The sequence below is a fragment of the Schistocerca nitens genome, chromosome 6 (assembly GCF_023898315.1).
Source record: "Schistocerca nitens isolate TAMUIC-IGC-003100 chromosome 6, iqSchNite1.1, whole genome shotgun sequence".
Lineage (NCBI taxonomy): Eukaryota > Metazoa > Arthropoda > Insecta > Orthoptera > Acrididae > Schistocerca > Schistocerca nitens.
In genome coordinates this window covers 1968578-2256935 of record NC_064619.1, presented here as the reverse complement: position 1 = coordinate 2256935, position 288358 = coordinate 1968578, and positions in this window count along the sequence as shown.

Genomic DNA, 288358 nt, shown 5'->3' with positions numbered 1-288358 from the left:
CTATACCTCGTTCGTTTGTACATTGCTTAACAGGTCAATAGAACTCTCACTAACTATCACTATTAGATCAGGTGCAGCACCTGTCGCACTACTAGTATGGTTGTTAGAAAACTACGCTCGTTAGCCTTGTCTGTGGCGAAGAGCACTACTTAAATTGCTGAATTCTTTGTACACTCGGTTTTCATTTACAGGCCAATTCTCTTTTAAACCTCTGCATGTCTTCCTTCATTGTGGACTGATACAGATGTCGGTTATACGAACCCAGTTTCAGAGCCATAAGCCTGAGGGCTTTTTAGAACTGAACATACACAAACTACATCCTCCCTATCAGAACTGTCGGGCGATTCAAGTGAAGAATACATTACCTACCAGGAAGCTTTCGTCAAGCGAAAGTCCTGTGCCGTAATATTTTTTTTCTGGGTCACTCCAAAGGGGATCTTTGAAAAACCTATTACTATGTTTACCTGCCTTAGAAAAACAGACGCTGCTGTCAGTTACGGGATTACTAAGGTATTGATAATAACATCAAATTACTCGCGCTACACCATAAAATTGGGTCGATAATCAAATATAAGTGTCAACTCAGCAGCGATTGTGTGCATAAACAGTTAACTTAGATACATGTGTTTAGAAATGGACACGGGGCATACAAGCGAGCAGTAATTTTAAACAATTAAACCTGTGATTGAACATTTTTAAAGAGGAAGTGCTTCGCGTACGAATTATAGGGAGCCTATCTTTATAAATTCATATACACGTTATCAGGAGAAACAAAACTGGCGTTCTACGGATCGGATAGTGGAATGTGAGATCCCTTAATCGTGCAGGTAGTTTGCAAAACTTAAAAAGGGAAATGGATAGGTTAAAGTTAGATACAATGGAAATGCGTAAAGTTCGGTGGCAGGAGAAACACGACTTCTGCTATGGTGAATATAGGGTTACAAATACAAAATCAAATAGGGGTAATGCAGGAGTACGTTTAATAGTGAATAAAAAGTAGAAAGGCGGATAAGCTGCTACGAACAGCATAGTGAAGGCATTATTGTAGCCAAGATAGACACGAAGCCCACGCCTACCACAGCAGTACGAGCTTATACGCCAACTAGCTCCTCAGGTGATGAAGAGACTGAATAAATGTATGATGAGGTAAAAGAAACTATTCAGGTAGTTAAAGGAGATGAAAATTTAATAGTCATGGTGGAATAGAATTCGATAGTAGGAAAAGGAAGAGAAGGAAAAATAGTAGGTGAATATGCACTGGGGATAATGAATAAAACAAGAAGCCGCCTGGTAGAATTTAGCAGAGAGTTTAACTTACTTACAGTTAACATTTGGTTTAAGAATAATGAAAGAAGACTGTACACGCAGAACAGGCGTGGAGAAACCGGATGATTTCGGATTGTGTGTATAATGGTAAGACCGAATTTTAGGAATCAGGTTTTAAATTGTAAGGCATTTACAGCGGCAGATACGGACTCTGACCACAATTTATTCGTTATGAACCGTAGATTAAAATTGAAGAAACTGCAAAAAGTTAGAAATTTAAGGAGATGGGACCTGGATAAACTGGAAGAACCAGAGGTTGTAGAAAGTTTCATAGGGCGTATCAGATAACGATTACCAAGAACTGGGTAAAGAAATACAGTAGAAGAAGAACGGGTAGCTCTGAGAGACGAAATAGTGAAGGCAGCAGAGGATCAAGCAGGTAAAAAGACGAGGGCTAGTAGAAATATTTGTGTAACACAAGAGATATTGAAATTAAGTGATGAAAGGAGAAAATATAAAAATGCAGCAAATGAAGAAGGTGAAAAGGAATACACACATCTCAAAAATGAGATCACAGGAAGTGCAAAATAGCTAAGCAGGTGCAGCTAGAGGACAAATGTAAGAATGTAGAAGCATAGATCACTAGCGATAATATTTATGCAGCCTACAGGAATATTAAAGAGATCTTTGGACAAAAGGGAACCACCTGTATGAATATCAAGAGCTCAAAGTGACAACCAGTCCTAAGCAAAGAAGGGAAAGCAGAAAGGTGGAAGGAGTGTATAGAGGGTCTATACAAGGGCAATGTAGTTGAGAGCAATGTTATGGAAATGGAAGAGGTCGTAGATGAAGATGAGATGGAGATATGATACTGCATGAAGAATCTGACAGAGCACTGAAAGGCCTAAGTAGAAAAAGGCCCCGGGAGTGGTTGAAATGGCTCTAAGCACTATGGGACCTGAAATCTGAAGTAATGAGTCCCCTAGAATTAGAACTACTTTAACCTAGCTAAACTAAGGACCACACACACATTTAAGCCCGAGGCAGGATTCGAACCTGCGACCGCATCAGCAGCGCGGTTCCAGACTGAAGCGCCTAGAGCCGCTCGGCCACAGCGGCCGGCCCCGTGAGTGGACAACACTCCGTTAGAACTGCTGATAGCCCTGGGAGGGCTAGAAATGACAAACTTACCCTGCGACGTATCTTACAAGAGAGGTTAAGGAAAGATAAATCTACGCTTATAGCATTTGTAGATTTAGAGAAAGCATTTGACAGTGATGACTGGAATACTCTTTTTCAAATTCTGAAGGTGACAAGGGTAAAATATAGGGAGCGAAAGGCTATTTACAATTTGGACAGAAATCAGATGGCAGTTATAAGAGCCTAATGACACGAAAAGGAAGCTTGGTTGGGAAGGGAGTGAGACAGAGTTGTAGCATATCCTCGATGTTATTTAATCTGTATATTGAGAAAGCAGTGAAGCAAAGAAAAGAAAAATTTGGAGAGGAATTAAAAGCAGGGAGGTGAAATAAAAACCTTGAGCTTTGCGGATGACGTAATTCAGAGAGGGACAGCAAAGGGCTTGGAAGAGTAGCTGAACGGAATGGACAGTGTCTTGAAAGGACGTTATAAGATGAACATCAACAAAAGAAAGCAACCGTAATGGAATGTAGTCTAATTAAATCAAGTGATGCTGAGGGTATTCGATTAGGAAATGAGACACTTAAAGTAAAAGAGTACTTTTGATATTTGGAGAGAAAAATAACTGATTATGGTCGAAGTAGAGATGACATAAAATGTAGACCGTCGATGGTAAGGGAAGCATTTCTGAAGCAATTTGTTAACATCTAGTATAGGTCTAAGGATCAGGAAGTCTTTTCTGAAAGTATTTGTATGGAGTGTAGCCATGTATGGTAGTGAAACATGAACGATAAACAGTTCGGACAAGAAGAGAATGGAAGCTTTTGAAATGTGGTGCTACAGAAGAATGCCGATGATTAAATGGGTAGATAACATAACTAAGGTACTGAACAGATCTGGGGAGAAGTGGAATTTGTGGCACAACTCGACTAGAAGAAGGGATCGATTGATAGAATATATTCTGAGGCATCAAGGGATCCCCAATTTAGTATTGGAGGGAAGCGTGGAGAATAAAATTCGTACAGGGAGACCAAGAGATGAATACACTAAGCAGATTCAGAAAGATGTAGGATGCAGTAGTTACTCGGAGATGAAGAGGCTTGCACAGGATAGAGTAGAATGGAGAGCTGCATCAAACCAGTCTCTGGACTGAAGATCGCAACAACAACATACACAAAACTAGATCTTACACTGTGGGCAGTTAATGATAGCAGAATGTACTAAATAGTAAACGACAATATATCGAGTGATTAGAAAAAAAATCAGTTGTTTATGACAGACATACTACAGAAGACAGAAGCACATTGCGGAAGTGACTAGATAGAGGCAGGTTTAAAATTTGTTCGTTCGTAGCAATATGGCGGTTGTACCACTAGAGGATCGTTTTGTGTGTTGGAGTTCGCGTCATGTCAATCCATTGTTGAATTCCAAGTGTATTCTACGTCGATTCAGCTAGAAGCGTATCCGACATGCGTTCACACGGAGCACTCAGAGATGCGCAAGACATGCAGGCCAGGAAATTCAGCTCGCTCAAACAGCGGTATGGCGTGTTCTGAAACGACCGGTGCATATCAAGCCTTACAAATTGCAGTTACTGTAGCAGTTGAGTCCCGGCTACAATAAGAGAAGGAAAATATTTTGCATTAAAGTTCCCCATTTCTTCGGAATGACTCATCTTTCCAGACAAATCGACGTTTCATCGGACAAACTAAGCCACCATAATGTAAGAATTTGGGTGTCACAAAATCCTGTCGTCGTCGTCGAATATGAATGAGACTCACCAAAACTGGAAGTGTTTTGTGCCATTTCTGTTGGCAAAGTTTACGAATCTTTCTTGTTTACAGAGGAACATTGATAGGAATGTCATACCTGGACGCGCTGCAAAATTGGTTCTTTCCTCAACTTCAAACAGATTCCAATGATTTTCTTTTTCTACACGACACCGACCTGCCTCCAACTTTCACCTTGAAGTGAGGCGTTATCTTATTGGAAAAGGCGGACAAGTAGATCTGGTTCATTGTTTTTGTACTCTCAGTACCCCACAGAACCCGGGAAATCGAATTTTTGAAGCTGTCGGTTCAATAAAAAGGGAACTGTTGACTGGCTTGTGTAATGAAATTGACTACCGTTTAGATGTTTGTAGAGCAACACATGGTGCTCATATTGAGTGTATATACAGTGTCTATGAAAACATAAACTTTGAACCTCAATCCAGTGACATGGGTAATGTGTTTCTAGCTTTCGTAATGTGTCCGTAATAAAGAAACTTAAATCTATTCTTCCTTCACTCTGTGTTACCGATGCTTCTCCCTAAGTAAGAAAAGGTAATACGTGCCAATCATGGTGCAATTCGTCATACAAAAACTTTGAATAATACGTCCAAAATAGTTAAAACATTTTTGCCGACATTACGCTAAGATGTACTTAATGCCTTAGACGCTTACGTTGCAAGTTATCGCGAAGGGATGTGCACATAATGCAGAAAAATGTGAAAGAGATGGTGGCCCTGTTGATGCACCACAATCGGCGTGCATAACACAGAAGCATTGAAATAATAACATATTCATTTTGGGAAATAATAACTTGCCTCGCAACGTGACTTTTGTTAGAAAATTGATGTTACAGTAAGGTCTGCATTTTATGCAAAAATTTACACGCTTATGCGTAAAAGCTCAACGGTTTCAAAAGGCATCTGCGTGAAAACTACAAGAAATACAGAAAATAGACACTGAGGTACCGAACGTCTTGGGACAGCGATATGCACATACAGAAGCCGCTAATGTCGAGTACACAGGGTATTAAAGGGCAATGCACTGGCGGAGCTGCCATTTGCACGCAGGTGATTCGCGTGAAAAGATTTCCGACATGTTTATGGCAGCACGACGTAAATTAACAGAGTTTCAACGCAGAATGGTAGTTGCAGTGAGACGCATTCGGAAATCGTTGGCGAATTCAATATTCCGTTCAAATGGTTCAAATGGCTCTGAGCACGATGGGACTTAACATCTGTGGTCATCAGTCCCCTAGAACTTAGAACTACTTAAACCTAACTAACCTTAGGACATCACACACATCCGTGCCCGAGGCAGGATTCGAACCTGCGACCGTAGCGGTCACGCGGTTCCAAACTGAAGCGCCTAGAACCGCACGGCCACACCGGCCGGCAATATTCCGTGATCCACAGTGCCAAGAATATGTCGAGAATTCCAAATTTCATGTACTGCCTCTCACCGACGGCCTTCACTTAACGATCGAGAGCAGTTGCGTTTGCTATCAGTTGTAAGTGCTAACAGACAATCTACACTGCGTGAAATAGCAGCAGAAATTAACGCGGAACTTACGACGAAGGTATTGGTAAGGACAGTGCGGTGAAATTTGGCGTTAATAGACGACCGACGCGTGCGCTCTTGCTAGTAGCACTACATCGCACGCAGCGCGTGTCCTCGGTTCGTGACCATAACGTTTGGACCATAACAACTGTAAAACCGTGGACTGGTCAGATGAGCCCCGATTTAAGTTGGTAAGAGCTAATGGTAGGTTTCGATTATGGCACAGACCCCACAAAGCCATGCATCCAAGTTGCCAACAGGATATTGTAGAAGCTGACGGTGGCTCCATAGTGGTGTGGGCCGTGTTTGCGTGGAATGGACTGGATCCTCTTGTAACTGAATCGACTGGAAATGGTTATTTTCCACTACTTGGAGATATTTTCAGGCATCCAAGAACTTTGTCCCAAAGCATGATGGAATTTTTATTGATGACAATGCGCCACGTCATAGGGCCGCAGTTGTTCGCGATTGGTTTGGAGAACATTCTGGAAGTTCGAGCGTGTATTTGCTCACCCAGATCGCTCGTCACGAATTCCATCGAACATTTGTGGGACATAATCGAGATATTTTTTCCTGCACAAAATCCTGCACCGGCAGCATTTTCGCAGTTACTGTCGACTATAGAGACGGCATGGCTAAATATATCTGCAGGGGCTTCCAACGACTTCCTGGGTCCACGCCTTGTGGGCTTGCTGCTCCACGCTGGGCAAAAGGAGATCCGACGTGATATTAGGGTTTCAAATGGTTCAAATGGCTCTGAGCACTATGGGACTCAACTGCTTAGGTCATCAGTCCCCTAGAACTTAGAACTACTTAAACCTAACTAACCTAAGGACGACACACACATCCCTGCCCGAGGCCGGATTCGAACCTGCGACCGTAGCGGTCGCGCGGTTCCGGACTGTAGCACCTAGAACCGCTCGGCCACTCCGGCCGGCGATATTAGGGGGTATCCCATGACTTATGTCACCTCAGTGCATAGCACTGGACAGAGCAACTCTCCAGGTTGTTAGTTCACGTTGTAGATGCTCAATATAGCCACCATTAGGTGTGGCCAGCGTCAACACGTACGTTAAATTCATTGCAGTAGTTGGTGCTTTCTTCCCGGGAAGGTGCGACAGCAACCGTCTTTAGAAATTTGTTCATTGAATTCCGTTTCTGTAGGCTCCAACTAATGTGATGTGACAATACAGAATGGATCTATTTGATCCGATGCGTCTCCCGTCTGGTGGCGCATTCTGCAAATGCGTCGCGGCGTGTATCAGGGATCGAAACCTGAAGAATTCATCTATCCATTGACATGCGTCGTTTTGCTCTATATATTGCAGTTTTCTCACATTCATCTTCTGAAACGAGTTACATACGAGTAACACTGTGTAAATGAGAATTTCATTTGTCGTTAAGTGGTGAATCCATACACATTAACTGAAATGATGGAGAAACATAACTGATATGTAGTGAAGAAAAATATTGTAGTTTGTGTTTGGCTGAAAATGCTATTATTCTTGGAATCTCTGAAAGGAAATTCTGACATATCAAAGACGCAGTGACATACAGAGACTATTGAGTTTTCAGGGGACAAACTACAGAGTGTCTTACATTGCAAAATGTGCATGTCTTCGTTCTGAATACTTGACGCTGTTTTCTCTCGATTACACTTCTCCACAATTATTTTGCATCTGGGGTATAGAATCCTAATCATCTTTCAGTTCAGTTCACTTTCCTTACTTCACTGTTTACTTGTTTTCCAGAGGTGGTAGAAGGTTTACAAATCAGCATTAGATGGCAGGTGCGTTAAACATGCTAAACTTCACTCACCTGATGGGAATACGACCCATAGTGCGAAAGAGACTTCACAATCTAGTGGATGTTGAGACACGCATGACCAATTCTGACCATACTTGCCTCAGCCGAACACTGTTGTGAGAATTTTCGTTACCTCAGTGAGCGCTTCTTGCGAGCGGTAGTGGAACGTTGTCGTGCTTAAAACTTGTAGTTAGTAAAAATGACAACCGGAAAAAATTGTTGTTGTCCGAACCACAACGACAACTTTTGCTACGTATGTGAGAAATTCATCGCAATTTTTGAAAGGAAACCAATCACAGGTTTGGCACAGAAAATCTATTTTGATTTTTGGTGATAAAAATAAGAATTTTGCATGTCGTGTTGTCTGCATAACCTGTATTATCAATTTAATCGAATGGTTGAAAGATAAATGTGGAACCAATAGATTCGCAGTTCGAGTGGTGTGGTATGACACTACTTAATCCATCTTTAACTTACGCTAAGGAGAACACACACCCCCTTGCCCGAGGGAGGACTCGAAACTCCGACGGGGGGAGCCGGCCGAACCGTGGAAAGGCACCTAAGACCGCGCGGCTACCCCTTGTGGCCTAAAGACCATATTTGAGATTGTTGGCGTTTGCCTCATAAATACTCCAAGGCATACAAGCAAAACCAGGTGTACGAAGAGGAACATCTGTGGCTTTTCTTCCTTATGCTGGAGGGTTATCGTTTAAGATTGGACGAATTTTAAGGAATTTTAACATTAAGAGTGTGTTCCGTCCACCTTCTAAGATTAGGGCTCTGCTTGGCTCTGTGAAAGATGATTTGGGACTTAGGAAACCCGGGGTGTACGAAATTCCGTGTTAATGTGGGAAAGCTTACGTTGGCCGTTCTATTCGCACAGTGAATGACAGGTGTGTGGAACATCGCCGTCATACGAGGCTACAACAGCCGGAAAAATCGGCGGTAGCAGAACACTGCCTAAATGAGGGACACAATATGAAATTTGAGGTAACTGTTGTGGTTGCCAACATTTCCGGTTTTTGAACAGTGTCTATAAAGAGGCGATTGAAATTAGGTTGGCTGATAATTTAATCAACAGGCACAACGGGTTTCCTCTTAGCAAAACGGGGAATCCTGTATTATCTCGCATCAAAACTGAACGTTCTTCGGTGCGGCCCTGATTGCGATATATCGTTGCCAGCAGTGCTTCACTAAGGGCGGCGCCACCTCCCTGTTCTGGAAGGCAGAAACCGTGATGGGCGGCGCATGCGCCGTGTACCGAACGGTGGCCCATATAGGACGCCGATTTGCAACCTGGCGTCAGTTCTCAGCGGGACTCAGCAGCAGAAGCAGCATTTCCTGACGATGGCGAATAGTTGGATCGCCGAAATATCGAGTCAAGTTGATTTTAGGATCCGGAAGCAAACCCGAAGAGACTGTCAAGTCAAAAAATATCCAAATGTGTTCAAAGAAATCTGGATTTGCATAATAAAATCTAAAAGAGGACGACTGATTGCTGCACTCTATAATTTATAAGTGATAGAACGTTACTTAATGTAAATAGCTTTGTCATGTTATATTAATGATCAACTTCTCTGTAAGAGTACTGGTGACCGAAAAACGGATGAAAAGCTTCTAACTTGTTGTTGTAATATAAATTATGATGAGAGTTTATACTCAAAAAATTTAAGATTCTGCCCCAGTTACGTACTCTCGTCCGTGCTTCACCATGCTGACGGATGGCTGGCCCTCGGCTGCGAGTAGCCTAGCCTCACGCCTATCGCCGTGTGTCTGGCCTGGTTTGGCCGTGGAACAGCCCTCAGTAACAGCGTGCAGCAGTCAACGTGTTAAATGTGTTACTGGAGTGAATCCTCCCGGTGTCAGAAAAATGGTACCGAATCCTCCCAAGCCAGCAAGGCTCTGAAAAACGATGGGACAGAACCCTCCCGTCTGAAGCAGGTAGCAGTTCTAAACGTTATGAATTCTCCGAGCCGGCAAAGGAAAGCATATGAAGTTACAGTAGTAAAAGTTTTTCGCGTGTGTTGTATGTTTAGAAGTTTAGTCTTTTATCTTATTGAGATAAAGTCCAGTCAGCACAGCGCCAGCGACTAAGTCCCGCTCGAGGTCACGAGCAAAGCGTGCATAAGTGAATCAAAATTTTTTGTTTAAAACATGGGAGGGGTAAGGGAAGGAGGTAAGGAACATGGCAGAGATAATTATATTACTGTCTGTAATACAGCATACAATGTGTCAGTTTGGGAGGATTCGGTCCTGTTACCTGATTACCCACCTGGTTTCTGGAGGATTCGGGACTGCGCCCATGTCTTCGGTCCTGCGTTACCTCACCCCAGAGAACATGTCAAATTGGCGGGGGTCGAATCAAGCCAGGCGCAGCTGATAACCCAGTAAAGATACTTCAAATAGGATTCTAGCTTTTGTTTACAAAGGATTTTCTGTGGGTATTGTGTAAATATGGTAGACGTAATATGATTCTACCTTTTGATACTTATAATTGAAAGAGATTTTCTTTGATGGATGTAATGTACAATTTACATAAGGTGTTTATTCCTCTTTTTAACATATTATGAAGTCCACTTCTTTTTCTCTTGTTCTTAGCGAAGGTTGAAATCAAAAAGTATTGCTTCCTCATTCACCGTTCCCGATTTTTCTGCTTTTACGCATCCGCTTATTATTTTGATGCATTTATCTTTTGAACTTCACACTTTAAAAATCTTTAAAAATTTTATTCACTGATATTAACTGTAGTTTTCCTTATTCTGACTGAGCTCAGTGTGTTTTGAGTTCATTGATATTCCTGTAGATGACGAGTACTGCCAAACTTGTAAACGATTTGCTCCCTACACTTTTGTGTTCATGAGCACATTTTGTCTCTCTCTCTTTCTCTCCAACCTTGTTGTCTGTAAATTATGCTGTCGTTTTCAGTGTACTCGTAAATTGTCTGTGTGCGTAAGTGTGAATGAAAGATCTGGTCGTAGCGTATTTGTAACGTGTTGTATGAAATTGTCTCTAAAATAGATAATGGTTAATTATTTTTACCACGGATCTTCTTACAGTCTCTTAAACTGTAAAAATGTTAACACTTCGGCGTGCTAAATAATTGATTGTAATTACTTCCTTTTATTGAAGTTACGTTAACAAACAGATGCACACCAAAGCAACAACAACAAATAAAAATGTTCTCTGTTAGCCTCAGGGTTTGAAACTATAAGGTTCTATACGTATATTTATTTGTAACACATTGGTTTGTTAATTTCAACTGCATAAAGCGTATTTAATTATAGCTCTCTCAGTAATAGTGCCTACGTGAACAATAACGTACCTGACATTAGTAGCCCGGTACGCCAAAATTTGCATCAGAAAATGAAAATAATGACGGAGATACTTTACTACTTGCATAAATGCGAAATGAATAAGTATTCTAAATAATATCTGTGCTACAAGAGCCGTAATTAGCAAAAATAGTCATACCGACCGTCGTGGCGAACAACAACAGGGTAAGATCGTAATTAGTAAAACTTTCAATGACTGTAGGAAAGGAGATAGTTCTCCTATAAATAAAAGATTGTTTCAACGAAAAGGTACAATGTCTTCTTTTTTATCAGACAAATGAAAGATAACAGAGTATATATTTTTTCTTTCATCATTATCTACACAGATAATGAATCGTTGTTGTTGTCTTTGTCCTTTTCACTCGATGCTTTTCGCATGAAAAGATGTCACTGTTTCTGAAATACTACAGAAAAATAGTAAGTCCTTTTCTTAAATATATTCACATGGAAAAATACACCAGGACATGGTAGAGTTTGCAGCCATCATACGATCGAAGCGAATCGCAAACTGATGGAGACAGCATATCCGTATGGATAGAAAATTGTCAGTTGCTCCTAGTCAATAAAAAAGTGTGAGGTCCTTCACATGAGTTGTCAGCAAATTTGTTACATTTCGGGAAGACGATAGATCACATAAATTTAAAGGTTATCGATTTAACCAAATACATAGGGATTACAAATACGTATAACTTAAACCGGAACCATGACATGAAAAACGTAGTGAAGAAGCCGAACCGAAGACTCCATTTTATGGGCAGAGTACTTAGAAAGGAAACTCATCATCGCAGCGCCCTGAGATTTAGTGCTAAGAGTGCCCAGTGGACAGCCCGTCAAAAACTGAACACAGATGAAGCATGAAAACAAGAAGTAAGTGTACTGAAGCGTGAAAACTAACTATAATAGAAACAGTGAACGGTCCCAGAACAGGAACTGCAAACAGAGCAGCCTGCCAGAGCAATTCCAAAACGGGGCGCAATTTCAAAAACGGTAAAGACATTTGTTCTGACAGAGCACAGAGAAGCTGTGTGATTGTGAAACTTTTGCGTTTATTTGTTGCAGCTTATGTGACAAACTATTACGTTTTCATCATTTCCTTCGGAATGATCACATTCACATTCATGCGAACACCTAAATCGGGCAAGGAGGCATGTTTCAATCACTTACCAGGCATATAAATAGATGCCCTGGTAAGAGATTCCTATCGTAGGACACACGTACTGTCACTATTGCCGTGTATGACACACCAGGCGTATTTTTTGGTGGAGCATTCGGTTGGCTTTTCGTCTTGTCGTCAAAAGTTTGCGGTGCCCATTCGAAAGCCACTTCCTTTCGGCTGCTAACAGACCAGTTGTGCAGAATCAACTTTCATCATAGGTCCCTTTCTTATACCTCGCTGTTGCAAGCGGAGGTTACACCACAAGGCAGACACAAATTTGAATACACTGAACACGGTTCGCCTTCTTTATTGTCCAACATCGTGACCACTTACCCACGACGCCGCTGCTGCTTCGCGCTGCTCTATATTGCAGTTCTTGTTGTCGGCCGAACACTGTTTCTACTTTGCTCTTTTTTTCACACTTCAGTACGCTTTCTTCTTGTTTTCATGTTTCATCTGTGTTCAGTTCCTGACGTGCTCACCACTGGGCCGTCTTACCACTAAATCTGAGGGAGATGCGATGAGGACTTTCCCTTGATAGAAGATACAACAATTCGACTAAAGAGAGTGCCTAAACTACCATTGTCTCACTTCTTGTGAAGTACTGCAGCGCGGTATGTAGTCCTTGTCAGACAGGACAGACGCCAGTCACCAAAGAAGTTCAGAGAGGACCAACTCGTTTGGTATTATCGTGAAATAGGAGAGAAAGAATCACGTATACGACACGCGAATTAGGTTGGCAATCGTTGAAACAAAGGTATTTTCATTGTGGGCAAAGCTTTTCACTGAATATCAGTAATCAACTTTCTCCTCTGAATGTGAAAGTTGACTCCCACTGACATCGTCTACTCCTTCTACCATTAGAACTTGCACGGAAAGATTTAGTTATTCATTTTACCCACAGGCGGTTCGAGAATGGAAAGATAGGAAACAGCCCGAAAGATTGTTCTCTGGCAAGGACTGATTTGCAGAGTTGTTATACAGATGTAAATACACATAAAATGGTGCAGTTGTATCCTGAACACAGGTCGATCTCAATTTAGTACGTTCTCTCTAACTGTGCCTCCGTTAGCCGCATGATGAAACGGCAGTGAGCTCTCATCTAGCCTGCGTCCTACTCGGGACGACACACAATTTTTTGCCGCCCCTAATAACTGCCTCGGCTGGTCAGCAGCGCGCTCGGCGCCGTCCGCTGCTCTTCGCGGCGCAGTTAATTTCCGCGGAGTCCGCCAGCGGCGCCACTTGCGGTCACCTGCAGGCCTCTGGCGGAAGTAAGTTATAATTGGTACTGAATATTGCAGCGCTCCCGTGAAGAACTCTGTGATGAATAGCACCTCGCGAATAAAGCGGCGACTTGTCTTTGCTAGGAATCTGCATAACTTGTCAGTAAAAATTACGTTCCCAGACATAACTCTGCATCAGTTGCCGCATCAAAGCAATGTAAACTACAGTGAATTACGAACCGCTGGAGCCCCTAGACTAACAATACCTACACTTTCGTATGAGAGCACTTTATACGTCACTAATGTCGTCATTATTCTCTAATTATACCACTGTCATTAGCAATTTTTTTTACCGAGAATCCAGCGCATCTGCGTGTTACCATCTTTATGTAATGTCATCCTCACTGATTTTTACCGCCGCCACCACTTTCTCAACCCACACGTTTGTCATCACCTTGCTGCCTACCTGTTTACCTGCCGCCTTCTACAGTTGTCTCTCCCTAAAGACTAACTGATGCGTTTAAGGGGCTCCGGAACGCCCTATACTTGCAATGTTAAAATAACGCTTATAAATTACATCTTTCCTCACAAAGTATTTGAGGTAAGAAGTTGAACTTTTTACAGATTATTTATTGGAATATGGGCTACAACTTAACACAGGGATTTTACAAAATTTTAGTTCAGTTATTAAAGATGATTTTTTTTCAATTGTAATGAAAATTCACAACATTTTTTTGCAATTTTTTATTTATATATTCAAAAATATACAGTTTTTTTGAAAAAAGGCTGTGTTAAATTATGCAGAAGGTACTGTGTAACATTTACTGAAAGTTAGAAACAAATATGTTTGGAAGATCCTTAGAAAACATGTAATTAGTATGAGAAAATAAAAGTTTTGGGAATCGAGCGACAAAGATTGGATTAACTTTTTAGTGCATTCCAGGTCCATAGGATGGATTATCTTCATCCTCTGCAAACTCCTCCTCCAGCTTCCTCTTGTTCCTCCTCCTATTTACTCTTGCTTGTATTTCTAGACTCTTTACAGCTCTGTCTGCAGCCCTAAGGCGTTCCTTGTCTAAAGCAAGCATCGCTCGTACCATGTTACAACCTATCTTCATTCCCATATTTCTAAATACCTTTGGCTTTCCAACATTTCTCCTTTTCTTAAAAGCCTTCAGAGGATTTCTAATAACTTATTATTATACTTCAACAAAACAGAGACTCAAGAAACAGAATTAATTACGAATATTTTCGAGATAACGACAGAGTAAATAAACATGAAACAATCGACAATCACACCAGCGATATATATTGAACCATCACAGGTTAGCCACAACACATACTTTATCTCACATCACTAAAATGTACCTGATGAACACGGACGTTAATAATAACACCATTTGACAGCAGTTTAACAGCGCCACAGTGGGTCACGCCCATGTAGAACACATTTCAAAAAAAATTTTAAAATAGTTGTAGTCTTCGGAATTGAATAAATTATATATCTATTAAAAGGTAATAGTCTGCAGATTCAGAAAACGCAAAAAAGTAAAAATTGAACTTTTCATGATTTTGAGCCTTTCCGGAGCCCCGTAAGTCTCAGCTGTATCAACCACAATCCCCAACAAGGTATCATATCAACAACATAGCCTTCCCAGTCAACTCTGTCGCATACATCTCTTCGTCTCTGGATCCTACAATGACAACCTGGATTACTTCAAATATCACGAAGAATACTGTTCTCTCCCACCTTTCTTGATTGTGGATAGGCTACTGTGGTCACACGGAACACCCATCTGCGCCAGAGAGAGCAACAGCATGACCATCACTTGTTAAGCAGCAGCCTTTATCGAAGGCGTCTTTTAGCAGCGGCAATAGTATCAAGACAGGTATAAACTGACGCATCTGTATCAGCATCCACAAAAGTATTGCGAAACCTTTTCGTTCGCCACAGAATGGGTCACTGGCAACTTTCATTTCAACTCGTAACAGCTGAAGGCACTCACAAACACGATACTAGCTGCTTTTCGCAATTTTCTGAACATATTTCTTTAGATCAAAATTCAAGAAAGGGGATCCATATTTAGACAGCTCACGCAACATAAACAGACTACACTGAAAGGTACCAAACACCAAGCCGATAAAATGTGATTGCAGGCCGCCTACGCACACTATACTCAGCAACACCATCATAAATTCGAACGCTACTCCTAACCTGGAGGTCTCTACAATCAAACTCTGTATGTGCAAACGAAAATAGCTTCCCATTGAGGTCCTGTTATTCAGAATATTGCATATTATCCTCACAAACGTTCAGCCTTTATCAAAATTTACATCTCTTGTTTCTATTACCACGCCCTTCTGCATAAGTAACCTAGATCAATTTCGATCCTCGTGTTTCCTTGACGCTACCGGAAAGCCTCTTCCTAGGCAACTCAACAAGACATTACGTTACAAACACAAGGAAGCCAAAGTGGAAGGGCTACATGGAGGCAATAACATGGTACAATGCAGTATATTAAACACTCACTTTCGCATCGTTACCCAAAAGATTAAGGTTTGCTCACAGGCTGAAATGATTAAAACACCCACCCATCTGCAGCAACTCAGACCTTCCTCTCTTACGCAGTTAATTTAAAGAGTTATCTATTACTGGCCACCCTTTCAAAAACGGTGCCTCCAGTCAGGCATCGAAAGCATTTCAACAAACATTGTTATTACTATGATACTTGATCTATAACGACTACCTCTGAGAATTTCAAACATGCGGTTCATCTCCACACAGCAAAGAACCTCACCTCTGAAAGCAATGCCTGAACCTTTACTGACATGCATGTTGTATCTTATCTTTTCACTTATATTGAAACCATAATTCAGCAAATATACTTTAACTCAGAATACGCATACCCTGTTAAATAAAAACTTCGACTCAAATAACGCCATCCAACAGCCAGCCACGGATGAACACATTATTAAAGGCAAGTGATTAGGGTAATATGAAGAGCAACTGGAAATGGTGTAACGAGAGCAAGATTAGTTATGAATAAGATGGCAGGGTAGATAGTAAGCTGCTGTGGACAGTTTAGGGAAAGGGTTGTTCTCGTCAGATACGAAAGAAAAAAAAGTCACATCAACAATAGTTCAGGTAGACATACCGACTTCACAAGCAGAAACCGAAAACATGAAGAAAATGTACTAGGATACTGGATGGGTAATTCAGTACATAAAAAGAAATGAATATGCATTGGTCAAGGGGATCTGGAACACAGTAGTAGAGTAAGGGACAGCAAAAAAAGAGTTACGGGACGAAATGAGTTTGGCAGTAGGAATGAGAGAGAGGGAAGACTAATTGAGTTCTGCAATAAATTTCAACTCATAGTAGCGAACACACTGTTCAAAAATCACAATAAGAGGAGGTATACTTGGAAAACGTCTATAAACACAGGAAGATTACAGGTTCATTACATTATGGTTTGGGATTACGAAAGCAGATATTGTATTTTAAGGAGCCCTCATGATCTGATACAGAATCGCATCACAATTCAGTAATGATGAAGAATAGACTGAAGTTTAAGTGAATCGTCCCCAAGAATCAATATGGAAAGAAGTGGGGTGCGGAACCAAGATATTTAAATTTATTTACTCGATCTATTTTGCCTATTTGTGTTTCTATGTATTTTGGTGGATTTTTTGTATTTGTCATGAATTTTGTTATTTTAGCTGAAATTTTAAGACCAGTTCTGTTTGCTAATTTTTCCAGAATGTTTATTTGAGTAACTGCTTTTGTCAGGTTTTCTGATTCTTCTTCTTCTTATTATTATTATGTCTATTATTACTAACACTGCTATCTGAGAAACCAGGCATTGCCCAGGTATTTATTTATAACTGTGCCTGCATGGAATTTATTATTTACTTAAAAAGCTTCTTGTATGCAATGTTTGAAGTCAATCAATGGGCAGCGGTATGAAGACACCCGAAGAAACTGCAGTTCGCCGTGAAGTCAAAATGGCCTGGAAATCGGTCCGATGGAATTACTGCCAATTGGACGAAAGCGTGGTCGGGAAACGCTGGAACATGCTCTGTACAACCCGGATTTTTCAAGGTGTGACTTTCACATCTTTGGCAACATGAAGAAAGACCTGCGCGGACGTCGGTTTCAGTCGACAATAAAATGCAAGAATGGCTGCGTTTGTGGATTCGTCAGTGTCACACCGCGTTCGGCGAAACAGGAACTGATCGTCTCGCCTCCCTGTGGGATATATGTGTTAACGTGTGTCGTGATTACATTCGAAGGAACCATTGCACGGTCCGGTTGTTGCAGGTCTTCAGTTTTCATCTGATTGCCGTTTATAACTTATAGCAGCAGGATGTTAGCGTTACGTTACCTTAGTCAGCAAGGGCGGGCAAACGTTGCACGCGGCTCATGAGCGCACAGCGCTGCACGTGTGCTGATCGCGTGCAACCGTCGACTGGGGCAGTTGGCGACAGCCGACAGGTTGCTGCTGTGTAGTGCCAGGCTAAGCTGCGGACGTTGATGCGAAGCGACCACTACGTAGTGAACGTTGTATTTGAAGTACCGGAAAACGCAGAGTGAATCAAGGAAACGGAGAAGTGGAGATTTGCTATCTTTTAAAAAGCAATGGGAGAGTGAATTTTTCTTTGTACAAAAACGTGAAAATGCGAAATGTTTAATACGTGGCAGTATTCTCGCTGGTCAGCGGAAGTTTCGTATTGAAAGCCATTATAATAAATTTCACAAGGACAAGTACAATTTACTGTCGGATTCTGAGCGGATGGGTAAATTGACTCAACTTACGAAGAGCGATCTGACGATACTAGATGAATCTGACGTAAGTTGCTGTTGTCACGAGAGATCTGCGACTTTCTTTCGTCATGTCTCTCATCTAACTGATTTAACATTTTATGGAGCACGACAACAATGATAGCCCATCGGTACGTGCAAGCTATAAGATTGCGCTTAATATAGCGAGAGCTGGAAAACCATTTGTTTGAAGGTGAGTTTATAAAGGAGTGCATCAGTGACGCTGATGATTTACTTTGCCCACTGAATGCAAATCAGTTTCGAGCTATCACTCTTTCTCGGCGGACTAAAAGTTGTCGTATAAGTGCCATGGCAGGTGACGCATACCGTCAGTTAAGGAGTGCAGTGCAGGAGTTTATTGCGTTTTCCATCGCACTTGATGAGTCCACAGATATTTCAGACACCACGCAATTAGTGATTTATGTCCGCGGCCTGGACACTGTTCAGCACATAACAGAGGATTTTTTGGATATGATATCTTTAAAAAGCACGACCACCGGCGCGGACATCCTAAAAGCCGTTGAAGAAGCTGTCGATTCAGCTGGATTAAACTGGGAACGTTTGGTGTCAGTGACAACAGACGGAGCACCTGCAATGAAAGGGGAGCAAATGGGATTTGTTGGATTACTAAGAAAAAAGCTACAGCGTAAAGAAGAATCACTGTACAGCAACCACTGCATTTTGCACCAAGAAGTACTGTGTGCAAAAGCAGCAAAACTGGGGGACGTCATGCAAGTGGTTATTCGGGCAGTTAACTATTTGAGATCCCACGGGATTACACACAGACAGTTTCACACATACTTAGCTGAAACTGGGGAAGAGTACGGTGACACACCTTACCACAGTAAAGTCCGCTGGCTTAGCCGCGGTAATGTACTCAAAAGATTTATTGAGCTGAGAATATCAATAAATCAGTTTTTAAAAGACAAAGGAAGGGACGACCCCAAGTTAGAAGATCCAGAGTGGGTTGCCAACCTTGCATTTTTAGTAAACAATACTGAGCACATGAACGTATTGAACACAATTTTGCAAGGATAAAATCAGCTGACTTGTGAAATGGCTGAAAAGGTGCCAGCTTTCACTAGCAAGCTTGAGCTGTGGGAACGACAGCTCTCGTCAGGAAACGCAGTGCATTTCCCTACTCTATCTACTGTGAGAAAACAGAATTGCAAAGAATATGTTTCCGTACTTAGTGCGATAAAAGAGGAATTTCTCAAGGGATTTGGGGTTATATTATATTTATCCCAAGCATTTGAATGGTTCTCGAGACCATTTGCTGCTTCTGTAGATGATATACATCCCAATTTGCAAAGGGAATTAATATATCTACAGTGTAATTCTCCTCTGAGAGACAAGTTCCTTTTGGCAAGACGTGTAATAGACTTTCAATTACGACATCCCACAGAAGGAGTTACCTCGACTCCATCGTGAAGCCTCGAAGATAATGTCAATGTTTGGATCGACATACGTTTGTGAGAGATTTATTTCTGTTATGAAAATTAATAAGTCTCGGTTAAGAGCAAAAATCAGTGATGAAAATTTACCTAACTGTTTGCGTTTGTCTGTATGTAGAAATTTTGTTCCAGACATTAAAAGTATTGTAAACTCCACCTGTGATAATTAAATAAAACGTATCGTAGGTAAAAGGCTCTCTTTCAAACCATGATTTCTGTCAAGCACTCCTACTAACCTTATCCCTTCATTCAATAAAGCAAGCTAGGAAACAAAACTCATTACACAGGAAGGAGCGGAGAGACGGTATGGTCGGGAGGGGAGAGAAGCGGGTGGCTAGCTTGCCCCTGTGTGCACGCAGAACACCTGTTAACTGCATGCTCGCAAGTGCACCGCACACGAGCAGGATTCGTTCCCGCCTCTGCCTGAGTGCATAGGTGACACGCTATTAAGGCAGACTACATGCCAACTACAATCTTATTGGTCGTAGGATGCCACAAATAACAAGTATGAAATTATAAAGAACCATCAATTGGACTGAGATGTGCACTGTCTTCTGTGAAACTGCATGTAACATTATCAATGGACTGATATTTACAGTCTTGTTTGTCACTTATTGTTTGTGGAGAGAGCACCCACTGCTGTGTCAGCAGTGATGGGAGTGTTCCATCGACCGGTCTGAGGGCTAAAGACACAGCAAACTTGCCAAAGTGCGACACATGACATCATTATGCGGCAAGGTTCTCGTAATGACTGATGCGGCAGCAGGGCTGCATTCCTTCACTGCCAAGCGTCTGTGTAATGAGTTTTACGCATGGTCTGAGACTCAAGGGAGAGATTCGGGCTGGCGGCTGTGCTTCTGGACAGCTTCAGCGTCTGCTGGACAGCCACGGTTGTCATCAGCCGGGAACCTGCACTCTGGGGTTTGGGGTGCCACATGGCACTGCATCTATGCTGCTCCCCAGCACCACGGACTTTTTCGGCCATCAACATCTGGGCCTGAAGGCCTTGGCCGCCAGCCAGAAACTGAACTGCTGAAGCACCAATGAGACATCAAGCTGCCGCCGAGACAACACAACGCGGATTAGCACTGGTTTGCCATGGGCTGTGTGATCGATTCCTGACCTCACTCTTGGAACACAGATGTCTTCGTTCGATGACGGCTAATGCCGGTGGGTGAGCGTGTGCACCTGCAACTGCTGTAGCTTGTTCGAGCAATAAACGGTTTACATGCGTTCTGCCTATCTTGCTGCAGTGTACTCCTGTAGCTTTAGCTAATCCATCGACCCCATAATGCCCAGGTGGGTGTTGAGCACCCCAGCTTTTAACACTTCTACAGAGTGGTTCATTGATAGTCACCGGGCCAATATCTTACGAAATAAGCGTCAAACGAGAAAACTACAAAGAACGAAACTTGTCTAGCTTGAAGGGGGAAACAAGATGGCGCTATGGTTGGCCCGCTAGATGGCGCTGCCATAGGTCAAACGGATATCAGCTGCGTTTTTTTAAATAGGAACCCCCATTTTTATTACATATTCGTGTAGTTCGTAAAGAAATGTGAATGTTTTAGTTGGACCACTCTTTTCGCTTTGTGATAGATGGCGCTGTAATAGTCACAAACATATGGCTCACAATTTTAGACGAACAGTTGGGACACGTAGGTTTTTTAAGTTAAAATACAGAACGTAGCTGCCTTTGAACATTTTATTTCGATTGTTCCAATGTGATACATGTACCTTTGTGAACTTATCATTTCTGAGAACGCATGCTGTTACAGCGTGATTACCTGTAAATACCACATTAATGCAATAAATGCTCAAAATGATGACCGTCAACCTCAATGCATTTGGCAATACGTGTAACGACATTCCTCTCAACAGCAAGTAGTTCGCCTTCCGTAATGTTCGCACATGCATAGATAATGCGCTGACGCATGTTGTCAGGCGTTGTCGGTGGATCACGATAGAAGATATCCTTGAACTTTCCCCACAGAAAGAAATTCGGGGACGTCAGATCTGGTGAACGTGCGGGCCATGGTATGGTGCTCCGGCAACCAATCCACCTGTCATGAAATATGCTGTTCAATACCGCTTCAACCGCACGCGAGCTATGTGCCGGACATCCATCATGTTGGAAGTACATCGCCATTCTGTCATGCAGTGAAACATCTTGTAGTAACATCGGTAGAACATTACGTAGGAAATCAGCATAAATTGCACCATTTAGATTACCATCGATAAAATGGGGGCCAATTATCCTTCCTCCCATAATGCCGCACTATCCATTAACCCGCCAAGGTCGCTAATGTTGCACTTGTCGCAACCATAGTGGATTTTCCGTTTCCCAATAGTGCATATTATGCCGGTTTGCGTTACCGCTGTCGGTGAATGACACTTCGTCGCTAAATAGAACGCGTGCAAAAAATGTGTCATTGTACCGTACTTTTTATTGTGCCCAGTGGCTGAACTGTACACGACGTTCAAAGTCGTCGCCATGCAATTCCTGGCGCATAAAAATATGGTGCAAGTGCAACCGATGCATTCTCAACACCGACGTTCTTTAGATCCCGGATCTAGCGCAATTTGTCTGCTATTGATGTCTGGATTATCCGCGACAGCAGCTAGAACACCTACTTGGGCATCATCATTTGTTGCAGGTCGTGGTTGACGTTTCACATGTGGCTGAACACTTCCTGTTTCCTTAAATTACGCAGCTATCCGGTGAACCTTCCGTACACTTGGATGATGACGTCCTGGATAACGAGCAGCATACATAACACACGCCCGTTGGGCATTTCGATGACAATAGTCATACATCTACACGATATCGACCTTTTCCGCAATTGGTCCATTTTAACACGGGTAATGTATCACGAAGCAAATACCGTCCGCACTGGCGGAATGTTACGTGATACCACGTACTTATACGTTTGTGACTATTACAGCGCCATCTATCACAAAGCGAAAAAAGTAGTCCCACTAAAACATTCATATTTATTTACGTACTACACGAATGTGTAATAAAACATGGTGGTTCATATTTACAAAAAAACTCAGTTGATATCCGTTTGACCTATGGCAGCGCCATCTAGCGGGCCAACCATAGCGCCATCTGGTTTCCCACTTCAAGCTAGACAAGTTTCGTACTTTGTAGTTTCTTCGTTTGAAGCTTATTTCATGAGATATTTGGCCCGGTCACTATCAATGGACCACCCTGTATAAGAAACTCACGAGCATGTGGTGCATCTTCTATATTTATTCAGTCCGTCGAACCCATAATTCCCAGGTGTGTGTAGAGTATCCCAGGTTTTAACACTTTTACACGTGGTGCATCCTATATATTTAAGAACCCGATGAGTTTAACGCAAATAGTCTTCATTGACTGTCAAAAGAAAATTGTAACCGATTTTGTAACTCTGTCCCAACAGGGAAATAAGTTCGCAACTATATGCAAGTACTTGGAACAACGAAAGGAAGGTTTTCACAGTCAGAGTTCGTTCTCTACTGATTGACTATCAAATGTTCAAGTCCTCGTTCTCCTTGAGCTGAGCACATTGGAACAGATGAATACTTAAGTCACTGTTATGATTGGGTAGAGAGGCTGCAGCGCTCAGTATTTCTGCAGGTTACTTCCGACGACGTGTCGAGTGCTTTCCTAGTCTACTGCACTTTGCCGAGCGGTATTACGTCCGACACAGTGTTAGGAGGTATCGCACGACATTTGTCAGCTCACTGTTCTTTGCACCTATTAGTATCCAGACACCATCACTGTTTACAAAGTGATACAGTTTACAAGTGATGTATTACGATAGAGAAAGGAGCCTGACAACGGTGTAAGTATTCTGTTGTTGTTGTTTTATTTTCATATTTACATTTAAGTTTAGTTTTTGGCTAAAGACCTTCACAGAGCCATGTTCTGAGGTAGTGTTTCTGTTTCTTCACTAGATAGTGCCACAGTTTACCCCAAAGTCGTAAAACAGTACACATTCGTCGTGTTAACACATACAAATCCACCCCATGAGGTGGGACGTTTGACAAGCGTTGTGAATACGTATAAATAAACAGTGACTGGTAAGCGTCTGGCTGTTTATTAGTCCTACTTATGGAATTAAAGAACAGTTTCGTTAAATAGTATTATTTCAGTACTCAGCGTAAAACCAAATTGGGATTTCATTCGAACCCGGTGACTTATTAGTTTTCAACCCTTTCAGTTGCTTCTAAGCGTCAGGAATGGCTGTTCCTATATACTACATGCAAGAGACAGTGCGATGGGAAGACATTTGTTCGTTCTTCCTGTGTGAATTTTCTTTGAAATACAGAAATTAAAACATAGGTTAAATGAAACCTATGTTTCTATTCTGTATTCTATTGGCACACCAGGTAGGTCGATGACTGAATAGAAGTTTTCGAACTGCATACGGATTTTGTATTAGCCCATAATTTTGTCATGTTCTCGGAAGGTTTTCTGCAAATGTATGACAGTGGAAATCGTTGTTATCTTCGCCAATCAATCTTTTATACACATACGAATTTATAGTAAATGTTACTACCGACATTTCTACGTTCTTTTCGGAACCGTTTCCTCTGCATGTTCTGATTTTTGTTAATAAACCACGGTTGGTTTACGCTGTCCTTAAACCGTTTATTCGGTACACACTTCTCCAGAGCGCGATTTACAATCAGTTCAAACATTGCCCGTAATTCCACTAAATCCATCATATTTGAACTAAATGATATTTGTTCAATGTCTGAGTTGTATCAGCTGTTTCTTGTATAAGAGCTCCTCTAGCCCTTTTGATGGATGTATTAACTTGAATAACCACTGTCACTATGAAGGCATCATGATTACTAATCGCTTTGTCTACACTGATTGTGTTGTATTATATTGAACCGGGGACCTAGAAACGACGGAGAGGCTTCATCCCCCCCGTAGCCCTCAGTGGTTCACAACCCCACAACATGCTACAGCAGTCCACCCACCCCTCCGCCGCTCTACGCCGAACCCAGGGTTATTGTGTGGCTCGGCCCCCTACTGGACCCCCCGGGAACGTCTCACACCAGATAAGTGGAACCCCAAATGTTTGTGTGGTAGAGTAATTATGGTGTGGTTCGGTGTGGGGCGGCGGTGGGATGAGTGGACTGCTGTAGCCTGTTGTGGGGCTGTGAACCACTGAGGCAGAGACGAAGCCTCTCCGTCGTTTCTAGGTCCCCAGTTCAATACAATACAATACAATTATGGTGTACGCGTATGTGGAGACAATGTTTGCGCAGCAATCACCGACATAGTGTAACTGAGGCGGAATAAGGGGAACCAGCCCGCATTCGCCGACGCAGATGGAAAACCACTTTGAACACCATCCACAGACTGGCCGGTGCACCAGACCTCGACACCAATCCGCCGGGCGGATTCGTGACAGAAACCGGCGTGCTTTCCCGCCCGGAAAGCAGTCCGTTAGACTGCACAGCTAACCGGGCGGGCTTGTCTATACTGATACTGTCGGTAAGATCAGGTCAGAACTTTTAGAAGAATGTGTGCATAACTACTGCGCAAGACTGTCTGTCCGTACCACTTACAATGAACCCAGCGACTGTCGGCCTATATTCTTGTTGGTTTTCATAACGTCTTCTGCGGTGTTCTTCACGTACGTTTAAAGGGTATTTTAGGCATATTAACGAATGATTTTTAGCAGTAATTACGAAATATTTTATACATGCTTTGCTACACTTTACGTCTCATATAATTACGGTTTTGGTTTTCACTTTTGAGTATAGTATATTATGTCCAGTTTTCATCGTAGTTCTGTATAATCTGATGGTGTCCTACCTGGGTTGAACTCGTCGTTTTTGAACCAATAAAGAGAATTTTGCAACCTAGGGCTGTCTACAAACTGCCTATTGGCTTCTGTCTCGGGTTCTTCGGCCGACGTTCATCTAATGATTTTTCTGACGTTTCGCCAGCACGAGTGGCTGGCATTGTCAAAGCTTCACCCTCCATTGCCGGTGGTGAACTGGAGCCGAGCTCGCGGGCGCAGACTATATGTACCTGGCGCGCCAACGTCCGAGGGCTTCTCCGCGGTCATTTCCGGTGCGGTTCTCCTCTTGCTACCTGCGACGGTCGTTCGCTGCAGTACGGGAAGCCAGGATCCGTTGACCTTAAGGCTTTCCTCTTTCTTGTTCAAACTGTTCGCGTGTTTTTGTATTTCTACAGCTTCTCTGAACAAGCGCGTGTGATAGTGGTTCTCTACAGCCAGAACTTCCGTGTCGGCGAATTTTATTACGTGGTCGGTCTCATTCAGTGCGTGTTCTGCCACGGTCGATTTCTCAACCTGCCCCAACCTGCAATGTCGCTTATGCTCCGCGACTTCTACGAACAGCTGGAAGGCGTCGCCATGGGTAGTCCTCTCAGTCCAGTGGTGGCCAACTTCTTCATGGAACAATTCGAAGCACAGGCACTGGACTCGGCCACTTGCAAACCTAAGGTGTGGTACAGGTACGTCGATGATACTTTCGTGGTGTGGAGCCATGGTGAAGAACAGCTCGGTGACTTCCTAAGACACTTGAACAGCCTCCATGCCAACATAACATTTACCATGGAAGTAGAAAAGGACAAGAAACTACCATTTCTAGATGTGCTGGTCACAAGGGACGGCGAAAACCTGGGACACAGCGTGTATCGAAAACCGACTCACACGGACCGATACCTGCACAAACTGTCAAACCACCACCCGAGCCAGAAAAGGGGCATGATTAGTACGCTCGTAACGAGAGCAGGACGAATATGTGAGCCGCAACACCTCAAACGAGAAATGCAACACCTGGAAACAGTCCTGAGGAGCAATGGGTACTCCACAAATTATATTAGAAGTGTAACTGAGCCAAACACTCGGCGAAGTAAGGAACCAGAAAAAGAAATGTCGGGTACGGCCTTTCTGCCATACATTCCCAGAGTGACGGATAGAATCGGCCGTATATTGCGCAAACATGGCGTAAAGACGATCTTCAAACCGACAAGGAAGATCAAAGAGTGTCTTAGATCGGCGAAGGAGAAAAGAGACCCACTTTCAATGTCGGGAATATACCGCATACCATGCACATGCGGAAAAGTTTACGTCGGGATGACTGGACGGTCCATTAACACCAGGATCAAGGAGCATAAGCGACATTGCAGGTTGGGGCAGGTTGAGAAATCGGCCGTGGCAGAACACGCACTGAATGAGACCGACCACGTAATAAAATTCGCCGACACGGAAGTTCTGGCTGTAGAGAACCACTATCACACGCGCTTGTTCAGAGAAGCTGTAGAAATACAAAAACACGCGAACAGTTTGAACAAGAAAGAGGAAAGCCTTAAGGTCAACAGATCCTGGCTTCCCGTACTGCAGCGAACGACCGTCGCAGGTAGCAAGAGGAGAACCGCACCGGAAATGACCGCGGAGAAGCCCTCGGACGTTGGCGCGCCAGGTACATATAGTCTGCGCCCGCGAGCTCGGCTCCAGTTCACCACCGGCAATGGAGGGTGAAGCTTTGACAATGCCAGCCACTCGTGCTGGCGAAACGTCAGAAAAATCATTAGATGAACGTCGGCCGAAGAACCCGAGACAGAAGCCAATAGGCAGTTTGTCAACAAGTGGCCACGAAAGCCTCTACAATTTTGTCTAGGGCTGTCTCTTAATATTGATTACAATACTAGGTCGCTGTAGTATTGCGCCACAATGGACTGGAATAAATTTTAGCAGTCAGGCTCAACAGACATGATATTTTTATCGATTTCAATGAACACTCCCCATCTTATGAGGTCTAAACTGTCTGTTGTACATATATTACATGCCTAGTTAGATATATCAGGGCTTTTTATTCATATTTCATCCAGTTCTCGATTCCAAGTATAATTAAGCGCTGGAAGGCGGTAAATTCACAGACTCTGTTACAAATTCTTTGGCTGTTTACCGCTAAAGTCTTGGAATTCGGTCTGTGCATTGTACGCAATTTAATTTTACTCGCTACGTATGGAGAAGCAAGCATTCATTAGAAGACATACTTTGGTGCTCGCGCAGCTGCTTGCTCTATGTAGTAGGAGAATTGAAGCTGTGAGGTGGGAGGGAACTGAGAGAGGTGCTTACATAGCTTAGTCGATGAGGCCATTGCTTTCCAAAACTAAGGCTCAGGATTTGAAGCCCGGTTCGACACAGATTTAGTCAGTCAGAAAACTGAAACAAAGTCCTTCATAATAAACAGAGTAACATAAATAACAACTTAAATAAGTTTTCGACTTAGGTTACTCTGTCTGTCTTATAACACTTAAGTTTCTCTGCCTGTCGCTAAATACTGTTGACCAAAACTCATATTTGGTCGAAAGAGAAAGAACGACACATGCTGTGTGAAAGGGGCGTGGTATAAGAGATTTCTGTACCACGCTTTGAAAGTACGAGTAGATAATTTTCTAGAGCTGCTTAAATTCTTACTTTAATCATGAGAATGACGTAATGTGTTATCCATAAATATCTAAATAACGGAGAAAATTAACTGAGTGACTAGCAATAATTATAATTTGGTTCGAATCAGACACTACTGTGCATTAATCTGACAACTGCAGTAATTGAAAATAGCGACGAGAGGGAATTCAAATCAGTTCAGAAGGCAAGGGAGAAGTAAGAAGAATGACATGAATGAGATGTAGGGGAGAGGATATTTGGGATGTTGACATCATTCAGGAGGTCTGTCCCGACTGGAGTTGCGTATTTAGGAGCAGGAAAGTTCAGAAATGCGATTCTGGGAGCAAACAGGGGAGCTCTGTGAGGAAGACAATCAAGAACGTTGGAACTGTGTTCACCCTGGTCTTGAATTGAAAAGTTAGCAAGGCAGTATAATGCCACAGGAAATAACAGAGCCGCCAGTAGTTTGTGAATAGACCAGTAAAAGATTAATGTTAATAATTGATGTAAGAGGGCATGCTGAGAAGTAACGCCTCCGAATTTTTTATCTGAAAACTCTTAAAGCTTTCTAAATAAAAAGAGTTATTAACATTCCACGTATTTATTGTTCGTGTCTGCATATTTGTAGCCCTCTGCCGTTAGAGTAGTGTTCAGCATGGCGGTGCCTAACGTAACTACGTCGGAAAGCGAAAAACAGCGACCTGCAATCGAGTTTAGAATTCGAAAAGCTCGTCCACACATGGAGAACCATCTCCTTCAACATGACAATGACATATCGCTGCGACACGGGTAGCAGTTCGACGCTCTGGTTTCACTGTAATCCACACAGTGCCGAGTTAGCCACGTACGATTTTCGTCTGTTTCCAAAACTTAAAAAACTCCTTCGAGGACTTCACTTTGATGACGATGAAGCAGTGCAAGCAGAAGCGAGGTTTGTGTCTCCATCAACAAAGTCAAATGTTATACAGTGACGGTATCAACAAATTGCACTCTCGTTTGGAGAAATATTGTCGTCGATAAGATGCCCATTTTGAGAAACAATTGTGTAGAGATGAACAATGAAGATGTAGAATGTTAATGACGTACGTTTTATAAAAAAAAAAAACTTTAAGAGTTTTCACATAAAAATGCAGAGATATTACTTTCCGGCATAACATTGTAGAAGCTAATTTCCAAGAAAGGGAACTAAGTACCATTCACTCTTTTTGTACCGTGAAAAATGTACTCAACATTAGAAAATACCTTAATCCTTTTTGCCTTTATCTGCGCACATGGTATGTCAGCCAGATGGTCATGACTCTGATGCTAGCTGTTTCAACTTCTGTTAAATTGTGATACGTCTTAGCGTCGAATTCTTATGCTGTAGAAAACGACTGCCGTGATAAATTAGCTATATGATAATTAATGTGAAAACAATCTACTCCAGTCAGATAATAAGACATGAATCTACATTCCCAACTAAAGTAACATACATAAAAGTGAACTATTCCCAGGGGAACGCTTTGAAACGTCCACGTTTGGAAATCTTGAAGTATATTTCAGCGTTCCGATAACACTTTAGCACGAACATCATTTCTCGCAGGGCTGACGTCTAGTACTTTGGTTCCATCTTTATCGAAGTCACAGCAGAGCACAGACGTAATGAGCTACGTAATGGTTTCCTCCATGACAACCAGCGAGGATTACGAAAACATCGGTCGTGCGTAGCCAAAGTCGCAGTTTTTCCACATGATGTCGTGAGAGGCAGTCAGGTACATGCAATATTTCTTTCTTTCCGAAAGGCATTTGACTCTCTACTAAACCAATGCTTACTAACGAAATTACGGTCTTGTGCGTATCAATAGATGTGTGTGACAGGACGGGGAATTTCTTCGTTTAGAAGGTGCCGCTTCTTACCTTGGGTTGAAAGTCATCGAAATAGGTAAAATTAACCTCTGGCATGCAATAGGGATGGGTGTGGGGACTCTTCGTGTTCATGTTATATGTTGTCGTTGTTGTTGGTACTGCAGTCTTCAGCCCAAAGACTGGCTTAATGCAGCTCTCCATGCTCCTCTATCCTGCGCCAGCCTTTTCATCTCCGGGTAACTGGAGTCCCTCTCAGTCTGCTTACTGTATTCATCTCTTGCTCTCCCTCTACGATTTTTACCCCACATCCTTCCCTCCAATACTAAATTGGTGATCGCTTGATGCCACAGGATGTGTTCTATCAACTGATTCCTTCTTTCGGTCTGGTTGTACCACAAATTTCTCTTCTTCCCAATTCTATCCAGTACCTCCTCATTAGTTACAAGATCTGCCCATCTAAAATTCAGCATTATTCTGTAGCACCACATTTCAAAAGCTTCTATTCTTTATCGTCCATGTTTCACTGCCATAAATGGCTACACTTCATACTAATACTTTCAGAAAGACCTTAGACACTGGACTCGCATTCGGGAGGACGACGGTTCAATCCCGCGTCCGGCCATCCTGATTTAGGTTTTCCGTGATTTCCCTAAATCGCTCCAGGCAAATGCCGGGATGGTTCCTTTCAAAGGGCACGGCCGACTTCCTTCCCTAATCCGATGAGACCGATGACCACGCTGTCTGGTCTCCTTCCCCAAACCAACCAACCAATCAGAAAGACTTCCTGGCACTTTAATCTATACTCGATGTTAACAAATGTCTCTTCTTCAGAAACGCTTTCCTTGACATTGCCAGTCTTCATTTTATATCCTCCCTACGTAGACCATTATCAGTTATTTTGCTTCCCAAATAACAAAACTCATTTGATACTTTAATTCTCTCATTTCCTAATCTACTTCACTCAGCATCACCTGATTTAATTCAACTTCATTCCATTATCCTCGTTGTGCTTTTCTTAATGTTCACCTTATATCCTCCTTTCAAGACACTGTCCATTCCGTTCAACTGCTCTTCCAAGTCCTTTGCTGTCTCTGACAAAACTGCAGTCTCATCGGCAGACCTCAAAGTTTTTATTTCTTCTTCCTGGACTATAATACCCAATCCAAATTTTTGTTTTGTTTCTTTTATTACTTGTATACTTATTGAATAACATCAGTGATAGGCTACAACCATGTCACACTCCCTTGTCAACCACTGTTTTCCTATCATGCCCTCGACTCTTACAACTGACATCTGGCTCTGTACAAACTTTAAATAGCCTTTCGCTCCCTGTATTTTACTCCTGACACATTTAGAATTTGAAAGAGAGTATTCCGGTCAACACTGTCAAAAGCTTTCTGTAAGTTTACAAATGCTATAAATGCAGGTTTACCTTTCCTTAGCCTATGTTCTATGAGAAGCTGTGGGGTCAGTACTGCCTCGCTTGCTCCTTCTTTTCTCCGGGATCCAAACTGATCTTCCCCGAGGTCGGATTCTACGAGTTTTTCCATACTTCTGTAAAAGATTCGTGTTAGTATTTTGCAACGGTGACTTATTAAACACGTAGTTCGGTAATTTTCACACTTGTCAGCACCTGCTTTCTTTGGAATTGGATTGTTATATTCTTCTTGAAGTCTGAGGTATTTCGCCTGCCTCACACTTCTTCCTCATCGGATGGAAGAGTTTTGTCATAGGTGGCTTTCCCAAGGCTATCAGTAGCTCTAATGGAATGTTGTCCACTCATGTTATGCGCAGCGCATGCAGTATCTGCCCCTGAAACTGCTCCCAAACTAAAAGTGATAGGAATGTAATTTAAATTGATGCTGGTGTTAGTGATTCCAGTGCATGACAGAAACAACTATTGTTCCATTTAAAAAATTGTATCTTTTTGTTGTAACTCTTTGGACAATAACACAATAAACTATGTTCATAGCTGCGCAGACAGTGTAACGTTTCTTATGGTGACCTATCGCAATAAATATTTCCGTCGCCTATTACTTCGTAAGTTACAGAGGCAAACACATTTAGTGAAACACCCTATATATTAAGAAAATAGTGTAGCATAGGATTTTGGTAGAGTGGGGCTAGCGATGAGATAGTGCAGACGTGGGAAAAAAAATAACAATTAAAGAGAACTCAACATGAAGTCTGTTATAATTCTTGAAACCAAGGCTCCAACAAGAGAATAACAACTGTCTTCAACAAAATGAAACAGAATTCAATGAATCGGAGTTAAAATCAGCTTTGACCCAAGACACAAACTTTGAGGACAACAACAAAATTACATTATGTGGTCCATAGGCTCAGACAGGAAAATATTATAAATATAGCTTCTGCAATCAACCACAGGACACTACGATAATTCTCTGAGTTGATTAAGATCACCCACATAGCAAGCGACTGAACATTGGCCTATGACTACCCCCATCACCATCTGGTCACTAGGACGAGCTATTGTAGTCTACAGGATTATCTACTCACACAAGTCAGTACTATCCTTTATTCAATAAAATAAGTAAATGAATCACTCTCATAGAGTAAAATAACGAGGTAACTTTCTTTGTACGTGATGACTGGGTGTTGTGTGATGTCCATAGGTTAGTTAGGTTTAAGTAGTTCTAAGTTCTAGGGGACTGATCACCATAGATGTTAAGTCCCATAGTGCTCAGAGCCATTTGAACCATTTTTTATTTTGTACGAAGGGCGTAAGAAAAATCAGCTAGCTTCACAGTGCAATAAATACAGATCTCGTTCTTTACAATAAAATATAGAAATCAGTCCAGGTCGAGAGGTGAAATTAACAAACTCAAGATGACTCTCACATTATAGAACATATTCCCACGCCCAGTGTGCCAGCACACAACAACCGTAAGCATCGTATTGGGCTTCCTGTGCATAATATTCCTAATTAATCAATGCACTCAATTCATTGTTTGTAGTCTGCACTGTACATTATAATGGATAACTTAACAATGATGCAGCTGTCGCCTATTAAAGCACGCAGATGCTGTAATTCTTGAAATGCAGAAGCCCCTTTCTCCTCTTTCACTGGCATTGCCATCCTCTGGGTCAAGGAAAGACACCATTCACTCTACTGCATTATCTGCATCCACATAATGGCCACACCGTCAGCTGACCATAGAGATGTTCCAGCTTCTTGGTGTTCCAGCTTGGAGAGCAACAACTGACTTCCACTCATCTGTCACCACTCCACCTCGGCCCCAGCGACGCTCGTAACACTTAGAGGCACGTTTGTCCCATCCTGTCATGGCACCAATACGAAATGCCACCAAGCATGACTCTCTGGGGAAGATACGTGTGCTGTTCAACACGGCACAATCCAACCCCTTTGAAACTTCTGCCTCGTCCGCTGGCAGTAAACACAAGGCAGCACCACGACTGTAATATAATAAATCCAATAAATAACCTGTGGTAACATCCAAAACCATTCATATAAAAAAAAGATAAGTAGGTAACCTGAATTAAGCAGAGAGTTATGTGCCGTGCACCTCTTGGGTTTAGAAACAACCTTCGATTTTGCAACAATTATGTCGCCTCAAAGTAGAGTTCTCCACGAGTGGACCTCTCCCTTCGGCTTAGCCCCACTTACCTTGCCGAAATTCCCAGTGTATACCAAATCTCCCACTCTGAACGGAATTAGGTGTCTTTCCCTGTTGTAAGACTGGATGCCTTGCTCACGAGTCACAAATATATTTTTCAGGACACAACGCTGTCTTCTATTATTTCTTTATTGGATAACTTGATGGCTAACAAATTATTGATCGACCACGACTTAGTGAATAGAGAATGAGTTTTACTTGCTACCATTAATGTGGTAATGGTGTTATTATGGATCTCGTGCCTAGCTGTATTAATAACATACTTTAGTCATTCCAGAGTTTCGTCCCACTTACAGTGCTCGGAGTGATGATAACCAGGAATCCTGCCTTTAAGTTATGGTTCAGTCTCTCCTCGAACTGCGGATAATGCAATGTAGTAACATAATACCTAATTACGATCCCAAAATCGAACTTCCTGAAGAATTTGCAGGCAAATGCAGCGGCATTAGCAGAAACTAACGCTGGGCAAGGACGAAAATTGCCGAAATTTTTTTTCAGCAAGTGTATCACAAATTGTGTTGTTGCTGATCTAGTGGGAAACAATCGAGACAACGTCAAGAAGGTGATCACGCATACCAGAGCCTACTTATTTCCTTCTAATTATATGGAAAATGGACCTGAAAATTCGAGAAATATCTTCTCCATCGGACGTTCTACACATTTAGAAGCCAGCGTACCATGCTTAGTATTCTGTGGAGGTTTGTTATAGAACAGGTCTTGCGTACTTGGACCGTAGTCCTAGCACTTCCACCCACACCCTCCCATGCGAACGCTTAGCAGATCTTGGGACGTAGTTTGAGAAGACTGGTGGTTACAGGCGAATGACATAGGTACAGCTTTAGTACATAACACTGTCCTGGGCCGACGACTACCTCAAGTATCACAGCTGAAAATACGATTCTTTACAGAATACAGACACTTCCCCTTTTCATATTTCATTTTTAATTGCCCTCAAGGACTTTCCCCTTCCTTATACTGGAAATGTCCTAAAGAAAGGGCAGGAAAATACCCCAAAAATGAATAACTCCCTGTATATAGCTGTCCTCATCTGGGTCACTAATCTCAGAATTACCTTGAAACATTTGCTGAACCAGTACCCACTGACGTTGTTCGTCCCCTCTACAGGCCCTACTTCAAACTGAAGAGTCGGAATTCGCGTAGCCCACCTGACGATGCAGCACGTGCACTCAACTCAGAGCCTCATTCTCAGTATAGTCACAGGAAGGGCCTGTGCTCTAAACAGAACCTGAATTTTTTGATCTCTGTTGGTCCATCATGGATAGGGGACATGGGCTGGTTGAGTAACTGACAATGCCAATGAAATTCAAGTCTCGAATGAAGCACTAGAGCAACGACTGAATTCACGACAGCAAGAGATTTATGGCTCTATATGACATTGTCGTTTATTTGGAGAGATCCATATGGGGCCTGAAGTGAAATAAAATAAAATAACATCTTAAGTTCAAACATAACTGCTAATGCCTGAAGTTCATAAATGGAGTACTTTCTCTCCAATGGCGTTAGTCCTGCGTTAGCATACACCGATCCGCCAGAACACTATTACCACCGACCTACTACGAATATTAGTCAGCCCAGGCCATAGCAACGTCATCTGGCGAAGAATGACTGTTAGTGAGACACTTGCACGGTGCATGTAATATCAGTGCTGTCTGTGTTTAGAATGTGGAAGGTGGGAGATATACCTGAGTCTGACAGAGTGCAGGCAGATTACGAATGCCCGGAAGCTCGGGTCGAGCATTTCGAAAACTGCACGACTTTTCAGATATTCGAGGAGTGCTGTGGTGATTGTCTTCAACACGTGGCGTGGCGAAACCAAGATGCAATCATGTCCAGATGTCGTGGGGCTGTACGACCACTCTTCGTTACGGATGCCGGATGGGCGGACTGGTGAAACAGGACAGGTGGAGAACTGTGACGGAACTAAGATCAGAATTTAGTGCTGGGCAGAGTACAAATGTGTCTGAACACACAGTGCAACGAACACTCTTAACGAAGACTCAACGCAGCCGACGACCTACACATGTAGCAATGATAACACCACATCGGCAGTTACGGGTGAAATGGGCACTTGACCATCGGCACCGCACGTTGGCGCAATGGCAGAGCATTGCATGGTGTGATAAATCCCGACACCTTCTCCATCGTGCCGATGGGAGAGCGCGAAACCGTCGTCTTCCCGGGAAACAGCTCCTTACTACTTCTACTGCAGGACGGAGACAAGCTAGCGGCAGCTCCATTATGCCGTGGGGAACATTCACGTTGGCATCCATGGGTCCAGTGGGCCTCTTACAAGCCACCATGACGGCCAAGTAGCATCGTACATTGCTTGCAGACTACGTACACCTCTTCGTGAAGATCATGTTTTCCGACGGCAGAAGCATTTTTTCAGGAAGGTAACGCACCATGAAACAAGGCCAGGGGTGTGATGGAGTGGGTCGAGGAGCACAGTGGCGAGTTACAATTAATGTTCTGGCTCCCAAACTCGCCAGGTCTGAACCCAATTGAACACATCTGGGATGTGATTGAATGTGGCGTCAAAGCTCATCGCCTCGTTATGCGGAATTTGCGGGAATTAAGTGACTAGTGTTTGCAGATGTGGTGCCGACCCTCTCCAACGATCTACCAGGGCGCCATTACTTCCATCCCATGACGCGTCGTCGCCGTTACCCGGGCCAAAGGTGGACGTACCGGCTATTAGGTAGGTGGTCGTAATGTTTTGGCTAATTAGTGTATTATGGAGATTCTACTAATTATTACGAGAGATCATTTTTTTTGTTTTTCTTTTATTCTTCTGCTTCATTTATTCTGTACAAATACTTCTGATGGTTTAGATCACTTGTTGTTTTGTTCTGCGGTACGAAATGCAATTTTTTTGCTTTATTAGATCGCTGCATGAATCTCTTTTAATAGAGCGTGCAAAAGTGTCAATGAAGGCTTAATGTTCTTTACAATGCTTTTGTGAAATGCAGCGCCGTTGTATGAACTGTGATGCGGGAACGATATCGTGGCTGGCAGTCAGTCGAACAGTGACATCGTGTGGGTGTGCACAGTCATGGCGTACGCTGCACGTGTGTGGGGTAATCTCGCTAGGCATAAGCACACGAAAATTTTATGCCACTTTCTTATTTTTCGGTCTCGGAGTAAACGAAATTTTGACTTGGACATTAGGGAATATAATGTCAGATTGTGAATACTGTAGAAGTTTCATTGAGTCCTATAAGCGACAGTGATGATGTTCACGCTAATGGACTGTGATCGTCATGGCTAGTAATGTACTGTTTTGATTGTAATTGAGTTGTATAAATCAATGTAGTTGCAACTTATTATCTTGAGTGTAACTTAATGAGCTGCCGCGCGCGTTAAGACATTGACTCTCGTCGTGCGGTACTGGTGAATTCGCGATCGTGGCACTTATGCAAAAAGTGGTCAAAATTACGCAGATCTCTCAGACGTTTTCTTCACGTATGGCTCAGGACTAGGTAACACAGTATTTTATGAGTTCATTTCGTTAAACTGCTGAGTCATTTCTTCACAATATGATACTGGTCTCCTCTCTTCCACGCGCTCTTGAAGTAATACAGGCATCATGATAGACAACGAGGCACTGGTTTGCAAGATAAATTCTGTACGAAATTCTGATCTTGTGAGTACAGGGGGAGTCCTATAAGCCTTCTAAGGCTGGTTGTTGAGGTTCACCCCACTCGAATTTGCAACATTGTTTCTGGAACTGATTCAATGTGCTGTTCAGTAGCATGAAATTGGGTACAAATTTCTAAAAATTTAACCTCTCGCACATAATTGCTATTTACGTAGCATTTCTGTGCAGACGGCATTCTCTAAGGGCCTTGGTGTGTTCAGGATAAATTTTGATTTCCCTGGCGACACTATATGGCCCAAGAACGACAAGTCAAGGAACCCAATCCTCAGCTCTTCCCGTGTGAACTTAAGTCCCGCCTTCCTAAGGTGAGTGAACACATCGCTCCAGTCTTTCTTATGCTCCTGTCAATTTATGCTAAAAACCACCACAACCTCCAGATATCAGAAAATAACGTATCTGTGATAAGACCGCTGCACCAGTGGCGAGCCCAGGTTCATCCATTAAACTCAAAAAAATTCCACTCGGTGGAAAATACCGTGATGCGTTTCGATTCCTCGTTCATCGGAATTTGACAGCATGCCACGTTAAAATCGAAGGTGATAAAAGCACAGGTGCCTCCGAACAACCACGTATGGGAGTTTAAGGATGGAGTGGCGAAGAAGACCGATTTCTTATTAAGTTATCTGTAATCAACTACAGGTCTCGATTTACCAGACAGTTTGGGCACAGAAACATGGGAGCTGAACAAGGTCATTTGGAAGGCTAAACAACTTCTTGCTGCAACATCTCTCCCTCTGGACCTTTGATTTCATTCATGCGTGGAGCCGACAGATGTTTGGCGGCCTCCTCAGCGGCACGTTATTAGTTAAATCGATATGGCACTAAATAATTGAGTCAATTCTAACCTATACATTAGCATATCAATAATTCTCTTTACAGTTGCTCTTTCGGACTCAGTAGGCGGTGATGAAATTGTACCTTATCACCTCTAACTTTACTTTGTTGTACCACCACTACCGGTGCAGCAACAAGAAGGAGAAGCGAAAATGTCCTGTTTTTGCAAAACTAGAAGATAAAATATCTTGAACCAAATTCAGGATCAGTACACTTCTCTTAATGACATCCTGCCCCGAATCAGCTCAGTAGACAGGCTCTCTGACACCATGAACACTATTTTCCACCTAAACTGGGGGAATCTCAACTTAACAATAACCCATCATAACATCTGGAAAGCGCTAGAATCGTCCGTCACATTTGGGGTGTCATGCAAAGTCAAATCAGACCACTCAGCCAACGCCTTCTGTGGACAAAACCACAGATCAGTGACTACAGCCACTGAGCTACTGGTGTCCATTAGTCCACATACTGATTCATTATTAATTTCACACCATAAAAACGATGCATTGTGCCGCAGATGCGCAAAACCTAGCCTTAATCCCTATAGGGACAGTGGCAGAATTGGAATGCTTTACTGTTCCCGTAGGGCAGCGTCAATTGCTGCTACGCAACTCCTCCTGTGATGTGAGCAATCTCTCCGAAAATGTCCCACTGTCTCATACAGGAAACAACCGTTACGTTTATGCTACCCTCTCGCAACACTCTTTCCTCTTTCATACTTGCTTAGGTTTCACACTCAAGAATTTAAGCCTTCGATTTGATATGCTTGTTCTTCTAAATGCTTGAATGTACAAGAGGGCTGGGCAAACATCACCTGCGAACGATCAACTTGTTTAATGCCTTCAGTGATATTAATGACTGTCTCAACTTCAATTACCGGAATATAAAATGTGCGCACGGATATGCAAACGGCTTGTTTATAAACCTATCAATTTCCAACTTGCCTACGCAGGAACTATTCTCTTACATAACCATAGGTGAAAATATGCCCCTCAGTCACGGCCCTTGCTGTCCTGCCTACCAGTCTACCTCTGTCTTGAGGATACGTCACCCGCAAAAGATCCAGAACGCAAACACTTCTTCGGTTCGGCCAGTAATACCATATTGTACAAACATTTCGCAGTTTGTGATACTGAATCCATCAAGAACTCTTGTTACTGAACATTGCGGCTGATGTGTGGATAATTCTAGAAAATTGCGTTTTTCACGATTTACCCTTCCTATCTGGCAGTTCAATCTTACCATTTTGCATCCCCTCGCCTTTCAATACTAAAAAGAGGAGGCCACGACTTTGGGTTCACGGATTTACTTCAAACTTTGTACACCGTTAATAGGTCACTGAAACAACATACTCTGCAAGTGGTAAGGTGTGCTACTCTGGCAATTCAGAAAAAATCACGAGAGAAGTTTTACGAGTCTATTACGTAACTGATATAACCGTGCGAAGGGGCTGGTAGTAAAAAGTCATAGTTGTCTTTAGGGCTCGCGCTTTGCAAGAGAGACATAGCCAAAGCGACGGTTTGAATACTGCTAGCGTTAATTATTTAATGTATATCTTTTCATCACTGGTGACATTATTTAATTTATATGACATTTGAGAGGTGATATACTGAAAAAACCCACGAGCAATTTCATGAAGTTATAGTAAATTTCATGTTATTTGACTATTTACTATTTTTAATTAAATTTTCAAGGACGACGGACAGGCTTGGAAAGCCCAAGTCAAACCTCGATAAATAATCATACTAACAACGTTATTCAGTAATATAGTAAGTCACAATCTGCCAGACCACATGAGTAATGTACAATTACTCTTCGGTTGTGCGCTCCACACCACACGTTACAGGGCGGTATTTGTCATACAGACAAGGAAACCATAAATTAAAACGGGATCTACTGCATCGAATGAATGCCGTTTTCTAGCATTTATAGGGAATGTTTAGAGCTTCCAGGATAAGTACAAATAAAAAATTAAGTTTAAGCAGTAGACGAACCGTGGGCACATATACGTTCTTCTCACAAAGTGCAAACGCTACAAACTTGATTGCCATGATCTCTAATGTCCATCACCTACTCACACATAGGTATGCCACATAATAGACGCTTGCACGTTATGTATTTTTAATGGCCTACTAGAGGTGTACAGAGTTTGGAGTAAATCTCTGATCTCAAAGTCATGGCCTCCACTTGAAAGCTTGAATCCACCTGGCTACCTTGCTTGGAAACTGCTGTTAACAAAACATCAATTATTACTTCTAGTCTGGCCATCCTCTGATGTAACTATGCCTGGTCTCTCCAACTACTTCCAACAAATCATTAATTCTATTCCTATAATCCATAGCCCTTGCTAGTAACACAGCTGGTCCCATGAAGGCGACTCACATTTCTAGAAGTGCGCTGCTGATTCAGAGTCTGTCCTTGTGGTGCCCTCCAGCCACTTCACTGGTTCACCCACGGCCTGCAAGAGCTGCTAGGGTAGCTGTGTCAATGTGCTCTGGGTGCGTACCACCAGCTCATAAGGCAGCTTCTCCTTGCGGAGCCACGCTGTACTCGCTACGTCGCTAGCACCTATGACTGCAAAAGTACACTTACAAGCAAGACAAATCTTTTATCTACTTTCAGATTATTTGTAATGCACTCCTGATCTATGATGGAAGTTCTACGTTTCTCTACTCCATAACGCAGGTACAGAAATCTGCAGCCTATACCATCACACAATCAACGCAGCCTTTGGATGGGATCCACCACTCGGCTCCAGTCCAAAGAATCTGATGGATTCTGGGAACGATGCTGCAAATTTGAGTTCTACTTATGCGTACAAGTGAGGCTATCAGTCTTCAGCACCTATGCACCACGTCGTTCGCCTTCGCTAGAATCCCAAACAACACCCGGAAGACAGTTGATACTGGCCAAAGGCGTCTTCAGCTATTCGTGAACTGCAGACAGCTCCCCCTACCTCTGTACACAGCATACACAGATCCTACTGACTTGAGAATTAAATACAAAGTGGCACACAGAGAGATTAATACGTAACTAGCTACCGTCCTGATGTGTGACCAACGGAGGCTGACGCCTTACTTAGCAGTGCAGCTGGCCTTTCGAAAGAAATGGCAGCTTTGCTACAGACTGCGCGAATCTACGCTTTACAGTTAATGAAACGCGAGATTACACCTCTTAAATACAAAAACACTTAAGAAATACAAGAATTAAACCAATTAAACGAAGCAATTAAGTAAACCAAGTAACCAAGGAAAAGCTAAATATGTAACGGGTTGTTCTGATGGTGTCACAGGCGGCAACTGTAATCCCAGTATGCTGAGACAGCCGATCACTGATCGCTCAGATTATTATTTTGTTCGATCACAATTATCGCAATTGTGGCTTATACTATTGCAAAGGCATATTTTGTTCAATTCACATCACCCGTTGATCGTCTGTCAGTAAATACGAAACCACCACATATTCGCAATTATAGCTCAATATGAACACAAAACTCTTGGCTTGTTAATAACTGAAGCCTGAAGCTATGCGTTGTTACTCTCAAATAGTTACATTCAGATGCTCAATATAGATGCGAACCGGTAACTAGTAGAGCGAGGGTAATACACTATTATGCAGTGAAATGCACAGATATCAGTTTTTAAATATATGGGTACTCTTCCGAACTTTGAAGCACACTGAAGTAAGGATTACATGTGGGAAATTTGCATGCTAGTTAATTTGCAGGCTGTAGAGCTACTGTCCTGAAATCACTTTTAGGAAAAGCAATAGTCATGGACAATTATTTGAATACAACTACTCTCTTTTCCTTACTTCGTGCTGTACATGCCAGTCAGATTCTACTCTTACTCTTACATCTTTGCATCTTGCTTACGAGAGACATCAACTTGTTGCTCTCCACTTTCCACTGTGGGTGCTTCGTCCTTAAAGTTGTATTGACTCCAGTATTTGTCTCCACAACCACTTTCCATAACTATCAATTATTTTTCTCGTTTTGTTGTCTACTCTTCGTTTCCATACAATTTTACGCTCCAGATGAAACACTTCTCGAATCTCTTAATTCTATCTAAATTCTTTTAGCTGTCACCAAGGCATTCACCTTCTCAGAAGCTAACTCACTTCTTACTTTCTTCTCACATCTTCAGCTTTATATCACTGCACTTGCTGTGTACCTAAAAGACTTTGTGTGTTCCAAAGCCTTTCCTTCCAATAGCTTGCTGATAAAAAGTTGTGATAAAAAGCTCATCATGTGGCTGTGAGTTGAAACGAACACGTTACAGCTAACTACGCACGAAGAGACGTTGAAAATTCAACTATTTTTCTCTAGTAGTTCGGAGTGCAAATGAAATAACGTATATTTTGTGCTGATCAGAATTAGAATCCAGATAGGTGCCTTTCGAGGAGGCCTAGAAGAGTTTGCAATCTTGGGGAGCACAGTGAAATCGAATTCGAATCGCAGTCCAGCACCACAATTTTCAGCATCTCAGTTTCAAATAAAGTAAGACCCTTGTAAACGTACATGGTCATTGGTTCATTAAATGAAATACGTATTCTAGTTTACGACGGCTTGCTGGTGACCGAGTCTCTGCCTTCCGGGGTTTCTCTATCAGTCGCAGCTCAAACGAATGCCGCTCTGCTCCAGTCGGCAGCGAAGGCATGTTATCTTTACTGCGGATATTGAACTACGGAGCTTACTAGCGTTCTGCTCTTGGCGTTAATAGGGGTGAAGGAGACTCACTTGTGTGTGTTAGAAATCTACGCCTGACGTGAGATGTGAATCCACACGTTTTACACATCAATACAAGATTAATCCACCAGACCTCAGAACCCCTGCCAAGCACATAATTGTGAATTGCAGAGTATTCGTTTAGATGTAGATGCAGATGTCAAGGGACGCGTAACAGGTAGGAGGGCGGGATCTGGGAAAGGATAGAAGTGCAGAAGTGCAAAATAAAAGCGTGAAATGCTTGCAAAGTGTTGCTTACTTAGACGTGTGCCACAGTTCGTTTTATCTTAGGACCGAGAGATAAGGAAAGACTGTTTTCAGAACGAATAATGGGTTATAGGGAAGGGGAGATCAAAGAATACGGTTTCATGGGTGTTGAGAGGAATGATAGAGAGTAAAGATGGCAGCTATTAAAAGAGAAAATGTAGCGTCAATGGATGAAATCGTTTGCGTATTGTGTGGAGGACGGAGGGTGTATTCATGGATAGAGGGGAAGAGAGACATGTATTTGAAATAACAAAAACTACTGTGACAGAATCCATCTACGACGATTAGTTTGGTTTGTAAGTATCTAGACAGGGTATAAATGAAATCAAAATAGAATATTTAACAAACTGCCTATTCAAAAGAAACCCACTTGAATCAAAAAGGCAACTCAAAGGAAAACTAACCCATATTGTATCTTTTCTGTTGCCACGCGATCTTCCACTAGCTCCCAATGAGGAGAAATGACGAAAAAGAAGACATAACAAAACATTTTAAGGACTGTAATATTTTATCCAGAATCCTTTATTATTTTGTACTTCCATCATGCGCCTTGACACAGAATGTATAAGCCGTCGGACGAAACAGCCTGAAGAAGCAACTTCCTCCCAGGCTCCCAGGACGCAGTCCCAAAGAGCGTCCGCAGTAGTTGGTTGGTTTCGTGGCCAGTTCTCTGTTAATGTTCTGGCGACCTCAGCCCACATGTTTTCCATGGGGTTCATATCAGCCCCCCCCCCCCCCCCCCCCCATTGGCGGCCAGTCCATGACATTGACGAGAATCGTGGAGAGCCGCTGCTGAACAAATGCAGACTTGTGAATGGGAGAATGGTCCTCTTGCAATGTGACGTCCCCTTCTGCGTACAGCATTCGCACTGACTGAAGCATCACATTCTCCAATATGTGGGCATACTGCACGCTGTTCCTTCTATCCTGTGAAGAATTCCCGCCCCTCTCGCAGAAATCCAACCCCTGCAGGTAACAGATAGCCGGCCACTTCTTCTCGTCGTGGTTGCATATTCGCGTCGATGACGAGTCCCTTGCGGCCTGTAAACGATTCGTGGACCGTCGTTATTGGTGGAAAACACCTTCTCATCAGTGAAAATGACGTTGTCCCACGACGCTCTCAGATGGAACTCCGCAAATGCTAGCCGGTATAAAACGTTGCCTTCGCTGAGCTCTTGTTTTACGGTGGATCGTCGTGCATGCAGTCCAGCGTCCCTCAGCCTTCGGCGAATCGTGTCACTGGAGCCGGGGAAGTTGGTCTTCCGCCGCAACTGCTTTGCTTTCAGAAAGGGATTTTCTCTGCTCCTGGACACTAGGTCCCTGTTTCCTGCTGTGTGCTCACTCGCTTCCTGTCTGAGCCAGGAGCCCAGTTGGTGGTGCCTCTTTCAAGGCAGATCTTCCACCATCTCGTTGCAGTGGTATGTGGTACGCCATACCGTCTGCCAGCTTCTCTGATGGAACATCCTCCTTCTTCAATGAGAGCGTCGACTCTATCTCGAATAGACCTCTCCCATTACGGCAGACAGCCTGCCGCTCTTATACTGATGCCAGGAGAGGAGGTAAACATATTTACGTCAAACGGAGCGCAGAGGCAAGGCATGCGGCGCAGCCGTGCTGGCTCGTCCCGGGCTGTTGGCCCACCAACGCCACCGCCAGCTCGCTCACTTGCGTCTCGCCTCGGCCAGCCTGGCTGGCCCGTAGCTCGCAAGCCGCGGCTATTGCAGACCCGGGCCGCAATTCCACGATCACCCCTTGAAGGATCAAAAGTTACACCTAACCTACCCGAGTCTGTAGTACAAACTAACGCACTTACAGCTATTATGCTACAACATGTGCAGGCACACCTTCAGTTGACGATTCATTCAAATATTTGACGAACAAAAATATTTCACCTAGCTAGCAATAGCATGCTGCAGGAAACTACTCTTTCTTGTAAGCGCTCTGTATTAGACGTAGCCTTAAGAAAACGTGTATTCAACCACAACTAAGCGCAATGTAAAAGTAAACAGGTTTGGCGGCGGCTTCTCCAAATAATAGTATATACGTAGTATATAATACACGTTTTGTGCACTTATAACATGTACTCAGTGTCTCTGAAACAATATGTGCTGCACGACGGAAATTACTTTCTGCTGAGCCATATCATTTACATCTCAATGATACACAACTACTGGAGAACATTGCTCTTTAAGACAGTCAATCCACTTGTAAATTAACACTATGATATCGCACATATTAGGCAACACGTTACCAGGGATGAGAAAGGCCTTAAGGTTTGCAACTAAACACGCTACTCCTAGCTACTACTGAAGAAGAATTTGATTATTAACGTGTCTTCATGACCATATGTGCGGCGTTCGATTCTGTCAGCATAGACGTTTTCGTCACCTTATTTCTAGTTATACGTGCAAACATCTTGCTAATGGTGGACCAACATTGGACAATTCTCGTCTGTTCCTGGTTAGACAACGACGGCGGTAGACGCCGGGTTCGAATCCCGGTCAGGCAATACAACTTCAGTCGTCGTTTAGGGTTCCAACATCACTACTGGTGACAAACTGTGATATCTACATTCTGATTTTACGTACTTATTCACCAATCCGATTAGGTGCTGGGTTCGCATTCTTGTCGCTAGCATTACATGGTGGCATTTCAATTTTAAACATGTGCATCCTTTGTTCCTCGACAATGCAACAATATACAACGTCTTTCGAGGTTAATTACCACGAAGGTAATTGTCATGTTAGGGTTGCTGGTTTCGTGCAAACATTATCGTCATTTACGTTCAAGTTGAGAATTGATAACTGATACTGGTGCAAACGTCAATATTTGACGTCTCTTTCTGCATAGTGATCGAGTCTCGATAAGGCACAAAGCTTTGCTTGGTTAACAATGGCCTAACGTTCTGGGTTTACATCCAGATCCAGAAGGAAGACGTTGGTCATGTCATTTAAAGTACAACTTTGTGTACAAGTAACTGTTGATGACAAACTGCCTATTGGCTTCTGTCTCGGGTTCTTCGGCCGACGTTCATCTAATGATTTTTCTGACGTTTCGCCAGCACGAGTGGCTGGCATTGTCAAAGCTTCACCCTCCATTGCCGGTGGTGAACTGGAGGCGAGCTCGCGGCCGCAGACTATATGTACCTGGCGCGCCAACGTCCGAGGGCTTCTCCGCGGTCATTTCCGGTGCGGTTCTCCTCTTGCTACCTGCGACGGTCGTTCGCTGCAGTACGGGAAGCCAGGATCCGTTTACCTTAAGGCTTTCCTCTTTCTTATTGAAACTGTTCGCGTGTTTTTGGATTTCTACAGCTTCTCTGAACAAGTGCGTGCGATAGTGCTTCTCTACAGCCAGAACTTCCGTGTCGGCGAATTTTATTACGTGGTCGGTCTCATTCAGTGCGTGTTCTGCCACGGCCGATTTCTCCACCTGCCCCAACCTGCAATGTCGCTTATGCTCTTTGATCCTGGTGTTAATGGATCGTCCAGTCATTCCGACATAAACTTTTCCGCATGTGCAAGGTATACGGTATATTCCCGACATTGCAAGTGGGTCTCTTTTCTCCTTCGCCGATCTAAGACACTCTTTGATCTTCCTTGTCGGATGAGTAATGTGAACAATGATATTACTTGTGATTCGCTGGTAATGTTGGGATTTCCGTAGAGTGCTTGCTGCCGTTACGTTTTCTTTTAACTGCTTAGTATTACATAAAGTTGATGCGAAACCACTCCCCGTTGAACGTTGAACGACGTTCAGCATGTGTTGGGTAAACCTTTTAGACAGCAAAGAACTTTATAAATCCGTATACTGTCTCAAATATTTAATTGTGCCTAAGGATTACTGAACGATTTATGTAACAAAATTGGTTGTCCCATAACGTTTGAAATGTCACTTATTGTAATTAAGTTTAGTTTACAAAGGTTAAGGACTGTCTGATCTCTTCTGTACTATCGTGGTGTTACTTCACATGTGGACGGACTGTGATAAAGACCGGTGTTCTCTAGTAGTCTCTAGCAGTACTCATTGTGTATCTTACAATGACTGTACTGTGGAGGGTTGCTACGATGTGGAACACAGATATGCTATGTTGGCTGCATACATTCAGGTGCAGCCTACACGTTGGTATTCAGGTGTGACCCACTTTTTTGCTGTCGAGTGTGCATCCACATTCGGTATTCTTTTCCCCATTTCGACGGCATTTGCTGCTCTCACTCAGCTAAAAGTTTTTGGTACTCTACAAATTTAAATGTGTTTGTCATTACTCATCCTATTATTATGTCTCTTGCTTTTATTAATACTTTGTCAGTTAGTTCCTCAGCATAGATATTGAGAAGCGTTGATGACAAACAAGAATCCTTTCTATCACATCCTCAAACACCAGTCTCATATATTTCATCATCGCCAATCTACATTACCCCTTTCTATGCATAGAGTTTCCTCTTATACCTTCAGTTTATACCAACATGTTTAAAGGTCTCCGTAGGGTACTCCAGTCCATTCTGTCAAACACATTTTACGGATCAACATAACATATGCACATAATCTTATTAACTATTAACTCTCTTTGTTCTGTTATTCCCATACAGTAGTGCTAAAAAGTATTTTGTAGTTTCGGTGTAATATTGTTAGTACTGTTTGCATGCAGTCACGATAGAGCAATAGACATAACTTTCACTCCATCAAGCGCTTCACCCCGCTGTGGTTAATATCTATTAGCCAAAGAAGCTCATGCCATCTAGGTATATATTCCTTTAGCTAAAAAATATTTTGCAATTTGCTTTGGTGGTTCGGCTGTCATTAACTGTCGCTAATTAGGCATTCAGATAATGTTTGTCTAGTTTTAGAGCAACCAGAAGCACGTCAAAACACAAGGAATACTCTGTTGATGTGAGAAAAGCTGCTTTTCATGCTTTGAAAAAGAGGAAGTCGCAGTCTAGAGTTGCTAGAGATTATGGCGTATCACAACACTTACTAAGTATGTGGAGTCGACAGCAAACACAGGAAGGATTAGTAGCCAACCCCCAAGATCAGATCGTCTTCGAAAAACAAGAAATTTGGAGGATAGAACAACTTGTAAGTAGTCGGCTGGATGAAAGAAAATCAGCTCGACAAATTAGGGATGATGTGGACAGCATCGTGGACTGAACCTATGTAAGACATTTAAATGACAGACGACCATCACGTAAACCACTCATAAACTCAAGAAATAGGCAGGCCAGGACAGAGTTTGCAGTGAAACATCAAACATGAAATGCTACAGATTCGTCAAAGATATTATGGAGTTATGAGAGCAAATTTAACGTACTTTCTTCTGATGGTGTACGGTATATACATTGACCAAAAAACCAAAGGGGTAACAAAATGTGCTAGGTACCGACCAGTAAGCAAAATGGTGGCAGCGTCTTGGTGTGGGGATTATTTTCTATACGGGGGTTGGTGCTCTAGTCCAAACGGAAGGCAAAATGGGTCGTTTTCTGTACACTGACGTCTTAGAAAGGAATATGGTTTGACATGAGAGAAAGAAAATGCCCCGTAACTGGATATTTCAGCAGGACAATGATTCCAGCCCTTTAAAAAAAATCATTTTCAGATAAAGAATCAGAATTTTACAGCCGCCAAGCCAGACGCCGGACCTAAATCCAATGGAACACCTCCAAGATGCGTAGGGTCAACGTGTTCATTGCAGAAGCTACTCAAACAACGATCCATCTCCTACTACCTTGTAAGCGAAGGCTTCCGCGGCCGTTGTCATCTTCAATAAAATTCTTCAGGGTATCAGACCGCATCGTCATAATTTAAAATGCGCCAACGTTTCGGCCAGCGTTGCAGCTAGCCTTCATCAGGGCCTAACGTTAAACTGCTAAATGAATCACACTTGGTTCCTTAAATAGCTGCACGAGAAAACCGTGTCGTTACGTGATTGGCTGTAGAAAGATGAGGAGGAGGGGTGGAAGGTATGCTTTATTGGTATTTCCTTTATTATCTGTCATTGGTTGAAATAGCTGTTTTCTATTGGTCTTTACATTAATCCACCCCATTGGAGGAGACGGACGAATAGCGAACAGGTGATGGCTGTGACGTCACACTGTTTACATGCTGTCCAGGAGCCGGCTGCGGCGTGCCATTGCTCTGTGTGCTCGCGACCACTACTGCGGCTCTCCCCGTGTCTGCATGGGCCGCCGCGGCTCTGCCGCCGCTCCGTAGCCCTGCTATTGCAGGCAGCCAAGACCTCGGAAGCTTGTATCCGTCCTCTCTATTCATGTTGGCGGGTCTTTTGGCTATTTCTATCGCCTCTCTAATCTTTCTTTTGAAAGTGAGAGGCTGTTTTGCCAGGACGCGGGCTTCTTGAAAAAATATTGGTTTCCCGCACTCGTCTCGGTGTTCCGCCACTGCTGACTTAGTATGTTGTTTCAGGCGGATATATCTTTCATGTTCCGAGAGCCTTGTGCTGATCGGACGTCCCGTCTCACCTATGTAGACTAATCCACACGCACAACCAATTTCATACACGCCAGCTGTGTGTAGTTTGTCAACTGCATCCTTGGTAGAACCGAGCATGTCTGATATTTTGTTTCTGCTTCGGAAAATTGGTTTGATGTCGGCTTTTCGTAGAATTTTGCCAATACGTTCGGTGACCCCTTGTACATATGGTAACACAGCAATGCTCTGCGCCTCCTTCTCCTCTTCCCTATTATTCTTCTCCCTTGTCGACATGGTGCTGTCTATCATCTGCTTCCCATAGCCATTAGTTCCGAAGATGGACCTGAGGCGTTCAAGTTCTGTCTTCAGATGTTCTTCGTCGCTTATCCTGTACGCTCTCTTCGTTAGCGTGTGCAGGGCGGACTTCTTCTGCGTGGGGTGATGGTGGGAGGAGGCGTGAAGGTACCTGTCCGTACTGGTAGGTTTCCTATACACTTTGTGGCCAAGTTTACCATCAGGTTTCCGATAAACTTCCACGTCGAGAAAAGGTAGCACCCCATTCTTCTCTGTTTCCATTGTAAACTGAATTTTCCTATGCTGCTGGTTAAGGTGCTTGTGGAAGTTCTGTAACTCCTCTTCTCCGTGGGGCCAGATGACGAAAGTATCATCGACATAGCGAAGCCAACAATTTGGACGTAATGGTGCGGACTGGAGGGCTGTTTCCTCAAATGCCTCCATGAAGATTTCTGCTGCGATAGGCGATAGGGGTGAGCCCATAGCTACACCGTCAGTTTGTTCATAAAATTGACCTCTCCACTTGAAATAGGTGGTCGTCAGACAGTGGCGCACAAGCTCACATATATCAGGTGCCACGCGTTCTTCTAGGATGTTCACAGTATCTGACACTGGGACATTCGTGAATAGGGATTTGACGTCGAAACTAACCATCAGATCTTGGTCCGTAACACGCATTTCCTTTAGTAGAGACACGAAGTGAGTGGAATCCTTAACGTAGGACTCCGTTTGGTGTACTAGGTGTCGGAGCCTAGGTGCCAGTTCTTTCGCTAGGTAGTAGGTCGGCGAATTTATACTGTTTACTATGGGCCTTAAGGGAAAGTCGGTTTTGTGTACCTTTGGTACACCATATATCCTTGGTGCCTGTGTCACTTGCGGGATGAATCTTCTGGCCTTGTCGAAGTTGATTCTGGAGTGCTTGAGCAGTGCCTGCGTCGTTTGGATTACCTTGGCCGTCGGATCTCCCTGAAGTTTCTTGTAGATAGGTTCTGCGAGAATATCTTCCATTCGTTTGTTGTAATCAGTTGTGTCCAAGACTACAGTGGCGTTGCCCTTATCTGCCTGTACCACTACTAAGTGGGGGTTCTCCCTGAGTTCCTTGATGGCATGGTATTCCTCAGCGTTGATGTTTTGCTTCGGTGGCTTTGCTTTATTCAGAACTCTGACCGTTTCCTGCCGGATCTTCTCCGCCTCGGCCTGTGGCAGATGACGTACCGAAGCCTCTACGGATTCTATGATATCTTCTTTTGGAACTCGCTTAGGTGCGACTGCGAAATTCATTCCCTTGGCCAGAATTGCTGTGGTTGTTTCGCTCAAGGTGTGGCTGGAGAGGTTGACCACTGTCCGTCGCCTGTCCAGCGTCAATGTTTCGTCCGTGGCTTTCTGTTGTAGTTTGTCGTACTTTCTCATCTGGCGGTTAGTAGTACTATTACTGGTCCTTGATGCTTGCTGAAAGGTTAACCTGTCGACTTTATCCCAGTCTTCCATCTGAAGTTTTCCGGCCAAAAATAGGTGCAGATCACACAAATTCCTGTTGTGAGCATCGAGACTTATGCGGATGTGGCGGATCCTTTCCCGTAGCAATGCTTTACTGGCTTTAGCACAGATATTCCTCGCCTTGTTCGTTTTTATGTGAGACGTCAACCGCAAAGAATACGGCACAACACTCGTGTCTCTGCATCTCTTCAAAAAAGCAAGGTCATTCAACAGTTTACCTCTTTTTAGACGCAGTGCTTCTAACTTCTTGATGTTTCCGTGGATTTCCTGCCCATACAGGTTGGTTAAATGTAAGCGAAGGCTTCCGCGGCCGTTGTCATCTTCAATAAAATTCTTCAGGGTATCAGACCGCATCGTCATAATTTAAAATGCGCCTACTACCTTGTTGGATGAACAATCAAAACGCCCACCTGACCTAATACAAAGGCTTGTTGATTCAATGCCAAATAGATGTGCAGCTGTGATCAAAGCCCATGGATATGCCACGAAATGCTGATTCGTTCATCAGAGGCCAAAATAGTTTTGTTTTATTGTTTCGTACTAATACCTATAAATTACTTTCGAGACAGAAGAATTGTTATTTCCGTTTTGATGTAAGATATCTTTGTTTAAACTAAACGTAGTTTTGAACTACATCGATTACAATTAAATATTTTTAAACTTACCACTGGTAGTTTTTTTATACTACCTGCTTTTCAATGTTTTTTTTTTCTTTTTTTAGTTACAGGCTTCCTAGAAAATAGCTTTGAGCGCGGCTGTACATGGCGTAGCATCTGGTGTTCCAGTCCCTTACCTTAATCCACTTACCTCTCCCCCTCCAAGATTCCTTCTATTTTTTTAACCTTCTGAGCAAAGAACTGAACTACACACGAGATCTGTAATGTGGCATTTGAAATTATTTTTCTTGTAATTCTTGGATTCTTTGAGAAAAGGATTAAAATAAGTTTAAGTAAATCTTAAGGCCAAATGCCCTCGTCATTATCCTATTGATAAAACTGGTTAGTGTTGGTAATGTTGTATTTCTAAAGGCCTTCAGAGTTTCAGCAGATCTTTTACCACAGTCCGTTGCTACCACTGATTTAATTTTTTCAAATGCATCCTTAAAATAACTATCTTCTTGTGGAATTCTTAAACGAAAATACAATTTCTCAAATGTTCCCCCCTCAGCAGCAAAATTATTTGCATCCATTAGTGCAAAGCACGCCGAACAAAATATTTGTGGCCCCCTCAAAAGAAAATACTTGTTGCTTAGCAGCGTTGCAAACGGTGCAGAAATGCTGCCAGTTGCTCCATTCTGACGTAAGTCGCAGCAGTGGAGTGGTGTGTGTGTGTAAAAGTTTGTTTCATGTAGTCAGTGACGTAGAAACTTGACAGGAAGACAGAAAGGAGCTATCATTGACCTGAAGATCTTGGTTTGTTGGTGCACCAATGTGGACAATCAGACGTGTTTACAAGCAGAGCATGTTACTCGCAGCCACGTGAGACGGCGTGGAAAAAGAGATAACAAAAAACAATTGAGATCGGAGAAGATTATCATTCCTTGTCAGTGAGAATTGGTTTAAAATCCAACGAGAAATCATGCTGTCAATAAATGCATGTCTATCTCATCCTGTATCCGCCCGAACTTTGCGAAGAGGGACAGCATGCAATGGACATTTGAAGTCAGGTACTTCACAAGAACCCATTGTCCACAAAAACACAAAAATCTGCTCACCATCAATGGAACAAACAACACAGAACTACGTAGGAGCCGAATGGGGCGTATAATGTGGTTCCACCGTCCCTATTTTGTGTATTTTCAAATGCTATAAGGCTTCGAGTGCACCGTCGACCCATTGGGGCTTTCAACATAAGATGTGTGAAAAGTTTAGTTCAGGTCGGATGTGATTCTGTGATGTTTTGTGAGTGGTTTTTATACAACTAATTCAACTCACTTGTGATGGTTACCATGAACATGAATCAGGACGTTTACTCTATTGGCCATTAAAATTGCTACACCACGAAGATGATGTACAACAGATGCGAAATTTATTCGACAGGAAGACGCTGCTGTGATATGCAAATGATTAGCTTTTCAGAGCCTTTACACAGGGTTGGCGCTGGTGTTGACACCTACAACGTGCTGACATGAGGAAAGATTCCAACCGATTTCTCATACACAAACAGCAGTTGACCGGCGTTGCCTGGTGAAACGTTGTGCTGCCTCGTGTGGAGGAGAAATGCGTACCATCACGTTTCCGACTTTGATAAAGGTCGGATTGTTGCCTATCGCGATTGCGGTTTATCGTATAGCGACATTGCTGCTCGCGTTGGTCGAGATCCAATGACTGTTAGCAGAATATGGAATCGGTGGGTTCAGGAGGGCAATACGGAACTCTGTGCTGGATCCCAACGGCCTCGTATCACCAGCAGTCGAGATGACGGGAATCTTGTCCGCATGGCTGTAACGGATCGTGCAGCCACGTCTCGATTCCTGAGTCAACAGATGGGGACGTTTGCAAGACAACAAGCATCTGCACGAACAGTTCGACGACGTTTGCAGCAGCATGGACTATCAGCTCGGAGACCATCACTACGGTTACCCTTGACGCTGCATCACAGACAGGAGCGCCTGCGATGGTGTACTCAACGACGAACCTGGGTGCACGAATGGCAAAACGTCATTTTTTCGGGTGAATAGAGGTTCTGTTTACAGCATCATGATGGTCGCATCCGTGTCTGGCGACATCGCGGTGAACGCACATTGGAAGCGTGTATTCGTCATCGCCATACTGGCGTATCACCCGGCGTGATGGTATGGGGTGCCAATGGTTACACGTCTCGGTCACCTCTTGTTCCCATTGACGGCACTTTGAACAGTGGACATTACATTTCAGGTGTGTTACGACCCGTGGCTCTACCCTTCATTCGATCCCTGCGAAACCCTTCATTTCAGCAGGATAATGCACGACCGCATGTTGCAGGTCCTGTCCGGGCCTTTCTGGATACACAAAAAGTTCGCCTGCTGCCCTGGCCAGCACATTCGCCAGATCTCTCACCAATGAAAACGTCTGGTTAATGGTGGCCGAGCAACTGGCTCGTCACAATACGCCAGTCACTGCTCTTGATGAACTCTGGTATCGTGTTGAAGCTCCATGGGTAGCTGTACCCGTACGCGCCATCCAAGCTCTGACTCATTGCCCAGGCGTATCAAGGCCGTTATTACGGTCAGAGGTGGTTGTTTTGGGCACTGATTTCTCAGGCTCTATGCACTCAAATTGCGTGAAAATGTAATCACATGTCAGTTATAGTATAATATATTTGTCCAATGAATACCCGTTTATCATCTGCATTTCTTCTTGGTGTAGCAATTTTAATGGCCAGTAGTGTATTTCAACGTTCTCTGTGACGAGATTGCTCTTTTCGTCCAGCATTGCATGATGAATATGCTGTTCCAAGATGGCAGAAGTTCTTTTACAGAGCTACCCACATAGGTCACTAGCTTGACGAATACTTGAGTACCCTTTCGCACCTCGAATGGCTCGCTAAATCAGCGATTGTAATCGCATAGATAATATTTCCTGATACTTGTGTTCCGTAGCTTTGATACGTTGTAGAAATAACATTATGTAGCCCACTAAGCTGTGCGTATGTCAAAATAAACACCAAGGTGATGGATAACTGTATTTCACCGAAACAGGTCGCACATTAAAGAATAAATTAAACGGCAGTTTGTGGTGTTACTTGATGTCATTTCTGCAACCCATAGAAAATCTCTGGAACTATTTAGAACAGCAGGTGGAATCTACCATAAACACCCTCGTAATTTTGTAGCTACAAGGGATCACGTCATTGATGAGTGGATTGAGCAGAATGTGACATTCGTTATGAAACTTACAGACATTTGCCTCGGCGAACTGACGACATTACCAGTGCGGTATTCGGTGCTACACGCTGTTAGCGTGACGTACAAGTCTTCTAATTTTCAACATGTTTTCGTTACTCAGTGTTTTTCTGTTTCCTGTTCTGCGCTTTTTTTCTGCTTTTCAAGGAACCAGAATAACTACTGTTGAGGGTTAAATAAAGTCTCCGTTGTGTATTAATCTTTCCGTTATATATCTCTGACTAGTGAAGTAAATAAAGCTGTAAGAACGGTATATGTTTTCCTATCAGTTATTTATACGAGACGTAGAATGGTCTGGAAACCCAGGATGCTGTGACTGGTCGTGAAGAACCCGACTGCTAGACGGTAAAGAAAAGCAGGAAACGACATAAACTTGTTGATATCCTCGAAACAAAGTAAGAGAAAAAAAATGATTCAAATGGCTCTAAGCACTATGGGATCTAACATTTGAGGTCATCAGTCCCCTAGACTTAGAACTACTTAAACCTAACTAACCTAAGCACATCGCACACATCCTTGTCCGAAGCAGGATTCGAACCTGCGACCGTAGCAGCAGCCCGGTTCCGGACTCAATCGCCTAGAACCGCTCGGGCACAGCGGCCGGCAGACGATGTAAGAGCCCAAAGAACATATAGCAGGGCAGCCTGTAATCACGTTATTTCATCACCCTGAGTTGACTAATGCGTTCTTCCTGGTAGGCTCATATTAATGGACGCACATATTAATTCGTATTGATTAAGAAAGGCTGAATGTTACGCCCAGGGACAATAAGTAGAGGCAGATTTAACGTTATATACTGCAGCACTCACAACGACGTCTCTTGTTTGTTGCACTACAATCCTTAACTGCCACTCAGTAACGGTAATCTGAGGCAGCGCAATATTTACAGTTCCTTGTAAACATTCTTTGGTTGTTTGTATATTTTACGCGCAAACAAAGTTGACACTCGGCGCGGTGGCTGATGGGAGCGACTGCAATGGCATTTCCCTTCTACAGACACTCCCGTCAGCCAGCGCGCCGAGTGTCAACTTTGTTTGGTGAGTTTAATATGACATCAGTTCAAAGTACGATGACGAAGACAGATAGAAATACCTTTACGCAATTTGAAAAGGAAACGAACGACTGACAGGACGCTAGTAACACGGCTCAGTACGGCAGTTGATGATGGAGATGCACGAAAAGACACAGATTTTGAGTACTTTCGGACGAGACTGCAAGAGACGTTAGATCGTTAGAGAGTGCTTGACGATGCAATTCAGCATCTGCTTTCCAACACACACTGTGATTCCGATGTCAGTGGATGGGAGGAGTATGTAGACGTCACTAGGAAGGCCGTCTTGGTGGCATCTAGAGGGCTATGGTTAGTTTGTCGTCGTCAATTACAAATCTGACATCAACTTCAGCCGCGACAACGTCTCTGACACCTGTAACACATACTGTCAAATTTATCATCACAAAATTGTAGTTATTTTGAGGCGAAATGGAGAAGTGGTCTCAATTTAGGGAACAGTATCAGTCATCCATCGACAGCAATCCTTCGATTTCTGCTAGAGATAATCGTGTTTCCTTCGGAGATATTTAGAAGATAAGCCAAAGAACTTGGTCGAAGGCACTCACATCAGTGCGGATTCGTGTGAGGAAATGAAAGGTATATTAGTATCTCGCTATCGAGACAAAAACCGTACTATTCAGGCTCATCTCGATTACCTTGAATCTATGAAACCGGTTCCATGCGTCAATAGAAACACTGAACGCGCTACATACAGGGTGAGTCACTAACTATTGCCACCTAGAATAACTCCGAAAGTTCCATAGTAGCTGAAACGTTTGTGGAACAAATGTTGCATAGGACGAAGGGGGCCAGAACATGACGTTGGTTTTTTGCTGCTAGGTGGGGTCACGTCGGTGATATGAAGGTTAACTTTTTTTAATGAGATGCTATAGTTTGGTACTTATTTTCTGATAGCTGCTATCGAGACGAACCCAATGATGTGTAACAGTAAGGTCTTTGAAGATCTGGGAAGGTCAAAAAGATGGCATGAACGTCCATTTACAGAAGGTGTGCGAAGTGATGACTATTTGTATCAATGCAGTGCTGCAATCTTCTTAATATGGATTGACTGGTATTCCTTATCACTTCGGCACTTGTCGAAACACACACTCTGACAATTCTCTCTCGTATATCGTGTAAATAGTAAATATTTGCCGAATATGGTGTATCCATCTAACGTGCCATTGATATGTAAACACCATTCTACGGTTTCGCAATACAACACTGATAGGAACAATAAGAGTAGTATCGTCGAATTGAGCGAATGTTAATAATCTATTACTTCAAAGAACAAGTCGATAAGCTTCTCATTTACGGAGAATGCTAACGAAATTCAGAGAGAGCTAGAGACTTGTACGATGAAAGATAGCCTCAACGTACCCACCCTACACGTCGTACATTTAAATATGTGTATGATAAATTGAGAACAACTGGAGCTTCAACACATCGGAAACAAATCCGGCAAAGGAAAGTTACTATCGAGGAAACGGAAATTGACAGTCTTACCACTGTGGTTCGAGGTCCTTGTGTTCGTGCCAAATCGCAAGGGAATCTGGAATGAGCCAGAGTAGTGTCGTTCGTGTTCTGCATCGCCAAATATATCATCCTTACCATATCAGTACGTGTTGCATTGAATTCTGCCGATGGGCTCAAAAAAACTTGAAAATTTTTAGTAAGATCATATGGGACCAAACTGCTGAGGTCATCGGTCCCTAAGCTTACACACTACTTAATCTAACTTACACTAAGGACAACACACAAACCTATGCCCGAGGGAGGACTCGAATCTCCAACGGGGGGAGCCGCGCGAACCGTGAAGGACGTCCCAGACCGCACGGCTACTCCGCGCAGGATGGACTCAACATCAGATTCAGAGGGATGACACATTTATTAATTTAATTTCATCTACTGACGAGGCTACACTCACGATCCATAGAAATGTAAATTTGCATAACACGCATTATTGGGCAACTGAAAATCCATCTTGGCTGTGGCAGGTTGCACACCAAAAATCGTGGTCGATGAATGTATGGTGTGCGATTCTGGCGGACAGAATTATAGGCCCCTATTTCATCGAAGGAAACCTTAGTGGTAGGAAGTACACAATATTCCTGCAAGAAACATTATTTTTGTTATTGAAGAAATACCTGTAGGAACAAGGAACAGAATGTGATATCAACACGATGGGTGTCCGACACATTTTTCGTTGATGGTTAGAAATGAGTTGCAGAGACAATTCCCAAATCGTTGGATTGGACGCGGAGGAGCTGTGTCGTTGACGGCTCATTCGCCAGACTTGACGACTCTGGAATTTTTTTTGTGGAATTCGTAAAAGACATTGTTTATAAAGACGTTCCAACTACACCTGAAGATATGCGAGAGAGAATTGTCAGAGCATGTGCTTCGATAAGTGCAGATGTGATAAGAAATACCACTCAATCCATGGTAAGAAGATTGCAGCGCTGGTTTGATACCAATGGACATCACTTCGAACACCTTCTGTAAATGGACGTTCATACCACCTTTTTGACCTTCGTTGACCTTCAAAGACCTTACTGTCACTGTTACTTCATATCTCTGACGCGACCCCTACCTTTTTGTCTCATAAACTTTTCAGCTCCTATTATACTTTCGGAGTCATTCTTGGTGGCAATAGTTAGTGACTCACCCTGTCTATTGAATGTAACAAATGTATACAATCCTTACAAGCCTTAGGGGTAAATGTAGACAGTTCTAGCCTCATGTTAGCACCCACAATTCTGCGTGTTTTATCGGAAGATATAGTCAGACGCTGGGTTATTCACGCTAGAAGAGAGAGGATTGCTGAAAGCCACATCAGGAAGCTTATGGAATTTTTGAACGATGAAGTACAAGGATCGATCATTAGCCACAAAATTAGAGGCTGTAGCCTTTTAGATGCATTCACATCCACAGCTGCGACTTTACAGGTGAATACAAAAGGCGAGAAACCTGGCAGAAATACGAAAAGAGAACGGTCGAAATACTGTGCGTCTTGTGACTCACATCTTCATCTGGCACAAGAGTGTACAAAGATATCGAACATCAGGGATAGGATCGACAAAATGAAATCCTCCAGTCGATGTTTCTTGTGCATCAAATAAAGCAGCAAGAAAAACAAAGTAGCTTGTTCTTGGTGCAAAGAGTCCCTCATGTATCTATCTGCAATGAAGAAAGAAGAGTCTTAGTAGGAAAGATTGATGTTCAACAACTTCTCTACGCCTGTCTTCAAACTGGCTCTGATTGGATCGCAGGTCCGACTGGGAAAAACGCACTCGCTGTTTAGTCGACGCTGGGAGCCAATGTAGCTTCATGAGCCCGAATTTAGTCAACAGCTGCAACTGCAAGTCATGACCCATTACTCATAGCTGTTGAAGGATACGAGTCACCACATTTCACGTCAACAAATCGCAGGCTTCTTCACTTCAAACTGACAGGAGTTACTACAAAAAATACCATGACATTCTCCACTTTTGAAAGTAGGAACACGTATCCATCACTTCTAGGTGTTCCTCAAGATATTGACATCCATAAGCTGCAAATTTGGTGACCCTAAGAACGACGAGCACCGGTACCCTACTGCAGTTCTTAAAGGTGCAGACCAATGTCGGAAAATAATAAAGGATGGTTCACCAATATACCTTACTTGTTTGGCAGTTTTCCTTCCTTCTAGGTTTGCATGGATTATCAGTGGCCACGGATCGAGTATTATTGTTAGCAGTGTTACTGTTAGCCATCTGCGCGTCATCAAAGATTCTGCGTCCTTACACAAGGACATGAGTCGCTTCTGGGACCTGGAATTGATGGAGATAACAGAACTACAAGGACGATCACTCGCACTGAAACATGCCGTTTTGCGGAACTTTCATGATATGTTCCATATGGTGCAAGGCAGAAAGGCAGTTTCACAGCTAAGAAAGAAAGATATGGTCCTTTTTTTCAAATCGTTGCAACGCAGAAATACGTTTTACGTCGTTACAAACAAAATTTTTAATAACGTTCAGTTTCGTAAGGTGCATTACTCACAGGTGATGTTTTATATTCAGAGTGAGCACGCTGAAAGCATCATTATGCAGGGTACTTCGAATGATGTAGCCCACCTTCCTCATTAGGCATGAAAAGGGAAAGACTGGTAATTACAAAGTGGAGAATCGATCTGATGCTTCATTACGGGAAAATGATTCAGCGTCACTTAATGACACACTAGATACAGGACCGATTTTGTCACCTAAAATACTATCAACTTCAATTCGTTTCAGGATGTATCAAAAGTCCATTGTTGAAGACGGCACTCAAGCATTCTTAGATTGAATGAAAAGGATAGAGATTTAACGCGATTTTTCCAGCTTCGTGTCTAGAAGAGAGAAAATGCAATTTGGCAAACTACAAATGACGTCGTAATTCACCATTTGGCCTCACATGCAGCCTATTTCTCCTATCTGTAAGATTGCGTGAATTGGCTACAAAGTTTAAAGACACAAACTGTTGCAACAGGGCAGATAAAATCACTTCCATGGACGACTTTGCCACCAGCTGCGAGGACGACAGTACGGTCACATCTGTATAGAATCAGGTGACAGGTCTGTTACAAACAAATATAACTTCCATTTCTAATACATTAAAGGGCATATGGAAAATGGAAGGGCTATCAGTTAAATAGCATACCACAGTCTTAGGCATCGACTGGGCTGCGAAATCAGATTAAATCCTCTTCGATGAGCGTCTCATTACCAATAAATTACAAAATGGACCTGCAATTAAACATCATTTACTGCGCACGACAGAGAAGGGTTTCGGTCCTCTTGGCATCTTTTCACCGATATCCATAACAGAAAAGTCCTCTTTCAGGAAACGTGGTGTGAAGCCATGCATTGGGACAAAATGTTTCCCGCAGACGTAGCCCCGCGGTGAAAGTTTAGGACATCACAGCTCACTCATCTACCATCATTCAGAATTCCTAGATGGACAGGCTTGCACAGTCAAAAACTGTAAATTTCACAAATTCACGTTTTCTTGTGATGATGCCTCAGAAAGGGCATATACAGCAGTGCTGTACATTCTATCATCCAACACCAATAATACATTTGTCCGTTTGGTTGTGAGTAAAAACAGAGTTTCTCCTATCAAAGGGATAACACTTCCGCGGCTTGAATTGCTAGCTGCCCTACTGAGTTCACGACTTCTGAGATACTTCTGTCAGGCTTCGGGATGTGACATCGCAAACGCAATAATGTGGAGCGATTCCGTGGTGGCACTTGGCTGGATACGAAGCGATCCATGTCGCTGGAATTCGTTTGTTGGTAATAGAGTGCCTAAAATCCACGAACTTTTAACGCCATCGCAGTGGAGACACTGCCTGACCACTGACAATCCTGCTGATTTGGTGGAATTTCGATCGAGAGATTACAATGTTCCATGACATGGTGGCATGAGCCTTCATGGGTAACTCAGAAACCTGAAAATTGGCCTCCACAACAAACTTCTTGTGACCAATTACCAGAGACACCAAAGATATAGAAACAAGTCTTAGCTATCAATGCATGGGTGTGTCGCATTAAAGCATTAAAATACAATACTTACTGGAAACTGTTGCACATAATGGCATGGATTCTCCGTTTCATCCCTAATGTTAAACGTCCAGAAAATGTAACGGGTAAATTCACTGCAAAACGGAGTTGAATGCGGATGACCCAGCAGTAAAGCTATCCAGTGGACCATCGTGCGCTTAAAAACAAAGCCCCATTTTCTAGCAAAATTAAAGCCTGAACGTTCAGGATGGACTTGTACAACTTGGATGACGTGTTCACTTTGCGGACTTGAGAATCTTGAAAAAGCATCAGCTACTCTTCAAGGTTCTCATCCATTTACAATTTATTTAACACCCGCACATGAGCTCACATCACCTAGGAACTGCTATAGTATTCACTCAATTAAGGAATGAACATTCGATTTTAAGAGGAAAAAACACTAAAAGTAGTGATACACACGTGTCTCCCTCGTAAGACGCTCAGACGAAAACCGGTCCTGCGAAATCCTCTGACATGCGAGTGACAACCTGCTGTACCAACAGACCGCATTAAATTCACTAAGCCATTTACAGTTTGCAGTAATAGGCTTCGATTTCATTCACACATCAAAAAAAGTTTTGTATTACCTCGGTTCTGAGAGTTCCTGAACCTGTACAGAAAATTGGAACAGAGATCAACATTATCATTTCCGCCCTTTTTATTGCTCATGAAAGCCACACATTGCACGTTGTACCACCATACAGCGAGACCTTCAGAGGTGGTGGCCCAGAGTGCTGTACACACCGGTACCTCTAATATCCAGTAGCATGTGCTCACGCATTTTTGCATGCCTGTATTCGCCGTGGCATACTGTCCACAAGTTCATCGAGGCACTGTTGGTCCAGATTGGCGTAGATCCCTCAGAGTGATTGGTGGGTCACTTCGTCCATAAACAGCCCTTTTCAATCTATCCCAGGCATGTTCGATATGTTTCATGTTTGGAGAACATGCTGGCCATTCTAGTCGAGCGATGTCGTTATCCTGAAGGAAGTCATTCACAAGCTGTGCACGATGGGGACGCGAATTGTCGTCCATGAAGAAGAATGCCTCACCAATATGCTGCCGATATGGTAGTACTATCGGTTGGAGGATGGGATTCACTTATCGTACAGCCGTTACGGCGCCTTCCACGACCACCAGCGGCGTACGTTGACCCCACATAATGCCACCCCAATACAGCAGGGAACATCCACCTTGCTGCACTCGCTGGACAGTGTGTCTAAGGCGTTCAGCTCGACCGGGTTGCCTCCAAACACGTCTCCCACGACTGCATCGTTGAAGGCATATGCGACACTCATCTGTGAAGAGAACGTGATGCCAGTCCTGAGCGGTCCATTCGTCATGTTGTTAGGCCCATCTCTACCGCGCTGCATGGTGTCGAGGTTGCAACGATGGACCTCGCCATGGGTGTCGGGACCGAATTTGCTCATCATGCAGCCTATTGCGCACAGTTTGAGTTGTAGCACAACGTCCGGTGGCTGCAGGAAAAGCATTATTCAACATGGTGGCGTTGCTGTCAGGGTTCCTCCGAGCCATAATCCGTAGGTACCGGTCATCCATTGCAGTAGTATCCCTTGGGCGGCCTCAGAGAGGCATTTCATCGACAGTTCCTGTCTCTCTGTATCTCCTGCACGTTCGAACAACATCGCTTTAGCTCATTCCGAGACGCCTGGACACTTCCCTTGTTGAAAGCCCTTCCTGGAACAAAGTAACAATGCGGACTTGATCTAACCGCGGCATTGACCGTTTAGGCAAGATTGAACTACAGACAACACGAGCCGTGTACCTCCTTACTGGTGGAATGACTGGAAATGATCGGCTGTCGGACCCCCTCCGTCTAATAGGCGCTGCTCATGCACGGCTGTTTACATCTTTGGGCGGGTTTAGTGACTTCTCTGAACAGTCAAAGGGACTGAGTCTGTGGAATTTTGTCATATGATGACATGTTGGAGACCGTGGCTGTTTTTGAAGACAAATGTTGATGGTGTTAGGACAGCAACCAGCCACAAATTTACTTTGAGTTCCTTTATTCAAAGGAAACCGTTACCGGTTTCGAATCGTTGCGATTCATCATCAGACGGTTTACACGCTTTCTTTCTACATTTGGTGTGTTTTTATAGATTAATTGTCCTAAAATATAAATAAAACATAATTACAAACACGCCACACACAGATGGTTGCGTTGCAGATTTTCGTTGCATGTGACTTACGTGAAACGTCGGTTTCGAGTGTTTGTTTCCATAACGTTCATCCAATCGATGTAAATGCATTCACACTGCATCCTCGTTGTTGCACACGTAATAGTTCTCACTGTACACTTTAGATTTGTCGCTGAGATCATTCCAACCACGCACCACATGTTTTGGTACATACAAAGAGCTTACAAACATATGGGTGTCACAGATGCTATGATATATCGTAACATTTGACGATGATGTCCTATGTTTGGAAAGAATCATATATTCTTTTACAAAACTGTAATGTCTTTTACATTAGTACAGAGCTTTTTTTCCGTTTTTAAAAATCTGTTATTGCTAATTTAATTATAAAGTTTTTTATATATATTTAGAACTGTATAGGTAAAATAGTACATTATTTTATTACATTTGGCAGCATGAGGATTATAGTAACATATAAATTTTCCACTTGATCTGCAGATAGGTGTATTGATATTATTTGCTATGGAGGCTGGAAAGTAATTTTTTGAAATTTTTCAGGAAAGGGGTGTTAGCCAACTCTGTTTGTTCGTTAAGGATATAGTCTGGGGTGCTGTTTTTGTGTGTGTGTATTTCTAATTCTTCTAATATATTCATAGTGGCCCCTTTTTCTGTTAGATGTAAAATCTTTAAGTTGTCCTCAATATTTCCCACTGAATGGTTTTCTTCAGCAATATGGGCTGCAAATGCTGATTTGTTCAAGTTACCAAGTCTTAGAGCGTCAATATGTTCTTTATATCTAATTTCAAAACTTCTGCCTGTCTGTCCAATGTAGAATTTTGGGCATGTATCACATTTGAGTTTGTATATTCCTGATTTACGGTAGGGACTCTTGGAGGTGTTTACATCATGGATCACTTTTTGTTGTAATTTATTATTTGTGGAAAAGCTGATTCTGATATTTTTCTTCTTTTTAAATAAGTTTGCTATTTGGTATGAAAGTGGGCCTATGTATGGGAGAGTAGCATATTTATGTTTGGCTTCAGTGGCACACTGATTTGGCTTGAAGTGACTGCTGTGAGGTGGATCTGTGGGTTTTGTCTGCATTTTCTTGTGGAGTTTTTCTATTATTGTGGGTTTATATTCATTATTATGAGCAACTGTTTTAATTATCTTGATTTCATTTTGTTGGTCTGTGTCACTCATTGGTACTTTTTTAATTCGGTGTAGCATCGTTCTGAAATATGCCATTTTTTGTTGGCGGGGGTGGCAAGATGAGTTGCTAATACTGACATCTATGGTGGTAGGTTTTCTGTAAATACTGAATTGATGTTTATTGTTACTATTGCAAATTTTCAGGTCAAGAAAGTTAATGCTTTTATTAGTTTCATGTTCAACTGTGAATTTAATATTTTTGTGCATTTTGCTAAGATCTGCTGCTAATGTATCTATTTCATTGCTTGTACCATCAAAAAGCAGTATTGTATCATCAACATATCTTTTGTAGTATATTATTTTGTTTGAGATGTGCTGGTTGGCAGAAAAGAATTTTTGTTCTATATGGTTGATGTAAATGTCAGCCAATATCCCAGCTAAGCTACTTCCCATTGCCAAACCATTATGTTGTTGGTACAGTTTGTTGTTGAAGTTAAAGTAATTATGCTCTAGAATAAGTGAAAGTATTTCTATGAGTTCACAGATCTCTGCAACACTAATTTTCTTATATTTAAGCAGATTGTTTCTTATAATGTTAATAGTCTCTTTTACAGGGATGTTCGTGTATAGGTTGACTATGTCTAGTGATGCTAATTTAGCTGTTGGTGGGATGTGGATGTCTTTAATTAAGCTTATGAGTTCATGTGTGTTATGTATGGTGTAGTTATTTTCAAATGTATAGTATTTGGTAATGAGGTCGTTTAATTTACGGCTTATGAAGTATGCAGGGCTGTTGCTGGAGTTAACAATCGGGCGAATGGGACAATTTTCTTTATGAACCTTTGGCTGTGCACGCAGTTTTGGTGCCGAGGGATTCATTGTTATGCAGTTACGTATTTCATATTTGTTCAGTAAAAAGTTACAGTTTTGTAATAGCTTTCGGAGTTAAGTTTGGAATTTCACTGTAGGATCTGTCTTTATTTCAGTAATATTGTTGCTATGGAAAAATTGCAAGGTTTTCTCTACATATTCTCTTTCATGCATTATGATTAAAGAATTTCCTTTGTCAGCTTTTACTATGAGTGCTTTACATTCAGACAGCTTGCTGTTAATATTTTTCAAATCTTTAAGTTCAGTGTTTTTGCGGGTATTATTTGTTTGAAGTTGTTTCATTATCAGTTTATTTGTTTGTCTTGTATGCAACTGCATTTTTCTCATATGTGTCTAGTTTTGCTGTGTGTCATCATATGACAAAATTGCATTAAGCTTACCTCGCCAGGTAATGAGAAATATACATGCTATCAAGAAACATAAAATTAACTTAATGAAAACGTCTCTTAACATTAAATTCAACAAAGAGTGTATGTCACTTAAAATAGTCCCAAAATATGTCAAAGTCAAAATTAACTGCAAAACTAAAGCTGCCAGATTTGCTAAGCAAAAATGTGAAAATATATGGCTAAAAACAGAGATTAAAATGCAATACAAGAAAAAAGAACACTTAAACAATGTCATGTACAACTTGCATCTGCAGCTAGGACACAGCCTCTCACCTTTACAATTCTCGCACATCCTACAGCACATAGACGATAAAGTAGACAAAGAACAAAAGATTATCCTATCCAAACACAAAAAGAAAATTGAAGCCTTAAAATCTATGAACAATCCAGAATTTGATAATAACAAACAGCTAAGCCAACAAAAATTTTTTGATAGAGTCATTAATACAACTGACATCCAATTTAGCAGCAGTGAACTCACTTTGTTAAATAAAGGTCTGAAACATAATATTGGAACAAATCTCAATAATCACAGTGTTAAAAACCTCATAGCCTGCACAAAACTTGCTTGTGACCCACCAAAACTAGACACATGTGAGAAAAATGCAGTTGCATACAAGACAAACAAATAAACTGATAATGAAACAACTTCAAACAAATAATACCCGCAAAAACACTGAACTTAAAGATTTGAAAAATATTAACAGCAAGCTGTCTGAAAGTAAAGCACTCATAGTAAAAGCTGACAAAGGAAATTCTTTAATCATAATGCATGAAAGAGAATATGTAGAGAAAACCTTGCAATTTTTCCATAGCAACAATATTACTGAAATAAAGACAGATCCTACAGTGAAATTCCAAACTTAACTCCGAAAGCTATTACAAAACTGTAACTTTTTGCTGAACAAATATGAAATACGTAACTGCATAACAATGAATCCCTCGGCACCAAAACTGCGTGCACAGCCAAAGGTTCATAAAGAAAATTGTCCCATTCACCCGATTGTTAACTCCAGAAACAGCCCTGCATACTTCATAAGCCGTAAATTAAAAGACCTCATTACCAAATACTATACTTTTGAAAATAACTACACCATACATAACATACATGAACTCATAAGCTTAATTAAAGACATCCACATCCCACCAACAGCTAAATTAGCATCACTAGACATAGTCAACCTATACACGAACATCCCTGTAAAAGAGACTATTAACATTATAAGAAACAATCTGCTTAAATATAAGAAAATTAGTGTTGCAGAGATCTGTGAACTCATAGAAATACTTTCACTTATTCTAGAACATAATTACTTTAACTTCAACAACAAACTGTACCAACAACATGATGGTTTGGCAATGGGAAGTAGCTTAGCTGGGATATTGGCTGACATTTACATCAACCATATAGAAAAAATGGTTCAAATGGTTCTGAGCACTATGGGACTCAACTGCTGAGGTTATTAGTCCCCTAGAACTTAGAACTAGTTAAACCTAACTAACCTAAGAACATCACAAACATCCATGCCCGAGGCAGGATTCGAACCTGCGACCGTAGCGGTCTTGCGGTTCCAGACTGCAGCGCCTTTAACCGCACGGCCACTTCGGCCGGCTCAACCATATAGAACAAAAATTCTTTTCTGCCAACCAGCACATCTCACACAAAATAATATACTACAGAAGATATGTTGATGATACAATACTGCTTTTTGATGGTACAAGCAATGAAATAGATACATTAGCAGCAGATCTTAGCAAAATGCACAAAAATATTAAATTCACAGTTGAACATGAAACTAATAAATGCATTAACTTTCTTGACCTGAAAATTTGCAATAGTAACAATAAACATCAATTCAGTATTTACAGAAAACCTACCACCATAGATGTCAGTATTAGCAACTCATCTTGCCACCCCCGCCAACAAAAAATGGCATATTTCAGAACGATGCTACACCGAATTAAAAAAGTACCAATGAGTGACACAGACCAACAAAATGAAATCAAGATAATTAAAACAGTTGCTCATAATAATGAATATAAACCCACAATAATAGAAAAACTCCACAAGAAAATGCAGACAAAACCCACAGATCCACCTCACAGCAGTCACTTCAAGCCAAATCAGTGTGCCACTGAAGCCAAACATAAATATGCTACTCTCCCATACATAGGCCCACTTTCATACCAAATAGCAAACTTATTTAAAAAGAAGAAAAATATCAGAATCAGCTTTTCCACAAATAATAAATTACAACAAAAAGTGATCCATGATGTAAACACCTCCAAGAGTCCCTACCGTAAATCAGGAATATACAAACTCAAATGTGATACATGCCCAAAATTCTACATTGGACAGACAGGCAGAAGTTTTGAAATTAGATATAAAGAACATATTGACGCTCTAAGACTTGGTAACTTGAACAAATCAGCATTTGCAGCCCATATTGCTGAAGAAAACCATTCAGTGGGAAATATTGAGGACAACTTAAAGATTTTACATCTAACAGAAAAAGGGGCCACTATGAATATATTAGAAGAATTAGAAATACACACACACAAAAACAGCACCCCAGACTATATCCTTAACGAACAAACAGAGTTGGCTAACACCCCTTTCCTGAAAAATTTCAAAAAATTACTTTCCAGCCTCCATAGCAAATAATATCAATACACCTATCTGCAGATCAAGTGGAAAATTTATATGTTACTATAATCCTCATGCTGCCAAATGTAATAAAATAATGTACTATTTTACCTATACAGTTCTAAATATATATAAAAAACTTTATAATTAAATTAGCAATAACAGATTTTTAAAAACGGAAAAAAAGCTCTGTACTAATGTAAAAGACATTACAGTTTTGTAAAAGAATATATGATTCTTTCCAAACATAGGACATCATCGTCAAATGTTACGATATATCATAGCATCTGTGACACCCATATGTTTGTAAGCTCTTTGTATGTACCAAAACATGTGGTGCGTGGTTGGAATGATCTCAGCGACAAATCTAAAGTGTACAGTGAGAACTATTACGTGTGCAACAACGAGGATGCAGTGTGAATGCATTTACATCGATTGGATGAACGTTATGGAAACAAACACTCGAAACCGACGTTTCACGTAAGTCACATGCAACGAAAATCTGCAACGCAACCATCTGTGTGTGGCGTGTTTGTAATTATGTTTTATTTATATGTTAGGACAATTAATCTATAAAAACACACCAAATGTAGAAAGAAAGCGTGTAAACCGTCTGATGATGAATCGCAACGATTCGAAACCGGTAACGGTTTCCTTTGAATAAAGGAACTCAAAGTAAATTTGTGGCTGGTTGCTGTCCTAACACCATCATCATTTGACTGAGTCTGTGATGCAATAACCACAATTAACGTCTATCTTCAGGAGTTCTGGGAACTGGGGTGATGCAGAACTTTTTTTGATGAGTGTAGTATTTCACAGACCACTTTTCGTCTAACTCGACAACTTATTACGAAAATGTTACTTGTTAGTATTTACATGTGCTACTACAAGTGCTCTCCACCTCGAACTCGAATCAAATATGTGCACAGATAAATTTTTGAATACTTTCAGAAGTTATACTGCAAGAAGAGGACTACTAATTACTACTTGTTCTGATAAGGCAAAAATGTATCATGCAGCAAACGCAGAACTGAAAGACATCGCTCATTTCTTCGAAGACACAATGATCAGTCAGCATTTCACTCACAAAGGTGTCTCTTGGAAGCTCATTGTGCTTGGTGGGGAGGCTGGTGTCAACGCTTGGTGGGAACTACGAAATGTTTCTTCCGGAAGATTCTGGGAAAATCATTAGGAGACGAAGAATCACTAAGGACTTTATTAGTAGAATTAGAATCCGCCATCAACTTACGACCAGTCACACGTGGGGAATCAGATGCGCTGATACCAAGCCATTTCTTAACGAGAGAACGGTTAACTGCAATATCCACAGGTCCTGCACCGAGTATACAGACGACCCTGCGAAGAGAAGCAAAGCTGCGAGGCAAATTGAAAAATGAAAAGACGAAATAAAGAATATTTGCTAGAATTGAGAAACTTTCATGAAGTATAGCGTCCTGACAAGAAACCGGTTAAATATAGGGTGGGAGACAGGGTGCTCTTACAACAGGATAAGCAGCCAAGGCGTATGTGGAAAGCTCTCATTATGGAAACAAGAGCAAGGAGACATGGAATGGCGCGGACCTTAATTCTATGATCCTGGGTGGAAGAAATATTACTCGGCCGGTGCGACTGGTTGTCCCACTGGAGATCGACCAGGGTGGGGAGGATGCCGTAGGTTAAATAAGAACTCTGATTATTTATTTATTTCTTTTGAGTGCATTAATATTTGTATTATATATCTATGACTAGTAGCGTAAATAAGGCTGTGGTAGTGGTAAGTTTGGTAAGTTTGTACAGGGCCAAACTGCTAACGTCATCATTCCCTATGCTTACAAACTACTTAACTTAACTTAAACTAAATTACACTAAGGACAACACACACACCCACGCCAGAAGGAAAACTCGAACCTCCGACGGGGTAAGTAAGGCAGTAAAATCTATGTATGATGTCCTATCAGTTATACGATACGTAAAGAGTGCGTAACTTGTACTACTGTTATAAAGTCCAGGCCTCCCGGACCAAAGGCAGAGGGCGTCATCCGAGCGGTCTGGGAGCAGGTGGCGACAGCCACAAGCTGCGGCCTGCAGCGGAAGGCACAAGTTGGCGGCTGGCGACCCGCAACACGGCGAGCGCCGGCCTTCATTTCGCGCCTCAGCGGCCGACACACGCCGCCAACACACGCCCCGCGCCGCCATCGCACAACTTGGCCGCTATCTCTTCGCCCGGCCTCCTCGAACCCGGCGGCCGCGGGGAGGCAGCGTCGGCGCTCAACTCTCTTGCGCAGACGCGTTCGAAGAATGTACCTGACAAAACAGCCGCAAATAAAAACTTTTAGGACTGGAGAACATAGGGAGCCATCAGTGTATTCTTTCATGTGTGAAGTCGTACACTGCAGCAGCAAAGAAACTGGTATAGGCATGAGTATTCAAATACAGAGATATGTAAACAGGCAGAATACGGCGCTGCGGTTGGCAACGCCTGTATAAGCAAGTGTTTGGCGCAGTTGTTAGGTCGGTTACTGCTGCTACAATGGCAGGTTATCAAGATTTAAGCGCGTTTGAACGTGGTGCTATAGTCGGTGCACGAGCGATGGGACACAGCATCTCTGAGGTAGCGACGAAGTGGGCATTTTCCCCTACGACCATTTCACGAGTGTACAGTCAATATCAGGTATCCGGGAAAACATAAAATCTCCGACATAGTTGCGGCCGGAAAAAGATCCTGCAAGAACGGGGCAGAAGTGCAACCCTTCCGCAAATTGCTGCAAATTTCAATCCTGGGCCAACAACTGGTGTCAGCGTGCGAACCATTCAACGAAACATCATCGATATGGGCTTTCAGAGCCGAAGGCCCACTCGTGTACCCTTGATGACTGCACGGAACAAAGCTTTACGCCTCCCCTTGGCCTCTCAACACCGACATTGGACTGTTGATGACTGCAAACATGTTGTCTGGTCGGACGAGACTCGTTTGAAATTGTATCGAGCGGATGGACGTATACAGGTATGGAGACAACCTCAATAACCCATGGCCCCTTTATGTCAGCAGGGGACTGTTCAAGCTGGTGGAGGCTCTGTAAGGGTGTGGGGAGAGTGCAGTTGGAGTGCTATGGGACCCCTCATATGTCTACCTACGACTCTGACAGGTGACACGTAACGTAAGCATCCTGTCTGACCACCTGCATCCATTCATGTCCACTGTGCAATTCGACGGACTTGGGCAATTCCAGCAGGACAATGCGACACTCCACATTTCCAAAATTGCTACAGAGTGGCCCCAGGAACACTCTTCTGAGATTAACACTTCCGGTGGCTTCCAAATTCCCGAGACAGGGCCAATATTCAGCACGAGTTGGATGCCTTGCATCGTGCTGTTCAGAAGAGATCTCCATCCCCTCGTACTCTTTCGGATTTATGGACAGCTCTGCAGGATTCATGATGTCAGTTCCCTCCAGCACTACTTCAGACGTTAGTCGAATCGATGGCACGTTGCGTTGTGGCACTTCTGCATCCCCGTGAGAGCCCTACACGAAATTAAGCAGGTGTACCAGTTTCTTTCGCTCTTCAGTGTATTTCATGAAATGCGCGTCTACGATGACGTTCACCCTAGGTTCATCGAGTAAAACAGAAATGATTTCTGGCGTTCCCAAAGGTAGTGTTATACGCCTCATGCTGCTCCTTATCTACATAAACGGTTTAGCAGACAATCTGAGCAACCGTCTTAGCCGGCCGGTGTCGCCGAGCGGCTCTAGGCGCTACAGTCTGGAACCGCGCGACCGCTACGGCCGCAGGTTCGAATCGTGCCTCGGTCATGGATGTGTGTGATGTCATTAGGTTAGTTAGGTTTAAGTAGTTCTAAGTTCTAGGGAACTGATGACCTTAGATTTTAAGTCCCATAGTGCTCAGAGCCATTTGAACCATTTGAACCAACCATCTTACATTGTTTACAGATGATGTTGTCGTGTATCGGTTAGTAAAGGTATCAGGTGTTCAAAACCAACTGCAAAACGATATGGATAAGATACCTGTATGGTTTGAAAATTGACCCAAAATAACGAAAAGTATGAATTTATCCGAATGAATGCTAAAAGGAATCCGTTAAATGTCGTTTACACGATAAATCAATCAAATATAAAGGCCGTAAATGCAATTAAATACCTAGGAATTTTTATCACGAACAACTTAAGTTGGAATGAACACATAGAAAAAGTCGTGCGAAAGGCGAACTAAACACTGCGTTTTATTGGCAGAACACTCACACACTGGCTACACTACGCTTGTCCGGCCTGTACTGCTGCGCGGTCCTTATCAGATATGATTAACGGAGTACATCGACAAAGTTCAAATAAGGGTAGCACATTTTGTATTATCGAGAAATAGGGGAGAGGGTGTCGCTAACATGATACAGGATTTGAGGGTGGACATTACTGAAACAAAGACTTTTTCGCTGTCGCGGAATCTTCTCACGAAATTTTAATCACCAACTCTCTCCTCCGAATTCTAAGATATGTTGTCGACGCCGATCTACATAGAAAGAAACGATCATCATAATAAAATAAGGGATCACATTGCTCGCAAGGAAATACACAGGCGTTATTTCTTTGCTTACGCTGTTTGAGAGTGGAGTATGAGAGAATTAGTCTGAAGGTGGTTCGATGAACCCTCTGCCAGGCTCTTAAGTGTGATTTGGGAGTATCCAAGTAGATGTACATGTAGATGAAGATTACTAAACCGTCGAAAAATCTACGACTGCAATGGAATGTAAAAGAGTAATTTTGTACTTAATTTTTGTGTGTAACATACCTTTGGAGATCTAATAATTGCAATAACTAATGCGTAATCAATAAATTATGACCCCTTTTGAATAAATTTGAAGTATCACAATTTTCCAGGGTTTAGTAGCAATGTAACAGTTTCATCCTTTCAACGTTCTAAGGTTAATGTGGTATGAACAATTTTCATTGAGTTAAAAGCGGTTCATGTTCTCCAACAAAATACTGTAGTTATTGTGGGTGGTAGCACAGATCGTGTTACATGCTTGATATATTAGTGCAGCGGAGATGGCAAGTGTATTGATCACGATACTTCTGTTTCGCAATGTTTTTTTAAAATGACTGCTGATCTTGCAAACTGATGTGCAGAGTAGCCTGAAGACTGGGTTAGGTTGGAAGGCGACAGCTTACTTGTGAGTTGGAAAAAGCCAACGATTGTCTCATTACAAAAGTCAATTTCTTTTTTAATGATGATAGTAGCGACACAATGATCTGTTACTTGACCCAAGCCTTTGTGATAGCTCGGCCAACGGATATGCCATGACAATAGGAAAAACATTCTCCATAGACGAGTAGCATTTCTACCTTGTCTTCGTTGGTGTACATTACAATCAAACAAACCTTCAGTTGAGGCCGTTGACTGAATGTCCAATTTCGAACTTTTCTTTTGTTTTGATTTCTTTTTCATCAACGTCAGGATGTTGACGATTTACGTTACCCCCGTATACATGAACTGCATGCGACTACAGGAGAGACAAAGTCATTTTTGTGTTACGTTTTCTGTAACATCCTGTTTACGCGAATGGTATACTGTGATACGATTTTCAACAGGTCTTGTAAAAAGAAGACTTACTACTGTTCATATGTCCTTAGCGAACAGTTAGAAGAAAGTCAGTCACGTTAAGTAATATCCACTTGCTTGCTAAACAACATTAGTTTGACAATTTTTTTATTTCATGTTCCTTGAGAAAATTTTTTTATTAGAGTTGGTCAAGATAAATTTGACATCCCATGTGCAGGGAGAAGTCCAGTGTGAGAGTGGCAGTGAGTTCGGACTCACCCAGGAAAAGTATATAAAATTTGGATGATTGGTCAGTTTCAAACTAAGCGACTGAGACTGGATCTTTTAACTTGCTTTAAACAGACACATATAATAATATGGTTTTAACTGTTTGTTTAAGGGTATTAAAGTTATCAAGAGTGAAATATTCCACCAAAATGATGTAACGTGATTTATTAATCTTTGCACATTATGTCTCATTTCACGGTTCAAAAGCTTGTACCAGAAAATAACACATAACGCTAATGCAGCAGAACTTTAAATAGGTAAGCAGATTGCTCCAGTCACAACAGAATATTAACATACTCTCATCCATAATAAATTGTATGAGAAGTTGTCAAATAATGTATACTGTAATGGTCAAATTCATTATTGTGGAAAAGTAAGGTGGCATCAAGGAAAGCCGTGAAAAAGCTGGGTTATTTAATCGTCATTTGGCCTTGAACCTCTACCTTCAGCCATGTTTACTTACTATATTATGGGACTTCAAGTCCACCTATCACGCAACCCTCTATTCTTTTTAAATGACGAAAATATGTTTTAGCATCTTTGTGATATCATCAGCGAGTACTTTTATTCAGTTCAGAAAAATACAAATATGTTTTAAGTAACTGCATTAACAAAATTGTGTCCAAAAGGCGCAAAGGCGCTGAAACATTTTTTAGCATAAAAACAGTTTTTGGCATTATAGGCGGACCTAAGTTCTTATAATTTAGATAACATTAATCGTACAATAGGTGGGGAAAATTTTATATCGTTTAAGAAAAGTTAAAATGCTTTCTCGTTAGATTATGTAAGTCAGGAACATAGGAAGAAGTATTGTTAGGTTTGATGTTTTATATCAACCAAGTTTTCGGTAAAATTTGCGACATTTACCCTTAAATTTTGATATTTCGACGAATTTAAGTGAAAATTTGCATTATTTTTAGAGGTTAATCCTACATGTTGGACAATATATAAAAACAAATTTGTGGACTCTAAAGCGAAGGTCTAACCTGTAGTTTATTAGAAATCATTCGTTATCACTTCAAAGTGACAGTATGTACTTTTTTTTAAATAATAGTAATAATCAGTAAATAGATGAGTTGGAACAGACGTGCCATAAAAGTTTAGCAATCAGTTCCTCCTAGACGCATAGTAAGAAGCAATATGTGAGAGTATGAGTAAGTATTTAGAATGAGAGATTAGTAAGTTGCAGTATGTTTAGACGCAGCCATCACTTTTATTCATTTGAAGAGGTAAGGAAGGTTGTTCTTTTTCTTATTTCTTTACACGTAATGCAACGCAGTCGACTGTAAATGCTGGCTACACAGTGGAAGAAGACAGTATAGTATGAGCGTCAATAATGGACCATTACTTACAGCATACTAAAAATAAAAGCTAATTTATACTTCTTACTCTCACGTATATTCGTTTTGAACGTGTGAAATTCCTTTTTATTGTAAAACACCGCACTCATGTAACTTACGTTTTTGAACACAAAGTTTAATTGGAAATTATAAGTTACAAACTGACTCGTTTAACTTGAAAATGACAATTCATTCAAATTTTAATCGTTTCAAACGTGTGAACTCGAATAATAATGATAAAAGTTTGGAGATAAATGGTAAAATATGACTCCTTATGCCGCGTCACATTTCCCTTCAAACGTCTTCACCGCTCGACGTTTCGATCCCTCTCCTGGAATAATCTTCAGGATTCTATTTGCGTCTCTGGATGGCAGAACATTGGAGTGGACTCACAAGAGCCATCGGTGGCAACGACCATGAAATCCTTTAGCCTTATCTAAAATTTCGGTTGTTATGGAATACGTTCTGAGTATTACTGGCCTGTATAGAGCCACCGGATTTCACAGTCCCTATAGGTAAATGCTCAGGAAAAGTATCTGAGGAATCTCGGAATTTTGTCGACGAATTGTATCAGATTACATGAACGTTTTCCCTCATAGATCCATGGTGTGTGGATCCTCAGGGATGTTAGAAATCTTTACCAAACAATAGCACATAATGAATATTTAAAGAAAAGACAGATGCTAATATCCGTTACACACATAGTAATTGGATTGATCCTCTTTGTTGTAGAATAAGTGGCAACTGGAACAAATTTTCATCTAGGAGATAACAAGCTTATTATCAATGAAGATGAACTTGAACGCAGTATTACAGAGGTGCAAAGGACGTAGATGAAAATGATATGGGAGAGATGATACTGGGAGAGGAATTTGACAGATCATTAAAAGACGTAAGTTGGAACAAGGCCCTGGGAGAAGACGACACTCCGTCACAACTACTGATAGCCTTGCGAGAGCCAGTCAAAACAGTCTTCCATCTGGTATCGAAGGATGTCTGAGTGAGGCGAAATATCTTAAGAGTTCAAGGAGAATGTTGTAATTTAAATTTCAAAGGAAGCAGGTGCTGACAGATGTGAATATTACCGAATTTTCAGATTAATAAGCCATGATTGCAAAATACTAATATCACTTCTTTAAAGGAGAATGGAAAAATTGGTAGAAGCCAAGATTGGAGAAGAACAATTAGGCTTCTGGAGAAATGTAGGAATACGCGAGGCAGTAATGACCTCACAAATTATCTTAGAAGATTGGTTAAGGAAAGACAAACATACGTTTATAGCATTTGTAGACTTAGAGAAAGATTTTGACAATGTGAACTGGAATACACTCTTTGAAATTCTGAAGGTAGCAGGGGTAAAATACAGGGAGCGAAAGGCTGTTTACAGCTTGTACAGAAACCAGACGGCAGTTATGAGAGTCGAGGGGCATGAAAGGAAAGCAGTGATTGAGAAGGGAGTGAGTTAGGGTGGTAGCCTGTCACCCATGTTATTCAATCCATGCACAGAGAAAACAGTGAAGGAAACCAAAGAAAAGTTTGGAATGGATATTACAGTTCAGGAGAATAAATAAAAACTTTGAGGTCTGTCGATGACATTTTAATTGTGTCAGAGACAGCAAATGACTTACAGGAGTTGAGCAGAATGAACAGAATCTTGAAAGGAGGATAAAATATGAACATCACAAAAAAAACAAGGATAATGGAATATGATGCTGAGGGAATTGGAATAGGAATCGAGACACTTAAAGTAGTTGATCAGTTTTATTATTTGGGCAGCAAAATAACTGACGATGGTCGAAGTAGAGATGATATAAAATCCAGGAAGGCAGTGACAAGAAAAACGTTTGTCAAGAAGAGAAATTTGTTAAAATGTGTTAGGAAGTCTTCTCTTAAAGCATCTGCATAGATGGTGCCATGTATGAAAGTGGGTCATGGATGATAAACAGTTTAGACCAGAAGAGAATAGAAGCTTTTGGAACGTGGTGCTACAGGAAAATGCTGAAGATTATATGGGTGGATAACGTAAATAATGAGGTCGTATTGAAAAGAATTAGGGAGGAAAGGAATTTGCGACCCAAACTGAGAAGTAGAAGGGATCGGTTGATAAGACACATTCTGAGACATCAAGGGATCGACAATTTACTATTGGAGGGAAGGATTCGGGGTAAAGATTGTAGGAGGAGCCCAAGAGATAAATACAGTAAGCAGATTCCGAATAATGTAAGTTGCATGGGTTATTCGGAGATGAAGAGGCCCGGAAGCAAGGCACTCCTATTCCTGTAAACTTGTACGGATCATTTCAAACTTTGCACAGAGCTACATAAATGGATGAAGTCGATACGATTTGATTTATCCAGTAATCTTTATCCGTTGTCGAAATACGTTGGCTTAAAGTCGAGTTAAATGTAGCATAGATTTTTCTGTAAAGTTTGTGAAGCGCGCCATTTATATACTTTAACCTTCTACAATTCGGTTCGAATTTTGCTCGAAGGTGGATAGGTGAAGAAAGTCAAAACAAATTTTTTTCCGTGTAATTTTCATCCGTCGTCGAGATACGGTGGTTTAATTCCTAGAAAACAGTAACTAGTAAAATTCTTTCTTGCGTGAAATGAATTAGTAGAAACGATTTAACGTGAATCATATCAATGAAAATGCTTTCTTATAATAAAACTGAAAACCCGCTCTCAAAAATCTAGCTTAAAACGTTTTCCAACTTACAGAAAAACTTTTTGTGAGTTTTGTTACGCATGCTTGATTTTACGTGCAAAAAACACGTTTTTTTGGAGGGTTTCGAAGTGCTCCATCTCTATACTTCAGACGTATACCAATGGGTTCAAACTCTGCATGAAAGTAGGTAAAACAAAGTCAAAATGAAATTTTTGCAACCAGTAATCTTTATCTGTTGCTGAGATACGATGATTTCAATTCGAGCTAAAACTAGCACGTAAGATTTGTTCTCACGTCAAATGAATCTGTGGAAACGATTAAGAGTGAATCCAACAAATAAAGAAAATTAAAAACTTAATTTCCAAAATCTGGCTTCATTCGAATTTTACGTGCAAAAAGCAAGTTTCTTGGGTTTTATTTACGCGCACCGAATTTTTCTTGCAAGAAACATGTTTCTGCAGGATGCTTTTGAAGCGCGCCTCTTCTATAAGTTAACCTTGTGCGAATCGGCCCTAACGCTGTACGAAATTAGATAAATGGATAAAATCAAAACAATTTTTTTTCATCAGATTATCTTTCTCAGAAGTCGAGATACGATAGATTGAATTCGAGCAAAATGTAGCATGTAAAACTCGTTCTTACACGAATTGAATGCCCGGAAATGGTTTAAAGTGTATTAAATAAATGAAAAATGTTTTCCCAAAATGGAATTGAAAACTCTCTTTCAAAAATCTAGCTATTTTCGGATTTAAGCACAAAAAACACTTTTTTGTGAGTTTTTTACTCCCCAGATTATTTTCTTTACAAACTTGTGCGAATCGGTTCGTACTAAAGAGGTGGACAAATATATGCAAGTAACGGTCGTTTTGTTGTTTTGTGATAGCTTTATCCACTCCCACAATGTAAGCAACATGGTTTGAAGGAGGAAAAAAAACCGTAAAATATTTCTTTGATTTCTATGTGAGTGTGTGTGTGTGTGTGTGTGTGTGTGTGTGTGTGTGTGTGTGAGGGCGGTGTCGGTTTTGATATTTTTCTCCGAGGGTGTTATTTCTCCTTCTACAACCAGAGTTTTTAGAGGCATTGAAATTCATCACTCTAGAACATCACTTACGTCTCAAATACTCAATTTAAAATATATGATCTAGTAAAATATAATGTACGTCAGCTGAGAGACATTAATACTTCCAGGCATACAAACAGATTCAAGTAAACAGCCAAAAGGACAGACACAACACGGCTGTGTTCACTTAGCACAAAAGGCAATGTTAAGTTTGTTCATTTTACCGGAAATGCATCAGAATTAATCCACGAAAACATATCCGAAATAAAATGTAGAAATAATTCAATGATTGCATAGCCAGTATAACTGGTAAGTCCGACTGGCTCAAAAGTAATCATACCAAGGCATGTTCAGGAGAAAAGGGCATATTTATAGCATGGTGAACACGAAGTGAGTGGGATGGCTAGTAGCAAGGAGATAAGGCTGAAGTTTGCTAGATTAATCCGGAAGAATCAATACCCAAAGAAGTGGGATATGGAAATACTAAGGAATCACGAGATACCATTTTAGTTCTCTTCGGTGATAGATACAGCAATAAGGAATAGCTTAGTGGGCAGTACAGTTGAAGAGTAATGGATATCTCTAAAAAGCGCAATCACAGAGGCTGGAAATAGAAACGTTGGTACAAAAAAGGTAACTGCGAAGTAATACTTCAGTTGATCGATGAAAGACGGAAGTGCAAAAATGTTCAGGGAAATTCAGGAATACAGAAATACAAGTAGCTGAAAAATGAAATAAAGAGGAATTTCAGGGAAGCTGAGATGAAATGGCTGCAGGAAAAGTGTAAAGAAATAGAAAAACAAATGGTTGTCGGAAGGACTGACTCAGCATATAGGAAAGTCAAAACAACATTCGGTGAATTTAAACGCATAGGTTGTAACATTAAGAGCGCAACAGGAACTCGACTGTTAAATGAATGAAGTTGTTGGTTTTCTTACGTATAAACGCGGACTGACGAACTTGTCTACAAGGAATGTCGTAACAGTAGCAGCCGTCTGACAACGCGTAAGAACAGAACTTGAATAATGATAGCAAAGCTAGCGCCTGTATTTGAGTCCAACGTCGTTTATACTCTTTAAAACGTGCTACCAGTTTCGGCACCACGTGGTGTCACCTTCAGGCCCCGAACGTAACCTTGCCGTCAACAACTGTTGTCACGTGTAATGGACAGAATCGTACAAAGCGGGCCAAAATGAATTTGATTCCGTACATTCCGTTGCAAAATCATGCCTAGCATGGTCGTCTGCATACGATTCTATTCTGTAATGAACAGAATCGTATGCAGAGGGCCAAAATTAACTTCATTCCGTACTTTCCGTGGAAACAAGCCCAGCATGGTCGTCTGCGACGGTTCTGTTCATCGTACATGAAAAGCATTGTGGATGACAGGTTAGGTTCGAGGCCTGGAGATGACACCACGTTGTGTCGAAACTGGTAGCATGTTTTAAATAGAATAAACGACGTTACATTCGAATACAGCCGCTAGTTTTGTCGTCATTATTCAAGTATCACGTGTCCGGCTGCAGTCCCACTTAATGGATAACCAGAGACCTAAGAACAGTGGTCGGAAAAAGAAAATAACTATCAGGGATCAGACAACAGTGTCTCCTTTCTTAACAGGGAGCGACTGCACACCAAAATGGAATTGCTGCTTCCAGTGAATCTAGCTCCATCTTAACCAGCTTCCGAGTAAACACTGCTAAGGCTACTGCATCTAAAAGCCATTAGGATCGGATACCTCGGAGAAGGTAATTCTTCACACCGGCACATAAAGCTGGACGTCTTAAATGGACCAAACAACGCAGAAACACGACAGCAGCTGGCTGGAAGCCTGTTCAGTCAGACGAGTCGCGGCGCTGCCTCTGTGTCCAACGGCGTTTAACCTGCAGTGTGTGGAGGGGCAGTGTTCAGGCCGGAGGTGGTTCTGTGATGTTTTAGGGTATTTTCTGCATCATATTTGGATCCACTCATTCAGGTAACCCTGAACGTGAAGCGGAATATCTGTTGCAACGTGCTCGGTGTCTTTTCTTCATGATGAGTATGTTGCGAGCGTTCTGTTCTGGCAACAGTCGTGTTCGAAGGGCTGCATGCATACGATCCGTATTTCACGAACTGTCAGGCACCCGTCACACTCCGGCTAGCCGGCCAAATCAGATTTTGTTAATCCCACAGAAAATATCTGTGACTGTTTAGAGGAGCGGGTGAGATGTAGCAACCATCATCCCCAGAATCTGGTAGCTCCACACGATCTAATCGTCAATCAGTGGCTTCAACTGAATATATATTTGAAGAAATTTCTGGACACTCTTCCTCTTCGAAATGAGAACATTATCAAGACTGGAGTCGATGTTACAATACTCTCAAGCTGGGCTGGAGTCGATGTTGCACGGTCTCATGACACCTGGAAGTGACTGATTATAAGTGTGGTTAGCTGATTTCTATCACTGGAACCAGTGCGGTACCAGGTCATATATAATGGTTACCACCGATTTTCGGGACTCTTATTACTAATTTATAGTTTCTAATGTCCCATTTTAATTTTCTAATAATTTTATGTTTCCAATTCCTCGTTCTTCCACTCATTTTTCGACAACTGTAGAAGGGACCCTCCTACAGCAGTAAATGCAAACTCCGTTGATCTTTACTGGATCATTGATGCATGAACTCGGCAAATGGGTCAGTTATTAAAGCGGGAGCCACTTTTAAGAGTATTAGGTTGATGTAACCTGCGAATACTCAAAACTTTTTCGTCCTATGCTCATTATGCTAGTATTGCGACGAATACATAGGTTTAGGGTGCTGCAAATTTCCTTTGCGCCAAGTTTCGCCAGTGTGACCCAGTTCTTCCCTCTGAGCTTTCTAGCTGCTGGCAGTTTCTGTTCCTCACCTCGTATGACGTGCTGCGCTTTTTAGTTGAGAAGCAGAGCAGCGCGAGACTGCAAAGCCGGCGGCCGCCGGCCTGCGCGCGCGGCTTACGCTCCTCCGGGCTGCGCCGCGGCTGGCGGCTGACGGCCGGCAGGTAATCCTCCACGGGAAGGGACCAGACAGCCGGCGGCGCAGCGCGGCGGCGGCGACGGCGGCGGCGCAGAGGCTGCTGCTGCGGTCTCTGCACCGTCTGGCCGCGGCTGGGCTCCCACTCCTCACTCGCGGCGCAAACGTTTCCGTTTTACATTTACGGCTGATTGTCGTTTAACCGTAAAGCTGATTTACTTCCAGCTAAAATAAAGATCAAAGTTGAAACTTGTGGTGTGTAAAAAGCCTATGCAGCGTGAACTCAAACCTGTAACGATTTAGTTACATACGTTTCTCTAATCCATCACAAAATAACGCGCATTCTTTACAGACGAATGGAAAAACTGATAGAAGCCGATCTCGGGGAAGATCAGTATGGATTCCGTAGAAATGTTGGAACACGTGAGGCAATACTGACCCTACGACTTATCTTAGAAGAAAGGCAGCACACTTAGAAGATGCAACAAGTGCACTAAAGAGACAGCTTACACTACACTCGTTCGTCCTCTGTTAGAATGTTGCTGCGCGGTGTGGGATCCTTACCAGGTGGGATTGACCGAGGACATCGAAAGGGTGCAAAAAAGGGCAGCTCGTTTTGTATTATCACGTAATAGGGGAGAGAGTGTGGCAGATATGATAAGCGAGTTGGGAAGGAAGTCATTAAAGCAAAGACGTTTTTCGTCGAGTCGAGATCTATTTACGAAATTTCAGTCACCAACTTTCTCTTCCGAATGCGAAATATTTTGTTGAGCCCAACCTACATAGGTAGGAATGATCATCATAATAAAATAAGAGAAATGAGAGCTCGAACAGAAAGGTTTAGGTGTTCGTTTTTCCCGCGCGCTGTTCGGGAGTGGAATGGTAGAGAGATAGTATGATTGTGGTTCGATGAACCCTCTGCCAAGCACTTAAATGTGAATCGTAGAGTAATCATGTAGATGTAGATGTAGATTAAGGAAAGGCAAACCTACGTTTCTAGCATTTGAAGACTTAGAGAAAGCTTTTGACAATGTTGATTGGAATACTCTCTTTCAAATTCTAAAGGTCGCAGGGGTAAAATACAGGGAGCGAAAGGCTATTTACAAATTGTACAGAAACCAGATGGCAGTTATTAGATCTGTATATTGAGCAAGCATTAAAGGAAACAAAAGAAAAATGTGGAGTAGGAATTTAAAAGCCATGGAGAAGAAATAAAACTTTGAGGTTCGCTGATGACATTGTTATTCTGTCAGACACAGCAAAGGACCTGGTAGAGTAGTTGAACGGAATGGACAGTGTCTTGAAAGGAGGGTAAAGATGAACATCAACAAAAGCAAAACGAGGATAATGGAATGTAGTCGAATTAAGTCGGGTGATGCTGAGGGTATTAGGAAATGAGATACTTAAGTAGTAAAGGAGTTTTGCTATTTGGGGAGCAAAATAACTGATGATGGTCGAAGTAGCGAGGATATAAAATGTAGACTGGCAATGGCAAGGAAAGCGTTTCTGAAGAAGAAAAATTTGTTAACATCGAGTATAGATTTAAATGTCAGGAAGTCGTTTCTGAAAGTATTTGTATGGAGTATAGCCATGTATGGAAGTGAAACGTGGACGACAAATAGTTTAGACAAGCAGAGAACAGAAGCTGAATGTGGTGGTACAGAAGAATGCTGAAGATTAGATGGGTAGATCACATAACTAATGAGGAGGTATTGAATAGAATTGGGGAGAAGAGGAGCTTGTGGCACAACTTGACGAGAAGAAGGGATCGGTTGGTAGGACACGTTCTGATACATCGAGGGATCACCAATTTAGTACTGGAGGGCAGCGTGGAGGACAAAAATCGTAGAGGGAGACCAAGAGATCAATACACTAAGCAGATTCAGAAGGATGTAGGCTGCAGAAGTTGCTGGGAGATGAAGAAGCTTGCACAGGATAGAGTAGCATGGATAGCTGCATCAAACCAGTCTCTGGACTGAAGACCACAACAACAGTAACATTCGTAAAGATAGATCGTGGATATTAAATCGTTGCAATAAATGAGTTTTAGGTGGTAAATAAAAAAGATTTATTGAAAAAATGTACAGACATCGAGGTCGTTTCATTCGATCCCACATATATTCATGTCTGGGGAACAAGCACGGTACTCCACTAGCGTGCTAAAGGAGCTTTTTCACGAGAACAACACGATGAGAGAGCGAGTTATCATCCATGAAGATGAAATTGTCACCAAAATCTTGGCGATACGGTCCCACTGTGTGTTGCAGAATCTCGACTCTGAATCACAGAGCAGTCAGACCGCCCTCACAAAAGACTAGAAGTGTAAGGTGGCCCCACGTAGTGCTACCCCAGGACGTCACTCCATCACCTCTTTGTTGTACATATGGGACACAGTATTGCAGGGGTTCGGGATTACCGGATTGCCTACAAACAAATTGTCTGCTGTCATCAGCGTACAAAGAGATCCAAGTTTCGTAGATAAACACCCAGCGCCAATCTGTGGCATCCATTAGGGATGGGCTCTGGTCCATGTGTAACACAGTCCACTGGGTTGCGGTGTACGAGGTAGTGCTTGCTATGATCGTGAGGGAAGGAAGGATGGAAAGGAGACTGGGTTTAACGTCCCGTTGACATCGCGGTCGTTAGAGACCGAGCGCGAGCACGAATTGTGTGAAGGAAGAGGAAGGAAATAGGCAGTGCCCTTTCAAATGTACTGTCCCGGCATTTGCCTAGAGCAATGTAGAGAAATAAGGGAAACCTCAATTTGGATGGCTAGACGCCGGTTTGAACCGTTGTCCTCCTTAATGGTCATAAGGAGGGAGATCCGCATCACAAAAATCGTTTCAGGCAAATGTCGGTGTGGTTCCTTTGAAAGGGCACAGCCGGTTTCCTTCCCCATCCTTGTGCTCTAACGACCTCGTTGTCGACGGGACATTAACCAACAATCTCCTCCTACTCCTTCGCATCACCAAATCGTCACCTAAGAGCTGGATCCTATATGCGACCTCCTGCAGTCTTTTCGACCGCTGTATTCGGTTCTGAAGCACTCAAGCCATCCTTTTGTAGTAATTTTCGGGTGTGTAGCCGGATACCGTCCACTTTTGGGAACGGTATTTTGCCCCAAAGGCATCCGGCCATCTTCAAGTGTGTAGACAACTAGCCCACTGCAGAGCCCACGTGCTTTCACAGTACTTGTGCAGAGCCTCGCACGGGCAGAACGTGCTGCCTTCTTTCGGCGCAGGCTTCAGGTGATGGCAGCCAAGCTGGGTTTACTGCCCTCGTTGGCAGAAATGAGGGATGATCTCATCATAGAGTATCGAATGACCCCGTCGATGCTGCTGTGACCTTATTTTTTAGTCATAGGATTCCAATTTTTATTCAGTCGAAAGCCGTTGTCAGGATTGATAAGACTGTCCGCAAGACGTATTTCCATCGATCTTTAGTTACTGAATCCCAAAAGCTAGAAACTGGAGCTAAAATTTTTGTTCTGTTGTATTCCACTGAGTGTCCGATAGAAACTTAGTGTTCTGCTATTGCTGAGACGTGTGTATCATTCATGTTCTGCCATGTTCTGTACAACGTTCGTGTCGTTTGGCCTGCATATGCAGACCCACACTCACAGGGAATTCTATAAAAGCCCGCCGAATGTCTCTGGGCCGAAAGATAGTGGCATAATGTCAAGGAGATCTGACTGCACTCGAAAATTATCCGAAGAAGAAATACGCAGGGAAAATTTCAGAAGTTACACTCAACCCGTCGTTTGTTTGACACGAAAGTCGTACATATCGATTATCCTGGCCACCTGTCGAACCTAGAAGACATGAGCATTTTAAGCCCTCCACAATACCTGTCCATACATCACTTTTTCGTCAGTGAATACGTCGAGCAGCTTTCCTCGTGGACAGGTCTTCTGCGCGTAACAAGATGACGCGGACCAGGTCACTGGTCGCTAATGTTCGCTCTACTGTTCCACAGACGTCTCTACCCTACTGGTGCTTTACTTTCAAATGGAATGCAGGAATCCATCAGAGAATGCAGTAAGCCGTCAGAAAGTGATGTTCCACGCGTAGGTAGCGCTCATGGTAACTGTGCGTACGTTTACAATATCAGGGATGACCCACCAATCGATACAGGAACAACCACAATAGCACACCTGCTCAATGGTACTGCAACACTTTTGATCTGTGCATTTCAGCTACAGTTCTTAACTGATAGCTTACGGAGCGGAGGGTGTTTATTCTGGCTGTCGGCGTTTATCGTTAACGTATAAAGCAGTATTTTTAAGCAGTAAGCCGGCCTGGAACTGGTCCCTGCTGATACTGAAGTGTAAGCAGTCTTACAGGAGCACCTCAAATTTTTGTAAAGAGAGCAGAATACACTTAACCCAAAGAAAGATGTGTACCTGCCTAATATCGTGTAGAGCCCCCGCGAACACGACGTTGCATGGACTCGACTGATGATGTCTGAAGTAGTGCTGGAGGGAATTGACGCCATGAATCCTGCAGGGCTGTCCATAAATCCATGAGAGTACGAGGGGTGGAAATCTCTTCTGAACAGCACGTTGCAAGGCATCCCAGATATGCTGAACAACATCTCTGGGGAGTTTTGTGCCCATCTGGAGTGTTTAAACTCAGAAGTGTGTTTCTGGAGCCACTCTGTAGCAATTCTGGACTTCTGGGATGTCGCATTACCCTACTGGAATTGCCCAAGTACGTCGAATTGCATAATGGACATAAATGGATGCAGGTGATCAGACAGGATTCTTACGTACGTGTTACCTGTCAGAGTCGTATCCAGACGTATCAATGGTCCCATCTCACTCCAACTGCACTCGCCCCACATCACTCCAGAGCCTCCACCAGCTTCAACAGTGCCCTGCTGTCACGAGGTTGTCTCCCTACCCGTCCATGTCCATCCGCTCGATACAATTTGAAACGAGACTCGTCCGACCAGACAATGTGTTTTCAGTCATCAACAGGCCAATGTCGGTGTTGACGGACCCAGGAAAGGCATAAACCTTTGTGTCGTGCAGTCATCAGGGGTACATGAGTGGGCCTTCAGTTCCGAAAGCCCATATCGATGATGTTTCACTGAATGATTCACGCGCTGACACTTGTTGATGGCCTGCAGCAATTTGCGGAAGGGTTGCACTTCTGTTACGAATGAACGATTCTATTTAGTCGTTGTTGGTTCCGTTTCCGCAGGATCTTTCTCCGGCCGCGTCTACGTCGGGGACTTGACGTTATCCCGAATACCAGATATTCACGGTACGCTCGTGAAATCGCTACCTCGGAGATGCTCGTGCAGCGACTACAACACCACGTTCAAACTCAGCTGAATCTTCATAACCTGCTATTGTAGCAGCAGTACCCGATCTAACACTTGTTGTTTCATATACACGTTTCCGACCTCAGCACCGTATTCTGCCTATTTACATATCTCTGTATTTGCATACGCTTGCCTATACCAGCTTCTTTGGAGCTTAAGTATATTTACCGAGTGTCTCTCCTAAATACCATTATCCGTATTTTATTCGATAATTCGGCAAATTTTTGTATTTCCGTTTTTACAATGAGTAGCTGGAATCATACCAAACAAAAACTGTTGATCACGTCTTTCACGTCCATTGGTTTCTCATCACCAAGAAGGTGGTTTTTAAAGCTGAACTTTACATGCCCATTCGACAGAGCGGTCCTCGATTATTCTCGTAGGATATTTGTTTTATCGACATCCACTGACGCGAACAGGGGAAACAGGTACAATAAGCAGTAGTCCAGCAGTGACTCACGTGCCTCCAAAAATGTTCAAACGTTTGTGAATTCCTAAGGTACCAAACTGCTTAGGTCATCGGTCCCTAGACTTACGCACTACTTAAACGAACTTATGCTAAGAACAACACACACACCGATACCCGCGGGAGGTCTCGAACCTCCGGCGGAAGGGTGCCTCATTAAAACGTTCGTGAAAATAGTCATTGTGTGCAGCAGAGCTATGATGATATGCGGTGAATGAGGTGACGAGGAGCGGAAGAGTATTTATTGAGAGTGCTTCACCAGAATGAAAAATGCTCCAATCATATCACAGGAAAATGGGGCAAAGTCAGGGATGTAAAACAAGGAAATTAGTTTTTCGACTTATCTGTCGGCTCTAAAAAACATTCAGTAGAAACATCTTGACATATTCACGCTTTTTATTCCTTGGTATTAGTACCCTCGTCATGCAGTACAATGCGTCATTTCAAGTAAACTAACATGTTACATGATATCATGTATAAAATGACACATGCCATCATGTTATCAAACATGGCATTTGTAACTTCCCTTTTTTGAAAAGAGATAACAAATATTCAGTTATTTTGGAATGAAAGTGTTTGATTAAAGAAAATCTCTTTTACGTTCATTAAAACCCACGGCTAAATTTTCTCAGGACGCTATGGCAAGAAATATCATGCGTATTCCAACAGGAAGACATCCGTCTTAATCACGATGGATAAAAAATTATCTTTTTTAATGTTATGCGATAAGCAAATTTAATATAATACTCAAACAATTATTTTTCTCTGTGAGGCTTGATGCTCCAGTATAGCAATGGCAGTGTACACAGTTATAATAATTCCTTTCAATAAAACTGTACCTCTGGCCTAGAATGAAATGGAAATTATTATGGGACGCCGTTTCAAATTTACTGAGATTAAATCCTTCCCATATTTTCAGAATTAAATGGCTATGAAGAAATTTTTAACAATTTTAACATTTTGGCGTCGCTTCAACAATGCAGTTGCAAATAGCCTGGGCGACATTTAATTATTACGTAATTAATTAAATACAGGGGACAGGGAGGGTACTTTCTTGCTACAAACAAAAACCCATACTGCATTAAATACTGACACATATATTTAACACAATTCTAAATACATTACATATAGTAGAAATAATTCTTTACAGAGCGTAATCGAAATGCGACATCAGAACCAACCAGGCACGGAAGACAAAGAAGAAGAGGACAGAGAAGACAATGAAATCTTTTCTTATATATTACGATACAGAGATAATAGTAATTACAATTCTCTGAGCACGTATAGTGGCTCCATTGTAGTCACCTATTGATAAAGTAATTTAAATTACTTTTTACAAGAAGCGATGCTATACATGTCGTATAACATGACTCATGCTGTCATGTCATCCATCATGGCATTTGTCATGTGGTGCAATATGACACAGCACTTCATTATAGTTTAGAATGCATGCATCGCCAGACTGGGATAATTTCTATTGCCGATTCACACCCACTCTCGCATGCTAACTATTGTAGATGCATCCCACTCTCTAGAACCCCATAAATTTGTGTGCGTTTGTTCTTACGCGCATCCCTCTCCCCACATAAATGTATAGCGGGGTTGCGGGGGTGGTTCAGAGAGAGCGTTAGCGAACGATTGACAAGAACAGAGGAAAGAAATACAGTAGAAGGAGAATGGGTAGCTTTGAGAGATGAAATAGTGAAGGCACCAGGAGATCAAGTATGTAAAAAGGAGGGCTAGTAGAAATCCTTGGCTAACAGAAGAGACATTGAATTTAATTAACGAAAGGAGAAAATATAAAAATGCAGAAAATGAAGTAGGCCAAAAGGCATACAAACGTATCAAAAATGAGATCAACACGAAGTGCAACATGATGAAGCAGAGATGGCTAGAGGACAAACGTAAGCATGTAGAGCCATATATCACTAAGGGTGAGATAGATAACGCGTAGAGGAAAATTAAAGAGACCTTTGGAGAAAAGAGAACCACTTGTTTGAATATCAAGAGCTCAGACGACAAACCAGTTATAAGCAAAGAAGGGAAAGCAGAAAGGTGGAAGGAACATATAGAGGGTCTATACAAGGCTGATGTACTCGAGGGCAATATTATGGAAATGGAAGAGGATGTAGATGAAGATGAAATGGGAGATATGTTACTGCGTGAAGAGTTTGACAGAGCATTGAAAGACCTGAGTCGAAACAAGTCTCTGGGAGTAGACAAAATTCCATTAGAACTACTGATGGTCTTGGGTGAGCCAGCCCTGACAAAACTCTACCATCTGGTGAGCAAGATGTATTATACAGTGATACTTCAAGAAGAATATAATAATTCGAATCCCAAAAGCAGGTGTCGACAGGCGTGAAAATTGCCGAGCTATCAGTCTAACAAGTCACAGCTGCAAAACACTACACGAATGCTTCACAGACGAATGGAAAAACCAGCAGAAGGTGACCTTCGGGAAGATCAGTTTAGATTTTGTAGAAATGTTGGAACACGTGAGGCAATACTGACCACATAAGTTATCTTACAAGACAGATTAAGAAGAGGCAAGCCTATATTTCTAGCATTTGCAGACTTAGAGAAAGCGTTTGACAATGTTGAATGGAATGCTCTCTTTCAAACTCTGAAGCTGGCAGGGGTCAAACACAGGAACGAAAGGCTTTTTACAATTTGTACAGAAACAGGATGGCCGTTGTAAGAGTCGAGGGGCATGAAAGGGAAGCAATGGTTAGCAAGCGAGTGAGACAGGGGTTGTAGCCTATCTCCGATGTTATTCAGTGTGTATATTGAGCAAGCTGCAATGGAAACAAAAGAAAAATTCGGTGTAGGAATTAAAATGCTTGGAGAAGAAACAAAAACATTGAGGTTTGCCGATGACACTGTAAGTCTGTGAGAGACAGAAAAGTACCTGGAAGAGCAGTTGAATGGAATGGACAGTGTCTTGAACGGAGGATATAAGATGAATATCAACAAAAGCAAAACGAGGATAATGGAATGTAGTCGCATTAAATCGGGCGATGCTGAGGGAATTAGATTAGGAAATGAGACACTTAAAGTAGTAAAGGAGTTTTGCTATTTGGGGAGCAAAATAACTGACGATGGTCGAAGTAGAGAGGATATAAAATGTAGACTGGGAATGGCAAGGATAGCGCTACTGAAAAAGAGAAATTTATTGGCATCGAGTATAGATTTAAGTGTCAGGAAGTCGTTTCTAAACGTATTTGTATGGAGTGTAGCCATGTATGGATGTGAAACATGGACTATAAATAGTTTAGACGAGAAGAGAATAGAAGCATTCGAAATGTAGTGCTACAGAAGAATGCTGAGGGTTAGATGAATAGAACACGTCACTAATAAGGAGGTTCTGAATAAAATTTGGGGGAAGAGGAATTTGTGGCACAACGTGACTAGAAGAAGGGATCGGTTGGTAGGATATGTTCTGAGGCATCAAGGGATCACTAAGTTACTATTGTAGGGTGGTGTGGATGGTAAAAGTCGTAGAGGGAGACCAAGAGATAAATACACTAAGCAGATTCAGAAGGATGTAGGTTACAGTAGTTACTTAAAGAAAAAGGAGCTAGCACAGGGAGAGTAGTATGGAAAGGTGCATCAAACAAATCTCTGTACTGAGACCACAACAACAAAAACCCATATTGTGCAAAATCTGTAACTGGTTAGATAGATAATTACCTGCTGAGATCTAACCATGGACCTCATGTGTGTGTCCATAAATTTTATTGTGGACTTTGTAAGTCTCCCAGCCGTTGGCGCATAAAGCTCTGTGTCGCATGATCACCTCTGGAATGAAAGTATTTATTTCGTGGCCATAGACAGCAACAGTGAACAGGTCAAAATATTCTATGGCAAAATGAATCCCTATTTCTTTGGGAACCCGTGTTAAATGAAGTTACTCAGTTTACTAAATTCTGTGGGAAAGCTGTGATGTCGAATTCTATCCCCATTTCCTTAGTCTGTATGATTACATTGTACTGGGTGTAGAAAGTGGAGATTATAAACTCTTTTACTCAGGGGAAATCAAGAGTGGTGAAAACGGAGTAGGAATATTGATAGGGCAAAATTTGAAAAATAAGGTAATGACGGTACAATATATTGGTGGAAGACTGATGATGATACGACTGAAGGGTAGTTCAAAAGATTTGGTATTAATACAGGTATATATGCCAACCAGCCAGCACAGAGATGAGGAAGTGGAAGAATATTGTGAGAAAATACAAGAACTCATCGAGAAAGAAAATAGTAATGCCTGCATTATCATCATGGGGGACTGGAATGCAGTGGTGGGTGAAGGAAGAGATGAAGATACAGAAGGAAAATTTGGATTAGGAAGAAGAAATGAGAGAGGTGAACGACTAATTAGTTTTTGTAAAGAAAAATCATTATCAGTCGGTAACACATTATTTGAACACCACAAAATGAGACGTTACACATGGATATCAAATTTGAAAAGGGAAGGTGTCAGCTGCACTACATCCTGATACAAAAAAGCTTATCCAGGAGCGGATATAAATTCAGACCACTACCTAGTGATGGGAGTAATGCAAGTGAAGTTGAAAAAAGTCTGGAGAGGTAAAGCAAAGGAAAAACTAAACATAGAAAGACTCAGAGAGGTAGGAAAGGCATCAGATTTGGAGCACAGATTTATAGAAAAATGGCAAAGAGGTAGTGTTGATGAAAGTGTTAATGGCAAGTGGATAAAAATGAGGAAAGGACTCATGGACTCTGCCAAAGAAGTACTAGGAATCAGAGTATCCCAAAGCACCAGGAAAGAATGGATAACAGAAAACATGTTGAAAAAGGTGGAAGAGCGCAGAAAGTGGAAAAGTGTAGAAACTGAAGAAGGCAAAAAGAGGTACAGGAAACTGAATTAAGAAGAGAAACTGATGAAGCAAGAGAAAAATGGATGAAACAGAAATGCGACGAAATACAGAAAATGGAGAGAGAGGGAAAGTATGAAATGATGTATAGACTGGCTAGTGAAATAGTTTTTGAACGTAAAAGAAAGAGGAATAACATGGAAATAGAAAGAGCGGATGGTACTCTAGCAGAAGAACCACAAGAGGTTTTGAACAGATGGTAAGAATATATTGAATGTCTGTATAAGGGGGATGAAGTGCGAAGCGAAATTATGGTTGATTATGGTTGAAGAGGAGCAATGTGTGCCAGAAGATGGAATTGGATTTACCATCTTGGAAGCAGAAGTAGAAAAGGTGCGGAAGGAGATGAAGAATAGGAAGGCATGTGGAATAGATGATTTGTCAGCAGAACTGTTGAAGAGTCTAGGAAACAAGGCAAGAAAATAAATAGTCTACCTTTGTAACGAGATATATGACAAAGGGGTATGGCCTGAGGACTTCACTGCAACAGTTATGATACCAATAGAGATAAAGAGAAACACTAAAAAATGTGAAGAGCACTGGACCATCAGTCTAATTTCTCATGCAGCTGAAGTCTTGCTGAGAGTGTTGAACAGAAGGTAATATGGCAAGCTGGATAGATGGATTGCAGAGGAGCAGTTGGGATTTAGAAGAGGAAAAGGAACATGAGATGCTATTGGTCTGCTAAGAACTATAGGGGAAAGATATATGGAAAAGGGTAGAGAAATCTTTGCTGTTTTTATAGATTTAGAAAAGGCTTTTGACAGAGTTCAGTGGAACAAGCTGATGGATATCTTGAAGAGAAAGGAGTAGATTGGAAAGAGAGACGACTGATACAGAATCTATATTTACACCAAAGAGTAAGGATAAGGATTGGAAATGAAATGTCAGAAGGGAGCAGCATTGGACGAGGTGTTAGACAAGGTTGTGGCCTTTCCCCACTGTTGTTTAACTTATACATTGAACAGATTATTGCGAAAAGCTTAGATGGGAAAAGAGGAATATGTATTGGTGGAAAGAGAATAGAATCTATAAGATTTGCTGACGGCATGGTATTAGTGGCAGAAAGTGATCGAACAGTGAATACACTCCTGGAAATGGAAAAAAGAACACATTGACACCGGTGTGTCAGACCCACCATACTTGCTCCGGACACTGCGAGAGGGCTGTACAAGCAATGATCACACGCACGGCACAGCGGACACACCAGGAACCGCGGTGTTTGCCGTCGAATGGCGCTAGCTGCGCAGCATTTGTGCACCGCCGCCGTTAGTGTCAGCCAGTTTGCCGTGGCATACGGAGCTCCATCGCAGTCTTTAACACTGGTAGCATGCCGCGACAGCGTGGACGTGAACCGTATGTGCAGTTGACGGACTTTGAGCGAGGGCGTATAGTGGGCATGCGGGAGGCCGGGTGGACGTACCGCCGAATTGCTCAACACGTGGGGCGTGAGGTCTCCACAGTACATCGATGTTGTCGCCAGTGGTCGGCGGAAGGTGCACGTGCCCGTCGACCTGGGACCGGACCGCAGCGACGCACGGATGCACGCCAAGACCGTAGGATCCTACGCGGTGCCGTAGGGGACCGCACCGCCACTTCCCAGCAAATTAGGGACACTGTTGCTCCTGGGGTATCGGCGAGGACCATTCGCAACCGTCTCCATGAAGCTGGGCTACGGTCCCGCACACCGTTAGGCCGTCTTCCGCTCACGCCCCAACATCGTGCAGCCCGCCTCCAGTGGTGTCGCGACAGGCGTGAATGGAGGGACGAATGGAGACGTGTCGTCTTCAGCGATGAGAGTCGCTTCTGCCTTGGTGCCAATGATGGTCGTATGCGTGTTTGGCGCCGTGCAGGTGAGCGCCACAATCAGGACTGCATAAGACCGAGGCACACAGGGCCAACACCCGGCATCATGGTGTGGGGAGCGATCTCCTACACTGGCCGTACACCACTGGTGATCGTCGAGGGGACACTGAATAGTGCACGGTACATCCAAACCGTCATCGAACCCATCGTTCTACCATTCCTAGACCGGCAAGGGAACTTGCTGTTCCAACAGGACAATGCACGTCCGCATGTATCCCGTGCCACCCAACGTGCTCTAGAAGGTGTAAGTCAACTACCCTGGCCAGCAAGATCTCCGGATCTGTCCCCCATTGAGCATGTTTGGGACTGGATGAAGCGTCGTCTCACGCGGTCTGCACGTCCAGCACGAACGCTGGTCCAACTGAGGCGCCAGGTGGAAATGGCATGGCAAGCCGTTCCACAGGACTACATCCAGCATCTCTACGATCGTCTCCATGGGAGAATAGCAGCCTGCATTGCTGCGAAAGGTGGATATACACTGTACTAGTGCCGACATTGTGCATGCTCTGTTGCCTGTGTCTATGTGCCTGTAGTTCTGTCAGTGTGATCATGTGATGTATCTGACCCCAGGAATGTGTCAATAAAGTTTCCCCTTCCTGGGACAATGAATTCACGGTGTTCTTATTTCAATTTCCAGGAGTGTAACATGCTCAAAGATCTGAATGAAGCTTGTTTGGAATATGGGATGCAAATACAGCAAAAACAAAGAGTATGGTCATCAGTACAAGACGCAGACTGTCCAATATTAAAATAGGACAATCTACCATTAGTCAAGTAAGTGAATTTAAATATCTCTGAAGCACAATAACTAAACACTTGAGATGTCACCAGGAGGTGAAAACTCGAATTGCCATAGCGAAGGAGGCATTCAACAGAAAGAGGAGACTCTTATGTGGCAAATTAGATAAAGGACTAAGGAAAAGGCTTGGCAAATGTTTTGTCTGGAGTGTGGCACTATATGGGGCAGAAACATGGACACTGAGACGAGAGGATGAAAAAAGGTTAGAAGCATTTGAGATGTGGATGTGGAGGAGAATGGAGAGAATAAGCTGGATGGAAAGAGTGAGGAATGAAAGAGTATTGGAAAGGGTTGGTGAGAGAAGATGTCTGCTGAAGCTTGTAAGAGAAAGGAAAAAGAACTGGTTGGGACATTCATTGAGAAGGGAGTGCTTGCTAGTAGATGCTATTGAAGGATTGGTTTGTGGGAGAAGACTGAGAGGAAGAAGGAGATACAAGATGATAGATGACATAAAGGTAAGCGGAAATTATGCAGACCTGAAGAGGATGGCAGAAGACCGGACAGCCTGGAGAACTACCATGTGGAAATCTGCTGTCAGGCAGAACACTGATGGTGATGGGTGTGGTCCTGAAACCTTAGAACCTCTATGGGTTGTTACATTGTGTTTATGAAAAGCTTGTTTCTTCTTCCTTTGTCCAAATCCACACCCTTTCCAGTCGCATATCCCATTAGTTCTACTGAGTCTTGGCAGAGTGCAATCATAAAAAAATGTTAATGGACCATTTTTCTTGTAATAATTGTTTCGTTAAGTTTGATTTGCTTTTAGTGTGGCTGTTCAGATTGTTGTAAAACATATTTTCGTAGAAAGTCACCTGCAAATGTTCATACCCATTACTCACATTTAGGTGTCATACCAGATCCTATGAATAGTCAATAATTCAGGCTTTTGAAGAGGCAATATGAAGGATTGTCAGAATTTCCTCACTTTAAATAAAACCTTGATGCATTTCCTATCTCTGGAAGAGGCAATATGAAGGATTGTCAGAATTTCCTCACTTTAAATAAAACCTTGATGCATTTCCTTTCTCTGTGTGTTCATACCAAGTCTGTATCAGCCCTCCCTTATACTAGTTAAATTCAGAGTTTAGTGAAGAATGTATAATACTAGGAATTATTGACACAGCATATGCGGCAGATGTGTGTACTAGGTAAGAAATCTGTAAACTTGGAACTGCCCCCCCCCCCCCCCCCCAAGCTTTCGAATGCAGCGTGAATAAAAATTCCACGGTTGAAAGGCAGAATGTTGCTTCTGTTAAGGAAATAGAAAATTAGGCAATTAAGACTGATAGAGGATATCCTTGTAGAAAGGAAAAGAGGGCTTATACTTGGTGGTAGCTCTCCACAGTAACAGAAATTAAGAACAAGCAGACTGTTTTGACACCGCGCTTCATATCCAGTGCGAGAATGCACTACCCCCCTGTCTGTGATGTCTGTGGCTTGCGAATCACTACACGCCACATTTTAACTGAGTGTACTTTTTATTGTGGTGCAATGGCAGAAAAAAATTTGGCTGAAGACTTTCCTCTGTTTTAGGTAGTGACGAGGCGAGTGTGGTAAAACTTCTAAAATATTGTGGTATGCCTGGGATCCAACCTAAGTTTTAGGCTGGTGGTTTTTGCAGAGTGGCTGGCTCATCCTTTTTAGTCTAGCAAGCAATCAGCCAGTCATCTGCTACACTATTTCAGTTCTTTCCAATGCTTTTTCCTTTTTTATTGCAAGTTTTAAATCTGACGAAATACATGAATTTCTTCTCTCTGTCTCTCTCTCTCTCTCTCTCTCTCTCTCTCTCTCTCTCTCTGTGTGTGTGTGTGTGTGTGTGTGTGTGTGTATGCCTTTTCGTATGGTGTTTCTATATTTCGTGCACTGTAGTCACAATTTTATTATTCTGTGACTTTTATTCACACTCATGTCATAAAATTTTAGTATAGGAGCTTGGGTACACTGAAGGTGGCTTCCCACAGACACTTGTAAATTAATCAGCAGCAGGGTATACCCTGGGCAACACGGGCATCACAATGGCAAATCCTGGAGCCATCACGCTGTCATGGTTAGCAACAACTTGAAACCAACACTGAAGGATTATCCAATATAAAGAAGTTTGTTTCAGCTGACACATGTGGGAAGTTTGAAGCTGACTTTCCTGCTGTGCAAAAAACGCGTCGTGGAGGAAAAAAATAGCAAATTAAAAATTGACGGAATGAGACTCGTCCTAGAGAGCCCTCATAATTAACATAGAGGTGCACTGTTTGTCTGACCAGGGAACAATATTAAGTCTGTAAGTCTGGCATGCAGAAAGTACATCGAATTATCATCAGTAAAATTAGTGACCTGCACAGCAACATTAGCCTACAAACCACGAAATTCCGAATTCAGTTTCGCTAAAACCCAGGAATTTCTGTTCTAAGTGTATAAAGATTGTATTGGGACATTACTGTTCCAGAAGTATGAGCTGCGACTATGAACCAACAGACAAAAATGGAGATGAACTGGAAACTGGATGGAAGCTCATCACGACCTTATGCTGTGACAACATTCTGAAAGTGGAAAATGGTGTGAGGGCTACAGTATAGACGATGTTTTCATCGTTTCACAAGTAGTTCGACATGTTGTGAAAAACAGTTGAGAACCGATAGCAAAAAAACAGCATAATCGCACAACTTAACCAGGAGTTGGAATTATCAACCCAGGGAAAGGTCCCTTTACACGAAGACTCAACTTCAATAAGGCGCTCTGGGAAGTTTCTGAAAGTAATTGCGCAGCGCGGGATACCCGCTAGGTCTGAGGCGGCTTGCACGGTTCGCGTGGCTCCCCCCGTCGGATGTTCGAGTCCTCCCTCCGGCATGGGTGTGTGTGTTGTCCTTAGAGTAAGTTACTTTAAGTTAGATTATGTAGTGTATAAGCTTAGGGACTGATGATCTCAGCAGTTTGGTCCCATAAGACTTTATCACAAATTTCCATTTTCAAAGTAACTGAACCATGAAGTTGCAAAACTTAAAATGACTCCAAAACCGTATCACAGTTTCGCAACCCTGGTAAAAAGGCTTTCTCGAAATGTGTCTCGTGTACGCAAGCCATAGTACACATCTGGCCTCAACTGAGACTCAGTTACCTTACTTAAGTCGATCAAAATGAATACGAGATGAAGACACCATTCAAACAGGAGTTGATAACACGTATCGTAGAAGGTAGAAATCGTCAAACCTTATAGGTGATCTAGATAAGACCAGAACAGTAGAAGGGCACAGAAACTAATTAAAAATCTCAGAAACGATCCTAAAAAGACAGCAGAGAATTTCACCTTAGTAACACGAAACGAAATGGCTCACCAACTACTTAAGAACGGCAAGACAGATAAGTTATCACAAACTAAGAAATTACCAAAATATACTCGAGAAAACAACATCCTAAGCTTGCCTTTTACAACAACAGTGTTGGTAAGTGCCATAAACCAAATGAATAGTAGCAGATCTGCTTTCCATGACGATATAGGAACAGAGCTTCTCAAGAATTTGTGACCAGAGGCTATAAAGAGGTTAGTTAAATTACGTAATGGACGTGTCGAATCTACCCTTGTACTTAAGATGGGGAGAAAAGCACATGTCGTAACTATTTATTCCTAAGACGGAGAAAGAACCTAAGGATCAAAGAATTTTCGGCCGATCTCGCTTTTGTGTCATCTGCATAAAAGATTTGAGAGAATGATAATAGGATTTTTGCAAATGTGGACGAATAGATTATTTCAGGCCATGCTGAATTTAGACCAGGGAAGTCGTGCTCTAGCCATGTTCTTAAACTTAATAAATCGGAGATGGGTAGAAGATAAGAAGTCACTGTTGCATGTCCTATAAACCTCAATACTGCTTATTACAGGATGTACAACAAAAAACTTATCCAAAACCTCTACGAGATAACAATAGAGCACAAGCTAGTAAACGTAATCTGAGACGTACTCTAAAGCAGAAGATTCTGTGTAACGTTGCAAGGCAAGAGGTGCCCCTGCAGAAACCAGAGTAACTGTTTAAGTCAAGACATTGTGTTGCCACCGATTCTCTGCAGCACCTATACCAATAATCAGTCCGATCTTACAGCTGTGACGGCCCAAGGGAGGACTTTCGAGGGCTATGAAGCCAAAATAATCAACTGACTTGAAAGATTTGGAGAGTATTCTGATGTTAAATATCTCACACCACTCCAAGTACGTGATTTCCACTTACAAAATAGAGACAGAATGAATATTAAGTGGAGAGCATCGGGCACTGAGCACTGTGAACCCCAAATTATCTGGAAATCACTCTGGATCGCACTCTGTGGTTTAGAACAAACTGTATGGGTTTGGAAGGGAAAATCTTCAGGAGAATCAAAATCTCGAGAAACCGTACGTGGGGAGAAAATCCCCAGCTTCTCCGGCCAACTGCGTTGGGACTCCGTTTCGTTGAGGGAGAGTATGGATCACTAGTTCGGTGAGCGTCGGTCCACACCCGACCTTTGGATGGGACCTTAAACGAGCGGTCCGCTTAGCTACGCTGCGCCTTACACCAACCAACCCAAATCATTTATCCCTCAGCCAGCATAGCATCCTCACCCTTTAGAAGCAGAGAAGCCAGAAAAATAGAAAGAAAGATACAGATCGACAACATAAAATCTTGATGTGTAATTATACACCTGCAGCACATTGCCTTATGTACGGGAAGAGATTTTTACAGCGAATGTTACCATTAGACTCAAGCTAGATGATTTTTTTCCTATGAGAAGAAAGTGATCTTAGCAAGAGGGTTTCTAGAAGGGAAGAAATTAACTGCGATTACTACCTTCCCCACACTACTTGGAAAACCCTCAACAGGTTAATAATAGGAGTATCAAGTCGCAAAAAAAGTTTAGTCTGTTGGGGGTACGGAGCTATGGAGCAGTTCAGACATGTTCTCACCTATTAGTATCGAAAACATAAATTTGTACTTTGGAAATTTCTTTAAATCACTCCGTAAAAAAACTGTGAAACTCTGGAGAGGAAAAGGGTGATATCTTTCTCCAGAAAGTACGTAAAGTATGTAAGCACACCGTGAAAGACATCCTGTCGTACGCGCAAAAGCACATCGTTATCTGATGAGTTTAACCAGCATACAGTGTCTGTTGATACTCCTTATAAAGGATTTAGATTGAGCGGGACGGGGCAGTGTTAAGGCCGCTCTTCTACTCTTTGCAAGTGGTGGAGTTCAGACTCCTGAGTGGATATACAGATTCTGGTTTCCCCAGTTCCCGAGTGCGTTAGATGAAAGCTCTGATGGTTTCCCGAGGTAATGCCTAAGTCGTCTTCTGCGCCTAACCTGTCTCAGTCGAGTTAATGATAACGATCTAGCTCAATGAGACATTAGACTTTCTATTTTCCCTTCTAACTGCAGAACAGCGCCTGCATGCACACTAATCACAGAGGGCACAGTGAGAGATACGTTCACCGGCATCTGTTGTGAGATAAACGTGCTGCGTTAACAACAAACACTACGACTTAACTGTTAAATACACACATGAAATAAAGTTTTGCATCACCCGGTTCCCAGAACTCCTGAAAACAGACATTGTCTGTGGATATTGTATCACAGACACAGTCCGCTTGACTATTCAGAGATGTCACTAAACCCGCCCAAAGATGTAAACAACCACGCATGAACAGCGCCTATTAGACTGAGGGGGTCCGACAGCCGATCAGTTGCAGTCATTCCACCAGGAAGGAGGTACACAGCTCGTGTTGTCTGTAGTTCAACCATGCCCAGACTGTCAGTACCGCTGTTCGATCGGGTCCGCATTGTTACTTTGTGCCAGGAAGAGCTCTCAACAAGGGAAGTGACCAGGCGTCTCTGAGTGAACGAAAGTGATGTTGTACGAAGATGGAGAAGATACAGAGAGACAGGCTTCGCTCAGGCTGTCCAAACGATACTACTGCAGTGGATGACTGCTACCTACCGATTATGCCTCGGAGGAACCCTGACAGCAACGCCACCATATTGAAAAATGCTTTTCGTGCAACTACAGGACGTCGTGTTACGACTCCAGCTGTGGGCAATGGGCTGCATGATGCACAATTTCACTCCCGACGCCCATGGCGAGGTCCATCTTTACAACCACGACACTATGCAGCGCGATACAAATGGGCACACCAAGAAGCCGAAAGGGCCGCTCGGGATCAGCATCACGTTCTCTTCACCGGTCAGGCTGAACGCCCTAGACACACTGTCCAGTGAGTTCAGCAAGACGGAGGTTCCCTTCTGTTTTGGGGGTTGCCGACGTATACCGCTGGTGGTCATGAAAGGCGCCATAACGGCTGTACGATACGTGAATACCACCCTCCGACCGATAGTGCAACCATACCGGCAGCGTATTGGCGAGGCATTTGTCTTCATGGACGACAGTTGGCGCCCACATCGTGCACATCTTGTGAATGACTTCCTTCAGGTTAACGACATGGCCAGCGTGTTCTCTAGACAGGAACTGTCAACTGTCGAAGCTGCGTTGGTAAAGTACCGGAACTTCAAGCGCTGACAGAAAGCACCGAAGCTGAAATCGTTATAGATACAGAAAGCTGGCTGAAGCCAGAGATAAATTCTGCCGAAATTTTTAGACAGACGGTGTTTAGAAAGGATAGATTGCATGCAACCGGTGGTGGAGTGTTCGTCGCTGTTGGTAGTAGTTTATCCTGTAGTGAAGTAGAAGTGGATAGTTCCTGTGAATTATTATGGGTGGAGGTTACACTCAACAACCGAGCTAGGTTAATAATTGGCTCCTTTTACCGACCTCCCGACTCAGCAGCATTAGTGGCAGAACAACTGAGAGAAAATTTGGAATACATTTCACACAAATTTTCTCAGCATGTTATAGTCTTAGGTGGAGATTTCAATTTACGAGATATAGACTGGGACACTCAGATGTTTAGGACGGGCGGTAGGGACAGAGCATCGAGTGACATTATACTGAGTGCACTATCCGAAAATTACCTCGAGCAATTAAACAGAGAACCGACTCGTGGAGATAACATCTTGGACCTACTGATAACAAACAGACCCGAACTTTTCGACTCTGTATGTGCAGAACAGGGAATCAGTGATCATAAGGCCGTTGCAGCATCCCTGAATATGGAAGTTAATGGGAATATAAAAAATTGAAGGAAGGTTTATCTGTTTAGCAAGAGTAATAGAAGGCAGATTTCAGACTACCTAACAGATCATAACGAAAATTTCTGTTCCGACGTTGACGATGTTGAGTGTTTATGGAAAAAGTTCAAGGCAATCGTAAAATGCGTTTTAGACAGGTACGTGCCGAGTAAAACTGTGAGGGACGGGAAAAACCCACCGTGGTACAACAACAAAGTTAGGAAACTACTGCGAAAGCAAAGAGAGCTTCACTCCAAGTTTAAACGCAGCCAAAACCTCTCAGACAAACAGAAGCTAAACGATGTCAAAGTTAGCGTAAGGAAGGGATATGCGTGAAGCGTTCAGTGAATTCGAAAGTAAAATTCTATGTACCGACTTGACAGAAAATCCTAGGAAGTTCTGGTCTTACGTTAAATCAGTAAGTGGCTCGAAACAGCATATCCAGACACTCCGGGATGATGATGGCATTGAAACAGAGGATGACACGCGTAAAGCTGAAATACTAAACACCTTTTTCCAAAGCTGTTTCACAGAGGAAGACTGCACTGCAGTTCCTTCTCTAAATCCTCGCACAAACGAAAAAATGGCTTCAAGAAGGGTCGTCGAGCAGATGCGCAAAACTATAGACCTATATCTCTGACGTCGATCTGTTGCAGAATTTTAGAACATGTTTTTTGGTCGAGTATCATGTCGTTTATGGAAACCCAGAATCTACTATGTAGGAATCATCGTGAATTCCGGAAACAGCGATCGTGTGAGACCCAACTCGCTTTATTTGTTCATGAGACCCAGAAAATATTAGATACAGGCTCCCAGGTAGATGCTATTTTTCTTGACTTCCGGAAGGTGTTCGATACAGTTCCGCACTGTCGCCTGATAAACAAAGTGAGAGCCTACGGAATATCAGACCAGCTGTGTGGCTGGATTGAAGAGTTTTTAGCAAACAGAACACAGCATGTTGTTATCAATGGAGAGACGTCTACAAACGTTAAAGTAACCTCTGGCGTGCCACAGGGGAGTGTTATGGGACCATTGCTTTTCACAATATATATAAATGACCTAGTAGGTAGTGTCGGAAGTTCCATGCGGCTTTTCGCGGATGATGCTGTAGTATACAGAGAAGTTGCAGCATTAGAAAATTGTAGCGAAATGCAGGAAGATCTGCAGCGGATAGGCACTTGGTGCAGGGAGTAGCAACTGTCCCTTAACATAGACAAATGTAATGTATTGCGATTACATAGAAAGAAGGATCCTTTATTGTATGATTATATGATAGCGGAACAAACACTGGTAGCAGTTACTTCTGTAAAATATCTGGGAGTATGCGTGCGGAACGATTTGAAGTGGAATGATCATATAAAATTAATTGTTGGTAAGGCGGGTACCAGGTTGAGATGCCGGCCGCGGTGGTCATGCGGTTCTAGGCGCTGCAGTCCGGAACCGCGGGACTGCTACGGTCGCAGGTTCGAATCCTGCTGTAATCTCCCCCACGGAAAATTACCCTCTACCACGCAATAATTAATAAGGGTTAATCAAATCATCCACAATTCTTTACTTTTGAAAAGTATCTGATCAGATTTTCTAGTAATATATGCGCCGACAGCTCGTCGACGCCAAGGTATTTTTCTAGTACGTTTATTCTTTGGGAATAACAGAGATAGAGAGAGGTATGCTCCATGGTTATTATAGAGAGAGAGAAGGGAACAGCTTCGGAAGTATCGTTTGGAAGATTGTCGGATTGCTAAAAGACATTTTTACTCTTCTTCGCGCTAAAACGAGCTAGGAACGTTTGTGCCGCTAGCGTGATAGTAAAGAGAAAGAAAACCCTGTAAAAGCGAATTATATGAGACTTGAAATCCACAGAAAACGGAACATGTACGGAAATGGATTCAATATACAATTTTCCTCAGAAATAAGGTTTGTGACCATTTTATTCTAGAGTGAATGACGAATGAGTTCTCTGTCTGAATCGTTGATGATTGTCTGGGCCCTGTAATTAATTGGGAAGTTTCAGCTGTGACGAAGAGAGCCTGCAATCTCTGAGCTTTTTATAAATCGTCCAAAAAGGCTTCGACCACATCTGAAATTTTAGATCTGTCGTAAACTGAACGAATTGTTCAAACGATCGATTTTCCCAACTGAATGCAGCGCTTAATAATAATAACAAATGTAAAGATCTTTTCCAGCAAGCCAGCCGCTGAATATTAAGACGAAGGGCTCCACCAGAGATTCTACTAGGCTGATTTCACGTAAATAATATATTTAAACTGTACACAGATAAAGAACAGAGAGAGAGAGAGAGCGAATGAAATTCGAGAAATTACTCAGAATCCTCCATTAGCATAATTGTTTGTCTGTCTTTTCACGGATCAGCCTACATATAAACCACGAAGCCCTGACTTTATTGTACCGATTTATGTGTGAGAGTGAAGGAGTAATAAAGGCGACAGATACACCTCTGTACAGATAAAACATTACACCAAGTTAGCGGCAAGCTGCATTCACACATACTTACATCATTTACAAAACAGAGTAGAATTCATTATAATGGCCAATCCGTGACAGGACACGTTTTTGGACGTTGTTAAAATAATTTTGTTCTCTGTTTCATGTGAACTACGACGAGACAACTTGACTTGGAAAAGAGAAGAAATACTCGCAGTCAAATTAAGTGGATCTACATATATAAACAGCACGCTGGGCGCAGAGAAATGGACAGATCTATAGTTTTTTTTATTAAAGCTTGCTAGTATTGAGGGAGTAGACGTAGATTTGAACATTTACTAATTGTGTTCATGCCAGACGTAGTTTGATTGACCTGCCCTAGTTGCATTTACCTGTATAAATACTATAAGAAAGTAGCCACAGAAGTATTCTTGTGTGAAGGGAGATATATACATATTGACGGTAGAACATTTATATGGTTTTAACTAGGGCAATGTTTAAGATGAGTCAAGCAGAGCAGAGCAACATGCAACACCCTTCAGCAGTGAGCACTGATAATAATGATGTAGTAAGAAGTGTTGTAGAACCGATCGCTACAGATAGCGCAATAGAACGCCCTGTAGACATGGCTGGAGATGTAACCGCAAGTATGCAACATGGATTAGATCCATTAGTAATTATCATGAGACAGATGCAGATGATAACCGAGAGCATGAATAATATGAAAATCGACATTAACGCGAAACTAGCCTCAGTTACTGAGGGGCAAGAAAATCTGAAAATTGACATTAATGCGAAGTTAGCCTCAGTTACTGAGGGGCAGGAAAATTTGAAAACCGACATTAACGCGAAGTTCGCCTCAGTTAATGAAGGGCAAAATGATTTGAATGCGAAGTTAGCCTCAGTTACTGAGGGGCAAAATGATTTGAATACGAAGTTGGCCTCAGTTACGGAAGGGCAGGAAAAGCTGAAAGCTGAGATTAAGCAGCAGTTACACGAAAGTTTTTCCGAATTAGAGCAGCGGATAGAGGCAAAGACAAAGGAACTTAAAGATCAGGCCGAAGAGACGGAACGAAAATTAACTGCACAAATAGAATTGGTGAAAGCTCAATGTGAGGAATCTACTAACCGCGTACGTGTAGAAATGAAGGAGTATGTGGCTATTAAGATAGATACCGTACGGGAACAGGTGGAAATGGTTCCGCAATTAGTACAAAAGCAAGATGCCATGTCATGTGCAATTGCGCAACTTCCTGAATTGGCACGTACGCAGACGAACCTAAAGGAAAGTGTGGAACATCTGACAGAACGTCAAGACGTTATAGACCACCAAATTAATGTATTAACGGGTAAATTATCCGAAATCACATTAGAAAACAAAAGGCTAATGTGTGAAAACGTTGAGCAAAATGTTAAAGCAGCATTCCAGAGTCTATGTGGCAAACAGGAAGAGAATTTGTTTGCGAAAGGACTTGAGGAAGTGCGACAGCAGTTAGGTGCTGATTTCGAGCATTGGAAACAAACGATAGAAGAGTCGATACGCGTTTCACAACAAGGCTCAGAACAAATGAATACAGGCCAGCAGCAGAAGTTGGCAGCGACTATAGAGCCAGTTACTGCACATTCGCACACAATACCGACTTGTGTAAGTAACTCAAATATTAAACTGCCACGAGCTAGTTGTTCGCGTGAAGTTTTATCTGACGGAGATTACGAAAGCCTTTGCCATGCCGAAGAAAAAATGATAAAGCATCGGCAATTTCAGTTTTTTAATACTGACAAAAGGGGGGTCCATCCGATTGTTTTTATCCGAAGTTTTAGAGGAGTGCTACCCAGAAATTGGTCGGAGTGGCAGAAGATCAGTTTCGTTACTGGGTATATACAAGGTTCTGGGGCGATCTGGGCCTCGGACATGACTTCCGTTTGCTCGACCTATGACGATTTTGAGAAAGCGTTTTTAGCAAAATTCTGGTCAGAAGGGGTACAGGAACGCCTAAGGCAGGAGGTGCTCTACCCAGAGCCTTTCTCTTTTTCAAAAGGAAGCCTTAGGAAGTATTTTGAAAAATATATAAATAAAACTAGATATTGGGACAGACCTATGCCCTTGCCAGACATAATAAACATACTTAAGGCAAGATTACCAACTAGCATCCGGAATCAATTAATTTACGGGAACGATAAAGACTTGGAGTCGTTCCTCACGACGTTAGATCATATAGACATTATAGAAGAGAACAACCAGAAAGCCCGTAACAACAGATTCCAATATAGGGAGATAGAACCTCCGCCAAATGGTAGGTAAGGGAACGCACAGAGATCGATAAATAGTGGAGAAACCCCTCAAAATCTTAATAATAACACCGGCAATAGTCTTGCGAGGGGCTATCCAAGGAACAACAGGAATGGGAAACGATATAATCCCGTATGGGGGAACGAAAGGGATTTCAGACCGCAAGCCTGGAACAATAACAGTAATAGAAAGTGGAACCAACCGGGGGGAATAAACTCAAATAACCAACATCAGTGGGGACGGACATCTACGAATCAACCGGTAATTACCGAAGTGACGGACGATGTCAACCACCAGGCGAATCAAAATCCAACAAACTTGTAAGGACCCACTCGTGCCCCGGAGGAGCGGTCAACAATTGGTTGAGGGGCAACAGGATATGTGTACCAATGCTAACGTATAATGATGGACGATTACTGGCAGATGAATTGACCGAGGACTTAGAACCCCAAGATGAGGATAAGGAACAGGTGGCAGTAGCCGAAGTACAAGTCATTTTGGAGACTGTACCTATAGTGGCGGTTTTAGACACAGCTGCAACCACGAATGTTATTTCGGAGGCTCTATTCAACAAGATCAGAAATATAAGACGAGTACCAATTTTTCCAGTTCAAAATTGTAGAATAATAGGCGCCGTTGGGGCTAGATCGGCTAATGTAAAAGTGCAGTCACTACTTAGTGTATAAGTCGGATATGTAGCAATATTAAGCACATTCCTTGTTGTGAAAAATTTGGTGGTAGACTGCATTATCGGAGTCGACAGCCTACGTCAATACGGAGGCAGAATAGATTTTAAAACAGGAAAAATTTGGTTAAATGTAAATAAACAAGAAATTGAGTTGGACTTGTTGAAAAAAGAAAGCCTTACCAGAAAATATAATAGTGGGATCAGTGTGAAAGTAATTAGGACTGCACAAAATTCTAAACCGCACGTAAATAATGAGGTCCAAGTTAAAGGAGATTTCGGTCAATTAGTGTATGAGAAGTTAAATGAATCTGACTGCATTATTGAAAATCAGAAGAAGCAGCTCAAAGAATTATTACTAGTGTATGAAAACGTGTTTGATGAAAGGCCAGGAGTTAGTAAGGGATACATATGCCATCTCTACGTTAAGCCGCACGAAACGTATTGTAGAACTTTCTATCCTGTTCCCTGGAGGTTAAAGGCGCAAGTTCAAAAAGAAATAGATCGCATGTGGAAATGGGGTTTGATCGGACCATCCACAAGCCCATACTGCTCCCCATTGTTGGTCGTGCCAAAAACCATACCCGGGATCGAACAAAATAAAAGGGTTATTTTCTCATAACGACTTAAAAAAATATAACGAAGATTAGAAGATAGTGAGGAATGGTGTTCCGAGTGACAGAAATGAACGCTCGTAAAAAACATAACAATAAACTGTGTGTGTAGTGATAGAAACCTTTAAATTGAAATAGTTAATCAGTGACATAGAGTATAGAAATAGTGACTAACTATTATTATCGAGTGTTGTAAAGAAGATAGTGGAGATAGGCTTCACCTGTGGTTTGGGTGAACATAGAACTTTAGCATTGCTAATGTCATCAAGAATGATAAAGGATCTAACTGACCTTCAAGAAGAATGAAATGTTTCCCGCAAATGACGCTAAATAATCAAAAGAAGTTCCGAGTGAATATTCATATATAATCTCATGTGAACGCTTAGATGTGTAAACGTGTGAAGGGATGTGTTGTGGCAGTGAATTGTGAGTGACGGTTAACGCCGCAAAGATAATTTCCCGCGCAAAACAGTTGACGTCGGCGCGAGAGTTAAAATCGATAAAGACGACACAGATATGCTTTGTAAGAGACTCGCACCAAACGCGAGGGTAAACTGATTCATGTTGAACTTTAAAAAGAATAGGTGTTATAATTAGAAGTTAAGAGTTTTTAATTTATTAATGAATGATTAAAGAAAGTAATATTCATAGAATTAGGAGTTATTTAATGGTTCGTGTTCGTTTGGGAATTTTGTTTGAAAAATCCATTTCCATATATGAGCATGGATGAACGCCGTATGAATCAGAGAGTAAATGAAAGAAGTGAATCCGCATTCCTCAATGCTAATAACTTTTACATTTCAGCACTCAAGCGAAGAAATACATGTATTTAGAATAAAAAGTTTTGAGTATAGCTAAATGATATGACTTATCAAGGAAATATGAATTATGTCTTTGTATCAAATGAACTACACTTTCCATTATTCGATGATTTGAATCCAAAATCTATAGTAAGTTACATGAATCCTTTAAATTACGAAGAACAAATCAGTGATAGAAAATGTGTTAGAACTTTTGGACTTATAAACACAAGTGGGGAGGCAAAGTCAAAAGGAGTATTCAAACGAGAGTAAATCGGATGATGCTTTTGGCAACATCATTAGTTAATGGTTGAATTCCTTGAAGTACGTCGTAACAAAAAGGATCCATGAAGCCATAAGGATTTTGCTTTCAAAAAGGAGAATCTTGGACGGTGCAACCTAACCAGTTCTCTTACAGGAAGAGTTTCCCTTTTGGTCATTGCTAATTCTTTTGGAATGAATGTTGCATGTGAATTCGAGTATCCCTGTCCCTTCTACTCTTCCCATTGTGGGCCGCGTAGAAGATCAACTACAAAGGGGCCCGCGTAGAAGACCGACTACAAATGTGGACGTCGGGGACATGCAAGACCCGGGGGAGTTTAGCACCGCAAGATATTGTCCTGGGAACAAGATTGTAAAACGAGAATTCACGTTATTCATTGTAAAACGTTTTTTTTTTTTTTTGCTAGAGGCACAAACCACTCTTCTCCAAATCGTGATACAAATTGATCACTGTCTTTCTTTTAGCTATGAATTTCAAAATTAGTTTTGTTCTTCTATAGGCTTTCCTGTCTTCTATGTACCGAGGCTGGGGGTCTAAGCTTAAGAGGTTTTCCAAGGTTTCCCTGCTTAAGAAAGTTCCCAAATGGGTAGACCCTGACAACAGTTCATGAAAGATCATCTTCCTTGGTTGTGCACAGCAAACACAACACCTAGATGCACGTAAAAGCAATACAGCCGCGGTACCTGTCTCTTAATTTCTTCTGTCTTCAACATTTCTTTTCTTCGTCTGTCTCAAACATAATATTCTCTTTCAGTCGGAGGACTGACAATCATCACTTCCGGGTTATCCACGCTAATAGATAGCTCGCGAAGTGTGTTCGGTGAATCAAAATTGAGCTCGCAAACTTCGCTCGCTGCGAGGGGCATTGTAATCTCCCCCACGGAAAATTACCCTCTACCACGCAATAATTAATAAGGGTTAATCAAATCATCCACAATTCTTTACTTTTGAAAAGTATCTGATCAGATTTTCTAGTAATATATGCGCCGACAGCTCGTCGACGCCAAGGTATTTTTCTAGTACGTTTATTCTTTGGGAATAACAGAGATAGAGAGAGGTATGCTCCATGGTTATTATAGAGAGAGAGAAGGGAACAGCTTCGGAAGTATCGTTTGGAAGATTGTCGGATTGCTAAAAGACATTTTTACTCTTCTTCGCGCTAAAACGAGCTAAGAACGTTTGTGCCGCTAGCGTGATAGTAAAGAGAAAGAAAACCCTGTAAAAGCGAATTATATGAGACTTGAAATCCACAGAAAACGGAACATGTACGGAAATGGATTCAATATACAATTTTCCTCAGAAATAAGGTTTGTGACCATTTTATTCTAGAGTGAATGACGAATGAGTTCTCTGTCTGAATCGTTGATGATTGTCTGGGCCCTGTAATTAATTGGGAAGTTTCAGCTGTGACGAAGAGAGCCTGCAATCTCTGAGCTTTTTATAAATCGTCCAAAAAGGCTTCGTCCACATCTGAAATTTTAGATCTGTCGTAAACTGAACGAATTGTTCAAACGATCGATTTTCCCAACTGAATGCAGCGCTTAATAATAATAACAAATGTAAAGATCTTTTCCAGCAAGCCAGCCGCTGAATATTAAGACGAAGGGCTCCACCAGAGATTCTATTAGGCTGATTTCACGTAAATAATATATTTAAACTGTACACAGATAAAGAACAGAGAGAGAGAGAGAGCGAATGAAATTCGAGAAATTACTCAGAATCCTCCATTAGCATAATTGTTTGTCTGTCTTTTCGCGGATCAGCCTACATATAAACCACGAAGCCCTGACTTTATTGTACCGATTTATGTGTGAGAGTGAAGGAATAATAAAGGCGACAGATACACCTCTGTACAGATAAAACATTACACCAAGTTAGCGGCAAGCTGCATTCACACATACTTACATCATTTACAAAACAGAGTAGAATTCATTATACTGCCTCGGGCATGGATGTGTGTGATGTCCTTAGGTTAGTTAGGTTTAAGTAGTTCTAAGTTCTAGGGGACTGATGACCTAAGATGTTAAGTCCCATAGTGCTCAGAGCCATTTGAACCAGGTTGAGATTCATTGGGAGAGTGCTTAGAAAATGTAGCCCATCAACAAAGGAGGTGGCTTACAAAACACTCGTTCGACCTATACTTGAGTATTGCTCATCAGTGTGGGATCCGTACCAGATCGGGTTGACGGAGGAGGTAGAGAAGATCCAAAGAAGAGAGGCGCGTTTCGTCACAGGGTTATTTGGTAACCGTGATAGCGTTACGGAGATGTTTAATAAACTCCAGTGGCAGACTCTGCAAGAGAGGCGCTCTGCATCGCGGTGTAGCTTGCTCGCCAGGTTTCGAGAGGGTGCGTTTCTGGATGAGGTATCGAATATATTGCTACCCCCTACTTATACCTCCCGAGGAGATCACGAATGTAAAATTAGAGAGATTAGAGCGCGCACGGAGGCTTTCATACAGTCGTTCTTCCCGCGAACCATACGCGACTGGAACAGGAAAGGGAGGTAATGACAGTGGCACGTAAAGTGCCCTCCGCCACACACCGTTGGGTGGCTTGCGGAGTATAAATGTAGATGTAGTTGTAGATGTAGATGAACTACGTTCCCGTGGATGTTGTCGGAAACATGGACTGTAGGAAAACCGGAACAGAAGAGAATCAAAGTATTTGAGACGTGGTGCTACGAGCGAATGTTGAAAATTAGTTGGTCTGATAAGGTAGGGATTGAGGACGTTCTGTGCAGAATCGGAGATGAAAGGAATGTATGGAAAACACTGATAAGGAGGTGGGTCAGGATGATAGGACATCTGTTAAGACATGAGGGAATGACTTCCATAGTACTAGAAGGAGCTGTAGAAGGTAAAAACTGTAGAGGAAGACAGATATTTGAATACATCCAGCAAATAATTCTGGATGTAGTTTGCAACAGCTACTCTGAGATGAAGCGATTGGCACAGGAGAGGAATTCGTGGCAAGCCGCATCAAACTGTTTACCAAGACTCATGACCCCCCCCCCCCCAAAAAAAAAAAAACAAAAAAAAAACAGAAAAGGCCATGGCTGTAAGAAATCGTTTCTTTCTTTATCGTTGGTGCGCGCCTCTCCCCAACTGCAGTGACGGAAAAAGCGGGAAACGTCAGAAACGACAGATAGAACCTTCACGAGATATCTTCGGAATAACTGTAATAACGATAGAAAAGATACTCTCTGACCCACCAGCAGTATATCTGAAATCTCACTCACTCATATATTCACACTTACATATACAGGGCTATTACAAATGATTTAAGCGATTTCATAAATTCACTGTAGCTCCATTCATTGACATATGGTCACGATACACTACAGATATGTAGAAAAACGTAGAAAAAAGTTTTGTTCGGCTGAAGCCGCACTTCAGGTTTCTGTCGCCAGAGCGCTCGAGAGCGCAGTGAGACAAAATGGCGACAGGAGCCGAGAAAGCGTATGTCGTGCTTGAAATGCACTCACATCAGTCAGTCATAACAGTGCAACGACACTTCAGGACGAAGTTCAACAAAGATCCACCAACTGCTAACTCCATTCGGCGATGGTATGCGCAGTTTAAAGCTTCTGGATGCCTCTGTAAGGGGAAATCAACGGGTCGGCCTGCAGTGAGCGAAGAAACGGTTGAACGCGTGCGGGCAAGTTTCACGCGTAGCCCGCGGAAGTCGACGAATAAAGCAAGCAGGGAGCTAAACGTACCACAGCCGACGGTTTGGAAAATCTTGCGGAAAAGGCTAAAGCAGAAGCCTTACCGTTTACAATTGCTACAAGCCCTGACACCCGATGACAAAGTCAAACACTTTGAATTTTCGGCGCGGTTGCAACAGCTCATGGAAGAGGATGCGTTCAGTGCGAAACTTGTTTTCAGTGATGAAGCAACATTTTTTCTTAATGGTGAAGTGAACAGACACAATGTGCGAATCTGGGCGGTAGAGAATCCTCACGCATTCTTGCAGCAAATTCGCAATTCACCAAAAGTTAACGTGTTTTGTGCAATCTCACGGTTTAAAGTTTACGGCCCCTTTTTCTTCTGCGAAAAAAACGGTACAGGACACGTGTATCTGGACACGCTGGAAAATTGGCTCATGCCACAACTGGAGACCGACAGCGCCGACTTCATCTTTCAACAGGATGGTGCTCCACCGCACTTCCATCATGATGTTCGGCATTTCTTAAACAGGAGATTGGAAAACCGATGTATCGGTCGTGGTGGAGACCATGATCAGCAATTCATGTCATGGCCTCCACGCTCTCCCGACTTAACCCAATGCGATTTCTTTCTGTGGGGTTATGTGAAAGATTCAGTGTTTAAACCTCCTCTACCAAGAAACGTGCCAGAACTGGGAGCTCGCATCAACGATGCTTTCGAACTCATTTATGGGGACATGCTGCGCCGAGTGTGGGAGGAACTTGATTATCGGGTTGATGTCTGCCGAATCACTAATGGGGCACATATCGAACATTCGTGAATGCCTAAAAAAACTTTTTGAGTTTTTGTATGTGTGTGCAAAGCATTGTGAAAATATCTCAAATAATAAAGTTATTGTAGAGCTGTGAAATCGCTTCAATCATTTGTAATAACCCTGTACAATTTGGGGGCAGTGAGAGGGCTGGATTATGTACTGGTTATCAAAATGAATAAAAGTATAACAAGTCTGTGTGGTCATTATTCGCAGCAAGCACAGAAATATTCGTTTTGTAAATAGAAACCGCCTTTTTCTTGCAGAAATGTAGCGCTTCGCCTTTTACTGTATGGCAACTTTAGTGGAGTCGTTATTGGAGTTTTGGCCTCCATCTGCGTTTACAATCAGCTGGTCACATGCTGGACGTCGCACTATAACTTCACTCATGAAACATAACCACATCGTCGTGACGCTCCTTATTCACCATAGGTCCGGAAGAAGTTAGGCGGTCCTATGAACGGATTGGTACAAACATCTGATCACGGTTCATTACAAGCGTCAGACTGCTTCTGACTATGGTCCGTGGAAAGGAAAGCTACTGAGAATGCGAAGAACTTTTTTTTTTGGTCATCATCTTCTGACTGGTTTGATGCGGCCCGCCACGAATACTTCTCCTGCGCTAACCTCTTCGTCTCAGAGTAGCACTTCCAACCTACGTCCTCAATTATTTGCTTGACGTATTCCAATCTCTGTCTTCCTCTAAAAAAAATGGCTCTGAGCACTATGGGACTCAACTGCTGAGGTCATAAGTCCCCTAGAACTTAGAACTACTTAAACCTAACTAACCTAAGGACAACACACACATCCATGCCCGAGGCAGGATTCGAACCTGCGACCGTAGCGGTCGCGCGGTTCCAGACTGTAGCGCCAGAACCGCTCGGCCACCAACGGCCGGCTGTCTTCCTCTACAATTTTTACCTTCTACAGCTCCTTCTAGTACCATGGAAGCCATTTCCTCATGTCTTAGCAGATGTCCTATCATCCTTCCGCTTCTCCTTATCAGTTTTTTCCTCATGTTCATTTCATCCCGAATTCTGCACAGAACGTCCTCATTCCTTACCTTATCAGACCAACTAATTTTCAACATTCGCCTGTAGCACCACGTCTCAAATACTTCGATTCTCTTCTGTCCCGGTTTTCCCACAGTCCATGTTTCAGTAACATGCAATACTTTACTCCAGACGGGCATTCTCAGAATTTTCTACCTCAATTTAAGGCTGATATTTGATATTAGCACACTTCTCTCGGCCAGGAATACCATTTTTGCCATTGCTAGTCTCCTTCTGATGTCCTCTTTGCTCCGTCCGTCATTGGTTATTTTACTGCCTAGGTAGCAGAATTCCTTAACTTCCTCTACTACGTGACCATCAAACCTGATGTTTTCTCGCTGTTCTCACATCTACTACTTCTCATTACCTTCGTCTTTCTTCAGTTTACTCTAAATTCATACCCTGTACGCACAATAGACTGTTCATTCCGTTCAGCACATCATGTAATTCTTCTTCACTTTCACTCAGGATAGCAATGTCATCAGCGAATCGTGTGATTGATGTCCTTTCACCTTGAATTTTAATTTCACTTCTGAGCCTTTCTTTTATTTCCATCATTGCTTCCTCGATGAACAGATTGAACAGTGGGGGCGATAGGCTACATCCTTGTATTACACCATTTTTAACATGAGTACTTCGTTCTTGGTCGTCAACTCTCATTATTCTCTTTTGGCTGTTATACATACTGTATAAGGCCTGTCTTTCCCTATAGCTTACCATTACTTTTTCAGAATTCCGAACATCTTGTACCGCTTTACATTGTCGAACGTATTTTCCAGCTCGACAATTCCTATGAACGTGTTTTGATTTTTCTTTACTCTTGCTTCCATTATTAACTGCAAAGTCCAAATTGCCTCTCTGTTGCCTTTACCTTTACTAAATTCAAACTGATCGTCATCTAGCGCATCCTCAATATTCTTTTCCAGTCTTCTGTATATTATTCTTGTAAGCGACTTCGATGCACGAGCTGTTCAGCTGATGTGCAATAATTCCCGCACTTGTCAGCTCTTGCCGTATGTGAATTGTGTGGATGATGCTTTTTTGAAATTCAGATGGTATGTCGCCAGACTCATACATTTTACACACCAACGTCAATAGTCGTTTTTTTTTTTTTGCCACTTCCTCAAACGATTTTAGAAATTCGGTGGAATGTTATCTATCCCTTCTGCCTTATTTGATTTTAAGTCCTCCAAATTTCTTTTAAATTCTAATACTGGATCTCCTATCTCTTCAAAATCGACTCCTATTTCGTCTTCCATCACATCAGACATATCTTCCCCCTCATGGATGCTTTCACTGTGTTCTTTCCACCTATCCGCTCTCTCCTCTGCATTTAACAGTGGTATTATCGTTGCACTCTTAATGCCATCGAAGGTTGTTTTGACTTTCCTGTATGCTGAGTCTGTCCTTCCGACAATCATTTCTGTCTCGATGTCTTCACATTCTTCCTGCAGTCATTTCGTCTTAGCTTCCCTGCACTTCGTATTTATTTAATTCCTCAGCGATTTGTATTTCTGTATTCCTGAGTTTCCTGGAACATTTTTGTACTTCCTCCTTTCACAGATCAGTTGAAGTATTTCTTCCGTTACCCACGGTTTCTTCGCAGTTACTGCTTTGTACCTATGTTTTCCTTCCCAACTTCTGTGATGGCCATTTTCAGAGATGTCCATTCATCTTCAACTGTACTGCCTACTGAACTATTTCTTATTGCTGTATCTACAGCCTTAGAGAACTTCAAGTGTACCTCATCATTCCTTAGTACTTCCGTATCCCACTTCTTTGCGTATTGATTCGTCCTGACTAATGTCTTAAACTTCAGCCTACTCTTCATCACTACTATATTGTGATATTGTGATCTGAGTCTATATGTCCTCCTGAGTATACCTTACAATCCAGTATCTGATTTCGGAATCTCTGTCTGACCATGATGTAATGTGACTGAAATCTTCCCGTATCACCCATCCTTTTCCAAGTATACCTCCTCCTCTTGTGACTTTTGAACAGAGTATTCTCTATTACTAGCTGAAACTTGTTACAGAACTCAATTAATCTTTATCCTCTCTCATTCCTTGTCCCAGGCCCATAATCTCCAGTAACCTTCGTTCTACTCCTTCCCCTACAACTGCATTTCAGTCCCCCATGACTACTAGGTTTTCATCCCCCTTTACATACTGTATCCTCGTACACTTTGTCTATCTCTTCATCTTCAGCTTGCGACGTCGGCATGTATACCTGAACTATCGTTGTCAGTGTTGGTTTGCTTTCGATTCTGATAAGAAGAACCGTGTCACTGAACTGTTCACAGTAACACACCCTCTGCCTTACCTTCCTATTCATAACGAATCCTACACCTGTTATACCATTTTCTGCTGCTGTTGATATTACCCTGTACTCATCTGACCAGAAATCCTTGTCTTCTTTCCACTTCACTTCACTGACCCCTACTATATCTAGACTCAGCCTTTGCATTTCCCTTTACAGATTTTCTAGTTTCCCTAACACGTTCAAGCTTCTGACATTCCACACCCCGACTCGTAGAACGTTATCCTTTCGATGGTTATTCAATCTTTTTTTCATGGTAACCTTCCCCTTGGCAGTCCCCTCCTCGAGATCCGATTTGGGGACTATTCTGGAATCTTTTGCCAATGGAGAGATCATCATGACACTTCTTCAGTTACCGGCCACATGTCGTGTGGATACACGTTACGTGTCTTTAATGCAGTGGTTTCCATTGCCTTCTGCATCATCATGCTGTTGATCATTGCTGGTTCTTCCGCCTTAAGGGGCAGTTGCCTTCCCCTAGGACGAGAGAGTGCCCCGAACCTCTGTCCGCTTCTCCGCCCTCTTTGACATGGCTGTTGACGGAAGGTTTCGACCACCAATGCTGATTATTAATCAAAATTTAAGGAGTGGTGGGATTCGAAACCAGGACCGAAGACGTTGTGATTATGAATGAAAGACGCTATCCCCCCCCCCCCTCCTTTTTTTTCGTTTTTGTTCGTTGTTGATCGTTGGGTTTGGTCGTTGCTGACGTCACATGGCATCCGTTAAAGTTCGTTTTGTTGATCCTTCCACTCAGTTTCTTTTACTACAGAGGCCAACCAGCTCTCTGACCGAACACGCTCAGCTACCGTGCCGGCTGCTAGACCAGGGGTGCACTATAGCACAAATTTAAACATAGCTCAAACCTAGAGGACAGACAAAAACCAAGCGAAGCCAAATTTTGCGTATAGAGAGAGAGCCATGCATGAAGCGTTCAGCGAATTACGGAGTAAAATTCCATCTACCGATCCGGTTATGTGACATTGGTAAACGGCACCTCTACGGTCGCAGGTTGAAATCCCGCCTCGGGCAAGGATGTGTGTGATGTCCATAGGTTAGTTGGGTTTAAGTAGTTCTACGTTCTAGGGAATTGATGAACCATTTTTGACATTGGTACACAGATCCAAGCAACTTGGCCACACTCAGTAACCATAATGGCATTGCATGGTTACCCTAGTGGTCTGTTGTATAAATTTATTTTCCTTTTAATATGGCTACGGGCACATGAAGTAATTTGTTTGTGTCATCATTATTATCGCGCTTCTGTCCTATGACAGTTGTTAAGATAATTTTTTTTCTTTTGCCTTATTCTGAGGTTGTAGTGCTAAGATTCTGTTTAATTTAGTCACAATGGCCCGACTTTAAATTACGTTTCATAGTCTCTGGAATTACCACGTTAAGGAATACAGCGGATAACACCCGACACACCTCCAACAAACGCATTCATTGTAGACGTAGGTAACTGCTTGCTTGAAACATAACTATAACCTAGCTGATACTAAACAGAACTAGCCGAATTACATTAATTATTTGATTTAATTTCATTTAATTTTGTTGCTACTCTTTCCTCTTATGGAACTTGTATTTGATTTGCATTATTCAATTAATGAAGAGTGGGTTACTAATTGTAATGAACAACATGTCATTAGTATGAATGAATTTCTTTTATTGTATCAAACAATATTGTCTCTGAATTTGAACTACATGAACTTTAATCAACATTATTTCTGAATCGGAATAATGTAAACTTTAATTAAATGTAATTATAAGTAAATGCACTTCTTCTAATCGATACCTTACCCATGAATTACCCCTTGATCACACTATATGGAAGGCAAGAGAGAGATAAAAGTTCTCAGAACAACAGAACACTTTCCTGCAATTACACTGACAGTTACGCACACCGAAAGCAGCCACGCTAATGATAAAACTAAGTGCGTTAGTGTACGTCATCCGAAAGCTCTGCGTCAAACATGCCTCAGGGTCCATTGTTTATGCAAGCACCTGATGCGAGTGGGAAAGATTAAATTAATGAGTAAACACATGTTCAAAGGGGAGGCTTTGATAACGATTAATAATAATTGTCAATTGAACTAATGACGTCAGCAGACAGGGGTAATTACGCACTTTTGGCGGGAACACTCGGAACTAATATCACTCAAACAAAATACACATGAATTTTACCATTTACGCTGCTGAAGATCGTTATAATTCTGATGTCGAAATCGAAAGCCGGGAGGGGGAGTAAATGGAAAACTATGGGCGCAGGAACCTCTTGGATCTTTGCCAAGCAAACAGCTATCCCTCGCACACGAACAAATAAAATGAAAAATACGCAAAATTCGCACAAAACAAATATAATTTTCCAAATTACTTAAAATACGCATCAATGTACTGTGTTATTAGCTGGCTGCCTTGTTCAAGCCCTGTCTACCACTTGCATACACTTGGGCAGCACAATGCATCTACCACGAACCACAAAGAGAGTCAACCGAACACTCAACTTAATTGAGTAAAATGCCGGTCCCGCAATTCGTGCTGCTTCTAAGAATTCGTGACCAAACTTAAACACCCACCAGTCATGATACTCTGGTCATTAATGCTTCCTTTCGGAAGGAAGTGTAGCGAATGCTAAAAAGTAACTAAAATCAGTCTAGCCCGTCTTCTAATATCTTTCAAAATTGTTTGCTACCGTTGACATCTTGGAAACTATGTATTTTCCGCAGTTAGTTTGCCATAGCAGAAATGTGGCACAAACTGGTGGTCAAGACCCCGTTAAAAAGAAAACTACTTCAAAATTTACCTCCATTCCACAAAATTATATTAACAAAGAAGTATCCTCACACGCTTTCGTAAATACCTTCATTTAACACACCAGAGCTCGTCCAGTAAGGTGCAAGAGTGATGGCGAGCTCTAGCACAAAGGCGGTTGCAGCTCCCATTCTCTCATCATCTCAATCCGCGCCAAAATAATAACTATTACATCGACAACTGAGTGTCCAGTAACCAAACTCGAAATAACACATCGCGCGAGTCCTATCCACAATGATGTAACTCAAACTTCCTATCACATACCAGCTCAGCTACAGCACGTCTCTTCATTTCGACCGAACTAGCAGTAGTAGTGCCGGAACATGACTGCTTTTCGGGGACAACTACCCCTTATTCAAACCACTGGTCTCCCACTGTCCGAAAGCCGACCTACGCTCTCTACTTCCGTCCGAATCGATCCTTCTACTGCCATCTGAGACAAACTCCGAGTTTAGCTTTCACATCCTATGCTTTGACAAGTCTACTGCTTTCAACTATGAGTTAGTCCTTCGCCTACCTACACCCTTATTATATTCTAACGTCATGACTCTTACACATTAGGAAAGGTACAGATGGGACGAGCAAGTGTGACACATAGGAGTACTTATTGAAATAAAACACAGTGGTGCACATTTGCATGCCCATCGCTGTAGATTTATAAGTGAAGAAGCACCGATGTTATGTCATTCATTGTTGTAAACATTACCTTATTTGCATTCTGATATCATTTGCATATCGGCAACAGTAGTGAAGCGTACTAGCATCAGAAACAGAAGATTAGAAAGAGAAGGCTCTAACAACCCTACCACAACAAAGGTCAAAAATTAATTATGATTGTAGTGTTGCTCACGCTGCTAAATATTGCATTTTCGGGCAACAACAAAGTTATATTATGTGGCAGGTGTCATTATAGCTCAGTTAATAAATTCATTTCTTGAAATAATGGATAAACTAGGCATTCATCTTTTCGTGTTTCCCACGCTGGTCTCGTTGTGAACTCATGGCTCAATCGTCGAAAATCTAGGTAGTGATGATTCCAAGCTCGGATGCAAAGAAGCCTAGGTGTTATTCTGCGATATTCAAAAGTTTTATAGATGTGTTTCATAAACCATTCTTGAAGATTAAACTTTTGTAAGTTGTCCTGTAAAAAAGTAATCAGCACTCCGAATTTAAGTTACACTTCTTTTTTATTACTTTTGTTGCAATATCACGTAACTCGTTCCAAAACATCACTTCACAATGTAAAACATACTTGAAAATATCTTCCTCACTGTTAAATTCACATTTCATAAACTGACTACAATTTGCGTCTTTTTAACATAACGACCAAAGCTTGACTCTCTAATAACCGCCTACGTGCCCAAAAATCAGAGTTACAAGTACGTCAAAGATCATTGTGACAAAAGAAAGAATACACATAAGAGTAATATCATTGCAATATAAACATATCGATGTATCGAAGTACCTCTACATTAATGAAATCAAATCTGAATTCGTTAACTATTTTACAGAAACACAGTAGAATATTGCTGATATCGAGAGGTTAAGGTGAGGTGCCGCAACGGTTATGTAATTCAGGTACCATTACAAGGCCGAAATATGAAACTCCTTTTTGTGAAAGTATTTCACTGAGGAAGAGTCATGCTGCAGTCGTCACCCGGATGTCAATATGGCAGATATCGAAATAGGTAACCGCGGTGTAGAAAATCAACTAATACAATTCAAAGGAGGAAAGACGACTTGACCTAATGGGATACCTGCTCAAATATTATAATCTTTGTGGAGACCGAAACTCTTCTCTCTAGGAATCAATATAGATTCTGCAAACACCGAGCGTATAAAATAAAGCTCGCTCTATTCGACCACGAGACCCAGAGAGCAGCAGATACGGGTGCCCCGCCTGATGCCGTGTTCCTTGATCTTCTCGAAAATTATGGATACAGTTCAGTACTGTCGCTTACTCGACGAAATACGTGCATATGGACTAAGAGACGAGCCCGATTTTGAAGAGTTCATAGGAAATGAAACACGGAAAGCCTTTCTTAACGATGAGGAATCTTCAGACGTGGAAATAAGTTCAGGAGTACCCCGAGGCAGTATCATAGGACCGTTAACATCACACAGCTTATGCCCAGATGCTCCATGTGGTAGTTCTTGGATGATGCTGTCGTATAGAGAGAAGTCGTAACGCTGGAAAATGGTAGTGCACTTCAAGAAGATTTGCGAAGGATCATCGTTTAGTGCATGGTTTCTCAGCTGATCCTCAGTATAAATCTAATATATTGCGGATAACCAATTGGGAAGACCCTTTTTTGTTTGATTACACAATTCCCGAACAAGCATTTGAAGCAGTGACACCCAGTGAATATCTGATAGTACAGAGCGATTTCAATCGGAACGACGATACAGAAGTAACTGCACGTAATGCACGTGCCACACACATTGAAAGAGTGCTCACGAAGGAGGAAGCTTACAAAACGCTCCGTCGCTCGACGCATGAATATTGCTGTTCAGTGTGGGCTCCGTACCTGCAGAGATTTGTAGAGGAATTTGAGAAGATTCGAAGAACAGCACCGCGTTTCATCACACTTTCCTTTAGTGAGAGTGAACTTGCGACGGAAATTGGCAAGCGTTACAAGAGATGCGTTATGCATAACGGTGTGAATTACTATTCAAATTTCGTGAACGTACTTTCCTAGGAGAGTCATTCAATATAGTACTTCTTCCTACGTACATCCCGTGGAAAGAAAGTTTCGAGCTGACACAAAAGCTTCTCGATACTCGTCGTCCCTGAGCACCATTCGCGAATGGACAAGGAAAGGAGAAAGAGATGCATAAGATGCCGTCTACAGTATATCATGAGATGGACTATGGAGTATACAGGGTGTTTCACTAAATGTGTAAGTTACGAAGTAATAGGCGACGGAAATATTTATTGCTTTAGGTCACCATCAGAAACGTTACACTGTCTGCGGAGCTATGAACATAGTTTACTGTGTTATTATCCCTTCCATGAACCATGGATCGTGCCGTTGGTGGGGAGGCTTGCGTACGTCAGCGATACAAATAGCCGAACCGTAGGTGCAACCACAGCGGAGGGGTATCTGTTGAGAGGCCAGACAAACGCGTGGTTCCTGAAGAGGGGCAGCAGCCTTTTCAGTAGTTGCAGGGGCAACAGTCTTGATGATTGACTGATCTGGCCTTGTAACACTAACCAAAACGGCCTTGCTGTGCTGGTACTGCAACGGTTGAAAGCAAGGGGAAACTACAGCCGTAATTTTTCCCGAGGGCATGCAGCTTTACTCCATGTTGATGATGGCGTCCTCTTGGGTGAAATATTCCGGAGGTACAATAGTCCCCCATTCGGATCTCCGGGCAGGGACTACTCAAGAGGACGTCGTTATCAGGATAACGAAAACTGGCGTTCTACGGATCAGAGCGTGGAATGTCAGATCCCTTAATCGGGCAGGTAGGTTAGAAAATTTAAAAAGGGAAATGGATAGGTTAAAGATAGATATAGTGGGAATTAGTGAAGTTCGGTGGCAGATGGAACAAGACATTTGGTCAGGCAAATAAAGGTTTATAAATACAAAGTCACATAGGGGTAATGCAGAAGTAGGTTTAATAATGAATAAAAAAATAGGAATGCGGGTAAACTACTACAAACAGCATAGTGAACGCATTATTGTGGCCAAGATAGACACGAAGCCCACGCCTACTACAGTAGTACAAGTTTATATGCCAACTAGCTCTGCAGATGACGAAGAAATTGAAGAAATGTATGATGAAATAAAAGAAATTATTCAGATAGTCAAGGGAGACGAAAATTTAATAGTCATGGGTGACTGGAATTCGGTAGTAGGAAAAGGGAGAGAAGGAAACGTAGTAGGTGAATATGGATTTGGGGTAAGAAATGAAAGAGGAAGCCGCCTGGTACAATTTTGCACAGAGCACGACGTAATCATATGTAACACTTGGCTCAAGAATCATAAAATAAGGTTGTATACATGGAAGAAGCCTGGAGATACTGACTGACTTCAGATAGATTATATAATGGTAAGACAGAGATTTAGGAACCAGGTTTTAAATTGTAAGACATTTCCAGGGGCAGATGTGGATTCTGACCACAATTTATTGGTTATGAACTGTAGATTATAACTGAAGAAACTGCAAAAAGGTGGGAATTTAAGGAGATGGAATCTAGATAAACTAACTACACCAGAGGCAGGCAAAAAGGAATACAAACGTCTCAAAAATGAGACTGACAGGAAGTGCAAAATGGCTAAGCAGGGATGGCTAGAGGAGAAATGTAAGGATGTACAGTCGTGTATCAGTAGGGGTAAGACAGATACTGCCTACAGTAAAATTAAAGAGACCTTTGGAGAAAAGAGAACCACTTGCAGGAATATCAAGAGCTCAGATGGAAACCCAGTTCTAAGCAAAGAAGGGAAAGCAGAAAGGTGGAAGGAGCATATAAAGGGTCTATACAAGGGCGATGTTCTTGAGGACAATATTATGGAAATGGAGGAGGATGTAGATGAAGATGAAATGGGAGATATGATACTGCGTGAAGAGTTTGACAGAGCACTGAAGGACCTAAGCCGAAACAAGGCCCCAGGAATAGACAACATTCCATTAGAACTACTGATAGCCTTGAGAGAGCCAGTCCTGACAAAACTCTACCATCTGGTGAGCAAGATGTATGAGACAGGCGAGATTCCCTCAGACTTCAAGAAGAATATAATAATTCCAATACCAAAGAAAGCAGGGGAAGACAGATGTGAAAATTACCGCACTATCAGTTTAATAAGCCACCCCTGCAAAATACTAACACGAATTCTTTACAGACGAATGGAAAAACCGGTGGAATCCGACCTCGGGGAAGTTCACTTTGGATTGCGTAGAAATGTTGGAACAGGCGAGACAATACTGACCCTACGACGTATCTTAGAAAGAAGATTAAGGAAAGGCAAAGCCACGTTTCTAGCTTTTATAGACTTAGAGAAAGCTTTTGACAATGTGGACTGGAATCCTCTCTTTCAAATTCTGAAGGTGGCAGGGGTAAAATACAAGGAGCGAAAGGCCATTTACAATTTGTACAGAAAACAGATGGCGGTTATAAGAGTCGAGGGGGATGGAAAGGAAGCAGTGGTTGGGAATGGAGTGAGACAGGGTTGTAGCCTATCTCCGATGTTATTCAATCTGTATATTGAGCAAGCAGTAAAGAAAACAAAGAAAAAATTCGGAGTAGGAATTAAAATCCATGGAGAAGAAATTTAAACTTTGAGGTTCGCCGATGACATTGTAATTCTGTCAGAGACAGCAAAGTACCTGGAAAAGCAGCTGAATGGAATGGACAGCGTCTTGAAAGGAGGATATAAGGTGAACATCCACAAAAGCAAAACGAGGATAATGGAATTAGTCGAATTAAATCGGGTGATGCTGAGGGAATTAGATTAGGAAATGAGACACTTAAAGTAGTAAATGAGTTTTGCTATTTGGGAGCAAAATAACTAATGATGGTCGAAGTAGAGAGAATATAAAATGTAGACTGGCAATGGCAAGGAAAGCGTTTCTGAAGAAGACAAATTTGTTAACATCGAGTATAGATTTAAGTGTCAGGAAGTCTTTTCTGAAAGTATTTGTATGGAGTGTAGTTATGTATGGAAGTGAAACGTGGACGATAAATGATTTGGACAAAAAGAGAATAGAAGCTTTCCAAATGTGGTGCTACAGAAGGATGCTGAAGATTAGATGGATAGATCACATAACTAATGAGGAAGTACTGAATAGAGTTGGGGAGAAGAGAACTTTTGTGGCACAACTTGACTGGAAGAAGGGATCGGTTGGTAGGATATGTCCTGAGGCATCATGGGATCACAAATTTATCATTGGAGGGCAGCGTGGAGGGTAAAAATCGTGGAGGGAGACCAAGAGATGAATACACTAAGCAGATTCAGAAGGATGTAGGTTGGAGTAGCTACTGGGAGATGAAGAAGTTTACACAGGATAGAGTAGCATGGAGAGCTGCATCAAACCAGTCTCTGGACTGAAGAGCACAACAACATATATAGGAAATAAGAGTCTGTTAATTTTGTTCCTTATCACAGTAGTCATGGCGATGTATATACAGTGATACATGAAAATTTGTTCCAGGAGGTGGGTCCATTTCGGATTTCCCACTCACCATGAGCTGTAAACTAAAGAATCACTCTATCCAAATACGCCCTCTGGACGGATGGTTTAGTCAATAAAGGAACTTACCATCTGATCGACTATTAGGGCATCAGAAGCCAAGCTTAGGCCGTATGAAGCTAAGATGGGAAGGTTCAAATGGTTCAAATGGATCTGACACTATGGGACGTAACTTCTAAGGTCATCAGTCCCTAGAACTTAGAACTACTTAAACCTAACCAACCTAAGGACATTACACACATCCATGCCCGAGGCAGGATTCGAACCTGCGACCATAGCGGTCGCGCGGTTCCAGACTGAAGCGCCTTTAACCGCTTGGCCACCCCGGCCGGCTAAGATGGGAAGGAAATTGAATCCTGGGTTCTCGCTAGAATCCTTCTGGAATTCGACAGAAGCGAGTTAAGGAAATCAAACAATACGTAAACCTTGGTGGCAAGACGGGGAATTAAAACTTATGCCTCTGAAAGTAACTCCAGGATCTTATAACTGAGCCGCCTCGCTCGATAAATTCTTCTAGAATGAGTCACGGAATAGTGGCTTATTGTTTCGTGGTTATCAGTGAATTTACCCAAAGTTGTTCTAAATACACTCCTGGAAATGGGAAAAAGAACACATTGACACCGGTGTGTCAGACCCACCATACTTGCTCCGGACACTGCGAGAGGGCTGTACAAGCAATGATCACACGCACGGCACAGCGGACACACCAGGAACCGCGGTGTTGGCCGTCGAATGGCGCTAGCTGCACAGCATTTGTGCACCGCCGCCGTCAGTGTCAGCCAGTTTGCCGTGGCATACGGAGCTCCATCGCAGTCTGGTAGCATGCCGCGACAGCGTGGACGTGAACCGTATGTGCAGTTGACGGACTTTGAGCGAGGGCGTATAGTGGGCATGCGGGAGGCCGGGTGGACGTACCGCCGAATTGCTCAACACGTGGGGCGTGAGGTCTCCACAGTACATCGATGTTGTCGCCAGTGGTCGGCGGAAGGTGCACGTGCCCGTCGACCTGGGACCGGACCGCAGCGACGCACGGATGCACGCCAAGACCGTAGGATCCTACGCAGTGCCGTAGGGGACCGCACCGCCACTTCCCAGCAAATTAGGGACACTGTTGCTCCTGGGGTATCGGCGAGGACCATTCGCAACCGTCTCCATGAAGCTGGGCTACTGTGCCGCACACCGTTAGGCCGTCTTCCGCTCACGCCCCAACATCGTGCAGCCCGCCTCCAGTGGTGTCGCGACAGGCGTGAATGGAGGGACGAATGGAGACGTGTCGTCTTCAGCGATGAGAGTCGCTTCTGCCTTGGTGCCAATGATGGTCGTATGCGTGTTTGGCGCCGTGCAGGTGAGCGCCACAGTCAGGACTGCATACGACCGAGGCACACAGGGCCAACACCCGGCATCGTGGTGTGATGAGCGATCTCCTACACTGGCCGTACACCACTGGTAATCATCGAGGGGACACTGAATAGTGCACGGTACATCCAAACCGTCATCGAACCCATCGTTCTACCATTCCTAGACCGGCAAGGGAACTTGCTGTTCCAAGAGGACAATGCATGTCCGCATGTATCCCGTGCCACCCAACGTGCTCTAGAAGGTGTAAGTCAACTACCCTGGCCAGCAAGATCTCCGGATCTGTCCCCCATTGAGCATGTTTGGGACTGGATGAAGCGTCGTCTCACGCGGTCTGCACGTCCAGCACGAACGCTGGTCCAACTGAGGCGCCAGGTGGAAATGGCATGGCAAGCCGTTCCACAGGACTACATCCAGCATCTCTACGATCGTCTCCATGGGAGAATAGCAGCCTGCATTGCTGCGAAAGGTGGATATACACTGTACTAGTGCCGACATTGTGCATGCTCTGTTGCCTGTGTCTATGTGCCTGTGGTTCTGTCAGTGTGATCATGTGATGTATCTGACCCCAGGAATGTGTCAATAAAGTTTCCCCTTCCTGGGACAATGAATTCACGGTGTTCTTATTTCAATTTCCAGGAGTGTATGTTAACTCCAGCGAGTGAAGAGGGCGTTCCATCAGTTTTGTGGATTTTTTTAATATGGTAATACTATAAGATACCAGGTAAAAGGCTAACCAAATCTTAAATGTCACGTTTACAAATTCAGCGTCAGACTTCTTTGTAAATGTCATATTTTAATAAAAATTGTTGACACTCATCGTAAACCCAGGATGTTGACTTTTAAGATATGTCTTCAATCTGTTAGGTGTCTTATTGTTTACAGACAAAATTTCAAAGAAAATTACTCACTGTGGACGTTAATCAGCGTTGATAATAATATATGAAAAAAGTAAAAAGTGAACAATCTTCACAATATCGTCTCCTCTTCGCAGTTTATTTTCAGCCACTAGTTGAAAGACAATTACTGTTTTCACTGTTACCACTGAGGAGAAATCTGTTTAATGTTAAATGTTCATAGATAGTTCAGTAGTCAACAAAACAAATCCACAAAACTGTGCCAAAAATGGACAAAACGAACCGAGAATGTTAACAGAAGGCAAACACAATCCAACACGTGTGCTATAGCGAACACAGTCACGCCGTTCACTCTCAGGCCTCTGTCGTGCTATGATAGTTTAACCACCGCTGTGTCTTTAAAGGTAGTAAAATAAACCGGAATAGGCATTTCAAATATAGAACATGCTACAATAAACAAGTTCTATAAAAGAAGCACGTTCATTAATTTAATGTTTGTATGAGGTATTTCACACAATTTCACTGCCTTTCGTAACAAATCCGGCAAGCAACGGTCTAAAAATTCAGTCTTTATGGCTGCTGTCGAATACACGCATTGTCTGTAGACGAAGAAAAAGATTTTTTTTTGAATTCTGAGATACTTACTTTTATTGCATCTCGAATGTTAAATACAACATAACAGCTATAAATACTCCCTTCTTACAACACGTTAAAAATTTAATCACAACATTAACCGAAATTGACGCTTGTTCATTTAAGATTTGTTTTAAGTAATTTTGTGTATATAATTTATGAACCCCTGGAGGAGAATTGCAATTTTGAATCAAATAAACGTGCCCTATCTCCCTTAAGAAGAACTTCCCTGAAAGAACTTCGTATCATCCGTAGGGGGTGGAGGCCTGCATCGATTCGGTCATTGACGTGCTAGGGAACATATCAGATCTTTAATGATGTTATTTACAATACAAAGTTATTATAAATCCAGTAACAATGAGACTATATTTAACAGTACTTAGAAAGAAAATACCGGATAGCATTTTGTACACTCTCAAAACTAGCTTTTCCATCGACGAAAATAACCTCTTCACAATATTAGTTATCATAATGGAATTGCTCTGTTCCCGTGAGTGCATTAAAGGGAATCCGCCTTGTTGCAAGAACAGAGTTTTTGCTAACTTCAGTTACCAAACATGTATCACCACTGCTAGGACATCTTCATTGGGTTGTTTCTTTTATTATTTCTGAAATATATGTGTTAAAATTTTGTGTAGACTAGTAACACTTTAAAATCAGATTTTGTTATTCTTTAGTCTCCATATGTGCTTTACCTATTTTTACATTGTGTGTGCTTGTTGCCACCAAAGATACGTAATATAAACAACAAAAAAAACCAGTGTCAAAACATTTCTAACTTACATAATTTTTTTATTTATAAATTTCATTTCAGAAACAATAAAAGAACAACCCACTGAAGGTGCTACACCTGTTGTGAAACTTATTGAGGCATTACATGACACAAAAATTGTGTTCTTGCAAGTAGTGGGCCGTCTTTAATCTACACTCCTGGAAATTGAAATAAGAACACCGTGAATTCATTGTCCCAGGAAGGGGAAACTTTATTGACACATTCCTGGGGTCAGATACATCACATGATCACACTGACAGAACCACAGGCACATAGACACAGGCAACAGAGCATGCACAATGTCGGCACTAGTACAGTGTATATCCACCTTTCGCAGCAATGCAGGCTGCTATTCTCCCATGGAGACGATCGTAGAGATGCTGGATGTAGTCCTGTGGAACGGCTTGCCATGCCATTTCCACCTGGCGCCTCAGTTGGACCAGCGTTCGTGCTGGACGTGCAGACCGCGTGAGACGACGCTTCATCCAGTCCCAAACATGCTCAATGGGGGACAGATCCGGAATCTTGCTGGCCAGGGTAGTTGACTTACACCTTCTAGAGCACGTTGGGTGGCACGGGATACATGCGGACGTGCATTGTCCTGTTGGAACAGCAAGTTCCCTTGCCGGTCTAGGAATGGTAGAACGATGGGTTCGATGACGGTTTGGATGTACCGTGCACTATTCAGTGTCCCCTCGACGATCACCAGTGGTGTACGGCCAGTGTAGGAGATCGCTCCCCACACCATGATGCCGGGTGTTGGCCCTGTGTGCCTCGGTCGTATGCAGTCCTGATTGTGGCGCTCACCTGCACGGCGCCAAACACGCATACGACCATCATTGGCACCAAGGCAGAAGCGACTCTCAACGCTGAAGACGACACGTCTCCATTCGTCCCTCCATTCACGCCTGTCGCGACACCACTGGAGGCGGGCTGCACGATGTTGGGGCGTGAGCGGAAGACGGCCTAACGGTGTGCGGGACCGTAGCCCAGCTTCATGGAGACGGTTGCGAATGGTCCTCGCCGATACCCCAGAAGCAACAGTGTCCCTAATTTGCTGGGAAGTGGCGGTGCGGTCCCCTACGGCACTGCGTAGGATCCTACGGTCTTGGCGTGCATCCGTGCGTCGCTGCGGTCCGGTCCCAGGTTGACGGGCACGTGCACCTTCCGCCGACCACTGGCGACAACATCGATGTACTGTGGAGACCTCACGCCCCACGTGTTGAGCAATTCGGCGGTACGTCCACCCGGCCTCCCGCATGCCCACTATACGCCCTCGCTCAAAGTCCGTCAACTGCACATACGGTTCACGTCCACGCTGTCGCGGCATGCTACCAGTGTTAAAGACTGCGATGGAGCTCCGTATGCCACGGCAAACTGGCTGACACTGACGGCGGCGGTGCACAAATGCTGCGCAGCTAGCGCCATTCGACGGCCAACACCGCGGTTCCTGGTGTGTCCGCTGTGCCGTGCGTGTGATCATTGCTTGTACAGCCCTCTCGCAGTGTCCGGAGCAAGTATGGTGGGTCTGACACACCGGTGTCAATGTGTTCTTTTTTCCATTTCCAGGAGTGTATTAAAACGTACGTATTTCCACGTCTCCCCCAACAGTAATAACTCTATTTTATTCACGTACGAGCAAAAATTTGTCTTCGTTTATCAATTAAAATTGAAGGAATCCGATAAAAGCGGCTGAGAAGTAAGAAACGATACATTTTTAACAGATAAAAGTTAATTTTCGATTTTCACATATTTTTTCACTGAGAAATGATTGAAGAAGCCAGTCACAAGAGAAGATTTGCCTGTCACTCCCGATATCACCTAGCTTTAGTGCGTTACAGTAGTCGTCACAAATTTAGGTTCTGTTGGGTTATTATACACAGTGAATTTTCTCATAATGAGAACTTGGAGAGGGATTGTGTCTTACTTGCTAAAAAACTTTCTATAGCCAACATCAAATACATTTTTCTTCATTATTGAAAATCGGTTTCGACAAATATAGCTGTCATCTTCTGGTCTTCAAAACATTTTTTGTTGCAAAACGTGTTTATTGTCACGCCATGTTGTCATTAAAATGTAGCTCGTTATACAAATGTTTGTCAGAAATAGAACATTTACAATTAAGAAGCAGCTTGTGCGCATGGCCATGTCCGTTTAAGTAGCGCTCACAGACGATCGTTTAGTCTTAAGAATCACAATATACGTGCATTTTACTGCACACTGCGATTTTGAAAACTTAACAAACATCTGTGAGCGGTACGTACACGGACATGGCCATGTGCACAAGGTTTCTCATTAATTGCAAATATTTTATTTCTGATAATGTTTGTATAAGGATCTACACTTCAGCCACAATATTGATAACAAGGCATAACATTCTGATTCACAGTGAACATGTTCTGTAACAAAACATTTTTTGTAGACCGGAAGATGACAGTTGTATGTGTTAAAACCGGTTGTCAAACATAAAGAAGAATTTATGCGATCTGAGCTATAGAATTTTGTTTTTATGCACAATCATATCTAGATATAAAGTATTGCTCTGGGACTTATTGCGTAAAGAGAGATATTCGACGTGATGCTAAAAGTTTCTGAATTCTTCCTTGTTATCTATCCTTGTCTAAATTATCAGCTTATGTGACCTCAAAATATTGAACAAGTGCACACTTCAAAATGAATTAAACCAGATGGTTCTAAGATAGTCTCAGATCTTTTGGGATTATTGCTAATGAATTGATGAAAAATACGTGACAACTATGTGATAGTTACATTACACAGATCGGTATCACTGTGAGCTAAGAGATGTTAAAGTTTGATGAAGGTGGGACAACAGAAGATTTTCATGCATTTGTGGATGTATAGCAGAATGCGTCATGTAAACGATACAGAAACAGAAACCAGTTCGGTATGTAAGGTCGTCATGCAGATGTTCCACCATCAAAAACGTTTACCACTTCAGACTAACTAAAGTTAATGCTGGGTCTGCTTAAACACCAGAACATTTGAGAGAGACGAGTAAAGAACTTGAGGAATAATGTTCCAGAATATAAACGTTGACGGACGGTGACAGGAACTTTGCCGGCCGAGCGTCGTAATGAACTTCCACGCGAAAGCTTCCCCCAAGTTTGAAGAGTGTGTGTTTAATTAAAAAGTTATAGCCGCTACACAACAGAGGAGGGAGTGCTGATGAATTCTTTGTTAGTCTTTGTTGGCCCTGAAACTGGTAACGCACTGAATAAAGTTTGTGCGTCGTTATAAAGGGTGTGGAGGTTTTATAACTGTGTTTATAGGGGCGCTATCTATTAGAACACGGCCGCGTTTGGTTTTTATGGCCGAGGAAGAAGTTAACGATCGGGATGGCTCACCGCCAGCCATGATGCAGCCCACATTAAACATTAATCATTCACGCCGACGCGGCGCCCACTGCGCGGGCCGGATCTCGAAATTTGCGATAGATCCACGCGGCAGAAATTCTGCCGTAAACTCAGTTTCTAGGTACGGGATTGCTAGTCCTCCTTATGATGATGCTGACGATATTTCTCAGAGGATCACGTGTGCAGTCTCACATGCATGGATAATTGGAAATTATTTAAAATTAGTTTCTCATGATATTGATGATCTAATGATAATGATCATAGACAAAAGTGGATACAAAGGAAGTAGAAAATTTGTTCCTTAGGCACGACTTTAAGTGCTGGTAAACGTCTAACTCTGTTTCTATTTCCTAATTTAAAAGAACTTTGGAAAATTTATAAATCTATATTGTAAACGGTTTGAGAGAAAAGTGGGACTGATTTTTAAAAAAAAATTATCTCACTTCATTCACCTAGATTATCCTCTTAAAATAAATCTTCATAGGTCAGGAGTACACCACACGCAGGAGGTGGTTACACGGTTAGAAGAGGCTATGTGGCGATGATTGGGTGGTTTCTTAGGTTAGAAAGTCTCAGAGAAACACAAAAGGGGCTGTCAAAAATGGTGCAAGTAGAACTCAGGCAGAATGTAGATCCAGGAACCATCGTTATGACAGTTGTAAATTGTAATTGCCCACTCGTGCCTTATAGGGTGCCTAGGAAACTGTTTTCTCGGATAACTAGACAACATAAAAGGAAATCATATTAATGGAGTTTACTAGAGTAATTGGATTGACAATACTCAACTTTCGTTTCTACAAGATGGGTTACTAGCAATAGGCGAGATGCAAATAATCAATGTCCTTTGATAGATACAATTTCCAAGCAAGATAATCACACAAGTTCATAGGTCACTGCTATAGTTAATATCAGTGCTGCTCTTATAGTCCGTCTTCTAGCGCATGTCTTCTACTGTCCGGCCGCAGCTAGGAGGCGCGTCGCTTTTATTCTCTTCGTGTAGAAGCCTTTGGCGTTGCGGTGACGTCCTAGTCGGCGTGCTATTGGCTGACGTCGTCTCACAGCCCTCTCTGTTGTATCATTCTTGATCTTCGTACTGGCGCTTGTCGCTACGCCGGAACAGTTGGGAAAGTACCAGACCCCAAGCGCTAATAGAACGCACTAATGCTCAGATAAGCTTGCAAAAGCCGGAGTTAAGTTCAGACGAAATTTTTGCGAAGAACCTAGCGGTGTTCAGAAAGGAAAGGCTAAATACAGTCGGCGGTGGCGCGTTTGTTGCCATGAGAAGCAGTTTATCTTGTAGCGAAGTTGAAGTAGATAGATCCTATGAGTTAATATGGGTAGAGGTCGTTTTTGGCAGGCTGCATAAAATAATAATTCCATCTTTATGCTAATCTCCCAACTCGGATGATAGAACTGCTTTAAGGTTGAAAGAAAACTTGAGTTTGATTTCAAACATGTACCCGACTCATGCAATTATGATTGGTGGTGACTTCAATTTATTCTCGATATGTTCGCGAAAATATGTGTTTAAATCAAGAGGTAAGCACAAAACACTGTCCGAAATTGTGCTAAACGCATTCTCTGAAAATTATTTCGAGGACTTAGTGTGTGAGCCCATTCGAATAGTAAACTCTTCTGAAAACATGCTTGACTTCTTGGCAACAAACAATCCTGAGCTAATAACGAGCATCAAACCGGATACAGGGATTAGCGAACTCATCGTTGTAGCGAGACTGAATATTGTAACTCCCGTATCTTCCAAAAATAAACTAAAAATATACTATTAAAAAAAGGTGATAAAAGTTCACTTGACGCCTTCCTGAGAGCCAATCTCCAAAATAACGTTGAACCGATCAGTGTAGACAAAATGTGGCATGAATTCAAAGAAATAGTATTGACAGCAGTTGAGAGATTTATACCGAATAAATTAACAAACGACGGAGCTGATCCCATTTGGTACACAAAACAGATCAGAACACTGTTGCACCAACAAAGAAAAACGTATGCCCAATTTCAACGAACGCAGATTCACCGAGACTGGGAATTTTTCACAGACTTTCGGAGTTTAGAGTGGACTTCAGTGCGAGATTCTTATAATAGTTTCTTACAACGAAACTTTATGTCGAAACCAGACAGAATATCCAAAGAGATTCTGGTCGTATGTGAAGTATGCTACCAGAAAAACACAATCAAAGCCTTCTCTGCGTGACAGCAATGGCGTACCATCGATGACAGTTCTGCTAAAGCAGGTTTGCTGAACACAGCCCTCCGAAATTCCTTCAGCAAAGAAGACGAAGTAAATATTCCAGAATTCGAATCAAGAACAGCTGCCAACATGAGTACCTAAGAATTAGATATCCTCGGAGTAGTGAAGTAACTTAAATTACCTAACAAAAGCAAGTCTTACTGTTCAGACCGTATACCAATTAGGTTCTTTTTCTGAGTACGCTGATGCAATAGCTCCATACTTAACAACCATATACAACCGTTCGCTCGACGAACGATCGGTACCAGAGACTGGAAAGTTGCACAGGTCACACCAATATTCAAGAAAGGTAGTACTAATTCACTAAATTACAGACCCATATCGTTAACGTCGATATGCAGCGGAATTTTGGAACATATATTGTGTTCAAACATTATGAATTACTTCGAAGAAAACCGTCTGTTGACACACAGTCAAAATGGGTTTAGTAAACATCGTTCCTGTGAAACACATCTAGCTCTTTATTCACATGAAGTGTTGAGTGCTATTGACAAGGGATTTCGAATTGATCCGCATTTCTAGATTTCCAGAAGGTTTTTGACACTGAACCTCAGAAGCAACAGGTGGTCAAATTGCGTGCTTGTGGATGATCGCCTCAGTTATGTGACTTGATTCGCGATTTCCTCTCAAAGAGATCATATATCTTAGTAATTGGCGGAGGGCCATCGAGTAAAACAGAAGTGATTTCTGGCGTCACTAGGTGGTGTTACAGGCCCTCTGCTGTTCCTTATCTATATAACGATTTACGAGATTACATGAGCAGCTGTCTTAGGTTGTTTGCAGATGATGCTCTCGTTTATCGTCTAGTAAACTCAGGGGATCAAAGGAAATTGCAAAACGTTTTAGAAAAAAATATCTGTATGGTGCGACAATTGGCGATTGACCCTAAATAATGAAAAGTGTGAAGTCATCCACGTGCGTGCTAATAGGAATCCGTTAAACTTCTGTTACACAATAAATCAGTCAAGTATAAAGGCCGTAAATTCAAAAAAACCTAGAAATTACAATTAAGAACAACATAAATATGATAGAACATGTAGAGAATGTTGTGGGATGGCGAATCGAAGACTGCGATTTATTGGCAGAAGACTTGGAAGCTGCAACAGATGTACTAAAGAGACTGCCTACACTACGCTTGTCCGCCCTCTTTTGGAATACTGTCGAGCGGTGTGGAGTCCTTACAAGACAGGATTATCAAAGTATATCGAGAAAGTTCAAAGAAGAGCAGAACGTTTAACATTATCGAGAAATATGGGAGAGAATGTCACTACATGGTGCAAGATTTGGGGTGGACGTCATTAAAACAAAGTCGTTTTTCGTTGCGGCGGAATCTTCTTACGAAATTTCAGTCATTAACTTTCTCCTCCGAATGCGAAAATACTTAGTTGACGCTGACTTGCATAGAGAGAAAGGATCATCGTAATAAAGTAAGGGAAACCAGAGCTCGCACGGAAAGATATAGGTGTTCATTTTTTCAGCCACTTTTCGAGATTAGAATAATAGAGAACTATTGTGAAGCTAGTTCGAAGAACACTGCCACGCACTTAAGTTTGGTTGAACGAGTACCCATGTAGATGTAGATGTAGATATACTGACAGAAACGTTGTTTCTAGTTTTCGAAATTTCAAGTAGAGCCGCTAACAGTTATTCAGTTATTAACAGTACCAGGCTATCTTCGTTATTGTTTTTGAATTTTGGGGCCAAAGAGAAACAAATTTTTGCTTTATAAGAGAGGTTTACCTTTCGCGGCTTTCCAGGCCTCCCAAAATGTGTTCTACCTCTGAAAAACATGTTCTTTTGATATGGGCTCGGTACAGCTTTTAACAACTAGATTTATCGAAAATTTCAAGGCACACCATTGTTCTTAATTTCCCTATTTCATTTTTTGTAACTCATCACTAGAAACTCAATGTCGCTTACAAAGTTCTTTAGTAAATAATCTATACACCAGCATAGGTAATACCTGTAGCTTTGATTAACTTGTATTACATGTTAAGGAATCGCTAACTTCAAGTGTGACAAACTCCACAGCGTATCAGAACATTCTTTATCGTAGCATTCTCAAAATTTGAAGGCTCAACTCATGTGGTGATCGCAGACAAGTAGATTATACTGAAATCGTTGTTATATATCAAGGAGTTACTAGTTCCAAGCATGCTGTATCAACAGAATATCACAAGAGACTTAACAACAGCGCTCTCAGTATTTACTGACACACCTCGCGTGATGATCACACATATAGAGTAAAATGAAACTTGTATTACGTGTCAAAGAGTTACCAGCTTTAAGTACACTGAATCCCGCAGCGTATCTGATCAGTCTCTAAGACACTAGTCACAATATTTTCACTCGACTCAAAAGTCTCAGTTCTGCATGAGAAAGCAGATGGTGGAATCTATAGTAATTTTTGGAAATGTTTGAAGTCTAACGTAATATTTCTGTTTAATTTTATATGGTACCTCGAGATATTTTGAAGGGGGTGTGTTATATTACCGTTTTTCTACGACTGGAAATAAAAGTATCTGGACACAGATGGTCAACTAACGGAGGATCATTTAGATGAAAATATCGTTAAGCTCGTGCGCTACCGGTTACTTTACACTCGCTGCCTCACATGCCCGTATTAATACATGATTAGTAGCACAGAGAATGATACCCAACAAAGGAGATAATTTATTTTTGACGCAGTGGATAACGCAAGTCTAAACAAGCAAGACAGCGAAGGTAACATAATGGAAATCGAATTAACAATAATCTTATTGTATATCTTTCATTCTTCCCACTACTATCTTTAAATACGTTCTACAGCCGAATATGCATTGATCTTTCAGGTGTAGCTACTTGTGGGTGGATGGAATGTGGCATGAAAGGTGGCAAAATTATTTGCAAAGGTGATGAATTTCTTTTTCGTGAATGATAAAGATTTGCTTAAGCAGAGATATCGTATTTCGGCCGTCTACAATTTGAAATACATTTATCAAAAAAGAATCATAGTGCAAACTGGGGCACACGAACATAACTGATTACAGAATCTGGGTCCCTTAACATGATATAATGGCGGAACTGTACAGACACATAGATCATTGGGATTGAATTCAGACTCTGATCAGAAACTTTTAAGTTACAAGCTGGGAAGTAAAAATCAGATAATTTACGCACATACCTACAATGAAATCCTGATAACGATTAATTCAACCCTTTACTGTTAGCATGGATATGGGAGAACGAACGGAGGGGACGGTTGGCGTCGGTACATCGAAGACACGTCGTCACAAGCATTCTATTAAAAATCGTAAAAGAATTGTTATTGGATAGCAAAATCTCCATAGACACAAGTGTTCGTTGAGAACAGAATTTCAGGTACTACAAAGTCGATAGTAACGTTATCCTTAAGCTATGAAGTCACACAAACATCGTGTTCTAACGAGCAGAGATACTAGAAACAAACGGATCACCCATTAAAATAGTACTAAAATTCACACATAATTCTCCGCATGATCTATGGCTTACTAAACAAACAAATTTAGCAAAAGGTCAACTCACATTCCTGAAAGCAACGAACTCTGGGCGCACAACGTAATGGATCATGTTCGAAGAACGGAAATTACACTAACACAAAAAATTAACTAAAAGAGTCAAAGCATGGGATCCTGAAATGAATCCCTAACGTAAATGATGCTGAAAAAGATTATTACGTCAAAATACCTGAATCCACAACTGAAGAAGGCAGCTCAGGTTAGCGGGTCTGTTCACCTACCAGGACGCCGTCAGATGACGAACATGGCACGTAGCCGAAATTGGCTGCTTTTTCCAGCAGCTGGAGGAAAAGTCCCATTATGTCTGACCATCTATCAGCCGACAACATTACATGTATATGCCATTGCGAATGCGTACAACCATCAGCTGTAGAACGGAATAACACAGTGAAAATTTGTGCCGGACCTAGCCTGGAACCCGGATTTCTCGCATATCGCGAGCGGTCGCGTTACCCTTTGGCAATCCGTACACGACACATGATCAGACCCAAATTTCCATACGTCGTCAACCATGCGTCTACAACCTGTAATCGTACATCCACTACGCATACTCTCCTTACAAGAGAGACATTTTGCTTGAAAGTTGCTTGCCCAGTGCCGGTGGGTAAATACGATATTGCAGTGGCTGTGTTTTCCGATTTGCGACGCAATGTTCCTTTGGACATGAATGCATGTGCAAAGGAAAAGGCACTGCGGCAATTACAGCCGTTATGAAGTACATTAAATGTATCCGCAATTGCAAATGTGGACAACCAGCAGTTGTAGAATGGACAGTGAAAATTTGTGCCTGGCTGAGAGCCTCGAACCCGGATTTTCCCCTTACCACAAGCGGTCGCATTGCCATGGTTTCATAACGGATGTAGTCGCTACAGTGCTCGTTTCTTTGGACATGTTAAATCTTCTCACAAGGATAGATTGGCAATGCCTATTGGCTCTATATACGCTAACTATGGTTGCCCACAGAAACATATGAATTTCGGATAAACATATATTCACTCACTCAATCACATTTAAGACACATGGGAACTGGAAATGATTTATACAATCAAAACAAATGAGCGGCTAGGTTCATCTCTTCCACAGAGGCTACTGGTAAACTGAATAGACTAACGTGCACTGAGGAGATTGGCACTACAGTTACATGAGATCCGTATGAATACAAGGTTTATGAAAGAATTCTGACCTATTTCAGGAGTTCAAAATCCCGTGGTGTAGTAACAGAACTTCTACGAGTGCAAACCACGCTGTACTTAAGATCCGGAACTTGCATTTTGGAGGAACAGGTTGAACTTACAATCTAATAATCGAAATTTAGTTTTTCGATTACCTGCGTGGAGCAAGTATTAGGAAGCTTCCCCTCAAAAATAAATATCCTGTTACTCTCCATGCTCTTATGCAACTTGGGCCGGTGTTCAATTAGACAAAATAATCCGTTCAGTGACTTTAGTTTCATCTGTGTCTCCAGTCTCTTAATAAATAGTCGGCTCTGGTATACGGAATTTTGACTACTGGGCGTAGAACAAACTCACTGCGAAGTGTAACTCATGTATTGAAATGTCTATCATCCTTGGTAAACTTCGTATGTTTCGACTTACTATCTGGTTTAATTCCCTGAGGCATGGTGTTACTAGGCTGTTTAGGTTTTTATGTTGGTAACGCCATGTAGCGCTCTATATCAAAATCACTGACTGTGCTGTGTGCAGTCTGTGGCTGGTTTGCATTGTTGGATCATTGTTATTGTAGTGTTGGGCAGTTGGCTGTTAACAGTGCGTAGCGTTGCGCAGTTGGAGGTGAGCCGCCAGCAGTGGTGGATATGGGGAGAGAAATGGCGGAGTTTTGAGAGCGGATGTTCTGGACGTGTGTCCATCAGAGACAGTAAATTTGTAAGACTGGATGTCATGAACTGCTATACATATTATGACTTTTGAACACTATTAATCTGGCAGTAGTGGCGCCCACTGTATTGCAGTAGTTCGAGTAACGAAGGTTTTTGTGAGGTAAGTGATTCATGAAAGGTATAGGTTAATGTTAGTCAGGGCCATTCTTTTGTAGGGATTATTGAAAGTCAGATTGCGTTGCGCTAAAAATAGTGAGTGTCAGTTTAGTGATGATCAGAATAAGTCAAGAGAGAAACGACTGAGTACGGTCAGTTTTGCTCAGCTGTTTGAAAATCAAATAGCGTAAGAGTTTTATCAGCACAGTAGTTCATAAATTTTTCCAAGGGGACGTTTCAATGGATTCATTTGAAGACTTTCAGAAGTACCCTGTGTGAGTCGTGGAAGGGATGTTGCACAGTTCTTGTGATGTCTGCATTAATATCGTTCTGATCTCTATGAAAGTTCGCCGGCCGCGGTGGTCTCGCGGTTCTAGGCGCGCAGTCCGGAACCGTGCGACTGCTACGGTCGCAGGTTCGAATCCTGCCTCGGGCATGGATGTGTGTGGTGTCCTTAGGTTAGTTAGGTTTAAGTAGTTCTAAGTTCTAGGGGACTTATGACCACAGCAGTTGAGTCCCATAGTGCTCAGAGCCATTTGCACCATCTATGAAAGTTCACACCCACTCTTCCCGTCACCATTTCGTTATTGCGACAATTCCATAGTGTCTAATGAGAGTGTAACATTCTTTATTGCATTGTGTTCTGTGTTTCTGCTGTTTTTTCATTATCCCACCCACTACGCCATTTTTAAGGGTGACGCCATTACTAGTGTAATCAACTCCTCTTACCTACAACTTATACAAGAGCAAAACAAAGTCAAAATAAAACATGAATTTTTAGTTTACGCCTCACAAATTTCATTCACCTATTCGCCGTCGGCGTCATCCTTACGCCGATGGTGATCACCACCATGAGATAAGGAATGTACTTCAACATCAAGCCCCCTACCAGACTTGCCACTTATGTTGTCCTTGCATGTTTTATAAAGTCATCTTCCTGGCTTTAATTAGGTCGTCGTTTCGATCTTTGCATGTATCTAGAAAACTAAGAAAGAACGTCCTTGATACATCTCGATTCCTACACCTGGATGAATTTTCATATCTCTTAGAAACCATCGAAGTACTTCCATTATCCACTTGCCTATAAGTAATTCGAATATACATATCAATTACGTCTTCTGCCATAAATAGTTTAGACAAGAAGAGAATTGAAGCTTTTGAAATGTAGTGGTGCATAAGAATGCTTAGATAAGATGTGTAGATAACGTAACTAATGAGGAGGTACTAAATGGAATTCGGGAGAAGAGAAATTACGGTATAACCTGAGACATCAAGGGATCACCCATTTAGTACCGAAGGGAAGCATGTGGGGTAGAAATCGTAGGGGGAAACGGAGAGATGAATACAGAATCAGCTTCAGAGGGATATAGGTTGCAATTCGGAATGAAGACCATAACAGCAACAACAATCTTAGTCTGCTACACTCTCCATTATACACTGAAGCGCCAAAGAAACTGGTTTAGGCATGCGTATTCAAATACATATATGTAAAAAGGCATAATATGGCGATGCGGTCTGGCGCAGTTGTTAGATCTGTTAGTGCTTCTACAATGGCAGGTTATCAAGATTTAAGTGAGTTTGAACGTGGTGTAATAGACGGCACACTAGCGAGGGACACAGCATATCCTAGTTAGCGATGAAGTGGGGATTTTCCCTTACGATCATTTCGAGAGTGTACCGTGAATATGAGGTATCCAGTAAAACACCAAATCTCCGACATCGCTGCGGCGGGAAAAAGATCTTCAAGAAGGGGACCAACGACGACTGAAGACAATCATTGCCAGCCGTTGTGGGCGAGAGGTTCTAAGCTCTTCAGTCAGGAACCGCACTGCTGCTACGGTCACAGGTTCGAGTCCTACCTCGGGCATGGATGTGTGTGATGTCCTTAGGTGAGTTAGGTTTACATAGTTCTAAGTCTAGAGGACTGATGACCTCAGGTGTTAAGTCCCATAGTACTTAGAGCCATTTTTTTAAAGAGAATCATTCGACGTGATAGAAGTGCAAGTCTTCAGCAAATTGCTACCGATTCAGTGCTGGGCAATCAACAAGTGTCAGCGTGCGAACCATTGAACGAAACTTCATAGATAAGGGCTTTCGGAGCCACAGACCCACTCGTGTACCCTTGATGACTGCGCAACACAACGCTTTACTCCTCGCCTGGGCCCGTCAACATCGACATTGGACTGTTGATGAGTGGAAACATGTTGCCTGGTCGGACGAGTTTCGTTTCAAATTGTATCGAGCGAATGGACATGTACTGGTATGGAGACAACCTCATGAATCCATGGATCCTGCACGTCAGCAGAGGATTGTTCAAGCTAGTGGGGGCTCTGTAATGGTGTGGGACATGTGCAATTGGAGTGATATGAAACCACTGCTACATCTGCTACTGGCAGGTGACACGTACGTAAGCATCCTGCATCCATTCATGTCCATTGTGCATTCCGACGAACTTGGGCAGTTCCAGCGGAATAATGCGACACCCCACACGTCCCAAATTGCTGCAGTGTGGCTCTAGGAACACTCTGTTGAGTTTGGACACTTTTGCTGACCACCAAACTCCCCAGACAGGAATATTATTGAGCACCCCCGTTGTACTCCTACGGATTTACGGACAGCCCTGCAGGATTCATGGTGTCAGTTTCCTCCACCACTACTTCAGGCATTAGTCTACTCCATGCCATGTCGTGTTCCGGCACTTCTGCGTGCTTCCTGTGAATCCAGTAGTAGATTCAGATGCACCGCTTCAGTTTTACTGGAACCGTTGGACCTTTACATTGACGATGATACACAGATACACGAAGTTGGGCAGGTGTACCTGTTACTTTGGCTCTTGAGTGTATCTCCATTGGCCATTCAACGGAATGTGATAAAACGGTAATTTTATGCACAGCATGTTGTTCCTTGGACTTCGTTTCCATAAAACCAATGGAAAAAACGCTTGACAGGAAACTGTGATGCCAGGAGCTAGTCAGACAATGGTTGTAACCTCAACGTCGGATTTTCCCGTAATGGCGACGGCCACGGCCCGCGGCGGCCCAGAAGACGGCTGACTTCCCGAATTCCACCACCGGCGGCGCTGCTGGTCCATTATGTGGTCAGTCTGTCACCACGAACGTGTGTGTTGATGCAGCAATGTGTCAGACTGCAGGACGAGGACATGAGTGGCGGCTGATAGTGTGGCCAGTTAGTAAGTACGAACGTATGCGCGCAGTACCAGCAGAGTGCTCGTAAACTGCGGGACGAGGAACTCTTCATCAGTATTCGATGGCGCGTTTGAGGATGACTTGCAGGTGCCCAATCGAGATATCGTGAAGTGCAGAAAATGATGAGCGGCTGCAAGCCATAATTTTTTTTGAAAAAACTGTTTAATTCACAAAAACACTTCACGCAATTTTTATTCCTATGTCTGTTTTACTTGCCATCTACTATTCGTCTTCAATTGCTCTAACATAAAACCCCCTCAACTGTTCGTATGCTTTCATCATTATTTTAATTTTACCTATCCTGAAATATTTCGACCTGAAATAGTCTCATTTCCAATCACACAATGAATTTGCTTGAAAATTTGGGATTCGAACCCCACTGATCCTTAAGAAAACAAGTTGAACATTTGGTTATTCATCGGTTTGTAATAGGACCGAAGAAGTAATAAGTGAACTACCTGTAACCTTGGTTGAAATTGAAGACACCAGCAATTTTCATAAAAAAATAACATAATGATACATCTTTCAAGTGTCGTAGAGCTAGCTATTCTTATTATATTGTATCACATAGTGCCCAGTGAAGTGAATTCTTCGTACCGCCGAAGATCGAGGTGGTATCCGAAAGTTCCTAAACTTGACTTTTGCTCGCAAATAGTTACAAATGCTTTGAGATACTGCTAGAGGTCTTCCCATACGTACTCCCTGATTCAGTGCGGCACGTGGCTGCGAACTGAGTGCTTTGCTTGGTTGTTCGTAAGCTGATTTGCACGTGTCTCTGTGAGTCGGTGGTTTCACGGTGGCTGTCCTGAAAGAGTAGCATGTGTATTTAAAGTTTTATTTTGGACTTGGCAAAACCATTACAGGAACGCACCAAATGTGAAGCTAGCTTTTGGAGACATGTTTTAGTGAAATATATACTTGGTTGGTACAAACGTTTCAAAGAGGACTGAACAGCTTATGATGACTGTTCTGGTCAGCCGTAAACGGAGAACCCGCAAAGAAAATGTTTGGAAAGTGAGGGATCTGATTCTGCAAGTACATAATAGTCCATCCAAGACCTCGGCAACACTTTGCGTATAAATTACGGGAGACGTAAACACATTGTCAGAAGAACTGAACATGAGAAAAATTGCGGATGCTTTGTGCCTAAACTGCACCAAAACGATCAGAAAAAACATCGCTGGAAATCTGTGGGGAGCTTACAAAACTCCTTCAAGACGATCAAAACTTTACTTTTAAGACTGTCACTCGTGTCGGAAGTTGAGTTTATGACTGTGACCATGAAATTAAGCAGCAATAGTGGCAACAGAAGACTCAACCTTCACCTTTGCCAAAAAACGCCTGAGAAATCAAGACGCAGAATCCTTGTAGATCTGCTACACGTGTTTCGTTCGTAAGAAGTTCATCTCTCCTGGTCAGACGGGCAGTAATCATTTCTATTGCGATCTTCTAAGACGACTGCGGGAAACATGAGGAGGACATGCCAAACAAAAATGACGTACGAAAACTGCGTACTCTGACATCGTAACTCGCGACCGCGTACGAAGTACATTACTGGGGAATTTTTGGCTAAAAGGATGACAGTTACTCCCCAGCCAACGCACTCATCAGAAGTGGTTCTGTGTGATTTTTTCCTCTCCTCTAAGATGAGAAGGTAGGATGATAGATTTGACGCAGTGGAGGAGATTCATGTCGAATCATATAGGGTGCTAAATACTAACAAATAAAGTCGGAGTAACGTTGGAATCGATGTTTCCAATCTCATGGCGACTACTTTGAATCTGAGATATTGTGGATGTCGCTTCGCACACGTGCTACTCACACTTCCAAACTGAACATGTCGCAGCTCATTTCATCAAGTAACCTGACAATAATAATCTAATACTGGGAGAAATAATGCTGCACAGTACTTGCTTTATTTAGTGGGGTCTAATTTACTGCACACTACCCAGTTTGGTTGTCGGCGTAACTTGGTTGAGTGCCGGCAGCAGTGATATCCCCTTTGAATTCCCAGCGCTGAATATTGCAGGATCAGTTCACCCGGCAGAACACCGGTGAGTCCCACAAATCAGCTCTCCTGTGGCCACCGAGTCCCACGTTTATTAAATAAAGTGCTCGTAAAGTAGGGAAGCTAGCCGAGACCGCAGAGCTAACGGGGATTGCGCACCGGATTAGCTGACCTGAAAGAGAGGAGGGGAGTAGCTCTGCGCAGCCAGCATGTGGAGCTGGCGGTGGCGGCGACTGGGGCAGTGGAGGCGGCGGTGGTTTGGACGCATCGCCCCCCCCCCCCCCCCCCGTAGGGAATACCAGCGGCGTCGTTTACGTAGTGCGTACGATGTGACGTAGCTCACTGGCGCCCCGCCCAGTTCTGCGAGCTGTGTGTCACTGAACATCCGAATGTATGTGTGTGTGTGTGTGTGTGTGTGTAAGCGTGCTTTAGAATAAATGTTACTAATAAACTGAGTCAAAACACTGTGACCACTGCCCACTGCAAAGTTAAATTCCACATACAGAGCAGGAATTCACCAACCTTGTTTTGACAACTGACTTTGCGAGGTGCCAGGGCTAGCAGAAAGACACTAAATTCTTCTAGAATCTTCATATGGAAATGATGCTCTAAGCCCCCATTTTCTAGCTCCGACTTTTGCTGTTGCACATGGATTAAGAAGAAAAGAGGCCTGACTGTAATCGACCCTGTGAGTGGAGTAGAAAAGAGTTTGGCACCTGCAATAATTTAATTTGATAGAAATTAATTAGATAAAGGAAAGTTTCATTAACGTAGTGAGAAATTATGAATAAACTCAAAATAATAAACAAAACACATGAAACATTTACAATACATCAAATTGGATACTCAAATAAATGCTGTGAAGGTGAAGTTGTCCATAAACTAGGTTGTGACATTTATGACCAAGTGCTACGTGGAGCCAATTCCTTGCAACTCAAATCTTGAGAGAAACACCCAGCCAACCCAACATTAATTGCTGCTACAGTAGTGAGAACTGAGACAATCAACACCCAAGACAGAACAAAGTTAGAAAAGACGAACAGGCGCACTCTGCTGAGCTCTGATTATCACCTAGAAAAATTCCCTAATCTGCCAGTGCTGCGGACATACATTACCAAGCTGTCTTCTTAACTGCAAGGACACGATCTGGCATACCGGAGGCGATGGCTGGTTGCATCGCTGTCCCATCGTGGTGATGATTATGTCGCGAGTATAGCCCGAAACAAATTATCCTAGTCTGGGTGTTCCAGACTAAAGACTTCCTAGCAATACAAATGCACCTCTGAGGGAGACGAAGAAGGCCCGCCACACAATCACTGACGGTACAGTGACTGATTTTAACAAGCGAAGTCATACAGTAACTCTGATACAGTCAACTTTAGCCAAAATTGCTAAGATGGACAACATAGGCCGCTTGTACACAGAACGCTTAATTGCCAACTGTACTCGGAAAGTTACTTTGAAGTCGAAATTTCAGCAACTTCGTCAAACAGTTACAATTAAATGAAAGTATATTAGACAGCCAATGGAAAGCAGGCTGTCCAGAGCAGCGAGAGCTCAGTCTTGTACCCTACTCTGACAGAAAGGCGAGAGCCGACCCTCTCAAGAGCACCCGCACAAGCCGAAGACCGAACTTTCCCACCCCCACGACAGTGGCCGTGGTTAAACGTTCCAATCAGCAACTCGAAAACCAGAGGAAAATTCCACTCTATTGCTCAACGCACTACTATTCCACCAATGGAGATACTTGGCGCCAATTTCTGCGCCGATTTTGCTACGTCACGGAGATATCCCCTGAGCAAGCCAATCACAGTTACAATTTTGCAGAAAACGCGGGAATTTGCCCTGCAAGACTGCCTGGGAACACAAGCCATTCCCACGCCTCGCTGGTACCCGCCAGAAAGTGTTTTCACTAAGTTTCTGCGAAGTAACGGAATCTCTAGCCCAGCCGCTCCGTCAGACCCCTGTGGGCGTGTCGCCCCCGCTCTTGTGACAATGTCGGCGTCTGGAAAGCATCCACTCGACTCTCTCACACCCGTCGGCTTAACCTTTCCAAGATCAGCAGAACCCGCCTGCCACTGGACCACCCGGGTGACGAGAGACGCTGTGTGGGAAGTCCGCGTGTGAAGGAATAGCAAGTTTTCACTGCATGCAATTAGAGAGGAAAATCGAATTACTCAAAGAAATATGAGAGGGAGCTTATGCCATCTCTCAACTTGTCTTGACAACTGACCACAACAGACTACATCAGTGTTGCCCAGTTTATGCAAGAAGTGGATATCCAGTTGTAAGTCAGACACAAAGATTCCGGAGTGAGGAGTTGTACTGCATTGACTGTGATGTGTGTGTGTGCTTGTGCAAAGTGTACCATGAAGTTCACCTGGAAATACTGTAAGTTGTAATGTTTATGCAGTATATACGATATTGTATACCAAATCTGTAGTCACTCACTTCTCTGGTTAAATGGTTAATGCCAAAGGGCAAGAAATTTAAAAAAAATTAAAAATCCACCTAGTGACACGTGAGTGGTAAGGAACGTATATAAACGGAGCAGAAAAACGAATCATTCTAGTAACGATACTGGGAGCAAACACGGTCATGCATCGACATAAGCGACTCTTGACGACAGTTAGCTACAGCCAGGCATCTGGGAAGGAGCATCCTGGAAACGGCGAAGGTGGCTGGCTGGTCGGCTGGTTGGTGGTTCGGGCGCTGCTGTCGTGAGCATGTGCAAGATAGCGAAACCACGACCAAACGACAAGGTGTTTGGCGACCACATCTCAACACAGAACATGCACGTATGATACTTGCCCGCTCTGTAGAGCAGAACAGGTGGTCACCTCTGCCAGATTTGACGACAGAGTACAATGCTGGTGCAGACACAAGTGTTGTGAAGCACACCATTCAGCGTAATTTACTGGAAAAGAAGCTGTCCAACAGACTCCGGCGGGACCACCAGCCTACTTGGTATTGGACATCGTTATTTATTTTTGGTTAGTTAAGGCAAGGATGCATCACTTCTTCCGCTGAATCATTGTATCTTTTCTCGAATCGTATTAAAACCTTTGGTGGCCTGTCAACAAATATACTACCATTTTCACTAGGCAATTTGTTTCTCTATGAATATTTTTATACATTTACGCGTCCGTTAGCATTCGCTACTGTCCACGCTGTCTATCGCTGGACCTTGCTTCTGCGTCCATCTCTACTGCACCAAAAGAAGCTGCCCACAACCAGCTCTCGTTTCCTGTTGGTAGTCATCATATGGCGTTACTCTCTGCCATCGACAAGGACCATGACTCATACACTTGCGTGTTTCCCGTAATTATTTCGACTTCGAGCAGACGCACTTTCAAGCGCCAGCTTGCCTTCCCTTGTCACTCCGTCAAGGGTCTTAGACCATACAAGAGTGCCGGCTACCCCACTGAGGGCCTGAAGTTGACCGGGTGGATGTTTCTCCCTTCTCACGGCGACAACACTACGCGGCTACTACTGTCTACATAATATTTTATTTACGCTACAGATACTTCCACCTTTTAAACCAAACTCCGTGCGCAATTGACAGAACAACAACGCCGAATGATAAATTTCGACTTCTTAGAAGAAGTCAAGAACACATTTACATAAAGACCAAAATTAATAATAAGTTTTACAGCATTTAGGGGTGATAAGAATACTGCTGAGAGTAATGGTTGCTCGAGCAACATGTCACACCAGAAATTTAACTGTTTAAGTGAACACCTATAACTACAGTCACAGATATTGATGTTATCTACTTACTGGATGTCACCAAGACGCAGCTCTTGAAGCAGTGATATCAGGATATGTTCTACCTACTGCCCACTCCTCAGATTCCATTAAAAATATACTAATACTAAGAGCTAATTAAGGGTTCTGTGAAAGGAAATTACTTCAAGAAAACAGTTTTTGTACAGTATTCCCACAAATCATTAAAAATATTTCTAAACTTGCACGACATCGTTAATGGCCGCTATTAGATGGCGATCATCCGAGACTATGCAATTACTAACCATTCTCCAGTATGGTACCTATGTCGCATTAAACCGCAGACAGCTTTACGGTTGGTATTTTTCCCTATGAATCCTAGATGTTAAGAGTTCATTTGTCTCGCTTTTGTGGCCGAACTCTTTCAACTTTCCGGCTGAAGTCCATGGCAGCTTCGGGTAGCGTGCTAGATCATGGATGCTGAAATGACTCTTAGGCGCGTGCTGAAGTGTCTGCCGTCAAACCAGGAGGCTTGCCTCATATCGTGCTACCGTATTGGGCAAGCTTCTGCCTACTACTCCCCCTTACCTACTGTGCAATAGAGCGTCAAAGGTTTGAAAAAGGACGTCTCAGTAGTTGTTGGAACGTGAACCACGGTAGGGTGGAGCAAGTGCCCCTGGCAGTGTGCAAGAAACCTGTCATTGTTGAAAAGGTATCAAGGTAAATTCTACTAGCATTTTTTCTGTAGAAAATCAAGTGTCGCTGTAATATTAAACATAAAACCGTAAAACAAGAAAGTATTAGCTACTAATCAAAGATATTGCAGTTAGTTTTAATCAGTTTTCTGAACCGTACAAGAGATAAATACATAAACATAAGAAAGAGGCCGAAAACTGACCAATGCGACTGTCCATTAGAAGGGGCAAAGACATATAACAACCAAAGCTAAAAATCCTTGTAAAATCTTGCATTATATTCAAATCCAGAAGCTAAAAGCCATCTACAAGAAATTTCTGCTGTAGTCCAGGTAGAGGGTCTATTACAACAGCCACATACATTTTAACATGGACCAACTCCACTTCATATGGTACAGCCACAATGTTTTTATACGTCCTTGAAACGGTTTCTACTTCTTCCTTGCCAATTTTTTCTAGTATGCCTTTTCCGCAACAGTATTGCTTCACTGCAGGAGAAATGGTAGTGTCATGTTCATATCATGTCTCCAGAATACATCGTCCTTCGTATAATAAAGTATAGCTATTCAGTGTCATCCCTTACTTACATCTGTTGCTCACAGCTTCTGCCACAAACCCTAACTGCTTCCAGTCGATAATGCTTTTCTCCAAGCGAATCGGTAAAATCGGTGTTACGTTACTGAGGTAGGGGGTGGTATGACATATCGGCGTACGCTACGAATTACTATGTAACGGCGACTTCTTATTATCCAGGGTATATAGCCTCAAGTCAGTACTAGGTTAGGAGAATGCAGACATTGCCTCTGGTGCGTGTAGTACAGAACCAGATGTCTTAAGAATAGTACTCTATAAGAAACGATATAATGTTTTTATCAAAAAAATGGTTCAAATAGCTCTGAGCACTATGGGACTCAACTGCTGTGGTTATCAGTCCCCTAGAACTTAGAAATACTTAAACCTAACTAACCTAAGGACATCACAAACATCCATGTCCGAGGCAGGATTCGAACCTGCGACCGTAGTAGTCGCACGGTTCCGGACTGCGCGCCTAGAACCGCGAGACCACCGCGGCCGGCATGTTTTTATCACCATGGATAACTACTTAAGCCAACAAATGGTGGTATTGTCTGCCAATTCTATATTATAGCAAAAAAATTGTCGCTATCATATTATTAATTGATGTATCTAGAGATAATCAGTCTTTATATAGAACGTTCATGTGCTGTACCCCACTTTAACAAAAACAGCTACATCCATCGGGAATATATAATTATAAAGCAGATTTGCTAAACCCACTGGAGAACCTATGCCTATGTATCTCTAATGCATTATAAACCATGCAGAATATCGCAAATATCTGCTCACCTTCCATGTCCCCCATGTCCAAAGAAACATATTAAGTAATGTGCATGTAACAAATGGTCTCAAACCTATTATTCTTCACAAGTACTGCAACGTGTGATCACTCTCAAATACTGTAAGTAATTACAGTAAATGGTGTTATATCTCACTTTCATATCCATATTTTTTCATATACTCTGTTTAAAATAATTTGTTACCCTTTTCTACACATTGGCAATAATCTACTCTTTATCGAGTATCAGTTTACAGTTTTCCTTCAAGGCAAGGATTTCCACATTGACTGCTCTTAGAGTAGCAATTTATTCAATAGGAACTGGCCACAATCCAAGCAATACAGAGCCTCATTTTCTTACGGTTTGTGCAGTAAAAATATTTGTTGGAAGTTGTAACGCCGGAAATGCATATCCTCCTATTTCCATCTAGTGTACTATAATTTGTTTTCCTTATTTTTGTTACCTGAATATATGACATTTCTGTGTCTTTACAACTGTAATTGTTTTACTATTTGTATATATATATATATATATATATATATATATATATATATATATATATATATATATATGTATATATATGCATTTATGTCGATGTATAATTGGTTTGTTTCGTAAATATTATTTGTATTTTTACGCTGGGTCTTGCCTAGGGAAAACTGCTATCGAACGATTACATCGATGGGTCGTGTGAAGAATCAAAGTGTGTAGGATCTTTGGTAGTGTTAACTCGGCTGCGTGGAGCGCGGGCTGAGCATAGAGAGTCTGGCTGGAGTAGCGAGTGGAGCAGGTGTGTGGTGTGAAGCTACCGCGAGTTGCCGCGCTTTCGGGGTTTGGCAGCATCTAATTGCGCTCGACTTGCGATGATAGTTTCTGACATGGTGTCGCGGACGGGAAGCATTAGCTGGCGCACATCAAGAGCCCGTTTCGTCTGGTGACCGTGTCGAGAAGAAGGCGCGCCAACATCCAGCTTCTGCAACAGCGACGGCCGACAATGAGTGACTGTCGCCACATCCTCGATCGACGGCTTCAAACCTTCAATCAACCAACAAGGAAGACTGGAAGCACGTAAAGTTTTAGAACTGTATGGCAGACCGCAGCTTTTCAAACTTTTAAAATTGTTGCATCACAAACTTAAAGCTACTTAGCATGAACCTTTGTTGCTCATTGTCCCAATTGCATTACCAAGCAGGGTCCATTCCTTTTCCGAAATGAACCCGAGTGTCGTTGAAATTCAAACGCCAGCATAATTCCATTTCACTGCTTTAATTTCAAAGTTCAGTTAAAGTATTCAATCAATACTTAGATTACACAAGCACAAATTAAGAGTGCTAGTTTTGTTACCATATTTTAGCTTACCTGTGACTGCAGCTCAGCTTGGTACGTACTAAATTTTACTATTGTTAATTGTTCAGAATCATTTAATTCAAGTTCAAAGTTAAATCTCTTATTTCTAAATTGCGTAGATTCAAGTAGCTTTTGAAATGATTGTTGAGGTAGTCCAAGACTAACCGTATTTTACTGAATTTCGATGTGCTTCAGAAAGAAAGCTCACTATTGACTTCAGTCACTAAATTAACTTTCGATTTTCCGATTTTATTAATTCTTTTGCTAAATTAAGTCAGAGTGCAGCGAAATTTATTACTTCTGACAAACTTTCAGTTTTCACACTACACTTGTCAACCTTCAGTTGCCACGCTTCTAGTGCTAATTATATGTGTAATTACCTTTCTTTTTCAGTTACTATAGTAATTGTCCTTAGGACTGGCGACCGTAATTTCCCCCAAATCTCAAATATCTAATTACCGCTAGTTAATTGTTAACGTAACGGCCGCGCATTTACTTTCTTCATTAACTTTACCCCTTTTTCAAAATTAATTTCCACCAGTTTCATTTGCATTTTTCCTTTCATTTAGATGTAACCCTTTCCTCCCTCTTTACCGACAGATTAACTTCGGTGACGATTGCTTTTCCCAAATTTCCATTAGGTACACGTGGTTTAATTTTTCACCGTCATTAAGGTCGATAAGTGAGGGGGAGGTTACAAAGTGTAGCAGTGTATCGCGTTTTTTCTTAAGACCATTGGAAAAACTAGATGCAAATAACAAGTCCACGATATGTTGATACAATAAAACAATTCGTTTTAAGCAGATCCAGTTTACAAACTGATATTTTTTATACCCACTATTGTAACAAACTCCTTCAAGCCATCACTTTCAGCAAGCCCTCCAGCATGCGACAACTACCCATTAGTACTTGCAGTAAATTCCCCCATTTTGTACCAGAATTTCTTGCATATTCTGTTTATAAATATATGTGCAGTGATAAATGAAGACCTTTGTACAAGAATAAATGTGTTCCTATTCGCTAACCTATCAGACACAGCTTTATTTGTTTAGCATCCAGTCGTAATGCAGATTTCCAAAGCAGCCATAGTATCTACCAAGTACTTGCCTGAGCATTTCTCCACCCTCCAAATGTCTTCCCAGAAAAACTTCTGTTAGCTCTTAACCCTTTTGTACGCTAAACGACACATGGCTGGTTGTGGTGGTGGAGTACTGAATTTACCTACATTCAGCGTTATGCCTACTAATTATCATAAAATCTCAAAAATGGCTCTGAGTACTATGCGACTTAACTTTGAGGCCATCAGTCGCCTAGAACGTAGAACTAATGAAACCTAACTAACCTAAGGACATCACACACATCCATGCAGGCAGGATTCGAACCTGCGACCGGAGCGGTCGCTCGGCTCCAGACTGTAGCGCCTAGAACCGCACGGCCACTCCGGCCGGTTTATAAAATGTCGATCCATGACCACCTAACCAAGTTTACAGCCATTCTCACACACCCTCGACCCTGAATACGAATCAACTGCAGCTGTCTGAAGATCCAAGATGTACACAATCCACAGTGTTTGAGGAACTGACCTTATCCAATTGTAACCGTCTAGCCTATTTGCGCTATTTTTTTCAATGTGTTGGTTTGTCATAGGGTCCCCAGACACTTCCCAGAGAAATAACAGCCGGAATAAACTCTGGACACTAACGTGGACTTGTTACTGGTCTATTTACCTCTGGACACCACCCTCAATCAAACGCTGGTAGATCCACCACCATACTGCGTTCCAGACCTAGTGCTAGTGGATTCACCTCTGCATACTTTTCTAGATGTAATATGGGTGGATCACCCTCGAAATATCACCCCCTGATGAAATGCAGGTGGGTCCATCTCCAAAGCTATTCGAACATAACACAGATGAATCCACCTCTAAACCATACGCAGATGTATGGTGAGTGGATCGACCTTCAAACTGTACCCACCCTTAGCATGGGTGGATGCACAGCCTAACACCACTGGGACCCATCCTGGACACTGGAGGACCCTGTGGCAAAACAACACTTATGCATATAGCCCAATTCGGCTCAGTATTTGCAACTAGATAAAGTCAGTTCCTTGAACATTTTTCTCATCTGTTGCACACATCTTGGATCTTTGAAGTATGTCCAAAGCTTTGACAGCTGCAGTTGATCAGTGTTCTGTGATATTAATGTATGATAAAGTAAGATTATGTGTACCCTTTTTAAGTGGTCATTGAGAGAGATTTTGTAAGACTCAGTGAGTGTAAAATTGTATTTAAGACAGCTAAAGGCAACACTGCACCTGCACCAGAATCGATGCGTGTTTTAGTAAATATATTTGTATTTAAGACAGCTAAAGGCAACACTGCACCTGCACCAGAATCGATGCGTGTTTTAGTAAATGTATTGGGTGGCAGTTAGCATCATGTGTTAACTGATGTTTTCTTTGATAGACTTTTAGAGGAGGAAGAAGAAGTTCTCCTGCAAGTACCTGGTGAATATTCTGGCTAGGTTCGGAATGTGTATCACAGTTGGGTGCTGAAGTAACCAAGACATGAGAGACATAGAAGCTAAGTACCCCTTTTAGATAGTCCGCATAGTTTACAATGCATTACAGATACACAGTCACAAATATGACGGTGCAGTAAGCAGAAAATGTTGTCCAATTACGTAAATCTAAAGGACATAGCTGTTTTTGAGACATCACACATAAACATTATATATTGAGACAGGTAACGCTTAGATAGATGAACAGTTAATATTATGACAGTAATTACACCATGCTCTTAAAACTTCTTTCGAAAAAACTGTCCATTTCCACATAGTTCGTATCACACGTTAACAAGCGCTTTGCGATGTGGGAATAACATGAGGCAGCTTGTACCCTCCGTTAAGCTAGTACTGTCTCGATGCTATACTGATGTGTATTGGTGTCCATTGAACGGGCAAATATTCGTTTATTGTCTACATCCATATGTCATATTACTTTAATAATATTACACTGATTTATAGATAGACTGGCCGTGCAGTTCTAGGCGCTGCAGTCTGAAACCGCGAGACCGCTACGGTCGCAGGTTCGAATCCTGCCTCGGGCATGGATGTGTGTGATGTCCTTAGGTTAGTTAGGTTTAACTGGTCTAAGTTCTAGGGGACTAATGACCTCAGAAGTTGAGTCCCATAGTGCTCAGAGCCATATAGATAGACTATACTTACGTAAGGCAGTATACACAGGAAGTAATCGGAATTTGAAACAATAGGTGGGAAACCTTAAAATTACTTCTAGATATAAGTGGGGGATGATACCACATATGTGTACTTTAATGGAAGGAAGACGAAGCATTCGAAGTTATACATCAAATTGCATAGTGCATCTGCTACTGCATAAGATAATGGGAGTGAACATGTGGATCAGGTAGATGATGATGATGATGATGACAATGTTCGGTTTGTAAGGCGCTCAACTGCGTGGTTATCAGCGCCTGTACAAATTCTCAACCTTTGCTCAGTTCAATCTCGCCACTTCCGTGAATGGTGATGAAATGATGAGGACAACACAAACACCCAGGTATTTTGAGACAGGTGAAAATCCTTGACCCCACAGGGAATCGAACCAGGGCCCCCGTAGGATTAGGTAGAGGAGCTGTCAGAACACACCACCAAACAGTCAATGATTCTGTGTGCCATTAGACTCATCATAAATTTACTGATATATTGGGGTTTTTGCAGTATGTATCAGTTTACTGTGCAAGGTCGTAGATGATATGGTTGTCCACGAGAAGTAGCAAGCCTGTAGTGAAATACAGAGGACGAAGAATTGCTACAGGATCTGGACTCAGATAAATGTAACTGTCGCAGAGATGTAGGTGAAAAGGTCCATTTCGTTTGATTACTCTATTGCCGGAAATACTAACAACCACATAATACCTATGAGTAACTATCCACACCGGCCTAAAATAGAATGACTGTATGAGGAACTGCAATACATCTGTAAAAGAAGAAGTTGCTTACAGAACACTTACTTATTCGAGTATTGATTGTCACCCTCAGACCCTTAACAGGTTGTGTTAATAGAAGATTGAGCGGCAGACAGGTAGTGGTATAGTAGCAGAAAGATGCCAAATAAATTCCAGTGCTGGTTGCTGAAAGACAGGGGTTGCATATCATAGAACAGTGTGTTGTGGCAATATATTACTTCCTAACACACACGTCTCGGAATTAGAGCTAATGCAGGGTTTTTACTGACAATCATTCTTTCCACGTGAATGGGATATGGATGCGGGTTAAATGTCAGATGTATTCTCCACCACACATGATACGGGGGCAAGTGAGTGTTACGCATCTGATTTTCTATATAGACACTAGCATAGTCCGGGATAAACTGTGAATGTTTGAACAACTCTGAGTTCGAACTTTATGTCACTAACAAATGGCCACAATTTTCTTATGTGTGTCACCTAGAGGTTGTAAACTGAAATTTGGTGCTGTCTTTGGAAATAAGCGTAAACAATGATTTTTTTCTAAAGTAATTACTGCTATGCACATGTATAACGCCTACGCTGGAAACGATACACGCTGTCCTAGCAGAAATCTGATATAAAAGTCATTCTACTCTTGAGTACGACATGAGACAAAATGAATAATGCTTATATTAAGCTCCAAATCTTTCCATACTCTAACAGGAGCTCTGCATTGTGTGTTACACCTCACACGAAGATATTGACGTATGAAGCAATGCTGGCTTGTAGCTACACTAAGCAATGTATTATTAGAGATGCAGCAGGAAGGCCTATTAATTCATTGCTCTGGAGAACTGTTAATCCGACTATCACAATATTCTCGTCGTTAAATAATATAATTGAAAACACAGTCTTGATGCACCTAGTTTATCACACCAGTTGTTTGATTAACCGTACTGGGAAGGCCGTTACTGCGTATGTCGGAGAATATGTGGTGGACTGGACATTGTGCTCCTTGTTATTCCGTGGGTCTTAACACTGTTCCCAAGGATACTGTTACTCTAAGCGCCTTAGAAAATGAGGCAGTGTACTGAATAGACTTAAGCAGTACACTATTTCAGAAATTACTTCTAAGTTTCTGCGACAGAGGGATGAGGTATACGCTACGCTACCCTAAGTCCGATATGAGTGTTGTTCAACCCTAAAACAGGATGTGGGAAAAATGTGCAATGACTGTTTGAACCCCTAAACCTTTACATATCTCTGTAATATGGTTGAGCGATGCGGGCCACGAAGTATTAAATCCACATTTCATCCCATCAATATCTATACCTATATAGGTAACATATACACTGCACATGGCGGAAGGTAATTTTTTGAGATTTTCTTCTGCCCTGTACGCTTAGTGAGCAGTAGAATAGTTGTTATACGGATGCCTGCGCTAATCTCTCTTTTCTTATTCCTGTGGCCCCCATCTGAGGTATAATTATCCCGCAGTCTACCTCGAAAACATATTGCCTAAAATAATCTAACAGAGTTTAACAAGAACTGCACTGTCGTTCTTCCATTTGCTCCCAGAGGCTGCATGTCCGAATAACTTTCAGGCTACCCTGAGAAACAAACCAACGGTCCCGAATTTTGCACATATATCTCAGCCTTGTCACTCACATTATTTTTCTTTAAATTCGATAGACATTATCACTGGAAGACACATGCAATCGTAATGTCCACTGGCAGATTTCTGTAAATATTTGATTCGATGGCGTATGCACAATGTGGAGCACACAGCTTCAACTGAATTGGTGTAAGTACGGACATGTTCAGTGTCCGTATGGGATGAATTATACTCTACCCTGGTCGAAAAGCAAAATCATGTAGATACTATACTAAGCACTATGTAGTTACCACTTAGGTTCCTACATGATGGGAGGATATTCTTTTAATGAAATGGCGGAATTCTAAGTTATGCCCCCGATCTCATTTGGTACTTAGTTGATAGTGTTGAGTGGTACTTAAGGTAGGTAAATAAATCAGTGAAATCAATGTGAAGTGAAGTAGAAATTAGAAAATAAATGAAATACTTAGTTTGGTTTAGAAGAATTACACACTGGCAAACAGTAGGCAGAGCAGAAGATGCAATGACCGTGAAGTCAGCAACTTCAGGAGAAGCCATCGCCCTCCCCACATAAGTGGAAGCTGTCGATTCAGCCGTCAGGGCATCGCCCGACTGGGCCACGTGTTTCTCAGTTGTTACATATGATCGAAAGCCCTCGCCTATATTCCAAGAGTCAGTGACCGACATTAAAAAAATTATTCGAGAATCTTTTCAACGTGACAAAAGAGGCAATGACTGTGAAGTCGTTCACCTCCAGTGAACTGAAGTAAATAAATACGCGAGACCCAGTGGGCCTGACAGAGTAGTTTTCAGTTCAGTTCGGTTCGAGTTCAGTTCCAGTACAGTCGGTGCTGAAGACGTCATGCAGGAAGAGACTACATCGTACACAGAAGCACCAAGTCCACCGCTGTAATGAAATAGCAAGCAGCAGCCTCGCCGCCAGAAGACAGAAGTTAGAAGCTATTTGAAGACTGATTTTTACGTACCAGGGTGACTCGTGAGGACGGGAAGGAGATGGCCTCGCATCAGCAGTCACCTGTGAGCTGGGATGAAGATCTGACAGCGAAAGGCTGGCAAGCTGGAGTCCGTTGTTCGAGTCTGGGACACTGGCCTTCCCCCGCCGCGCCGCTCCGCTGGCCGATGCACAACACTGTCACACGCGGCATCATAGAGAAGAGAAACACTGGGACGCCACATCCAAGGTATCACCATCCGATTCACGACTTCGCTCTCAATAATTAAACGGGGCACTTCACGATGCGCATCTCCAGTCAACTGGGCGAAACGGCGACACGAGATACACACCCCCAGGCGTAATCAGACGCCGCCGCTCACGCAGCAGAGGCTTCGCAAACAACACAGCTGCCGCTTTCCCAGCCAGAACAATCCAGTAAGAAAACCGTTGTACAAATGTTCAATACAAGTTATCTTATGTTAAAATTCTGTTTCATTCTACCTCATACCCGAGCCAAGGAAGAACCCACCCTGCCCACATGTTGTTAAGAGAGAAAAAGTAATTTATTTAGTGTTTTTCACCCTGACATAATGCTTTAGAATAAAATGCCCTTTGCAGTAATGCTCATCCTGACAATTGACTAGCATCAAAAGAGGTTGACCAGTTACGATAGGGATAGATTACTCGTGTGAGGTGTTGATATCTACACTAAGGTGATAAAAATCATGGGACAGCGATATGCGTGTGTGCAGATGGCGATAGTAAAAGCGAATAAAAAGGCAGTTCATTGCCGGAGCTGTGAGTTGTACTCAGCTGTGATTCATGTGAAAAGCTTTGCCGACGTGATTACCTCGGAACGACGGGATTTAACAGACTTTTAACGTGGAGTAGTAGTAGGAGTTAGACATAGGGGACATTCAGTTTTGGAAATCGTTGGGGAATTCAGTATTCTGAGATCCACAGTGCCAAGAGTGTACCGAAAGTACTAAATTTCAGGTATTACCTCTCATCACAGACAACGCAGTGGCCGATAGCCTTCACTTAACGACCGAGAGCAGCGGCGTTTGCTTTGAATTGTCAGTGCTAACAGACAAGCAGAGATTTTGATGGGCTATGGGAGCAAATACGAATACACGAATCTCACATCACGAATCTCACATCAACAACGTTAAGTGGTAAATATTAAGTGACGTAGACGAAGAATTTTCCCTCCATTCGGTCAATGATTACAGACTTTAAAGCTCACACTCTGGCGGGCGTGCTTCAAAACCCGCAGCAATTAGCTATCACAAAGACCGACTGCGCATCGAAACAGAAACTTCCCTGGTCCAGTGAGTTAACAAAACTAAAGAAAGACGCTAGAGACAAAGGAAACATGACCAAAAAGCAAAAACAGCGCAGGAGTGGGAGGTAATGTTGGTACTATAGCGTGTTGCAAAGCAAAAACGTAAAAGCGAATTATACAAGACCGGGCAGGATCACTGGAACAATTTTGTCAGACTTCAGCTACAAAACAGTGTATGGAGAATGATTTAAACTTCTAACAGATAAGGTAAAAACGCCGACAGTACTGTCAACAGACGGCACTACTGCAAGGGGCTGGAGACATTTACCAGATTACCTGCAGTACAATTGTCAGCCAGATTACGAAAAGACGAATGACCAGCAACGCCGGCCGAGAGGTTCTAGGCGCTTCTGTCTGGAACCGCGCGACCACTACAGTCGCAGGTTCGAATCCTGCCTCGGGCATGGATGTGTGTGATGTCCTTAGGTTAGTTAGGTTTAAGTAGTTCTAAGTTCTAGGGGACTGATGACCTCAGATGTTAAGTCCCATAGCGCTCAGAGCCATTTGAGCCATTTGAACAGCAACATCACAAACAGTTACGAAGAGAAGTTGTTGACACCTACTCAAATGGCCCCGTTACTGACCCATTTGCTCAAGAAGAGGTAGCGTTAACAATACGACAAAGAATAATCCAGGTCCAGGTGCCATTCACTCAGAAACACTAAAAAATACTGTTACACATGTCATCCCCTCTTTAACGGAGTTACTGAATGAAACCTTGACACAAGGTTGAGTGCATGCCTTGTCGAAAACAGCGAACGCACTAATCATCAAAAAATCTGAGGCTCGGGATCCAACAGATCCAAAGATTTACAGGACCATCTGCCTGTTGAACACTTTGACTAAGGTGCAGAAGAAGCTCCTGTGTAATCGGCTACAGTCACACACGATGCTCTTCGGCCTTAGTCCACATCAGTATGGTCTTAGCTCAATGGACGGTGCAGTTAACCACGCACTACAAATAATACAGGACACACAAGAAAAATACGCAGTAGCAGTAGCAGTAGCAACAGCAATAGATACAGCAGGCGTCCTTGACAATCTGTGGTGGCCTGGCTTTTTCGCAAGACTATGAGAGCAGCAGACACCAACAGTCTTATAGAAGAGTTTATAAAATAGATAAAAATAAATTTTTAGGAATAAAATATTAATTATTAATTATTCTGTATGTATGATGGTTGGTTGTAATTGGTATTTGCTTATCTGGAACGTGGACGTTTAATTATTCGGTATCAGACGCTTGACAATGGCTATTTGGAAAAGGCAATGTACTCGTAGTTGACCGTGAAAGAAAACTGAAATAATCGGACTTCGTAATTAAATCGTTTCCAAAGACTGCTGCGGTAGGTACGGACTCATGATCTAATCTCAATATTACAATGATTTGCCAGCCATGCCAATACGTCGTACAGAGGTGATTGTCTACTAAACATAAAAAAGTTACACAGTTAGTTAAATCAGATATATTCAATGAAATAGCCTACAGTTCATAATCCTACTTACTTTTATAAGTATAAATTCATTACAGAATCGAGTGCCTAGTGTGGTTGCAACTCGCAGTATTCTTCTATAACATGAAAATATGGCGGTGTGCCAGACAATAAAATAAAATACGTGCTTCTCGCACCACTTCTACCTGAGCTCTGTCCCCTCTTAAACAGACATAAGAGTAACGTAATTATTCTTTTGTCTTTATCAGCGACACAGCGCTGCAGTTGTGTGCCATAGGCTTTATTTATTAGTCACTGATTATTTATTTAATTAATATTTCGCGTTTCCGCGGAAACTCACGCTCGGCATGCAAATGTGCCTTTATATTGCCCCCTGAACTGCGAGGCGAAAGGACACACCTGCAGGCGAGCAATTCACCTAAAGGCACAAGAAAATCTAAGTTATCTACAACTATTCACATGACTTACATTACACACATTATACACATTATATACAAAATTTGAATGACGCGGGTGCGTCGTAAAAGTTCTTATGTTGGCAGATAGAGTGCGCGCATGCGCAGAAGCGTCTGTGTGACTCCGGCAGTGCCGTTATATCATACAGTTAGATCACGCGGCACAGTAATGCAGTTCATATTGTTCGTGTGCGCGCGTATCTTAGTCGTTGCACAAAGAAAATATTCAACCAAGATTACATATGAAGACTACATTCTATAACAGGTAACTTAGTTTTAAATTTACAATATTTGTTATATCACAATACAACTCAGATTGTTGAATGCTCTTAGTTACATAGTATTCTTTTGAAATACTTCAAAGAAAAATGTCCGTATGTTTCAGGTGCGTCGACCTATTCACATCGTGTCGTTATTACAGTTCATATTCATCTGCTGCACAATAAATTTTTCACAGGTTAGTATCATCGTTGTATAACAACGTGATTAAAACATAAGCGTGTCCATTTCCATTTCCATTATAGTCGTTGCGATGCAGTTCGTTGTGACAAAAAAAACATTGTTTATTACAGATTTGACGTGACCCGTTAGTAATTGGTCCACGTGCAGTTCGTTTTTTACATTCCGTGGAAGCTTGGTTGCAGAACCTCGGACGGCACATAGCTGGCGTGGATCTTTGGACAGTCCAGGTAAGAGTGTCCGTCACATTTCGAGAACATTTCATTCCCTGAAGTTCCAACCAAAATTCTTCCACCCGTCGTGTTGTTTTCTGGACAGGCACTTTGTGTCCGTTTAATCCAGTTAACATCTTGAAGTTAGGTACTGTAGTATTGTCACTAGACGATGCACGAATTATGCACTTCACATTTTCAGTTTTTTGCTGAATATAGCTCACCTAAATGTTCGTAGTTATTAATCAAAGAAATGGTTCATCGCGTTTACATAGGTACGATGCATAATGAATGTCATTAACAGTTTCTTTCACATAGGTTTCTGCGTAGTTGCAGAGTTAGTAATGTTCATTAATGTCCGTGAACAATGGTTCACTATGCAATGTCCTTTTGGCACTCGTTTTGTTCAAATTTCTTTTGCATAGTAACAGTTACATTATACATCATTGAAAGAGAAGCAAAAAAATATAAGTAATCATACATACACACGTCACATATTTTCTTAGCATAAACATAATACAGTTGCACATAAACATGTTTACATCATTATTACATAGCTATGGGTTATTACATTGTGTCACATTTGATTACATGAATTGCAGATAATTACGTCCTCTTTAAGGGTTTTGCTGGGATTTTATCGATGTTTATTTTGTGATGTCATCTGAAATTAAGATAGGTTAGACACAACATTCATTACATCAGTAGGCAAGACCAGGCATTTTCACTACTCAATAAATATTCAAAATAGTAAGAGAGAAAATGTTTGATTCCTCGCGTTTTATGCGTGTGTGTATAGTGTCTGTGTGGCCTTGACTACTGATAGATGCTTTTCGTGTTGAGAGATGTGCGTCTAATCTATTTCTCAAAGTGAAAGTTCGCTTCACAGATGACGTCTGTCGGTTCGTCAGGTGTCACACCAAGTCAGTGATACCCACAGTCACAAATGTTCCGTAAAAAAAAATTAATATATCATTCACTGCTACGTAAACATAAATTTTATTTTAATATTCCGTCTTCCAGGTGGTGGCGCGCGCTGAAAGAAGAGTTCTTCTGCCTTCAACTGCGTCACTGGAACCGCTGAAATGAAAATTTCTATATTACTTACTATCTGTGTTGTAGCAACAGAGTTTTTTGGAGTTGCTTAGCAATGTTTTGATGGATGTGACTTTGACATTATTCCGCATGAAATGCTCTAAGATCTCGGTGTGCGTATAGCCCAATAATTTTGTTAGTTCTACGATGTTGTAACAAATACGCACCAGGATGCGGTATGTTAACAATTATATAAGGTCCTTCATATAGCAGACGCCACTTAGCGTTGCGTCGTTTGAGTGCTACAGATTTATGATGAGTACGAAGTAGTACAAGCATTCCTACCTCGAATTTTTGTTTTCTTTTTATTATGTTTCTATGATGTTTGTTTCGTATCTGTGCGTGATGTGTCAGCGTAGTCAAAACTTCTTTTATTTTCTGTTCAGGTGTGATTTCCTTGTCTGACAACTTAGGTAATGGTTCTATCCACTGATCGTTCTGTTTGCAATTGAACATGATCTCGTTAGGTGTGTAATTTGTATCGTAAATATTTAAGTTATTGTGTACGTCTTCGAAAAGACTTAGGTAGGACACCCAATTAGTATGTTTTGATGAAATATAGGTCCTCATGAATCGGTTTAATTCTCGGAAAAGTCTCTCAGTCGCGTTACATTGTGGACTAAACTTTGAAATAGATATACTTTTAATGTTATTGTCCTTCAAGAAATTTCTCCATTTGTACCCAGAGTAGTATGCTGCATTATCTGACAGAATTGCTTTAGGTTTTCCCACGTGCGTCAGGTAATCACTTGAGAATCTTCGTATTATAGCACTTGCAGTGGCGGATTTTAAAGCATAAAGTTTTACATGTTTAGAAAATATATCGTAAAAAGCCAAGATATATTTGACGCCTCCAGAGCTTGCTGGATGCGGTCCACTGATGTCAGTACACAGAATTTCCAGGGGTTTACTGGGTAAAATAGAATGTAAATCTGTCTTTGTGGATAAATTCTGAGGTTTTGATTTTTGACATATGACACATGTTTTCAGTTCCCTGTAAATTTTTCTTCTCATATTGCTAAAATAACAGTATGTGCTGAGCTTTGCTAAACACTTCTTCGTCCAATAATGACCCCAAACTAAGTGTGTGTGCCAAATTAGATTACGTTCAGACTCTTTGGGAATGCATACACACCAGTTAGTAGCATTTGAATGTCGGCGATAAAATAACACATCATTGTGTAACTTGTAATACTTAGTCAAAGGATGATTGTGTTTTTCTACCAGTAATGTTATTATCTTATACCAGTGAGGATCAGATTTTTGTAATTTAGCCATGTTTCTTCACATATCAATATAATATTGGTGATACTGCTTGTCTTGCATTAAGAGAATCCTGTAGTCATTTATATTTTCTAAGTCACTGTTGGTTTCATTCATACCTTGTGGAAGTCTAGACAAAGCGTCGGCAATGGTGTTGTCCTTACCTTTTATGTACTTAATTTCAAAAGAGTAGTTCTGAAGTGTAACTGCCCATCGTGATAGTCTAGGATGTACAAGTTTACAAGTTAACAAAAATGTCAGGGCCTGGTGGTCGGTATAAATTACTGTATGTTTTCCAAATAAATAATAATTGAATTTCTTGAATGCCCATACTATGGAAAGTGTTTCTAACTCAGTAGTGGAGTATGTACGCTCACATTCAGATAGAGTACGACTCGCAAACCCAATAATTCTTATCTGTTCCTTATCTTTATTCTTTACAACTTGAAATAAGCAACATCCCAAACCAGTACGTGAAGCGTCACAAGTCATACAAAAATCTAAATTGAAATCTGGATGGCTCAATATGTTTGCATTCACTAAAGCATGTTTAATTGTATTAAAGTCATTCTGGCACTGTTCCGACCAGATCCAAACTTGATTCTTTCTGAGTAGATTTAGCAGATGTTTACTGTTCAAAAGTGGTTGTGGCAAAAAACGTCTGAAAAATGAACATAGCCCAAGGAATGATTTTAACTGCTTTTTAGTTCGAGGACTAGGAAAGTTTCTGATAGCATCTAATTTACTGGGATCAGGACGTATGCCCTGTGAATTAATGATATGTCCTAAATATTTTATCTCACTGCAACCAAACTTTGATTTTCTAAGATTGGCTGTGACTCCAGCTTGTGCAAATTTTTCTAAAATTCTTTGAAGTGTGTCAACGTGTTCATTCCAAGACTGTGTAGCTATCAGTATATCATCAACATAGTGTGTGACTGTCCCAACTAAATCATCGCCAAGCACGGTATCCAGGGCTGTAATGAATACCCCAGAACTGACATTCAGTCCGAAAGGTAGAACACAAAACTGATAGGTTCGCCCCCCGAACATAAATGCAGTATATTTCCGAGAATCTGGAGTGATACTCACCTGCCAAAATGAATTAGCGAGATCTATTGTGGAAAAATACTTTGCATCTAGAAATTTCTGTAATTGCTCTTCTAAATTTTCGGGTTTTGTGTGAACTGGTAAAATTATTTCATTAATTGCTCGTGCGTCTAACACTAACCTAATGCTTCCATTTGATTTTTTGACAACAAGTAGAGGACTACAATAAGGTGAGGTGGATGGTTCAATGACCTTCCAGTCTAACATTTGTTTTAATTCTTGCCACACAGCAGGTCGTTGAGATAACGGTACGTTATATGTCTTGTGGTAGAAGATCTTGTGAGGCTTAACTTCAATCTTGTACGCATACGTGTTGATAACACCTATTCGTTTGGCAAAAACTTGTAAATATTTGGATAACACTTCCTGTAGTTTTATACGTTCATGTGCCCTGAGAGCTGTAGCTTCATTTATCTTATGATCAAGCAATGTTTTCAAGTCCATTAGCTCTGTGTCAAATGAGTGTGTGTGCGTGTCTTGAATGTCATTGTCAAGTACTAACTGAACCTTGTACCCTGTACAGTGTTTGTCATGCTTAAGAGGTCTCCTGTCCAAATCAATAATAATTACACTGCCTCTATCATTTAAAATACATTTACCTTTGGAGAAGTCTATAATGCAGTCCTTCTCGCTCATAATATCTATTCCTAATATGCAACTTGTCACAAGGTTTTGTACAACCAGGAATGGCCATTGTACGGTTCCATTACCTATTTTAATGTTTACAAAAACTTGCTTCGTAACCCTACATGACTTATTACCTAGTGCAGTAGTTATTTTACAGTTTTGGGCAGGAACATCAGGCACAGGTTCCAATTCACACATCTTTTTATAGAAATTAAAAGACAAAACGCTCACAGCTGCACCTGTATCTAGAATAATAGTAGTTGGAATCCCACCTACTACACCAGTGGTAGATGCTAAAACAATTTCATTTGTGTTTGAACGACATTGTGTACTGTCTTCTAAAAGTTCATCTGATATATTGTTATTGTGGTTGTATCTTATAAATAAAACAGGTAATTTTTGTTTAGAATTATTCGGCATATCATTATTCTGATGTTCAACTGTGGTGCCAAATAACTGATTAACATTGAAGTCGCCCCCCAAGAATTCCTCAGCGACGACCTGGGGCATAGAAGTGACTGTTTCTAGTTTGTTGGATTAGCATTTGTACTAGGTACTGACACAGATTGAGGTTGTGTGTCAGGTGTCATTTCTATTATATTCACATTCGGATATTGCCTATTGTGATCTCCAAACTTTTGCGGTTGTTGTTGCTGTTGCGCATTATAACTTACCTGTCGGTCATAAGGTATGCTCCAATTTTGTCCTGGTGGCTGCTGTGGTAAAGCAGTGTTTGAATGAAAGTACTGATCGTTACGAGTCCAGCCTTGACGCTGTCTTGGCTCGTAGTTATTATTATTTCTGTTTCTGTTTGTGTTTTTGTTGTTGCCTATGTATCCGTTGTTACCGTTGTAGTTATTACCGCGGTGCCTTTTGTATGGATTGCCGCATGAAGTGTTATTACTGTTGTAACTATTGTTTGTATTGGAATACGCGTGTTGATTTTGATTTCCGTATTGAGACGCATGTGAGTTTGCTGTTTTTGTTGTACCGCGTATCCAACTGTGGGCGCGCCAGAATTGAGTTGGCAAGCCTGCATGTTTTGCATTCCACTAGTGTAAACATTGTGGCTGCTGTTTTGCCGCGCGAAGCGCTGATCTTCAAGTAACATGTCAACCGAATCTAAAGCTGTTAAAAAATAATCTGAATCGTCATCCGGGATATGTAGGAGTTTTTCTTTAATGTTGAAAGGCAATTTGGCCTTCAACGCACGGAGTATATCGCGTGTTGCGACTGGTTCGTCTAAAAAGTGTCCCATGTTCAAGTATTTTTCAAAATATCGGCGTAAGTTGCCATTTTTACTGTTAAAAGTTTCAGGTTCTAGAATTTGTCTTCTGAGTCGCTCCTGGACGGATTGCGACCAGAATTTGTTCAGAAAAGCACGCTCAAACTCACTGTACGTGGTACATACGTCAGCTTGACTGTATGCCCAGACAGCTGCATCGCCTTGGATGTAACCGACAATATATAAAATCTTTTTCCGGTCACTCCAAGTGCGTGGAAATGCGTTACTAAAAGATTTAAGAAAAATCACCGGATGAATGGTTCGTTTTTCTGGGATAAAAATCTGAAATTGCCTGTGTTTCATTAAGCTTTCTTCTTCCTTTGCATTGTGATATGGATTTGTTCCACTGTAATTACTGCAATGTTCAGCTGGCGAGTAATTACAATAATGTTGCTGTGGTTTACCATGATAATAGCTTGTATTTGTGTTTGTACATCGTGGTATGTGTTGTAGTCGTGGTGTGTTTTGTTCTTGTGTGTTTGTCGTGTGCGGTATGTGTGTGTCATACTCGAATGTATATTGGTTCCTGAACTGTACATTTTGACTGATATTTTCGTTACATTCAGACTGTGGTCGATCGGTGAATTGTGTCATTGGTCCAGTGACGGATTGTACTGCGTCACTGATCAGCTGTTTGTTATTAGTAATGTATTGCGCTACGGAGTCGTGCACAATTGTTGGTAAATTTTCACGTAGGCATCTATCAAAATGTTTGTCTTTGTTCACTACCCAATCATGAAATTCTTTATTAATGTTTTGAAAATGAGCTGTAGCATCAGATTGTAAGATGTCAGTCAGGTGTTGTTCAACATTGTCAAATTTATTCTGTACGTCAGTAATTCGGTTTTCAAGGTTGTCGTGTACTGAAGGATATGTTTTAATTTGTTCAGTAAGAACTTCACACGTGACATTAAGATTTTTTACTTGTGTCTGTAAAAGTGCTACGTCAATTGTAGTCTTTTCTTGTGTCGTATTAAGCTGGGAAAATTTAGTACTGAGTTCAGTCATCTGTTTGGTCAGTGTGGCGTCTATAAGTTCCACACGTTTACATAAAGTGTCATTACTCGTCTTGAGTGCTATGAGGTCAGATTTAATTTCGTCATTTTGTGTCTGTAAGGTTGCCATGTTTTCGGCGTTCTGTTTCATTATCATTTGTAACATGTCGGCAATGTTTACCGTTTGCAACGTCTGTGCCCCCGCCGCGTCATTAGACGTGACGTCATGCATTAACATGGGCTCTGACTGAGACTTTGAAATTTTTGTGGTGGACGGCCTATTGTCAAAATTTCCGTCAACACTTGCGTCAATGTTTGATAAATCGTCACTACCGGTTGCTGTCGTAAAGTCATTTTCTAACATTTGTCTCTCGTCCGAGTCGGATTGTGTCTGAATAGTACGTCTTTGCTGTTCCATTTTTGCGTATTGATTTCTAGTCATTACCATGCCACACGTGATTTATGTTTCAAGAAAATATTTGACACTGATTTTAAAATGAAATGCAGTTGAGCATGAATCGCTCGTAGCAACAATGGCTGTCTCGTTAATTTAAAAATATAAACTGAATTTGAGATTATTGGTAATGGCTGCTGGCCATGTTACATCATATCGTACAGAAGTCGGCCATATTGTACACTCGTGTATTGGTATTGTTGGATACGTTATTGTTTAGGGAAAAGTGTTAAGAATGAAATTTGTTACTGAAAACTGTTATGCGCGAAAGAAACACTACAGAATTTACTGAAAAGCTAATACACTGAATTATACGTCTGGTCAAGCCTGCTAATGCAAAGATGCTGCGTCTTACCTTATTTTGCTGGAAGCTTCATTGCGTCTTCCGGCAAAACTTTAGAATTGGAAAATATCTTCAGATTTTCATTATCTCTCATACATTCACGTCCAGGTCCAGAAAGTTGATTTTTGACATGAAACAAAAAGAACAATGTAACAAATGACAAAATAACAAGTCCGACACGCAGTCGCCAATATAAAATAAATAAAAATAAAATGGAATAAAATATTAATGATTAATTATTCTGTATGTATGATGGTTGGTTGTAATTGGTATTTGCTTATCTGGAACGTGGACGTTTAATTATTCGGTATCAGACGCTTGACAATGGCTATTTGGAAAAGGCAATGTACTCGTAGTTGACCGTGAAAGAAAACTGAAATAATCGGACTTCGTAATTAAATCGTTTCCAAAGACTGCTGCGGTAGGTACGGACTCATGATCTAATCTCAATATTACAATGATTTGCCAGCCATGCCAATACGTCGTACAGAGGTGATTGTCTACTAAACATAAAAAAGTTACACAGTCAGTTAAATCAGATATATTCAATGAAATAGCCTACAGTTCATAATCCTACTTACTTTTATAAATATAAATTCATTACAGAATCGAGTGCCTAGTGTGGTTGCAACTCGCAGTATTCTTCTATAACATGAAAATATGGCGGTGTGCCAGACAATAAAATAAAATACGTGCTTCTCGCACCACTTCTACCTGAGCTCTGTCCCCTCTTAAACAGACATAAGAGTAACGTAATTATTCTTTTGTCTTTATCAGCGACACAGCGCTGCAGTTGTGTGCCATAGGCTTTATTTATTAGTCACTGATTATTTATTTAATTAATATTTCGCGTTTCCGCGGAAACTCACGCTCGGCATGCAAATGTGCCTTTATAAGTTTACTCGACTACTGCAAAGATAGAGCGGTGCAATGGCAAGCAGGAACACAAAAGGTTATCAAGGAAATAACAAAAGGATGCCCACAAGGCTCAATCTACGGGCAAATATTCTGGAATATTGCCATAGAACAGCACCTAAACCGCTAAAATCTAGACGACGACGATAGGGTGGAGGGTATAGTAGCGTATGCTGATTACTTGCTAGCTGTACTAACTGCGACCTTGTGAGTGCAACTCTAAAACAAGATTACACAATGGCTTATACGAAGAAGCTCACAGCTGGGGTAAACAAGATAGTATATTTACTTATCAAAGGGGCTTTGCAGAGAAACCGCACCATTAGGCTGACCAACACTAGGATACAGAGGAAAAGAACAAAATGAAACCAAGAGATACACCTCGACGAAAGACTGACATTCATCGAGCACATAAGACTTACAAATGAAAAACCGACGAGACTAATGCACAAACTCGCCACACTAAACTCAACTCACTACAGACTACCATTACATGCACTGTGAATGTATCACACAGCCCTCTTTGAATCTATAGTGTGTTCCACAGAATGTGCCTAGACACATCGTCTGTCAGTCACGACCCAAAACACCATTATGAGGCGTGGACAAAGAGGTGTATTACTCAGAATGTCAGGGGCATTTTGCACCACGTTCTTGGAAACCCTGTCTGTTGTACTTGTAACATACCTTACTGGCATAACCATCAGACAAGAGCAGCAGCATTTTGTCTCAAAAGGGCAAGACTGGATAAGGTATATGAGATAACAGGGGAGCATACTGCAAAAAAACGCCAATTAAATCTTTGGAAGGTTGAGACATGGCAAATAGAATGGGAAATATCTGACAAGGGCCGTCGGGTTTTCTCCTCCTTCCGAACATCCGGGAACGGTTAAGGCTCAGACATGTTGAGCCAAGTTTCGGTGTGGCGCATTTCCTGAAGCATCGTGGTCATTACCCTACACACCTATACCGCTTTGGGCTTAGTCAAAGTAATATGTGTGAATGTGGGCAACGTGGAAACCCCGTACACAAAAGACTAAAATGTGGCACACTCTCACACCTGAGGCTGTCGTCAGAAATCCAAGACATGGGGCAAGCTTTAAGAGACTCAGATAACTGGAGCATGCTTAACCGCAAAACTGATGAAATATCAAGAGCCATACATATGACTTAAAAGCAGCAACGACCATATACAAAATCACGACCCGAAACACATCCTACATCACAACATGACGAATGGACAACAGAGATTCAAAGAATGATGTGGAAAAAGATGAACATAGAGATGATAACATGAACACTCAAATATCACAAGATACATATATTGCATGGTAGCAGATCAAATGACTGCAAGAATCCTACAGGTAATACATATTTGGAATTTAGAAATAAGTTAGTAATTGCAATAAAACAACGAATTTTTCTGTTTGTACAAGTAAAACAAGTAATTATTTAGTTCGTTTTGAAGCATCTAGTTTTGTAATTTGTGATATGTATAAGATGCAAACCGTAAAACATGTCAACTGCACAAATTGTTTGTATAATAAGACGTAAATAGACAAACACAAGCTCCCCACATAGATAAAAAGCGGCCTTCGGGAACAGGTGGCTTGACGTCACATCCTGAGGCTCCTCTCCTTCTTACGGCACAGTTAAGTGGAGGAAGTAACAAATAGTGCTATCATACCTAATACACCAACCACGCAGAATTAATATTACAATGTACATCGAAATAGTAGTAGCTGTAGTAGAACACAATAGGGTAATTCAGTGGGACAGGCTCAAAGAGTTTACCAAAGCCCTCCCACTTGAAATAGCAAGGTAAAGGGACCCCTTTTGCTATCTAAGTCATTCGTTTCGTGTATTATTTTCTTCTCAATAATAAAGAAAAATTGTTGTTTTTTTTTCCTTCCTTTCCCAAACTGTACTTAATGTATTTTGTGTTTTCTCTTTTTTCTCCTTTAATTAACAATTTAATTAAATATAAAACAAGAAAAGTACTAAAATTGTCTAGTTTGTAGTTTTAAATGACTCACTATAGTTACTGTTGAGAGGTACTTAAGATAGGTAAATAAATTAGTGAAATCAATGTGAAGTGAAGTAGAAATTAGAAAATAAATGAAAAACTTAGTTTAGTTAAGAAGAGCTACACAATGGCAAACAGCAGGCAGAACAGCCGAGGCAATGACCGCTTGCAAGTCAGCATGTTCAGGAGAAGCCATCGCCCTCCCCACATAAGCGGAAGCTGTCGATTCAGCCGTCAGGGCATCGCCCGACCGGCTCACGTGTCTCTCAGTTGTCACATGTGAGCAAAGGCCCTCGCCTACATTCCAAGAGCCAATGACCGACATTAAGAAGCGTCTTCGAGAAGCTTCTCCACGTGACAGAAGAGGCAATGACCGTGAAGTCGTTCACCTCCCGTGAACTGAAGTGAATAAATACGCGAGACGCAGTGGGCCCCAGGAGAGTAGTAGTTTTCAGTTCAGTTTCGGTGCTGAAGACCGTCATGCAGGAAGAGACTACATCGTACACACAAGCACCAAGTCCGCCGCTGTAATGGAATAGCAAGCAGCAGCCTCGCCGCCAGAAGATAGAAGTTAGAAGCTATTTGAAGACTGATTTTTACGTACCAGGGTGACTCGTGAGGACGGGAAGGAGATGGCCTCGCATCAGCAGTCACCTGTGAGCTGGGATGAAGATCTGACAGCCGAAGACTGGCAAGCTGGAGTCCGTTGTTCGAGTCCGGGACACTGGCCTTCCCCCGCCGTGCCGCTCCGCTGGACGACGCACAACACTGACATACGCGGCCGCATAGAGAAGAGAAATCCAAGGTATCACCATCCGATGCACGACGTCGCTCTCCATAATTAAACGGGCCATCCCACGATCCGCGTCTCCAGTCAACTGGGCGAGACGGCGACACGAGATACACACCGCCAGGCGTAATCAGACGCCGCCGCTCACGCAGCATGAAGGCTTCGCAAACGACACAGCTGCCGCTCTCCCAGCCAGAACAATCCAGTAAGAAAACCGTTGTACAAATGTTCAATACAAGTTATCTTATGTTAAAATTCTGTTTCATTCTACCTCATACCCGAGCCAAGGAAGAACCCACCCTGCCCACATGTTGTTAATAGAGAAAAAGTAATTGATTTAGTGTTTTTCACCCTGACATAATGCTTTAGAAACAAATGCCCTTTGCAGTAATGCTCATCCTGACAATTGACTAGCATCAAAAGAGAGCACCCAGTTACATTACCAAGGCGGTGGGTCACTCTGCAATGTTAATAATTAAAATAATATAAAAATAAATATGGCAGCATACGACCGATGCGGGTGCCTTTGCTAGCAGCACATTGTCTGCAGCGCCTCTTGTGGGTTCGTGAGTATATCGATTGTATTCTAAACGACTGGAAAACTGTGGGCTCGTGAGATGCGGCCTCATTTCAGTTCGTAAGAGCTGGTGGTACGGTTCGAGCGTGGCACAGACCCTACACAGTCACGGATCCGTGTTATTAACAAGCCACTGTGCTACCTCGTGGTGGCTGCATAATGGGGTGGGCTGTGTTTACGTGGAATGGACTGGGTCGTCTGGTCCAGCTGAACTCATACTGACTTTCCTCTCCAGTGAGAAGTGTTTTCTAAATTTTTCTCTGCTGTATCGAATGACCACGTAATATTCTCCTTTAAAATGATTTTTTTTTTCATGTTGTTGTTGTTGTGGCCTTCAGTCCTGAGACTGGTTTGATGCAGCTCTCCATGCTACTCTATCCTGTGGAAGCTGCTTCATCTCCCAGTACGTACTTCAGCCTACATCCTTCTGAATTTCTTACTGTATTCATCTCTTGGTCTCCTTCTACGATTTTTACCCTCCACGCTGCCCTCCAATACTAAATTGGTGATCTAGTCAAGTTGTGCCACAAACTCCTCTTCTCCCAAATTCTATGAATTACCACCTCATTAGTTACGCGATCTACCTATCTTAGCTTCATCATTCTTCTGTAGCACCACATTTCGAAAGCTTCTATTCTCTTCTTGTCCAAACTATTTATCGTCCATATTTCACTTCCATACATGGCTACACTCCATACAAATACTTTCAGAAACGACCTACTGACACTTAAATCAATACTCGATGTTATCAAATTTCTCTTCTTCAGAAACGCTTTCCTTCCCATTGCCAGTCTACATTTTATATCCTCTCTACTTCGACCATCATCAGTTATTTTGCTCCCCAAATAGCAAAACTCCTTTACTACTTTAAGTGTCTCATTTCCTAATCTAATTCCCTCAGCATCACCCGACTTAATTTGACTACATTCCATTATCCTTGTTTTGCTTTTGTTGATGTTCATCTTATATCCTCCTTTCAAGATACTTTCCATTCCGTTCAACTGCTCTTTCATAACGGGAATCAAAGCGGTGCTTTCTGCTGGCAGTGGGCATCGCATTAAAGGTGCGTTGAACAGTATTTGTTTGTGCCGACTCCAGCTACAAATCGCAAAAACCACTCGTAAATACATATTAAAGCTCCAGAGAAAATGCACTGACGTCTGGAAAAAGATAAAAGCCGATGATAGGTAATCAGTACAATTGAGCATATCGTCCCCTGAATGGCGTGCAGACCCACCTGGTAATGTATTGTCACCCTGAGTCCTGCATCATATCAATTTTAACCCTCATCCATTTTACGACAGTACAAAAGTGAACCACTCTTCTTTCAACTTTTGTATCGATATCATCCGTCGGTTTCATCTGATAATGATCTCATACCACGCAGGAATGGTCGAGATGAGGGTGAACAAGCATGTTGTAGGCAGTCTCTTTTAGAACAGAACTCTTACACCTTCAAAGTATTGTGACAGAAAACGCCATCTCTGTCTCACACGTGAAGTGAAACGTGCTGCTGTAGAGGATAATAACGTTATTACACCTCTTTCCTCCGCATGCAGAGCCGGCCGAAGTGGCCGTGCGGTTAAAGGCGCTGCAGTCTGGAACCGCAAGACCGCTACGTCGCAGGTTCGAATCCTGCCTCGGGCATGGATGTTTGTGATGTCCTTAGGTTAGTTAGGTTTCACTAGTTCTAAGTTCTAGGGGACTAATGACCTCAGCAGTTGATTCCCATAGTGCTCAGAGCCATTTTTGAACCTCCGCATGTAGAGATACCACCTAGAGAAAAAAAAAGGTTAATCGATGTCGAAATGATACTGTGGCATCGTGATCGGATTCCTAGCAAATATATGCTTCAATACCACGAAATAGAACACTTAAAAAGGAATCGCAAAACCTGCACTTATCTCCCAACATTGGTGGTCACGATTTACTTTTAAATACATGTAATTCTACTGGCAGACACATCTTATTAATGGCCACTAGTAGGCGGCCGGATACTTTTGATCGCTAACATGGAAGAAACTTTGCGCATGTGCGCTTCTCGTATAAATTTAGTAATTCGATGCAATTATTATTAAGCATTATGTACAGCTCTCAGAGTGTTAGTTTGTTTAAGAACCCTGCACAGGCTGGCTCCACAGCGTGTGGTACGGAGGACTGGAACACAGGATTGTCCGTTCCCTCTGTCGCGGGATGAAGCGAACTGTTTACGCTCGTCTCCAGTTGTAGCCCTTACCTGCCACGCAACTCCCTCGCAAAACTATTAAAATCATTCCACACTTTCTCTCCAAGTTGGTCACTGCTGGCTGCATCCTTCATGTGTGGAACGCTCTAGTAATGACTGCGTGTACCTGAGAAGCAGCCTCAGATGCGATCTTAAATGACGTCAGCTGGCCCGTTACTGTGGTGGCAGCAGGTTGGGTCCTCACAAAATTAGTGGCAGCGACCCCGGACGGGCAGAGCGGAGGCATAGAAGCCGTCGGCTATAGCTATTCAACATGAAGTCATCCAGACGAACGGAATGGCCTTCCTGCATTTTGATTCTTTTAAATAACACACTGTTGGTAATTGTCAAACATGGAACCATGGGAAATTGGTATCATTTGTATGCAGCAAGAGTGTACTTGTTTAAATAATACACTGACGTAACTATTAAACTTGAAACTGTGGGATATCAGTGCAATGTGTTTGATTATTTTTTCTTCAATTATCCGTTACCAGAAATCAGCCTTTACGTTGTGGCAGGATACACGCCTCCTCATGAAGTACTTTTAACCCAGATATCACACGGACCACAATAGTCGATGAGATACCGGTTCTCGTGATTGTCTTCCACTACAATTGGGCACAATATTATTTCGTCCCTTGGCAGCCCCAAACTCTTTTTCATTTACCACAAAAACGTAGTGGAATAAACTTCAAGAGTCATTCCTGACATGACACATGTTTTGGAATTGTAGATACTACACCACCACTGCGCCATGAGAAACCCTAAACTGTGGCTCTTACGTTATGGCCAGGAATCGTGATCTTTAAAGGATAGATAGTTTTGTTCTTGGCTGGTTCAAATGGCTCTGAGCTCTATGGGACTTAACATCTGAGGTCATCAGTCCACTAGAAATTTTTTGTTTTTGTCACCATTCTACTGACTGGTTTGATGCGGCCCGCCACGAATTCCTTTCCTGTGCTAACCTCTTCATCTCAGAGTAGCACTTGCAACCTACGTCCTCAATTATTTGCTTGACGTATTCCAATCTCTGTCCTCCTCTACAGTTTTTGCCCTCTACAGCTCCCTCTAGTACCATGGAAGTCATTCCCTCATGTCTTAGCAGATGTCCTATCATCCTGTCCCTTCTCCTTATCAGTGTTTTCCACATATTCCCTTCCTCTCCGATTCTGCATAGAACCTCCCCATTCCTTACCTTATCAGTCCAACTAATTTTCAACATTCGTCTATAGCACCACATCTCAAATGCTTCGATTCTCTTCTGTTCCGGTTTTCCCACAGTCCATGTTTCACTACCATACAGTGCTGTACTCCAGACGTACATCCTCAGAAATTTCTTCCTCAAATTAAGGCTGGTATTAGTAGACTTCTCTTGGCTTGAAGTGCCTTTATTGCCATAGCGAGTCTTCTTTTGATGTCCTCCGTGCTCCGTCCGTCATTGGTTATTTTACTGCCTAGGTAGCAGAATTCCTTAACTTCGTTGACTTCGTGACCATCAATCCTGATGTTAAGTTTCTCGCTGTTCTCATTTCTACTACTTCTCATTACCTTCGTCTTTCTCCGATTTACTCTCAAACCATATTGTGTACTCATTAGACTGTTCAATCCGTTCAGCAGATCATTTAATTCTTCTTCACTTTCACTCAGGATAGCAATGTCATCAGCGAATCGTATCATTGATATCCTTTCACCTTGTATTTTAATTCCACTCCTGCGCCTTTCTTTTATTTCCATCATTGCTTCCTCGATGTACAGATTGAAGAGTAGGGGCGAAAGGCTACAGCCTTGTCTTACACCCTTCTTAATACGAGCACTTCGTTCTTGATCGTCCACTCTTATTATTCCCTCTTGGTTGTTGTACATATTGTATATGACCCGTCTCTCCCTATAGCTTACCCCTACTTTTTTCAGAATCTCGAACAGCTTGCACCATTTTATATTGTCGAACGCTTTTTCCAGGTCGACAAATCCTATGAAAGTGTCTTGATTTTTCTTTAGCCTTGCTTCCATTATTAGCCGTAACGTCAGAATTGCCTCTCTCGTCCCTTTACTTTTCCTAAAGCCAAACCGATCGTCACCTAGCGCATTCTCAATTTTCTTTTCCATTCTTCTGTATATTATTCTTGTAAGCAGCTTCGATGCATGAGCTGTTAAGCTGATTGTGCGATAATTCTCGCACTTGTCAGCTCTTGCCGTCTTCGGAATTGTGTGGATGATGCTTTTCCGAAAGTCGGATGGTATGTCACCAGACATATATTCTACACACCAACGTGAATAGTCGTTTTGTTGCCACTTCCCCCAATGATATTAGAAATTCTGATGGAATGTTATCTATCCCTTCTGCCTTATTTGACCGTAAGTCCTCCAAAGCTCTTTTAAATTCCGATTCTAATACTGGATCCCCTATCTCTTCTAAACCGACTCCTGTTTCTTCTTCTATCACATCAGACAAATCTTCACCCTCATAGAGGCTTTCAATGTATTCTTTCCACCTCTCTGCTCTCTCCTCTGCATTTAACAGTGGAATTCCCGTCGCACCCTTAATGTTACCACCGTTGCTTTTAATGTCACCAAAGGTTGTTTTGACTTTCCTGTATGCTGAGTCTGTCCTTCCGACAATCATATCTTTTTCGATGTCTTCACATTTTTCCTGCAGCCATTTCGTCTTAGCTTCCCTGCACTTCCTATTTATTTCATTCCTCAGCGACTTGTATTTCTGTATTCCTCATTTTCCAGGAACATGTATGTACTTCCTCCTTTCATGAATCAACTGAAGTATTTCTTCTGTTACCCATGGTTTCTTCGCAGCTACATTCTTTGTACCTATGTTTTCCTTCCCAACTTCTGTGATGGCCCTTTTTAGAGATGTCCATTCCTCTTCAACTGTACTGCCTACTGCGCTATTCCTTATTGCTGTATCTATAGCGTTAGAGAACTTCAAACGTATCTCGTCATTCCTTAGTAATTCCGTATCCCACTTCTTTGCGTATTGATTCTTCCTGACTAATGTCTTGAACTTCAGCCTACTCTTCATCACTACTATATTGTGATCTGAGTCTATATATGCTCCTGGGTACGCCTTACAGTCCAGTATCTGATTTCGGAATCTCTGTCTGACCATGATGTAATCTAATTGAAATCTTCCCGTATCTCCCGGCATTTTCCAAGTATACCTCCTCCTCTTGTGATTCTTGAACAGGGTATTCGCTATTACTAGCTGAAACTTGTTACAGAACTAAATTAGTCTTTCTCCTCTTTTATTCCTCGTCCCAAGCCCATATTCTCCTGTAACCTTTTCTTCTACTCCTTCCCCTACAACTGCATTCCAGTCGCCCACGACTATTACATTTTCGTACCCCTTTACATACTGCATTACCCTTTCAATATCCTCATACACTTTCTCTATCTGTTCATTTTCAGCTTGCGACGTCGGCATGTATACCTGAACTATCGTTGTCGGTGTTGGTCTGCTGTCGATTCTGATTAGAACAGCCCGGTCACTGAACTGTTCACAGTAACACACCCTCTGCCCTACCTTCCTATTCATAACGAATCCTACACCTGTTATACCATTTTCTGTTGCTGTTGATATTACCCGATACTCATCTGACCAGAAATCCTTGTCTTCCTTCCACTTCACTTCACTGACCCCTACTATATATCTAGATTGAGCCTTTGCATTTCCCTTTTCAGATTTTCTAGTTTCCCTACCACGTTCAAACTTCTGACATTCCACGCCCCGACTCGTAGAACGTTATCCTTTCGTTGAGAATTCAATCTTTTTCTCATGGTAACCTCCCCCTTGGCACTCCCCTCCCGGAGATCCGAATGGCGGACTATTCTGGAATCTTTTGCTAATGGAGAGATCATCATGACACTTCTTCAATTACAGGCCACATGTCCTGTGGATACACGTTACGTGTCTTTAATGCAGTGGTTTCCATTGCCTTCTGCATCCTCATGTCGTTGATCATTGCTGATTCTTCCGCCTTTAGGGGCAATTTCCCACCCCTAGGACAAGAGACTGCCCTGAACCTCTATCCGCTCCTCCACCCTCTTTGACAAGGCTGTTGGCAGAATGAGGCTGACTTCTTATGCCGGAAGTCTTCGGCCGCCAATGCTGATTATTTATCAAAATTTAGGCAGTGGCGGGGATCGAACCCGGGACCGAAGACGTTTTGATTATGAATCAAAGACGCTACCCCTACACTTAGAACTACTTAAATATAATTAACCTAAGGACTTCACACACATCCATGCCCGAGGCAGGATTCGAACCTGCGACCGTAGCAGCAGCGCGGTTCCGAACTGAAGCGCCTAGAACCGCTCGGCCACAAGCGGCCGGCAGTTTTGTTCTTCTGACAAGAATTGTCCTTTGAGTCGATTAAAAACTTTCACGTTTCTGTTGTGAAAATGTGTAGCTCTGCAGTTATTAGCAACAAATAAGTAAATGTGTATGTTTCGAATGAGTTCATAACACAACAGTCTGATGTTTGGTAATTGGTGGTTTTGTTTGTATGAGTTCAATATCTGAAAACAGTCGAAACCGTCACCCCAACAAAGTAACTAAGGTTCCTTTTGTTCCCATCGTTGTTGATGAAATAAAAATTATATCAAACGATTCCACATGCAAATGAAACCACAAGCCAGCAGTACTAGTTTCTCAGATGTCGACTGACCTTTCTCCTGCTGTTGCTCAACCGGACGCAGATCATCGCCTGGCCACTCAGACGCCGCTAAGTCACGTGAGATGAATGCAAGGGCGGACCCTCTGTAAGTAGGCTGTTTAGGTTTTTATGTTGGTAACGCCATGTAGTGCTCTATATGAAAATCACTGACTGTGCTGTGTGCAGTCTGTGGCTGGTTTGCATTGTTGGAATTTGCTATTGTAGTGTTGGGCAGTTGGCTGCATTGCCTCGTCCCTTAGTTTAGCATCTGAGCTCAGTAGATTAAAGTTAGCTTAAGAGGGCTATATAAGAGAACGAGTTGTGATGAATTGGAAGAAATACAATGAGAAGCTATAAGAAAATGGTTTGGCCAAAAAAGTAGTGTACAATGAACTATTTGGAAAGAGGATATGAATAGAATATAGAAAGCATACTTGGATAGGATTCTTTTGGTGGAAACAAATGTTGAAATAAGAGAAAAGATCTATGGAATGAAGTTTTGGGTTGGACTGCAGTACCAGACGTGTCACTGAAAACAAACCCTGTCCTTTCCTTTTGTGTTATTCCGCTAGGTGTTTGTGTACCCAAGTGTATTTGTGTTCTTCCTGTTTTTATGTGTTTATCTGATAAGACTTATGTTGTAGAATTTTTCTAATACTCAGCTACATTCACTATGATGAGGAATACTGTTATCCTCAAATATAATTTGCATTTATAATATGTTATTTACTTTGTAAAGATGTTTAGACATTATTTATTTTGTTCTGTTTCAATGCTCATGTGAGAAATTATTGTTTCGAAAACTATTCTCATTATTTTATTTATTTATTTATTTATTTATTTATTTACTTCCCCCATGAACCATGGACCTTGCCGTTGGTGGGGAGGCTTGCGTGCTTCAGCGATACAGATGGCCGTACCGTAGGTGCAACCACAACGGAGGGGTATCTGTTGAGAGGCCAGACAAACATGTGGTTCCTGAAGAGGGGCAGCAGCCTTTTCAGTAGTTGCAGGGGCAACAGTCTGGATGATTGACTGATCTGGCCTTGTAACATTAACCAAAACGGCCTTGCTGTGCTGGTACTGCGAACGGCTGAAAGCAAGGGGAAACTACAGCCGTAATTTTTCCCGAGGACATGCAGCTTTACTGTATGATTAAATGATGATGGCGTCCTCTTGGGTAAAATATTCTGGAGGTAAAATAGTCCCCCATTCGGATCTCCGGGCGGGGACTACTCAAGAGGACGTCGTTATCAGGAGGAAGAAAACTGGCATTCTACGGATCGGAGCGTGGAATGTCAGATCCCTTAATCGGGCAGGTAGGTTAGAAAATTTAAAAAGGGAAATGGATGGGTTAAAGTTAGATATAGTGGGAATTAGTGAAGTTCGGTGGCAGGAGGCACAAGACTTTTGGTCAGGTGATTACAGGGTTATAAATACAAAATCAAATAGGGGTAATGCAGGAGTAGGTTTAATAATGAATAAAAAAATAGGAGTGCGGGTTAGCTACTACAAACAGCATAGTGAACGCATTATTGTGGCCAAGATAGACACGAAGCCCATGCCTACTACAGTAGTACAAGTTTATATGCCAACTAGCTCTGCAGATGATGAAGAAATTGATGAAATGTATGACGAGATAAAAGAAATTATTCAGGTAGTGAAGGGAGACGAAAATTTAATAGTCATGGGTGACTGGAATTCGTCAGTAGGAAAAGGGAGAGAAGGAAACATAGTAGGTGAATATGGATTGGGGGGAAGAAATGAAAGAGGAAGCCGCCTTGTAGAATTTTGCACAGAGCATAACTTAATCATAGCTAACACTTGGTTCAAGAATCATAAAAGAAGGTTGTATACCTGGAAGAATCCTGGAGATACTAAAAGGTATCAAATAGATTATATAATGGTAAGACAGAGATTTAGGAACCAGGTTTTAAATTGTAAGACATTTCCAGGGGCAGATGTGGATTCTGACCACAATCTATTGGTTATGAACTGCAGATTGAAACTGAAGAAACTGCAAAAAGGTGGGAATTTAAGGAGATGGGACCTGGATAAACTGAAAGAACCAGAGGTTGTACAGAGTTTCAGGGAGAGCATAAGGGAACAATTGACAGGAATGGGGGAAAGAAATACAGTAGAAGAAGAATGGGTAGCTCTGAGGGATGAAGTAGTGAAGGCAGCAGAGGATCAAGTAGGTAAGACGACGAGGGCTAATAGAAATCCTTGGGTAACAGAAGAAATATTGAATTTAATTGATGAAAGGAGAAAATATAAAAATGCAGTAAATGAAGCAGGCAAAAGGGAATACAAACGTCTCAAAAATGAGATCGACAGAAAGTGCAAAATGGCTAAGCAGGGATGGCTAGAGGACAAATGTAAGGATGTAGAGGCTTGTCTCACTAGGGGTAAGATAGATACTGCCTACAGGAAAATTAAAGAGACCTTTGGAGAGAAGAGAACCACTTGTATGAATATCAAGAGCTCAGATGGCAACCCAGTTCTTAGCAAAGAAGGGAAAGCAGAAAGGTGGAAGGAGTATATAGAGGGTTTATACAAGGGCGATGTACTTGAGGACAATATTATGGAAATGGAAGAGGATGTAGATGAAGATGAAATGGGAGATAAGATACTGCGTGAAGAGTTTGACAGAGCACTGAAAGACCTGAGTCGAAACAAGGCCCCGGGAGTAGACAACATTCCATTAGAACTACTGATGGCCTTGGGAGAGCCAGTCATGACAAAACTGTACCATCTGGTGAGCAAGATGTATGAGACAGGCGAAATACCCACAGACTTCAAGAAGAATATAATAATTCCAATACCAAAGAAAGCAGGTGTTGACAGATGTGAAAATTACCGAACTATCAGTTTAATAAGTCACAGCTGCAAAATACTAACGCGAATTCTTTACAGACGAATGGAAAAACTGGTAGAAGCGGACCTCGGGGAAGATCAGTTTGGATTCCGTAGAAATGTTGGAACACGTGAGGCAATACTAACCTTACGACTTATCTTAGAAGAAAGATTAAGAAAAGGCAAACCTACGTTTCTAGCATTTGTAGACTTAGAGAAAGCTTTTGACAACGTTAACTGGAATACTCTCTTTCAAATTCTGAAGGTGGCAGGGGTAAAATACAGGGAGCGAAAGGCTATTTACAATTTGTACAGAAACCAGATGGCAGTTATAAGAGTCGAGGGGCATGAAAGGGAAGCAGTGGTTGGGAAAGGAGTGAGACAGGGTTGTAGCCTCTCCCCGATGTTATTCAATCTGTATACTGAGCAAGCAGTAAAGGAAACAAAAGAAAAATTCGGAGTAGGTATTAAAATTCATGGAGAAGAAGTAAAAACTTTGAGGTTCGCCGATGACATTGTAATTCTGTCAGAGACAGCAAAGGACTTGGAAGAGCAGTTGAACGGAATGGACAGTGTCTTGAAAGGAGGATATAAGATGAACATCAACAAAAGCAAAACGAGGATAACGGAATGTAGTCAAATTAAATCGGGTGATGCTGAGGGTATTAGATTAGGAAATGAGACACTGAAAGTAGTAAAGGAGTTTTGCTATTTAGGGAGTAAAATAACTGATGACGGTCGAAGTAGAGAGGATATAAAATGTAGACTGGCAATGGCAAGGAAAGCGTTTCTGAAGAAGAGAAATTTGTTAACATCGAGTATAGATTTAAGTGTCAGGAAGTCGTTTCTGAAAGTATTTGTATGGAGTGTAGCCATGTATGGAAGTGAAACATGGACGATAACCAGTTTGGACAAGAAGAGAATAGAAGCTTTCGAAATGTGGTGCTACAGAAGAATGCTGAAGATAAGGTGGGTAGATCACGTAACTAATGAGGAGGTATTGAATAGGATTGGGGAGAAGAGAAGTTTGTGGCACAACTTGACTAGAAGAAGGGATCGGTTGGTAGGACATGTTTTGAGGCATCAAGGGATCACAAATTTAGCATTGGAGGGCAGCTTGGAGGGTAAAAATCGTAGAGGGAGACCAAGAGATCAATACACTAAGCAGATTCAGAAGGATGTAGGTTGCAGTAGGTACTGGGAGATGAAGAAGCTTGCTCAGGATAGAGTAGCATGGAGAGCTGCATCAAACCAGTCTCAGGACTGAAGACCACAACAACAACAACATGTCATAATTCCTGTAACACTGATGTACATGTTTACTTCTATTCTTTTGTAAAGCCTGTATTACTACAAATGTTATCTGTAATGTTATGTTCTTTAATGATGTATTTTTTACCTTAGTAATTCTATTCTTATGCTGTAAACTTATAATTGTATAGACACCAGTTCTTCAAATTAAGTTACATTTCGCTGCACACGTTTCTGTTGGTCATAGATGAGAAGTTGGGACTGTTAGTGTTTGCACGTGTGTTGATAATTCAGCAAGGGACTGGATAACAGCACTGCTGATTCTAAGGACAATTCCAAAAACTTTGTGAGTGCACAAGTGGTGGTTTATGGACTTGCTATATTTACCGCATGACTCTTCGATGGTGATAGTGCACCTGCACAGTCACAACAGATGGCTGCTGGCCATCTCTACAAGGACTACAGTGGGTCTGCACCTTTGGTGGCCCACCAATACCATAATTTCTACAAGGACTACAGTGGGTCTACACCTTTGCTGACTCACCAGTACCATTATTTGTACAAGGACTGCATGGATCTGAGCCTCTGGTGGCTCACCAATACCATAATCTCTACCAGGACTACAGTGGGTCAGCTCTGTGAAGACCTACATACCAATATTCTTCAAAACGTCGACTGACTCTGCGGTGGGTTTGCTCTGTTGTGGCCCATTACCTGTCTGCATGTCAAGAGTCAGCACTGTCTTTCCATTGGAAGGACAACACTACTTCTTCAAGACTGCATGGAAATCCACTACTTCCGTGTGCATTTTCTTTTACTGCTCAGACTTTGTGCATGAAATTGTAATTAATACTGTGGTGAATGATCAGGACTGTCTTTATGGACTGTGAGAAAATCTTTGCTTTTGACCAACATTGTATCAATAAGTGTGTGCATTTGATATCTTTGTTATTGTAATTATGAAAAATTTTAACAAATATGTATTGGCCAGTGCCCAAAACAATTTGTAAAATTTTTTGTGGGGAGCATGGGGGCTATGTAAGTAGGCTGTTTAGGTTTTATGTTGGTAATGCCATGTAGCGCTCTATATGAAAATGACTGGCTGTGTTGTGTGCAGTCTGTGGCTGGTTTGCATTGTTGGAATTTGCTTTTGTAATGTTGGGCAGTTGGCTGTTAACAGCGCGTAGCGTTGCGCAGTTGGAGGTGAGCAGCCAGCAGTGGTGGATGTGGGGAGAGAGATGGCGGAGCTTTGAGAGCGGATGATCTGGACGTGTGTCCATCAGAGACAGTAAATTTGTAAGACTGGATGTCATGAACTGATATACATATTATGACTTTTGAACACTATTAAGGTAAATACATTGTTTGTTCTTTATCAAAATCTTTCATTTGCTAACTATGCCTATCAGTAGTTAGTGACTTCAGTAGTTAGAATATTTTATTTAGCTGGCAGTATTGGCGCTCCCTGTATTGCAGTAGCTCGAGTAATGAAGATTTTTGTGAGGTAAGTGATTCATGAATGGTATAGGTTATTGTTAGTCAGGGCCATTCGTTTGTAGGGATTATTAAAAGTCATATTGCGTTGCGCTAAAAATATTGTGTGTCAGTTTAGTGATGATCAGAATAAGTAAAGAGAGATATGTCTGAGTACGTTCAGTTTTACTCAGCAGTTTGAAAATCAAATAACGTAAGGGGTTTACCAGCACAGTAATTCACTAGTTTTTCTAAGGGGACTATAGCATATTTACATCCTTCTCAATATTGTGATGAGCTAGCGAACTGTTAGTGATGACATTTCTGCAGAATAATAGTATTGGAGGGCAGCGTGGAGGGTAAAAATCGTAGGGGGAGACCAAGAGATGAATACATTAAGCAGATTCAGAAGGATGTAGGTTGCAGTAGGTACTGGGAGATGAAGAAGCTTGCACAGGATAGAGTAGCATGGAGAGCTGCATCAAACCAGTCTCAGGACTGAAGACCACAACAACAACAACAATATTAACAGCGTGTGGATCTATGGTGGATCTATCACACCGTTGAGAGTTGAAGGCTGGATTAAAGGAAACCCGAAAATTTCTGTGGTCTGACCAGGATTCGATTCCTTGACCTCATTCTAGGTCCACCAGGAGCGATTCTCCAGAACAAACGATAGATTCTGCCTCTCCAACTTGCGCTCCCCTCCTCGAACACATTCAACACTCTTAAGAGTAAGATATAAATCATGCGATTATAGAAAAAAGGGGTTCAGTTGCATTCTGGTACACTGCAGTGTAGCAGTCTATTGCCTACATACATTGTAAACGAACTGCATCTTGAGATTGTATCGTATCAGTTTATCTATGTTAGCAAACGGTTAACCCAGACCACGATCCCAATAACAGGCTTTCTATGGAACAAGAATGTGACTGTCAGTATTCTATCGCCAGAATTAAAATAAATAAATGAACTATTACCATAATCTGCTCATTAAGACCTATTGTGTTAACACTTCAGTACAACTAATCAAGTATGAGAATTACGAGCCGTATTCCGAAAGTAATGTCCTGTCGGTTGCGAACTGGAAACCATAGTGAAAATCCGATAAAGATTTGCAAAGTCCGCAGCTCGTGGTCGTGCGGTAGCGTTCTCTCTCCCCGCGCCCGGGTTCCCGAGTTCGATTCCCGGCGGGGTCAGGGATTTTCTCTGCCTCGTGATGACTGGGTGTTGTGTGCTGTCCTTAGGTTAGTTAGGATTAAGTAGTTCTAAGTTCTAGGGAACTGATGACCATAGATGTTAAGTCCCATTGTGCTCAGAGCCATTTTGAAGACATTTTCAAAGGTGTGTTGGACAGTGTCTCTAGTACGCCCGTCGATAGAGTCACATCTGTCTTATTAGTTACCAGTGAGCACGTAAAGATGCCTAGAAAACAGTGTCTCCCGCCACGTATGAACGTTCGTGAGAGATGTCGCCTGATTTGATGCAGCCCACACAACTGTCATGGACTTCCTTCTTCATGACTGTTCTCGGCCGCACTCTGCAGGGGCAATGACGTACTCCATACAGCCAGGACTCTGCTCCCCCCTGATTTTAATCTCTGCTGACATGAACTGCTGGCTATGAAGTCAACATTTTGGCACAGACAACGAACTGCAGATCAGCGTAGAGAATCGGCGAAGAGTGCAGGTGGCTGCCTTCTATGACGAAGGTATTGCAAAGTTGGTACAACGCCACGGCAAATCTCTCACTCGGAGCCGCGACTATGTAGAGACTTTGCTGGAAGTTGAGGCTAACACCTCTAATTTTTTTTCACTATGGTTTCCATTTCGCAACCGATCGGATCTTACTTTTGGAATAATACGCCTCGTAGAAATTGTGTATGTACGTTGAGACAGCGTAACTAATGGCACGCAAATTATTGCTTACATGGACAAACCAAGAGTCGTAAATAATCATACTGAAGTTACATTCTACAAACCATTTAGCTGTAGAGCAAATCACATAGATTAAGCACCAAAGACGCAAAACTGAGCCGTAGTTAAAGTGGTCTGTAGAATCGTATTCACAGAAGTAGTTCTTAGATGGCATAGCGCATTTACGGAAGAGTGTGCTTACAAAGCTTTGATGTTACACTGTTCTTAATACTGTTACTGTGCTTTGGAACAGTTCTATGTTGGTATGAAGTTAGAGAGATACCGAAATAAAAGCATGTTTGTGATCAGTAAGAGGTTTTCGCTAAGATAATCATTGTTGTTAAAACGAAAGCGTAATAACAGTGATGGAATTCGGTTCGAGAAGTTCGGTGTAAACTGGGAGAGCTGGTGTTGAAGACAGAGTCTGTAACCACTGTTTTGTTTTCTTCATGTCGTTTGAGTACAGGCAGTTGGGGGAGGATAAAGGAGGTAACGAAAGTGAAAAGAATAAGATCGACATTGAAATACATAGTCCATCGTTCACTTTACGCTGGTTAAAGTTACAGGTATTGTTTACCCACCTAGTACATTGGACTACACTGGAAATACCTCCTATACTATTGTTTCAAAAATATCTGCCTCCCTCTGTCTGAGTTAATTGTATCCCTTCATGTCTTGCTACATTTTATATTGTAACACCCCACCTGTCACTTATCTGGTTTTGGTGTGTGTTCACCCAAACTAATTGACTAACAGATCAACAGAGAGTGCAAAAAGTGCCGCAATATCGGATAACGCAAAGAAAGTAATAAGGCCCTGTGATTCCTGATTGAACTGCGGTGGCAGTGTTGACATTAATTGATTCAGAATTGATCCCTTTTAATTAAAAGGGGTGTACATTGATGTTATATTCAGCTATTGAACACCAGATGCAAATGTTGAACAATAAATTAATTAAGAAAGTGACTTGGGATTTCAACTACTTGATTGAGAACAGATGCAGTCGATTAGCACAAATTTATTTTAACTCACGACCTTCAATCATCACATTACATGACTCTCCTAACAGGCAGTGGGAATAAATTTCGTTTACGTGGAGTAATTCGCGATAAATCAAAATCAATTCCTATCTACTGACCCAGGCTTAATGCGAAGTGCGAGAAGAATTGTACAATACACGGCCCCTGAAACCCTCGTGGAAACTATGCCGACGTGATCCAACAAATTAATTAGTGGCCTAACTCAAGCCAGAGCGGGCGCAATATCACCGAATTCAGCGTGGTAGGGCGGCGTCATTATGTGGACGTCGGCCAGCCTCATGGTGCTGCAAGGCTGTGCTCGTCTATTCACTCCTAGCCGTCTTGCTCAGTACATAGCTGAATGAAAATTTTCTATCTCCAAGCTCACTCGTTCCGTTTGCTAAGTCCTGAACTGCAGAGTTGCTCACTCTCTCTCAGGCAAGCTGAGTAAGGAACGCCACGTCCGCACTCTAGGCAAGCTGGGAACGGAAGACCATTATGGAGACTTCTCCCAGTCTGCACTTCGCCTCGGTTTCCCCTCCAGCAAAATCACTTACGCCAATTGTAGCGCAAGTCGCATTAATTATGCTCGCTACCCAGCGCTGACAAATGCCTGCTCTGGGAAGTGAACAAATTCCCACAAAATTTCCCTTCCTCTCAACTTCTGCTATTTAGCTCCTCCCAGGCCACACATCAAGGTTAGCGTCTGCACAAAACACAAATTTTTCCAGAATTCTGACTCCCAGGAGAGTACTTCAAATTCCTTGGTCCTATGTTACCATTGGAGGCCGGCGTATTTTGTTCTGTCGCTCTTCACCTGATTTACTTCAGACTCTGCAGACCGTGAATTCAGTGTGAAGTTGCTATAGTCACGAACATGCATATTTTGGCCTGTGTTGACCGCTCCACCATAGCTTTGTGGCTTTCTCGAATGTCTCACTGAAAACGGGACGACGGACATTTATCAACAGGTGTACAAGTTCTCTACTTCCTGGTACACCAGCGTGGGGTCAACCATCCACTCACTGATACTCATCTTAAGGGAGCTCGAGGCCACACCCCGTTACTGCTTTCTCAGAGCTCGAGCCACCCTAAGGTGCCTATTATCGCTTCCCTTCGCCGCTCCCCAGCCCGCCATGGTCAACTCTGAATACTTCCCTGGGATAAACTAGCCTCCAGTAAATCAACGTGTTTCCCCAAAGCTTTCATGTCGTGTGAATTACATTAAAACTATCACCCGACATTAATTATTCCATTACTTCCATACTATACCCTCTACAAGATGCATTGTGCCTTGTCAGTCATTTTTCTTCAGCCCTACTGTTCACTCAACGTGAGTTAGGTGATCTTTAATGACTTCATGTAAGGAGCCTAGTTCTTGCCATCTTACAATATTCACAACAGATTTTTCTTTTCACCGAGTTTCACTATGGTCAATAAGTCCCACAATCTAAATTTCTTTTTTGTTTCTCGAACGTCGTACTGACGACAATAGAATCATTACTGTTTCATTGAAGATCCGTAATGTATGTTTTTACGTTGGTTCACTAAAACACTGTCAAAATATCCGGTGTAAACTGCTTGGGATATATGTGATCCCAGGGGTACTCAGTGACACAAAAAAATCCTGGTAGTAGCACTGTTCATACATAGATACGGTTGCGGGGAGAGTACGGTGGGGGACCACGAGGAAAACAGCTTGTTCCTGGCTCAGTATCACCCTCGTGTGGCGTAAATCATATCTAGGGGAATATTCCAGAAAATTTCTCTCGGCCCGCTGCAAGTGCCCCAGATGGCTCGGTCGGATTTTTGCCACGGTCCAAGTGCAGTCGGCCGGCGGTTCCCGCGCAGCTCCGCGCCTGCGGGCCCGGAACCCTTCTGATGGATGGTCTAATCAGGAGGGGCCCTTTGTGGTCCTCCGGAAGGGTCAGATAGCGGCGCCACAATGCCACCAGCCGATATTAATGCGCGGCTCCTGCCGGCGCCCGACGGCCTGAAAAATTCCACGAGCGCGCCCGTACCAGGATCTCACAGCGAGAATTTTCGATCCCTAGCGGCTGCGCTATTGATCACTCTGGAGTGCTTCGAGGAGATAGGAAGCCCTGTCACTGCCGATTTTTTCCTATTCAGATGAAGGCGAAAACGGCATTCGGAACTTTTCTTGGAAAAAAAATCCACTTCGTAACTTTTTTCATAAGAAATTGTGAAACTAACTTCTGTTTATACATTGATATTTCCTTGTATATTGCTTGCTAACGTCACGTGGAACATATGATATGCATAGTGAAATCTAACTAAATCGGTAAGAGATTATTCCCGTATGCGATACTTAGAATGGGTGGAGTACTCGATAGATGCGTATTTCCCAGACAAAAATGTTGTTGCTTCGAGAGTTTGGTGTTTCAATGTACTTTTGTGTAGTAGGACAACATTTTTGGAGGTTTATGAGAGTTTAACATTGTTTTTTAGTTGTTTTAGGTATATACCAAAATTAATAATTTAAGTACAAATACACAGGACTTATATGTCATTACTTCATCGTATGAAAGAAAAGAACCAAATATTTTATGAAATCATGATTTGAAGGAAACAAGATTGTGCACTGTAATTTTTTAAAAACTATCATTGAATGAATACAGGGAGTAAGGTAACCCCAAAATAAGTAATGTAAGACATGTCTACTGAAAAATTCATTTGTTTGTATAAAAGGTTATTACTTTTACAAAGGAGAACTATTATAAAATTGTTTCTATATAATAACATTAATTGTATCCAATGTTGTAACAGAAGAGTGAAATGAATTAAATGTTAGGAACTAACAAAAAGATTTTCAGCACGTGGACATGAGGGGAAAAAGTGTGCCTGTCTCTCTGTCTGTATTTTTGACTCTTTCTAGTTGTTAGTTTAATAATTGTAGACATTATGGAGCTAATAGCGACTGCTATTCTCAATTAAAAAAGGCCCAACAGCAGTTATTTGACGTTCATGTTAGATTAGATTAGATTAGATTTACTTTCATTCTAATTGATCTGTAGTCAGGAGATACTGCAGGATGTAGAACATGTCAGAAAAACAATAATACATGACAAATATTTACAACTGAAACAAATAAACTAATGTACTTTCCACAGGTCCCAAGTGGTATGATCGTCATTTTTTTTTAATGAACACTATAAGAAAGAACCATTTTACAAACACTAATGCACTGAATTTAAAATAAAAAAGTTTCTTTTGGTTTATAAGGTAATCAACATGTACGTACTAGAATTGCTATAATACTTATTTACAATGAACACATTACTGCACTGAAAAGGTGCAGAAGTTAGATGGTACCTAAACACACACACACACACACACACACACATTTATTTACAATGAACACATTGCTGCACTGAAATTGTGCAGAAGTTATATTGTACTTAACAGACACACACACACACACACACACACACATCAGTTGGTTCTACTGAGAAATTCGTCAATGAAGCAGAAGCAGTTGGCGACCAATAAATCCTTTAGGCGTCTCTTAAACTAAACATCATTGACATTACAACGAAATGAACATCCTTAGCTGCTTACAGGCGTTGACATACGTCAACAGGGACAGATGTGTGCCCTGACCAGGACTCGAACCCGGGATCTCCTGCTTACATGGCAGACGCTCTATCCATCTGAGCCACCGAGGACATGTAAGCAGGAGATCCAGGGTTCGAGTCCCGGTCGTGGCACACATTTTCATCTGTCCCCATTGACGTATGTCAACGCCTGTAAGCAGCTAAGGGTGTTCATTTCAATGTATTTTTATTCTAATGAGCTGCATGGTCACCGATGGTATCTGTTCTTTTGGACATGTCTGAAAGAACAGATACCATTTTATTATGTATATAGTTAAGACTCTCTGGCCACTTGCCCATTTTCTTCTTCTGTGCGAATGCACAAACAGTGCCCGAACTCTTACGGGAATCAGCAACGCTGCGCGAGTAATGAGTATAATGGGTGGGGGCACTACGAATGTAATGCGGCACAATACGTTGAGAATGTGGGTTTCACGGGAGGCGTGCCAGAGATAAATCCCTGCAGTCCCGCTATCCGCTATGTCCTCGGTGGCTCAGATGGATAGAGCGTCTGCCATGTAAGCAGGAGATCCCGGGTTCGAGCCCCGGTCGGGGCACATATTTTCATCTGTCCCCATTGACGTATGTGAACGCCTGTAAGCAGCTAAGGATGTTCATTTCAATGTAATTTCATTCTAACGAGCTGCATGGTAACCGATGGTATCTTAGTATATATATAAATATCATTGGTTGTTAAGCTTTTATTGGCTGTTGGAAAGTTATTGAAAATGTGTGTTCCTGAATAATGCACACCTTTTTGTAGAAGAGTAAGTGACTTTAAATCCTTGTGAAGGTTATTCTTATTTCTAGTATTGATTCCACGAATTGAGCTGTTGGTTTGAAAAAATGATATATTTTTAATGACAAATTTCATTAAGGAGTAAATATATTGGGAAGCAGTAGTTAGTATCCCTAGTTCCCTAAACTGGTTTCTTCTGGATGTTCTTGAGTTCACACCACATATAACTCTTACTGCACGTTTTTGTGCCTGGAAAACTTTGGCTTGGCTTGATGAATTACCCCAAAAAATAATCCCTTATGACATTACGGAATGAAAGTAACCATAGTATGCCAGCTTTTTCATTTTTATATCCCCTATGTCTGACACAATTCGCATTGCAAATAGAGTTTTTTAAAGGTGCTTCAGCAGTTCTGTGATGTGCTCCTCCCAGTTGAATATATTATCAAGCTGTAATCCCAAGTATTTAACACTGTCCACTTCTTCTATCTGCTTGTCATCTTATGTTAGACATATACTCGTGGGACACCTCTTACAAGTTCTGAACTGCATGTAGTGTGCTTTTTTCAAAGTTTAGTGACAAACAATTGGCTAGGAACGAGTGATTTATGTCCACAAATATTTTATTAGCTGATCTTTCTAAGATTACATTTGATTTGCTATTTAATGCAATGTTTGTATCATCGGCAAACAAAACGAACTTGGCATCTGGTAATGTTACTGATGAAAGGTCATTGATATACACAAGAAAAAGTAAAGGCTCTAAAATGGAACCTTGTGGGACCCCACATGTAATTACTTCCCATTGGATGATGCCTGATAGCTTAATACATGTCTCTTTCCTAATAACACCCTTTGTTTCCAGCCAGATATATAAGATTTGAACCATTTTTCAGTATTTCCTGTTACACCATAATATACTAATTTGCTTAAAATGATATTGTTATTTACATAGCCAAATGCCTTTGACAGATCACAAAATATACGAGTTGCCTGCAATTTTTTGTCTAACGAATTAAGCACATTTTCACTGTAAGTGTAAATAGCCTTCTCTATATCAGAACCCTTTATAAATCCGAACTGCGACTTTGACAGTATGTTATTTGAGATAAGATGATTATAAATCCGATCCTACATTACTTTTTCTAAAATTTTAGAGAATGCTGGCAATAGGGAAATTTGGGGGCGTAAGGTACAGTGAAGCGACTCTAACAGCCTCTCCTGTACAAATGTCAACCTCACCTACCCGAGTTGCAGCTAAGGATTGCTGCACGGTACACCCTGTTATTGCTAACGAGGCTCTGACGACCGAATGTTTCCCGGGATAAGGAAACCCCCCCTATCAAGTGCCAACGGTCTCAAAGAGAGCGGATGAGCGGATAGAGGCAGGGCACTCTCTTGTCCTTGGAGTGAGAAATTGCTCCTAAAGGCGGAAGAACTTCACAGTCAACGGCATAGGATGGAGAAGGCAACGGGAAACCACTCCATTAAAGATCACTCAAGATATCCCAAGAATCAGTAGCGCACCATGCCAGAATCTTCTGTTAAACATAAATCCGGAGTAATAGTCCCCCAATCGGATCTCCGGGTGGGGACAATGGAAGGTCAGGCAAAGTTGAAGAATACACTAAAAATAGCAACATGGAATGTAAGAACACTCCTCCAATGCGGGAAATTAGAGAACCTCAAACTAGAGATGGACAGAATGGGAACAGACATAATAGGAATATCTGAGATGCGATGGCCTGAACCAGGAGACTTCAGATCAGGAAATTATCGTATCATTCATACAGGTACTAACCAAGGAACAACTGGAATCGGTGGAGTTGGAATAATTCTAAAAGGAAAACTCGGGAATCTAGTCACAGGATATGTGCAATTTAACTCTAGGATAATACTAGTCAAAATTGGAACCAAACCAAAGAACACGGTAATAGTACAAGTCTATATGCCGACATCGGCAGAAGAAGACGATGTAATAGAAACAGTGTATGAAGACATCAACAAAGTTATAAATTATGTTAAAGGTGAAGAGAACTTAATTATAATGGGAGATTGGAATGCTAGTGTTGGAGAAGAGAAAGTTGACGGAATTGTAGGGAAATATGGTCTAGGAGATAGGAACGAAAGAGGAAGCCGGATAATTGAATTTTGTGCCAAAAACAAGTTGGTCATAGCGAACTCCCTTTTCAACCACCATAAAAGAAGAAGGTACACGTGGAAAGCCCCAGGAGATACTAGAAGACACCAAATCGACTATATATTAGTAAAATCGCGTTTTAAAAACCAAATCAAGGATTGCAGAAGCTACCCGTCTGCGGATATTAATAGTGATCACAACCTTGTAATGATGAAATGCTTACTCAAACTCAAGCGATTAGAGAGAAAAACGAACAAAGTATGGAACAGAGATAACCTAAAGTCTGAAGAACTAGTGATCCCTTATGCACGGAAAACTGATGAGATGGCATCAAACATTATTCCCGGGAGTACTAACGAGGAGTGGAAACAAATCAAAGAAGGCATACATAAAGCAGCAGAAGAATTTATTGGGAAAGCCAAACCTGTAAACAGGAAAGAGTGGATAACACCTGAAATAATTTGTCTAATGGAAGAAAGAAGACTATACAAAAATGCCTCTGACGAGCAAAGCGAAAACAAATATAGAAAGCTTAGAAACCAAATAAACAGAGAATCTAGGAAAGCAAAAGAAAATTACCTCAACAGCATTTGTAAAGAGGTGGAGGAAAACATGGTTAAAGGAAAAACTGACTTGGCCTACAGAACAATAAAACAAAACTTTGCTAAACGGAAAGTAAAATCTTCAGGAACTATAAAGAACAAAGAGGGCAAGGTACTATTTGGATATGACACGCTGAAGAGATGGCAAGAATACATTGAAGAGCTATATCAAGGAGACCCTCTAACAGATAATATGATAGAATTAAGCGAAGAAGTAGAGAAAGAAGAACTAGGGGACACAATTCTGAAAGATGAATTTGAAAAAGCACTAAAAGAACTACCAGATAAGAAAGCGGCAGGTGTTGATGATATACCTTCTGAACTAATTAAGAAATCAGGAGACAAAATGAAAGCTACATTACTGCAACTCATACAGAAAATATACAAAACAGGTGAAGTTCCTGAAGACTATCAGAAATGCATCATATTCCCCATACCTAAGAAAGCATCTACTATGGACTGTGAAAACCATCGAACACTCAGTCTTCTTTCACACGCATCAAAAATTCTAATAAGAATAATTTTGAAAAGAGTTGAAAACCAATTGAATAGCACTCTAAGTGAAGACCAATTCGGTTTTAGAAGCGGTGTAGGGACGAGGGAAGCAATCTTATCTTTAAGACTAATAATTGAGAAACAAATTTCCAAAAACAAACAAGTATTTATAGCCTTCGTAGACCTCGAAAAGGCATTTGACAATGTTGTATGGCCAGAAATGTTTAGAATTCTGAAGAAGGCTGGTCTGAAATATAATGACAGAAGGATAATCTTTAAAATATACCAAAATGAAACAGCCTTAGTTAAGAAGGAAAACAAAGAAGAAACAGCAAGAATAAGGAAAGGAGTGAGACAGGGATGCCCACTATCTCCAGTAATTTTCAACGCATATATCCAAGAAGCAATAGATAAAATAAGAGAGAATATTGAAGTAGGAATAAAACTTAACGGAATGAAAATAGATATGTTGCGATATGCAGATGATATCGCCATAATTACAGAAAGGAAAGAAGATTTAGAAGCCGCACTCAGTGAAATGGAAAACACCTTAAAAGAACAGTATGGAATGAAAATAAATAAGAAAAAGACTAAAGTGATGGTGAGTGGCGCCCTGAACTACAATGAACCCATACGAATAACAATAAAGGGAGAGAAACTAGGGCAGGTTACAGAATTTAACTACTTAGGTAGCAAAATAACAGCAGATGGAAGGAGCAAAAGTGACATTAAAAACAGAATACAACTTGCCAAAATAGCATTCAATGGAAAAAGAAACTTACTGACGAGTAGAAATGTTAGTTTAGACGTAAGAAAGAGAGTCATGAAAACCTATGTGTGGAGTACAGCCCTTTACGGATGTGAAACTTGGACTAGTGGAAAAGAAGAAAAGAGAAGATTAGAGGCATTCGAAATGTGGTGCTACCGGAGAATGGAAAAAATCAGCTGGCGAGACAAGGCTACAAACGAAGATGTCCTCAGAAGAGTGAAAGAAAACAGATCTCTTTGGCGAAATATACAGAAAAGAAGAATAACCTTCATAGGTCACATTTTACGGCATAACAATTTCATTAAGAGAATATTAGAAGGAATCATTGAAGGAAGAACTCGCCGAGGACGACCTAGATTAAGCTACATTCAACAAGTAATAAATGACATCGGGTGCCAGACCTATGCAGATATGAAGAAGAAAGTTGACAAAAGAACGGAATGGCGTGCTGCTGCCAACCAACCTGTGGGTTGATAACCGAAGAAGAAGAAGAAGAGGGAAATTTGACAGAAATTTGATGCTATTTCTTTATGTCACTTCTTAAACAGTGGCTTAACTTCAGCTTATTTCAACCATTCAGGAAATATTCCACTGATAAACGACTGGTTACGCAGATAGCTTAATATGTTACTTAACTCAGAATCATATTCTTGAATTAACTTTTTTGATATTTCATCATATCCAACAGATGTTTTTGATTTTAAAGATTCTGTTATGGATATTCTTTCTGCTGGGGTAGTGAGGGTCAAATTGATATTATGGAAGTTACTTGAAATGTCTGACCTGAGGTATTCCATAGCAGCACCTACAGAAACTGACAACCCCATCTTTTCAATAATAGTTATAAAATGTTTTTCAAAAAGTTCTGCAACACTATACACATCTGTCATCAATGCATCGGTTACTCTTAATGCTATTTGTCCCTCTTCATGTCTGATTCTACCGGTCTCCTCCTTCACTATATCCCATATTGTCTTTATTTTGTTGTCTGATATGACTATCTTTTCCTTGTAATATATTTGCTTTGATGTTCGTATTATAGTCTTTAATATTTTGCAGTATATCTTGTAATGTGCTATAACATCAACATCAAAAACTGTTTTGGATTGACAGAGTTTTCTTTTTGTTTTACAAGATACCCCTAGTCCTTGAGTAATCCATAGCTTCATTGTAGACTTTGCTCTAACCTTGGTTAGTTTTGGGGGAAACAGTGTTCAAATAAGGTAAGCACTTTATTTGAAAAAGTTATATTTTTCATTCATGCCATGAGCACTGTAAACATCAGTCCAGTGCATGTCTCTGAGGAGTGTCCTAAAATAATCAATTTCTGGCTTATTGATTACCCTCTTGAACTCAGATTTAACAGATTTTATATCCTGTTCAGTATTAACATTTAACAGAAGGAACTGCATGTCATGGTCTGAGTGGCCATTGACTATTGGTTTTGTAATATAATTTTGTTCATTGGACTTTTCTATAAATATATTACCAATGGCTGTTTGTGAGCAATTGGCTACCCTAGTGGGGAACTTTACAGTGGGAGTTAAGTTGAATGATATTGTTTCTAACTCAAATAAGTTCTTATTGGGGGAGTCTTTAAGGAAATCTACATTGAAAAACCACTATTTCTTTATTTTTGGTTGTTAAATGGACAAGTACAGCTTCAAGGTGTTTTATGAACAGAATAAAGTTACCTGTAGGTGCCCAATATACACTTAATATTATGAAGGATTCTTTGGGACTATCTACTTCTGTTGCACATGCTTCCATATGCTGTTCTAGGCAAAATTTATGAATGTCTATGTTCTTGCAATCATGACAGTTCCTGATGAATATGGCAACTCCTCCTTTCTCCATTTCTGCTGTAAAAAAGTGAGATGCAAAACTAAACCTGTAGCACTGAAAAGTTCTGTCATTAGACCCTCATCAGATAACACTAGAGGCCATGATGACGTTACTTCAGCAGTAATATCGTATGATCTGTTGGTATCAGTTACATGGTTAACAGAGCTCTGGTATCAGTCACGTAGTGGACACAGCCGTGGGCTCAGTCACTCGGTGAGCAGAGGTCTGCTGTCAGTCTTACAGTGAGCAGAGGTCTCGTACCTCTGTTAGCCGCGTGACTGATACCGCTCGGTATTACTTCGGAGGCAACAGCGCAGCGTCCTTAAGTGTTATCTGATGATGGTCTTCTGACCAAATATGCTAGCAACATTAACATCAAATAAACTCGATTGAGACTGCTTTTCACAGTAACTTGTTTATTTTATGAGGAATAGTAAACCACCGTACCCCCCATGAACCATGGACCTTGCCGTTGGTGGGGAGGCTTGCGTGCCTCAGCGATACAGTTGGCCGTACCGTAGGTGCAACCACAATGGAGGGGTATCTGTTGAGAGGCCAGACAAACGTGTGGTTCCTGAAGAGTGGCAGCAGTCTTTTTAGTAGTTGCAGGGGCAACAATCTGGATGATTGACTGATCTGGCCTTGTAACACTAACGAAAACGGCCTTGCTGTGCTGGTACTGCGAATGGCCGAAAGCAAGGGGAAACTACAGCCGTAATTTTTCCCGAGGGCATGCAGCTTTGCTGTATGGTTAAATGATGATGGCGACCTCTTGGGTAAAATATTCCGGATGTAAAATAGTCCCCCATTCGGATCTCCGGGCGGGGACTACTCTAGAGGACGTCGTTATCAGGAGAAAGAAAACTGGCGTTCTACGGATCAGAGCGTGGAATTCCAGATCCCTTAATCGCGCAGGTAGGTTAGAAAATTTAAAAAGGGAAATGGATAGATTAAAGTTAGATATAGTGGGAATTAGTGAAGTTCGGAGGCAGGAGGAACAAGAATTTTGGTCAGGTGAATACAGGGTTATAAATACAAAATCAAATAGGGGTAGTGCAGGAGTAGGTTTAATAATGAATAAAAAAATAGGAGTGCGGGTAAGCTACTACAAGCAGCATAGTGAACGCATTATTGTGTCCAAGATAGACACGAAGCCCATGCTTACTACAGTAGTACAAGTTTATATGCCAACTGGCTCTGCAGATGATGAAGAAATTGATGAAATGTATGATGAGATAAAACAAATTATTCAGGTAGTGAAGGCAGTCGAAAATTTAATAGTCATGGGTGACTGGAATTCGTCAGTAGGAAAAGGGAGAGAAGGAAACATAGTGGGTGAATATGGATTGGGGAAGAGAAATGAAAGAGGAAGCCGCCTGGTAGAATTTTGCACAGAGCATAACTTAATCATAGCTAACACTTGGTTCAAGAACCATAAAAGAAGGTTGTATACCTGGAAGAATCCTAGAGATACTAGAAGGTATCAGATAGATTATATAATGGTAATACAGAGATTTAGGAACCAGGTTTTAAATTGTAAGACATTTCCAGGGGCAGATGTGGACTCTGACCACAATCTATTTGTTATGAACTGCACATTAAAACTGAAGAAACTGCAAAAAGGTGGGAAATTAAGGAGATGGGACCTGGACAAACTGACTAAACCAGAAGTTGTACAGAATTTCAGGGAGAGCATAAGGGAACAATTGACAGGAATGGGGGAAAGAAATACAGTAGAAGAAGAATGAGTAGCTCTGAGGGATGCAGTAGTGAAAGCGGCAGAGGATCAAGTAGGTAAAAAGACAAGGGCTAGTAGAAATTCTTGGGTAACAGAAGAAATATTGAATTTAATTGATGAAAGTAGAAAATATAAAAACGCAGTAAATAAACCAGGCAAAAAGGAATACAAACGACTCAAAAATTAGATTGACAGGAAGCGCAAAATGGCTAAGCAGGGATGGCTAGAGGACAAATGTAAGGATATAGAGGCTTATCTCACTAGGGGTAAGATAGATACTGCCTACAGGAAAATTAAAGAGACCTTTGGAGAAAAGAGAACCACTTGTATGAATATCAAGAGCTCAGATGGAAACCCAGTTGTAAGCAAAGAAGGGAAAGCAAAAAGGTGGAAGGAGTGTATAGAGGGTGTATACAAGGGCGATGTACTTGAGGATAATATTATGGAAATGGAAGAGGATGTAGATGAAGATGAAATGGGAGATAAGATACTGCGTGAAGAGTTTGACAGAGCACTGAAAGACCTGAGTCGAAACAAGGCCCCGGGAGTAGACAACATTCCATTAGAAGTACTGATGGCCAGTCCTCACGAAACTCTACCATCTGATGAGCAAGATGTATGAGACAGGTGAAATACCCTCAGACTTCAAGAAGAATATAATAATTCCAATCCAAAAGAAAGCAGGTGTTGACAAATGTGAAAATTACCGAACTATCAGTTTAATAAGTCACAGCTGCAAAATACTAACGCGAATTCTTGACAGACGAATGGAAAAACTGGTAGAAGCCGACCTAGGGGAAGATCAGTTTGGATTCCGCAGAAATGTTGGAACACGTGAGGCAATACTGACCTTACGACTTATCGTAGAAGAAAGATTAAGGAAAGACAAACCCACGTTTCTAGCATTTGTAGACTTAGAGAAAGCTTTTGACAATGTTGGCTGGAATACTCTCTTTCAAATTCTAAAGGTGGCAGGGGTAAAATACAGGGAGCGAAAGGCTATTTACAATATGTACAGAAGCCAGAAGGCAGTTATAAGAGTCGCGGGGAATGAAAGGGAAGCAGCGGTTGGGAAGGGAGTGAGACAGGGTTCTAGCCTGTCCCCGATGTTATTCAATCTGTATATTGAGCAAGCAGTAAAGGAAACAAAAGAAAAATTCGGAGTATGAATTAAAATCCATGGAGAAGAAATTTAAACTTTGAGGTTCGCCGATGACATTGTAATTCTCTCAGAGAAAGAAGGACTTGGAAGAGCAGTTGAACGGAATGGACAGTGCCTTGAAAGGAGTATATAAGATGAACATCAACAAAAGCAAAACGAGGATAATGGAATGTAGTCGAATTAAGTTGGGTGATACTGTGGGAATTAGATTAGGAAATGAGACACTTAAAGTAGTAAAGGAGTTTTGCTATTTGGGGAGCAAAATAACTGATGATTGTCGAAGTAGAGAGGATATAAAATGTAGACTGGCAATGACAAGGAAAGCGTTTCTGAAGAAGAGAAATTTGTTTACATCAAGTATAGATTTAAGTGTCATGAAGTCGTTTCTGAAAGTATTTGTATGGAAGTGAAACATGGACGATAAATAGTTTGGACAAGAAGAGAATAGAAGATTTTGAAATGTGGTGCTACTGAAGAATGCTGAAGATTAGATGGGTAGATCACGTAACTAATGATGAGGTGTTGAATAGAATTGGGGGAAGAGGAGTTTGTGGCACAACTTGACAGGAAGAAGGGACCGGTTGGTGGGACATGTTCTGGGGCATCAAGGGATCACAAATTTAGCATTGGAGGGCAGCGTGGTGGGTAAAAATCGGAGAGGGAGACCAAGAGATGAATACACTAAGCAGATTCAGAAGGATGTACGTTGCAGTAGGTACTGGGAGATGAAGAACTTGCACAGGATAGAGTAGCATGGAGAGCTGCATCAAACCAGTCTCAGGACTGAAGACAACAACAACATCAGTAAACCAGACAAAAGGATGAAAAGTTTCCAAATTAATGTATCACTAAACCTGAGAACCTCCTTTGGAACGTTAAAGATAAGTGATATCTATTTTTGTGCTGATGTAAAGCTATGTACTCCTAGTCATGCATACGGTGTTACTCAGATTTCGCAATTGCAGCAAAACCAAAACACATAGCAACATCTATTAACTGTAAGCGTTCTGAATGCATGAACGGATGATATTTATAATTTTTGAGGTGCAGTTCAGTGTTTAACCAGCTGAGTAATTCATGCAATTTGCAATACTTAATTTCTCTGCGCTGAGCGGATATAGCGTCCTCAGTGCTATATTACGAGAGGACTTGAAAAACAGTATTTATAAATTGAATGATATGTTTTTATCGTGTAGCCGTAAAATAATAATCTCTCTGTCCAAGTTTCAAATGCAAAGAAATAATTTATGACAAAATGATCTAAAGAGACGACAAGATACGCTCTTTTGTTAATTTTTTAGTCGTCTTGACTTCCTCTTTTGTGTTGAATGTGTATAGAGGGACATCTTGCGAGTGCTGGCAAATGTAAGCATATTTGTATGAGTTAAGCATATAATATACTGATTTAATATTATTGTGCACTTTCAATTTGTAAGAGGTGATCCCGATTTCATGTCCGCCTTCCTTGAGTTAACCTGCATTCAAGTAATTTACTGTTCAACAATCGCAGCGGCCGATGCAGCCAACGACGCCATTACGTGGCGATATTAACTTATGAAAAATTAGCGGAAGCGGAAATCTCGCCCACTATTAACATAATATTAATTTTTCTCCACAGCCGCCCGACGTTGCAGAAAATGCTTGGCTTTAAGATTCTTATTTTCAGTACCATAGCCGAGACCCAGAGCCAGGACTCTGACTACAATACAATGCTTAACGGAGGTAAGAAAAATACTCTCGCGCGTGTGTGGGCCGCAATTTTAATTAATAACTGAAGATTTCTTGCTTTAAAGTGAACTGACTAGCCGAGGAAATTAATATGAAAAGTTTATTACATTGTACAACTTATATGCTCATGTTTTAAGATTCAGCGAGTCTAAGATTCATTAACGTAACAAATAATTTAAGATTAATATTGCTGAAATGGAGAACTTCAGGAAAGCATTTAATCGTAAAATCAAAATTAAATGAAATATCATTTTTATTAAGGCCCACCACGTAAGTCGGCAACAATCAAAAAAATAATAATAACAATAATTATATATATATATATATATATATATATATATATATATATATATATATATATATTAAATTACGACGGCCGACGGACGCGAGATTGGCGCCGCAACTTTGGGGCCCGATTAAAGAAAATACGAAATTTACGAAATCTGACTCTATTGTAATGAATGTAATTATGTATGTGTCTAATTGTTGTAAAATATTAATGCTTGTATGAATTCTTTTACATGTACAACAACAAAACCACACCCTGAGGAGATCTGGAGAGGAAAAAGTGTAGAAAAGAAAAAGGATTGCGAGAAAGAAAAATAAGTAAAGTAAGGCCTATTGTGCAAGCATCCTGTGTAGCTCTGTGCGGAATATCGAACCCATGTGCACATGAGATACCTTTGGTGTTTTGTGTATTTATGTGTTTGTTTTTGGAGGGGATAATTATTCGTTTTGTTTATTTATATGTTTATTTTTGGAGGGGATAATTAATCGTGTGTGTATCAGTGTTAAAGATTCCTCAGTGGCTTAAAGTGAATTTAGTATGGGTAAGATAGGACAACCTAAAGCATCCGTACCAGAAGAACAAAATTCTGTTAATATGGAAAGTGAGGATCCTTTGCAATACGTAAACGAATCCCAAGCCACCGCCTCGGATAACATAATTTCCGGAGCGGGGGGCGAGGATCTGTGGACGGTGAATGACGCTCCACAGCAGAATGGGAATAGAGTAACAACTCCACTGCCTGGGCAGGGGGGCCAATCGAGTGCTAGATTAAGCGGGGCACCAGTATGCTCACCGATTGCAGACCCATTTGCAGAATTTCTGCGCAGGTTAGAAGAAAGAGATAAACAAAGAGACGAAAAACTGGCTCAGATGCTGCATGAGCAGGAGAAAAAATTAACGCAAAAGCTCAATGAGCAAGAGCAGCGCAGTGAAGCAAAACTAGACAGTATCCAAAGCGAACTTGCCGAGATGCGGGACGCGTGCAAAGAAATACCCGATCTTGTGCAAAGCTTAGCCGGCGAAATGCAAAAATTACAGATATCGCAGGCTAGGCTTGAAGATAATGTCCAGACTTTAACCAACCGCGTAGATAATGTGGAGATAGATGCACGGAAAAGTATTGACGCATATTTGGAAGTGCAAGCTCAAAAAGTAGAAAAAGAATTAAATGAATGGCTAGAAGTAAAGGATCGCGAGATATCTGCAAAGATTGAAAGCGACGTAAAAACAGCTGTAGAACAAGCGACTGCGGTCGCGAGCGTAAATATTGACGCTAGCGCTGCTGCACTACTTGCCGAATTAACACAGATCAAATCCCGTGTGACAGCGGAGTTGCCAAATTGGCAACAGGAGGTCGCGCGGAGACTGTCTGCGTTGGAAAGCAATGTAAACAGTGGCGGACAGATCATGAATCCGACTCCGCGTACTGATTACTGTAATAACGCTGGCGGTAGGCAGGGTGCGAGTGCGCAACCGCAACCTAATGCGAATTATGAGCACGAACAACATACGATACCGTGCAGCGCACATCACGAAGTGATGAATGTCCCAGAATGTAGCAATCAGATGTGCAAAAAAGAGGACAATGTAATAAAACACAGGACATTCCAACCCTTCAATAGCGAAAAACGAAATGTCCACCCTGTTGTATTTATTAAGAGCTTCAGGAATGTGTTTCCCTGGACATGGACGGAAAGACAAAGAATACAGTTCGTGGTCTCCTTTATTCAAGGTGACGCGGCACTGTGGGCCACCGACGTGTCCGAAAAATGTCTAACGATGCAACAGTTTGAAGGTGCATTCTTGCAAAAATTCTGGTCCGATAGCGTCCAAGAAAGACTACGAAAGGAGTTGTACAGTCCAGAAATGTACAATCCTAAGATGGGAACGTTACGCAAATATTTCGAAAAGTATATAAACAAAACCAGGTACTGGGACGAGCCAATGTCCGATCGTGACATAATCAGATTAATAAAAATGAAGTTGCCCAGTGAAATTAAAAGATATTTCATCAATGTGCCGGAATACGATATAGAACAATTCATGGAAATAGTGGATTCTGTTGACTTATTGATCGAAGATATGAAAACCGCAAACAAGTGGAACCATGCAGGCTGTAATCAACAAAAAGCCGATTACAATAGCAGCCACAGTAACGGTAGTAACAACGGGAATAGGCAAGAGCACCGGCAACAGAATCGAGGCACAAACAATGGCAATGGTTATAACAACAACGGTTATAATCGTCAAAATCGAAAGAGACATCATGATGGACGCATGAGTAATGGATATAATGGTAACGGCAATCCGCAGTGGCGGAACAACCGAAACCAGTGGCGTGGTAGTAATGAACCGACACCACAGTGGCAACAAAACACAGCGCCACAATGGAACGCCAACCCAGATCCGTCACAGAGAATGTCAGGAAGTTACAACCGACCACCGCAAAACCAGGGCCATACACAATATCAAAATACACCATCGGGGAGGCAGGGCGGCCAACCCAACAGTAGCAACAACAACAACCAGAACCACAATGTGAGGTTAGTGGAAGTGACAGACAACTGTCAACCCACTAATGCTCATCCGTTAAACTAAAGACAGCCACAATACGCTCTCCGTTGTTGGCTGCAGGATGGTGTAGTGAGGGCACATTCACGGATGACAGCCATAAACTTTGTATGCTGAGATACAATGAAGGAACAAAAATAGAAAAGGAACTTGTAGACACACCGCAGAAATGTAACCAAACCGACAAAAGTGTTGTGCAGGCTATATTGCAAGCAGATATGTATGGAGCACCAATACACATAATAGTCGATACTGGTGCGTCAACCAATGTCATGAGCGCAAATTTTTACAAGTACTTGAGTCAAAATAATAGAATACCAGTATTGCCAGTGAAGAATTGTCGTGTTACAGGTGCAATAGGTGCACAATCTCATATCATAAAGCACTAGGTGCAAGTCGAGTTTACGGTAGGAAATGAAGCAATGAAAAGCTCGTTCCTAGTAGTTAAGGGATTAGGTGTTGCTTGCATCCTGGGGATGGAATTTTTACGCCAAAGAGGGACGCAAAAATCGACCTTTTGTGCGGGGAAGTAAGCCTTATGAATGAGGGTACACGTGTAGTTTTGCCGTTGTTTAGGACACGGGAAGTGCACGGTAAATATTGCCGGAGCTTTCAGTCGAGATTCGAAGGAATACAGCTAATGAATTTATATTCTGACTTAAGTACAAGACAAGTATATTTTAAAGATTTTATTACTGAAGACAAAGAGGAAAAAAGGAAACTGATAGCCATGAAAGTTAGGGAGTCAGAACATTTGACTGAAGCACAACAAAACGAATTGACTCAGCTACTTACAGATTATGAGAATGTGTTTTCGGAAAAACCCGGTGTTATCGAGGGCTACACCTATAACATCGAAGTGGTACCTCACGATACTTTCTGTCACGCAAACTACACCATCCCGTGGTCAAAGAAGGAGGCAGTTACGAAGGAAATAAGAAAAATACTTGATTGGGGGATAATTGAACCATCTCTATCCCCGTACAGCAGTCCGCTCGTGGCTGTAGCGAAAGCGGACGGCAGTATACGTCTCGTGCTTGATGCGCGCGATATTAACAAAATAATTGTACCTGTCAGAACGCGACCAGAAAACCTCGATGAACAGATACAGAAGTTTTATGGAGTTAAATATCTGACCTCTGTCGATATGCGTTCGTCGTATTGGCAAATCCCACTAACTGAATCATCAAGAAAGTACACTGTCTTTGTGTTTGCCGGCAGAAGTTACCAATTTAAAGTTTTACCATTTGGATTACATGTTAGTGCAGGTGTCTTCATTGCAGCGCTCGATAAAGTATTAGGACCGGATTTGTTGGACCGAGTAACGTTGTATGTCGATGACTTATTAATAGCTACTCCCGATTGGGAAAGCCACATGGACACGCTGAGATGCGTACTAAAAAGATTTTCTGAGGTAGGCGTAACAGCAAACCTCGCAAAATCCAAATTTGGCAGGGAGAGAATAAAATTTCTTGGTCATGTATTGTGCCCGATCCGAAGAAAATGGCAGCAATTGAGAACTTCCCTCCTCCTAGAACCAAGAAACAGTTAAAGGCATTTCTGGGTCTAGTGTTATTTTTCAGACTATTCATACCTGACCAGCTTTTAAATGATAATACCCTGTTAAACTTGTTGAGAAAGAATACACCCTGGATATGGAATGAACTGTGCCAGCAGTCATTTGAGCAAATACGACAAGCCCTTCTAAATGCTAATCTACTGTCACATCCTGACATGTCAAAGGAATTTTGCCTTGCTACAGACGCCTCCACTGTCGGACTAGCCGCTTGTTTGTTTCAAATCGATGAGGATGGTGGAAACAAGAACGTAAGAATAATCGGTTTCGCAAGCCGAGTGTTGTCAAGTTGTGAACGATCATATACAGTCACCGAACTCGAAACACTAGCAGTAGTATGGGCCATGAAGAAGTTCAGATACTATGTGTACGGAAAAAATGTAAAAATTTTCTGTGATCATCAGGCCTTAAGTTTTTTGCTGACATGCAAGTTAATGCACGACAGGTTGACTAAGTGGGTGCTTTCTCTGCAGGAATATCAATTTCAAATAATGTATATAAAAGGTTGTGACAACGTAGTACCTGATGCTTTGTCACGGTTGCCGCAAGGTCTGCCTGAGTTAACAACAATACTAGAACAGGCAACAGAGTACAAAATTTTAGTTATGAAAGACCCTACTTGTCGAAAAAAGTTCCTGCAGACGTGCAAGCAACTGACTAGTTTACAGGACGAAGATCCCGCCTGGGGAAAAGTCAAACAAGAACTCCTATCTTCGGGTGGAAATCAGATAGGTAGCCATTATTCTGTGCAAAATGGGGTATTATATTACCGGAAGGATGTTAACAAGGACTTGTGGTGTATCTGTGTACCGGAAGTATGTATCAGTGATTTAATCTGGCACGTGCACCTTTCGTGGGGACACGTGGGTATTGAAAAATGTAGAGCACTTCTCGCAAGACAATGTTATTTTAAGAATATGAAAAGAATAATTCAGAATGTTGTAAGGACATGTGTAGTTTGTCAAAGGACGAAACCTACAAATCTGCCCACTGTAAGTGAATTGCATCCTGTTGTTCCTAACAAACCATTACGACTAGTTTCTGTTGACATTCTAGGGCCACTACCCACTGGCAGAGGTGGTGTGAAATATGTATTTGCTGTATATGATGCCTTTTCCAAATTTCTAAAATTGTATCCTGTAAAAGCTTCAACGGCCACACCCCTCATTCAGAAATTACGAACAGATTATTTTGTTAATGTTGGCAAACCACAGATCATATTATCCGATAATGCCACCTATTTTACTGGTCTCAAATGGAAAACGTTTCTACAAGAGCAAGGTATTAAACACATTTTTGTAACCCGATTTCACCCGGAAAGCAGTCTTGTAGAGCGTACCTTTAAAGAGTTGAACAGGTTCATGAGAACTTACATTCCGAATCGCCACACCAAGTGGGCAGAATACGTTTCGACTTTTGTGGAACTCCACAATAGATTGCCACATTCAGCCACCGGTTATACTCCACTAGAAGTCATGTTTGGAAAGAATGAAACCGACAGCTGGCTGTCACCATTAACAACTGTACCACGACAAGTTGTACCTCACGAACAAATTATAGCTGAGACTTTAAATAACTTAACGAGGTGCGCGGAGCGCCGAAAGGAGAACCATGACAAGAAAATAAAGAAGGTAACAGTGTATCAACCAGGTGACTTGGTGCTAATAAGGACTCATCCCAAGTCATCTCTGTTAGCGAAAAAGAATAAAAAATGGCAACTGGTGTATGCCGGGCCCTACAAAATCATAGACATACCACATGGATGTAGCTATTTGTTGGGTGACGTAGAATCGGAAGAGATTAAAGGACCCTATCCATACAAAGACTTAAAGAAGTTCGCTCAGTAGAGCAACGTTTACATTTGTGTGTATTAGGTTAAGTTTATAGTGTATTTTTTTCTGTGTGTAAATGTTCAGAATTTAGTGTAACATTTAAAGACAATGAGGCACACAAGATTAGTGCGATTCAATTTTGTAGATGTTAAGGAATAATAGTATTTTTAAACAATTGCATTTTGAAAAAAAAATGAACGTAGGTTTAAGAATATTTTACAAATTTCATGTTGAAAAATGCTTAAAAAAACAAATTCAACAGCATGTAACGATGAAAGAATTTTTCATTAGTGTGTCATGAATATTTTTGAACTGTAGTAGTAATGCAACTTATGAAATTCAATATTATAGTGTATAAGTTGTTCTATGTATTTATGTCTATACCGATCTTGAAATATGCTCAATCATAATTTACTTAACAATATCAGTGCAGGGTGTACATCACCCAAGGTAGCTCATGTGTTGTGGACAAGGTACAAAGCAAATCAGTAAATGCGACTACCGCTAAGCACTGTTAAAATATATTGCCATCTGCTAAGGCAGAGATTTGCACGAATTTGTAGTGTAAACAAAAGTCACAAATCTAACACTAATCAAGGAACTTGCACGCTAGGCCTAGATTATAAAATGTGTACAATAATGCGAGAAACAAAGTTTTGTAAAGTCGAGCCTGGCTCTGGAGGGCAAGTACGCAATGAGTGGGCAGACATGTATGGGGACTTACCTCAGATGAGACGGAAATACAACTGTATAGTCAAAAAATCTGAAGGCAAGTACGACTCTAAGTGAAAAATGAAAAGAGATAATTAGTGCGAGAGACTGGTAAAATCCAGCACGAGCCAAAATCCAGTTCAGACTGAATGAAATACATTAGTGTTTGTGAACTAATCGAAACAGTTACTTTAAGCAGTGTGAAAAACTGTGAAGGTGAAACTGTGATATGGACAGTGAAGTGCTAGTATTGAACGTTCAACAGCGGTAAGGACGCCAAACGCCAATATTACGCACGGAAAACTGTGAATTTGCTTATAAATGTGAACTGTTAACGTGAAGTGAACCCAAAGTCAATATTTTTGGGACAGGCTGTAGTTTCAGTGAGCACAATAATGCGAGATTGGAATGCGATGCGTGGACTGTTGCAAAACAGCGACCGCAGAAACGGCGAATGTTTGTGCTAAGCTCGTACTGGGACACTCACCAGTGCCTGCGAGTGCGGCGAAAACATAAATAATTGTATCAAGACAAAAACTGACATGTAATGGAAACAGTGGCGCATCAGAACTGCATTCACGGGAGAAGATCCATGTCATGTATTCTGCAAGACAGTGCTAGCTTGACACTCGGAAACTGGCGAAAACTTAACAACTGCCGCACTAATGAATGCTTCTTTCCGACTCGCGTAACCATCTGCAGCGGGAAACAAATATTACTTTGGTTGCGTGTATGTTTCATGTACTACGTCGGAGATGCGTAGCAGAGCTGACTCCTGCCAACAAGCGGGGGGGGGGGGGGGGGGGCGAATATCATCCCACTCTGCCACGCCCGGGCGAGACAGAAGCGCATCGCCAACCGTGCGGCCGATCAGCTGATTCTGACGTTCCGCGACGGCGAGAGACACGCTGGCGTCGAACGGGCGTTGACCTCTCCGCAGCCGCCGCGACCGCCGAGCACCGAACACACCAACCGACGCCGTCGCGAGCTAAACGCCGCGGCGTAGATCATCAACGACACCGCAATCAATTGTTATAATGACCTCATTTCTTTGCATAGTGCAACAAAAAATTATTTGTAATGTATGCACAGCTGTACTCCAATGACATCCCAGAAACATTTAAGTGAAAGTGACCAAAGCAGTTAGTCTGTCGCTCCGCCGAGGTTTTCCCCAGGTTTCCCTGCGGCCGGCCAAATGGGGAGCGAACAGTTGACACCCCTGGGACTTCAAATATACCGGACTAACTCGTGGTTGTATACCTTGAACTTCATCTGTATTACACTTTGTGTGCAACACACCTCAGTAATTACAACATACGATGTGACATATGTAAACTGTGAAAGAAAAATCTGCGTGTGGACACTGTGGACGTGAAAGAGGAAATATTTATGTCAAAAAACACGAACATTTTTTATGACATAAACATTTCGGGGGGCAATATAGCGTCCCCAGTGCTATATTACGAGAGGACTTGAAAAACAGTATTTATAAATTGAATAATATGTTTTTATCGTGTAGCCGTAAAATAATAATCTCTCTGTCCAAGTTTCAAATGCAAGGAAATAATTTATGACAAAATGATCTAAAGAGACGACAAGATACGCTCTTTTGTTAATTTTTTAGTCGTCTTGACTTCCTCTTTTGTCTTGAATGTGTATAGAGGGACATCTTGCGAGTGCTGGCAAATGTAAGCATATTTGTATAAGTTAAGCATATAATATACTGATTTAATATTATTGTGCACTTTTAATTTGTAAGAGGTGATCCCGATTTCATGTCCGCCTTCCTTGAATTAACCTGCATTCAAGTAATTTACAGTTCAACAATCGCAGCGGCCGATGCAGCCAACGACGCCATTACGTGGCGATATTAACTTATGAAAAATTAGCGGAAGCGGAAATCTCGCCCGCTATTAACATAATATTAATTTTTCTCCACAGCCGCCCGACGTTGCAGAAAATGCTTGGCTTTAAGATTCTTATTTTCAGTACCATAGCCGAGACCCAGAGCCAGGACTCTGACTACAATACAATGCTTAACGGAGGTAAGAAAAATACTCTCGCGCGTGTGTGGGCCGCAATTTTAATTAATAACTGAAGATTTCTTGCTTTAAAGTGAACTGACTAGCCGAGGAAATTAATATGAAAAGTTTATTACATTGTACAACTTATATGCTCATGTTTTAAGATTCAGCGAGTCTAACATTCATTAACGTAACAAATAATTTAAGATTAATATTGCTGAAATGGAGAACTTCAGGAAAGCATTTAATCGTAAAATCAAAATTAAATGAAATATCATTTTTATTAAGGCCCACCACGTAAGTCGGCAACAATCAAAAAATAATAATAACAATAATATATATATATATATATATATATATATATAAATTACGACGGCCGACGGACGCGAGACGGACCCTTAAATATTTGCGTCGCCATACGAGTTCGAAATTGTAATTTTATGGTAAGGTCTTATGGGACCAAACTGCTGAAGTCATCAATCCCTAAGCTTACAAACCACTTAATCTAATTTAAACTATCTTACGCTAAGGGCAACACACACTCCCATGCCCGAGGGAGGACTCGAACCTCCGTCGGGGGGATCTGCGCGAATCTACATCTACATCTACATTCATACTCTGCAAGCCACCCAACGGTGTGTGGCGGAGGGCACTTTACGTGCCACTGTCATTACCCCCCTTTCCTGTTCCAGTCGCGTATGGTTCGCGGGAAGAACGACTGTCTGAAAGCCTCCGTGCGCGCTCTAATCTCTCTAATTTTACATTCGTGATCTCCTCGGGAGGTATAAGTAGGGGGAAGCAATATACTCGATACCTCATCCAGAAACGCACCCTCTCGAAACCTGGCGAGCAAGCTACCCCGCGATGCAGAGCGCCTCTCTTGCAGAGTCTGCCACTTGAGTTTATTAAACATCTCCGTAACGCTATCACGGTTACCAAATAACCCTGTGACGAAACGCGCCGCTCTTCTTTGGATCTTCTCTATCTCCTCCGTCAATCCGATCTGGTACGGATCCCACACTGATGAGCAATACTCAAGTATAGGTCGAACGAGTGTTTTGTAAGCCACCTCCTTTGTTGCTGGACTACATTTTCTAAGCACTCTCCCAATGAATCTCAACCTGGTACCCGCCGTACCAACAATTAATTTTATATGATCATTCCACTTCAAATCGTTCCGCACGCATACTCCCAGATATTTTACAGAAGTAACTGCTACCAGTGTTTGTTCCGCTATCATATAATCATACAATAAAGGATCCTTCTTTCTATGTATTCGCAATACAATCGTGACAAAAAGGTTCTCGACCGTGCGGCCACGACTTCGAATCTTGTTCATATACGAGACACATGAGTGCAAATATAAATTACCTTGATATAATCCTTGGCTTAATCACATCGTGGTTCCTTAAAAAAAAGGGGCCGCTGACGATTACTTGATGCACCTTTGACCAGTCTAGGATTTTATTCCATCTCTAAATACTCCGTCGACAATGCGATCCTAAATTATAATCTTATTGTTTTCTCTTGACTCTAGGAAGCAAAATAACGAAGACACTACGCTTTTCGTTCGTCCGAGTTTCGACCTGATGTTCATAATATGTTCAAACTGAATCCGTTAGTAATATGTTTATGGTCTCTGAAACTATTTGATGAAACATTTCACACGTGTTCAGACAACTTAAATGGTTATCAGCCTGGAGAGTGAATCAAAATATACACCGTAGCCGTTAAAATTAGTTATATTAGAATATTTATTTCATGCGAATGAATGCCTATAAAGTACTTTTAATATTACGAAGTCGTATTTTTCATTTGCTTGAAGCATTGATTACGGTTACCCAGAGCATAACGTCGGAAGTTCCATAAGGATGTTAGCGGATGGTGCTGTGATACATAGAGAAGTTACAGCGCTTGAAAATTCTAGCAAAATACATGAAGCCCTTCAGAGCATCGACGCCTGAAGCAGGTATTAGTAGCTGACCCACAAAATAAATAAATTTAACGTACTGCGCTGAATTGCTGGAAAGATCCGTGCTCGTATTATTATGCGATTTTCAAACAGTCAGTGGAAGCAGTCACACCCATTAAATATCTAGGGTTACATGTCAAATGACCACAGCAAACTAATAGTGGGAAATGGAGATGTGTTACAGTTTTACTGAAAGTATCCTCAGGACATGTTGTCAATCCATCAACATTACAGGTTCGGCCAATACTAGAGTATTGCTCGACAGTCTGGGATGCTTAACCAGACAGTATTCATTAAACAGAGAAGATCCGAAGAAGAGTTGCGGCTTTCGTCACAGGTTCGTTTCGTAAGTACGAATGATTCATGGAGATGTAAACTAGTTAAATTGTTATTGTGATCGACTACAAGAATTAGGTCTTTTGACCTATTCCACGTCAGAGCAGTTCACTCCAGTTCCTTAAACGAAGACAATGTTGCTCTATGCCATTGGTTATACTGTATTGCAGCTTTAGTTGTCCTGATACTGGAAATACGTAGGGCACGTGTTTCTACTTCAGTCTGTATTATTCATTTATAGTTGTAATGGGTTCTAATCTAATATCAGCGTTTCCTTTGCAGTCCGTTAATGGAAGTCCTGCTACACAAAGTGGAGGAAATCCCTCTCTAACGTTTCTGTTTGTTGAAATTGATCTTAGGCCATGATCCAGTATTCACTAACATGCAATAACGAAGACATGATTGTTACTTTGTCAACTTTGATTAATATTTATTTCCGTACGCTACTAAGCGGAAGAAATATCGCAATCATGTCAATATTAACTTTACATCATCTGACTTGCGAAATTTAAAATTGCGTCCTAAATTTTAAAATTTACTTATTTACTCAGTTATTTGCGCTTCAATAACAATATTACGTCTTATGGGTTCCATTCCATGAAATGACATCACTTTTGTTTAATCTGCCGAATTTTGTTTACAATTTTTCTGCTATTAAGCTGGCAATCCACAAACAGCAGTGTCATGAAATTAAAGTTACCTCTTCTTATATGTCCTTTAATGTAATAAGTCGTTTCTGAATGATATCGTCACTATAAACATTGAGAGGTGTGTGGGACAGTAAGCATTAGTATCGGCAGATGCTATCCTATTTATTATACTAAGGACTATTATTTCATTATTTTTGTATAATTACTAAATTTCCGTGATCTGATTTGCTGGAACTCGCGTTTTCATCGTGATACCCATAGCGTTTTCCAGTTTACCTTTCCAAACGAATTTTCGTAATTAGTAAAAACAAAATAAGATGGAAAGCAGAATTTTTTTCTTTTTCGTTTACGTGTGCTAAAGTGAAAATACAGGTTTGCAGGGTAGCGGTGTTAAAAAGATTCGCTAGCACTGAGTGAAGCAAGCTGCAAATTAATGTACACCTACCTCAGTACAGCGTTCGTTCACTATGCTTTGTTCCGCATTTATGGGTACTATGTAGGCGATGTTAAAAGCAGCGTTGAAGAAAACCATCGTCCATACTTACGATTGCATAGGCCGCGTAACTCAAGTAAGAAAATAAAGCTGTAAATCTCTAGTAATAACGAGCAAAAATGGATGCTTCCTTCCTTCATTGAAAATGTCCGCTTCCTAATACTAATGTTTTTTATTGTCTTTTAGTTATGGTGTCAACAAGCCACATTTACATCTATAGCACATCTACTACTACACTAATGCTCATAAATTAAGGATAATTGTAGAATGTGGTGCCACACAATGTGGCACTACACAAACTGGCGCTAATATCACAGGAACATAGGGAACACACACGACACAGATCTGTAAGTCCACGGTATTGGTGGTGAGTTGAGAAAACCGTCCCGAAACACACGTGCTACAAAACTATACTGTTTCCTGCGTATGTACCCCGGCATCAATATGGAATATGACCACCGTGCACACGTACACAGGCTGCACAACGGGTTGGCATACTCTGGATCAGGTGGTCGAGCAGCTGCTGGTGTATAGCCTCCCATTCTTGCACCAGTGCCTTTCGGAGCTCCTGAAGTGTCCTAGGGGTTTGAAGACGTGGAGCGATACGTCGACCGAGAGACGCCCAGATGTGCTCGATGGGGGAGAAGAGGTAGGCCACTCCATTCGCCTGATATCTTCTGTTTCGAGGTACTCCTCCACGTTGGCAGTTCGGTGCGGCCGTGAGTTATCATCCATCAGGAGGGAGGTGGAACCCACTGCACTCCTGAAAAGGCGGACATACCGGTGCAAAATGACGTCCCGATACATCTGACCTGTTACAGTTCCTCTGTGAAAGACATGCAGGGGTATACGTGCACCAATCAACACCATCAAACCACGACCTCCATACAGGTCCCTTTCAAGGACATTAAGGGGTTGGTATCTGGTTCCTGGTTCACGCCAGATGAAAACCCGGCGAGAATCACTGTTCAGATTATACCTGGACTCGTCCGTGAACATAGCCTGGGACCACTGTTCCAATGACCATCTACTGTGTTCTTGACACCAGGCTTTACGGGCTCTCCTGTGACCAGGAATCAGTGGAATGCATCTTGCAGGTCTATGGGCGAATAAACCATGTCTGTTCAGTCATGTGTAGACTGTGTGTCAGGCAACAACTGTTCCAGTGGCTGCGGTAAAGTCCTGAGCAAGGCTACCTGCAGTACTCCATGGCCATCTGCGAGCTCTGACGGTGAGATATCGGTCTTCTTGTGGTGTTGTACACTGTGGATGTTCCGTACTGTAGCGCCTGGACACGTTTCCTGTCTGCTGGAATCGTTGCCATAATCTTGAGCTGCCAGCGCCACCGTGCGACGACCGCAGGTCAAATGCAGTGCATTGTCATGCCCCGAGGTGATTTAACCCCGCAAACCGCCCACCAGAGCGTTTTTTCACCATGTATCAGCATTATCCTTAATTTATGAGCGTGAGTGTTGTTCATGCAGCTTATATCACACGCAAGTCAGTCAAAATATTACGAGATTGATTCAGTCAATACTTTGCTATGAAATGAGTGTCACACTCGGTTCTTTTGAGTGGATTCTTCAAAGGAAGATGCTCGCCAAAAAATGTTTTGTAAGTGCATACTGAACACCGCCACGCAGAATTCTTCACAAAGGCCTATAGTTTCACACGCGGTTTTCTCTACAACAGACACTCCAAAATCTGCCAAACTTCACAGAACTGTCCGTAAATGCATCTGCTTTCACGGCGACATAAGCCAAACGAGAAATAACAGTCACTTCTTCATTTTCCAAATAACTTTTTCGGACACATCTAACACGACCTTCTCGTCCGGCAGCTAGCCCACGACTGTCTGAATGCCGTTGCTACTTACGTAAGGTGTAACACAATATAGAATTGAAATTTGACGTATGTCCCACATACACAATCACATTCACTCTCATGTTCTCTCATCCTAACACAAACTATAAATATTAACTTTTAAACTGTTATTTTCATTACGAAAGAAAAATCATCGAAAGTTTAGAATTGAAAATCTCTATAAAATAAATCGACACACTGAGAGTGCTATTACTGTTTTCAAATAATAAAAGAAATATAAACTGTCATTCTTTCTATCCGAATTTACTTTCTTAAGTGTCGGTTAAGTACTCTTAATGGGATTTTTATATCTCCGAAACTATTATATATGGTGGTATCAAATTTTGACACAAAGTTTGTCTGAGTAATAAAAGATCACGTATCAAATTTGGAATAAAACAGATAACATTTAACGTAGTTATTTAGTTTCTTAGGTGAGGTGAATAAGTGATTTTAGTACTCGCCACAGTGAGCATTCTGACGGTCCGCTTTAGAGACAGGTGTGGCTATGACGCATGTGGCAGGCCACAGGTCGGCCGCCGCCGAATGCTACTACGAGTATACTGTAGGCTTCCAAAGCAGCTTGCCATAACGTAACAAAACTTACTGCAAGAATCTGCAGTCGCGTAATAGCTGCAATGCTGCAGGGTGTCCATAAAGTCCATTTACAAGTTCAAAATTTTATTTCAACAGCAGTTGTTGAAATATTTTAACATTTCTGTCATTGTAATCAGTGTTTATAAAAGTTTTTTGACAATGTTTAATAGACCTCTATATGGGTGCATTTAGTTGCATGAAGCACATCAAGACAGTACTCAATTTCTTGCCCTGTTCACTGTAGCATAGCGTTATCAATGGTGGCAATGTCATTACAAATCCGTTGCTTCAAGTCAGCAATGTTCCGTATCTGTGTTTGATACACTATATATGTACTCCCATAAAAATAGTGCATGGGAGTGATATCTGGCGAATGCGGTGGCCCATCCCTCCCAATCCATCTGCCTGGAAATGTTTCATTGAGGAAATGACGAACATGCAGTCCACGATGTGGTCGTGCACCATTTTGCTGGAAAACGATAGTTGGTTGTAAGTCAGTCAATGGTGGTGCTACATATTCTGTCAGAAGATCGAGGTAAACAGCTACAGTAATTGTTGACTCGTTGAAGAAAAATGGACCAATTATTCGGTTGCACATGATTCCACACCACACATTTACTTTTGGACTCTCCCAGTGAAGCTCCTTAATCACATGGGGATGTGCAGACCCCAGATTCTCACATTATATCTGTTTAATGACCCAGAAACATGAAAAGTTGCCTAGTCACTGAAAAAAACTCGCTTGAGGAATGCTTCATCCTCCGAAAGGAGTTACAGCATGTTGAATGCAAACTCTCTGCGTTTTGGCTTGTCATTTGGCTCAAGTGCCTGTAACAGTTGCACTTTGTAAGCGCACAACCACAAGCTCTTGTGAAGGACCTTATGCACAGTTGAACGTGATAGTTGCAAATGTCTGGCAGCAGTGCGGATGGACTTCATAGCAGAACGAATCAAGACGTTTAAAATGCGATCGACATTTTCCTCGGATGTTGTTGGTAGTCTGCTCCTTCCTTTACCCAACACTGTCCCTGTCTCCATAATTTTTTTGTGCCTAGCATGGATTGAGGGCTGTGATGGTGGATATCTACCATACTTCAGTCTGAAGTTTCGTTGAGTCTGAACATCCGATTTTGTCTCAGTAAACCAGGACACACATTGTGCCCTCTCTTGAGGAGTTGCTATTTCATAGAGGTTCAGTTAGTTCCTTCCATCAACAGAGTATCTTGTGATGTAACGGGCGAATTGTGGCGCCCTGAAAATATTCACAGTTCGTATAGAAATTAATAGCAGCCAGAAGAATCATGATACCTCAAAAAGAAACATGTACATTGCTATTATTTGCACGAAGATTCTGATGCTGTAATCAGATTTTCAATATATTTATTACTTTAAAGTTTTGTATCCGACGGTAAATTACACAAGTAACACCCAGCATCGAATTTCCAAAACATAAACGCTTCTTCCGATTTTGTCGATCGCCGTGTCTTTAGAAAGCTATTAGAGTAAACCTAAATTGGAATAAATTACAGGCAAGTAACTTGAATAGTACATGAGTTGTTGGAGGTCAAAGTGGCCGATTACTACAATCGTGTCAGGCCATTAAGTACTCCACAGTTGCACGAAAAAACGGTAGCAGCATGCTTATAAATATATTTATTCGTCTATGTCTTTGTTTATATCCGATATATGCTAGTCATGAAGAAATTGGTCAAATATTTATTGTGTTTTAGAAGCACAGAGGCATGGGGCTACTGGCCTACCTTTTGTTCTGTTCCTTTGACAATTGTTTATTTAATTTGTTTATGTATTTAATAATAGGTGTTAGACCTTGTTTATCGTCCAGCCGTAAGAGTTTTTATTTAATTTAAAGTATTTAAATGTAAATCTAGTATTTCGTATGTGCTTAAATATGTTTGTGAGTGTAGGTTGGCATGGAGACACGGAGAGAGCGCTCTAGCCGATCACAGCGCTCATTAATGGTGAGACTGTGTGGTAGTAGGGGGTGGGGGTGGGGGTGGGGGGGTGGGGGTAGAGCACACGGTTGGTTCTGGAGAGTGCGGCACGAGGGACAGTACGGCACAGGACACGGGGGTGAGTGCTGGACGCGGATAGTACAACGCGTCGGACGCACAGTCGGCGGAGCAGTTTGCGCGCGGTCTCAACACATAGAAATACTTCGTAGCGCTGACTTGTCCACTTGTGAGATTTCCGTGGCGTCTACAGTGAAGACGTAGTGTGCGTCTAGAAGTGAATACGTCGCGAGGAATGTGATTTTCATAACTAATTACGTGCAGTAGGAATCTATTGTTTACCTGTTATTCAACTTATATTTTATTTAATAGCTGGACCATCGACACCAATAAGTGATTTGCAGAAACATACACCATTCTCAAAAGTACTTCTACTACAGTATTCATCATTTAAAGTCGTTAAGATAGTACCTGCAGATTTTATTTAGTTACAGTCTTTCATTTATAAATTTATATGTTACATTCATAATTCGCAACTGCCGAGTGATAGAAACCTTCGACCATTCGATTCATGTGTGTATTCTTATCGTATACTGCAGACTCAGCAGTATTTGGCCTGTAATGCGGCAACTACGTATCCCAGCCCCTAGACAACGAAACCAACCAAAACTTTTAATATTTCAACTCTGAGTCTGTGGATGCGTAGTTGAGGGCCATCCCATCACCTCATTTCACATTCTTATTGAAAGCCCGCAATCTGAAACACAAAATTTTATTACATATAAAAACTTAAGTAAACAATGATTCCAATAAAAGAAATTTTGTTAAAATATTTCAACAACTGCCGTTGTAATAAAATTTTGAAGTTGTAAAGGGGCTTTATGGACATCCTGTACAATCAGAACGAGACCTGCCTTTCCTAGAAACGTGTTCCAGTCTTGTACGTGTTTGACATACCTGCTTCCCCTATTTCTTTAAACTCTTATTTATAATTTTAGCACACCTTTTGTAACAGCTATTTAGCAGATTTACTCCTTAGTAGTTTGCATATTGTGATCTATGTCCTCCCTTAGCAGTAGTGTATACCAAAGTTTCTGTCCATTTGTCTGGTATGTGCCGGTCCGTAGTGGCCGTGCGGTTCTAGGCGCTACAGTCTGAAGCCGAGCGACCGTTACGGTCGCAGGTTCGAATCCTGCCTCGGGCATGGATGTGTGTGATGTCCTTAGGTTAGTTAGGTTTAAGTAGTTCTAAGTTCTAGGGGACTGATGAACTTAGAAGTTAACTCGCATAGTGCTCAGAGCAATTTGAACCAGTTGTCTGGTATGTACACACCCAGCCAGAAAACATTAATAAAATTTAAAAGATTACACTTTAATTTATCGGACCCTTATATAACCAATACCATGTTTACGTTATCAGTGACGCCATCTTTTTGTTTCCTGGATCACCTTTTCAGATCTACCATTGTTGTGAGATATAGTCATTCGCAGTGGCGTTTATTACTGATTCTTTTTCATTATCAGTCCATAAACGTTTAATGTGGTTTAAAAATTCCTGTTAGGATATTATATTTAATTGTAAAGTTTTTCATTCTAATTCATTAATGTTCTTCATAATTTTTTATGCTCTTTGTTGTCTTCTATGATTACCATGTTCTGTTTCAATCACATATCGCTCCCAAAAGTAGAATTAGTTTTATAATCCCCTCTGTAATTCATAGTAATGAAATTTCTGAAAGAAGAAAGGCACCATTCGTTGGGGCTCCGCAGCGGTTCTTGCTGATTGTAGCTGGACATTTTTCTCTGAAACATTTGCAGAACAGACATTACACTCATGCAAAATCAGATTGCCATGCCTTGTAGTTATGAGACAGGAAATCGGGGACAGACACTTGCCTCCACGAAAATAATCGACTAGGTGCATTTCACAATTTTGCCACTGATTTTCCTTTACATATCACGATACTGAACTGTTGACTTCAGACGCACCCAACTAACAGCGTAATAGACCGCCTAGAAGGATATACATTTTCAAGCTATTGAAACCTAAGCTGTCAAACTGAAAATGACACCAATCTTATTACTAACACGAACGAATAGTGTTACCAATTTTGGTACCTATGATGGGATACGCTGCTCTGTCAATGTTGCCCAGTTCGGTCGACAAGTCGTGTCTAACATTACCTTACCTAAATTACCTTTCGTGTGCTCGTTCTCCTGCGAGTTGTTGTACTGATGTCTTTCCGATGCAACACCCGCTCACTCAGCTTCCCACATGTACTCGTCGTGATCTGTCAGAAAGTTAATTTGCATGCCTCCAGATCACTCTTCTCAACGGAGAGCAGGTATATTTGTTGCACCTATTTATGAATGGTTGAATCAGCGCGCTACTGTTACATCGGCAGTCAAGAGGAGGATTCTCTTTTAGGATCTCGTTGAACTGCATTAAATGACATTTAAATCACATTGCTGCTCGTTGTGCAGCTTTTATACTGCTCAAGTGTACCTTTGTTTTGTTCCAAAGCAGACCAGCACAAATTTGCAATTTCAGATTCAAACTCTGCAAAGATTAGACTGCCTCTTATGACTGGTAAAACGTTTGTGATTCATTTTTCACTCATGTCACTACTCTTGAACTCCTACTTTCTTCGAATTGGCTAAGAGTTTTGTGTCCTCAAACCGCCAAATAGAAATTTTAATGTGTTAGTTTCCGATGCAGGCTTCTGCCTGTGGTGTAAGTGAGGAATTTCCTCAGGAAGAAGAAGTACTTCTGATTAAAATCCTGTTCGTTGACGGACAGATTCCGATGCCGCACACAATTCTCTCGCAGTGGCCCTACCTTGCGTCGACGAAGGCATTAAACTGCAAACTCTCGCAGATATGAGGCTCGTTACCAGCCCTCAGAAGTCTCTTCTACGGACTTTAACAGCACCACGATTTGCAGTTGCCAAATCTTTTCCTTAACTTCTCTGGATCTCGTGCGAGGGAGCCAAAGTCTTCAGTATCTAAGAAGTGAATGGCTTCTGTAACTTCAGATACGGTTTGTCTTCTAGAGCCTGCACTCTTTGAGATATTGAAATGTCAGTTTCCTCTACAGTCATCTTTCAGTCTCATTTTAAATCAGACTCAGCCCAGACCAGACTCGTAATGTTGCTTTTTACAGTTTTTGCAATCTCACCCAGAGTTTGTTAAATATGTCTTCAATCAGTAAAGGAATTTTCTGCCTAACACTGTCATATCTTCCCTGAAAGTATTTCTGTCCTCCTGGGCTCTTTCCTTTCTATTTCGACTTGTTTACTGTGTACTACAGATTTACTATCTCTCTCGTGCACTTATTTACTGTTTGCGTCAACTTTTCTATTTCTTTCCTCCTTGCTTCGAGGCAAGGCAGCTGGTTGGAGAATTTAAAAAACAACTAAAATAAAATTCAAGAAAAAATTTTAAAAAAGGAAACTTAAGGAAAATTTTCTGAAATGTTGACATTAAATCCAAGCTTTAATACAGACGTTTAATAAGATCAACAATGTGGCGTTAGCTTTAGGGACCCACAGAATTGATTAACAGGCAATTAACATCCGACATCCACTGGCAAGTAACACAGATAGCATGTAATTATGGGCAAATCCGAGTAAACAGGCTAATGAAAAGTTTACACAAAATACATTCAACTGTTCAGGTCAACAAGGTGCCAACGTAGCACCAAGACAACTTCTTCCTTATGGTTATGAACAACACTTTATCCCTTCCGCTATCTGGGTTTTCAAGTGAGTGTTTAAAAACCCTCACTTTAGTAAGTTAAAAGAGAGAGCAACCACAATTATCTGCATAACAAGATGCGTGTCATTGTGCCATCCTGACTGCAGGAGATAGGAAAAACCAAAGGTAAGATCCAGTATAAGTGTCAAATGAAACCTTTTGCTGTCTGTGGACTGCAAATCAGAGTTTAGGGTGCTGTATGTCCTTGCCCTGAGCGATGATACAACATTGCTGTAACAATATCGGAACAGTACGCGGTCTTTAACCAAACTTATCGTAAAAAGCACAAGATAAAGATTCTGGATCAGAGCATATCGACAATATCTGTCACCATTTGACAAACAAATTTATTGTAAATCTAGAACAGTGAATACAATGCTCGTTACCTTCTTTAACATCCACATGTCTACATCTACATGGATACTCTACAAATCACATTTCAGTGCGTGGCAGAAGGTTCATTGAACCAGCTTTAAAATAATTCTCTATTATTCCAACCTCGAACAGTGCACGGGAAAATCGAACACCTATATTTTTACGTGCGATCTTTGATTTCCCTTATCTTATTATGATGATCGTTTCTTCCTACTCAGACCGGATTAACACAATATTTTTGCATTCGGAGGAGAAAGTTGCTGACTAAAATTTCGTGAGAAGATTCTGCGGCAACGAAAAACGCCTTTGCTTTAATTACGTCCACCTCAAATTATGCATCATGTCCGTGACACTGGCTCCCGTATTTGTCGATAATACAAAACGTGCTGCTGCTCTCTGAACTTTCTGGATGCACTCCGTTAATCCTATCTGGTAAGGGCACGCCACGGCGCAGCGGTACTCCATAAGAGGTCCGGCAAGCATAGTGTAGGCAGCTACTAATAAAACGCAGTCTACGTTTGCCTTCCCAACAATATTTTCTATGTGTTATTTTCAATTTAAGTTGTTCGTAATTGTAATTACTGGGTATTTAGAGAATTTACGCCCTTTAGATTTGACTGATTTATCGTGTAACCGAAGTTTAAGGGATTCCTTTTAGCACTCGTTTGGATAACATCACACTTTTCATTATTTAGGGTTAATTGCCAATTTCTGCCCAACATAGATATCTTTTCTAAATCGTTTTGCAATTCGTTTTGATCTTCTGATGACTTCACTAGTCGGTACACGACAGCGTCATCTACAAACAACCTACGACTACTGATCAGATTGTCTCTTAAATTATTTATATAGATGAGGAACAGCAGAGGGACTATACAGATATCTTGGGGAACGCCAGAAATCACTTGTTTTACTCGATGACTTTCCGTCAATCACTACGAACTGTGAGTTTGCTGACAGTTAATCACGAATCCAGTCACATAACTGAGGCGATATGCCATAACCACGCAATTTCACTACAAGCCGCTTGTGTGGTATAGTGTCAAAAACCTTCTGGGAATTTACAAATCGGAATCAATTTGAAATCCCTTGACAGTAGCACTCAAAACTTCGCGTGAGTAAAGAACTAGTTGTGTTTCATCAGAACATAGAGCGTTCTCTTCAAGGAAATTCATAATGTTCGAACACAATATACGCTCTAAAATCCTAAAATCCTATTCCATATTGACGTCTATAGTTTAGAGGATACTCCTACTACATTTTTTGAATATTGGTCTGACCTGTCCAATTTTCTGGTCTTCGGGTACGGATATTTCGTCTAGTGAGCGAGTGTATATGATTGAGCTATTGTATCAGCGGACTCTGAAAGTAACCTTATTGGTATGCAGTCTGGACCGGAATACTTTATTTTGTTAAGTGCTTTAAGTTGCTTCACTACGCCGACGATATCTAAGTTACTGAAGGTGGCTGCTGTTCTCGATTCGAATTCTAGAACATTTACTTCGTCTTCTTTGGTGAATGAATTTCGTAAGATTGTGGTGAGTAATTCTGCTTTAGCAGCACTTCCGTCGGTAGTATTTGTATTGCTATCACGCAAGGAAGGCATCGATTGTGTCTTGGCACCAGCATACTTTATATACGACCAGAATATCTTTGGATCCTGCCAGGTTTCGAGACAAAGTTTTGTTGTGCAAGCTATTATTAGTATTTCGCATTGAAGTCTGTGCTAAATTTCGAGCTTCTGTCAAAGATTTCCAATGTTGGAGATTTTACTTTCGTTTATATTTGGGATGTTTCTTTCGTTGATTCTGCAACTGTGTTCTGACCCGTTTTGTGTGCCAAGGGGGATCAGCTCTGTCGTTTGTTAATTTCTTCGGCATAAATCTTTGAATTGCTGTCGATACAACTTTTTTAAATTCAAGCTACATTTGGTCTGTTCTTACCGGCATATTCTTAATTTGGAAGGAGTGGAAATTTTCTCTCAGGAAAGCGTCAAGTGTATTTTTATCTGCTGTTTTGAATAGGTATATTTTTCGTTTTGTTTTGGAGGAACTGGAAGTTACAACATTCAGTCTCGCTACGAGAACTTTGTGTTCACTAATCCCAGTATCCGTTTTTATTCTCGCTATTAGTTCCGGAGTATTTGCTGCTAAGAGGTCAAGTGTATTTTCACAACCTTTTACTATTCGCATGGGCTCATGAATTACCTGCTAGACATAATCTTCATATAATGCGTTTAGCACAATTTGGGACGTTGTACCTCTGGATTTAAACATGTATTTTCGCCAACATATCAAGGGAAAATTATCACCAAGTATAGTTGTATGAGTCGGGAACATGTTTGAAATTAGACTCAAGTTTTCTTTGAACCTTACAGCAATTGTATCATCTGAGTTGGAAGGTCGGTAAATTGATGCAATTATTATTTTATTTCGGTTGCCAAGACCTCTGCCCATACTAATTCACAGGAACTATCTGCTTCTATTTTGCTACAAACTACACTATTTCTAATAGCAACAAACACGCCACTGCCAACTGTGTTTAACCTGTCCTTTCTGAACACTGTTAGGTGCTTCGCAAAAATTTCGGTTGAAATTACCTTCAGCTTCAGCCCGCTTTCAGATTTCAGTATCAGTGCTTCCATTGTGGCTTGGAGCTTTGATACTTCCCCAATACAGCGAAGACAATTTACAGCTATTACACCGATGGTTCCTGTATCTACTTTCTTGCTATTTTCGACCTGCACCCTTTGAGACTGAAGCCATTTTCGTATTTCGTGTTTCCCCGAGAAAAACCACCCATTCCACGCCACACAGCTCTTGCTAACCGCGTAGCCGTCTCCTGCGTGTAGTGGACTCCTAACCTACGCAGCGGAGCCGAAAGCCAACCACCCTATGGAGCAAGTCGAGGAGTCAGCTGTCTACATTGTCACAGAACCGTCTGAGCCTCTGATTCAGACCTCCACTCGGGTCTGTATCAGGGGTCCGCAATCGGTCCTGTTGACTGTGCTGCAAATGGTGAACTCTGCTTTCATATCATAAGCAACACTGGCAGCCTTTATCACTTCTGTTAGCCGCTCGAAACTAGAGAGAATTTCTACCGAACTAAAGTGACACAAATCATTGGTACCGACGTGAGCCACCACCTGCAGCTGGCTTCAGCCTGTGCTCTTCATTGCACCCAGAAGGACCCGTTCCACATCTGGAATGACTCCTCCCAGTATGCATACGGAGTGCACATTGACTTTTGCTCCCCTCGTTGGCGGCCACGTCCCTAAGGAGCCCCACAACGCGCCTAACACTGGATCTCCCTACTACCAATAATTCTACCCTCTGTCATTTCCCAGATCTTGCAGGCAGAGAGGTTTCCTCTGAAACAGGACAAGCGATTGTACCTCTCTTAGGGACAGAGCTAGCCACGGACAGCACCAGGAACCTGTTCGTCAGACTAACAGGGGAGGCATTACGTGCGCCTCCCTGTAAAGTCTTTCGCAGCCTGCCACGACCCGAGGCGACCTTCCACTCTACCACGGGTGAAGGGTTAACCTCAGTGTGAGCAGCAAGCGGGGTGGCCACCTGTGAGGACCGATATGGAGACTCGGACGTGTTGGACGTCGTTGGATCCCCACGGCCGGCCCACAACAGTGGTGCCCATCCACTGCAGCTTCAAGCTGTGTGACTGAAGCCATCACACCCTAGAGCTGAGAGCGAAGTGTCACCAACTCAGATCGCGACCGCACTCGGCAGTCACATTTACTATCCATACAAATGACCGTGGAAAACTGCACTACTCTACACAGAGAAGCAGAGGACAACGGACAAGCGCTACAAGCTCTGCAGACACAGAGGAAAACGCGAGAATTGTGTCTAATAAATAAGATCAATACGCAGAGATTCAAAACTTGAACTGCCAAAGCACTCTTGTGAGAATAAATAACCATCTCCTGATTAGGAACTTTTAAAAATAGGTTTATTTTCCAACACAAAAGAAAACGCGAGAACTGTGTCTATTAAATATTAAATTAACTGACAGAAACTCAAGAAACTAAACTACCAAAGCACACAAATGAAACTATACAATTCGCTCCTCGTTAGGAACTCATAAAATGTCACAAAATCGGTTACTTCCCTATTTCTGCTAGTGTCTCGAACGGCTGCTGCTGCCTGACCAGCCGACTAACTTCAACCAAAGATAAAATAACTGATAGTTATGTTTGACCATTGTACACAGAGAATACACCATTACAATGAGAACAACTATCTAGGCAAGCAGCAGGTTACTTTTATTATTTGCAAGTCGCCTAATCAAGTGAATGTTGTAAAATAACCAAGGGGTTTTGAAAGATTAGTCAAGACTGAGTGTAATAAATTATTACCTGAACCGAAATTATAAAAGAACGGTGTTGTCGATGTGGAATGGTATTTCCAATTTACACTGAAGGCTGCATGTAGAAACATGAGCGAGGTTTCATCAAATGGGGAGCTCGAAAATTCAGAGTTAACAGGACAAAACAGAATAAAAATTATAATCAGTCAGGTAGCAGAAATTTCTTGGTATAACGAATGAGTTAAGAGCTGGTGAGAAAATGGACTGTGCTGCTGCCTTCACGACAGTGTAATTTTCCCAGAATTGGGTTGTGTGCACGGATCAGCACCAGACAGCGGCCGGAAGACGAATGACCACAATCGTGGTTCATAGACCTCAGCCTTCCGTCGTTCAAAAAGTCCATATGGAATACGTGGCTCAATGTTTTTGCTAACGTAATGACAGTAAATATATCGCTTATTTGATATAACAACCGAACACGGAAGAAACTTTCTACTTTGATTGTGCAAAATTCAACTTAATATACAAGAAGTTTTTACTGCCATCCTATTGGTCGGTATTTTCTCACCAAGCACAATGGCTGAGTGCAACTCATTCGATTTGACGTAACTTAATTTTGGAGCAAAAGAAACCAAGTTTCTCACACTGGTTGAGTGGCATCGCAGCAGACTGTAGTTCGATGTCCGTATAGAAAAAGGAAAATAGCTTTCTCTGTTATTCTCTGAGGACAACAGTGGCAGCCTGCTGTCCTCAGAGAATAACAGTGCGCTACGGGGATTGCCAGAAACACTTTCCTGGCCTCCTCGAAAATGAGCGAACCCCTCGTGCACACACTTCATGGACAGTGCTTGATCCCCATAAATACGTACCAGCTGATCCTTTGCTCGTTCATTGTCCTGCTCTCAGTTCAGAAAAAATGGTTCAAATGGCTCTGAGCACTATGGGACTTAAGTCCTGAGGTCATCAGTCCCCTAGAACTTAGAACTACTTAAACCTAACTAACCTAAGGACATCACACACATCCATGCCCGAGGCAGGATTCGAACCTGCGACCGTAGCGGTCGCTCGGTCCCAGACTGTAGCGCCTAGAACCGCTCGGCCACCCCGGCCGGCTCTCAGATGAGAACCAATGCAATAAACAAGGACTTCATCCAACGAGTCTGACACGGAACACACACGATGCTCAACTGTACCAGGGTGAGGGCAGGTTGTCAACAGCGACCGCTACGCAGGTGCAGCGTTGTGAGTCGCCAGTGTTGCCCGATCCACCGTTCCGACTTCATTCACCGATCTTTATTGTCAGAGGTTGTAAAATGAAACAATCTCGCATAGTGCTTTGTGACGGTAAAGTTATATCATCCCTTCATCACTCTTTGAAAAAAGAATAAAAAATCTCCCGAAATTGTAAAATTCATTCTTCTTCTCGCTTAGGTATCCCTTAAATCAACTAATCGAAGCTGCCACCAGAATCAGAAAAGGAGGCCTAATAGTTACACATTCGGGTAAAGAAAATAGCACGTTGTTATATTTCCTCCTTTTTTTACAGTAACATCATGATGTGAGGATAAATATAGTACCTTGAGTTAGTACAAAGGTAAATTGCGTTAGCAATATCAAAGGAAACCCAAGAAACCTCAGTTCCACGTCGCAGGACTATTACAATCTTATAGTTACGTATTACCCAGGGTTCACAGTGCGAGCTTGGCACTAGAATTTTAATGTTTCATGAATCAAATATATGTGTTAAATAACACAAAACCTGTATGTCATTGTTTGGTGCTGTAATTTACCACCTAATAATGTCGTTGGAAGTGCAGATACAAATGCAAAATAATTAACACAAGGTATCTGTATGGTACAAAAAATGGGAACTGACTCTATATAGGGCGGCCGAGGTGGCCGAGCGGTTCTAGGCGCTATAGTCTGGAACCGCGGGACTGTTACGGATGCAGGTTCGAATCCTGCCTCGGGCATGGATGTGTGTGATGTCCTTAGGTTAGTTAGGTTTAAGTAGTTCTAGGGGACTGGTGGTAACCTCAGAAGTTAAGTCTCATAGTGCCCAGAGCCATTTTTTTTTACTCTATATAATAAAATCGTGACGTAATCCACATGAGTACTACAACGAATCTGTTAAGGAATGCAGGCTGAATGGGAAACCAAGACCTCAATATCTCAAAGAGTGCAGGCTCTGGTGGAGCGAACAGTACCTGAAGATACAGAAGTGATACACTTCTTAGTAAACGAGGAACTTACTTCGTTCAGACGGGTTCTGGAGGAACTACCGAAAGAGATTGGGAGGCTGTGAGTCGCGGTGCCATTAATCTCCGTAGCACAGAGTATTCTAAGCGCCCATAATGAGCGTCATATTTGCGAGAGTACACAGCCTAATGGAGCACCTTCATCGAGGCGAGCCTTCATCGATACAAGGTAGGACTATAGCGAGAGAATCGTGTGCGTCATCAGAATCATCTCTCAGCGGACGGATTCTGACGCGAAGCACTTCTTCTCCCTGAGAAATCGCTGATGAAATTTCATACTTATACATATTAAAACCTGCATTGGGCCATTTAATGACAGCCTGCCGAACCCCTGGCCAATTCGAGCAAAGTGGGTCTACCTGGGAGTAGGAATGTAACAGTGAAAATTTTGCTTGTCTAAGAGACTGAAAAACCTTCACAGAATTTGAATCTGAATTTATGAAGTTGTTTTGGTCTGCTGTGGAGCAAAATAAGGTTATGTCCGAGCGTTGTAGTAGCCCAGCTACAGGCAGCCTCCATCGACTACATCGAATTTGTGTGTTACGTAATACAGCGTCTGTATGTTTGCACCCGATGGTGTAATTTACCACCCATTAAAGTCATGAGAATACAAACCTAATTGAAAATTGTTTTAGGTAACTGTACGAAGTGGCAATTGTCTCTAAACAACGGTAAGTGTGAGGTCAGCCAAGTGACTGCTACGACGAATCTGTTAAGTTTCGGTTATATGATAAGTTACACAAATGTAGAGGCTGTCAATTCAACTAAATTCTTAGCGATTACAATTACAAATAACTTAAATTGGAACCATCCCATAGATAACCTTAAAGGAATATCAGTAGAAGGCAGCTTTTTATCGGCAGAACACTTAGATGCAAGAGTTCTGCTGAAAGGACTGCCTGCACAACCATTATCCGTTCTCTTCTAAAGCGCTGTTGTGCAGTATGGAGACTGTTTCACACGTGACTTACGGAGTACATCTTAAAAGTTCAAAGAAGTGCAGTTAGTTATGTATTATCACGAAATGGGAAAGTGAGTGTCAGAGGTATGATTCGCGATTTGGTGCGACAATCATTAAAGCAAAGGCGTTTTCCATTGCTGTGATATATTGTCAAGTAATAATCAGTCATGAACTTCCTCCTCCAAACGCGAAAATATTTTGTTGGCACACGCCTACATATGGAGATATTATCAACGGAAAACATAGGAGAAATGACAGCTCACACGGAAGATTTAGGTGTTAGTTTTTCCTGCGTGGTGATCGAGAGTAGAACGGTCGGGAAATAGCCTGAAGGTGGTTTTCATAAACACACTGCCAGGCAGTAATGTGTGATTTGCAGAGTAGTCCTGGAAATGTCCATGTAGATGAGGATGTTCTCTGCAAAATGCAAGCGTAATTGAAAGTTATACTACTTTTTATTGAAGAATGATCTGACGTCATTAAATAATATTCTCTCAAATAGGGATCTCGTAACAACAGCAATATTATTGCTCTAAAAAATTTGCATCAGAAGGATATGTGGTGAATACGATGGTCGATGAAAATCTTCTAAGTAACATTATGTAACGCAATATCTAATATCCATTGCACAAGAAAAATTTATTAATTTGTTGTTACTACTGACAAAAATTACACAAAAATATTTGAAGTGATGTCAGATCTAAAAACGGAATCAAGTACCGCGTCGGTAGTCAGAGACAACAGCTTTCTAGCAGCTACATCCTAGCGTATAGAAGGTGTGAGCTTGCGATTATTCATTAAATGTTGGCATTGTCACACGCTTAGATTTCAAAATAATTAGTTGAGAAAAATTATTTGGAGCTCTTGTGTTTCGTAGCTTATTTACGGGAATTACACATATTTGTTTGTAAACTGTTGTCCAGAAAAATGGAGTTATTCTATGTCGGTCCAAGTTCAAGATTAAGCGTAAGACTTTTTCCCTCTATGTCTCAGCTCAGTTAAATTACTATTTGCTCCATGAAGAGGGTGGTCGTATCCGTGGCTTAAGCTTGGCCGATGGGTAATGTACAGTACATCAGCACCTACACTCTGTTGGTCAACGCTGCGATAACACGTGCGAGCGACTCCTTCGTGGCAAAATAGTGCAGCCGTGAGAAAATTAATAAAATAACTTTAGCTTGATGTAATTTGCTATCTTATTGCACTAAAAATGAAGACGAAGCAGAACACAGGTTGCATAGCAGAAGTGCAAATTCTTATGCAGAGAATCTCGTTGACCGTATCTTAACAAATCTCGTTACCCCAAGCACGTTACGTATGACGGTCTTCTGGTGCTCTACCATACGTCTGTCCAGGTGGTGACCTAAGTGAGATGTTTACTACGCGTAGCAAGTGCAGAAAGGTTGGTGTTATCCAAATTAAGCTACTGAGTCTAGCAAGACAGGCTAGTGAAAGTAGAAAAATGACAGAGGAGAAAACAATATCCCTGGCATAAGGAAGTCAGGATTGTTCAGCGCTCCATCGAAAACCTATCGATGTGTATCGCGGACAATTTGCAGCTGCCTGTAGGCCAGAAACCTCATAATATCATTTGGAATGCATTCTATGACAACGCAGAACATGAAATCCACATAGCCTCGTCATTCTATACACATAATACATATTTTTCTACCTTACACGTGAGTTGCTTGACGCTTCTGAAAGAGAACAAAAAGAAATTTCGTCAGGATCCGGCAGTGGTTCTTGCTGACAGTAGCTGCACATTATTATCTGAAACATCTGAACAGGCATTACACTCTTGCCTGTCACACGTCGGCATCTCGTGGTCGTGCGGTAGCGTTCTCCCTTCCCACGCCCGGGTTCCCGGGTTAGATTCCCGGCGGGGTCAGGGATTTTCTCTGCCTCGTGATGGGTGTTGTGTGCTGTCCTTAGGTTAGTTACGTTTAAGTAGTTCTAAGTTCTAGGGGACTGATGAGCATAGATGTTAAGTCCCATAGTGCTCAGAGCCATTTGAACCACTTTTTTGAACCTGTCACGCGTCTGCGAGACTACAGAACTTGGGCGTATAGAAACTCACCTCCACGAAAAAAATCGGCAAGAAACTTCTAGCTCCAACATCATCCGCACAGGTTTACCACGGGCTTTACATATTACCATGCCGAACTGTTGACCGTATTATTTCCCAACTAACACCATAAACGGTCCCCAAGGACGTTTTCGTACAAACTATTGGAACTATAAGTGTCAAAATTAAAATCGCGCTAGTGTTACTGGTAGGCACAAACTAAAACTGTTACCAATTTTAAGAGAAGTAACAGGACACAAACCACCTTCTGTTTCTCACATTGCGGCCAACAGCTCGTCTCTGATCTCCCCTTACTTCAGTATAGAGTGTAGGCTTAGTCGTTCTCTGCTAATTCCTTAGTCTAGCTACTACGGTCGGGAACTGAATTTCAGTTTCGACAAGTTCCGTGGCTCTGATTTCCCACTGCCTCGGTTGACCTTGCACAGCATTTTCGGGGGGGAAAGGGGGGGGGGGGCGATTTCTGATCGTAATGTACGGGATTCTAATTTCGCCAAATAGTAAACTGGTTTTGATTTGAGACCAGCTGCCATTATTACCTTCACCTACATTACCATTCGCGCACGCATTATCTGTGAGTTGTTGCCCTGATGCCTATCCACTGCAACACCCGCTTACCTGCTTCCCACACGTACTCATCGAGATTTGTCGGAGTTAACCTGAATGCCTCCAGATCACTCTTATCAACATAGGGCAGGTATCTGTTTACATCCCGTTTATGAGCGGCTGAATCTGCTTCCAACTCTTGTGTCACCTGTCAAGATACTAATCCTGTTTTATAATCTTAACAAAATGAATTACATGAGACTGAAAGCATGTTGCTGCGAGCGACGCGGGTTTTATAATGCACAAACAATCGGTTTTATTCTGAAACTTCCTGGCAGATTAAAACTATGTGCCGGACCGAGACTCGTACTCGGGACCTTTGCCTTTCGCGGACAAGTGCTCTACCAATTGAGCTAACCATGCATGACTCACAGCCCGTCCTCACAGCTTTAATTCCACCAGTACCTCGTTTTATTCTTCCACAGCAGACCTGAAAAATGTTTCATAATTTCAGATTCAAAGTCTGTGAAGGCTTCACCTTCTCTTTTTGCTGCTAAAACTCACACAGTCACATACTCGCTCCTTCGGCCTCTTCGAACTTGGAAGGCCGTCCTTGTGCTGTCCAATTCATGTTATAATATGTAAGTCTCTTCCTGTGGTTTATGTGAAGACCTCCCTCAGCGAGAAGAAGAGCTTGTAATTAAATCCTTCCCGCTGACGGACACAGATTTCGATGCCGCACGCGATCCTGCCTTGCATCGACAAAGGCGCCCAAACTCTCACAAATATGTCTCTTACTGTTAGTCCTTAGAATACTGTCCACTATAGATGTTAATGGCTCCACGAATTATGTTCCCTCATTCTCTTTCCTTAACTTCTCTATATGCCGTATGAGTGAGACAAGCGCCTCAGTTACCAAGAAGTGAACCGTTCTGTAGTCTCAGATATAGTTCGCTCTTCCTTTGAGATATTGAGGCGGCACTTTTCTCTAGAATCTGCATTCTTTGAGAAAGTGAAGTGTTTGTTTCCTTCACATCAAATTCGACTCAGCCTAGACCCGCGTTCTCACACTGTTTTCTACCATTTTCGTAGCCTTGCCCAGCTTTTCTGATTTTATTTGGTAATCGATTTTTCTGTACAGCCATCCTTTCCCTAAACTCTTATCTATCTTCCTGAGCTCTTTGCTCTCCACTTAGGCTTGTCTGCTATCTGCTTCAGCTTTCCTATCTCCACTGTGTGCGTCTTTCCTATTTACTTCACATTTCCTGTCACTTTCGTGTCTTCTTCGGTTTTTGTCCTATGTACTCCGGCTCCCTCTGGTATCTGTTTGACCCAGACTGGAATACTCCCATGATTCCAAAATTAGAAATACTCTGCGCGACGTTCCTCACTGGTTCGTGAGCTACGCTCGTCATACTGTTCTCGGCTGTTCGTGTGGTCTCCAGGGTTTCAGGTAATGCTGTTGCTACTGACGCTTCTCCGTTAGAAAATTACCACACGGCTCCCTCCGATCTCATTGAACAGTCCAGGCTAAAACGTTCCTAGCCTCTCGACATGACGCTCGACTAGCCCTACCTATGTTTCAAAAACGAGCACAAAAATTTACCAAGTAGTGAACCCTCGCTATCACAAATTTAACCTAAATAAATGACCCTAAGGACACAATAAATCTTCAAACTTAAGAAAACGTATCTCCATATGAAATATAAATTGATGCCAGTTAAATCTCCGAAAATACTGGCACACACAATAACAAAAAAAGCTAAATAAACAGAATTCGAGTTACAATCTTAGCATACCCTGCAGGTGTGTATTGATGTGCAAACAAATCCAAAATGGAACAGAAGTCGTCACCACAACTTCGTGAAACGCAAGATGTGTCTCACTGGGCCGTCCTGACTGGAGAATCTGTCCGCTCCCGGTAGCTGAGTGGTCAGCGCTACAGAATTTAAATCCTAAGGATCCGGGTTCAGTTCCCGGCTGGGTCGGAGATTTTCTTCGCTCAGGGACTGGGTGTTGTGTTGTCCTAATTATCATCATCATTTCATCCCCAGCTTCGGGCAAGGCGCCGAAGTGGCGTCAGATCGACAGACTTGCACCCGGAGAACGGTCTACCCGACGGGAGGCCCTAGTCACACGACGTTATATGTTATTAGAGAACATCAGAAGGAACGAAAAGTAGGGTCATTGATAAGGAAACAGTGAAACAGTCTGCTTCCTGAGTCAACGGTGCACTCTGCTCTTGGCTTCAGTTATGATGAAACATTGGTATGTAAGCATCGGAACACTGCGTAGTCATTGACCAAAATTATAATGAAACGTACAAAATAAAAATCGTATTAGAAGAGTGGATATAATGGTCGTTATCTTCTTGAAATCTCAAATAAATGATTATGTTTGTCCACTGTACACAACGAATACACCACCACGACGTGAACAACAATTAGGTAACCAGCATGTTACACTCATTATTTGCGGATTGCCTTACCACGTGAAAGTTGTACGATAATTAAGGGATTTCGAAAGTTAAGTGAAGACTGAGTGTAATAAATTATTATTTGCTCCTCTAAACAGTCGTCAAAGAAAAATTAACTGACAGCAATGTTCTCTAAAGTCTGAAGTGGATTGCAGAAAAATGACGCTAACACTAAGGGTGGGAGGGGGGGGGGGAGCGGGTACCAAATTGTTTGGAAGATTGCAGGGAAAAAGAACAAGAAAATTTAATTGTCTGGGCAGTATTCGAATTCAAAGTTAACAGGTCAATAGGAACAAAAATTATAATCAGTTAGGCAGCAGAAGTTTTGTGGCAGAACAAATGAGATGCGAGTTGGTCAGAATATGGGTCATGATACTGTAACCGCGACACTTATATTTTCCGAAAACCAGCTAGCGTGCTCTGCTCGGAACTGCACGGCGGCCCAGAATCTTAGTTCACTATCCTCAACTGCCAAACTTAGAAAGAACTCCACATGCAAGCAGCGACTTCATGCTGTTGCCAGTGTGAGGAACGAGTTGAAAGACGCCAAGTCCCGAGGGCTTCTCTCCCTTTCATCTTTGTTACTATTATGACGTTTAATAAGATGGGGTCACAGTGACTGCGCACTGTCGGCGTCGGCACCCAGTAGCCCTTGCTTTCTGTTGATTAAGATTTTATGTTCTGTCTGTGCTTTAGATATGTGACGAGAGCGTGCTGCCCGGGGTGCTACAGGGGGGGCGCCTTAATGAGTCGAATTCTGCCAAGGTGGAAGTTAAGAGGACGTGTGGGCTCACTGCTGCTTTTACGTTATTGGAGTTTCATCTAGATCTACATTTATACTCTGCAAGCCACCCAACGGTGTGTGGCGGAGGGCACTTTACGTGCCACTGTCATTACCTCCCTTTCCTGTTCCAGTCGCGTATGGTTGGCGGGAAGAACGACTGCCGGAAAGCCTCCGTGCGCGCTCGAATCTCTCTAATTTTACATTAGTGATCTCCTCGAGAGGTATAAGTAGGGGGAAGCAATATATTCGATACCTCATCCAAAAACGCACCCTCTCGAAACCTGGACAGCAAGCTACACCGCGATGCAGAGCGCCTCTCTTGCAGAGTCTGCCACTTGAATTTGCCAAACATCTCCGTAACGCTATCACGATTACCAAATAACCCTGTGACGAAACGCGCCGCTCTTCTTTGGATCTTCTCTATCTCCTCTGTCAACCTGATCTGGTACGGATTCCACACTGATGAGCAATACTCAAGTATAGGTCGAACGAGTGTTTTGTAAGCCACCTCCTTTGTTGATGGACTACATTTTCTAAGGACTCTCCCAATGAATCTCAACCTGGCACCCGCCTTACCAACAATTAACTTTATGTGATCATTCCACTTCAAATCGTTCCACACGCATACTCCCAGATATTTTACAGAAGTAACTGCTACCAGTTTTTGTTCCGCTATCATATAATCATACAATAAAGGATCCTTCTTTCTATGTATTTGCAATACATTACATTTGTCTACGTTAAGGGTCAGTTGCCACTCCCTGCATCAAGTGCCTATCCGCTGCAGATCTTCCTGCATTTCGCTGCAATTTTCGAATGCTGCAACTTATCTGTATACTACAGCATCATCCACTAAAAGCCGCATGGAACTTCCGACACTATCTACTAGGTCATCTATATATATTGTGAAAAGCAATGGTCCCATAACACTCCCCTGTGGCACGCCAGAGGTTACTTTAGCGTCTGTAGACGCCTCTCCATTGAGAACAACATGCTGTGTTCTGTTTGCTAAAAACTCTTCAATCCAGCCACACTGCTAGTCTGATATTCCGTAGGCTCTTACTTTGTTTATCAGGCCACAGTGCGGAACTGTATCGAACGCCTTCCGGAAGTCAAAGAAAATGACATCTACCTGGGAGCCTGTATCTAATATTTTCTGGGTCTCATGAACAAATAAAGCGAGTTGGGTCTCACACGATCGCTGTTTCCGGAATCCATGTTGATTCCTACAGAGTAGATTCTGGGTTTCCAGAAATGACATGATATGCGAGCAGAAAACATGTTCTAAAATTATACAACAGATCGATGTCAGAGATATAGGTCTATAGTTTTTCGCATCTGCTCGACGACCTTTCTTGAAGATTGGGGACTACCTGTGCTCTTTTCCAATCATTTGGAACCTTCCATTCCTCTAGAGACTTGCGGTACACGGCTGTTAGAAGGGGGGCAAGTTCCTTCGCGTACTCTGTGTAGAATCGAATTGGTATCCCGTCAGGTCCAGTGGACTTTCCTCTGTTGAGTGATTTCAGTTGCTTTTCTATACCGTGGACACTTATTTCGATGTCAGTCATTTTTTCGTTTGTGCGAGGATTTAGAGAAGGAACTGCAGTGCGGTCTTCCTCTGTGAAACAACTTTGGAAAAAGGTGTTTAGTATTTCAGCTTTACGCGTGGCATCCTCTGTTTCAATGCCATCATCATCCCAGAGTGTCTGGATATGCTTTTTCGAGCCACTTACTGATTTAACGTAAGACCAGAACTTCCTAGGATTTTCTGTCAAGTCGGTACATAGAATTTTACTTTCGAATTCACTGAACGCTTCTCGCATAGCCCTCCTTACGCTAACTTTGACATCGTTTAGCTTCTGTTTGGCTGAGAGGTTTTGGCTGCGTTTAAATTTGCAGTGAAGCTCTCTTTGCTTTCGCAGTAGTATACTAACATTGTTGTTGAACCACGGTGGGTTTTTCCCGTCCCTCACAGTTTTACTCGGCACGTACCTGTCTAGAACGCATTTTACGATTGCCTTGAACTTTTTCCATAAACACTCAACATTGTCAGTGTCGGAACAGAAATTTTCATTTTGATCTGTTAGGTAGTCTGAAATCTGACTTCTATTACTCTTGCTAAACAGATAAACCTTCCTCCCTTTTTTTATATTCCTATTAACTTCCATATTCAGAGATGCTGCAATGGCCTTATGATCACTGATTCCCTGTTCTGCACTTACAGAGTCGAAAAGTTCGGGTCTGTTTGTTATCAGTAGGTCCAAGATGTTATCTCCACGAGTCGGTTCTCTGTTTAATTGCTCGAGGTAATTTTCGGATAGTTTGCGGAACGGCCCACGCAGGCGCCACGAGGATTCGCCAAGCGAGTGCGTCTATGACATTTTGGAACTCTGTCACGACAGGACGGCGTCCTCGAAACTGTTCCCAGTCGGAAGAGTAATTTCTTCGGAATCTGCAGGTGGGCTGGATGGCCAAAGACCGTTTTCTTGAGATAAGCGAATCGGCTAACGTAGTGTATCTGAGATAGTCCTGTACAACTGGATGTCCAACAGTCTGTCGCTAACACAGCCAGTGCATTACTAGGAAAGTTGGGTTCACCCGCAAAGTGACCGCCCGGGTGCTCTAAAAATGGTATAGGCGTCGTGACTAGGAGTCAGACAGTGACGTCAGAGCCATACAAGTGGCATCAGTAACTTTTGGTGGCAAGACTTTCTATTGGGGAGTGTCTTTCGTCCGATTCCTGGAGGGCGGTGGTGCAGCTATTTCTGATTATGCGATTAGTGTAGAGGATGATGGGTGATGGGATGAGTTACTGCAGAGGCACTCCACACGGAGTAACATTTTTTTGGAAGTGGGGACTTCAGAATCAAATCGCGTTAGCTCTATTCGAGACACTGGAGTGAAAAGTTCATTCAGAGATGGTACGGTGCACACATATCGGGATTCGTTCTGTATCTCCAAGGTGGGGAGTTTATTCGGGCGTGATGACGTGTATGCATCGCAGGTTTGGGTTCGCGGGTGGCGATCGAGGTGACGTCTGACGTTCAAGCTACCGGGGACGGGTGTCCCGCGCACCGACTTGCAGATTCTTCTCAGTGCTGAGCACAGGACTCACCAGCGACAGGCAGTGGTCTACGGTGCACACCTTTTCGGCCTGTCGCACACACGGAATTTTCTGTTTTGCCTCACACCCTGAGTGGCGTGTGCCTTCAACTTCCGTAGCAGATAATCAGTTAGTACGTGTTGCAAAGTTTTTCAGTTTTGTGGTTCTCAATCACTCTCAGTCAGACGCATCATCGTTGTTATACAAGGAAGGAGGGGTGGCTTAGAGAATCCAGTGCAGTCAGGCAAATTTTCCAACACAGCATTACTATTGTGGTAATTGTAATCTGAGCATGTTCGTTGCATCTGTTTCCTCTGTTGGTTATTTTGAACGTCATGTTTCATTCACAATTCTGTTGTAATAAATGAGTCATCTCAATCAATAGCTGTTCGTACTTTAATACAGTATATAACCTGTTCGCTTCATAAAATACTTGTTAGTCACTGTTTTATCATATGTTGCAAACTTAGGTTTCAGTACTATTGCCAGAAAACGTTAATAAGCATTCAGATAGTCCAAAGCACGCGTATTTCTATGATCTTTACTAAGGGTGGTCTTATCTAAAGTCATTCTGCGACAGAAATTAATCTCAGGTAATTCTCATTTTGCGTTATCCCCTGGCATCTTGTGGAGCATATGCCTTATTTCGCATAAAAACAGAAGAAGGCAGCAGAAAATTTCCGCTCTACGTGTGCAAAATGCACTTAAATGAACATGAGATCGGTAATAGCATTTAACAGTGACGTACTAATTGATCGGTGCTTTAGCACATCGCATAGTGGCTTTGGAAATTCTTTTGATTGCGTGGACCACAAATTTGTAGCGAAAGCAACCGACTTTCTCACAGTGATCGGGTAGGGCAACTGAGGCCTGTTCTTTGATGTCTGTACTGAAAAGACAAAATACCGGCCTCAATTATTCTGCGGGGACAGCAGTGGCCGCTTTGTGGTCTTTGCCCCCCCCCCCCCCCCCCCCCCCAGCACGGGCAGGTGTCATCTCTTTCCAACAGCAGCACTGAAAGGACGACGGCTCTGTACCAAAGCCAAAGAAAGCTATTTATCTCTCCGGGAATGCTCGCCCCCTGCCCCCTGCCCCCTGCCCCCTCCCCTACACATACTCACTGACTGGCTTTTGGCTTCAATGAAACTTGAGACCACATCTGAATAGCACCGTTCCAGCGAGCAAATACCCTAACTTTACTCCCAAACAAACATACCTGTCCTCTCAATAACATAGAAATAGGGGCACAAAATGAAACAGTATCACATGGCAATAGACGACACTCACGGCACACAATATACACTCCTGGAAATGGGAAAAAGAACACATTGACACCGGTGTGTCAGACCCACCATACTTGCTCCGGACACTGCGAGAGGGCTGTACAAGCAATGATCACACGCACAGCACAGCGGACACACCAGGAACCGCGGTGTTGGCCGTCGAATGGCGCTAGATGCGCAGCATTTGTGCACCGCCGCCGTCAGTGTCAGCCAGTTTGCCGTGGCATACGGAGCTCCATCGCAGTCTTTAACACTGGTAGCATGCCGCGACAGCGTGGACGTGAACCGTATGTGCAGTTGACGGACTTTGAGCGAGGGCGTATAGTGGGCATGCGGGAGGCCGGGTGGACGTACCGCCGAATTGCTCAACACGTGGGGCGTGAGGTCTCCACAGTACATCGATGTTGTCGCCAGTGGTCGGCGGAAGGTGCACGTGCCCGTCGACCTGGGACCGGACCGCAGCGACGCACGGATGCACGCCAAGACCGTAGGATCCTACGCAGTGCCGTAGGGGACCGCACCGCCACTTCCCAGCAAATTAGGGACACTGTTGCTCCTGGGGTATCGGCGAGGACCATTCGCAACCGTCTCCATGAAGCTGGGCTACGGTCCCGCACACCGTTAGGCTGTCTTCCGCTCACGCCCCAACATCGTGCAGCCCGCCTCCAGTGGTGTCGTGACAGGCGTGAATGGAGGGACGAATGGAGACGTGTCGTCTTCAGCGATGAGAGTCGATTCTGCCTTGGTGCCAATGATGGTCGTATGCGTGTTTGGCGCCGTGCAGGTGAGCGCCACAATCAGGACTGCATACGACCGAGGCACACAGGGCCAACACCCGGCATCATGGTGTGGGGAGCGATCTCCTACACTGGCCGTACACCACTGGTGATCGTCGAGGGGACACTGAATAGTGCACGGTACCTCCAAACCGTCATCGAACCCATCGTTCTACCATTCCTAGACCGGCAAGGGAACTTGCTGTTCCAACAGGACAATGCACGTCCGCATTTATCCCGTGCCACCCAACGTGCTCTAGAAGGTGTACGTCAACTACCCTGGCCAGCAAGATCTCCGGATCTGTCCCCCATTGAGCATGTTTAGGACTGGATGAAGCGTCGTCTCACGCGGTCTGCACGTCCAGCACGAACGCTGGTCCAACTTTGGCGCCAGGTGGAAATGGCATGGCAAGCCGTTCCACAGGACTACATCCAGCATCTCTACGATCGTCTCCATGGGAGAATAGCAGCCTGCATTGCTGCGAAAGGTGGATATACACTGTACTAGTGCCGACATTGTGCATGCTCTGTTGCCTGTGTCTATGTGCCTGTGGTTCTGTCAGTGTGATCATGTGATGTATCTGACCCCAGGAATGTGTCAATAAAGTTTCCCCTTCCTGGGACAATGAATTCACGGTGTTCTTATTTCAATTTCCAGGAGTGTAGAAAAGTAATCGTCAGTTGTTGACTTTTTCCTAGAGCAAAATAAATATTATTTGTTCCTTTTTTCTTTCTATACCCAAATAGCTATGTTGTTATCTTCCGAATTTAGCATGAATTGATTTCGATGTCACAAAGGCTCCATCTACAACCACACAATGGTTACTTTGTTACATCCGGCAGCGTATGATCTATTTGAATACAGAAAACAAAAAGAAAATAAATAATATTTATTTTACAGCAGGAAAATTTCAGCACTCAGCATCACTACCCCTTGCAACGCAGTGGTGACGAAAAGTACATTTCGGCCATCCTGTAGCTGACACTATGCGTGTTAGAATTCGTGCATCATGTCGTCGTCGATAAGAGTCAACCGTGGGTCAGTTTACTCAGAGATGAATAGACACCAGAGCGAAACAGGATATTTATGGATGGCGAGACACTTAAGGTAGCAATAACTTTTACTAAGAAAACTCCCCAATTGAAAATTCGTTGCAACTGAGTTCGAACTGAGCTCCCTCGGATTAAGAGATAAGGGCTTCACCACTGTGTCTTGTCATCATCCAAACATCAAAATCATCATCATCATCATCACAGTTACCACTACCACCATAACGTCCACCACCATCAGTTTCCTGATGTGTTAGAAACTATTTTGCCTCTTCATTTCTCATAACCAGTAGCTTCCTTCTGAATGCTGCTGTAGAGGGTGGTCGGAAATTCCCGTTACAAACTTCTAGGACTTCTAGTGGGGAGTGAGTACATAATATTTTGAATGGGAACCCATGTTGAGAAACGTACTATTTCCGTGCTATAACCATTTCAAAACTTGTTGCTAATGCGACAATTTTTACAAGTAGTTGACTGGGCGTGATCCAGTAAATCACTTGTTTTACAGTTCCACTCATTAGTAGAGAGTGAGACTGCTCGTGTACTTGCTGACGGGTTCTCATCAACGTGACGCGCTAGCGCCTCTTCCAGTTCGGGCGTTTGCGGCCTCCCTGGAGCGCCACACTCGCGCCTGCTGCTGGTGAAACCACAGCGTGATTGTGGCGGAAAGGGTTCGCTTTGTAGCCTGAAGGTGTGGAGAACTATCTTGATAAAGGCGTCGATCAGCTCTTCCATTGCCGTGAGCTCAGCCATTCAGGAAGGCCGTGTCGGTGTTTTCTGCAAACTTGTACGCAGCCATGTTTTTCCAACACCGACAGACGCGTGGATGAGGCTCAACCAGGTCAGTGAGGTAGGGCAGGATGCGAAATGACAACAGCCGATCTGCCGTAAGCACCCACCACTGTGACTATCCTGTTGGAAACCTACCTAGCAAACATGTCTTCAAACGGCTGTATCACGAAAACGGTACGTTTCCGGACGTGGTTTCCTATTCTAAATATGACGTGCTCACTCCCCACTACAAGTCCTAGTATTTTCTAACGGGAATTTCCGACCACCCTTTATATATTGCCGTTCAGCATATGGTCCAGCACCTCAAGTATTTCGCTCTCTCGCCTCTTCTTCTTTTTCAGGGATCCTTCTACAACTTTTATTAGCCTCTGTTTCTTTCTTAATATATCTCCTATTAAAATATCCCTAACCACTTCCCCATACATGCTTCGGCAAAAGTGTTGCATGAAGCTGGAACTAATACCTAACGAGATATTTTATTAATTTATTGCACACGTGAGAAAAGTTACGGCGTTCTTTTATTTTGTTGTGTTCGTAATTAACTGATTTGAAACTCTATTTTAAATTTGCTGGAGTTGCTGTAGAGCGCTGAAGAAGTCTCATAGTGCTCTCGGCGATGGTTCTACAATTTCGTCCAGGAGCTCCAAACTAAAAGAACGCATAACTGGACGTTCATAGACCGCTTGGACGCCATGCGTGTGCTAGTGCGGTATTTCAGATGGAAAGTGGGTGATAGTCGTGCAGTTGTCACAGATAATAACAATTTTAAGGATAAAAATATTTCTCAAAGGAAATGTGACCGTGGCTACAGGTCCTGCATATATGTCCATTCTTCTTCGATCCACACAATCTATGAACTATGAGTTTGTGTCTTATTCAATTATGAACCATGGGTTTGTGTCTTATTCAATTAAAACACCAACGTACCGTTTGCACATCCAGGAACTTATATTCTCTAATGAGCAGCACCCATTCTTGATATAAGTCCAACGCAATTTCTGTGATAATTAATTCGTCACAATCATTCAAGATTAACCTGATGTGGTTTCCGCAATAGTGGCTGACAACAATGATTAGGTCATACAAAAGAATCTAAGCGCGATACATCGACCTATTCGTTCCAGTTCCCCACAGGGAAGCTGAATATCTCTTAAAAAATACACTAATGCTCTACACATTGCCATTCTTTCCGTATCTCTTTATTTTATGTCCAATCAGTATGATTTATTTTTTTCTCTTTGCATCATGTCCACATCTCAAAAAACCCCTATATTTTTTGTCTCGATGTCCAAGTATAAAAAACGCAATAGAGGAAGGTACTCCATGAAAAACACAGTGTCTATATCTTTCTTAATCAATAATGCAGTAGAACGTTCTTCTTTTGTTAAAAATGCCGCTTTCGCCAGGGCCGAAATGGGTTTAATTTCTCTTTTGTAGCTCCAGCGACTTTCTATTTGCTTACTAGGTGTTTAAAACCTTGTATATGTTCAAGTTTCTCCACTAGGCATTATCTTTAGCATTTCATTTCCTCCTTTGTTTACATTGATTCTCTTCTAGTAACTCTGGCGTCAATGCCGGCCACTGTTTTCTAAAACTCAAATAATTCATGCTGAGAGTACTATATAACAAAGAGGTAAATGCACAGCACATGAGCTTTAACGAAAGTTTGGCATAGCCACTCTTTTTTTTACATACCGTTTGGTAAGCACATGATATCCGATGCCTCGAGAGCTGAACAGAAACGAAAGCCAATCGCAGTGGAGGCAGTGGGCCAAATCGCAACGTGAGAGGAGATTCGCTGAGAGCGGTTGCGAATGCAAATGTAGAAATAAACGCTGGGGGGGGGGGGGGGGGGGGGGATGGCGACGCGTGGCCGACACTACAGAAGCCTTCCGCCCCTCCCCTCCCCCTCACAGCTGTCCCCTCCCTCTCCTCCGGCCCTCCCCCATCCCCACACCCACTCCCTCCCCCTCCCCCTCCCCAGAGTCTGGCAGCCACCGCGACCACTAGGGCACGGCCATTCTCCCCGCATTCTGCATCCTACGTCCTTCCGCAAACCACTGGCTCCATTTGCATATTATTCTGTTGCGCGGTGCAGTAAAACAGAGCCACCAAAATTAAAGCCATTTGTTCCCGCCGCTCAAGTGCCTGCAGCTCATTTTGCACACGGTATTTATGTCTGAAAATTTCGCTTTAAAAAAACAGAGCTCTAGAATCATTCGGTTTTTCTTGAAGTACTAAACGTTAATTATGTATAATAATCGTGTTCTGTATCTGAAAATGTTCAGTCATCATCTAGACGCCTCAGATCTTTATTTCAAAGCCAATTAAGTCTGTAAAGTGGTATTATACATATATTTCTCGTAGAATCCCTGGATAGAGAGATCCATCATATCCAGTTTTCTGTAGCCGTAGGTGGTTTACTTAGCCTGCATGATGAAATGGTTTTTTCTGAGACTCACAAGTTATGAACAATCAGTATTCGACGAAGTACAAAATCACAACAGACACCTCCCCACCTGTTGCCACATATGTAATTACAACTTCATTATTCATACAGGAATCACTTCAGTCACAAAAAATGGAATGTTTTAAAAAACAAAGTGAATTTCCAGCGCGGAAATCGAAGGATCTCGAAGTTGGTGAAAAATAGTCATTAAAATTGTAAGATTCAGAGAATTTCGAGCCCCTGCTTCGACTACTGCTCTGAAACGTTTTCCGTATTGGATGTTGACTGAATCAAAACTGACTATTTCAATGAAAATTAAGTTTGAGGAAGGTCATGATAATTGAAGTGTTAGTTTTTGGCAGCCAGAGGAAAACGTATTCTCGAAGAATAGATGACGAAGATTACAGTTTAAACTCACATTGGCTACCGTAAAAATGATACCTCAGTTGGACAAGGGTAGAAAAGCAAGTCAGAGGTGATCTATAAAGTGAAATTTTTACAGTGATTCGTCTGCTGTACTTCGTGGAAGACATGGTTATCCTCAGTCAGGATGGGCAGACGAGGAATTATTAGCCCGCCGTACCCGCCGCAGCACTTCTGCCGCAGCCGCGCGCCGCCTTGCCGGCTCGAACCGCAGGAAACTAATGAGCGCGATATCTATCGAAAACACAGCCGATACGAGCAGCCACGGCTCATTACGACTCCGGTTCGAACCATCCTACTATGCTAATTCCGTGCTACCGGCTAGCACATGCACACCACTTCCCTGTCACGAATTTCGTAAGCGATGGTGACGGAGGTGACACTGGGTGTACAATCTGGTACCATGTACAGCATTTCTGACAAGGGAACCTCCCCATCGCACCCCCCTCAGGTTTAGTTATAAGTTGGCACAGTGGATAGGCCGTGAAAAACTGAGCACAGATCAATCGAGAAAACAGGAAGAAGTTGTGTGGAACTATGAAAAAAATAAGCAAAATATACAAACTGAGTAGTCCATGCGCAAGATAGGCAACATCAAGGATAGCGTGGGCTCAGGAACGCCGTGGTCCCGTGTTTAGCGTGAGCAGCTGCTGAACGAGAGGTCCTTGGTTCAAGTCTCCTCTGGAGTGAAAAGTTTAATTTTTTATTTTCAGACAATTATTATCTGTCCGTCCGTCCGTCCGATGCGAGGTAACTGCGTCGTAGTATGGGGACACAATATCAACTTCGCTCTCCAAAATTCCATGACATGTTCAGATTTGCTTGGACATATGCAGGACGGTCTACACACGGAAAAATTTGAAAACGTTAAAAACATATGTTTTGACAGAGCACAGGGAAAACTGTGCGACTGTGAAACTGTTGCATTAATTTGTTGCAGTTTATGTAACAAACTCTTATGTTTTCATCACTTTTTTGGGAGTGATTATCATATCCACAAGAAAACCTAAATCGGGCAAGGTAGAAGAATCTTTTTACCCATTCGCCAAGTGTACAAGTTAGGTGGGTCGACAACATATTCCTGTCATGTGACGCACGTGCCGTCACCAGTGTCGTATAGAGTATATCAGACGTGTTTTCCTGTGGAGGAATCGGTTGACCTATGACCTTGCGATCAAATGTTTTCAGTTCCCGTTGGAGAGGCACGTTCTTTCGTCTACTAATCGCACGGTTTTGCGATGCGGTCGCAAAACACAGACACTAAACTTATTACAGTGAACAGAGACGTCAGTGAACGAACGGACAGATCATAACTTTCCGAAAATAAAGAAAGTAAACTTTTCACTCGAGGGAAGACTTGAACCAAGGACCTCTTGTCCAGCAGCTTCTCACGCTAACCACGGGACCACGGCTCTCCTGAGCTCAAACTATCCTTGATGTTGCCTATGTTGCGCATGAACTACTCAGTTTGTATATTTTGCTTATTTTTTCATAGTTCCACACAACTTCTTCCTGTTTTCTCGATTGATCTATGTTCAGTTTTTGAAGGCCTATCCACTGTGCCAACTTATAACTAAATCTGAGGGGGGTGCGATGGGGAGGTTCCCTTGTGAGTGAAAAGTGTGAATAGTATTTTGTAATGATAAATTATGTCTTTTACTAACGACTCTGCTTTCGTGCTTCCCATTTTTTTTTAAATCTGAAGATTACATGTGCAAAAGTAAAAAGCGGTTATCTGAATAAAATATAGTGACTGAGCCCCTATTTTCTTTTCCATTACACTAACAAAAATCAAAGTTCGGAAAGACCTCACGTTTTGAATTAGAAATGCGGATTATCGAAGGAGGTTATGAGTCCCGATCCGAAAGCGAGTCTAGTCAGTTAAGATATTTCCCAACATCCTTCGATCGAAACTAACAGTGTCTTTAAATTTCTCTAAAATCAGTCACTTCGTGTAGAGCAGGGAGTAGTGCTAAGACATCGCCTTTCAGCAGTTTTGCGAAGTATTAGATGTAAAATTTTGGACGTTAATAGCCCACTTCTTATAAAAAAACTGTTGTTTCACTATAAATAAAGGACTGAAATTCTTCTATTTTTCGAACTGGGCTCTGAGCACTATGGGACTTAAAAGCTGAGGTCATCAGTCCACTAGAACTTAGAACTACTTAAACCTAACTAACCTAAGGACGTCACACACATCCATGCCCGAGGCAGAACTTGAACCTGCAACCGTAGCGGTCACGCGGTTCCAGACTGAAGCGCTTAGAACCGCTCGGCCACTGCGGCCGGCTACTTTTCGAACTGTCGGGGATATACGGTAACGGTTCTCTGAGAGAAGCGTATGATATAACAACGGCCAACTAATTATACACAAAAATGTAGTATATTGACCTTTTCATAGCCAATTTCGACAATGGCACACGAGGAACACCACACTTCAGGACATGCCATTCGACCAACGCGGCGCTATAAAATAATTAAAGCGCATCTCACATCGCCTGAAGCACATCCGGCCATCAATACGACTGATGGTAAGTCAAGAGTTTGCTAACAGTACGAAGTAAATAAACTCTCCTGTTTAACTGACACATTCCATGGCAACACGGGTAATGTCTATTATATCTGCCTCTACGAAAAGAGCACATGATTGCTTTTCATTTTCCCTTACCTGTTTCTGTCGGGCACTAGGAAGTCGTTATTTCTTCTCGAATAATGAAAGAACTGGAGCACCAGCAGGAAGGAAATTTTACATCCCAGGAATTGCACATTTAAGATTTAGCAACTGGTCGCCTGACATCTAAACATGGAACGAGTATGACATGCTGCCGGAGGCGCAGAACGTCTTCCTGCCAAACAACAAACGGACGCTAAAGCTCTGAATTACATATGGGGCACAATACTCGAAAAGGACGCAACTGATTCACTATTCCGACAATGAATAACGAAGCGGATCGTAGAAGCGGACAGACTACGGAACAGTATTATTGGATCTTTAATATTTTGTCGTCCCAATAGCTCCTGTTTTTCGATTGGTCTGCAAACCGTCTCTCTTTCAAGAGCGACTGAAATGACGTTTTTTAAGTGTACGAGCGAATGTAAATGTGTGCTTGATATCTAATGGCCTCAAATAAAGCTATTTACTTGGTGAAGCACTTAAACACTGCTGCTAAATGCAGGAGTAGTCTAAAGTCCTCTGTGGCTTCAAGTACTCATCGGTTTTCAGAGTGTCAACAAAGAGAATCGACAGAGTCCTATATAAGTACTTTACAGTACAATTTACTTGCTTTCGACCAGATTAATAAATAAGTAATTCATGTTAAAATAAGCGGACTTTTCCACTTATTTCGACATTTTGTTTTTACTGCGTTTCTAGTTAAGCAGTTTTGTTAGGGACGGAATATGACGCAACCGTTAATTTACTATTTATACAGGTCTACCAGGAACCTAGAGAGTATATTCCTCGCCTCGTTTTTAAGTATTTGTATCACATTAAAACGTTTTGAGAAATTCGAAAGCGTCATGTAACCACAGCGATGTGCACCTGATTGCAGAAGAAACTGAACAAGTAGTGGTATTAGCAGCAACTTTTATTGGATGTAATCAAGTTACAAATGTAGAACGGTGAAATAAAGAGGTAAAAGTGTTCGTCGATGTTCCTTGCTTGTCAATTGTTGTGCAGTAGAACATCATCATGGGAGGAATCGACATCTGCGATCAGATGATGGAGGCCTACATAAAATGGATACAAACAAGGAAATAATATATATCATAGACATTGCATGACTAAAATTCCTAGGCAGAATGCAAGAAAATTTGTCAACCTACTGGCGTATCTGTGAAGGATATACCAGATGTTCCTGGTTTTAGAACGGCTTTTGGAGAATCACTTTTGTTCTCTGCTAATCGAGTAATTTTCAGAGATGACCCTGAGAACAGCATAGCGCAGATTCTTAACAGAAAACGCAACCTGCTGCTCGGCGCCATTCGGAGAGAAGGCGCGATGAACAGTCGCACTGGCCCACAGTTGATAACTTGACTTCTGCAATATGTTGTAGGAAAGTAGGTTGTACAAAAGGAACAAGAACAAACTGCACCGTACGTCAAGCGTATTTGTGCCTTACGAGAGATTCTAACTTTTCTGTAACATATCACACATAGAAGTGAAAACTTTGTTGCTTGTACATATTTACTTACAGTGGATTTTTCAATTTCTGATATATTTCTTTTAGATTGAAATGATTCCTCAACATCAGAAAATGTATACTGATTCTACAAATTACTCCCAGTTTATGTTGTATCTTTATGATGATATCTAAATGAAATACACTTTTCTACATCTGAAGTGTGAGTTGTTTAATCTCCGATATATTAGTTCTGATTAAGCCTAGCGGGCATTTTTTTTTTATAAGATCTCAGATGCAGCAGATAATTGGAGGTGATATTCAGTGAAACAGAAGCCACTAAAGTCAACTTCTTCACTTAAAAACTTGAAACAAAATGTGATATTTTAATATGACTTTTGGCCTAGTGGCGCCAAACAGGATTCTCATATCGTCTTTGTGGAGATTGTTGTCAGAAGTTGCTAGGAGCCAGTTGGAGGTGATGTGTGGATTAATTATCAACTGTGTAAGTGAACTGGCTGGCATATTTGGGTTGGGGGACACCGTGTGGTGTTACTTAAACAGCCCATAATTCCAAATTCCTAATTGCAGCACCCCACAGTAGCTCCGTAGTACAGAAAGCAACAGCTTGGGTGCGGCATTCAGCGGCAACGCGTGTGTTGTCGTCGCAATGCTGACGGAGCACACGACGAAACTGCTCGCATCAGTGATGGCTCCAGCTCCCTGCGACCACATGCGTCGAGCCACATGTTGGGTGGCCCGCTCTGTCGAGAAGGTGTTAGACTGGTGACATAATGGTAGTTGGGTACGGCTGTGCCAACTGTCTGAAAACTTTTTTTAAAAAAATGAACACATCGCTATTTGTCTGTATTGTTGTTTATTTAATTACGACCCCGGTTTCAGACTTTTATGCCATTTTAAAGTGACTCGGTTTATGTTAATGACATAAGCTCAGTCACTTGAAAATGGCATAAAAGTCTGAAACCGGGGTCGTAATTAAATAAACAACAATACAGTGAAATGGCGGTGTGTCCGTTTAAAAATATTGTATGACTGTTGCTCAGTAACATCAAAAACTTTTTCAACGCGAGGCCAGCTTGCCTCTGAAAATTCCTAAGGCCGTGTTACAGTTTGCAAAACATATGACCCAGTCTTGCCTGCAGCTGACACTGCTGCTATTTTTTCGTTCTTCAGCCATTTGTGGCCATATACGGTCGGTGCACTACACGGTGTTGTAGTCTTGGAATTGCTCTGAAAGCATTTGCATGGTTACAGGGTTTCATTTATTATCTTTGAAGTAAGATTGGTTTAATCCTATCTCAGAGACTAGTTAATGACACTGATATATTAGCATAGTATTGCAGAGGAGTAATTTAGGTCCGCCAAAACTATTTAGAAATAAATCTCAGAAGCGATGCGTCACACATTAGTGAGATCGAGTGGACTGTGGCCAACAACACAAGTTGGTCTTTGTGCGACGCCACTCAAGCTATGACGGACGAAAGGAACGTTTCATCTGATGAAGATGTTTCATGAAAGCAATACAGCTGTTGCTATTCACGGGTAGAAATTAGTTATAGAAACGGAAAGGACCTCTTTCCGCAATGGGAATGAAGAACATGATTCTGAAGTTTGAATTACTGGCGGTTTGGGAACTGCTCCTGGGAGAGCTGGGAGAAACCGATAGACAACTGCACAGTAAAGAAGAAGCTGCTACCGCCATGGCTGAGAACGCTGGAAGCAATGTACAGTCTTTACCCACTGAACGATCTGTGTGACGACAGCTAAACATTTCATGAACCGCCATTGTTTTGGGCAGAAGTAGAGTCCGGTTCCAGCGTATCTGCACCCAGATCACCGTCACACTCAGCAACCTTTGTATGTTCAAATGTTCAAATGTGTGTGATATCTTACAGGACTCAACTGTTAAGGTCATCAGTCCCTAAGCCTACACACTACTTAACCTAAATTGTCCTAAGGACAAACACTAACACCCATGCCCAAGGGAGGACTCGAACCTCCGCCGGAACCACCCGCACAGTCCACGACTGCAGCGCCCTAGACCGCGCGGCTAATTCCACGCGGCCAACCTTTGTAACCTCGAAGGTAAGCATGGAACGCAATTAACAAATGTTAATCTTTCATATGAAAATTAAAATGTTTCTTCCAATGGTTTTTTCTTTATTTATCTTCCGTATCTCCTTGATGAATATATTAGGTTTGTAGAGCGCTCAATTCCGTATGTCCTTAAAAATGTTTTCACAAAGTTTTATAAACGTCCTCTATTATTTATTAACTGCTAAATAATGTTCTAATCTGTCAGACGCCATGACTATCGTTCATATAAAGTCAGCTCATCTGCAGCTTCATTGTTAGGATTTCAACATGAAACCCGTTACAACTTTCCTTCGCTCTTTCTAAATTACAAACCTTAGTGGTGACCCTTCTGTGCTGTAACTAAGTTGTTTGCAATATATTCCAGCATTACCCGTTGTAACAGGGCCATATGAATTCGCATGTGGACGAATGATGGAGCAGTACCCGAGGGAAGTAAATGAGTTCTGTGAACCCTGTTAATAAACAACCCAAGGAAGCCGGTAACCTCGCAATAGGCAGCGTATGGTTCCCGATCACGTGTCTGCACACCAATCTTCAGAATAAACTCCAATGGATCTGCCGCGTCCCGAGGTGTTAGGTTGATGGTAACCGTTTGTCAGAAGAAGTTAAGCTTATGGGCCGTCGTATCGAATGATGGCGCCGTGTTTCACAAAGCCACGCACGCACGCGCGCGCGCGCACACACACACACACACACACACACACACACACACACACACACACACACAACATATATAAAAATCTGAGGAAGACATCAGAAAAAATACACTACAATTACTCATTGCTGTCAAATCTCTGAACAGACGCAATACAAATGTTGAACAAGCGTAGCAAAAAAAAAAAAAAGGACCCAGCGAACAATGTATCGCGAGTATTCTTCTTTCTCCCAATAGACGTGACATATTTGTAAGACGACAATGAAAATATGTGTTCGCATCTGATTAAATTTCAATGTAACTTTAGAACATCAGCACAGAGGAGAAATTTCTGAACCCGAAATACAGTTTAATCAATTTTTAAACACTCCGTCGTCAGGCCACGAGTGGCCTACCGGGACCATCCGACCGCCGTGTCATTCTCAGTGGAGGATGCGGATAGGAGGGGCGTGGGGTCAGCACACTGCTCTCCCAGTCGTTATGATGGTATTCTTGACCGAAGCCGCTACTATTCGTTCGAGTAGCTCCTCAGTTGGCATCATGAGGCTGAGTGCACCCCGAAAAATGGCAACAGCGCACGGCGGGCTGGATGGTCACCCATCCAAGTGCCGACCACGCCCGACAGCGCTTAACTTCGGTCATCTCATGGGAACCGGTGTAGCCACTGCGGCAAGGCCGTTGCCACCCGTTTAATGAATTACTGATTTTTTTTTAAATTAAAGAAACGATATTTTTCTTATATTTTTATTGTTCACAAACAGCACCAAAGGATTCTGCTTCAAACTGGCCAACTAGGAGTGTCCAGTTGTGAGTCATGGTAGTGCTACGCTGGACGCACGCACCTGGTTTCCTGACGAGACACTTGGAACTGCGAGCTACATTTGCCTGCAAAGATGGAGGATATCCCGAGAAATTATTGCTGCTGAACGTTTATAACAAATACGATAAGCAACATGTCAATATTTCAGGGCCGCGCGGGTTTAGCCGAGCGGTCTTGGCCGTTGAAGTCATGGACTGTGCGGCTGGTCCCGGCGGAGGTTCGAGTCCTCCCTCGGGCATGTGTGTGTGTGTTTGTCCTTAGGATAATTTAGGTTAAGTAGTGTGTAAGCTTAGGGACTGATGACCTTAGCAGTTAAGTCCCATAAGATTTCACACACATTTGTTTTGTTAATGTTTTAGGTGAAAGTTCTGTCACATTTTATATATTATCCTAGCAACTGTCAGCCCGTTGTAATGCATCGTGTAGCTTTGCAATTTCCTGACTCTTTCAGGCACGTTGTTCGTTCTCTGATGAATAAATTCCGATAACAGCGTATGCTTTGCTCTCCTAACGTCTTTCTCGCTTCCCCATGTCACAACTGAACGGCGCCGCTTTCCAGCACCGTAAGGTACGATACCCCTCTGCTTCCTTATCAACGCTAATTACTAAGGGGACGGAATTATCCGCGCCGGTAAGTTAATAGCCGAGATAATTCCATTGCGCCTCCGGGAATCTTGCGCTGTGATGTCAAAAGGTACTTAATTTTGTAGATTATGAACGGCAGTGTTCGTCTTATAAATTACAAATTTTTCGCAGCGGCACTTTGCAGCTCGTTGCGGGCGAGTGGCTGAGATGGAGGGCGGCCTGATAATTTTGCTGCCTAATGAGTCGGGGTCCCTGTAGCTGAGGCAGCTGCTCGCCTCTCCCTCCTACCACCCACGACTTTGCGATCGTTTACCTTCCAACTGCCGCCCAACTTGGCCCAATACGCTAAGATGAGCGGTTAGTAACGGAAGAGTAGCGGATACGAATCTTGCTATACGCTTGTGTGGTCTTTCAGATTTCTGTCCATCTCTTTCGTTACTGCAGTGCCCTGCGTTTCTCTTCTGGAACTTATCTGTTATGAATTGTCACACATAAGCACACCGTACAAGAAGTTAACCACACACAGGAGACCTGATGCTAATTCCGTGTAATGTCGCCTCTTCCGGTGATAATGGCCTCAACTGAACATGGAGGACAGGCTAATAGTTTATTCAGGTGATTCATATCAAACTGAAGCCGTTCATTGATTATTAGGTCCCTCAGAGATACCAGAATGAGGTAATATTAAACATCCTGGCAGATTAAAACTGTGTGCCGGACCGAGACTCGAACTCGGGACCTTTGCCTTTGCGGGCAAGTGCTCTACCAGGTTCGCAGGAGACCTTCGGTAAAGTTAGAAAGGTAGCAGACGAGGTACTGGCGGAAGTAAAGCTGTGAGGACGGGGCGTTAGTCGTGCTCGGGTAGCTCAGTTGGTAGAGCACTTGCCCGCTAAAGGCAAAGGTCCCGAGTTCGAGTCTGGGTCCGGCACACAGTTTTAATCTGCCAGGAAGTTTCATATCAGCGCACACTCCGCTGCAGAGTGAAAATTTCATTCTGAGGTAATACTGATTGCTACGTATCACCCACGCTTCCAGATAGTCACAGACAATTTCTGTGGACTAACGATCAGCCGATTTGGCGGGACGGTACTGAAGCGATGGGATCCCTGAGTGCTCAAACAACCAGGAACATGTGTGCGTGGCGCTGTGGTTACGGCTGTTGATATGTTGGGAGTGTCCACAGCAAACTCATCATCAGGAAGTAGAAGAAAGGGTTTCACTCGATCCTCGAGAATACCGATTCTCGTTCACAATAATCTGAATTAGATCATCCACGCAACGGTATGAACGACACCCTGAAATCTCATAGAACCGCCTCTGACATACGCTACATCCGCCACACAAGGCAAGTTAACCCTGGGGTGAGCGCACTGGTGTATTTTATATACCAGTCACCTTTTGTGTTGGACAGAGAGGAGAATGGTAAGTGTATTACCTGCAAACACACACCTGAGAACTGTATATACCGTTGTTTGACGTCAGAGTTCGCTACAGACTCCTGCTCGTCAAACACCATGCAGCCCAGGTAATCAGTGCCAATATACGCTACCACAACTGAAGGAAAAAAAGCAACACTATAATTACACATCGAAACTATCGTGAAGAACATGTGAACTCGTAATGAACAAGTGATAATGCAGCGTATGTAACGGTGATTGGGAATAAAACGACCAAATAACACAATTACCACAGGAACTTGCAGTTGTGTCCTCGTTGGTCTCTCATGAACTAACAAACGTGGAAGAAATCTTACCTATCACCCATTCAGCACCTCATGCCTCCCTCCCTCCCTCTCCCCACTGTAGGTAGGGGTAGATGCCTATTGTATGTTGCCACTCATGGTGCACAAAGAGATCTCTCTGGGGCAATGATATACTGCCTCCAGTCTGCCAAAATCAGATTGACAAAAGGCAAGAAGAGAACGCTTCCTGCAATCTGTTAGATGCATTTCTCAGAAACACTGGACCACTCTGAAAGAACAACGTAATTGCGGAGAACGCTGCAGATCGCTTTTTCAAACGACCTCGATGGCCAATGGCCGTACCCTGCCTTTCGCCATACACCTGAGGATGTTGACGCTCTTGAGGTGACGGTCCTTTTCCAACACAAAAACATGTATAGTTAACTAAAGTACAGAAGATAAAAGGAAGGCAGCCCCGAATGCAACTTGTTCGTCCAAAATATAGCGACACAGCCCCACCCCCACGTGCGTCAGCCACGGTTAGGGGTGAGCAGCTGCAGCGGCGACCTCACACATACTAGGCGTGCCCGAATGCATCAAATAGGCCCGTCGTTTTCAGCTGGAGAACACTTTTACTTAACGTCAAAGCAACACTTTCTTGCAATCTGTTAAAAGTATTTCTCGGAGAGATTGGACCCTTCTGGAACAACAACGAAATTCCGAAAAACACTCCAGACGGCTTTTACTAAAGTTGGCTGCTTGGAAAGCAGGAATCTTTCTGCCTAAGCGACCACAGACCCCAAGCCAACATCACACCGCAGTGTCTTCAGTACAATGTGTCCCCGCAAGCATATGGCTGCGCAGTCAGCGTTAACGACGCCGACAAAAGCTACACATACAACAGAGCGCGACGCCAGCATGCCTCAGAACAAAACCGTGATATATGTGGCCTGTATTGACTGTGGGTTGTTTGTCTAAAGGGTCGGCAGCTACCTCCCACGGAACTCGGCCGCCACATCTCTCGTAACCCAGGCGTTCTGAACACTGAACTGTAACATTTGTATTTAACATCAGTGTGTCTCCTATAATCAAGCAGTAGTAGCAGTAGTAGTAGTGGTAGTAGTAGTAGGCTTCTAAGGGACTCGGAGCTCCCCTGCCGATCTGACATGTTTCCTCCAGATGCCCCTGTCTTTTGCTGCCTCTTGCCAGTTATTTATTCCCAATCTTTCGTATATGCAATTAATTTCATTAAGCCAAGTACTCCTCGGTCTCTCCCTTGGTCTTTTGCCATATGGCTTCTCCCTGAATATTCTGAACAGAATTTGTTCTTCCTTCCTTCTCATCAGGTCCAGCCCATTTCAATCTTCTGCCATTTATCAGGTTTACCATCGTTGGTTGTCGTGACAACTAGTGGTTTCCTATGTTGCGTCTTCTCTTCCAGCATTGTGATTCATTGTCATAGTACGGAACTAAGATTTTTCTATAAACTTTATTCTCAAACACTTGTAAATGGTGGTGTTCTGTTTTCGTTAGGCTCCACGTTTCTGTCCCATAGGTTAGAACTGCTCTGAAGGGGTACCGCCATTCTTAATTTTCTGCCGATTCCAAGCGCCTCTTGTGGTATGATTGTGTTAGGGGGGTGCACTTGGGACTTCTGTCCAGGAGAACCGGAGTTCGGGTCCAGGAAAAGTCATCAGCCTTTTTAATTTCGCGCCAATTTCTGTGGGCGGGGGTGGGGGTGGGACGACAGCCAGCCCTGGGACAAAGAAATTCCCACGAAAATTCGAAATTTCCGCCAAAGTTCGGAATTGCCACCGAAATTCTAAATGCCCGTCATAATTCGAAATTCCCGCCAATAGGGTAAGTTGAGGGGGGAGGCAGTGGGAGGGGTGCGTCGGGGGGGAGGGGGCTGGGACCCACATGCAGACTCAAGAAAACACATGACATCGTAGGGGGGGGGGGGGGTGGACATGGTTAGGGGGGTAAGTAATTGATCAGTTTAATTAATTTGTATATCACTTTGATATCATAATTGTACCCATGTTGCCATCACCCTACCACTGACGATACGTTACAGCTGGAACTGCAGTCTGGTCATGTAAGTGCTTTTTCAAATAGTCAACATCATCTCTTGTACATTTACAAGAAACACAGTCCTAAAAGACGCTATATTTCAGAGATGTCCATTATTATACACTGAGGTGACAAAAGTGATTAGGATAGCGATATGCACATATACAGATGGCTGTATACAAGGTATAAAAGGGCAGTGCAACAGCAGAGCAGTCATGTGTACTCAAGTGATTCATGTGAAAAGTTTTCGGATGTAATTATGGCCGCACGACGGAAAGCAACAGACTCTGAACGCGGAATAGTAGTTAAGCTAGATGCATGGGACCTTTCATTTCGGATCAGTTCGGAACAGTTAGGAAATTCAATATTCCGAGAGTCACAGTGTCAAGAATGTGCCGAGAATAAGTTTCAGAAATTACGTCTATCCCCAGACAATGCAGGGGCCGATGGCGTTCACGTAACGACCGACAGCAGCGGCGTTTGTGTAGTCGTCAGAACTAATAGACAAGCAAGGCTGCGTAAAATAGACGCAGACATCAATGTCGGACTTACGTATCCGTTAGAACAGTGCAGCGAAATTTGGTGTTAATGGACTATGGTAGGAGAAGATGTTGCGAGTGCCTATCGCCTGCAGCGCCTCTCTTGGGCTTGTGACCACATCGGTTGGACCCTAAACGAATGGAATACCGTGGCCTGGTCACATGAGTCCCGATTACTGTTGGTAAGGGCTGTTGGTAGGGGTCGAGTTTGGCGCATACCTCACGAAGTCCTGAACCCAAGTTGTCAACAATGCACTGTGCAAGCTGGTGGTGGCTTTATGATGGTGTGACCTGCGTCTACATGGAGTGCACTGTGCAAGCTGGTGGTGGCTTTATGATGGTGTGACCTGCGTCTACATGGAGTGCACTGTGCAAGCTGGTAGTGGCTTTATGATGGTGTGACCTGCGTCTACATGGAGTGCACTGTGCAAGCTGGTGGTGGCTTTATGATGGTGTGACCTGCGTCTACATGGAGTGCACTGTGCAAGCTGGTGGTGGCTTTATGATGGTGTGACCTGCGTCTACATGGAGTGCACTGTGCAAGCTGGTGGTGGCTTTATGATGGTGTGACCTGCATCTACATGGAGTGCACTGTGCAAGCTGGTAGTGGCTTTATGATGGTGTGACCTGCGTCTACATGGAGTGCACTGTGCAAGCTGGTGGTGGCTTTATGATGGTGTGACCTGCGTCTACATGGAGTGCACTGTGCAAGCTGGTGGTGGCTTTATGATGGTGTGACCTGCGTCTACATGGAGTGCACTGTGCAAGCTGGTAGTGGCTTTATGATGGTGTGACCTGCGTCTACATGGAGTGCACTGTGCAAGCTGGTAGTGGCTTTATGATGGTGTGACCTGCGTCTACATGGAGTGCACTGTGCAAGCTGGTGGTGGCTTTATGATGGTGTGACCTGCGTCTACATGGAGTGCACTGTGCAAGCTGGTAGTGGCTTTATGATGGTGTGACCTGCGTCTACATGGAGTGCACTGTGCAAGCTGGTGGTGGCTTTATGATGGTGTGACCTGCGTCTACATGGAGTGCACTGTGCAAGCTGGTGGTGGCTTTATGATGGTGTGACCTGCGCCTACATGGAGTGCACTGTGCAAGCTGGTGGTGGCTTTATGATGGTGTGACCTGCGTCTACATGGAGTGCACTGTGCAAGCTGGTGGTGGCTTTATGATGGTGTGACCTGCGTCTACATGGAGTGCACTGTGCAAGCTGGTGGTGGCTTTATGATGGTGTGACCTGCGTCTACATGGAGTGCACTGTGCAAGCTGGTAGTGGCTTTATGATGGTGTGACCTGCGTCTACATGGAGTGCACTGTGCAAGCTGGTGGTGGCTTTATGATGGTGTGACCTGCGTCTACATGGAGTGCACTGTGCAAGCTGGTAGTGGCTTTATGATGGTGTGACCTGCGTCTACATGGAGTGCACTGTGCAAGCTGGTGGTGGCTTTATGATGGTGTGACCTGCGTCTACATGGAGTGCACTGTGCAAGCTGGTGGTGGCTTTATGATGGTGTGACCTGCGTCTACATGGAGTGCACTGTGCAAGCTGGTGGTGGCTTTATGATGGTGTGACCTGCGTCTACATGGAGTGCACTGTGCAAGCTGGTAGTGGCTTTATGATGGTGTGACCTGCGTCTACATGGAGTGCACTGTGCAAGCTGGTGGTGGCTTTATGATGGTGTGACCTGCGTCTACATGGAGTGCACTGTGCAAGCTGGTGGTGGCTTTATGATGGTGTGACCTGCGTCTACATGGAGTGCACTGTGCAAGCTGGTAGTGGCTTTATGATGGTGTGACCTGCGTCTACATGGAGTGCACTGTGCAAGCTGGTGGTGGCTTTATGATGGTGTGACCTGCGTCTACATGGAGTGCACTCTGCAAGCTGGTAGTGGCTTTATGATGGTGTGACCTGCGTCTACATGGAGTGCACTGTGCAAGCTGGTGGTGGCTTTATGATGGTGTGACCTGCGTCTACATGGAGTGCACTGTGCAAGCTGGTGGTGGCTTTATGATGGTGTGACCTGCGTCTACATGGAGTGCACTGTGCAAGCTGGTGGTGGCTTTATGATGGTGTGACCTGCGTCTACATGGAGTACACTGTGCAAGCTGGTAGTGGCTTTATGATGGTGTGAACTGCGTCTACATGGAGTGCACTGTGCAAGCTGGTGGTGGCTTTATGATGGTGTGACCTGCGTCTACATGGAGTGCACTGTGCAAGCTGGTGGTGGCTTTATGATGGTGTGACCTGCGTCTACATGGAGTGCACTGTGCAAGCTGGTAGTGGCTTTATGATGGTGTGACCTGCGTCTACATGGAGTGCACTGTGCAAGCTGGTGGTGGCTTTATGATGGTGTGACCTGCGTCTACATGGAGTGCACTGTGCAAGCTGGTGGTGGCTTTATGATGGTGTGACCTGCGTCGACATGGAGTGCACTGTGCAAGCTGGTGGTGGCTTTATGATGGTGTGACCTGCGTCTACATGGAGTGCACTGTGCAAGCTGGTGGTGGCTTTATGATGGTGTGACATGCGTCTACATGGAGTGCACTGTGCAAGCTGGTGGTGGCTTTATGATGGTGTGACCTGCGTCTACATGGAGTGCACTGTGCAAGCTGGTGGTGGCTTTATGATGGTGTGACCTGCGTCTACATGGAGTGCACTGTGCAAGCTGGTAGTGGCTTTATGATGGTGTGACCTGCGTCTACATGGAGTGCACTGTGCAAGCTGGTGGTGGCTTTATGATGGTGTGACCTGCGTCTACATGGAGTGCACTGTGCAAGCTGGTGGTGGCTTTATGATGGTGTGACCTGCGTCTACATGGAGTGCACTGTGCAAGCTGGTAGTGGCTTTATGATGGTGTGACCTGCGTCTACATGGAGTGCACTGTGCAAGCTGGTGGTGGCTTTATGATGGTGTGACCTGCGTCTACATGGAGTTCACTGTGCAAGCTGGTGGTGGCTTTATGATGGTGTGACCTGCGTCTACATGGAGTGCACTGTGCAAGCTGGTGGTGGCTTTACGATGGTGTGACCTGCGTCTACATGGAGTGCACTGTGCAAGCTGGTGGTGGCTTTATGATGGTGTGACCTGCGTCTACATGGAGTGCACTGTGCAAGCTGGTGGTGGCTTTATGATGGTGTGACCTGCGTCTACATGGAGTGCACTGTGCAAGCTGGTGGTGGCTTTATGATGGTGTGACCTGCGTCTACATGGAGTGCACTGTGCAAGCTGGTGGTGGCTTTATGATGGTGTGACCTGCGTCTACATGGAGTGCACTGTGCAAGCTGGTGGTGGCATTATGATGGTGTGACCTGCATCTACATGGAAAGGACTGGATCCTCTGGTCCACTTGAACCCATAATTGATGAAAATACGATATTTCAGTGCTTGTATTATTCTGAATTACGATGCAGAGTTCCTTTGCACATGAGCGCAATAATATTTTCAGCGATTGCGTTGGACAGATCCAGGACAGGCGCCTATATTATGAAGTACTTCAATAATAGCCGTGATTCGTTGAAATAAAAGCTCCACTCGCACTGAACACATTGCTGGATTCATAGGATACGATCGCATACAAGGATGCTGCAGTCATCGCCACCAAAGACAAAACGCATGTTGCTTGCTCTGACGTCACAGTCAACAGCTACCAGAGACTGCGTTCACTACAGAGTTTGAACTTAAAACATATCTCAGTATGTACGTAACTATTTATCATATTTTAGTTTGGCTGTGACTCGTACTGTCACAGCCTGACCAGGAAAGAACATCAGTTTGCAGTTAGTTGGTTGAAATCATATAACACACAAGACAGCTAAATAGCTGACATACTAGTAACGTGGTTTTTTTACCATGATACTGAATAATACACACTAATACCACAGAGAGACGAAACCCACAAGATGAAGAGCGTAAACGATACCAGTCAGACTTCCACACTTCAGTTTCACTTGCGAAGAGAAATCCCTACTCATTATGTATCGCTTGATGTTGAGTCACGATAGATTCAAACAAGTCCTTCTTTGCATCAATATTATTGCATCACTTTTCTATTGCTGCTTCGAAAAGGAAGACATGAACCATAATTTCTTTGGCATCATGAATTGGAATAATAGCTCAAGAATATTCGTTAGGAACTTTAACTTTCTCAAGAAGCACTATCAAACAATATCTGTGTAATATAAGCATCAAGAAATGATGTAACATATACAACGGTATGGTCCTTCTTAGAAAATGTAGCTGCAGTAGAGAACTTTCTGGAATAGGAAGCTATGACTTTATTTAGGCTGATTGCATCCGAATTTGCTATATTTTCCATTATTAAGGTACAGAACTAGTACTCGTTTTATTACGAGAAATGTTTTTATCATGATTCCCTCAGGTTACTTACGCGGTTAAATGGGAACAACGTTTATTCACAAATGTTGTCAATTTGAAAATCATATAATCAGCACTCCTAATAACCACTAAGAAAATAAATATTTATAACATACATTTAAAGATGTAAAGATGTGTCAGTAGTGTTTTCACCATGAAAATATCTTTTGACACTCTCTAAGCAACATCCACGCACTTTCAGTAACATTCACTTACAAGAAGGGTCGGAGGTCCATTTATGCCCTCTCTAAAAGAAAAAAAAAATTAAAAATGCTTACTTCGTCAACTGCTATTGACTCTTACTCGCAACATGCTTTTTAATCAGACATTGATGTGTGAGTTCGGTCCTGAACCTGAAGATACTGAATATGATATGCAGTGGGAAAGTGACATTCTCAAAGACCTACATTAAATGACAAGAAAAAAATTGGATGTACTCGAAATGTGTGAGGTGAGATGGGGTGGTTATGGAGAACTAGAAAGTGACGACTTCCGGTTGTGCTATTCAGGTGAAGATAGAAATGGAATGTATGGGGTTGCAATTTTGATAGGAAAAAGATTGGAGGACAAGGTTGTCAAGGTTGAATATGTTAGTGGAAGAATTATGGTGATGAGACTGAAAGGGAAAAAGAAAGAGTTATAATACAGGTCTATATGCCAACAAGTAATCATTCGGACGAAGAGGTAGAAGAATGTTATGAGATGATAGAAAACTTAGCAGAGAGAGAGAAAAGAAATGCATGTATTGTTATCATGGGTGATTGGAATGCGGTAGTTGGCGAAGGACCAGAAGGAAAAGCTCTGGGAAAATTTGGACTGGAAGAAAGAAATGAGAGAGGGCAAAGATTGTTGGAATACTGCAATGAAAATTTCATGGTAGTTGGAAATATTCTGTTTGATAACCACGGTAGGGAGAGGTGTAAGACAAGGTTGTCGTTTATCACCAACACTGTTCAATATATATCTGGAGGAAATTATTAGTGAAAGTTTTGATGGAAGGAGAGGAGTTTGTATATGGGGTTGGAGAGTAGAGTGTATAAGATTTGCAGACAACATGGTTGTGATGGCAGAGAGTGCAACAGCGATGGAACAAATGGTAGATGATCTAAACACAAAATTAGAAGAATACGGAATGAAGATTAACAGGAAGGAAACGAAAAGCATGGCAACTGGAGGAAAGGTGAGAAAATGCCATATGAAAATTGGGGGAGAGGAAATAGAGCAAGTGAATAACTTCAGTTACTTGGGAAATGTAATAATGGATGATACGTATTGCTCAACAGAAATTAGGAAAAGAATTGCAATGGCAAAAGAAAGATTCAAGAGGAAACCGAAATTACCTTGTGGACCACTAAACAAAGATCTGAGGAAAAGACTTGCCAAATGTTACATCTGAAGCGTTGCACTATATGGTCCGGAGACCTGGACATTGAGGAAGGAAGATGAAAGAAGATTGGAGGCACTAGAATGTGGATATGGAGAAGAATGGAAAAAGTGAAATGGGAAGACCGAGTAAGGAATGAAGAACTATTAAGAAGAGTTGGAGAAGAAAGAAACATGCTGAAAGTCATCAGAAAGAGGAAACGAAACTGGACTGGACATTGTTTGAGGAGAGACTGTTTATTGAAGGAAGAAATAGCAGGAATGGTGATGGGAAAAAGAGGAAGAGGAAAAAGAAGGTACCAATGCTGGACAATATCAGAGGAGGCAAATATTCAGAAATGAAAAGACTGGCTATGGACAGACAAAAGTGGAAGAGGCTTAAGACCTGCCCTAAGGCAGAGTACCATACTGCTACATTTTTTGATTAAGTTTGACGCAAGAACTTAAAAATATTTATGGAATCTGGTAGAAGAATTCATTAAGGACAGTAAATATCTTCTTTTTCAAAATTTCAAAACATAAAGTAACTGACCAGATTGCAATAATGTCAAAAGGTGGGCACAAAGGAGACTCCTCTCCCTGCATGGTACTGCAAGCGTTAATAGAGTGCATACAAAGAAGGAGTAGTTTCTATTTAGCGGAGAAAGGGGTTCTGGAAGAAGGGCTACATAGGGTGGCAAATTTGGAGAGCCCTATGTCCTACATCAACTGTACAACCATTGCTGGACAAAGCAGAACCCCAGAAATATGCCTAAACTGTGTGTACGCCAGTTAATAGTGCATTATTCTGAAAGATAGGATGAGTTCTCAGAAACACCAAGTGAAGGCTATTTTCCGCCCATCTGCTAAACCACGAGCGCTGTTTAGTCATATCGAGGATGACCTCGGACTACAGAAGTCCGGGGCCTGTCAGACCATCTGCCAGTGTGACATGACAAATATAAGTCAGACAGTGCAACTGTCGGACATCACTGCCACAAACACCAGCAGCGCTGCAATAGTCTACAAAGTTGGTAGTCGTGGAACACTGCCTAACGGAATTACACGGAACGGATTATGATCATATGAAGGTTCTGAGCAACAGAGAAGAAGTTGTGACGTTACATTCGATAATGGAAGCAAGGCTTAAGAAAAATCAAAATATGTTCATTGGATTTATCGTCCTGGAAAAAGTCTTCGACAATATCAAATGATGCAAGATGCTCGAAATTCTGAAGAGAATGCGGTAAGCTATATGGAGAGACGGGTAACAAATATGTACAAGACTCAAGAGGGAACAATAAGAATGGAAGACCAAAAACGAAGTGCTCGGATTAGAAAGGGTGTAAGACAGGGATGTAATCTATCGCCCTTACTGTTTGACCTCTACATCGAAGAAGCAGTTAGGGAAATAAAAAGTTCCAGAGTGGAATTAAAGCTTAAGGTGAAAGGATATCAGTGATAAGATTCATTGATGACATTGATATCCTGGGTGAAAGTGAAGCAGAATTAGAGGATCTGGCGAATGGTATGAACAGTCTAAAGAGTACAGAACATGGAATGAGAGTAAATTGAAGAAAGTCGAAAGTAATGAAAAGTAGCAGAAATATGAACAGCGAGAAACATAACATTAGGGTTGATGGTCAAGAAGTACCGTAGATGAAATTAAGGAATTGTGATATCTAGGCTTCAAAATAACCCATGATAGAGGGAGTAAATTTATTGTAATGTTCGTTTGGAACACTAGCTCTGCATGGGCTATGGGAAAAACGGAATAGAGGAGAATTGAAGGATTTGAGATGTGGTGCTACAGAAGAATTTTGAACATTAGGACTCATAAGATAAGGGATGAGGAAATTCTGCGTAGAGTCGGAGAGGAAATGACTATCTGAAAACCGCTGAAAAGAACAAGGAACAGGAAGACAGACCATTTGTTAAGACATCAAGGAATAACTTCCACGATGCTACAGCGAGCTGTAGTGGGTAAAAACACTAGAGGAAGACAGAAATTGGAATACATAGAGTACATAATTGAGGACGTGGGTTGCAAGTACTAATACTGTGGGATGAAGAGGTTGGCACAGGTGAGAAATTCGTAGCGGGCCGCATCAAACCAGTCAGAATAGTATAAGAGAGAGAGAGAGAGAGAGAGAGAGAGACGTAGGGAGCAGATGATCACTCATGATAAAGGCTACATCCTTAGAAAAGCATGGGAACCTGCCCAGAGACTAATAAAAGGAAAATGTATCCGATGCACTGAGTTTGCGGCCATGCAGAGCCAGCACCAGACACGCCACCAACACAGGTTTCTGTGCGCGTATGTTAGTGGGCGCGAAACAGAGTGAGCATGGAGTCGCTGCGCACCACTCTTGGATGTGCACCGCAGCCGGAGGGGAATGGGGAAAGCGTCACATCCAAGGTAGGCAGTTCATCAGCACAGCTGGTGATGGTAACGTGGTCGCTTCCCGAAATACTATACCTGTTGCACACCAATATCCGTCTGCTCACCTACGAACTATTCCTTCAAGATCAAAATGGTTTTGTTCTAAAATCATTACCGTTAATGCGAGTGTGTCGGCATTATGTGAATGATTTGTTTACATGTAAGCAATATTAAATCAAATTACCTTTTCAGTGTAGTGATACTTCCAGAATAATACTGATCAATTTCTTCATTTGTGTGCCCATGGCGTCGGTGGCGTCTGGTTAAGTACCAGGAGATCAAAAAGTCAGTATAAATTTGAAAACTGAATAAATCACGGAATAATGTAGATAGAGAGGTACAAATTGACACACATGCTTGGAATGACATGGAGTTTTATTAGAATAAAAAAAAATACAAAAGTTCAGAAAATATCCGACAGATGGCGCTTCATCTGATCAGAATAGCAATAATTAGCATAACAAAGTAAGACAAAGCAAAGATGATGTTCTTTACAGGAAATTCTCAATATGTCCACCATCATTCCTCAACAATAGCTGTAGTCGAGGAATAATGTTGTGAACAGCACTGTAAAGCATGTCCGGAGTTACAGTGAGGCATTGGCGTCGGATGTTGTCTTTCAGCATCCCTAGAGATGTCGGTCGATCACGATACGCTTGCGACTTCAGGTAACCCCAAAGCCAATAATCGCACGGACTGAGGTCTGGGGACCTGGGAGGCCAAGCGTGACGAACGTGGTGGCTGAGCACACGATCATCACCAAACGACGCGAGGAAGAGATCTTTCACGCGTCTAGCAATACTTTTTTTTTCGTTCTAATAAAATCCCATTTCATTCCAAGCATGTGTTTCAATTTTTACCTCTGTATCTACATTATTCCGTGGTTTATTAAGTTTTCAAATTTATACTGACTTTTTGATCACCTGGTACTTTATTACATCTCGTTCTGCGCAAGTGCCTCCTGAAATGCGTCACGACGCACACACTTCCTCTTGTTCAGTTAAAACATTATAAACCGTACTATTTTCTCATCTGTTTCTCGCATGCACTGTGATTTGACGACTGCACCACAAACATTTTCAGCTGTAGCTCTTGCGGTAGTAAATTTAAAAAAAAGGTGAGAAATAGAATGTGAACAGTAAAACTGTGTGAAATATGGAAGCTGGCATTACATACCTTCGTAAGCAATGAACAGAAGATATAACCCTGAAATGCTACAGGATAGTGATAGGGCTAGCTTGCTGCATGAGGTAAAGCAAACTTTCACATTTTATTTAAGAACATGCAAGAATTTTCAGATTGCAATGAATGTAGAACATTCATAGAAAACTTAAGGCACCCACCAGAGTGACTAACAAAACCAAACATTTAGTAACACATCATACATTACTCAATCAGGTAGAATGCAAAAGTGATTAAAATGAATACTCAAAATCCAAAGTGACACAACAAGCCCCGAAAAATAAAGAATAATAACCACGACGTTAAAAATGAGGCAATCAATTTTAAGCCTTGGAATAAAAAGTCTGAAACGAAAATAAAATATTCAAAGTAGCTCAAGGCAAATGGAACATAATGCCTAAATAAATACACATACAAGAGACACGAATATACATGAAAGTTGTCCAGGTAATCGTGCCGACATGCCTTGGTAAATTACAGAGAGACAAAGAAATCAGAGTTACCAATGAGCCCAATTTATCCTAAATCAATTTTATTATCCGGACGCCAACAAATAATCATAGCACAGATTCTCAGAAGATGGTATGATCATTTACTCGCAAATCAGTTAATAACAGTGCAAAAATCATACAGTCAACCTTTACAGCGAGTAACGGCCTATAAATAGCACACACTACTAATGTCAACACTTCCCTACCGGCTGCACAGAGGGCAGACTTAACGAGAAATTGCTCTGCGCCCAGGGAAGCGCTGTATGTGACAGACACTCAGTTACCACAAGATGCTGCCCCAGTTCGTGTTCTGCAGGAACACCAAGGAACACCAAACCAGTGCACGACATTCCGTGATTCCAGCCTTCAGGATCGTACACTCGTGTTGCCCACCGCAAACGTGCCAGCAGCAGGTGTCTCTTTAAGTCTCTTCTATTCGGTTACTCCACAACATTCGGTCTTGCAGTCAAACCGAACCATCCTTATTGCCTGGGGAAGCCATTGTCGCTGCGCCATTACCGATACCAGCACACACCCTTAAAGGGAGAGAGGACTGCAGCAGCAATGGCGCCACCATTTAATTTCGCGGCATTTGTAGTCACCTCGGACGCGCGACGTCTCGTGGCTGCACTTCTTCCCCGTAACAAAACCCGAAGCAGATGGACGAGGAATCAGGATGAAACCTCGAAATAAAGTTTTCGTGAATCTTCATCCGTGTCTTCGAATTACCTAAGTGGCACTCTATGGATGTTTCTTGGTAGTATTTGAATAGACGTGAAACTGGTTCAGACAGTAGTGCCAGCCTGTCTCCCCGACATTCCTGAGGGAGGGAACACAAAACATTTCTCCTTGGAACACATCGTCTCATTCTCTCGCTCTTTTCAACGGCTCTTTAATTGTATAAAGGTGCTGATTCGTATCTTGTTGTTCTGCTACATCCTTAAAAAGAGTGAGAGCCCCTTCAAAATAGAGCCCACCGTCTTCCCCTAATAGGTGTAAAAACTGAACGTGTCCCTTTTCCACGATTTCCCACTGTACTCCTAATCAAACATACGACTAAGACCGTCAGCCACTACATTCCCCATTCCACGAATATGACTGACCTTAAAATGTAGTTCTGAGATGCTAACCACCCACATGAATACCCACCCAAAATGCCTTGGCCTTGCGAGGACAAACTGTGAGCTGCGTTGCCAGTTTACAATTGAAAATTATGGCGTTCAAAATAAATCTGGAACTCTTCTAAAGTGAACAATACTGCCACTGTCGCATGTTCGTGTTTGGAGTTTTTAACATCCGCGCAGGGCCACAGTCCGTCTCCTGGATCAATGTTTTTGACGAAAGACAGCAGCGGCACCAGACAAAGACGTGTCCGTTTGCGCTACAAATTCTTACCCTAAATCGAGTACTGACAGTAGAGGAACGCATGTCAGTGCTGCCTTCAGAGCCCTGAACGCCATCTGCTGGTACAGACTTCACTCAAATTTTTTCCTCTGATCGTTAAGTGGAGTAGCAATCATGCTGAAATTCGGGACAAACTTCCGAAAAAAAGTCGCCATATCTATAAAGCCAGAAACTGCATTCACATTTTTAGGCGTCATACAGGTGTGAATTGCTTCTGTTCAGCTCTGATCAATGCTAACTTCCGTAGCCGAAATTATATGTCCTGAAATGCCGATCTCGGTCTGTGCAAATTTTACTTTATATCGTTTAATGGTAAATCCCAAATTTCAAATGGTTCAAATGGCTCTAAGCACTATGGGACTGAGGTCATCAGTCCCCTAGACTTAGTACTACTTAAATCTAACCAACCTAAGGACATCACACACATCCATGCCCGAAGCACGATTCAAACCTGCGACCGTAGCAGCAGCGCGGTTACGGACTGAAGCGCCTAGAACCGCTCGGCCACAGCGGCCGGCCCCAAATTTCACAAAGTTTGAGAACCTCCATAATATGGCCCATACGCTCCTGAAAATTTTTACTAAATGAAACATGATCATCTAAATAGTGATGGGCACAGCTGAATTTCAGTCTGAAAAGCCACCATCTATAATACGGGAATACAAACCGCTCCAGTTGACTGACCGAAGGGAACCCAGTTGTGTTGCAAAAAGATTCCAATCGGTTGCAAAAGTTGACAATAATTATGACGCAGCCTAGGGCATTCAGAAGCAACCGTATTACGCCCAAAGACAGTAAACACATTTGAGATCTTTTTCGAGGCACGGTAGTGCACACAAGTTACACCCAATGAAACGAAGACTTGGAGGGCCTTATAGACCCCTCTTGCAGCATCTCATCCACTGCGTCCATTGTGACCTTACAATGCTTCATTTGCGTAGGAGACACACCATATGGGGTGTGCCTTGCCGTTTTAGCGTCTGACAGTTTGATTTTATACTCCGTGCACCTTACAAGGCCTAATGATTAATGAGAACATCCTTGAACTATGCACAGAACCTCTCCGACTGTTTGCGCAACCCTCGGTTCAAATGACTCTGCTAATAAGGACCTTCCACTCCCGTACCACTATCAGTAACCATCAGATGGCCACCTGAGTGACTACATGTTTGCAGAATTCAAGAAAACTTTGGGGATCAAATCCAAAGAAAATCCTTTCCACGCATCAATTTGGGCTTAAACCGACATGACGAACAGAATCCGCCCCCACGATTACCGGATCTGACAGCCCTTCAGTGACCCTGAACTTGAATGGCTATGTGAAATTAAGTATGTGCAACCTAACCTCTGGATCACCCAACTAGTGTATTTTGCTTGAGCTGGCCGCCTTACACGATTCACCTCCCCCAGATACTGCCACAGATTCATAAATACAACAAATTAAAATCTGACTAATTAATGTAAGAGAACTGCCTGTATCGGGGAGTGCACATACTGTTTCTACATTAACGTTAGCGTATACAAAAGGAGCATGAGAACCGGGTGTCGCAAGGGTTCCTGTAATACCGCGGCACTCGTCATCTTTTTTTTACTCTGCAGACAGTTCCTGGCTAAATGACTATTACGGTGACGCCTGAAACATCTAATGCTATCCCACTGCGCCCCCTAGGCGGAGGCTCTCGATCCTTCTGTCGCGCTAGTGCCGAACCCTCCCCTACTTGCCACTTTCTATTACATTCCTGTACGAACTGAACTTCCGAAATCACTTGCTTTATTTGTACAAAATTCCCTGAGCCAGAATTAAACGTTATTGATGTCCTATCTGCTGGACACATTCCCTACAGTACGCATTTATTTTTTTTTTTTTAATTCTGTTAACATAATCCTCCAGTCGTTCTTCGTAACACTGCACCTGAAGTACAGTTTTCCCTTTAATTCATGTCAAAATCTATTAAACAGATGTTTGTTATAAATTAGATCACAAAATTCGCGAAAAAGGCAATTTTATGCACATAGCCTCCCGTAACACCTGTTCTAAACGGCCAGAAACCACTGGGACTAACAATTCATAAAAACGAAAATTTTTTAATCCGAACACCTCTTCCTTATCCTGTAATTCTAGGATGAAAAGTAATGTTTCTTCAATGTCCTAACCGGCGGGACACCTACATCACGTAAAAGTCCTACCAAGTGGTTGGGCAGCTTAATAAGTATTTCAGACATACCCTCAATGGATGCAGAAACCACAGCTTCACCACACCACAAGCTCTCCATGGTAGAGATTTTATTATTCATAGCACGCACCATTACCTTATTCAAAAGTAAAGGATGACAATTATGGAAATATATGAAACACAACGTAAATTAGTAACAAAATACAACATGTAAAGTTCAGAATGTATGATGATTTTATTTCGTATGGTTCAATAATTGTCACCCTGTGCCCGTGTAAACTCTTGTAACCCCGTGACTTGATCTTGTAAGAACGTGATAGGTTTACTAAATTCTTCTGTCCCCTTGACGCTGCGCAAATCCACAATTCTGTTATCATAATTGAGACTCGCGCCAACAATCTATGAACGCGATGGATCACTAACTTTTAACACAGCAATGGCGGTGAAGAACTCTTTCTAGTCCACCCATGTATGGAAGACAGCTGCATCCACCTCTGCCAGCTGCAGGTCCGGTGGAGCCATGGTGTGGTTGAATACCTTGCACAGCCATTGCACCAGCTGAGATACGCTATTCCGATGCTGGCAGTATGAATTTCCAGTTCATAGCATAATTCGCACTTCCTCATATCCTTCAGTTCAGTCATCCCGCACTGGTCGTACTGAAACGGAAATCACAACGTTGTAGTATTTTCCGAAAAAGATGGCAAGACCCAAATTCTTACAAATAGCACAAAAAAAATTCTAAAAATTAGTTTTCTTGTCACTGACTCTTACGACGCGCTACCAATGCTCTTCTTGCGTCGTGTAGTGAGAAGTGGTCGTGCAGGATTGAGCTGTCTTGAACCTAGACTATAACATTTTATTTGACAACGTGCAAGAAGTTTCAGTTTACAATAAATTTAGAACCGTCATAAGAAAATTTAATTCATCCACCAGTGTGGTGAATATAAACAAACACTTAGTAACATAACACAGCTTGCTCAGTCAACACAGAATGCAAAACTGATTAAAAGAATAATTTTAATCTAAACGATAGAACAAGCCCCAAAAGGCAAATGGATAGTAAACAAAATGTTAAGAAAGAGACAATTAGCTTGCACTAGGCAAAATTATTGAATAAAGAATGGACTGAGAGAGGATGTGAAAGATTCGTAATTAGAGTAAAGCAAATGAAACCAGACGGCTAGATGAAATCACATTACTCATTGGATGAAAAATACACATGAACGTTGCTCTAGTTGATTGTGCCCACAGACGTTTGCAAACTATAGAGTGATACAGAACCAGAGCTATCGCCAAGCCTAATTTACCCCTAATCAATTACATTATCCGGATTTACAAGCAACACTAATGACACATACAATTTGCTTCACTGCACGAACAGTCCGAAGTAAATCTAGCCCATGCACTCAGAGGCAGGCGTGGTTAATTAGCCACAATCAGTTAACCGTAGTCTAATAATCATATAGTCAAACGTTACAGAGAGTAACGGCCCATAGACGTCACACATTACTAACGTCTGCTCTTTTCTGTAAATACAGCACCGGCCATGTAGTGGGCAGACGTTACGACAACTTTCTCTGCACCCAAGGAAGAGCCTTACGTAGAACACACTCTCCCAGCACAAGACGCTGCTCCAGTACGTGACTTCCAGAAACAGCACATAATAGACTACTGGACAACAAAAAAGCACCAGATGTCCCGTGGTTCCACCGTACAGGACAATATACTCGTGTTGCTTGCTGCGAATGTGCCAACGGCTATGACTACCCAGGCGCCTCTTAAAGTGCGTCCTATCCGGTTGCTCCACAGCATCCTGTCTTACAGTGACAGGGCCTTCCTCTTTGCCTCCACACGGCACTCCGTACAGTGCGAGAAAACCACAGTGGCCTTAGCACCACCAAGTAATTTCACAGCATTCGAAATCGCCGCTGACATTTCACGTCTCGTGGCGACACAAACACCATAGTTAAGCGTAACAGGAAAATATTCAGTTATTGTTATTGGTTTTTCTGCCCACTGCAAAAGATGGCCACGGAATCAAACATATTAGTGGAAAGTACAGCGCACCAATGAAACAGAACTGTAGAACTCGAACAGGAATATCCGAACACAAAACAGCAAAGCAGACAATGAAGTTACTACAGTTGAGCCGGCGGAAGTTGGTCCCTGACAGCTGGCAGCCTTATAGCCAGTTTTCAACTACGAAGCGTAAACGCCAGCAGGCGAAAACAATAGCAATCTGAGAGTTCCGACATCATTGAGGCTTTGCTAGAGAGATGTTTACAAAATAGCGTAACGTGATTGGTTGTAATAGGAATACGGAACGGAGGTGCTGCGCTCAGGCCATTGAAACTGTCACGTATTGTGCTACAGCGACTCGATTACAGTGGGGCAATATTTTTCGGATGTCCAATACAATTCACTATTGGCAACCGACAGGAGGAAGAGGGCGAGGGGAAGTGTTGTTTTTCCCGTGGCCCTCCTCACCACACGTAGACATTCTTACACCTGGCCATTGTATACTTGTAGCAGAATGGGCCTCTTTTACAGCGACTCTGCGATATCGTGAGGAGGGCAGTAAGGTTAACACGAGAGCGCTAGTACAATTGCTATACATACGATAGGAAATGGCGGAGAACCATAGATAACTGGGGCTTGACGGAGTACATGTCGGTCCAACTTAGAGCAAACTGATTCTTTGGCACAATTGCCTACAAGTAGCTTTTCCAAGGGTAAGCTGTGCAGCACATTCCACTGATACCCACTGGCTAAAGGTGCTCCAATTCTGTGTACGCTTTCCATTAACGGAGTGATTACTCAGGACTACCCTCAAAGATATTCCAGGCATGACAACTGACAAATTGATTTACCCCCAATCGAAAGACTTTCCGATTAAGAGCTGTTGAGTCGGTAAGGGACAACCCATAACCCGCAAAATGTAAAAATGTACTGTCTGACGAAAAAGGTGAATAATGCAGAAAGAGAGGGCAGACAAGATAAAATTTCATAGGATGACTGGGTATGGGATGTTAGTGCAGTCATTACAAAATCGAGACATATTTACAAAGAGCTTGATACTTGTCAGTATGACGTTGCACTCACTCTGGCCTGCATGCATGCACAGTCAGTTGGGTAGATTGTCGCTGCCTTTGTCTCTCTTCCTGAGGCAAGATCGCCCACAACTGTTACGGATGGTCCTAAACATCCTGGGTATTGGCAATGGGACGGTGTTGACGTCTGCGCTGGTACCACACATGCACTATCAGGGACAGATCTGGGAACTTTCTGGCCATCAAAGTACTCCAACAAATCAGAGACAATTTATGGAGACATTGTCATCTGAGATGAACATATGGCATCACGATACTATCACATGAGAGGTAACACATGAGGACGCAGGATGTCTTTAGTTACAGTTGTGCCTTCAGAGTTCTCTCAACCACTGCCAACTTTGATCTGAAGTAATAACCGATGATGCCACATCATGTGAGGAGTAATACCACCGTGTGTGTCCAAAACAGTGGAAAATTGGGACGTCTAGACAGGCCGCTGCCATACTCGCCGACTATGGTCAGCCATGCTAACACGGAAATGTAATTGCTAGCTGAACACAACGCGGTGCCATTCATCAGCAGTCCATCTTATTCGGTCTCAGCACCTCTCCAAACACGGCATCTGCCTTTGTGGTGTTATCGGCAGTCAACGCCTGTGGTGGTAGTTCCCTGGCTGGGTTGCTGATAGTCTCTAACTAATGGTGTGAGATGACGCAACCTGTTGCACCAAGTCCATTACATGTTCATAGATCGAAAACGCAAATACAAAGGGATTAAAAGGAGCTTGGTGCACAACATGGCGATTCTCTCTTGCTATGCTCAAACGAGGTCGACCACAAGCTAGATGCCGAGTATGCTTGCCCTCACGTTGTCACGCAGTCTAACAATGAGTCACTGTCACAACCGATTGCCCCACAAATTTGGATATTTCACGATTAGACCAGCTGCACAAACAGAGACCCACGATGACGACCGTTTAAAACTCTGTCAGGAGCTGATAACGCTGTCTCACAGGATTACGAGGTACCTCCGTGTCCTACCACTGGCGCAGTTCACGCCTCATACATGCAGTAACAGTCCTAGTAACTGCGCTAAAGACGAACAACACTGAACACGAACAACAAGAATACACTCTGATACCATTATACTTCTCACAGAGGATTGCAGCTCCAATCATTTAGATACCCACAGATGATGTACAGTTACACTGATTTCCAATCATTTCTTCTGGGTTCTTCTTTTATTGTCAGGTAGTGCAAATATCATTTACGACTTTTAATACAGATTCAACGGTTTTATTTTTTCCTTTCAATGATAACAGAAAGATATTTCTTGCTTTCTGTTTCTCCTGCACGTTATCAGCGTTCATCTGGCCAACGATATCTTAAAGAATCATAACATTATTTTTCCACTTAAAGTTTACGTAGAACTCTCTCTTAAATTTACTCATATATGCGTAATGTGCATTCACACATTCATGTTTGGTAGAGGGCTCATGGAACGAATTCCAGACTATATCACATGGGAAAAATAAACACCTAAATCTTACCGTCCGAGCTCTATCGTTACCAGATGTTGTTTGATCACACTATACACAATCAGAAACAACTATTAATTCTAATCGGGTAACAATCTGGATTGATTTAGCACTGATATGTGACCATCAGAGTAAGTATATTATAGTGACTGTGAACCTACAGAAGAACCCAATGCATACTGGGTACATCGCGCATGATCAGTCACAACTCTTCCTTGATTTCCCTAAATCGCTCGAGGCAAATGCTGGGATGGTTCCTCTGAAAGGGTACGGCCGACTTCCTTCCCCGTCCTTCCCTAATCCGATGAGACCGATGACCTCGCTGTTTGGTATCTTCTCCCAAACAACCCAACCCACCTCACATCTGTTAAATTCGGATAAGAATATGGGTTGATTCTAGGACTGCCAGGTCACAGTTTAGGTAAATATATTGCAACGATTGTGAACTGGCAGAAAAATCCAGCATTACTTGGTTGCATCACACGTGATATGTCACAACTACTATACGAGAGGAAATCAAAAAATTTCCGCTAGCTCGTTACTACAGCGAATATGCAACGTAGTAGAACTCCGATGTGGTATATACACTATGTGATCAAAAGTATCCGGACACCCCCAAAAACATAAGTTTTTCATATTAGGTGCACTGTGATGCCAACTACTGCCAGGTGCTCCATATCAGCGACCTCAGTAGTCATCAGACATCGTGAGAGAGCGGGATGGGGCGCTCCGCGGAACTCACGGACTTCGAACGTGGTCGGGTGACTGGGTGTCACTTGTGTCGTATGTCTGTATGCGAGATTTACACACTCCTAAACAACGCTAGGTCCACTGTTTCCGATGTGATAGTGAAGTGGAAACGTGAAGGGATATGTACAGCAGTAAAGCTTGCAGGCCGACCTCGTCTGTTGAATGACAGAGACTGGCGACAGTTGAAAAGGGTCGTAATGTGTAATAGGCAGACTTCTACCCAGACCATCACACAGGAATTCCAAACTGCATCAGGACCCACTGAAAGCATTATGACAGTTTGGCAGGAGGTGAGAAAACTTGGATTTCATGGTCGAGCGGCTGCTCATAAGCCACACATCACGCCAAACGAGGTCTCGCTTGGTGTAAGGAGCGTAAACATTGACGACGGAACAGTGGGAGAACGTTGTGTGGATTGACGAACCACGGTACGCAATGTGGCGATCGGATGGCGGGGTGTAGGTATGGCGAATGCCCGATGAACGTCATCTGCCAGTGTGTGTAGTGCCAGCAGCAAAATTCTGAGGCGGTGGTGTTGTGCTTTGGTCGTGTTTTCCATGGAGGGGGCTTGCACCCCCGGTTGTTTTGCGTGCAGTATCACAGTACAGGCCTACATTGATGTTTTCAGAACCTTCTTGCTTCCCACTACTGAAGAACAATTCGATTGCACCTTTCAACACGATCGAGCACCTGTTCATAATGGACGGCCTGTGGCTGAGCGGTTACACGACAATAACATCTCTGTGCTGGATTGGCCTGCACAGAGTCCTGGCCTGAATCCTATAGAACACCTTTGGGATGTTTTGGAACGCCGACTTCGTACCACTCCTCACCGACCGACATCGATACCTCTCCTCAGCGCAGCACTATGCGAAGCAGTGAAGAATGGGCTGCCATTCCCCAAAAACCTTCCAGCAGTAGATGTAACGTATGCCTGAGAGAGTGGAAGCTGTCATCAAGGATAAGGGTGGGCCAACACCATATTGAATTCCAACATTACCGATGGAGGGCGCCACGAACTTGTAAGTAATTTTCAACCAGGTGTCCGGATACTATTGATCACATAATGTCAGTACCGAAAAGTAGGCAAGGAATTAGTGTGACATTCGTGTCATTCTGACGAACGTGCAGTAAAAGCGGAATAAACGAACTACGGCGAAGTTATTATTACCAAATAGGTCCAAACAGGACCAACGTTATGTTAGGAGGAGTTGGAGCTGCAGTTACGAACTTCTTCACACAGTAGGAAACAGTTTTTCATCAAAAGGGTGTTTTCAACTGGGTGCATTGCGACGGTAGTGTACATATGGTGAGCTTGATACACTTTGAACTTTCCTGTGTGGTTCCCTACATGGAAAGTCAGGGCCAGTCACATCATCGTCAGTGATATGATCATTGTCAGTGCGAGACAACGGCCTCTTCTTCTATCCAGCCAATTATGGTGCAGTTTTATAAATCGAAGATAGCGGAAAACAGTCCAGCTGTGGAAGTTCAAAATTTGAAACCCCTCCCCTACCTCTATCTCCAGCCAGTCTTAGCACAGCACTAAAAGGAAATAATTAGTGAGAAAATCCAAGATTGGAAAAGTAGCCCACTTGCATTAGCAGAAAATTTAAATCCTTATTCTCCTCCCCCATCTCCATCCAATCACGCCGTCGTATTTATCTCCACCCAAACTCAGCGCAATGGCGGAAACAGTTCATTTGCATTAGTGGAAAATTTCAAACCATGCCGTCTTCAACACCCTACTCCTACAAACCACATAGTGCAGTACTCCTCATATCCAGCCAGTCACAGTACAGTACTAAAATACTCAAGATGGTGGATATAGCACTACTGCGTTAATAAATGATTTAAAACCTTCCTCGTCCTCTCCTTAAATGCAAACAGTGACCAATTGCGTGTGCTTATTCTCTATACGATCCTCTGACCCCAGCCAATCAGAGCTTAGCATTAAAATGATGTCAGATTATAACACTTCTCATGTAGACATCACGTCATATCTCCCTCCCCCTTGTCTCCCCTCTTTCTTGTCTCCAGCAGATCACAGTGCAATGTTAAATATCCAAGATACTGGAAACAGACCAGTTGTGTATTTCCTACGTCCCGTCCCTTCTCTGTCTGCAGGCAAACAGTTTGCAGTCTAAAAAAATGGTGTCGGATTACATTATTTCCGACGTACACTTTCACCGTTCAACCACTTCTTTTTCTAACAAATCAGATCCAATCAAGACGATACAAACAGATCAATTTATTAATCGCCGTACACTCACGCCCTCCTCCTTTGATCTCCATCCAGTCACACTGGAGTGTAAAAAATAGTGCAGACAAATTGTATGCCTTATAATCTCCCCTTCTCTTTATTTCGAACCTGTCATATAGCACAATACTAAGAACGTAAAATGATGTAAACAGACCAGCTGAGTGCTTGCATCACTCCTCTTTCTCCAACTAATCAGAGCGTGGTATTTAAATGGTGCGCAAAAATGAAGCTAGATATGTAGAAAAAAAATTACGTATCCTCCACTTGAAAGTCAAGGATATTCAACTTGAATGTCTCATTATTTCTTCCTATACGTACGTAAAATATCGCTACTGTATGTCAGACTCTATGCACCTTACAAATACGTAATCTCAATACTCTTTACATCAAACGCAATATTTCTTTAACACCTCTCTCAATTACAGTAGTTTCCTGAGCACAACCGTGATCCCTCTCTTGCAAACTAATCATTCTCCCTCTTCCACACACATCTCCGTTTCATACGTCAAATATACAGGGTGATTCAAAAAGAATACCACAACTTTAAAAATGTGTATTTAATGAAAGAAACATAATATAACCTTCTGTTATACATCATTACAAAGAGTATTTAAAAAGGTTTTTTTTTCACTCAAAAACAAGTTCAGAGATGTTCAATATGGCCCCCTCCAGACACTCGAGCAATATCAACCCGATACTCCAACTCGTTCCACACTCTCTATAGCATATCAGGCGTAACAGTTTGGATAGCTGCTGTTATTTCTCGTTTCAAATCATCAATGATGGCTGGGAGAGGTGGCCGAAACACCATATCCTGAACATACTCCCATAAGAAAAAATCGCAGGGGGTAAGATCAGGGCTTCTTGGAGGCCAGTGATGAAGTGCTCTGTCACGGGCTGCCTGGCGACCGATCCATCGCCTCGGGTATTTGACGTTCAGGTAGTTACGGACAGATAAGTGCCAATGTGGTGGCGCTCCATCCTGCTGAAATATGAATTGTTGTGCTTCTTGTTCAAGCTGAGGGAACAGCCAATTCCCTAACATCTCCAGATACCGTAGTCCAGTTACAGTAGCACCTTCGAAGAAAAAGGGACCAAAAACTTTATTGGCTGAAATGGCACAGAAAACGTTCACCTTAGGCGAGTCACGTTCATACTGAGTTGTTTCCCGCGGATTCTCAGTGCCCCATATACAGACATTGTGACGGTTGACTTTCCCGTTAGTGTGGAAAGTTGCTTCATCACTAAACACAATCTTTGATACGAAAGATTCATCTGTTTCCATTTGAGCAAGGATAAAATCACAGAATTCGATTCTTTTAATCTTATCAGCTGCAGACAGTGCTTGAACCAATTTCAGACGATAAGGTTTCATAACTAACCTTTTTCGTAGGACTCTCCATACAGTTGATTGTGGAATTTGCAGCTCTCTGCTAGCTCTGCGAGTCGATTTTCCTGGGCTGCGAACAAATGCTTGCTGGATGCGTGCTACATTTTCATCACTCGTTCTCGGCCGTCCAGAACTTTTCCCTTTGCACAAACACCCATTCTCTGTAAACTGTTTATACCAACGTTTAATACACCACCTATCAGGAGGTTTAACACCATACTTCGTTCGAAATGCACGCTGAACAACTGTCGTCGATTCACTTCTGCCGTACTCAATAACACAAAAAGCTTTCTGTTGAGCGGTCGCCATCTTAGCATCAACTGACGCTGACGCCTAGTCAACAGCGCCTCAAGTGAACAAATGTACAACTAAATGAAACTTTATAGCTCCCTTAATTCGCCGACAGATAGTGCTTAGCTCTGTCTTTTGTCGTTACAGAGTTTTAAATTCCTAAAGTTGTGGTATTCTTTTTGAATCACCATGTACTATAAAACCCCTCTGCACACATGCGATTAGCGACAATTTTCTCAGGAATTGTAACAAATTTTTCGTGAGGTTTTTCCCTGTACTGTCTCATTATTTAAATTTCTCTTTGACTATCATCTTACACACGTGTTTGTTTCCCTATATCTCGTCATTAAATATATTCTGTTACAGATCTTTACGTAAAATTAAAAAACTAAATTGCGATTCCTCAAGGTTTTTTCGTTACAGACAGGCATACAGTACACACATGTGTAAGGAAGCATTAATATACATCTGCCGCGACGCAGGTAAAAGTCCAGTGCTGACAAAGTGGTCCAGTGCAGACGGAGTTGCCTCTGAGTGTCTCACAGCCCAGATGAGGATACAAAGACACACTCACTAATGTTGCGTGAAGGAAAGTGAAGTTTGGAACTGGAAGACTCAAACACACAAACAGTACGCTGCATACAAAATTTACTACAAAACAAAAGAAAATTAGGATTGTGTCAGTATATTCGCATTGTGAAGGGACAGATCAACAAGATAAGATGGATAGTTTTTATGACGCACTCAGTGACATAGTTGTTAGAGGAAAGGACAAGGACAGTGTTCTGCTCATGGGTAATTTTAATGCCAGGATTGGAAATCGAACAGAAGGGTATGAAGAAGGTTATGGGTCAAATTGGAGAGGATATGGAGGCCAACAGAAACGGGAAACAACTCTTGGATTTCTGTGCCAGTATGGGCTTAGTAATCACAAACTCATTTTTGAAACATAAGAACATTCACCGGTATACTTGCGAAGGCAGGGGAACCAGATCTGTCATTGACTATATAATAACAGATCAGGAATTCAGGAAGGCTGTGAGGGACACACGTGTATTCAGGGGATTCTTTGATGACACTGATCATTATTTAATCTGCAGTGAAATTGGGATTGTGAGGCCGAAAGTGCAGCAGGTCAGGTCCATATGTAGGAGGATAAGAGTGGAGAAACTGCTGGATAAGGATATCAGGCACAAGTACATAACAGCGATCTCAGAAAGGTACCAGTTAGTTGAATCTAGGCAATTACAGTCATTGGAAAAGGAATGGACAAGGTACAGGGACACAGTACTAGAAGTGGATAAGGAATGTCTTGGAACAGTAGTGAGTGAAGGTAGGATGAAGCAAACAGCTTGGTGGCATGACACAGTCAAGGCAGCTTGTAAAAGGAACAAGATGGCGTATCAAAAATGGCTACATACTAGAACTCAGGAAGACAGAGAAAGGTATGTTGAAGAAAGAAACAAAGCCAAACAGATAATTGCAGCATCCAAGAAGAAATCTTGGGAAGACTTTGGAAACACGTTGGAAACTTTGGGTCAAGCTGCTGGAAAACCATTCTGGAGTGTAATTGGCAGTCTTCGAAAGGGAGGTAAGAAGGAAATGACAAGTATTTGGGACAGGTCAGGAAAACTGCTGGTGAATCCTGTTGATGCCTTGAGCAAATGGAGGGAATATTTTGAAGAGTTGCTCAATGTAGGTGTAAATACGATGAGTAATGTTTCAGATTTCGAAGTACAATGGGATAGGAATGATGATGGAAATAGGATCACATTTGAGGTAGTGAAGAAAATGGTCAATATATTGCAGTGCAATAAAGCGGCTGGGGTGGATGAAATGAGGTCGGAACTCATCAAATACAGTGGAATGTTAGGTCTTAAATGGCTACACAGGATAATTGAAATGGCGTGGGAGTCGGGACAGGTTCCATCAGACTGGACGAAAGCAGTAATCACACCAATCTTTAAACATGGAAACAGAAAAGATTGTAACAGCTACAGAGGTATCTCTTTAATCAGCGTTGTTGGTAAAATCTTCTCACGTATTGTTGAAAGGAAAGTGCGAGTATTAGTTGAGGACAAATTGGAGGAAAATCAG